At 38.4% G+C, this 280,430-nt stretch overlaps 2 protein-coding genes across 18 annotated transcripts; one reads left to right on the forward strand and one right to left on the reverse strand.

Moving 5' to 3' along the window:
* Positions 1 to 59,128: 59,128 nt before the first annotated feature.
* Positions 59,129 to 210,195, forward strand: ATP11B (ATPase phospholipid transporting 11B (putative)). Of its 10 annotated transcripts, XR_012469335.1 has the most exons (32): positions 59,129 to 59,321; positions 97,156 to 97,272; positions 105,920 to 106,009; positions 108,313 to 108,393; positions 115,389 to 115,496; positions 115,724 to 115,852; positions 121,129 to 121,232; positions 126,009 to 126,056; positions 135,081 to 135,145; positions 137,638 to 137,719; positions 143,861 to 144,011; positions 145,088 to 145,285; positions 146,774 to 146,989; positions 147,663 to 147,838; positions 148,761 to 148,829; positions 156,382 to 156,455; positions 158,975 to 159,078; positions 167,135 to 167,316; positions 167,751 to 167,954; positions 169,360 to 169,513; positions 171,446 to 171,548; positions 175,684 to 175,829; positions 177,555 to 177,614; positions 178,706 to 178,833; positions 186,789 to 186,927; positions 187,686 to 187,751; positions 189,156 to 189,259; positions 190,308 to 190,464; positions 195,096 to 195,220; positions 202,537 to 202,670; positions 205,118 to 205,223; positions 205,783 to 205,871. XR_012469335.1 is itself a non-coding variant. In XM_074191008.1 (31 exons), the coding sequence occupies exons 1-30, from the start codon at positions 59,295 to 59,297 to the stop codon at positions 202,637 to 202,639; spliced, it is 3,510 nt and encodes a 1,169-aa protein (XP_074047109.1). In that variant the 5' UTR covers positions 59,129 to 59,294; the 3' UTR covers positions 202,640 to 202,670; positions 205,118 to 210,195. The 10 variants fall into 10 exon arrangements, 9 of the variants coding, with proteins under 9 accessions (XP_074047109.1, XP_074047111.1, XP_074047108.1 ...); XM_074191008.1 differs by having other exon boundaries at positions 205,118 to 210,195; XM_074191010.1 differs by lacking the exons at positions 195,096 to 195,220; positions 205,118 to 205,223 and adding an exon at positions 192,444 to 192,529.
* Positions 210,196 to 230,717: 20,522 nt separating this feature from the next.
* DCUN1D1 (defective in cullin neddylation 1 domain containing 1) lies at positions 230,718 to 273,291 on the reverse strand. Of its 8 annotated transcripts, XM_074191021.1 has the most exons (8): positions 271,881 to 271,980; positions 270,951 to 271,089; positions 249,306 to 249,522; positions 246,398 to 246,566; positions 244,628 to 244,758; positions 232,825 to 232,907; positions 232,459 to 232,555; positions 230,718 to 230,864 (listed from the first exon to the last, which is right to left on the reverse strand). In XM_074191021.1, exons 2-8 carry the CDS (start codon positions 270,951 to 270,953, stop codon positions 230,785 to 230,787), a joined length of 780 nt encoding a protein of 259 aa, XP_074047122.1. In that variant the 5' UTR covers positions 270,954 to 271,089; positions 271,881 to 271,980; the 3' UTR covers positions 230,718 to 230,784. The 8 variants fall into 8 exon arrangements, with proteins under 8 accessions (XP_074047122.1, XP_074047118.1, XP_074047124.1 ...); XM_074191017.1 differs by lacking the exons at positions 270,951 to 271,089; positions 271,881 to 271,980 and adding an exon at positions 272,690 to 273,291; XM_074191023.1 differs by lacking the exon at positions 270,951 to 271,089 and having other exon boundaries at positions 271,881 to 271,985.
* Positions 273,292 to 280,430: the final 7,139 nt, after the last annotated feature.

Here is a 280,430-nt window from a genome sequence, read left to right on the forward strand (position 1 = left end):
AGAGTGTGCTTCAAGACCTACAAGGAGGAAGAACCAGTAACCCATTCCACTTTGAGAGAATTCTAATTATTAAAAACGTTTTTCTGATATCCAACTTAAGTTGGCCTCTTGGCAACTTCCATCCATAGTTCTTAATTCTGTGCCCTACAGCTAAACAGAATAAATCTGCACCATCTTCATGCCTGCCTTCAGACTATGGAACTCAGTTGTCATGTCACTCCATCCCATCTTGAGTCTTGTTTTCTCTGGGCTCAACATTTCCATTGCCTTTAACTAATACCCATATGTCATGGATCAAAGTTCTTCCCCATCCTGGTCGACTTCTTACAACTCAATATTCTTCTTAAACTATGATGACCACCACTCAACAAAGAAAGCACTTCAGATGACATCTTGTGAGGGCAGAGCATAATGGGACTCCCTAGTCCTTCTCTTAATGTTGCCCAAGATTGTATTTGCTTTATTAGATAGACATATCATGCCACTAAGAGTCTGCAGTGCACTAAAACCTATCTATGTCTCCCTAATATTGAAAAATTAATTTTTAAACCAATGTAAGAATTTACATTTAATAATCTAGTCTGTAAGATCTTTTTGTATCCAGACTCTTTCGTTAGGGTTGATACCTCCCATCTAGTATTTTCTGCAAATTTGATGAGCTTGTCATTTTGCCTTTATCCAGCTCATTGGTTAAAAAAACAAACAAACAAATATTAACAACCCCAGACCAAGCCCAAAACTCCATTGGGAAAAATCCTGCCATCTTGATATTGATAGATTAATAACCACTCCTTCTTGTAGAAGTGGAAGTCTTTTTAACTGAGACTTTAAAGAAGCCAGAAAAGTTAGGAGGTAGAGATGAAGAGATGAGAGAGAGTTCTAGGCATAAGGACAGCAATTGAAGATGCCCAGAGTCCTGAAATGGTGCATCTAGTTGAAGAAACAGCAAAACTGCCAGGGTCACTGGACCCTGACAAAGTAGGAAGACTCTGATTAATAGAAGACTTTAAAAGCTAAAATGGAATATTTGTTCCTGGAACCAATGGGAAGTCATTAGAATTGATTGGCATGTCTAGTTGGATGACATGGATAGATTTGCAAAATTTTTATTTTCTCTGATCATTTTTTCCCCTTCAAAATTGTTTAAAAAAAAAAAACCTTTTTGCTATTTGTAGCTTCCCTCTCCAGGCTCAGCTCATTCTGAGCATTAACATTCCTGGCACTATTTTTACAGGACTGTAGCTCAATCTTACATTTTCTCCTGTTATCTGATCTAACTTTTATCTTCTCTACACTTTTAAAAATCTAAGTTGATTGATTATATCCACTGTATGTTCAGACAAATACGGTGCCTTTTTCTTCTTCGTTGGAATCATTTCCTTTTCTGACTTCAGAATGGTTTCTTCAGAATTTCATTCTTAAGTATCTATCATCCCTCCTGAGTGGACTGCCCCTATAATATTTTAGTCTAGGAGATCCTCTCAGAACTCCGTTACATCTGCTTTCCCCAGATCAAAATGCTAGTACTATTATGACTAGATTTCTTCTTTTCTACCACAAATTTTAGGAGAGAACAGTCATTTCCCCTTAGAGTTACTAGCATCAAAATTGTCCTTCTAATTTTACAAAGACCCTCACCATTGGCAGTGAATAAAATGCATAACTCCTTTGCAGCACTTACTGTAAGGTCAAATTTGTAGGGTTGTATATATGAGTTTTTTGAAAACCAATTTGGCAGTCTATCACTAGTTCTTAAAATGATAGAATAACCATCAGAATCTCAAACTTGGAGAGACTCATTTAGAATCATCAAATCTAATTCATATCTGGACAAGAATCCTCACTACAACATACTTGACAAGTGACCCTTCATCTTTTTTCTAAAAGACCTACAGTGAGGGGTAATTCAGTATTTCCCAAGATAGTACATTTCACTTTGGCATATCTCCAATGATTAGGATGGTTTTTATGATATCCAAACTAAACTCGCCTCCATACAAATTGTGCCCACCATTCCTAGCTTTGTCCTCCAGGGCCAAGCAGCGCAAATCTAAAACCTCTTCTTCCAGGCACCAGAGAAGGTGCCTATTTACTAAAAGCCTATTTACTAAAGCAGTATAGGCAATTCCTGATCATCCATGTTAATGATAGGAAGAAGAATGGATAATCAAAAAGTAATTTGTACAGTATTCACTTTTGGAAAGCAGTCAGTCTCCCACACAGTCAAAGAGACAGCAGTTACACCTCCACTGAACGCCTGCTTTGATCTCCTTTTGACTCAGCAGATAATCAAAGCTTGATTAGTCTGTTTAGGCAGATCACTTACATTTTTCCAGTTAATGATGAAGTTGTAGCATAGGAGTCAAAAAAGGAAAAGAGAGTAATAAGGATGGAAGGACAGTAATAAGAATGAGAATATTTATCTCCTATCGAGAAATGGCAGTGCACTTGATGCTTCCAACTGGGGAAAATAAGAGTAGGGTGGAGGGGATAATATTCCAACCCTTCCTTTAGTAGTTTTAATTTCACTAATTCCTACTTTTGAGTAGGTACAAGTAGCTCCTAAAAAGCCCCTCCCACCCTTTCTGCTTCATCCCTCTTCTCTGTATGTCCTTTCATTTGCTTTTCATCATCCCCATTTCTCTTTATTCCTGTATTCAAATGCACTATCTGTGTTTGGTATTTCACAGGACTATAAACAATACCCCCAGGATTCTAGAGAGCATTTCTAAGGGATATGAAGTAAATTTAGTGGGCAAAAAAGATCAAAACTAAAGAATTTAGAGTCAGAGGCTATATTTTCATCCCTGTTGCCAAAGAAAAGCAAGAATTTTAAAAAAGAATAATTCAGATTTGGGAAGAAGTGGAAATTAAGGTCTGTGAAAGATATAACTGGGTTTCAGGCTCAGCTTCTCCATCCTTGATTCTAATTTTCCTTGTACTACATCACACTTTTCAGTTTATTAAATTAAAGAGATGTGGGTAGGGAGACTGGGAAGGAAAAGGATTCCCAAACAAATAAAAAAAATGAAACAAGAACAGAAGGAATCACAAACACTATTGCTTAGAAAGTCACATTTGAAAGTGGAATTTAGAATATACTTCAAAGGAAAAAACTTGTTCCATGTAATTAAGATTCACAGTTGTATGTCTATGAAGAAAAGGCTCATTTTATTTGGTGATTATTACATTTGGAATTTAAAAAAAAAAAAAATAAAAGTAGACATGCCTGAGCTTTCTAGGCCATTGCTTACTAACCTTTTCAAATACAAGAACTCCTTTTTAATCATAAATATTATACACTTTCTCAAATAATTGATCTGTGTTTAGTATCTAGGCAATGAAAAAATACATAATGACAAAAGGCTACTATCAATACAATAATGCTTTTAAATGAATTGACATTTGAGGCCTTCCACAATCTAATTCTTACCCGTCCTTCAAATCTTATTTCATACCACTTCCCTCTCATGAACTCTATATTCACTCAAACTGGACTCTTATTGTCCATCTCAATGATTCATATACTACCAGAATACTCTGTTAAATCAGTCTGAACTCTCTATTTATGGATGTGCTATAAACCCACAGTAGATGGCAAACTCTTTAAAAGTAGAAACTGATTTGTTTTGGTAGTTCTAGTGGTACCTAGAAGATTCTCACTAAATGCTTGCTAATTAATTAACGGACAAGATTATTTATTCAGTCTTCAAAAGGTATGTTTGTTTATTATACTTAGTCATTTAGTGAGAGATTGACATAATACCCATACTTTGCACTGTATGTTTTGTGGGGGTTAATAAAAAAAATCTAAATGGTTTTGCTTATTTTGCAAATGGACTTCAAGACCTCGTGTCATAACTCTGCAGAAAATCCCCCAAGAATCATAGATTTAACCTAATCATAGGTTAAGAATCACTGCTCTGAGCCAATGCTTTCCAACTTTGCTCCTACAAAGCTTAAAAGTTATCCCCCCCAACAGAAAAAAAGTTTCCCCAGCTTTGAAACAACATGAGTGGAGATATCACTGCCACTCCTACCAGTCATCTTTAAGCACCACTCCCACAATGCTTCAAGGCCATAAGAACATGTGCCATATACCAGAGGACTGTATAATGTGACTAAATGGTTGGCCAATCATTCAATAAGTGTGTTAAAGAGGATATTTTTATTCAAGTCTAGGTTAAATTCAATATTCAATGTCCTCTGAGGTCCCTTCCAATTCTGAGATTCAGTTCTTAAATCCTACCATCTTTGGACTTGAAATATATGTATGTACATATATATATATATATATATATGTATATATATATACATATATATATATATATATTTACTTATATACTATATATATCACTTAGAGGGAAAATTGACTCCCCCCCCCAAAAAAAAGTTTCACGCCATCCCCCCTTCTGCCTCCAGCTTGGTTGAAAATCAGCCACACAGTACAAAAATATTTATATCAGTTCTTTTAGTGCTGGCTAAAAATTGGACATCATATGAATGCCTATCAATTAGGGAATGGTTAAACAAGTTGTGGAGTATAATTATAATGGAACACTATCATACTATAAGAAATGGCAAGTAGGATTATTCCAGAAAAACCTGGATTTACATGAACTGATGCAAAGTGAAATGATCAAAACCAGAAGAATATGGTACATAGTAATAATAATATTGAATGATGAAAAACTGTGAATGACAACTATTTTCAATCATACAATGATCCAAAAAAATCCCAAAGGACTAATGATGAAGCATGCCATTTTTGCTTCCAGAGAAAGAATTGATATTATTTGAATACAGATTGAAGCAAACTATTTTTCACTTTCTTCTTTTTTCTTTGAATCAAGGGGGTTAAGTGACTTGCCCAAGGTCACACAATCAGTAAGTAATAATTATCTGAGGTCAGATTTGAACATAGGTCCTCCTAATTCCAGGGCTGGTACTCTATCTACTGTGCCACCTAACTGCCTTTATTTTTCACTTTCATTTTTTTCTTTTATTTGCGACTTCTGGAACAAAATGACTAATATAGAAATGTTTTATATTATTACACATATATAACCTATATCTGATTGTTTAATGTCTGAGGGGGAGAGGAGGGAGGAAGGAATTAATTTACATTTCAAAAGTTAAAAAAATGTTAAAAATATTTTAACATGTAATAGGGAAGATAGATGTTTGATATAGATAAATATGCAGATGATATATACATACATACATATATATATATATATATATATATATATATATATATATGAATGAAAGAAAATCAACCACACAGTAAGTTCAAAAACCCTTAAATGAATATTCCTGACCTTTGTGGAGATGGCATCTGGGTAAATCAATGACTCACAAATATCTCTGTATTTCTAATTACAGCTAATATTGAGGAAGAAGGAACATGGCCCTGCATGAATGCCTGCCTAGATTATAAATCTAATATACTCAATAACAAATCAAGAGGAAAGTTCTGGCATCTGTTTAACTATATGATTGCACGCATGGGATTAAATGTGATTCCTCCTTTCAGAAGCATCCTGATGTGCTCATAAACATGGAGAAAAACTTTAAAAGTGGAGAATTATCAAGGAATAATGGAGGTATAAACAAAGTCTTCTGGGCAATTTGATTTGCTAAATAGTAATTATGTCTTAATAAAAACATATCTAATATTCAATCAAATCGAAAAGAATTTAATGATTACCTACTATGTTCAATAGTGTAGGAGGTAGAGAGCTGGGTCTGGGAGTCTGAAAGACCTGAGTTCAAATCTAGTCTCAGATTCTTATTAACTGAGTAACCAGGAAAGTCATTTAAACTCTGCTTCATTTTCCTCAACTGTTAAATGAGGATAATAATGGCATCTACTTCCTAAGGTTGCATAAAGATCAAATGAGATAATTTCTGGGGAAAGTCCCTTACATATAGTTGTTTGTCCTTCATTTTCAAAGAGAAACAGAGACATCACAGCTGTTATCTTGACTTGAATACATATTGGATTTAAATGAGGCAGAGTTACATAAAGTTGTCAGCCTCACTCTCTTTTCCAGAGTCATTGAAATCCAGTGACAGGACAAAAATTAGAATGAGTGATGATGACCTTGGATATAGTGGATGACCTTGGCATCTTCAAAGTCTAACCAAGCTCTACTCCAGAATGCATGCTTCAGCCACCTTCATGGCTATTGGAATAAGTTGGTCCCATCAACCCATTCTACTAGGAATACTTGGAACATATATATACATATATATATATATATATATATATATATATATATATATATATATACATATATACATATATGTGGCGCAGTGGATAGAGCACAGGCCCTGGAGTCAGGAGTACCTGAGTTCAAATCCGGCCTCAGACACTTAATAATTACCTAGCTGTGTGGCCTTGGGCAAGCCACTTAACCCCATTGCCTTGCAAAAACTAAAACTAAAAAAAAAAAAGTGGATGGTAGATGAATGGGCAATTCTAAAAAGAGTTCAGGAAACCTTTACCCCAGAGTTGCTAGTCCTCCCTTAACACTTTATAATGCTTCCCTTCCTTTCTCCTAATATATTTAAATAATTATATTAAATACATATAATAATTATTAAATAAATATTAAAATAAATATATACAAATGGTTGGCAATTCTTGACAGTTAAGTGACAACTACATATTCCTATGCTATCATAGAATCTATATTGCATTTGTAAAGAGGTGCCCCAGATTGTCCTTAGTGAAGGATTCCAGCAAGGCTTCAAGGACCCAGAATGGCCAAGATAAGAAAACCTCCAAGAAGTCAGGCACCTTGGGGAGCCTTGTACTTGGGTACAGTAGTCATGTGACATCAGGGAATGCGATCCATTGAGCAGAAGATGCCAAATATAGTCTAACTTTAGAGAAGAAAAACCCAAAAGATTAATTACACATAGAGGAAGAGGGAATCCCAGAACCATAGATCAGGTTTATCCACCTAAAAAAATTACAGATCTCCAAGTCAAGTACTCAGTACTCAAAGAGGAATTGGGAAAATGACTGATGTTTTCTTACTCTGAATATGCATTGAGGGTTTTTTCTCACTCCTATATGTTTTCCCCAGGATTCCCCTTCCCCCATCCAGCACCCCATTGCAAATCCATTTTTATAACAGGACAGAGAATTATATTACAGTATGAGTCTTTCTTGTTATTTATATTATTTATGTTTGAATTAAATGTTTTTACTATTGGATTTGTGACTTCTGATTAATATGGAGGATTGTACCAGTGGGGACTCAGGTCATAATTTGAATATCCAATTATATCAAAAATGCCACTTTAAAGATAAGAAAAGTAAAAAAAATATCAGTCAGAAGACTTCAGGGGCTCAATGTCAATATATTCATGCAAAAAAAATCTGGCTTGTACTACTTTATGAAAATTAGCTGAAAGAATTGCATGTGTGTCTCTGCGGTGGACTGAAAAGCAACATACAATGATCATACAAGGTTGAGAAATTTTGAAAATGATGACAAGTTATATTAAATTATGATAGGTTATATGAGGGGAATTATAACCCACACAATGCAAACATCTTGCCATGAAAGTACTCAGTGTTCATATACTAAGAATCAAAGAGGAAGAAATACATAATTAAGACTTGTAGTTAAATGTTAACAACCAAATGAAGTTTTGACTTGATAACAACTATCTCTGACCTTGAATGTCATATCATAGTGTTGATCATTGCTTGTGAACTGATTGTGGCTGCAGTTTCATTTTCAGATTCTCTGTCTACATCCAGAACTGAACATTTAGAATTCTCAGAATGGAAGAACTGGACATGATATGAGAAAACCCATGTTAGATTCCTGAGGTGTTTTCCTCAGTCATAAAGGGTGGGGAAGCAGGGAGGAAAGATGGTGGGGATCAATTTTAGGGAGCATCTATTTGACTCTAGAGATGTGGGGAAATTGATTGCCCTCCAAACTGATGAAGGGTATGGCCCCTCAAGTAAGAGTATGCTTGCTTATTAATTTAAAAAATTTACTTTTTTTTTAGGCTTTTTGTTTCGCAAGGCAATGGGGTTAAGTGGCTTGCCCAAGGCCACACAGCTGGGTAATTATTAAGTGTCTGAGGCCGGATTTGAACCCGGGTACTCCTGACTCCAGGGCCGGTGTTTTATCCACTACGCCACCTAGCCACCCCTAAAAATTTATTCTTAATAAGAAATAAGTATATATCTGTTTTCTCCATCATGTTCTTAGCCCCAAACTACAAAATAATAAATCAAGTCATGATTTATAGCATTTGCCAATTTCCAAGGCATAAATTCTCACATAGAAAATCTGACAATAGACTCTCATAGGCAAGTAAAAAGTAATGCCAATACACCCTTGCTGGCAACACTCCTACCAAATTCTCCTGAGTCTCCCTGAATCAACCCCTAGCTCATCCATAGATTAAAAGTGATAGGGGCGGCTAGGTGGCGTAGTGGATAAAGCACCGGCCCTGGAGTCAGGAGTACCCGGGTTCAAATACAGTCTCAGACACTTAATAATTACCTAGCTGTGTGACCTTGGGCAAGCCACTTAACCCTGTTTGCCTTGCAAAATCCTAGAAAAAAAGTGATGGAAGCACCTGAGGACAGGATAAGTAATAGATATTCTCCCTTTCCCCCCCATGCCCTTGTCTCTTTCCTGACCCAGTTATTTTTTTCCCATATACATCCTTACTGTCCAATCACTGAGATGGAAGACCACTGAAAAGGGCTTAGAGGTCATAGAAGGGGACTTTAGAGGCCAGCTAGTCCAAACTCCTCATTTTACAGATGAGGAAATTTAGGTCAGAAAGAGAAAGCTACATGCCCAAGATCACAAATAGAATAAACATCAGAGGTTGGATATGAACCCAGGTCCTCTGATGAGAGAGCCAGTATTCTTTCTTGCCAAAGTACCCAGGACATGGGTCATGATCCTCTAGAAAGAGGAGGAGGAGAAGGAAAGAAAGAATCCAATCTATATTCCAGATTTCATCATTTTTAATGCTTTTGTAAACTTTAATCTTTGTTAAGTATATCATAACTAATGTTGCCCCACCTCCAAATAAGGGCCAAAGAGACTGCCATGGTATTGATGGAAATTGGGGAAGGATAGAATTTCAGAGTAGACACAGGAAGCTGAAACGGACACCAAGTTCCCTCCTCTCTTCCATCCCTTCTCCCCCTATTCCTCCAAACTGACAGAGAACCCATATACAAAAATAAATAGTTTGTCAAGTTGGTGATAGTTTTGATAAAGTCATCATAGAGGGTTGCATCCCAGCCAATCCCAGAGAATAACTGGGGCAGCCTCACGGTTTAAAGAGTTGTTTCTATGGTTACAAAGATAAGGTAAACCTCAGGAAATAGAAAAAGAGGTCAGGAGAAGAAAAGTCAAGTACTTCTAAGGAGGAGGATGAATATGGAATAAAATAGAGGTGAGTTTCTATCTAATCGGGGTTCTACATTGCATGAGCCTATAAGTATTTCAGAGCCTATCTGATCTAATGCAATCACAGAGTCTAATCCAAAAGAGACACAGGGGGTCAGCTAGGTGGTGCAGTGGATAAAGCACCGGCCCTGGAGTCAGGAGTACCTGGGTTCAAATCCGATCTCAGAGACTTAATAATTACCTAGCTGTGTGGCCTTGGGCAAGCCACTTAACCCCATTTGCCTTGCAAAAAACTAAAATAAATAAACAAACAAACAAATAAATAAATGGATGAATGAGTGAGTGAGTGAATAAGTGAATAAATAAATAAATAAACAAATAAATAAATAAACAAATAAATGGATGGATGAATAAATGAATAAATAAATAAATTAAAGAGGCACAGGGCAAGGGGAAAAAATAATGCAGCTGAGATCTTATTCTAAAACACCAAGTAATTCAACATTTATTCAGCTCCTACTATGTGCAGAGGACTATGTTAAATGTTAGGAGTACAAAGACAGAAGTGAAAAAGTCCATTACCCTCAAGAAGCTTGTATTTTCCATACTTGCTAGTGGTGTGACTTTGGGCAAGTCACTTACCCCATTGCATCTCACACACACACAAAGAAGAAGCTTGTTTTCTCTGGGGAGGCACTAAATAGACACATATTAGTACAATTTTTCTGTCTCTCAATATTTGTGAGAAGGAAAAATAAAGACAGAAACAAACAGAACCAAAACCAAGAGCCAGACAGAGAAAGAGACAGAGACAGACAGCAAGAAAGAGTGCTAAACACTGCAGAGACCAGGAAAGTCCTCCATATCTACACTCGCAGGTAGTCTCTGAGCTGAGTATAGAAGAAAGCACAAGTAATTACCAAGTACATTCAAGCAAATAAGGGACCACCGGTGGAAAGAGATGGAGGTTAGAGATGGAATGAACAATGGTGGAAGACTAATCTGAGTAGTACAGAAATACGTGAAAGGGAACAATTTAGATCATAAAAACTCAGATTTATATTTGTAGACTTTATCAATATATAAATGCTAGCTACTGTCTTTGTGCTTTTTTGGAAAGTGCTAACTTTTAGAATGCTATATAAATATAAATTTAAATATAACTGGTTTCAGTTACAATTACAGTTACTAATCCTTGAAGTGGTAACAAGAAGTTCCTGGCCTGGAAGCTGCTAATCTCTCTTTCTCTGGTTTAAATTCCCAACATATCTAATGAATGAATGAAATCATGAATAAATGTTTTAGAGGCAGAAATAACTGGGGAAAGTGAATAACTTTGAAGGGGGGAGGGGCTAGGGAGGGAAGAGAATGTTCATTTGGGAGTAAAAACTCCTTTTATTAGGCTAAATAGGGGATAAAAATAGAATTCAAAGTCAGACTTCCAGTCTCTCTGTGCATGTGAGACTAAGTCTTCTAAAAGAGGCATGGGGGAGGGGAAAAGGAAGCAAAATTCAATTCAATACTTCAACAAGCCCTTATTAAGTGATTACTATGTACAAGACACTAGGCTGGGGTTGGGGTGGGGGGAATCAAGTCAAAGTGAAACCGGGAAGGACATTCCACAAGATGGTTTGAGGAGGAAAAAAAAGAGAGAAGTGCAGCTTCCAGGTCAGGAACTTCTTGCTATTACTTCAATGAATAGTAACTGCAATTGTAACTGCAGCCTTCTGTTGTACAGCCTACTGCTGTACCCACACTTCCACCTAGAATCTTCTTCCTCTGCCTTTGAGCATCCCTAGCTTCCTTCAAAATAGGGCTCATGTGCCACCTACCTTATGGAATGGCTATCCTCAGTCTTTGAGTTGTGAATCATCTCTCCCTTCTCCTCTACAGATCATGCAAATATTTTTCTATTTATAAGTTATGTCTAATTCCCCCACACCTCTACACCGCCTCCACCACCCTGTAAGCAAACTTTAAGGGCAGGGATGGGCCTCTTTTTGTGTCTTTTGTCTTTATAACTTCCATTCCTAGTGCAGAGAGTAGGTGATTAATAAAGGCTTATTGGATTGTGCCTGATAAAAATATGTGCCTGTCATTCAATTTGCAATCCTGATTCCCTGTACTTTCTCTACTATGCTAAAGAAACATCCTCTCAACCCTAGTGGACTTCACACACTAGAAGTATAAAATTAATAAAGGCACAAACCTCTCTGTCTCTGTCTTTGTCTCAGTAGTCTGTGTCTCTATCTCTTTGTCTGTGTATGTGTGTCTCATTCTTTCCTTTATCTTCCCTCCCCATTTTTCCCTTTCCCTCCACTCCCCTCCTCTCCTCTCCCTCTGTGCTCTGCAAAAAACAATGTAAATTTTGGGATTTATAGACCTCGGATCACTCCAGCTCTGTGATTAGCCAACAATAGGTCCCAGGTCAAATTCTACTTTGTCATTGGTTGGGTCCAGATTGACTAAGAGTGAATGTAAAAAGCAATTATTTCTAAGGATCTTCCCATCCCAGACTGATTTTTCTAAAAAAGTAGGTTAAAGAGGTCACTCTTTGCTTCATTTCTTTCTTATCTAGTCTCAATCACTGAATAGGTAGGTATAGCCTCAGTCAAACCGAGGACAGTTAAAGAGCCTGGCTTATAAAGGTCTAGGTCTCCCCCCTGCATCTAGGGCCATGTCTAGTCATCCTGATCCATCTGGCCACAGGACCCAGAAGACTCTGGAGGAGAAAGTGAGGCTGGTGACTTTGCATCACCCTCCCTCACTCAAATCCAATTCCTTTGTATGTGCATTACCTCCCTGACACCATGGTCCTCATCTAGAACAAAAGACAAATGATAGCAACAATAGCACCACCTCCCTGAGTTGTTTTGAGAATAAAGGGAAAGAGCGTTTGTAAGGTACTTTGTATACCTTAAAGAGCTATGTGTGTGTATGTCTCTGTGAATGTGTCTAGGTATCTATTTACATATATGTGTATGTCTACACATGGATTTGATTCATGTCCACATACATATATATATATATATATATACAACATTTTTGTTGTTCAGTCTTTTCAGTCATGTCCAACTTTCTGTGAATTCATGAAACTCAAAAACTCGGAGTGATGGGGGGACAAATAAGTTTATGCTTGAGCAAAAGTGTGGCTTTGCCAAGTGGGCTGAGAAATTCTAAGAAATTATCTAAGAAGAATAAACAGAACTTTGAAAGGGAAAGGCAAGAAAGGGAGGGTGAGCTATGAGAGATTGGGAAGGCCTTAAGGGGGATGCTTCTGCACAAGGGTAGTTTGGGGAATCACAACAGAAATAGTCAAGGATAGGCTCATTATCCTGGCCATGTTGTTATCTCAATATTGTTTGTATGCCTCAGTGGACCAGATAGTTCTGGTCCACTTCTGGGGCATGATCAATTTGACATGATGTACAGGGGACATGATATGGGGAAGTTTCCATCAGTTACAGAATAGTGAGATCATTTCTATCAATCAGCCCAAGGGCAGTACCAAACAAGAATTTTTTTTTCAGAAATGTTAGGAAAACATAGAATTATACAAGATATACTTTGTAGGGAGAATGTCAGGATGGGAAAGTTCAGTATTTGCTTTCTGTCCGACATTTCCACATCATCAGTGTATGTCTGAGGTCAGATTGGAACTCCAGAAGATGAATCTCCCTGACTCCAGACCTGGTACTCTATCACTGTGACACCTAGCTGCTGTTTATACACACAAACAGGCAGACTTGTGCATCTACAATGTATACAGTTATTATGTGTAAATTATATTTAGGTGCCATTATTAATAATGCATAAATATTAGTTTATACATATAAAAATAAATATAAATAAAATTATATATAGGTGTATAAATTACATGTATACAATATATAATGTCTTTTGATTCTGATACAATCTTGCATGGCAGAAGCAATTAATCTCTATTTTATAGATGACAAATCTCAAACTCAGAAAGTTCTCCACTTTATCTCTATCTATCTATCTATCTTTATCTCTATCTTTATCTAGCTAGTACCTAGTACCCAGGTACAAGTTTAGCCAGTAAGAACCTGAAGCAGAATTCCAACTCAGATCTTCTGACTTCCCACATCCAGTATTCTATTTGGTGCCTACCTCAAGGTTTAGTGCAATGGTGAGATTGCTCAAGTTGGCAAGAATCCAACCAAGGCAGGAAGCTGTCCAAGCCATGTGGGCCAGCCAGAGATACCATTTGTTTCTGATTAAGCCTGGAGACCTGCAGGCTTGTCTTGCTCAGACAGCAGTAATCTCCCTAACATCCAGGAAGAGCCGATGTTTAAAAATAGCTCCCCAGAATGACATAGAAGCAAGACTAGCAGGAAAAAAAGGTAAAACAAACAGCTTGTTGGGTTGTCACCCTCCATCTTCCCCCTCCAAGCTCCTACAAGCTGGCTATATTCAAGTGCAGAGAGCCAAAGCAGCCGTGAGTGAGGCAAGTTCTATCTTGGGCCCACCACGACTGGAGTCTACATCCTGGCTTCTTAGAGAGACCGCTATTCGGGAGAGAAGCAGGGTCTGCCTCTCTGTTTTAGATGCCCTGAATTTAATTTAACATTATCAGCAGGGCTCACCCTCCCAGGAGAAGGTGGGAGATAGGGAGGAAAGTAGGAGATAGCCTGAGGAAAAAAGAGACATCCCTAAATTTGGAAGTGCCCCAGTTATTACCTTACTATTTACTGGATGGAGAAAGGCAGACAGCAGAAAGGGGATTAGGATTAAGGTTACTTGCGTGGTTATGTAATGCCAAGTCTGCATTTGATTAAAGTCTCAGATAGGAATCAGCAATTAACAGTCTGCCAGGATGAATCTACAACCATGAAAGAACTGAAGAATTTAAAATGTCAAATCTGGATCTTAGCATGTCTGCCAAGGTGAAGGAGGATGGAGGTGGCCAACTGGGGACAAAACTGGGCAAGAGTTGTTTTTTTGTTTGTTTATTTCAACCTGTAAATAAGGGCACGGTAATAAGTCAGAATCTGAATCATTGGAGAAAAGCACTTCAGAAGATGATAGATTGAAAGCAAGTTCAAAGGGACTTCAGAGGCTATCTCATCCAAACCCCTTGCTTTATAAGGAAACTGAGGCATATAGGGGTTAAGTGATTTGCTTAGGGTGACATAATTAGTGTCTGAGATGGAAAGCTGTTTGGGTCTTGGGCTTAGAAGCCTTGCAGAGAGATATACCATACACAAGTCTCTGGAGAATGTAACAGTTCTGAATATTTTCTATGTTATGAGGAATCTGTTAAAGTCTGTAGAACCCTTCTCAGAATATTGTTTTTAAATGAATAAAAAATACACGGGATTCCAAAGAAAACTGATTATATTGAAATACATTTGCAAAGATTTTTTTAAAACAAGTCATGAACTCAAGATTGCTATAAGGGAAGAGACCCTGGGATATCACCCCACAAGGAAGAAACAGAAATATCTCCTCTCTCAATGTCTTTGTACAGATCATCATGTCTAAGATATTTTCCTCACCTCTGCATTAGACTCCCTAATTTCTTCAGAATGCAGCCCAACCACCACCTGTCACCCGAAGCCTCTCCTCCTCAAAATTGCAGGACCCTGCCTTCCTAAATCACCTTGTATTTATTATTTTGCATACAAGATGTCCCCAAAGTCATTTATCATTTGAAGCTATTAAATCTCCCCACTCTATATACCTTACTGGGTTTTCATATTTAAATATTTCCCTTTAACTATTTTTTAGGATCATTAAGTTTAAAACTGCACTAAGACTTTTGGGACATGCCATGTGTACATATAGTATCCCCTGAAAAAATGTAAATTATTTCAGAGGAGGAGCTTATTTTGTGTTCTTTATAAACCTACATCCTGACAGAGTGCCTGGCACATGGGCATAACATATAGAAAGCACCTAAATGTTTGTGGATGAATGAAAGAATGGTTGGATGGATGGATAGATGGATGGATAGATAGGATATATCAAAGTCAAGGGAAAGATTAAAGCAATAATAATTTCACTTAAGGTATGGCCTCAGGTGCTCAATATGGTAAATTCCTATTTTAACAAATTATTCTTGCTAACTAGCTTCCAAGCCCAATTATCATGTCTAAGCATCTTCTAAATCTCAGTATGACAGGGCAGAGCCTCAGTGGCCCAGTCCTATGAAGCAGGATAAATTTAAGGATAAGTAAAGCAGGACATTTAAGATTTTTCTTTTTAGAATCAGGTTATATATAATGATATACATATCATATATGTATATAAGATATGTAAAATATAATATATATAATGCTATATAAATGTATCAAAAAAAATTTTAAAACCCACATCAGTAATCAGGGAAATTTTCCACATCAATGAAGTTTCAATATATAAAATATTCAGATGGATCTGCTCTCTGATCTTTTCAGAAGTTCCCTCCCTTGATGGAGTTTATCACTAAACCATGGCAGACTAACCTACATAAGCTGGCCCCTATTCTCCCCAAAGTTTGCCACAATGGGATCATTCAGTGAACTAGAGGCTGTCCTTACTTCCTCCTAAAATCTAAGGAGTGATGGAGCAATCTGGCTGTCCTTATCAGGCCTTGCTCTTGCTATATGTCCAACCCATCTGACCTTTCTATCATCCAATTTCTGGATGTTAGCATATATTCCTATAATTCCAAGTTTGTCATTGGCTACTCAGAACAGTTGCATGTGTTAGCCATAGATGAGCTACGCTTGTCCCATGTGAGATGTTCATATTTAGCTATCTAGAAGAAACTACTGTTCCACTACTTGTCATCATAGAACAACATTAGAAAATGGTGTTAAAAAAAGATAGATTTTTACATTCATGGGGAACTTGGGAGTATAAAAGCCATTTAACTTGCTCTCCTCTTTTTTAGCTCTGGACCTACTTCACTATCAGCCTGTACTGTCTGTACCATATATATATATATATATATATATATATATATATATATATATACACACATGTTGTTGAACAGGCTCTATAATTTTACATCCACGTGCATGTTAAAATCTAGGCCACAGACATTCTTAATCCACTTTGTATTTATTCTGTGTGGATAGTTAAGCCATGCTCCTTTCAGTGATTACAGATCTGAAGGAAGTTCGCCAGTGTTCTGGGATTTGATGCAATCAGCACACCATTAATCACAAACAGGAGAATCTAGAGGACCTCACCACTCATAAATTGACCTGGATTGTGGTCTGGATCTTCTCCATGATAGTAGTGAATACCTTTGGCAAGCATGCATGGCTTTGTTTTATGCCTTGCCAACTGTTTATTATCGGGGGTCATGGAACAGGACAATAAAGCTTACTATTTCATCAAAGATGTCTTCTATTTATATATAAATCATTGTCATAAAAATTTCAATGTAAATGAGAAAATCATCACATGAGTTGGTAGTTATTTATGTCTTTTCAGTTGCTGTTTCAGGGGCAGGCTTTTGCAAATAACTTTCTAAAGAAAACCATATGTCCATAGTCACACAATTTACTGAAGGGATAGAGGATACAAGATGCCCTCATATTGTTTGGTGAACATATACACACACACAAACCAAAAAAAGATAGCTTTAAGGGCTCTCTTCCCATAGAACTTCTTTGGGCATCTGTTAAGGTCATACAAGATTGTTTGTTAAGTAAAACCACAGAGCTGACTGTGTTCCATGAGGGAATGATTAATAATGTCAAATAAGATCTGAAACAGGGAGACTTAGTCACCACAGTCACAAAGGATATTCTGTGCAGGGTTCAAACAGAAGACCAATGATAAATCCAAATGCCCATATTTGTAATTGATGGAATACAAGTTCCTTGAGGGCAAGTACTATCTCATTTTATCTTTGTATCCCCAGAATCTACCGTAATGCCTGTTAGATAGGGGAATAATAGGACCTGTGACTTTTGAGGAAATCCTAAATGAGAAGTTCTACCAATGCAGGTCAGCACTTTCTAGTCTTAGAGAAGTAGCTAAGTCAATACAAGTCAGAGGAGATTTGAATTCAGGTCTTTCTAACTTTCTAACTTGAAGATCAATTTTCTATCTGATATACCATCCATAGCAGCCATTTAATAAATACTTATTAATTAATTAATTGATTGATTGATTATTAGAGCTACTGTACTAATTGCATCACTATCCAGAACATTGTATTACCTCCCTGTTGAGATCCAAAAGATTATCATATTAACCTGATAAGAACAGTCTACTCAGAAAAAAAAGTCAAGGGAGCAAAAAATTCCCCATGTTCAAATTTTGACACACAGCTGTTTTGGGCCCATAAAAAGGAGTTTCTTGGGTTGCACGGAAGAAGATAAGAAATACCTTGAGGAAGTGGAAAAAGTTTGGGCTCAGAAGACCTGACCTTAAATCCTATTGTGGATCATGATAAGGATAGTGGATTTGGATCTGAAGCACCTTGTTCTGACACTTACTAGCTGTGTGACTCTAAGCAAGTCACTTAACTCAACCTCAGTTACTTCACCTGTAATATAAAGATTAAACTCAATGGCTTCTAGAATCCATTTTAGCTCTAAATCTTTAATCCCGTGATTTAAGAAGGACTTCCTTCTGAGTCTTAGTTCAAATGTCACCTCTTATGACAGGCTCCTCCAGCTTCCCACAGTAATTAGCATCACCCTCACTCCAGTCCAGTTTTTAAAAAATTTTGTATATGTTCTTTATTTATATGTCTGTGACCATGCATTGACTCATAAAGACCCTTGAAAGCAGGGACTATCTAAGAATATCCAGGGATTTAATGGGGAAAAGTGCAAAAGAAAGGTGGCTTAGCCTTACCAGATCTAAAATTATATTATAAAGCATCAGTCATCAAAACTGTCTGGTATTGGCTAAGAAATAGAGTGGTGGATCAGTGGAATAGATCAGGTGCAAAAGAGACAGACAAAAAGTCCAACTTCTGAGATAAGAACTCTCTCTTCAATAAAAACTGTTGGGAAAATTGGAAGTTAGTATAGCAGAAACTTGGATTAGACTACCATCTCACACCCTCTACCAAGATAAAATCAAAATGGACACAGGATTTAGACATAAAAGACAATATTATAAGCAAACTAGGAGATCAAGGAACAGTTTATCTGTCAGATCTATGGAAAGGGAAACAGTTTATGACCAATGAAGAGATGAGAATAACATAAAAAACAAATTAGATAATTTTGATTACATTAAATTAAAAAGCTTTTGCACAAACATAACCATTGTAACCAAGATCAAAAGAAATGTAATAAATTGGGAAACGATCTTTACAACTAGTATTTCTGACAAAGGACACATTTCTAAAATATATAGAGAACCGAGTCAAATTTATTTAAAAAAAAAAACCAAGCCATTCCCCAATTGACAAATGGTCAAGGATACACAAAGGCAGTTTACAGATAAGGAAATCAAAGCTATCCATAATCAGAAGAAAACTTGCTCTAAATCATTACTCATTAGAGAAATGCAAATTAAAACAGTTCTGAGGTACCATCTCACACCTATCAGATTGACCAATATGACCAGAAAGGACAATGTTCAATGTTGGGAGGGATATGGGAAATCTAGGACTCTAATACAGTTTTGGTGGATGTGTGAACTCATCCAACTTTTTCTGGGAATTATGTCCAAAGGGCAATAAAAATGAGCATACCCTTTGATCCAACAATATCATTACTGGGTCTACACCCTGAAGAGATTATTGAAAAGGGTGAAAACATCACTTATACAAAAATATTCATAGCAGCCCTGTTTGTGGTGGCAAAGAATTGGAAATTAAGTGAATGTTCCTCAATTGGGGAAATGGTTTAACAAACTGTGGTATATGTATGTGATGGAACACTATTGTTCTATTAGAAACCAAGAAGGATGGGATTTCAGAGAAGCCTGGAAAACCTTGCATGAACTGATATTGAGCGAGATGAGCAGAACCAAAAGAACATTGTATACTCTAACAGCAACCTAGGGGTGATGATCAAGCTTAATGGACTTGCTCATTCCATCAATGCAATAATCAGAGACAATTTTAGAGTACCTGCAATGGAGAATACCATCTGTAACCAGAGAAAGAAGTGTAGAGTTTCAACAAAGACCAAAGTCTGTTACCTTCAATTTTAAAAAAAAGTATCTTATGTACTACATAATTTAGCTATCTCTGATATTATATTTTCTCCTCAAGGATATGATTTATGAGCCAAAAGCAGCTGTGTCAAACAGGAAAATTGGAAGTTAGTATGGCAGAAACTTGGATTAGACCACCATTCAATTTTTATCAATGTATAGCATGGAAACAATGTAAAGATTATCAGACTGCCTTCTGTGGAGGTGAGGGGAGAGGGAAGGGAGGTTGGAAGAAAAATTGTAAAATTCAAAACCTTACAAAAAATGATAGGTAGCAACTACTATTGTATATAATTGGAAAACAAAAAATTAAAAAAAAAGAAATCAGGGACTATCTCATCTGTGTGTTTTTATCTATAGTACAAAACATGAAGCCTACCAATAATGGGTACTTAAGAGCACTAGCATGGGAATTCATCTCTGTGAGTTCAAGTCTGGCCTCAGACTTACTAGCTGTGTGACCTGGGACAAGTCACTTCATCCTCTTTGCCTCAGTTCCCTCAATTGTAAAATGATCTGGAGAAGGAAATGGCAAACCACTCCAGTATCTTTGTCAAGAAAATTCCAAATGGAGTCATGAAAAGTTAAACATTCATATAAAAAATGATTGAACAACAACAAAAATAATTTGATTGATTGATATCTATTAATATCTTATGACTTTCTTCACCTATAAAAAAGGTCAGTTGGACAAGATGATCTCTAAGATCTAGTGCAGCTCTCAATCTATAGTCCTGTGAGATTTCTAAAAGTACTGAGATTCTTTTTGCAAATTATATTTAGAGTGCCAGAATGTCTGGATAGCGCAAGGATAAACTCTTCCCAAACTTCTGGTTCACTCAAATATTGATAGTCAAAACTGAGGGGGCTAACCTAAAAAATACACTTGGAAGAAGATCAGCTAACTCTCTTCCCATATTTATAGGGATGTTGTGTGGGAAAAGATTTAGACTTATTCTGTTCAGTCCCAGAAGAAAGAGCTAATAGCATTTGAAATCTCGAAGGAGCAGGATTCAAATTCCATTTCAGATATTCACTACCTATGTGATCTTAACATCTCTGAGCTTCATTTATAAAGTGAGATGGTTAACTAGGTAATTTCTAAGGTCCTTTATGACTCTAAATCTATGATCTGACAATATTAAGATGAATGTGGAAAAGTTACAAAAAAAATTTTTAAAAACTCCTAATAATGAAAACTGTCTGAAATGAGCACAGATGACCTCTGGAGACAATATCTACTTGACTGTAAGAATTTAAGCAAAAGCTGAATGATTCCTAATTGAGTAAGTTATGGAAAGAATTCTCATTCGGGTACAGATTGGATTTTGTACTTTTGAAGAACTTTCTGGTCTGAAATGCTATGGTTTTGTCTCTGAACCAGCCTCATCTATTGTACTCAGAGAGTACAGAGTTCCAGATGTCATATACACAACATCTGATTGAGTAGTTATTGCTGTTGGAAGATGATTAAAGATCAGAATGCATTTCCTTGGACATCATATCCGTTATCTGTCAACAGTACCAATTCTGAACAAAAAGGCAAAAATAGCAAATTTTATTAAAGAAACCCCTTCCCATCTTCCCATACACTTATTTGTGTTTTGTATTTGCCTATTGACTGCCTTCCCTTCCATTCACATATCACACTTTCTAGGGGTCCAGAGGCTCTTGCTAAGTCATCTTTTCCTCAACAGGAAAAAGATTTGACAAATTCATTCATATTAAGGTATTAGAGGTTGCCTTCTTTAGAGTATTTGTCTGAAACAAAAGTTCAGGACGAAGACAAAGCTATACTCAAAGTGATACTGTCACTGATGGTGGAAATTCAGGACAATGGCAAAAGTAGACTGGTGTGTGGGGATTTCCCAGTATCCTTTAGGTTACATTATTGAAACCACTTCTGCCTCTTCCTATTTTTGTGACCCAAGTCAAGTAAATTAGTACTTCAGGTCCTGTTTCCTCATCTGTAAAATGAGGGGGTTGAAATAAAGAAGTATTTAATTCTAACTCTAAATCTATGATCATATGAACCATTCTTTCATAATGTCACCCCCAATAAACAAAAGTTGGACATGCAGTTGTTAAAAAAATTAATGAGATTAGAAATATCATAGATGTATGAGAAAATAGCACACCCAAAGTCAGGTTCATTCTGTACCTACGGACACAGCATTTCATTTGGAGGCTAAGTGTTGGGTAGTGGGGAAACCACATCTAGTAGCTGAATCATTCAGAGAGGGTGTGCTTATTTCTTTCTAATATGTTACCAGCTGCTACATCTGATAGAAAGAGGGAGCCAGTTAGGGTTGGATGAGTCCACGATGACTCAATAAACATGTGTAAATTGGCAGCCCAAAACGCTAATAAAATTCTGAATGGCCACTAAGATAACCTTTGTCCAGAAGAATGAAGGCCATCATAATCTTACATTTTATAAAAGACATTCATTGATAAACAAGAGAATTCAGAGGAATATGATGAAGAAGCTGGAGACCACATTGAAGGAACTGGGTACATTTGTCTGGAGAAAAGAAAACCAGAAAAAGAAAGACTAGCAAATGAAAAAGAGACTAGACTTATTTGGCTTGACCTTGAAGGGTAGAACTGTGATTAATTGGTGGAAGTTGCAAACAGGGAGATTTAGAATTGAAGCAAAGGAAAAAATTTCCAACCTCAGTGATCTGACAGGAGGTTCTTGTTCATAAAATATCTTTAAGTAGAGGCCAAATGACCCTTTGCTAAAGATGTTTACTGGGGAAGTACAGATTGGATTAAATGGTCCCTGAGGATCCACAGAGATACTATGATGCTGGGAATTTTTTTTTTTTTTGCAATCCATGTAAAAGGCTCTCTTTAACAATACTAGACTCTAAACTCTGGGAAGCTTTATTTAAAGTCTCTATAAGAGCTGAGACACAAAAGTATGTCTGAATCCTATGCCAGGATAAATCTGAATAGAGGAAGAGAATAAAAAATAGCCCTTTATTTTTAGGTCATTAATATTAATTAAGAATTATAATAAACTGATAATATTTAGTGACACTAAGAGTAGAGGGGCAGCTAGATAACATAATGAATAAGAGGGCTGGACTTAGACTCTAGAAGATCTGAGTTCAAAGCCCACTCAGAAATGCTGTATCCCTGGGTAAGACCTCAACCTCTCTCAGCCCTAGTTTTTTAATGAGGGTAATAATAATAACTTGTTTCAAGGGTTGTTGTGAGGATCAAAATGGGTAATGTAGATAAAGCACTTCACAAACCCTGATGGGTTTATAAATATTACCTAGTAGTAGTAGTAGTAGTAGTAGTAGTAGTAGTAGTAGTAGTAGTAGTAGTAATAGTAGTACTTGTCATAATGGTAACAGTTGTTATTGCTGTAGAAATGATAGTAGAAGTAGTTACTTATCTCTGTAAAATACTTTACAATATACAAAGCCTTATCGTGCACATTTTCTCATTTGATTATCACACTAACCCTGAAAGAGGAGGGTGAGTATTACTGACATTATTTTATAAATTGAGGAACTGCAGTTCAACAAAGTTAAATGAGGAAAACCTTAGATGTTGTTATACCTTGTTAAATCAGTGATGTTACTGGTTAGGGCAGGCACTCCCTACTCTGATACATATTGCAGTCCATCTACATACAGCACCCATTCTGATTAAAGTTTTCCTTAGAATGAAAGCAGTATCTATCTAAAACCATAGACAAGCTTTATATGTAACGAGGATAAACTAGAAGCCTTTCCAATAAGATCAGGGGGTGAAATAAGAAAGCTCATTATCACCACTATTATTCAATATTGTATTAAAAATGCTAGCTTTAGCAATAAAAAAAGAAATATTGAAGGAATAAGAATAGGCAATGAGAAAATAAAACCCTCACTCTTTGCAGGTAATAAGATGTATGCTTAAAGAGCCCTAGAAAATCAATTTAAAAGCTATTTGAAACAATTAGCAATTTTAGCAAAATTGCAGAATATAAAATAAATCCACATAAATCATCAGCATTTCTATATATTACCAACAAAGCCCAACAGTAAAAGATAGAAAGAGAAATTCCATTTAAAGTAACTGCATACAGCATAAAATACTTGTGAATCTACCTCCCAAAACAAACACAAACTTACAAAACTTACAAAACACTTTTTTTCACACAAATAAAGTCAAACAAACAATTGGAAAAAATGTCAATTGCTCATGATTAGGCTGAGCTAATATAATAAAAATGACAATTCTACTTAAATTAAACTACTTAATCAGTGCCATACCAATCAAACTATCAAAAATTATTTTACAGAGCTAAAAAAATAAAAACAAATTCATCTGAAAGAACAAAATTCAAAGGAAGATAGCCTAGCCATAACACATCTAAAACCATATTATAAGTAGCAGTTTTCAAAATTGTCTAGAACTGGCTAAGAAATAGAGAAGAAAAGCAATGGAATAGATTAGGTACAAAAGAAACAGTAGCAAATGACTATGGTAATCTACTGTTTGATAAACCTAAAGACTAGTTTCTGGAATAAGAACTCACTATTTGACAAAAACTGCTGGGAAAACTAGAAAATAGTATAGCAGAAACTATGCATAGACCAACAATTCTCATTAAGATCACCAAAGACATTTTAAAAAAGGAATGGGAAACAAAATACATATAGAAGCTCTTTTTGTGGCAGCTAAGAATTGGAGACTAAGGGGCTGCCCATCACTTGGAAAATGGCTAAATGAGTTTTGCTATATGATTGTAAAGGATTATTATTATGCTAACTGACCAAGGTCAAAATGGGTATAGGATTTAGATAAAGGGTAATACCATAAATCAATTAGGAGAACAAGGAATAATCTGTCAAATCTATGTAATGAGAAGATTATGACCAAAGAAGAGATAGAGAACATAATAAATAACCAAATGGATACAGAAAAAAATAAAATTTAAATTTATTAAATTTATTAAAATTTCAATAACTCCATACTTTTAAAAAAAATTGAACAAGTCAATAAAGACCAGGAGGATTTAGAATGAATTCTATCAAACATTGAAAGAACAATTAATTCCAATGCTTTATAAACTTATCATTTGAAAAATTAGGCAAAGGAATCCTAGTAAATTCCTTTTATTACGTAAATATGATTTTACTATCTAAACTAAAGAGAACAAAAATATTAGACCAATTTTCTTAGTGATATCAGTGCAAAATTATTTTAAAAATCACTATAAAGGAGATTATAGTTACATATCATAAAGATCATTCACTATGGCCAGGTGGGATTTATACCAGGATATAGGACTAGTATAATATTAGGAAAATATCAATAGAAGTAACCATATCAATAATAATAATAATAACAAAATCATATAATTACATCAATAGATGCAGAAAAAGCCCTTGACAAAATATGACATCCATTTCTACTAAAAATCCTTAAAAAGATATGAACAGGCAGTTTTTGGACAGATAAATTAAAGCTATCTATAATCATATGAAAATGTTCTAAATTGTTATTAATTAGAGAAATGCAAATTAAAAGAATTCTAAGGTGCAGTTTGGCTAATATGGCAAAAAAGGAAACTGATCAGTTTTGGAGGATATTTGGGAAAAGTAGGTCACTAATGAATTGTCGGTGAAGTTGTAAACTGATCCAACAGTTTTGAAGAGCAATTTGTAACTATGCCCAAAGGTTTATAAAACTGTAGACATGGGGGCAGCTAGATGGTATGGTGGATAGAGAACCAGGCCTGGAGTCGGGATTTGAGTTCAAATCCAGTCTCAGACACTTAATACTTGCTTTGTTGTGTGATCTTAGGCAAGTCACTTAACCCCATGGCTTTACAAAAATAAAAAAACACACACACAAAAAACTGTACATACTCTTTGATCCAGCAATATCACTGCTATGTATGTACCCAAAAGACAGTTTTAAAAGGGGATGGGGGACAAAATATTTATAGAAGCTCTTTTTGTGTCAGCTAAGAATTAGAAATTAAGGGATGCCCATCAATTGGGAAATGGCTGAATGAGTTTTGTTATATAATTGATATGACAAGCAAGATGATTTCAGAAAAACCTGGAAAGTTGTACATGAACTTATACAAAGTGAAGTAAGCAAAACCAAGAGAACATTGTACATAGTAACAATATGAAGAATTGTGAATGACTTTGTTATTCTCAGCAAGACAACTCCAAATGACCCATGCTGGAAAATGCTATCTACTTCCAGAGAACTGATAAATTTGAATGCAGATTGAAGCATACTTCTTTTTAATCTTCCTTAACTTATATTGTTTAATTTTTGCTTGTATTTTTCTTTGTAACACAGCTAATATGGAAATTTTTGTAGGACTTCACATGTATAACTGTTATCAAATTACTTGTCTTCTCAAGAAGGGAGGAGGAACAGGAGGTAGGGAGTGAATTTGGAACTAAAAATTTTAAAGAATGATTGTTTAAATTTTTTACATGTAAAATTTTTTACATGTTGCTACTGATTTGCTTCTTGGGTTCAAGTCTAGGAAGTAATAACATATTAAGAAAGTAATAGAAAAGTTAAAACAGTTTATTTTATTTTTTATTTTTTATTTTTTTAAAGTTTAAAGAGAAGACCTCATGTACTGCTGATTGAATTGGCCAGGCTAGCTGACCAGGGTTCAGCAAGAGGCTGGAAGGTGAAAAGGAGCTAGCCCCTTCCTCAATCTCCTTAAATTCTCTCCCAGAGTCCATGGGAGGGAGTGAGGACCTGGGAGTGACCCAAGTCCCACATTGGAGATTTTGCCTTTTGGGGAGGGGTCTCTTTTGGGTGGTATTGGGTGTCTCTAGGGCCTGTGCTCCTGGCCTGCCTCACCAGAAAACAATGCAATCCAAACCAGGTTGAAGGTCAGGCCCTCAGGTGTGGCCTAAATTAGATGATAAAGAAAGAAGTAAGATTCTCTTTACAATGCAAACAAAAGATGTACAAAGTTAGTCTCCAACCCATCTCCTCACTCCCAGGCCCAGGTTTCTCTGCATCATGGTGAAGTAATTTAGGACCTTCATAATTATCTCAACTAAAAGGAAGTAAATGTCTCGCTCAGAAATTGCAAAAATAAATAAATAAAGCAAATGGCTCTAAACCTCCTTGGAAATGCCAAGTTTTCTTGACAAAAACCTTTCTCAAGCCTGAGAGGACTTCACTTTCCTACACATTGATTAAACCAATTCTCCATTTATCAACTCTCCTGATCTTAACAGCTGGACAAAAATGTTCCCCTTCTATTTTCTTGGTGCTAAAGTAGTCTTAAGACTTTTAGTATATTGTCAGGTCACCTTGTCAGGGTGCTGAGGAAGTTATAACCTCTTTTAGGAAAAATATTTCCACATGACAATCTTAAATGAAATAACAGTAGTTCTGCTCCTGAGGCCTGAAGCTTTTGAGGTCAAATCCTTTAGCTATGCACCTGAAGAACAAGACTTGAGCCTAGTTAACCCTTAAGCAAATGACGGTGTTAAAAATCAGCCTAATTCTCAGTACAAAAACAGAAAAACCTGCCTTTCTTCTCTTTTTACTTCTCTTAAACTGTACCGCAGTGGGGTCACTTAAACTGATCCCTACAAGCTGTATACTGATTAAGAAAAACACAAATTAAGAGTTTGACTCCTCTGCTGTAGAAGATAATAAAGATCAACACAGGTACCCCAAAAGTTTTTCCACTCTCTTGGATTGTAGATGGCAACAAAGTTGCCAATATATATAGCCTTTCTCTAACCAATCAGCTCTAGGCAAAGCAATGAATGCCACTTGCAATCAGCACAACTCCCAGCAAAGCAATTGAAAAGACAGTTTTCAATCAACAGTTTCAGATCATAATAGCTACTACTTTCTTTCTGGATTCTCTCTTCATTTTTTTGGTCTTGTTTGATCTTTTGTCATCTGTTTCATTAATATTTTCTGTACTTGTATTTCCAACTTCTTCTGATTACTCCTTTGTCTACTGCTTTCTAATGCTTCAAATGGGGTGTCCTCTTGTTTAGCGGTCAACCTCAAACTTAGGTTGAAAAATCCAAAACTATAGTTCATCAAACACAATACAAACCAACAGTACACAAATTTTCCCATAATCCATAAACAATTCTTAAATTTATAGTTTTCAAAACTTCAGAGTTATCTCTGAAGATAATTACATGGGCCAATGTATCATATAATTCCTTTACTATAGTTAATATTTTTTGGGGGGGTTTTTGCAAGGCAAACAGAGTTAAGTGGCTTGCCCAAGGCCACACAGCTAGGTAATTTTTAAGTGTCTGAGACCAAATTTGAACCCAGGTACTCCTGACTCCAGGGCCCGTGCTTTATACGATCCTTCTTTAAAAGGAGTTTTTCTTTGGCATTCTGGGGAAAATCCTAGACTCCCATCTTTGTTATGACTTTGCCTCTGTGTCCCTTCCAGGTTTTAACCTAAGATCCAAAATTCATTGATAAGAACAAGAATAACTGGCTTTTTTTTAGGTTTTTGCAAAGCAATGGGGTTAAGTGGCTTGCCCAAGGCGACACAGCTAGGTCATTATTAAGTGTCTGAACTCAGGTACTCCTGACTCCAGGGCCACCTGGCCACCTAGCCACCTGGAATAACTGGCTTTTTTATGTGGCACTTTAAAGTTCTCCCAGTGGCTTTTAGGCTTTAGGTCCTTTGAAATTCAACACAGAGTTGTCCTATTCCATATCATTTTTACCCTCCAATGAAAACATTGGTAGGGTGGGTGTGTTTCAATGTCAAACACTTGGATAAGAAAAGGAACATAACCCAAATATCCACTGATTTTTCCACTTTAACTCTGATAAGGCATCCACCGGACAAACCAAACCAGTATTTCAAGATTTTCAGTAGGACATTTTTTCTGGTTGCCCTGAGTGACAAACTTGAGCTTCAAAGTGGCTCAATTATATTAGTCACTTGATGGTTCTCTTTCTCTATGCCCTCTTTTTACCATTTCACTATTCACTAGTACCTCTGAAGTAAAGAAAGCATGACAAAGGAGATGAAATTTCTTTAGCAATTCCTGGAAAGGGAAGAGTGGTTTGGAGGGAGGAGTTTGAAAAAGGAGGAAACTATTCTTTTAACTCTGATTTAAAGATAATTTCTCAATGTTAATTATCCTTTCTCCACTTAGCACAGATAATGGAGATGTGCTACTTTCTTGAAGTATCTCAGACTTTCCTTCCATGATATATTTGTTAGGAAACAACATGTTTTTTAGCCAAGAGTTGCTTAGTGGTTGTGCCAATAAAACTAATTTGTAGACTAATCTCTCCAATTGAAGGGGAAGAGGAGGAGAGTGTTAATTAACAAAACTAACACAAAAATTAATCTGAGATAGTAAATGTAGGCCTATTGGGAATCAAATAATAGAATGTTCTTGTCAACCTCTGCTACCCTACTGTACTTCCATCATTTGATCTAAGGTGTCTTTTCTTGGTGGAATGTGGCTCTGTGTAGAGTGATTTTTGTTAAATTCTTATAATGGAAATCTACTCCTAAGAGCTAGCAAAAATGTACTGAATATACCAATCCATGGTTTTCCAAACTTTTTTGGGTTGTACACACAAAAATTGTGACTATGTTGGGGGGGCCAGCAGGTGAAACACTCAACCCTTCACAATTAGAAGTGAGACTCAGTTCTGCCTCACCTTTCACTCCTTTACTGCATGTCTCTGCATTTGTTGTCTACAAATATAGTCAAAGTGTAATAATAATAATGTTTTTCAAAACCACATTCCTGGTAAAAAGGCTGATTTCTTTAGAACAGTATTAAGCCTTCATTTACAGAAGGTAAGAAGTCAATGATTATCTCCCTCCATGGTAATTAAAAACTCAGGAAGACAATGAGCAGGATACTAGAAGATGTGACCTACCCTACAGATGCTTAAAGTCCGGGAAGAGATAACAATAAATCAGACAGTATTATATAAGAATGATAGTCTGTGAGGAGTATTTAGGCAATTTAAGATGTGCAACCTTCATTGTTAGGCCACCAAGAAGCTTAATGATTTCCCCCATCCTTTATTTTGGATAAATATGCCTGTGTCTCCCTCAGTTCTGGGTGATCCTCTTGGATAGATATGCTTCACCTATAGAATTACAGTAAATCCTGGAGAATAAAACTTCATGTCTAACCTACATTTTCTTTCTTTTTTATTTTAATCTTATATTTTAAGAATTACAGTTTTGATTTCATTAATGTTATCTTTTTTAATCTCTTTAAATAAATGTAATTTCTTCACAAATATATGTTTTTTAGTAGGAAATCCAGTGTTTTTGAGGCAATTTTCTATAAGGAAGTCTGGATGAATATTTAACAATTTAAACTACCTGATTTGGTGATTTTAGTTAATTTAACTGGTAATGCATAAGTTAATCATATGTTGTAACTCTTTAAAGTCTATATTTGAAAGGAATTTGACTTAAGGTTGCTTAGCTATATGAAAATTGTGAAATTGCTACTTCGTAATAGAAGAAATTTTGGACAGGGAAATGTATTTTATATGTAAGGAATGTAATAGAAAATCTAACCCTGTTGCCAGAATATCAATGTTGTAGAATTCTGTTAAAATCCATGCACAGGATGGAGGTGTAATTGTGTGATTTATTATTGTCAGGCTTGTTTCATCTAAGGATATATTCTATATAGAAGTTAAGGGGAAGGATATAGAGCAAATTTGTTAATGCTATTCAAATGAACCATCTGTGTAGGATTATTTCTAGTGATTTTAGTTAAAGATGAGAATATACTGAGTAAATTTTAAAGATCTGGTAAAAATTTTGTGAAAATAGGTGTACTTTTATTAGGTGTTTTTCATCTCTGACTTAGAAAGCTGAGCCACCTTAAACCCTTGCTTCCTTACTTTGACCAAGGGAAAGTAATACTTGGAAACTTCATGATAAGAATTTGTAAAAGTCCCTTTCTGTAAAAAATTTTCATTTATAAGTTAATTCATTGTAATATTAATCCAATATTCATAATACCATCTATGTACAATCTTCTTTAATTAAGTCAAAGGAAACCTTTACATTCAGATTTTTTCGACTCAGCTGAAGTGAATTGTTGATAACAGTCCTGCTTTCAGTGAACATGTTTGGAATTCTCTCTTTTTTTTAAGTTATTTTTTTTTGCAAGGTAATGGGGTTAAGTGGCTTGCCCAAGGCCACACAGCTAGGTAATTATTAAGTGTCTCTATCCATTGTGCCACCTAGCCGCCCCTGGAATTCTCTTTTGATACAGACTCCGGTAATGAAGTGCAACTTTGAATGTTTCTTTTGGAGTTTCCTAGGTCTTGAACATCTGACCCTGCTTGTGGCTGTCATTGAAAAGTTTCTATTTTTCAAGGTAGTAAAAGTGGAAATTTACTATGTGTGAAACATTTTATTGTTAGATAGAAGCATTTAAAGCTACTGTAATAGTTTTGATCTAAATTTGTTGCCATTCCATGGCTTAAATGAGTTATATTGGCATTTTGATATTATCATGTGTATAATATTAAATTCCAGAAAAATCTCCTTTTCATTTTGTGAATGATATGAGAATATTTGGGTAGAAGTGAATAAAGTTATGAAGCAAAACTGCTTTGTTTTGTTCAAAGAAAATAAGTTTTCAGTATGGAAAAGTATAATAATGCATGTCATCTTATTTGGAATCTAATGTATGTTGTTTGTTACATCTGAAATTTAAAATACCTGTAGAACCATATGCAAATTATTTGAAAGTCACATAAAGATATTCGAATTGTTTTGAAAAGGATTCTGGAAGCAATGGTTTGTTGCTTATGTTTATTTGACCATGGATAATAATTTAGTATATTAATTGTGAAAATTGTTTTTATAAAATCAGTTTTTATATACAATTTGGGATTACTTTATTTATAATATCCCAAATCTTTTGTTTGTTTTGAAATTAAATCACATGTGCAACATGGATAAAATAATTAGTGATTTTTCTGTGATACTATCTTATTGTGCCAATGTGAAATTATAATCAATGTTTGATCCTTGTGAGCTGAGCTCAACTGAAGTTCTGAACATTTGGAATTTGCTATTTAAGATCTTATGAGACTGTGAAATCAACATTATCCTGTCTGACTCCAAGGATGATCAACAAAGGAAATGCTGTCGGGTCAATGTTCTATTGATTCCAGTAACCCCATGGGGTTTTAGATACCCATGCTGCAGATGACAGCTTCATTGGTCAAGGTGGAAAGAGCAGCTGTTTAGCACTTTTTGAGGTTGAACTCTTCTGATTCAATTTCCCAACTATGACATTTGGAAATATCTCACCTAGCAGACAAAATCTGGCTTAAGGTATTTGGTCCTTTACATGAACTCTGCCTAAGAAATTGACATTTAAGAAAATGAAGGGGGCAGCTAGGTGGCGCAGTGGATAAAGCACCGGCCCTGGAGTCAGGAGTACCTGGGTTCAAATTTGACCTCAGACACTTAATAATTACCTAGCTGTGTGGCCTTGGGCAAGCCACTTAACTCCATTTGCCTTGCAAAAACCTAAAAAAAAATGAAGAAATTTTTCTTTTGCTTGTGTCTCTGTTCTTTATAATTTTTATAATCATGTCAGGTGATTAACATTAAAATCAAGTATAATGGGGGTGATGATTAACCTTGATGAACACATTTATTTCATCAGTGCAACAATCAGGGACAATTTGGGGCTCTCTGCAACGGAGAATACCATCTGTATCCGGATAAAGAACTGTGCAGTTTAAACAAAGTTCAAGGACTATTCCCTTTAATTTAGAAAAAAAAATGATATCTTATTGTCTGATGTTGTTATCACTTATACTTTATGTTTCTTCTTTAAGGATATGATTTCTCTCTCATCACATTCAGTTTTGATCAATGTACAACATGGAAACAATGTAAAGACTGACAAATTGCTTTCTGGGGGGGAGTGGAGGGAGGGAAGTAAGATTGGGGGGAAAATTGTAAAACTCAAAATAAATAAAATCTTTAATCAAAAAAAAAAATCAGGGTGGTTAGGTGGCACAGTGGATAGAGAAGCAGCCCTGGAGTCAGGAGTACCTGGGTTCAAATCCGGCCTCAGGCACTTAATAATTCCCTAGCTGTGTGGCCTTGGGCAAGCCACTTAACCCCATTTGCCTTGCAAAAAAAAAACCCTAAAAAAAAATCAAGTATAAAATGTATGTCATGTTCTAATAACCAACTAGGCTAGTGTGCAGCCTTGTCATCTCTTGTCAGTCACATGTTGTTATAGTCTATTTTAAGATATTTTAGAAAGAAAAATACATTTTCAGTTAAGATTTTTGATTCATTTTTAATATTAATAAAAGGTTAAAACTATTATTTGTACTCTCTAAAGCTCTAGATTATCAAGTGTACATCTGACAAGTTTAAAATAATTAGAAAATCTTTTTTTTTGTTTTTAGGTTTTTTGCAAGGCAAATGGGGTTAAGTGGCTTGCCCAAGGCCACACAGCTAGGGAATTATTAAGTGTCTGAGGCCGAATTTGAACCCAGGTTCTCCTGACTCCAGGGCCGGTGTTTTATCCACTACACCACCTAGCCATCCCCTAATTTAGAAAATCTTTAAAGAATCACTTTTGCAGCGGAATCTATATTTTTATAGAGGTTTATTTTGTTAAATAGAATAATATCCTCCAAATAGAGGAATGAATATTTAAAAGGAATAAATTATGTCAAAAATAAAACTAGTTTAACTCTTAAAATTTTCTATTTATAGCTAAGGTCTATATGTGACACTTGGCAAATCAAACAGGTTCCAAAACATGGAACTGTTTAAAATTTGTGTTAAGAACTTCTTTTAACAGAAAGGATGATACCTACAAGTAGCCTGAATAAATTTGGAAAAGCCTGGCTATTGCCAGATTCCTAGAGATACAGGACATCAGATATTGCCAAAAGAAAGAAGAACTGGAGCAAGAGTTTATGTTATTGTTTACTTTCTCTTTCTTGAATTTCTTATTTGTATGATTTATTTAATCAAAGGGGACTTCCCCCTTTTGTTCTCTGTAATTTGCCTTTTTGAAACTATAAATGTATAACCTCCTTTATGTATTGATATGGACCTTACCTTTTCAAATTTCTTGGCAATTCTGGGTACCAAAGATATGCCATTCTCTCTCCAATATGCTCCTCATTTTTTCCTTTCTATACCTCTTTAATTGATGTATAGCTCACATAATGCCATCAGCTGTGATCAAAATAGAGAAATGTCAAAGTGTAATAATAATAATGATGATGAATTTTTCACTAAGGAACTATATTCCTAAAAAAAAAAAAAGGCTGATTTCTTTAGAACAGTATTCAGCCTTCATTTTACATTAGGTAAGAAATCAATGATTATCTACTTCTATGCTAATTACAAACTCAAGAAGGCAATGAGCAGACTTGTTCTTCCCTTCATGATACTTAAAATCCTGGAAGAAATAATAATTAATCAGATAGTATCATACAAGGATGATAATCTCTGAGGAGCAATTGGGCTCCTTAAAATTGTGCAACTAGGGGCGGCTAGGTGGTGCAGTGGATAGAGCAGCAGCCCTGGAGTCAGGAGTACCTGAGTTCAAATCCAGACTCAGACACTTAATAATTACCTAGCTGTGTGGCCTTGGGCAAGCCACTAACCCCCATTTGTCTTGCAAAAATAAAAAAGAAAAAACTAAAAAGAAAAGATTGTGCAACTTTCTTTGTCAGATCTTTTAATCATCTTGGACAGATATTCTCTACCTATAGGTTTATGATAAATCCTGGAGAATAAAAATCATGTCTAACCTGTATTTTTCTGTTATTTTATTTTAACCATAAACTTATAGTTTTAGGGTTCACTATATATAATATTATAATGGGGAAGACTACATGCAAATAACTATTATATATTACATATATGTACTACTACTGTAATAGTACTCTAGTTCTACTATTGTAATTATTTATATTATATAACCCAGAAAAAGAAACAGAACAATTATAAGACAAAGCTAAAGCAATATTTGATTTTGATGTCAATAGGAAGTCACATTGATGTGGTCAAAGATACACTTCAGGAAAACCTTTTTGGTGACTGTGTAGAGGATGGTCTGGAGTGAGAACAGACTAAGGACAAACACCATTTAGGAGGCTATAGCAATAGAGATGATGATTCAAGGGGTAAGTCTGAGGAGAGAAAAGAATGGATGGGAGAGATACTGAGAGAGCAGAAATACCATATTTTCCCATGTATAAGACACACCCTTTTTCAAAACATTTGGGAGGTCTAAAAACTGGGAGCATCTTATACAATGGTTGTAGATTTTTTTGACTTGCAATTGCCCCCCTTTTCATGCTTCTCTTTGGGCTCATTATTTTACATTTCTTACCAGTATATTAGGTGATGTTTTACCACGTTCTACCCAGAAATGGCTCAGAAAAGATTTTCGTGCAGTGCTCCATTCAAGTTCCAAGTGATGCAGTTTGCCAAAGTGAATGGAAATCATGCTGCTGAACATAGGTTGGGTCCTCCTCCAACTAAGAAAATAATCTGACTGGCTACAGAAGAAGAAACCCTACTGAAGACACCCCCACCCCACCCTCTGGCAAAAGAAGTCCATGAGAGTCAAGGCAACCAAATGGTCTGAGTTAGAGAAGGAATTGAAGCTATAGATTAAGAGCAAAGGGCAAATGGAATTCCTGTGTCCACCAAGATAGTTCAACAGGAGGCCAGAAGCATTGTTGATGAAAAAGAAGTGATTGATTTCAAAGGAGGACACAATGGGTGCTTCAGGTTCATGAAACAGAATGGATTAAGCATGCGTTCATGCACCAGACTTGTCCAGGGAGTGCTTGGGGTCAACCTCAGACCAAAGGACAGATAGGAGAGTGGTCAGAGCCTCTCCTAAGGCAGTGATTCATTATCAAACACAGATGAGGATGAGCTTATGAATGAGAGTTTTGACAATGCTGAGTAAATGAATAAAACCAGTTGAATAATTTTATGTAATACTTTTTTTTAGATTTCAGGCCCCCAAATTAAGGTGCATCTTATACATGGGAGCGTCTTATACATAAGGAAATATGGCCATCAGAGTTCACAACAGATTGAATGCATATAGTGAAAGAGTGAGGAGTTGAATAACACAGAGAAGACTGGAAATGAGGTGGTACCCTCAAACAGAAATAAGGAAGTTAGAAAGATGGATAGGTTTGGCAAAAAAGATAACACAATGAAATCAGAGGTATTTTGATAGCCTATCCATACTTGCTTATTTAATGAAACTTACTTAGTCCCAACCAAAATGAAAAGGGAATGAGTGGGACTCTTAGTCACTTGTTGCTATACAGCCACAGCTGTATAGCCTTAATTCTAGGGATAGTGGTAGTAGGTATTTTAGGATTTTCCTGAAATTCCCTAATTAGCTACTGCTGTGAGTATCTGTAGACTACAATTGCTCCAAGGAGCTCACATCTTAGAAGAGAGGAGAGATAGTTTGGGATTTTGCTCAGTGGAAGCAGGAGACAGCATGTGGGAGGGATATTTTGGAGACAAGTCCCATGATTATCTGCCAAAGGGAGGTTAAGATGCAAACTATCTTTCCATCTTCCTTTTGATTGATCATACACACCTTTAGTGAAGCAATAGAACCTAATTTGGAAGGCATTGTGAAGGTTAATAAACTCTAAATAAACTCTAAATCTGAAAGTTTGGTCAAAATTAAAAATCAACCAATTATTGGATTCCAGAATTTAACCACAACATAGATAACCAGATCAATTACTTAAATTAGGCACTAGAAGAACATAGAAAATTATGTCTAAAAATAAACTTTTTAAGACTAATGACTAATTCAGGCTGTGGGACAGGGAAGAAGAAAACCTAGAACATAAGGTCCTTTATAGGGATACACTGCAAGGCTGCTATTGAAGAGTGCCACTGAAAAGGATGGGGGCAGTATGCCACTAAAGAAGAGGTTATTTGGTATGTGTCCAGTACAGGATGAAAGCAAACTGTCAAACTTCATTATTCTTTTTTTTAAATTAACCTATTTATTATTCCAACTTCATGCAAAGATACATGCAACATTCATTTTTTGTATGATTTTGAGTTCCATATTTTTCTCTCTCTCTCTCTCTCTCCCTTCCCTCCACCCACCCCTTGAAATCAAGGAATCTGCTCTAGGTTATTCATGTATAACTAGTTAAATATATTTCCATACTAGTAATGTTGTAAAAGAAGAATCATAACAAAAGGGAATGGAAAATCATGAGAAGGCAAAAAGAAAACAAACTATAAAACAAATTTTTTAAATGGAAAATAGTCTGCTTTGATCAGCATTCAGACACCATAGTTCTTTCTCTGGATGAAGATGGTATTTTCCATCACAGGTCCTTTTATTATTGCATTGCTCTGTATACCTTTTGATCCAGCAATGCCATTACTAGATTGTATTCCAAAGAGAGGATGCAAAAGGGAAAGAGTCTCACATGTTGTTATACTGTACAAAAATATTTATAGCAGCTCTCTTTGTAGTGACAAAGAATTAGAAATTGAGGTGATGCCCATCCATTGGGGAATGACTGAACAAAATATAGTAAATGAATGTGATGCAGTACTCTTGTTCTGTAAGAAATTATGAATGAAAGGACTTCAGAAAAGCCTGCAAAGACTTTTGTGAACTGATGCCGAATGAAGTGAGTACAAGGAGAATATTTTACACATTAATAGCAACATTCAAATATCCCTATCCCAAAGTTGTTGGAAAAATATAAAATGAACTGACATACTTTGAAATAGTGCTTTAATATATCCAAATTTAAATAAATCTTTTAAAAAAGATATCTATTTATTCTTCCCAGATTCAGCACTGAGTTAGTTTAAATTTACTAACTTCAGAATCACAAAATTTAGGAGTCAAAAAAGATCTTAGAGGCTAATCAATCCTGGACTAACTCTTCCTGGACCAGCAATCAATCCCTTCCATCCTATTTCCAGGAGAGGTGACCTAGTCTATGCTTGAAGACATGAGGAAAAACTCATATTCCAGCTGGGACAGCTCAAGTGTTTAGAAACTTTTTCCTGGCATCAAGCCAAAATTTGAATTTTTGAAATTTCTACTGGTTGCTGCAGCTCTGCCCTGTTGGCCAAGGAAAACTAGTCTAATCCTGAGCTTTTCAAATATTTGAAGATGACTAAATTCTCTCCTTCCCATCCCTAACCACCAACCTCCACTACCATTCTTCTCCACTCTCCATATTCCTTCCAATGATCTTCATATGGCTCTCCATCATCTTGGTTGCCCTTCTCTGGACATTCTCTGCCTATGGGCCATACTTGTGCCACCCAGAAGTAAAAATACCTAGAAAGAGGGAAGTGAGACCATCACTTCCTTCTCACTTCCTTCTTTCAGGTAGCTATTTGATTGTTAGCTCTGAGGACAGGAGTTACATCAGTCGTCATTGCATCTCTCTTCTCTTTCAACCCCCACCTCAGATACCACAGTGCCTCTTTAGTATAGAGCCTTGCACAGAAGGTCAAAGGCAAGGAAATAAGGGGAAAGATTATTGAATTTCTTACTGCCTTACTACATACGACCTGTGACCTTGGACAAGTCATCTAACCTCCTTGTGACTCTTCATCTGAAAAATTAGGGGGTTAGACACACTGATTTTCTTATATGACCAGAAAGCAGTCTTTTCATTGACATGTCTGCCTCATAAGACCTCTTGGTCTTAAGTAGTGTTGGCTCTGGTGAAACTCCTTTAATAAATATTTGTCAAAGTGTGTTCTATGGCTAACACTGGGCTAGGTCCTTTGAGAGATAAAAGGACCCAGAAACATGGCTTCTGGACAACTGTGTCAGCTGAATGTTGGGCCGGGGAATTAGATCAATGTCATAAGTTTGGAAAATTCAGACAAAATAAATGGAATTAATCTCTATTTCATGTTCTTTCTCTGTTCAGAGTAAATCCAACCTGACTTCCCCCTCCCCCATTTTCTGGTCCTGTGAGGACATAAAACTTGAGCAAGTGCCCCAGGGACCATAAGGATTGGGAATTCCTTTCATCTCACATGGGCTTCGGTTTCTAGGAAATTGAATCAGTAGCTTTTTCTATGAGGGCCTGGACTTTTCTTCTTTTAATTGGCACCTTAGTACCCAATTAACCAATAAATATACTAATTAAAAGGACAATAATAGAATAGCTGAATTAACAGGAGAGAAAAAAATGCTCAAAATAAAGGGCCAGATCTTCAGAAACCTTAACCCCTTCACTGTTTCCCTGTGCCCCAGTTTTCCCCATTTAGAATGTGGAGATGATACTGATATGGAGACCATGCATCACAAAATACTTTGTTGAACGAAATATGAAAAGAAGTCATAGAGAAGGCATCTATTCTCTTACTTAAGAAATTCTAAAGGTTCTTTATTATGGACATGTGAATATACACATATCCATATATCCATATATTTGTGTGTATATATATATGTGTGTGTGTGTGTGTGTGTGTGTGTATCCTTTGTATGAATTTTATGATCTGACTCAAGACAAACTTTCCAGGTTTATCATCTCCTTTCATGAACTCTGTCCCAGCCAAAGTGACTCCTGGCAATTTCCTGTTCACAATGTCTATCTCCCACCTCTGGACCTTGGTATATTCCTAGAGCACAGGTCATCTTCACTTCTGCCTTTGTAATTCTTAGCTTCCTTCAAAGTTGAATTCACATGCCTCCTTTCCAACAAGTCTCTTCTTGATCCCTCTTTTTAGGGCCTTGGCTCCTCACTATCCCACATTCCTTTGTATTTATATTGCATATATTTCCTCTTTGCCTATCTCTGAGTATATTCTTCGCTTCCTTGAAGAATCTACCTTCTTGAGGAGAATTAGGAAAGCTCTGTTTGTATTTTTGTTTCTTAAGGGCCTAACTTAATATCTAGGACATAGAGAACTGAATATATACCTGGTGAATAAATTTGTCTCCCTGGATCTTGGCAACATACTGCCACCTTCTTTTCAGAAAGTTATGCCCTCATACTAAGGCCACAGTGACCTCAGGGGTGTACTAGCCAGCTCATAGTAGGTTGGGAGCCACTTGTTAAATTTTCAGTGGGAGCATTTACACTTTGGAAATAGGTGAATGCTATAAATCAAAGTTTGATTTATTGTTTTGTTAACTGCGTAGACCTAAGAAAATGATAAAGAAAAATGTTAATGTAGATTAAACTTAATAATGTGTCACGTGTATTGTTTTTACTCCCAGAGAAGCAACTGTTAAACATTTTATCAGCACACCCCTCCTTCATACTCCCAACCCCTCATAAGATGATCCTTTAGCAATGATTTGGAGGTCACACATAAGGGTTCAGGGGCAACCTCCCCATCTAATCTAATCTAATCAATCAATATTTATTAAATTCCTACTATGTCTCTGCAAGCCTGCTAAGCGCTGGGGCTACAAAGGCAAAACAAATTCAAAAAACTATCCCTGCCTCAAAAATGCTTACATTTTACTAGAAGAAATATGTATTTTTAATTTTTTTCCAAGAAGTAAAAAGTCTACTTTCTATGTTTAACACCCTTTAAAACAAATACATATAGTCAAGGAAATCCCAATTCTTGCATAAGCCATCAAAAAGATATTTTTAAATAAATATGTGAAGGACAATATGAGGAGGAAGAAGGTGCTAATTGAGAAGAGGGGGATAGTATCTTGGCTAACTAATAAGCCAGGATGCTCTTGGGTGCAGATAGGTGAGGAAGGGGTTTTCAGAGATAGGAAACTGGTACAACAACTGCCAGAGAGGTTTCTCATCCACAAGGCTTCCAAGATGATATCTTTTTTTTAATTTTAATTTAATATTTATTCTCATTTTGTACAAATAATGTTTTTATACATTAATAAAATATTCTTGTTTAAGAGTAAATGAAATACCCCCTCCCCCCATAAATATAGACTCGCTTGAGCGATAAAGCAAAGGGGAGAGAAAAAATTAAAATTTAAAAAAATAATAGTAATAATTGTAGGTATGGCCAGGTGGCACAATGGACAGAGCACCAGCCCTGGAGCCATGAGCACCCGAGTCCACATCCAGCCCCGTACACCCAACAATCACCCAGCTGTGTGACATGCAAGCTACCCGAACCCCACTGCCCTGCAAAAACCAAAAAAAAGAAAAAATGACCCAAAATAAAATAGTAATAATAATAATAGGGGTTTCTGGGTGGTGGACAGAGCATTGGCCCTTGAGCCAGGAGCACCCGGGTCCAAATCCGGCCTCAGACACCCAACAATCACCCTGCTATGCAGCCCCAGGCAGGCCACCCAGCCCCATTTGCCCTGCACCCCCCCCAAATAATAATAATAATAAAAAATGTGCTTGAGCCTTTGTTCCAACACCAACAACTCTGTTGCAGGTGGATCACATTCTTTATGATAAGTCCATCAAAGATGATATCTTGGTTAACTAGTAAGCCAGGATGCTCTTCCATGGAGGTGAGGAAGGCCTAAACCTGAGGACAGGGTCAGGGTCAGATTAGCTGAGATAAAATGACTGCCAGTGAGGGTTCTCATCCACAAGAGACGAGTTCTTCACCTCCACATCAAACTGCCTTCTCTTCCCTAAGAGCCCTGTCCTGAGATGATGCTCCTACTATCTCCTACAACTCACAGCTGCAACCAGGCCAAGCTACCTGAGCTAATAAGAAACCAGAACTTCCCTCTGACTCTCCCCAGGATGACTTTGTTGCAAGAAATTTCATTGCCAGTTGAGATGTCTCTGTATTTTTCCTTTTTTTTTTTTTGCAAGGTTATGTATTATTAGGGTTAATTCAGAAACATTAAATCCTAGAACTAAAGTTGGAGAAAACATCAGAGGCAGTTGTTTTTTTTTTATATATGAAAAAACAAAGTCCCAAGGCGTTTAAAGGACTTGTGGCTTGTCACACAGGCTGTAAACATCTGAGGGAGCAGTAGAACCCAAGCCTTGATTCCTTGGCCAATGTTCTTTTCACTGTACCAGGATAAAGATGGAAGACAAAATTATACAGATTGGAGCATTAGTGTATGCAAAGAAAAAAATATGTGGGTATCTTTTTCCAGAGGTAGCCATCTGGAGTCAGGAAGACCTGGATTCAAATCCCCACTTGTTGTATGACCCTGGGCAAGTCACTTAACTTATTTCTGCCTTTTTTCTTACCTAGGGTTAATAATAGTACTTACCTCCCAGGATTGTTGTGAAAATCAGATAATATTTGTAAATTGCTTGGCATAATACCTGGAACATGGTAAGTACTATCTGTTTCCTTCCTTTTTTCTAGTGCAAATAATTTTAAAATCGGAAGGACACGGGGCGGGGGGGGGGGGGTAGGGTCCTCCTAAGAGGAAGCTCCTGGAGCTGCTTGAAAGACAAATTTAAATTGACCTCTTAAGATTTTATCATAAATGCTCCCCATTCTGAAGTTTAAGAACAAACATTCCTCTTTGAAACTGGCTAAGATCTCAAGGGTAGCAAGTCATTGGTGATGGCTGGGGATGGAAAGACCACAAAGTCTCACTAAATGTGAGGCCAGAACAAATTAACTCATGGACAACCAAGTTGTTGGCTTGGATGGGTCACTAAGGGTAGATCCTAGAACATAAAACAACAAATATAACACAAGTAGAGTCCACAAGCAGATGGCTTGTCTGAGAACCAGAAAAATCATTTAGGAGCAGAGGGTCTCACAGCCCAGGGTCAGAATTCAAAGAACAAAGTCTGAAGCAGAGCAGAAAAAATACATGTTGAATGAGTTGGTATCTTTTCACCAAGGGTTCTTGATCTGGGATCCATGAACTCTCAATGGGGTTTGTGGAAAGATTATATAGGGGCTATGTATTTGGATTGAAAAAAAATTATATCTTTATTTCAGTATAAATGGTTGCTTTTGTAATTTTTGACACTTTATTTTACACATTTTTAAGACATCAATCTGAAAAGATTTCACCCTTCCTGCCAAAAGGGTCCATGACAGAAGCATGGTTAAGAATCTCTGTTTCAAGTTGACTCAACAAATGAGCTTCATCTCTAAATAGTTCTTGGTAGTGCTCCCTGAATAGAAGAGAATTGCATTATTATGTTTTGTGAACACACTGTCCCAAGGGAAGTGTCAAGTCTTTTTGGGGTTTTTAAATAGCTTTCATTTTTAGTAATAATGGGGAAGTAACCAGTGAGTTAAAAGAATCCTGTCTCTGCCTTCCCCTCAACTTCTGTTCTTTTACCTTGACCTTGAAGGAAAGTATACCCATATATAAACAGCCAGTCTTATTGACACAAAGACCTGAAGTCTGTCAGTCCACAAGCATTTCCAAAGCTTCTTTATGTGCTTAGTACTTCTAATTCCAAAAAAAAGGCAAAAAACAAGTTCCTACTCTCAAGATTCTCACAGTGTAACGAGAAAGATAATATGAAAGTAATTAGAGACAATACACACATATACACACATACATATGATATGTATGTACAAGATAAATTAGAGATAATCTCAGGGGGAAGTCATTAAGATTAAGGAAGGCCAGGAAAAGCTTCTTGTAAGCAACAAGATTGATTTTAGCTGATTCTTGAAGGAATCCAAGAGACAGAAAAAAGGAGGAAGAGAATTCCAGCATGAGTGATGCCCCTGCAAATGTCCCACATTGAGATGGAGGGCCTTTTGTAAAGAACAAGGGTACCACTGTTCATGGGATAGCAGGAAGTGCTGGGGGGGGGGAGAAAAGAGGTATAAGAAGCCTGAGCCCATTGGGGGCACAGGTAATAGAAGACCTTTGAACACCAAACAAGGCATTTTATATTTGATCCTGGAGGTGAAAGGGAGCAGCTGGTAGAGTTTATTGAATGGGAAGTTGATATGGTCAGATCTCATTTTGACAGATGAGAAGGAGATGGGGATAGGGAGAAACCACCACAAGGATATTGCTATGATCCAGGTATAAGGTGAGGAGGGTCTGCATCAGGGAGGTAGCAATATCATAAGAGAGAAGGGGATGTATATGAAAGATATCATGAAGGAAAAATCAAGGTAATGTTAGTCAAGATTCCCTTCGAAAAATCTGGAACAAACTACAAGAAAAAAAAAGAAAAAGAAAGAAAAAGAAAGAAAGGAAGGAAGGAAGAAAGAAAGAAAGAAAGAAAGAGAAAGAAAGAAAGGAAGGAAGGAAGAAAGAAAGAAAGAAAGAGAAAGAAAGAAAGGAAGGAAGGAAGAAAGAAAGAAAGAAAGAGAAAGAAAGAAAGGAAGGAAGAAAGAAAGAAAGAAAGAAAGAGAAAGAAAGAAAGAGAAAGAAAGGAAGAAAGAGAAAGAAAGAAAGAGAAAGAAAGAAAGAAAGAGAAAGAAAGAAAGAAAGAGAAAGAAAGAAAGAGAAAGAAAGAGAAAGAAAGAAAGAAAGAGAAAGAAAGAAAGAAAGAGAAAGAAAGAGAAAGAAAGAAAGAAAGAAAGAAAGAGAAAGAAAGAAAGAAAGAGAAAGAAAGAGAAAGAAAGAAAGAAAGAAAGAGAAAGAAAGAGAGGAAGGAAGAAAGAAAGGAAGAAAGAAAGAAAAGAGAGCTCTTTGCTCTAAGAGTTTAAATTCTAGCAGAGGGGAAGGAGGTGGTCAGATCTAATTCCTATCGGCAGGTAGCCATGAAACCAGCCAGCCTGGTGGGTCTAGAGGAGCTAACAGTGAGGAGGAGTAAAAGAGGACTTGGGGTTTACACATTCCATTCCTCTAATCCCCAACAATTTTGCCCCTTAAATATCCCAGTCTGGATTGACCTTGGGTTGGATAAGACATGGGAATAATACCAAGTAGCAATAGCAGCAGAAATGAAACTAGAAATTCTGATCCCAGTCATTGGGTTAGGGTGGAGAGGGAGAGTAGGGAAGACTAAGAGAACAATTCTGCTTAGTCTAGTGCTCCTATACCATGAGAAGGGGTGGCCTGCCCTTCAGAAGTCTGGACCTAACCCCATTGCACATTGGAGGTGATGACAGGCAGAAGGGAAGGGGACACGATAATGGGTGAAGGCAGCCCTGAGAACAGGGTAAGACCTTTAGGAGTAGTAATATGTAGCATGGGGCCATTGGAAGACCATGAAACCAGAGACTAGTATATTGGAAGACCATTTTGATGCTCTAATGTCCTGAACTATAGAGATGATTGAAAGTTCTTTTGTATCCTACACTGATCAAACCTAAATGGATTATTGGATTCAGTTGAGGAAAGACATTAATTAAGATAAGTGTCCAGAGAATAATGAAAGGCCTTGAGTGTGTAACATATAAGAATCAATGGAAGGAAATATTTATCCTCGAGGAGAGAAGGCAAGAGGAATGTGATAGATACAGAGAAAATCAATGCCTTCAAGTGTTTTAATCCTCCATTAGAATGTAAGCTCATTGAGAGGGGAGACCATATCATTTCTAATAGTTATATCCCCAGAATCTAACACAGCTACTACAACAGTAGCTGCTTAATAATTATGTGTTATATGATTGATTGTGTAGTGAGGCTGTCACCCAGAAGTAGCCTGGGGAACAGACAGCACTACAAAATAGACTTCATCTTTCCCTTCCCTTCTCCAAAGGAAATTTTAGTTCCTGCCAGGAGAGCAAACAGGAGGGTGGGGATAGAAGCTGGGCCACTCTACTAGCCTCAGAGAGATCTAAACTTAGATCTCTAGATCTAGAATTAACTCTATCTGCTTCCTTAAATATTATTAGTCTAAAGGATGCAATTACTTCTGATTGCTGTTCATTAATGGGAGAGAAGGATAAAACTAGGGCTTTATATGTAAGGCTTGACTTCTTTTCCACCAAACAGCTGTTTTAAAGCAAACATGCAAATAGCAGATAGCAAAGAAATTTAAGGTAATACAAAACAGAAATAGGAGAATATATGTCAGACAATACAGGGTGAAGGAGCTTTCCCCTTGGGAATAGAGATAACTCAGCTCAACTAAGGGACTCCCCAGATCCCACCCAAGAAGAAATTTCATGAAGTCTCAAGTGTAACAAGCTGGGAATAGAGTCACGATGGAGATTGCCAGCTTCAACCATGTTGGCTTCTTTCCAGGGTTCTCTCTGAAAACTGGAAACCAAAAGAAACCTAAGGGATTGCAGAGACCAAAGAGATTCAGGAGACTCAGAGAGACTAAAGATGCCCAGAGAGACTGAAGAGTCCGCTTCTCTCCTACTCTTGTCAACTTCACCCCACCACTCATGCAGGTGCAGAGGACTGATGGGCACCATTGAGGAGTCTCATACCAATGTTATAATTATTATTTTTATTTTTTTAGGGTTTTTGCAAGGCAATGGGGTTAAGTGGCTTGCCAAAGGCCACACAGCTAGGTCATTATGAAGTGTCTGAGACAGATTTGAACTCGGGTACTCCTGACTCCAGGGCAGGTGCTCTATTCACTGAGTCACCTAGCTGCCCCCACCCCAGGTTATAATTGAAGAAATATTAATCTAGTTCTTGGATCCAAAGAGCAGAATTTAGAGCAATGGGAGGAAGTTTGGGGAGGAGGAGATTAGATTTAGGTTCAATCAGGAAAAACTTCCTAGCAATAAAAGTGATCCAAGAGTATATGGGCCACTTTGGATGGTCATGAGTTCTGGTTTTATATATGTGTATAAAATCTGTGTACATAAACATATGTATGGATATATTGTCTAATCTGATATTCTTTAATTTGGAATTAATATTTCTGGTCTAAAATTAGTCTCTTAACCTTTAACTAATAGTTATTTCAGTGTGTAAAAATGTCAGTCTATTATATCAGGCCTGTCTCCTACATCCCAAATGTTGATTTGACCTGTGTCAATACTATCTGATCATCTCAGTGATAGCACCAATAAATTCCTTCACCTGAATCAACAATCCACAAGATAAGAGACCTGGATGAGGATAGGAAATCCTATTGTTATTTGTAAACATTTACTCTTCAGCCTAAATGGGAATTTGAATTTGAAAATATGAGAGGATCACATTGTAAAACCATGTCATTTTTGTGAAATCTCATTGGCCATTTATCTCAATTTTTATCTTTCTTTGTCCTTTTTGCATTTTGTGTCAGGGTTGGCATTTGTAAGGATGCCATCCTTCCATGGATTTTTGGTAAGATCTAGAGAATAAAACTTCATTTATAAACCTAACCTTGTTATTTAATTTTTAGCCTAAGAAAATTATGTTTAACAACAAATATATATATATATATACATATATATACATATATATACATATAGAACATGTACTTGTGTTTAATTATAGCCTTTTCTGCAGTGGGATGGGGAGAGAGGGAAGAAAAAATGAAAAGTTCTCAGCAGAGAACAAAAGAAACCTTAGAAGGAAGAACAGAAAAGTTAAGTAACTTTGAAAACAATGTGTAGTATTTACGAAATCGTTGTCGTTGTTTTTAAAGTAAACAATCTGAAATGGAAATTCATGGTTTTATATTGAACCTTCTCTTTAAGTTCTGCTGAGGACATGGAAATGTTTTGAGGTTTTTTCCTTCATCTCGTATATGTTTAAAATGAAGGAAAAAAATTTTTTTAAAAAGCATAGGAGGGACAGCTAAGTGGCTCAGTGGATAGAGCACCGGAGCCAGGAGTACTTGAGTTCAAATCCAGCCTCAGACACTCAATATTTGCCTGGTTGTGTGACCTTGGACAAGTTACTTAACCCCATTGCCTTAAGTAAAAAATAATAATAATAATAAAGAATTGACTGCCTCAAAAAAAATCATAGGTTCTCTTTCAATGAGATATCTTTCAGACAAAGACCAGATAACTAACTACCTGGGGTATAATAAAGAGGGGATCCTCATTCATCTATGAATTGAACTAAAGGTCTCTTACAACTCATGCTCTGTCATTCTATCTCTATTTTGAATAATCAAGCAAGAAAAATCAACTTTTCTTCTGCATTCATTAACTAAATAGTATATTGGGAGAGAGGCCAGATTCTATCCTTATTCCCCCACTTTCCTTTTTTTTTTAATCTTTGTCTCTTGATGCATTATATTTAGTGGATATTGCTTTAGCTGTACTTCTACATCCCTATCACCAGCTTCCTTAAAGGAAATAATAGTCCATCCCAATTCTTGCAGAGTTCACACAGCAAGAAGCTTCAACTAGAACACAGGATTAAAGCAAAAGATCTTATTTTCATGTGTTTGCCCCCAATTTCTCTTAGACTTTAGGCTGTGTGCATGGGTTACTTATTATCATAAGACCTTGGGCAAGCCATTTTAAACTCCTTGGATTTTTCTTTTATACTTTGTAAAATAAGAACCTCTGCCATTCCTTCTAGCTCTAAATATAAGATTACATGCTCATTATTCCCTTGCCTTTCTATACCTGTTCCAAACTTCTGTTAGGTAAATGTTGACCTATTGATATGATTCAGCTATAAGAGAAAAGGCAGTTTTTAATTGAGTCTGAGGATAGTGTTTTAATGATCCAGGGTCATCCTGTTTTGTACAGACTTTCAGACTAAGAATTTTTTTTTTACATTTTTAAATATAGTAGAACTTTATTTATAAATTATCCAATCCAACAAGTTTTAGTCAGCACCTACAAAGTACCAGGAAACTATGCAAGGTGTTTGGAATATAGACAAAGTTAAATATAGTCGTTGAAATCCATGTTGGTCCTACAGGTTTTTGTATTTGAAATGATTGAGATTCTTGTTAGGAATTCAAAAATATTTTCTTCCTAGGAAAAAAAATAATGAATGGGACTTGCTCTTAAATATACCCCTGATAGAGAATAAGGAGGTAAAAGAAGGTATAAAAAGATTCATCTTATGCTTAGGCACAAGGGCAGAATTAGTTTGTAACTATACATATAGGAAATCCCAGAAGTCTTGGACTGTATGGGGAGACAAACTTGGGCTTAATCGGGACAAACTTCATGACAGTAAGAGTTATCCCTAAGGACAACTGGTTGCCTGGAGGGATGGGGGTGGGGCAGTGAACACTCTTTCCTTAGAGATCTTCATGTAGAAGCTGGACCACTACTGGTAGGGGATGATGAAAGAGGTACTATTTGAGCACATACAGCCCATTCAACTCTGAGATTTGGTCAGTCTGTAACGGAATACGTGCCCAACAGAGCTCTCCTATTTCTCTAATGAAAGCCCATCTCTATGGATTATAGATTTTCCATTTATTTTTCTTTCCTGTCTTCCCTATCTCTATCCCCAGCTGATTTCACTTTCCTTCTTTGAAAGAGGTTGGCTTTGTTTCATCATTCAAGAGCAGAGTCTTTTGAAATCAGCAGTAGTGATCATGAGGGTGAACCAAAGAGCCCCTGATTAATAGGAAAGTGCCCCAATCCACTTCATGCATCATATTGTGCAGCAAAGTGTTGTCGTACAAAAGACAGTGTGTAGCTTAATTAACAAGGTGCTTTACAAAACAACAACAGCAACAACTTCTGTGGAAGCCTAATTAGCAGAACAAGACAGCTGCTGCCTTCCGTGGCCTGTTTGGTTGAACAAATCCCTTTGATATCCCAGAAGAATCAGAACTTACATTGGTTTGTAATCAGCAGTGTAAATTAACCTGAACTCACACACAAATCCAGGATGTAAAAGTAGGCTATTCTCTCTCTCACTCTAGTCCATCCTCAAAACACCTAATGATTTTCCTTAAACCCAGAGCTGAGCAAGTTATTCTCCCCATCAATCAAATCCAGTGGCTTTCTATTGCCTCTAAGATCAAATATAAAATCCACAAGGCAGACAAGCCAGCCTAGCTGAAGCATCAGGACATCCTGAGGAAGAGAAAAGAAGGCAGTGTCAGGCTAGGTAAACCACTCCCACTATTTCGATTAGCATCTCTTCGAAGATCCTGATGGAAATAGCCCAGGACTCTGAACCTGAGAGCTGTGAGCATAGCAAAGCTTCTAGCTTAGTATCCATAGATATCATTGTGGGAAGCAGCCCATTGTGGGAAAACAGTCCGGAGATTGCTCCTTCAGGGGCTTTAGTCACAGTCTGGAAGACTCCGCCCCACTCCAAAAGAAAATTCTTGCCACCAAATGGTTCAATATCAGAAACTTATATGTTTCTATCAATGGAAATGACACAAAAGAAGAGGTCTAACCATCAGCTTTTCTGTGGCAACATCTGATTCTGTGGACCATCTGATTCATAGCTGAAACCTTCTATTTGTCTTGTCTCCCCCATTACAGTGTGAGCTCCTTGAGAATAGCACTTTGGTTCACAAAGAGTAAATAAACTGTTAATACTTTATTCATTTATCTATCCACTATCCATCATTTAATTGATTCTATTTAACTTTTAAATTTCTTCACAAAGTGGTGACAATTTATCTTATCTATTCCTCATCCCTCATTCTGGGATCTAGCCAAATTGATTTTCACTCTGTTCCCCATACACAATACTTCATCTATCTTCAAATCTCTGTACAAGTTATCTACCTTTCCCTAGATGGGAATCTCACTCATGAATTTCTGTGACCTTGGTCAAATCACTTAACCCCTCTGAGCTTCAATTTCCACATCTGTAAAATGGGTATGATAATATTTACTACACAGGTTTATGATGAAGATCAAATGCAATGACTTAAAAGAACACTTTGTCAACCTTAAAGCACTCTAAGTCACTTTAAGTCACCTTAGAAATATAGTTGTTATATAGTCTATCATTTATTATACCCCCATGACACTATGATGTAGTCTGGGAAAATTGCCTGTAGTATTTCAAGGCAACTTGATGTGGAGAAAAGATCTCTAGACTTGTAGACAATATTTGTGAGTTTGAATTCTGTCTCAATCATTAACCAGGTATGGAATTCTGAGCAAGTCATTTTTTCTGGGACTCACATGAGATCTTGACCCAGATTACAGGTTGTTGTTTTTTGTTTTTTGTTTTTGGGGCAAGGTAATGGGGTTAAGTGACTTGCCCAAGGTCACACAGCTATCCGAGGCTGAATTTGAACTCAGGACCTCCTGACTCCAGGGCTGGTGCTCTATTCGCTGCTCTACCTAGCTGCCCCCAGCTCACAGGTTCTTAAACCTTTTTTGTGTCACGGACTCCTTTGGAAATCTGGGGAAGCTGATATACAGAATAATGTTAAGTTTATAAATTAAGAATAAACCATGTTATATCAAATAAAATATATAAGATTGCAAAGGAAACCAACTATATTGACATATACCGACATTGTAGACAGAAAGACTGAGATCATATGTGATCTAATGGTTAGTATAAATGATATTTCTAGATATCTAAAACAACTATAATGTGATGTGAAAAGACCTGTGATTTCTACTGATGACATAGTCCTACATTACAGTACCTGTACTGTAACCTACTGCTAACTTTACTGTGATTTGTTGCCAGTGTTCATTATTGAAGGAAATGCTAAAATTTAGTTTGAGATTAGTCAATATGAAGATATAATTTTTTCCTATTTTTGTTCACAGACCCTCTGAAATCTGTCCAGAGGTCTCTGTGAGTCTGTGGAAACCAAGGTAAGAACTCCTATTCTACATAACCTCTAGGGTCTCATCTGACTCTTAACATTCAGTGAGTATGTAACCTTGCTATAAGTATGAGAAGGAAATCTATTGACTTTTGGCTTCCTGACAGAAAGAACAGCAAAGTCAATAAAAAACAGAGAAGGAAGCTTGAATTCAATCCTTGTCAAAGAAGAGGCTGTGATTGCTTATTGTGAAGGCCATTGAGTGCTTCTCTAGAGTATTTAGACCATTACAAAAGACCATGACAATTTGGTAATGATCAATTTACTTTGTTTATTATTGTATACCAGGATACATGATTCAACCCAGAATACAAAAACAAAACATTACCCAAAGACTATGGGGCTTTAATGATCAATTCAACTCCCTCAATATTTATTAGCACTGATTTTCAACCTGATGGTCTGAACTGATCAAATGAAATGAATGTCAACTCTCTACTTCCTTTTGTGTTATCAGAAGTGATCGTGTGGCCTTCATTTAAGACAGAAAAATTTCAGGGAAATATTGAAGATTAGAGCTGATGTATGTACTTCATTATGGAAAAAAATCATTAGATATTGGCAAATTTAAGCTGAGGATATATTATGTCTTGACCACATGATTTAGGAAAATATAAAATAAAACCAATACCAGTCTGTTCAAAGTTATTGGAATTGATTTCATTATTCTGTTGCCTTTCTCACATTATGCCTTCTCTAGGTTTTGAGCCAATAAGATGTTAGATGCAATTACATACCTCTATCTAATTTTCCTTTTCCAGGAGTTAGTAAGCAAAGTTGGAACTTTGAAGGCCCGTAGTGCTTTTTTACAGAAAGAACTTTGAAATAGTACTGTAGATTTCTGATTTCCTTTCAAAAAGTTCCAAGTTCTTTCATATGTTATATCATACTTAATGTCCCTGAATTACTGTGAGTTAAGCAAGCCATAATTATGCTTATTTAGCAGATATAGCAAATTCACCACCTGACTAGACAATGGGCATGTAGATTCAGTTCAGTACAATTCAACAAACATTTTTGGGGAGAAGTGGAACAAAAACAAAAGAAAACAAAAAATTGAAATAATCCCTTTTCCAAGGGACTTAGATTGGGGGAGAGAGGAAGAATAAAGTAAGTATACAACTATATAATATAAAATAATATACAGATGATTTTAAAAAGAAGAATTAACAATTGAGGGAATCGAAAGGGGGGTCTTTTAAGAGGTAGTTGAGTGATTCTTGAAATGAATTAAGGCTTCCAAGAAGCAAAGAAGAGGAGCACTTCAGTTCTGTGGGACAGCCTAGAACAAGGATTCTTTTTTTAAATTAATATTTTATTTGTTTTCCAATTATACAATAGTACTCTACCTATCATTTTTGTAAGGTTTTGAATTTTACAATTTCTCCCCACACACACACAGAAGTCAGTATGATAATCTTTACATTGTTTCCATTGATCAAAACTGAATGTGTTGAGAGAGAAATCATATCCTTGAGGAGAAAATAAAATATTAGAGATAGCAAAATTATGTGGTACATAAGATACTTTAAAAAAAAAATTGAAGGTAATAGACTTTGGTCTTTGTTGAAACTCCACAGTTCTTTCTCTGGATAAAGATGGTATTCTCCATTGTAGGTACTCTAAAATTGTCCCTGATTATTGCATTGATGGAATGAGCAAGTTTATTAAAGTTGATCATCACTCCCATGTTGCTGTTAAGGTGTACAATGATCCTCTGGTTCTGCTTATCTCACTCAGCATCAGTAGAACAAGGATTCTTAATTTGAGTTTCATGAACTTATATATCTTGACAAATATTCCAATATTATTGGTTTTCTTTGTAATCTTAAATACTTTATTAATTTAAAACATTATTCCAGTAAGGGGTCTAAAGGTTTCATGGGGATCCATCACACGCAAAAAAATTCCTCCTGATTGAGGAACCTTATAATCAATCTAGATCAACCCTCTCAGTTCATAGGTGAGGAAACTGGAACTCAAGGGATTAAGTGATTTGCTCAGGGTTGCCCAGCTGTTAACTGTTAACTTGAACCCAGGTTTTCCTGAGTTCCTTCATTATTTCCCTGCAATTTTTCTGTCTTAAATGAAGGTCACACGATCACTCCTAATAAAACAAAAGCATGTAGAGATTTGACAGTTCACTTAATTTGTCAGTTTAGACCATCAGAGTGAGAATTAGTGCTAATAAATGATGACTGAGTTGAATTCCAACTGTAATTTAGCAAAGGGCAAACCAAGGCAAGTCTCTTAGGTGAGGTATTATTTATTAGCAAGCTTATGTAGCCTGGTAACAAATAGGTATATGACTAACCTCTATTTGGGCCAAAAGACCCAGATGGAGGGCCAGCAGCATATTAGATGCTAGGTTAATTTTTCTTCTGATTGGCTTGATAATACATTGGACCTTCCCAATCAAAGATAAAATAACCCTGATTGGTGACCAATTTCATGAGCAAATAGGCTGAGTATTTAGCATCCTTCACATCCCACACCCCAGGGAGGGAGTTAGGAAAAGCAAGGACATCTCCAGGGGAGGGCCTTAATTCCAACAGCCTTCTATTTATGGGGCAAACAACAGAGTGGATGCCTTGGAGGCTGGGAGTAATTACCTTATTCAGATAAGCCCTTCAGAAATTACCTGACCTTCAAAAATTGGAATCCAAGGAAATGAATAGATATATTGCTATTAAATAAGTCAATCTAACATTAATTTTTGTCACTGACTCAAAGCCTAGTGTTCTAAACACAACACACTGTCTTTAGTTTATCAAAGTACAAACAAAATATAAGGATAAATGATTGTGGAATATTGGATGTTGTCCTTTCTCAGAAGACCAAAATGATACTACATTGGAGTCAAGGTACAGTGTCCAACTATAGTTAATCAGACCAATATGAGCTCAGAAGGCTCTAACACAGGTCAAATACATATATGAACATTTGAAATGGAGATGTCTCTAAATTTGCACATCTCATGTTTCTTTTGAGTTACATTAATTCTGCTCTGATCACAGAGCACAGCACCTTCTTAAATAAAGGCATAGCATGATGAATGGTCCTTTGCCAGTGTCTGGTGTCACACAATTGATTCCAATGTTCTTCAGAGAGAACTTGACAGTGTCCCTGTATCATTTCTTCTCACCAAGTGAATTCATGTGTTGTTGAGTTCTCGGAAAAATATTTTTAGGCATGGGAACCAAGCAGCCAGCCCATTGGAATTGTGCTCTCTGCAGCAGAATGTCTAGTACTTTATCTTGCCAAGTGATCTTCAGATTTTCCTAATTCAAATGGAAGCAGTTCACTTTCCTAGGGTGATGCATACAACAATGAAGTCAGCACAATGATTCTGTATATCTTCAGTTTATTAGGTAGTCTAATATCTCTTCTCTCCCACACTTTCCAAACACTGAGCTAACTCTGGCATTTCATCATCTATGTGGATATCCCTGGAAAGTATACTGTCAAGATAAGTGAATTAACCACAACATTTAAAATTTCTTCATTTGCTGTAACTGATAGTTCCACATCAATTGGTGGAGAATTTCTGTTTTCTTGGACTTGTCAGGTCAAAATTAACAAAGAATTGATCCATACTCCTGCATCTTGGTGTCAGAGGTTTCACTGAGTTCACAACCATCTGGGAACAAATATATACATATATATATATATGTATATATATATGTATATATATATATATACATATATATATATGTCACACACTGGGGGCAGCTTGATGGCCAGGGGATAAAACAAAACACCAACCCTGGAGTCAGCAGGAGGACCTGAGTTCAAATTTGACCTCAAATTTGACACTTAATAATTGCCTAGCTGTGTGACTTTGGGCAAGTCACTTAATCCTATTGCCTTAAACAAAAAAAAATTTAAAAGTCACACACCAACTCTCTGTCTACTTTAGTTTTGGCTTGTAGCCTTTTCAAGTTACCAGCAATGCAATAGCTGACCTTGATGCTATTTTCATCCTTGAAGGAATTTGACCATATTGCATGGGAGCAAATGCATATACAAATACATGGGAGCTTCCCTCTCTTAGGGATTGGGAAAACACAAGAATATCATCTATTATCCAGAACCTTTGCAAGCCTGCTATTGTGAGTGACATACAATACTATTGAACTTCTCTAGGCCATCAAATTTTGTCATGATCTTCCATCTGTGCTTCACAACTAACAGTATCAAAAGCCCTCTTACTTAGCCAAGAATCCTACATTCCTCTAAGTTTCACTTTTGATGGAGTGAAATGCTGCCCTCTTTGAGAGAGATGAATTATCCTGCTGGCAAACCCTATGGAGTTCTTGGGATTATTTTTAGCAGCTTCTGAATTCCCCCATCATTTTCTTCAAACCAGTCTTGATGTTTGTGATGGGGCCGTATACAAAAATTTGAAAGCTACTTAAAGTCTGATGATGAATTAAAGAGGTTTTATATCAGACAAGGAAAAGGATCCCTCATTGACAAGGTTATCCAGATCAGTAGGTGCTCCTGCTTGCAGATGCCATTGTATTGATTGCTCTGGAACACTTAAAAGTCACCTCAATGAGAGCAATAACATCTTGAAAAAAATGTGTTGCAATCATCTACTTCAGAAAAGCAAAGTGGATGAAAAAGACATGCTATCCAGAGTGAGCTACAGCTGGATGGAACCAATCAAATTACTCTATCAATATGTATATATTGGACAGTGAACTGGAACCAGAATTGAAACTTTCTTACATTGCAATAGGGAAATGGCCTAGCACTTTAAGATCTTGGATCGTTGATTTAGAGATGGAAGGATACTCAAAGTTCATCTAGTCCAAACTCTTCATTTGTGACCCAGCAAGGATGAATTGCTTCTCTAAGGTCATAAGTTTAGTAAATGGCAGAGTTAGGGTTTAAACTCAGGTCCTTTGATCCTAAATTGACATCAGGATGCCTAATGGTTTGCTTTAGCCAAAATATATCAATAATATTTTTGTAGTGATAACTGGAAATTACAGAACATCAGCATCAAGGAAGGATTAATGATATGAATGAGCCAGAGGGCAATGGAAATTAAGATGCATGGTGGGAATATGATTTTACTAAGTACTTATCAAATATTTCTGAGCACTCTTTGTATTTATTCCTTTTATGTTTATTCTATATGTACTTCAATTAGCCAATAAGCATTTATAAAGCACCTACTCCCAAGAACTATATTAAGAGCTGAGGATAGGGGTGGCTAGGTGGCTCAGTGGATAGAGCACTGGCCCTGGAGTCAGGAGTACCTGAGTTCAAATCCAGCCTCAGACACTTAATAATTACCTAGCTGTGTGGCCTTGAACAAGCCACTTAACCCCATTGTCTTGTGAAAACTTAAAAAAAAAAGAGCTGAGGATACAAAAGAAGGAAAAAGTCAGTCTCTGCCCTCAAGAAGCTCCCAATCTAACACAGAGAGAGATAACAAGCACACACATATGTACAAACATGTTATATACAGGATAAATAAGAAATCAAATTAAGAGGGAAGGCACTCATGAAGGATTGGGAAGTCTTACTATAAAAGGTGAGATTTTTAATGGAACTCAAAGGAAGCGAGGAGGTGAAGATGAGGAGGGAGAATATTCCAGGACAAACAGAGAGAAGACCTAAAGTGTCTTGGTGGTAGAACAGCCAGGGGGCCAGTGTCACAGGTTGGAAAAGTATAGTATGGGAAGCAAGGTGTGAGAAGGCTGGAAAGGTAGGAGGGGGACTAGCTAATGAAGGATTTTGAATGCCAAACAAAGCATTTGTATTTTCTTCTGAATGTAATGCACTTGTCACCCCAACTCTGTGTTCCCCTCTCCTTGAGAGGATGTTTTATTTTTTGCATATGTCCAGGAACTTATTCAGTGCTAAATTCATAGTAGGTATATAATGTTTGCTGGTATCCTCTTTCAAGTGAGATAAAGTTGATTTCTTTTGAAGTATATGAACCAGGTGCCCTTCCAACTCTGAGATCCTGGAATTCCAGAGCCACCTGTCAGGATCTCCCCTTTGTTGAACTCCTTAAAAATCCTCCTGTTTCCCTATCATTTATTTTTTACAGTGTTACTTAGGTCTTTAATATGTATCTCCTGCCTCTATTAATTAGGGCAAAGGTTTCTAGAGGGCAGGGATCCTGTCTTTCTTTTCTTTTTTTTTTTATTTACCCCTCCTGCTAAGTTCACAGGAAATCTCAGAGATTTGTTGGGAGGGTGAATGACTCAGTTAATTGGCACCAATGGTTTTTCACCCTTCTTTTTCCCAGTTAGTGCCGTCTTAGATCCTTCCTATCTGTTGCACATCTCCCCAAGGTGACTCACACCTCCGGAGACCTTTGACTAGATGACAGTAATATGCTGGAAGGGCCGCTGCTCTGGGAAAACATCCGGAAGGCCAATAACTGGGACTATCCAGATTATTCTGCTTTCTTAAGTCCTTCCAGAAACTTTCAGGGGGGTTAAGCTAAGATCTTTTGATAATGAACAGGATTTCATTCCTTATAATAATCCATCTTAGCTGAAAGTTAACCGCTTGATTTTGTGCCGGATGAATTAAAATGCCACAGGGAGGGCATCCTTCATGCCCCATGATTGTAAATTTACTTGATAAGCTGAGCACCTTTAGGATAGTGTAAAGCAAAAGACCACATTCGTGGAAGGGAGGAGCAGGGCCCCTCTCCAGATGACCATCTGTCTGCTCAGTTCTCCGTAGGATCTTCATGGTGCTGGAGCCTTCATTTTACAGATGAGGAAACTGAGTCCCAGAGAGGTCAAGCTCATTCAGGGAGGTAGCAGGTCTAAGTTCATGCCTGCCGCTTCTCATTCCACCCATCCAAACCAATCTAATTCACATTTGTTAATCACCTCATGTGCTAAGCCTTGAGGATACAATTAAATTTAAAAAACAAATAAAGGCCTTATACATCCAGAGTGACTCTCCTTTGGATTTGGAGCCAGGACCTGGCTTTAAACTTCTGTCACAGAGTGATCTTGGACAGGTCACTTAGACTTCTCTCTGCCTCAGTTTCCCCATTTTTTTAGGTTTTTGTAGGGCAAATGGGGTTCAGTGGCTAGGTAATTAAGGTAGGTAATTAAGTGTCTGAGGTCGGATTTGAACCCAGGTCCTCCTGACTCCAGGGCCGGTGCTTTATCCGCTACGCCCCCAGTTTCCCCATTTCTAAAAAGAGGGGCTGGACTGGGGTGGTCCGGGGAACCCCTTTCCGCTTCGGCTCTGGGATCCTGGTCCCCAAAGGTGGGGGAGGGGCTCACACTGCCCCGCAGAGCCCCGAGGCCGGAGCTGGCTCCAGGTCGCCGGGCGGGTGGGGGCGCGCGGAGGGGGTGCGCGGAGGGGGGTGCGCAGTAGGGGGCGCGCGGTGCGGAGGGGGCGCACGGTGGGGGTGCGCGGTGAGGGGGGGTGCGCGGTGAGGGGTGCGCGGAGGGGGGTGCGCAGTAGGGGGCGCGCGGCGGGGAGGGGGTGCGCGCAGGGGGGTGCGCAGTAGGGGGCGCGCGGTGCGGAGGGGGCGCACGGTGGGGGTGCGCGGTGAGGGGGGTGCGCGGTGAGGGGTGCGCGGAGGGGGGTGCGCAGTAGGGGGCGCGCGGTGCGGAGGGGGCGCACGGTGGGGGTGCGCGGTGAGGGGGGGTGCGCGGTGAGGGGTGCGCGGAGGGGGGTGCGCAGTAGGGGGCGCGCGGCGGGGAGGGGGTGCGCGCAGGGGGGTGCGCAGTAGGGGGCGCGCGGCGGGGAGGGGGTGCGCGCAGGGGGGTGCGCAGTAGGGGGCGCGCGGTGGGGAGGGGGTGCGCTGTGAGGGGTGCGCGGCGGGGAGGGGCGCGCGGTGAGGGGGCGCGCGGCGGGGCCTCCAGGCGCGCAGGGCTGTTCCCCGCTCGCCCCCGCCCCCGCCCCCGCGCCGCGCGCCCCGCGTCACTTCCGGCGCCGGCCCCGCCGCGCCGCCTCTGTCCGGCGGCCCCAGGATGCGGGCGGCGGCCGCGGGGCCGGCCTCCGGGAAGGGGGCGGGGCCGGGGCGGCGCCGGGGCCGCGCCTGCCGCAGCTCGGGGCCGCAGGAGCCCGGGAGCGCCGCGGGCGCTGGGCGTGGAGGCGCCGCCTGAGGCCGCCCCCTCCTCCTCCCCGCCTCCTCCTCGGCCTCGGCCGCGTCCTGCTCGGACGGCCTGGGCCCGCGGCCCCTCCTCGGCCTCCCGTGTCGCCCCGCGGGCCCGCGGCGGGCGCGGCCGCGGCATGTGGCGCTGGGTCCGGCAGCAGCTGGTAGGTGGCCCCGGGGGCCGGGGGCGCTGACCCCCGCCCGGCCTCCCTCCCTCCCCTCGGGGCCGGGGGCGCTGACCCCCGCCCGGCCTCCCTCCCTCCCCTCGGGGCCGGGGGCGCTGACCCCCGCCCGGCCTCCCTCCCCGCCCCCTCTCTCTCTCCTGTCTCCCTCGCGCCGCCCGCCTCGCCGGGTGAGGTGCTGGCGGGGGCCCGGAGGCCCGGGGCTCGGCCCCTGGGGGCGGCCGCAGCTTTCTCCCTAAAGGGGGAGATGTAAAACCGGGGCCCCGGCCGCCGTCATCCTTCGGGGCCCAGGCAGCGCCGGGTGGACGCGGGGAGGGGCGCAGGTGACCTTGACCCTCGGGCGGGTGGTCGCCTCCGCGCGCCCTCCTGGCCCCGACCGCCGGCCCGAGCCTCGGCGCCTCCCCGGCCCGGCCCCGCTCCTGCCCGCAGCGCGTGTGCAGCTGCCGCCGGCGCGGCCCTCCGGCACAGAGCAGGTGCTTCCCGAGTGCCTTGGCAGTTTCCCATGCTGGCTCTCTAGCTTTATTACTACCTTGGAAGGTCATATTAATCCTCCTTTTCTTTTACTGTCGTGCTTCTGCTTGTTATTGCAAGCTCACTTGTAATTTGGGGGGGTTTTGGCAAGGCAACGGGGTTCAGCGGCTCGCCCAAGGCCACACGGCTAGGTCATTACTAAGTGTCTGAGGCCGGATTTGAACCCAGGGACTCCTGACTCCGGGGCCGGTGTTCTCTCCTCGGCTTCTTCACCTAGCGGCCCCTTCACTTCTAGTTCTAAAACCCTGAAATGTCTAAGGTCTTTTTGATAGAAAGTAACCCCACCCCCACCCCCAATCCTGGACTTGTGCAGATACAGTCTAGCTTGTGTTTCCTATATCGGTATTTCCCTCCATGCCCGCTATCCTTGTGGGCTCCTAGACCCCAAACTTTGGAGCTGACCCTTAGCACTTCTATCCATTCAGAAGCCAAGGATCAACCAAAACTATGCTCACATCTGCCCCCTTTTTTCCACTCACCATCACCACCCTACTTGACTCCCTCCTCACTTCACAACCAGTGAAATCACTTCCTAATCATCTGTTTTTAGTCTCCATTCTTCCTTTGATATCACAGTGGAACCCTGCAACTCTGTGACACAAAACTTTGCAGTTGCCATCTTTGTGTCCTCAAGACCAAATATAAATGCTTATCCTTATGGTGATAGCATCTACCATCCTTCTAGCCCTTCCTTTATGCCATTTCTTTTTTTTTTTTAAATGAATTCTCTGTTCTTGTCACACTCTTGAAATATATCCCTACTTTTCTCTGCCATTCAGAGAAGTGATCTTCTAAGCTCAGGTTAGAGCTTCCTTCAGGGAAGCATTCCCTTATTCCCCTCGGTTATTAGTGATCTCCTTTTCATCAATTTACTTTGTATTAGTTGTATCTGTTTCTCTCTCTCTCTCTCTCTCTCTCTCTCTCTCTCTCTCTCTCTCCCTCTCTCCCTCCCTCTCCCCCCCCCCCTCCTTGTTGTATTGCTGTAGTAGATGGAACATAAGCCCCTCAAGGACAGTAGCTATTTCATTCTTGTCTATATCCTAATGTCACTTTTAATCATTGTAGAAAAGAGAGGGCAACCCCTCCCTCAATCCTTGAAAAACTGTGAAATGTTAAAGAAATAATTGAGAGAGAAAACCACTCCAAATGATTGCAGCTTAGTATGTATTGCCACAAACATATCTTACAAAAAAAAAAATAAGTTAACTGTTACATTGAGAATACACCTTTTCTTGGCTGTAGAAGCCCAATGCAGCCTGTGCAATGATGTGCATTATTATTATGATTTTGAAGGAATATAGAAATAAAATAATCTACTATTTAGCATTTTAATTTACTTGTTTGAAGGGCATTATAAAAAACACAGTTATACAGGAACTAGGATTCTTCTGGAACCATAATAATAAAGTGAAATTTTGATTTTTGCTTTATTCCCTCCATTTGTATAGTTTTTAAAATCCATCTTTTTGTTATCACATTTCACAGCAAACATAAATTTCTTTTGTTTTGTTTAAGATATTGTTTGAGTTTTACAATTTGCCCCCCAGTCTTACTTCCCTCCCCACCCACCACGGGAAGCAATCTCTCAGTCTTCACTTTGTTTCCAAAACATAAATTTCTTTAAAAATTCAGTTTAACTTAGGCGATAGATCTTAGGGACAATACAAAATACAAAATCTAGATTTAATGCTGGAAGGAATTTTAGAAGCCACCTAAAGGTTCCTCTATTACAGATAAGGAAATCAAGTTGTAGAGAGATGTGGCAGAGAGGATTTGAACCCACAATGCCTTTAATATATGATTTCTGTCCCTGTATTAAAGGAGTTCTAATGGCAATGAAAATAAGACTTTATGATTTAAGTTTTTTTTTATTTTTAACTGGATTCAGGTGTAGTAGAAATTTAAAATATTCCTGGTACTAGGCTACCAGATTTCTGATGCCATTATAATGTTGTAGTATTAAACTTTAATATTGGCTCAGTCAGTAGTCTTAGTCAATAGGAATTAAGTGCTTTCTGTGTAACCAGGAACTTGTAAGCACTTGAAGATTTTTTTTAAAAAAAGGAGCAAAACCAGTCTCTGTCCTTCAGGTGTTTACCTTCTAATGGTAGATAATGTGTAAATAATGTTTGACTTTGGCCCATCTGGTCTTAGTTTTATTTAGTTCAGTTAATTCTGTTGCATAAAAGCCTTTTTCGTGAGATTATTTTGAAGTGATAGTTGATGTTAAAACTTATCTGGATTCATTTTGGAGACTGCTTCTCAATATTGGCTATCTTATGTGAATGATTGAAAGGATTAGAGGAAAATTAAGTCACATGCATGCATACATTACAAATGTAAGGGCATACCTATGTACACATATGTTCTATAAGATCAGCATAGATACTCTGTTTTTGTATTTCTGTGTATATATCCTTTTCTTAATGCTGCTTTGGAGATTTGTTAAATAGAAAATTCAGCAATATTAAACTTTCAAATGATTTTTAAGAACTTGCAGTCTGTAATCATTTATGTATCTGTGGTTTTCTTTATTGTAGATATTAGCTGAGTTCTAGGAAGTTAACAGTTTAGTGGGCCTAAACATTATCTTAGACTTCATTTGCTAATATGAATAGTTTAATTATTTTCAAAGTTTTCAGATCCTCTGAATATATATTGTTGTTCAGCTGGTTTTCAGCCCTGTCCAACTCTTCATGACCCATTTAGAGTTTTCTTGGCAGAGATGAGGAACTGAAGTAGAGAGATTAAGCGACTTGCCCAGGGTCACCCAGTTAGTATCTGAGGCCAAATTTGAACTTCCTGACTCCTGGGCCACGTAACTTCCCCTAGTGATGAGAATACGAATACAAACAGCAAAGAGAGCCTGTCCTCAAGGAGACTGGGGTCACATGTTGGCATCTAGGAACAGGGACTGAGTTGATCTGCTTCATCTAGAGCTGGGGAATGAAGGGCAGAAGAGGGAGAGGTCCTGGAAAGAGGAAGGGGAGAACTAGCTTGTTGGTGAGGTTTTGGAATAGATAAGTAGAGAGATAGAGAGTCCCAAAAGGAGTTGACAGTTTTCCTTTACAGAGGTGGTACAAAAGGAGTTAGAATGTGTTCATTTTAGTAGTGTTGATGTAAAAATAAGTGTCATCATCAGACTCTTCCCCAGGGTTGCATTTTTATTATCTTTTATACTGGATTGAGAGAATATAAGGTCAGTGAGGGAATTACAACTTTGGAACATCTGGATTTAGTGACTGAATCTGTGTTTGGGCTATTTTAGGTGAAAGTAATAGATTAAAAGGTCAAGTGAAAACAGCAGACTAAGCAAATACTTTTAATTGGTCCTCCTAGATACTTTTAAGTTTTGCTATGGAAAAAAATAATTCCCCTTTGTTCTTCAAGGGAGAAATAGTTTTCCAGTATTCTTTTGCTGACAAGTTCTAGAAGAGAGCCTTAACTTTTATGTGTGTTGCACAGATACTGTTGTCATTCTGGAGAAATCTATGTACTCCTTGTTTTTAAATGCATAAAATACAATACATGGGATTACAAAGAAAACCAATTATGTTGAAATAAAAGTTAACAAAATATTAAAAACTACTTATAGACTCCAAGTTAAGAACCTGTTATTCCAAAAAGATACCAACAAAATAGGCCAAGAATCCTGATATTACTTTTTATCACTGTTAAAAGTTATTTGAAGGGAAAGAAATTCTCATTCTGTCTCTATACTATATTCATTATATGTAGTCTGGTTGTGCATTTGTGAACATTCTCATGAAGACAGGAATTTAAAAATATTCTTTTTGAAACAATTCATAGTCTCTCCAGTCTTTTTTTTAAAGATTTTTTTGCAAGGCAAATGGGGTTAAGTGGATTGCCCAAGGCCAAACAGCTAATTATTATCCAGTGCTCTATTGCGCCACCTAGCCACCTTCTCTCATGTCTTTTTTATCTTAATATTTTAATTAAACTTATTAGAAAGCCTGTAAGATTTCTTTGCAAGCTTTCTAATATTTTCACATTTATACATTAAAATAAATTTAAAATTTGAGGTGTCATAACAGAGCCAGAGGAAAGACATAGAGGAATTACCAAAATCATTTAGAAATGGAACTTTTTTTACTTCAGTATAACTGTCACTTAGAGAGCATTTAAAGATTTGCAGTGTACTGTTAACTCATTTGATCTTCACAACAACAACCCTTGGGAGGTAGGTGCTGCTGTTATTTCCATTTTAACAGATGAAGGAACCCAGACTGAGAAAGGTTAAGTGATTTGCTCAAGGGTCACACAGCTATTAAATATCCGAGGTACAATTTGAACTCTGGTTTGTCTTCCTAATTTCAAATTCAACACTCTCTCCGTCTTATTGTTTAGGTTTGAAGGATTGCTATTGCCATTAGGGAAGCATGTTAATGCTGTGTAGTAAATTGTAGGCTTACCAACTTTAATATATCTATGTGTGTATAAATACACATAGATGTATATGTATACATTTACACACAGAGACAGGTAACGATGTAGTTTTTGAGAAGGACATTTTATGCTGTAAGTGAAGCAGAATTGTTTGTCTTTATTTGTATGTGAATTCAATTTTGCTTCAAATGTATGTGAAAATACATTTTCATATTGTTAGAAATATAAATTAGATAAATGTGAGTGCTCAGGAAAGAAGCCTTCTTTTCAGCTTGTGCTGCTTTAGAAGATGAAATGCAGGCCTCTTTATTTGAGAACCTAACTTCCTTGAGGCTGTCTTTTCCAATTCATCATACTGTTTTGGAGAAAGAGATATGGGGCAAAGTAGGTTTGGAAGGGTTTTCTTCAGTGACAACCTCATTTGAGTGACTGTCACATTTTTTTGGGTGATTTGAATCTAGGAATTTTATTTTAGGATGGATCTTTTGAATTTTTGCTTTCCTTTAAGGTGATGCTCTGATGTTGAGATATATTTCCTAAATTACTCAAATAGTTCATTTTTTTAAGAGGCAGTCATGACAAGATTCTTAAAATTCCTAGCAGCAATAAGTAGAGGTTCTCAAGCTAAATACTTCCCAGGTGTTGGCCTGTGATGATGCTGCAGTGTCTTGATCTGACCCTCTGCTTGTTTCTATAATTGGTTATCCCATAGACATGCTAGCTACTGTGACCACCCTGGTCTAGGCCCTCGTGATCTCACAACTGTACCAGAACAGTCGCCTACTATCAGACTGATCTTCTGAAAGCCCAGGTCTGACTGTGCTGCTTCCCCAACCCCCATTGGAGAAACTCCAGTGGCTTTTTCTTACTCTAGAATGAAATATCCAAAACCTTCAGTTTGAGTTTTAGGGCTGTGATTGCCTGGTATCTTCTTAAATTTCCAGTCTTCCTAAACATTACTCCTTTCCCTGGACTCTGTAATCCAGTGACACTGGCTTCTTAACTGTTCTGTGACAAGATTGCCCCCATTTCCAAATCCTTGTCCCTTGCTCTTTGCAAGGGAGAATTCTCTCCCTGCTCTTCTCCAGCTCCTGGCTTCCTGGCTTTTCTTCAAAAGCCTCCCTTTCTGCAAAGAAGGCTTTCCCCCTACTCCTTAATCTTTAGTGACTTTCTATCCTTTGAGATTATCTCCAATTTGTCATATATACATACATGCATACGTTCTTTGCTTAGATCTTGTCCTTTCCACATCAGCAAAGTATTCTTTTTTGTTTGTTTAGTTTTTACTAGGCATTGGGGTTACGTGACTTACCCAAGGTAAGCTAGGTAATTATTCTGTGTCTGAGATCGGATTTAAATTCAGTTGCTCCTGACTCCAGGGCTGGTGCTCTATCCACTGCAAAATATCCTTATCTGAATTTTGTCCCCCCCCCCCCCATTCTTATTTTCTTTTAGGTTTTCAAACATCAAGATTCATGCCCTTTATTTTATGTTTTCATTTTGAGTGAATTCTCAATAGCTCCCTTGAATTATAGCTTAGCTTATGAGGAACTGTTTCTAGAAAATTTCTCTTAAAGCAGAATTTCAGGTTAGACACATTCATGTGTGAAATCACAACTAGCCCAGTAAATTTCCCTCACAGTGAAATAAATGAGGCATGCATTGAAACTTCTTGTTTCTTCTGATTGGATTGCAGGCTAGAGGAAACTTATTTGGCTTTGGCATATCTCTGGAAGGAAACCAAAAGGATGAATGTTTTAATATTAGTAATATAAAAGGAGATAAGTTTAATTTTTTATTGTGTATTATGTGCTTTTGGTGGCTGAATTATTTTCAGATGTTTTACTTATAAGTATCTTATATAACATTAAAAACATTCTGTTTTAAAAATAGATTTTTATTTATATCTTATGTTTTCACATTGACTAGATTTTCTTACTATTCCACCTTCTGTCTCCTAGAGAACAATCCCATATAACAAAGAATATACATATATATATATATATATATATATATATATATATATATATATATATATATATATTAAAGATAGAGGAAGAGAAGGAAAATTCAGCAAACCTAAATGATATTTCTCCCAATCTGATTTTATTGTGTTATTCCATACCTAAGGACCAACCCAGTGGGAAGTAACATCTCAGATCTCTTCTTTGGAATTAAACTTGTTTTTTATTATTTCGCATCATTAATTTTTTTTATTTTTTTTTTGGTGATCATTCTTCCATTTATGTTGTCAGAGTATATATGTTGTCAAAGTGTGTGTGTGTGTATTGTTTTCCTGATTGTGCTTCATTAATGTCTATCAGTTTACACATTTCATTGTATCTTCGTGCTTTCCTGGCTATACTGTTAGCTGTTTCCCATTAGTTGTGGTGCTTGGATCTGACTCTACTATCATTATCTCTCCCCCTTCCCCATTAATTCAGTCTCTGGAAACTGAGATTGCTTCAACTCTGAGAATCACACTTTTTCAGTATCTTTAGTTTCCTTGGTTCCTCTGGTTGGAGGGCTAGGGGCTCAAGCCTAGAGCAAAACTCGTCTCTTTGGACCTGCCCTTGGTCAGCAAGATTTACTTTTTCCAGCAGTTGCACTGCTTAGTTTTAACTCCACTGACATTCATTGCTGTCAGCCCCATACCTCTCCTTCACATTATACCTGCCAGTCTTTCTGCTACCCTCAAACAGTGACTCTCCCTCTCTTTTGTCATCCTGTATGGAGTATGAGGTGAAAGAAACCTGGGTGGTTTTGATTTGCATTTTTCTTCTTACTGATTTGGAGCATTCTCTTTCAGTTAAAAGTTTGCAAACTTCTTTTGAGAAATGTCTGTTTATATCCTTAGATATAACTTTTTGGAGAATGACTTTTGATCTTATGTACCATATTTCCCTATGTATAAGATGCTCATGCAGCTTAATTCTGGGGCCAAACATTTTTTAAAAATGTACGATATAAAGTTATCGAACTCCAGTTTTATTTTTCATAAAATTCATACAACTCCTCATTGCTGTCAAAATGCCCATCCATGAGCTTGTCCTCATCTCTGTGTGATGATAAATCGTGTCTTAGGAGAGATTCAGACCGCTCTCCTGCCTGTGCTCTGGTCTGGGGTTGACCACAGGCACTCCTTGGACAAGTCTAGTACATGGACACATGCTCAGTCCATTCATTCAAGTTTCATGAACCTGAAGCACCCATTGTGTCCTCCTTTGAAATCAGTCACTTCTTTTTCATCAGCAATTCTTCCGGCCTCCTGCTGAACCATCTTTCTGGACACAGGGATTCCACTGTCCCTTTGCTCTTCCATTCATCTTTTCTTTTTTTTTTAATTTAATATTTATTCTCATTTTGTAAAAAAAAATTTTATACATTAATAAAATATTCTTGTTAAAGAGTAAATGAAATACCCCTCCCCCCATAAATATAGACTTGCTTGAGCGATAAAGTAATGGGGAGAGAAAAAAATTAAAATTAAAAATAATAGTAATAATTGTAGGTATGGCCAGGTGGCTCAATGGACGGAGCACCAGCCCTGGAGCCATGAGCACCTGAGCCCACATCTGGCCCGGTACACCCAACAATCACCCAGCCTTGTCACAAGCAAGCCACCTGAACCCCACTGCTCTGCAAAAACCAAAAAAAAGAAAAAAAGACCCAAAATAAAATAAAATAGTAATAATAGTAGGGGTGGCTGGGTGGTGGACAGAGCATTGGCCCTTGAGCCAGGAGCACCCAGGTCCAAATCTGGCCTCAGACACCCGAAGATCACCCTGCTATGTGGCCCCAGGCAGGCCACCCAGCCCCATTTGCCCTGCAACACCCCCCAGAAAATAATAATAATAAAAAATGTGCTTCAGTCCTTGTTCCAACACCACCAACTCTGTCACAGGTGGATCACATTCTTTATGATAAATCCATTGCAAAAATTACTTCCATATTTTGCCATTGCTGATCACAACTCTCTCCTTTCATATTTCTCCACTACCATGTACTATATTTTCTCTCTCCTTTCACTCTGACTCTGCTGTAGGGTAGCTGAGAGGCACAGCAGACAGATCTCCGGCTCTGGGACCAAGAGGCCCCAATCCCCCCTACCACCCCTTAGCTTAGGGCCAGCATCCACCTGGCCTTATGGTCCTGGGTAGGCCATCCAATCCCAGCCCCTTGCAAGAAGTAAGAAAGAAAATGTGTTATATCTGACCACTCCCCCCCCCAATGGTCCATCCTCTCCTCCTTCATTCACATCACCACCCCTTCCCCCTGTACCCCCAATTCTTATTCCAGATGCCTATACCCCATTGAGTATATATGCTGTTTCCTCTCCTAGCCACCTCTGATGAGAGCGAAGATCCCCTCATTCCCTCTTGCCTTCCCCTTTTCCATATCATTGCAATACTTCATTGTAATAAAGAAAAATCTTATATGAAATATCTTGGCCTATTCCCCCTCCTTTTTCTTTCTCCCATTACATTTCCCTTTTTTCTATTGACTCCATTTTTATACCATATTTTATCTTCACATTCAGCTTTCTCCTGTACTTCAATTATAAAAGCTCCCTCTACCTGCTCTATTAACTGAGAAGGTTCATATGAGTATTATCAGTGTCATTTTTCTATGCAGGAATACATGTAGTTCATCATCATCAAGTCCCTCATATTTTCCCCTTCTCCTCCACTCTCTATGCTTCACCTGAGTCCTGTATCTGAAGATCAAACCTTCTGTTCAGCTCTGGCCATTCCAGCAGGAACATTTGAAATTGCCCTGTTTCATTGAAAGTCCATCTTTTTCCCTGGAAGAGGACATTCAGCCTTGCCTGGGTAGTTGATTCTCGGTTGCATTCTAAGCTCTTTTTGCCTTCCAGTATATTGTATTCCAAGCCCTGTGAGCTTCCAATGTAGCTGCTGCTAAGTCCTGTGTGATCTTGACTGCAGCTCCACGATATTTGAATTGTGTCCTGGCTGCTTGTAATATTTTCTCTTTGACTTGGGAGTTCTGGAAGTTGGCTATAATATTCCTAGGGGTTGGTTTTTTGGGGGATCTCTTTCTCGGGGGGGATCGGTGGATCCTCTCCATTTCTATTTTGCCCTCTGCTTCTAGGATATCAGGGCAATTTTCCTGTAGTAATTCTTTGAAAATGATGTCAAGGCTCTTTTCCTGATCATGATGATTTTCAGGTATTCCAATAATTTTTAAATTATCTTTCCTAGGTCTGTTTTCCATATCAGTTGTTTTTTCAATGAGATATTTCCCATTTTCTTCTAATTTTTCATTCTTTTGGTTTTGAAGTATTGAGTCATGATTTCTCATAAATTCATCAATCTCCCTGAGTTCCATTCTTTTTCTGAAGGATTTATTTTTCTCAGAGAGCTTTCTTACCTCTTTTTCCATCTGGCCAATTCTGCTTTTTAAAGAATTCTTCTCCTCAATAACTTTTTGGACTGTTTTATCCATGTGACCTAAGCTGGTTTTTAACATGTTATTTTCTTCAGCATTTTTTTGGATCTCCTTGACTAAGCTGCTGACTTCATTTTCATGTTTTTCCTGCATCTCTCTCATTTCTTTTCCCAGTTTTTCTTCTAACTCCCTCACTTGATTTTCAAAGTCTTTTTTGAGCTCTATCATGGCCTGAGCCCAATTTCTGTTTTTCTTGGAGTCTTTAGATGCAGGAGCTTGTGCTTCCTCATCTTCAGACTGAGTATATTGATCCTTCTTGGGTTCACAGGCAAAATATTTCTCAGTGGTGTTACTCTTGTTTCTCTTCTTGCTCATTTTCCCAGCCTGAGCCTGGTTTTGGGGGTGCTTCCTGAGCTTTTGGGACACTCCCACCAGGGTCTCAGTGTGTGAGACTCTGTCCTCCCTCCTGGTCTGTGGATGACCATATGCTCCCCCCTCTGCCACGGGGCTGAGGTGGGGGGGGCTGCTGTTCTATGGGGGGGCCTAGACTGGGATCAGGATCTGAATGTGGTCAGAGCCCCAGAGTCCTGTTCCAGGGGCAGAGGACAGAGCTCTGCAGTCTCTCTCTTCACTCCCCTCCCTGGGTTTGATGGGCTCATGCTTACCTGCTCCGCCTGCTTCTGTTCCTGGATCTGGGCTGCCTTGGCCATGCTGCTCCGTGTGTGCCCTGAGGGCTGGGCTCCACATGCTCACTCTGGCTGAGGTCCCCCGCTGTTCCCCCAATTTGTGCCAGTGCTCCCCGGGATGCAGCTCAGGAGACTCCCCCGCTGCTGTGAGCCACGGCTCCCAGCGCTCTGGGGCTGCCTCTGGGAGGCTGACGTTCTTTCACTCTTGGGGGCTGCCCCTCTGACCTTGGGGAGCAGAGCCTTTCTGCTCTTTTCCAGGTTACCTTGAGTAGGAGAACTGCCTCACTGGGTCCCTCTGTGGGTTCTGTCTCTCGAAAGTTTAGTTAGAGTCCTTAGTTTAGAAGTTTTATGAGAGAGCACCCAAGGCAGGATGTGCTCTTGTTGCCATCTTGGCTCTGCCCCCCAATTCATCTTTTCAATTCCCTTTCTAACTAAGGTCATTTGGCTGCCTTGGCTCTCATGTCCTTCTGCCAGGGAGTCTTCAGTTGGCTTTCTCCTTTCATATCCAGTCTTGGATTATTTTCTCAGTTGGAGAAGGAAGGAACCTATGCTCAGCTGCATGATTTCCATTCATTTTGGCAAACTGGATCACTTTGAACTTGAATTCAGCATTGGATGAAAAGTTTTTGAGCCATTTCTGGGTAGAATGTGGCAAAAGCTTACATAATATACTGGTAACAAATGTGAAATCATGAGTGCAAAGACAAGTGCGAAAAAGGGAAAAATGTTAAGTCAAAAAATGTTTAACCACTGTATGAGACACTCCCAGTTTTTAGACCCCAAATTTTTCAGAAAAGGGTGTGTCTTACACGTTTTAATGTGTCTTAGAAACCAAACTTATCAGAGGGATTTAGTACAAAGATTTTTTTTTATCCTAGAGACATTAATTTTGTTTGAACAAAAATATTTCAATTTTATGTAATCAGATTTATCTGTTTTATCTTTTTAAATTTTCTATCTCTCCATCATTTGATTAAGAATGCTTACATTGCTATTATCTGTGGAAGTTATATGACATGCCTCCTTTTTAAATATGATCTGTTTCTTTACCAAAGATTATATCTTTAAAATTAATATTACATGTGCATTTTGAATTTATCAATTTATTAATCCCTAATTAAGCACTTAACTATGTGCCAGCACTATGCTAGATTCAGGATGAGGAAGTGATATAAATGTCATCCTGTTACCCACCCACCCAAAACAAGACTGTCATTTCCTCCAAGGAACTTACATTCTAATGGGGAAGACATCCTTATAAAAGAAAAAGGAGTGGGGGGGTTTTTGAATTCTTTTTTTTTTTTTTTTTTTTTTTAGGTTTTTGCAAGGCAAATAGGGTTAAAGTGGCTTGCCCTAGGCCACACAGCTAGGTAAATATTAAGTGTTTGAGAACAAATTTGAACCCAGGTACTCCTGACTCCAGGGCAGGTGCTTTATCCACTGCACCACCTTAGCCTCCCCAGGGTCTTGAATTCTTAATAGAAATTCTGAGAGGTATCAAAGGAGGGCCATTTTTTTGTTTTTAATTAATTGTAGTAATTGTTTTCCTAATGCTTGACTATTTAAATCCCTGCTGTAATTCCAAATTGATCATAATGAATGATTTTTTTCTTTTGGGTAAATTGCTTTAGTTTGAGAGAATTTTATTTGAAATTTTGAATCACTATGCATTAACAATAATATTATATAAAGTCCTTTTTTGCTGTATCTCTGAGGTATTAGAATTATATTTGTCATATAACGAATTTAGAAGAGTCCTTTTTTTCTCACATTTTGAAAATTTGTATATTATTTGAATATTTGATAGTTGACAAATTCTTATTTTGGTTTACCTGTGTGGTTGTCATTCAAAACTTATAATTTAGATTTTATGAAAGGAAATTAAGAATTTTTAAGATCATTATTAAGTCAGAGAGAATCTAGAGGAAAACAATAAACATGGTAAAGGACCTGGCATCCAGATGAAGACTGATCAGATATCTAGTTTTAAGAATAGTCCATATAAGAGGTCACATAAAAGCTGTCCTTGAATAATTTGAAGAATTCTCACATGGAAGAGAGAATTTAATTCTCTGACTATAGGGAATAGAATCCAGAGAATGGAAATAGCAAAAGGGCAAAATAATTAAAGCTGTCCTCTTTAAGTAGTAAACATATTTCCCTTCATTTGTTTGCTTTGGGGTCAAGGGGATTCTAGTTGAGTTACAAATTGAGATGGTCTGGGAGGTCTCTTCCTTTTCTGTAATTTTAAGATTTTTATAGTAGAATCTTTGTATACGAGTTGAAGGAACAATGCTCTTTAAAAGTAAAGGAAAAATGATGACTAATGAAGATCTGTTGCTCTCATCCATTCTATCATTCTTGTAAAATTTTTCAAAAGTAATGAAAACAATATAGACTATATCTAGCCTGTGAAGTCACATATATGGTAGAAATTAAAGGATTTACCTTCTTCAATACCCACACTGTGTGCTCATACTTCTATCTCAGATTGGAAACAGAGGAAGTTTGTTCTTCTGTTGTTAGCCACTACTTCTTTACTTGTAAACTTGAGAAAAGAAAGAAATAAAATGTTGAATGTTATGAGTGAAATTTAATGTTTCAAAACAGAAGGGAGTGAAAATAGGAAAAGTTCAGTATTTTTTGAGCAGTATATATTTTTGTGCACATTATTTAAAAAAAATTTGCTTTAACACATGGTTGGAACAAAGATCCAGTGAGTTTTAGTTTCACAGTGTGATTGTGTGTGTGTGTGTGTGTATATATATATATATAGATAGATAGATAGATAGATAGTCATCTATAGCTGTTGAGCAAACATAGTTTTATGGAGGTCCAATCACCCCCAACTCTTTTTATGAAAAAAAAAAATATATATATATATATATATATATATTTATTTATTTATTTTATAATTTCTGTTAAGTATGCTGTCTTCATGTCCCTGGTTAAAATTGTACCCTAAAGCTTAGGTAAAACAAATATAGCTCCAGTTATGTTTTCTTGCACAGTATGACAGCCTCAGAAATTTTCTATACTCTTTTCTTTCTTGCATTCTTTCTCTCCTTTTCTCTTTCCCTTCCTTCCATTTTCCCTCCTTTCTTCCTACTCTTTTTTTAGATTTACTGCTTCTTGGCATTTCTTTTGTCATTGTAAACTGGCCCCAGAACCCAAGCCATGCTTCACTTTAAATCCCCTGCAGGGTCTCCTCAGGCCATCCCACTATCTGCTTATTGCTGCTGCCTTGCTCTGGGCCTGGACCAGATACATCCCGCCTGGATTTACTGCATTATACCTTGCTTAGTAAAGTAACCCATGTCACCCATGATGTGTACCTGATCCCTGCCTCCTTCACCTGCCCAACCTCCAGATGTATACCCAGGCTACCTTGAAATCAGGATACAAATTTTACATTAAACAATGAATCAATGATAATGGTGATCTCCACCCAATTTGACATTACAGATTGTTTCTATTACAATCATAATTCTCTACTTCTAGTCAATTTACATCTCAAGAATAGCTGGTGGTCAATTTACATCTCCATCCAATTTCTACTTTCACAATTCTTTTCATCTTTCCCCTGCATCAAAACCACTCCAGATTCCTTTAAATAAGGATTCTAAACAAATTCCACAAAAAGATGGAATGAAACAGTTTTTTCAGCCCAAGACAACTTGGAAGCTCAGTGGGATCTTCCTTCTGCACCAGAGTGAGAGGAGCTTAGAGCAGGGGCCCAGTAATCAAGGAAGAGACTGCAGGGTGCCTGGTCTGTGGCAGCAGGGGTGGGATCCAGACCTCTCCAGCCCATGGTATGTCTTGGAAGGTTAGCAGGGAAAGTCTGCCCCATCAGGGTGAGATTGGAGCCAGCCCCAGCAGACCAGAAGCAGGTCTTGGGAACACTGAATCAGCAGAGGCAGCTGCCTCTGGAGCTCTTAGCCCATGTGTGGTAAGGGAATTGGAAGGAAATTGAGGGGGTCTTGTTGTCACTGAGGCAGGACACTGTGCCTTTGCCCATTCTCAGATCTGTGTCACAGTAGGGGGCCCCAATCCAGGAGAAGGAGCAGAACAGCAGAGATTGTAGTCCTTGTGGAGCAGGGACCCTCCTCAAAGTTCCAAGGCAGAAAGGAGTACTGGTGGCCCCACAAAGACCAGAGCACAGTTCAGGAGAGTAGTCAAAACCTCTCTTTAGAGCATAAGGCCTTGGAAGAATTGAAAATTTGCAAGTGCCTAGAATCTTGAAAGCAGCTGCAAAAAAGCCTGAAAAGCTTGGAACCCTCCACACAGGAAGCAGAGCCCTCTCTTACCAGAGTTAAAATCTAGTCAAAGACTGGGGAAGTGAGCAGGCAACATGAAAAAAAATCTGACCATAGAAAGTTACTTTGGTGATAAGGTAAATCAAAATACATACTCAAAAGATTACAAAGTCGAAGTTTCTATATCCAAAGCCTCCAAGAAAAATATGAATTGGTCTCAGGCTATAGAAGAGCTCAAAGAAGATTATGAAAATCAAGTAAGGAAGGTTGAGGAAAAATTGGGAAGAGAACTGAGAGCAATGTGGGAAAATCATGAAAATTGAGTCAGCAACTTAATGAAGGAGTCACGAAAAATATTTACATCTTAGAAAACTGACTGGGTCAAATGGGAAAAAAAGGTCTAAAAAGCCAATGAAGAAAAGAATACCTTAGAAAACAGAATAGGCCAATTGGGAAAAGAGTTAAAAAGTTCACTGAAGAAAATGATTCCTTAAAATGTAGAGTTGAGCAAAGGGAAGTTGATGACTTTGTGAGGAAACTAAAAAATAATGAAACAAAACCAAAAGAATGAAAAACTAGAAGAAAATGTGAAATATCTCATTGGAAAAATAACTGATCTGGAAAATAGATACAGAAGAGGTGATTTAAAAATAATTGGATCACTGAAATCCATGATCATAAAAAGAACCTAGGCCTCATCATTCAAGAAATTAAGGAAAACTGCCTTGATTTTATAGATGTTGAGGGAGAATTAAGAGCAATCAATCAAAATGGAAATTGAAAGAATTCACAGATCACCTCCTGAAAGGGATCCCCAAATGAAAATTGCCAAGAATATTATAGCCAAATTTCAGAGCTTACACATTGAATAGAAAATTTTGCAAGTAGCCAGAAAGAAACAATCGGTTATTTGTAGAGCCACAGTGAGGATAACACAAGAGTTAGCAGCTTCTACATTAAGTGATTATAGAGCTTGGAATATGGTATTCCAGAAGGCAAAAGAGCTTGATTATAAGTAAGAATCAATTTTCCAGCAAAATTGAACTTACTCTTTCAGAGGAAATGATGGACATTTGATGAAATAGGAAACTTCAAACTTTCCTGATGAAAAGCCCAGAACTGAATAGAAAATTTGATCTTCAAATATGAGACTCAAGTGAAGCATTAAAAAGCTCAATAGGAAAGGCAAATCAATTAGGGACATAAAAAGATGTTGAACTGCTTGTATTCCTGCACTGGAAGATGACACTGATAACTTATATGAACTTTCTCATTTATTAGGGCAGTTAGAAGGAGATATATAGACAAGGCACAGGTGGGAGTCAAAGGGATAATATAAAATTTTAAAATGGAGCTAATAGGTGAGAAAAAAATGTTACTGGGGCAAAGGGAAAAGGGGAGGTAGAAGAGAATAAGTTAATTCACATAAAGGAGGCAACAAAAAGCTTTTGTAGTAGAGTGGAAGAGGGAGAAGGTGAAGGGGGAGTGAGTGAGCCTTACTCTCATCAAAAGGTGGCTCAGAGAGGGAATAACATACACCTTCAATTTGGTTTAGAAGTCTGTCTTACCCTAAAGGAAAGTGGGAGGGGAAAGGGGTGGACAAAGAGGGGAGGGGGGAAGGTAGATAACAGAAGGGGAAAGAAGATTGTGGAGAGGGGGGTAGTCAGATGCAAAACATTTCTGAGGGGGGACGGGGGAAAGGAAAGAGAATTGAATAAATGGGTGTGGAGACAATAGGATGGAGGGAATTATATGGAAAAAAGTTTCTCTGATAGAGACTTCATTTCTCAAACCAAATTTATAATAAATAAGAGCCATTCCCCAATTGATAAATGATCAAAAGATATGAACAGTTTTCAGATGAGGTTATCAGTACTATCTATGGCCATTTTTTTAGGCTTTTGCAAGGCAAATAGGGTTAAGTGACTTGCCCAAGGCCACATAGCTAGGTAATTATGAAGTGTCTGAAGCTGGATTTGAACAAAGGTACTCCAGGGCTGGTGCTCTATCTGCTGTGCCACCTAATCGCCCAGTGGCCATATTTTTAAAATGTCCTAACACTATTGATTGGAGAAATGCAAATTAGAATCTTATATATCAATAAGGATTGGTTAATAAGACAAAAAAATGACAATATTTGAGGGGATGTAGGGAAAATGAGACATTAATTCACAGTTCTGTAGTGCAATTTGAAACTATGCCCAAAGGGCTATAAAACCATGCCTACCCTTGACCTAGCATGTCACTACCAGATTTGTATACCAGAAGAGATGAAAAACAGGAAGGAAAAAAAAAACCTATTTATATAAGGATATTTATAGCAACTCTTTTCTGATGGTAAGGAACTAGAAATTGAGGGGATGCCTTTCAGTGGGGAATGCCTGAACAAATTGTGGTATGGGATTATGATGAAATGCTATTTTACTATAAGAAATGATGCTCAGTAAAACCTGGAAAGATGAGCAGAAGCATTGGAAAATGCACATATGTGCATGTGCGCACGCACACAGACACGCACACACAGAGTCCTAGCAATATTGTAGGATGAGCAGCTTGTGAATGATTTACCTTTTTTCAGTAGTGCTAGAAAACTCTGAAGGACTTATGAAGAATGCTATCCATCCCAAAGACAGAGCTGATGGTGTCTGAATATAGATTGAAGCATACTTTTTTAAAAATTTTTCTTGGGGTGGCTAGGTGGCTCAGTGGATAGAGCACCGGCCCTGGAGTCAGGAGTACCTGAGTTCAAATCCGGCCTCAGACACTTAATAATTACCTAGTTGTGTGGCCTTGAGCAAGTCACTTAATCCTATTTGCCTTGCAACAAACTAAAAAATATTTTTTTTCTTGAGGTTTCTTTTGGGGGGGGGGGCTTTACTTTCACAGCATGACTATAATAGTAATGTTTTGCATAACTACACATTTTTTATCCATTTCAAACAACTTGATTTCCCCATAAATGTAGAAGGCCAGACCCCGGAGTGGAATACAGGTGTTTCTGGGGACGAAGGTCTCCAGGGATAAGCATGTATTCTTGCTCATTAAACAGATTTGTTGGCTCACCAATGAACCTGACTTAAACATCTGTGGAACTAGAAGTGTATGGGAAACTTTACAATAAGGAAATCCACAGACTTGAAAGGACAAAAATCACAAATTTAATCAGGGAAGCCATGCAGATGGGTTCTGTCTGACTTGTTGTGTCTGAGATAAGTTTTGTTATAAGAGTCTGGATATTCAACACTAAAAGTTAAGGGATTGCTTTCAGAACATTAAATGATGGTGATGAAAACCTGGCTCTCATCATTGTTCTGATGCACACTAGAGTTATTGCAGGTGATGAGTGAAGGGAGGAGTAGGGTGGGAAGAAAGATAATTCAGAACTCAAGTTTTAAAAATGAATGTTAAAGCTTTTTACATGTTACTGGGAAAAAATAAAATATAAAATAAAACAAGAACAAAAGAAAGAAGGGAAAGGGGAGGGGAGGGATATTAAGCTATGTTTTACCCAGAGTGAAATATTATCTTTTCCCGATTTATAAAGTGATAAAAAATGATTTTCTTGAGTATCTTATACCTTTCAGAACAGTTTGTGATCTGCTTTAGAGATTCATTTTGAAGGGCTTTGTGCTCTTTCTTAGTTTTCATCAAGGATTATTCCTATAAAGATGAGAGAGTAGATAGTAACTGATATTTCCTTGATTGCCTTTTTTGGATTAGTAATATCATTCATGACTTCCATCCTTTTGTGTCTTCCCTTGAATATAAATGATCCTTAATACTTTCAGTAGTGGTAAAAATAAGTTGTTGGAATTTTAATTCTATAAAAAAAAAGATAGGATATTACATGGTCTGTCTTTCTTGTGCAGTCATGTTGCAGTTCTGAAACAGGTTTCTCTAGTTTCTGAAACAGGTTTTTCAGCATATAAAAATGAGTGCATGTTACTTATACATTTTCCACATTTGGTGTTATTATTACAAATGTATCAAATAAATTGTATCTAGGAACCCCATTTATTTTTCTTTACTGTAACTTAAATGTTTTTAAAAAATGATCTTCTGATTTGTCTGTTAATCTTTTGATTTCATTTATACTTGGTAATAGTGGATTGTGGTTTCATAGCTAAAGCTTAAGCTTTATAAATAATTGTAAAGGGAGAGTTTATTTCATCATCTTAATTTGAATGATTGAAAACTGTCAAGATGTTGGTATTTCACATGTGACCTTGGTTTGCCATCATTATACAGATTAATTAAGTAATAATGGGAAATTCATCAGTGTGAATCAGAATTGACAGCTGTAGTTATAATATAGCACTACTTTATTTCTTTGTAGAGAAACACAAATTCAAATAGAATATTTTTGAAAACATTTATTCTTATTTTGTTGTTTTTTAAATTTATTTTTTATTCTCATTTTGCACAAATTTATTTTTACATTAATAAAATATTCTTGTTTACAAGTAAACAAAATACCCCTCTTCCCCCATGAATATAGATAGACTTGCTTGGGCGAAAAAAGTAGAGGGGAGAGAAAATAATTAAAATAAAAAAATAATAGTAATAATTGTAGGTATGGCCAGGTGGCGCAATGGACGAAGCACCAGCCCTGGGGCCACAAGCACCCGAGCCCATATCCAGCCTCGTAAAACCAACAGTCAACCAGCCGTGTGACATGCAAGCCACCCAATCCCCACTGCCCCACAAAAACCAAAAAAAGAAAGAAAAAGACCCAAAAATAAAATAAAATAGTAAAAATAGTAGGGGTGGCTGGGTGGCAGACAGAGCATTGGCCCTTGAGCCAGGAGCACCTGGGTCCAAGTCCGGCCCCAGACACCCAAAGATCACCCTGCTATGTGGCCCCAGGCTGGCCACCCAGCCCCACTTGCCCTGCACCCCCCAAACAATAATAATAATAAAAAATGTGCTTCAGTCTTTGTTCCAACACCAACAACTCTGTCACAGGTGGATCACATTCTTTATGATAAGTCCATCACAAAAGTTGCTTCCATATTTTTCCACCGTTGCCATTGCTGATTGCAACTCCCTCCTTTCTTATTTCTCCACTACCATGTACTATATTTTCTCTCTCCTTTCACTCTGACTCTGCTGTAGGGTCGCTGAGTGGCACAGCAGACAGATCCCTGGTCCTGGGGCCAAGAAGCCCTGAGCCCCCATACCACCCCTTAGGCCCAGAATCCACCCGGCCCTATGGTCCTGGACAGGCCTTCCAATCCCAGCCCCTTGCAAGAAGTAAGAAAGAAAATGTGTTATATCTGACCACTGTTCCCCCATGGTCCATCCTCTCCTCCTTTATTCACATCCCCACCCCTTCCCCCTGCTCCCCCCTCCTTCTTACTCCAGATGTCTATACCCCATTGAGTATATATGCTGTTTCCTCTCCTAGCCAGCTCTGATGAGAGCAAAGGTTCCCTCATTCCCCCTTGCCTCCCCCTTCCATATCATTGCAATAGTTTATTGTAATAAAGAAAAAATCTTATTATATGAAATATCTTGGCCTATTCCTCCTCTCCTTTTTCTTTCTCCCATTACATTTCTCTTTTTTTCTATTGACTCTATTTTTACACCACAATATATCTTCAAATTCAGCTTTCTCCTGTGCTTCATCTATAAAAGCTCCTTCTACCTGTTCTTTTAAATGAGAAGGTTCATATGAGTATTATCAGTGTCATTTTTCTATACAGGAATACATGTAGTTCATCATCATTAAGTCCCTCATATTTTCCCCTTCTCCATTCTCTATGCTTCACCTGAGTCCTGTATCTGAAGATCAAACCTTCTGTTCAGCTTTGGCCATTCCAACAGGAACATTTGAAATTCCCCTGGTTCATTGAAAGTCCCTCTTTTTCCCTGGAAGAGGACATTCAGCCTTTCTGGGTAGTTGATTCTTGGCTGCATTCTAAGCTCTTTTGCCTTCCAGGATATCCCAAGCCCTACGAGCTTCCAATGTAGTTGCTGCTAAGTCCTGTGTGATCCTGACTGCAGCTCCATGGTATTTGAGCTGTGTCCTTCTGGCTGCTTGTAATATTTTCTCTTTGACTTGGGAATTCTGGAAGTTGGCTATAATATTCCTAGGGGTTGGTTTTTTGGGATCTCTTTCTCAGGGAGATCGGTGGATCCTCTCCATTTCTATTTTGCCCTCTGCTTCTAGGATATCAGGGCAATTTTCCTGTAGTAATTCTTTGAAAATGATGTCAAGGCTCTTTTCCTGATCATGACTTTCAGGTATTCCAAAAGTTTTTAAATTATCTTTGTTTGTTTTCCATATCTGTTGTTTTTTTCAATGAGATGTTTCACATTTTCTTCTGATTTTTCATTCTTTTGGTTTTGAAGTAACGAGTCCTGATTTCTTGTAAATTCATCAATTTGTCTGAAGGTTTTGGTCTCCTCAGAAAGTTTTCTTATCTCTTTTCCCATCTGGTCAATTCTGCTTTTTAAAGCATTCTTCTCCTCAATAACTTTTTGAGCTGTTTTATCCATTTGACCTAAGCTGCTTTTTACCATGTTATTTTCTTCAGCATTTTTTTGGATCTCCTTGACTAAGCTGCTGACTTCATTTTCATGTTTTCCCTGCATCTCTCATTTCTTTTCCCAGTTTTTCTTCTAACTCCCTCACTTGATTTTCAAAGTCTTTTTTGAGCTCTATCATGGCCTGACCCCAATTTCTGTTTTTCTTGGAGTCTTTAGATGCAGGAGCTTGTGCTTCCTCATCTTCAGACTGAGTATTTTGATCCTTCTTGGACTCACAGGCAAAATATTTCTCAATAGTCTTCCTCTTGTTTCTCTGCTTGCTCATTTTCCCAGCCTGAGCCTGGTTTTGGGGTGTTTCCTGAGCTTTTGGGACTCTCCCACAAGGGTCTCAGTGTGTGAGGCTCTGTCCTCCCTCCTGGTCCGTGAATGACCATAAGCACCTCCCTCTGCCATGGGGCTGAGGTGGGGGGGCCCTGCTGTTCTATGGGGGGCCTAAACTGGGATCAGGATCTGAATGTGTTCAGAGCCCCAGAGTCCTGCTCCAGGAGCAGAGGACAGAGCTCGGCAGTCTCTCTCTCTTCACTCCCCTCCCTCAGCTCAATGGGCTCATGCCCTGGGGGCTCCTGCTTACCTGCTCCTCCTGTTTCTGGTTCCTGGATCTGGACTGTTCTGGCCAAGCTGCTCGCTGTGTGCCCTGCGGGCTGGGCCTCACCTGCTCACTCTGGCAGAGGTCCCCGCACTGTTCTAAGTTGTGCCCAGTGTTCCCCAGAGTGTAGGTCCGGAAACTCCCCCCGCTGCTGTGAGCTGTGGCTCCCAGCACCCTGGGGCTGCCTCCGGGAGGCTGAAGTTCCTTCACTCTGGCCGGCCACCCGTCTGACCCCATGGAACTGAGCCTTTCTGCTCTTTTCCAGGTTACTTTGGGGTTGGAGAACTGCCTCACTGGATCCCTCTGTGGGTTCTGTCTCTCAAAAATGTAGTTAGAGTCCTTAGCTTATAAATTTTGCTCCAGAGCAACTGAGAGAAGGTCCTCTCCTGGCGCCATCTTGACTCCGCCCCCCCAATAGAATATTTACCTATTGCTTTCTTACCTGATACTGCTTTTGTTCTTTACCAGTCCAAGCATCTTCATTGGCATTGTGCATGACCAGTTGCTGCATTTTAGAAAGGCAAATAATTTTTGACTTATAGAGCTAAAGTCTATCCATGAATTGTAACCAAACTCATGTATTACTGTAATTTGCCATAGACATCCTTAGCACCCTAGAAAACCTTTCTCTGTTGCTTTTGTTGCTTCTGTTGCTTCAGGGCCTCAGAAAAAGACAAACTTTACTTTATCTGCCTCCTTACTCCTTACCAAGTTACCAGGTAAGAGATTTGTCAGTTTTACCTCTGTTTAACCCGTTTCCACATTTGCTGTCTAGTACATGAAAGGTAAAGAATGTTTCAAAAGGATCCTCTGGACTGAAGCTGGGGCCAAGACCTTGCCTAGGGCCTAGTCTCCTCATGGTCCTTACATGTAAAAATCCCAGGTTTACCCAAATCTGAACCCATGCTCTTCGAATATGATGAAACTAGAACTTGTCCAAGACAGGAAAGACAAGCAACCCATCACTTTGTTTTATCGAGGTCTTCTAGAATGCATCCTTTTTATTTGTAAAGTACCTGGAGCTGAGTTTCCCGAGGCATATTTGGTTCATCAGAGTGTCTGTCATAGCTGTTGTGATTCCTCAGAAATTGTATTACATACTTGAAAGTCATAGCACCAGAAAAATACAAAAATAACGTTCTTTTGTATGGGTCCTTATGTGCTGATGTAAGATTTCTTGCAACAGAATAAGTGGCAACAAGGTTTTCATGGAAGTCATGGGGAAAACCAAAGCTGTGAGATTGATTACTATGAATCTTTAATTATCTGGAAAGTGGCTCCCTCCTACTTAAACTGGAAAACTACTGTAGCTATTTTGGAATAGCATTAGCCATGTCAAGGAATAGTGCAAGAAATTATTAGGAACATTTTTGCTGCATCTCCTTTTACTAGGTAGATTCTGCTATACCTAAAAGCTCCAAACTTCTCTTTTGACTTTTCAAATATCTTCTAATGCATAATTGTTAAGAAAAATCTTCATTAAATGACTTTTTAAAAACCAAAATAACTCCTTTCCCCCCCAAATTTTTTTTGTTTTTATTTCCAAGGAGTGGGGTTAAGTGGCTTGCCCAAGGTCACACAGAGCTAAGTAATTATTAAATGTCTAAGGTCAACTTTTGAACTCAGGTCATCCTGACTCCTGAGAAAAAATGCTCAATCCACTGCCAACTAGTTGCCCCTGATTTTTATTGTTTGTTTTGAACTAGGTAATTATTAAGGGTCTGAGGCTGGAATTGAACTCAGGTCCAGTGCTCTATCTACTACGCCACCTAAATGTCCTACATAATTTCCCCCTTTAGCAGAAATTTGAGATTATTACTAAAGAGCTATAAAATCTTGTCGTTATTATTGTTTTGGTTTTGGAGTACTGTTTCCATCATTATATAATTTTCCATATCCAAATTGGAACTGTTAGTTAGAAATTTGCCTCTGTATCTCTTCCCTATTTGCAGCAATGTTTTAGAATTTTGTGGCCCTCTCTGTCCACTATGCTTTGCAGAGGCAGAGTAATCTGTTGTACTTTGAATAGAGTAATTTCCCCGTGCAAAATTATAGTTTTGCATATTTTGTATATATTATAAGCAGACTCAGTAATATGGCTTCTGTTTGTATTAATTCTAGCAACAAATTTACTGTGCAGCAAAAGCTATGTGAATGAGCCAATCTAATAAAAATTGGCAATAATGCCAATTAATATTATATCAATTAAATTACAAATGAGATAACTTTATAGAATTTGAAAAAGTATTGATTCATTTGGAATGACAAAAGATTTAGAATATCAAGAGGATAAAAAAGAAGCAAGGACAAAATAGAAATAACATTTTCAGACTTTTAAGTAATTAAAAAACATCTGGTATTGATGGAAAAATAGATCAATGAAATTAGATAAGGGAGATTCAGAAACAATAAAACTCAGTAAGTCAGTGTTTATTAAAATAGAAAACAATAAACTACCTAGGAAAAAACTCCTTACTTGGTAAAAACTGCTGGAAAATGCAGAGTATTTTGGCAGAAATTAGGTTAGACCAATACCTCATGCCATATTCTACAAAACATTTTTAGTGGATATACAATTTTTGTATACATTTTGTGTGTGTGTAATATTTTTCTTATGTTATGTATGTTTATATGTGTTGTGTTGTATATGTCTATGTTTATATTTTTAAGCATGTAGTCATATCGAAGAAAATTAATGGTGTAAGGATAAGAACAAATAGTTCTCAAAAGAACTGTAGAGAACTGTAGAGTATCCATAATCACATGAAAGAATGTTTCAAATCATTAATGATAAGATAAATTCAAATTGGAACAACTGAGACTTCACCCCGAAACCTGGAAATGGATAAAAATAGCAGCATTCAAAATTGGAGGGTTGGTGGAAAATAAATACACTAAGACATTGTTGGTGGACCTGTGAAATGGTTACAACCATTTTAGCTGACAACTTGGAATTATGCAAATTATAGACTAAAATGAACCAGAATCCTCCTTGCTATTAAAAAATCCCTTTTATAACATCTTTATAGCAACCCCCCCCCCCATGCTACTTGTTATCCTTTTTGCTCCTTCTTTCCTTCTTGGTCTGTGTTTTCTTTTTCTTTTTTTTTTTTTTAAAGGTTTTTGTAAGGCAAACGGAGTCAAGTGGCTTGCCCAAGGCCACACAGCTAGGTAATTACTAAGTGTCTAAGACCGGATTTGAACCCAGGTACTCCTGACTCCAGGGCCAGTGCTTTTATACACTATGCCACCTAGCCTCCCCTTGGTGTGTGTTTTCAGAAGTTCATGTTACTGTAAATTTCTATTGGAATGCTTACATGTTTTTATTAATATTGACATTTTTCTGAAAAGTCAGGATTAAGCATTTAACTATATAATAAGGACAGCTAGCATTTATATAGGATTTTAATGTACATAACCCTGTCTGGGGTAGGTACTGTCGTTACTCCAGTTTGAAAGATATATTTTACAGTTGTTACTCCAATTTGAAAGATATATTTTACAGACACTGAGGCCCAGGGGTTCTGTGGCTTGCCAAAGCCTCCCATACTGGTTGATGTCAGGGTCTAGTTTGAATTCAGGTCTTCCTAACTCTCAAGTCCAGACCTTTTTCCAGGGCACCTTCTAGTGGCCTCAATGTTTTAGTAGACTAACTTGATTCCTGTCCTCTCTGACATAGAATAATTAGAACAGATTTTTAAAAATAGAACTTCTTATACTCTTAGTATTTTCCATTTTCTGATTTCTTTATGTATTGGATTTGTTTCCTTAGTAGGGTAAGGGACCTTTCCTCATAGATGGCCATTAACAAATTCTCCTTCAAGGAACTTCCTTTTTATACAAGTTTTTGTTGTTTTTTTTAGAAGTATGTGAGACCAAAGTCCCCCGTGTGCATTAACAAGACAAAAATATCTCCTTCCCAGCTTAGGTCTGCACCCTGCCCAGCTGCCATCCGTCCCAGACTCTCCAGTTTCTGGGGTGCACTTGTTAACTGTCTGCCTTCCTCTCGAAAAAGAAGGGGTGTGGAAGCTTCCTAGCATGTTAGACCTTATAATCATTTTACAGATGAAGAAAAGTTAGTAGTTTGCCCAGGGTTGGATTTAATAATGACAGCTACTATTAATTTTATTTTCACTTTAGTGTGGATGAAACTCAGTTTTTATTTTTATTTAAACTTTGTAACTCCAAATATGGAATCAAAATCTTTATTTTCCTTTTATTGAATTTTAAGACATACCTTAGACTTGTCCTTGTTTCTAAAAGTAAGTGATTTTAGGGTTAATGGGAGGAGAGGGAGAATAGGGAAATCAGAAAGGACTGCTATCATTGGTCTTCCCTTGGTCTTCCCTACTGAAATATGGAGGAGAAGTTGCTGGAATACTATTTTCAGAGAATGCTAAAAGATAATGAATCTGATTGACTCTGGAAGTCCCCCTTTCTCTCTCTTTGTCTGATAAGACTGCCCCTTCCCTGCCTCTTCCTCTTTCCCAAGATCTCTGTGTTTTCCAGAATACTTAAACATGTAAGGATTGGTTTTTTACTTGAACTTCCTTTGTCTTGCATCCTAAAATACTTTCTGTGGTGTCTATATATTTTTATCTTGTGATAATGAAGTTTCAGACAAAGAATGTCACTGAAATGCGTCCGAGAAAGTGTCGTCTTTGAGAAGAGATCATTTCATTTTTGTGTTCATATCTCTGATCAAAAATGAGACATAGTAGCTATTGTATTCTAGAGTCATGGAGCCCCTGAAGCTTCTTGAGCACAGGAGGGATCATCGGCTTTCTGTTTTAGTATCGCTTTGGCCATCTTTCAGCTGGTTTGGGCACAGGAGACTAGTTCAGAGGCTGAGGAGCCCTCTAGGAAGGAAGATGCTTGGCTCCAGGGGACTCCCGGAGAGGTGGTGCTGCTGAGACCGGGCTGCAGAAAAAGGAGGGGAGAGATGGGAGAAAAGGAATGAGTTCATTTTGTAACCAATCCACTAGATGGCAGGAAAACTGATATTTTTCTAGAGACATCTAAGTAAAGAATCAGATCATGCCAGCTAGTTACTGCGATTCAGTATATGTAATTTTTAACTTATATATTCTCCTATCTATCCAAATGGAAGTAGGGTTACCTGAGATAAAAGCTGAGGAGACTAAACATGATGAAAATGTGTACCATTACATATTGTACTCTTGCTTCCGTGACAGGACATGTAGTTTCAAAATGCTACAAGATTTTAATAATATAATAATTAAAAAAACAATTAGGAATTTATTTTAATTTAAAAATATTTGTTTTGGGGAGTTTTTTGGTTTTTGCAAGGTAATGGGGTTAAGTGACTTGCCCAAGGCCACACAGCTAGGTAATTATTAAGTGTGTCTGAGGCCACATTTGAATTCAGGTCCTCCTGACTCCAGAGTCAGTGCTCTATTCACCTAGCTGCCCCAATTTTGGGAAATTTAAGATATCTTTTTGAAATAGTTTGATCAACCTTGGGGAGTCACATTAGAAATAACTGGTCTAGAACCAACCACTAGAGAATGCATCATTATTTAAAGAATCATTCAAATTAAAGGAAATGCATCAAGGAAAAAGATAATTCTTCCTTTCCTTACTCCTTGCCCTGATGAACTCTAGCTCTGGAGTTTTACTTTTTAAAATTCTGTTAAAATTTCACATTTTTTTCATTGTAGTCTTTGTCTTTAGAAATAATGATTTTTAGTTATGACTAGGATGTTGCTCGGTTTCCTAACTTGAGATTTATGAAATGACAAATGTCTCAACCAGACATGTTTTGGATCAGGATTATCAAATGTTATTTTGAAATCTTCCTGAGAACATCCTAGAATATTTGCCTTTTCCTTTTCCCCCCTCTCTTATTCATCCCTATTCTGTCTATCCCTACTCCAAAATATTTTATCCTCTTAGGAAGAAATGGAAATAAAATGTTTTTTATCCACTTCAGATACTCCTAGGTCTCCAACTGAATTTTGCTGGAATAGTTGTTAAATAGTTATGAGAGGAAAGGTGATGAGTTGATTGAGAGGTATGGCAGATTAAATTGCTAAATTTAAGGGAATAGTCACGAAACAAAAAGATGATGGGCACATTAGCATGGTTGCCAAAAAAGGATGTTGTACAAGTGAGCCTCCTGTATGCAAGCTTCATATCTTCACCTCCCTCGGTACTTTGCTGTGAACCCCAGCTTGTGAAACCCTGCTGTGCTAGAAGCCAAAACATCACTTCTCAGCCTTTGCAGAACTATTTGACTTCGTAACAGTGATCCCTCCTCCCCAGAGTTTTATCATGGTATATCATTTTTTAAGTAAATAAAAGTTAGGTTTGAGAATCTCTTTGGAGATAATTTGTAACGCTATAAAGAAATAATTCCTAATCAAGAATTGTCCTTTCCTTTAATTCTTTCTCTTAAGCATGCTGTACTTGTTATAAGTTATCTCATGAAAGATTTTCAAAAATCTGAAAGAAAACCTTATCTAATATTGTTTCTTTCCCCTTGGAAAGGGTGATTTTGAAGTCAACTTGCAATGAAAAGACATACATCTTCAAAAGTGTTGAGGACCCCATCTATATGAGTTACAGCCAGGTTGGGAATCACTTGAGATCCCCCAAATTAAATCAGATCCTTAAAATTTATTAAGAATTTTTATGAACGTTAAAAAGCATTTTTCTATGGTTTAGGACAATGATATCAAGCTCATAGAAGCAGATCCTGGTAGTTCGTATTAACTTAGAAAACCAGAAATTGATATTATCTATGTGCAACTTTAATGTGTTAAAGATTTCTCAATTGCAGTTTAATCTGGTTTGGAGTCCTCAGGGTCTGACACCACCAGCTTGATGCACAGGTTTAGAATTTAGCCATCTAGTGACTCTGGAGGGGCCAGAAGAGGCTGATAGCTTTCAAGTCAGTCTTTATTTGTAGCATCTTCTTAAAGCGTCCCAGTGACCCGTAAGAGGGAGTCCTTTCAAGTAACACTTTCCTTAGTCTGCCAGCAGGGAGCTGGAGCCTGAGAGAGACTGGAGGCAGCCCAGGACCACCAGACTGGTCAGAGGCGAGGGGGAGGACACCAGAGGGCTTGGGTTCAGATCCTGCTGGCGCCATGTCTTGTGTGATCACCACTTCTCTGGGTGGCATGTTCACAGCTATCACCTTGGGTGTCTGAGATTCTCAGAGCTTTCTAACACAAAGTTCAGCATTTCAGCAAACTGTGCCCCAAAAGAAAAATGCATCCCCTTCTTTAATCAATCTTTGAGTCAGTACACATTCCAATCCCTGCCCCGGAGGAGTTCACTAGCTAATGGACAACATGCGAATAGTTGTATATGTACAGAAGGAAGGCACTTCAATCCAGGGGATTCTGCAAAGACTTGTTGTAGGAGGCTTGAGTGAATGAAGGCCAGGAAGATAAGAGATGGAGAGTATTCCAGGCATGGCAGACAGCCAGGGAATTGATTTGGGAGATGGAGTATCTTGTTCAAGGAATAACAGGGAGACCTTTGTCACTGGATCAAAGAATATGTGTGGAATGGTTCATTTTTTCTTATTTTTTCTCAATTATCTTTTTTAAAAAATTAACATTTAAAAATGTTTTTGAATTCTAAATTCTTTCCCCCTCCTTGAGAAAACAAGCAACTTGATATATACATTGTACTTTTCAGTCATGTAAACCATATTGACATGATTAGCCATGTTGCCGAAGAAAACACAAACCAAGAAAAATAAAGTAACAAAAGTATGCTTTGATCTGCATTAAAACTATTATCAATTCTTTCTTTGGAGATAGGTAGCATTTTTATAAGTCCTTCAGAATTGTCTTGCTGGGAATAAGGAAATCATCCTCAATTGATCATCATGCAGTTTTACTGTTATTATGTACAGTGTTCTTTCGGTTCTGCTCACTTCACTCACTTCATATATAAATCTTCAGGTTATTCTGCAAGAATTCTGCTTGTCATTTCTTGTAGCACAGTCGTATTCCTTCTTAATATCACAACTTTTTTGAACATTTCTCAGTTGAGGGACTTTGGAGTGGAGGGTTTTAATTGTAAGAACATCAAAAAAGTAGAGTGCCCAACAGAAGCCTTCCTAGACTTTATTGAGGAGGAGGATGAAATGCTCCAATCTCTACTAGATACTCTACCAAAGCATCACTTGGACAGAAAAAAGACATGGTTGGTTATCAGACTGTTGCTTCAAGCCCAGATGTAAGGTGACTAAGGACTGCACCTGGGCAGTGGCAGTATTCAGTTTTGGACATGTTGGGTTTAAAATATCTTCAACATAGACATGCAGTTTGAGATGTCCAATAGGCAGCTAAAGAGGTGAGACTGGACATCAGGAGAGAGGTTTAAGACTGGATAAGTAGATTTGAGAATCATTATAGAAATGATCATTGAATCCATGGGAGCTGATGAGATCACCAAGTGAAATAATACAGAGTGAGAGAAGAAGGCACAGGAAACCACAGGTTATTGTGTGTGACAGGCCGTAAAACCCAGCACTGGGGACTGCGAAGCAACAGACAGATGAGAGAACTAGGAAAGAGCAGTATATCACCAAAAGCTTTCAAGAAGATAATTGACAGTGGCAGCTGTTTTTAGGTTTGGTAGTTAGGTCGTTGACTCTGGTGGAGAGAGCAGTTTTCACTGAATGATGAAGTTGAAAGCCAAACTACAGAGAATTAAGATGAAAGTGAGAGGAAAGAAAATTGAGGTATTGATAATCTCAAATAAGATGAGAGAGAGAGATGGGAAAAATAGCTCAGAGTGATGTTGGATCAAAAAAATTTGTTTTGAGATGGGGGAGATTTGGGTAGGTGTATAATATATATACACAATAAAGAAATAGCAATAGAAAGGTGAAAGATAACAATGAGAGTGAGGATAATAGAAGGGATAATCTATTGGTGAAGATGAGTTGGAATTGGAGTCACTCATACATGTAAAGGGATTTGATTTGGTAATAAGAAAGGTTTCTATATTATGTGAGATGGAGTGAAGTGGGAGATATTGTTACAAGAGTGATAGGAGATGATGAGGAGGAGGAGAATGACCTTCCTTTGCAGTGAAATATGAGGCAAAGTTTTAGATGAGATGGTGAATAGAGAGAAATGGGAGTTTTGATGAGAGATGAAAAGGTCTAGAAAAGCCAATGAGTAGGAAAAAAAGTCATGAAGTGTAAAAGGATTGATTGCCTTGCTATACAATATAGACCCAGTTGGAGTTATATAATAAAATTTTGTAGTATATTCATTGTTTTGTGATCCTTTCTCATCTTTGTTCAGTAGTAGCATCTGAGGAGAAGCAATGAAAGGAAATAATCTAGAGCTCAGGTTTTTTTGGGAAGGGCAAGATCATGGATAGAGTAAGGGAGTAAGGCACTTAAGGGGAGAGAACAGTGTAGAACTGAACTATTTCCCCTAGGAGTCTGGAAAAGAGGAGAGTAAAACCACTACAGGACTTGATGACCTGGGAAAGAATTGAAGGGTTGACAGTTTGAGATCATGATTTGCTTTGGTTTTTTGTTTTTAGGTTTTTGCAAGGCATTGGGATTAAGTGGCTTGCCCAAGGCCACACAGCTAGGTAATCATTAAGTGTCTGAGGTCACATTTGAATTCAGGTACTCCTGACTCCAAGGCTGGCACTCTATCCAGTGCACCACCTAGCTGCCTCGAGATCATAATTTAAATGAGTAGACTTTGGGATCAGAAAGCAAAGGACGAAGTACAATGACAGCAGATTGTGATCAGCTAAGGGAATTTCCAGTGGTGCATTTGTGGATGGTAACAAGATGGTGGGTATGACCATCTTCATGTAGATGAAGTGGGGACAGGAAGGTGGAGATTTGAGGAAAGAGATAAAGATTGTAAGCTAGCCGCTGAACTGAAGAAAGAAGGGAATTGTTTTTAAGAAAAGTAGGCAACTCCTGTCAAGTCTGATTGGGTAATAGGTATTAATTGAGTGAACTTCAGAGGAGTAGCTTACTTGAGTGATGACAAAATCTTGGAAGTGATGATAGGGAAGCATAGAGTATTCCAAAACAGACACCCCTCTCCCCTCTCCCCTGCCACCTGACCAGTGAGTAGGGGGCAGGAGGGAAAGTGTAATCAGGACTGTAAGGGATAGTCCAGTGAGATTGGGTCATCAGGAGGGAGCCAAAAGATGAAAGGAGACAATTTAAGATGAAAGCTAGTTTATCATCTGTAGAACTGACTTCAGATAGCACAGTGGAAGGGGGCTGGGCAACTTTAGAGTGGAACTTGCAGATTAAGTTGAGAGGAATGAGAATAAAGGAGCGGGTAGGGAGGGCTGCAAAGCTGGTAATGACAGTTGGGCCTTCAGAATTGGCGAGGCAAGGGGAAGATGTGATCTGGTGTGAGTTTATTAGTAAGGATTGAGTTTGAGGCAGTCATCAACAGCAGGAAAGGTTGTATAGTCTTCTCTGGGTGTTTGTAGCTCAGTCCAAGGGACCAGCAAAGGAGCCAATGAAATTGTATTTATCTTTTTAGAGAGCTTACTGCAGAAATTCAGGAGAAAACTTTAGTATTTGTACACTGTTTTAGATTTGCTTATGTTTTCTGGTTGTTTCATGTCAATGCTAATCTAGAGAGTGAATAGCAGAAATGCAGTTACTCATGAAAGGCTATTTGAAAGGGATGACTTTTATCATCTCATGTCAAAAGGGAGCTGGTAGAAAGTGTCAGATAGAGAAGCAAGACGTGTCCAACAGGAAAAACTAGGCATCTGTAGAAATCAAGAGAGAAGGAGGACAATGTGACTAGAGAGGCTGTATTGAAGTGCCTGGAGATAGATTGGATAGGTATGGAAGCTGTTGAAACAGAGGGTTAGAGAGGCAGGAAAATTATGGTTAGGAATAACTTTCCTTTTGATACCAGATTAGGCACCCCTTGTAGATTCTTGTGTAGAGAACCTGTTAAAATAGTCTTTAAGGAAGATTGTCCTGAAAGCTATGTGCAGAATTGATTAGAAGGGGGAAGTTCTGAAAGCAGGGACATTGGCAATATTATTATTATTATTATTATTATTATTAACATTGTTAATTGAGGAAGTCAGATAACCCTTTTTGCCTCATGAGAATTTGAGAGGTTAAGGGGCTTGCTCAGTTTATACTTCTGTAAAATGAGATTAGATTAAATTCTTTTTAGCTCTAAATCCTTTGATTATCTCAGGGCTAATCTTCCAAACAGCTTCAAAATAATCTTTTTAAATATTTTACTTTTATTTTTCAAATTGCTAGCTTTTATTTTCTCTTTCCCAATTCCTCAATTTAAAGGAACTAAAAAGAAAATTTTTGCAGCAAATAGACATCCTCAATCAAATTACATTTCCACATTGCCCATGTCCAAAAAATGTATTCCTTATTCCATATCTTGAGTCTACCACCTTTTTGTCCAGTCCTCTCGATTCAGTTTGATTGTTGCATTGATCAGAATTCTTAAGTCTTTCAAAATTGGGTGGAAAGGGAGGGTGGTAGGAAACTGTGTAATGTATGACTATGCAAGTAGATTCAATGTTGAAAAAATTTAACATGTAATTGGAAAAATGAAATATTAATAAAATAGAAAAAAAAGTCTTTTAAATGTAATTGTACATATCTTCCTCTGGTTCTATTCATTTAACTCAGTTTAGGGCAGCTAGGTGGTGCAGTGGCTAGAGCACTAGTCCTGGTGTCAGAAGGACCTGAGTTCATATCTAATCTCAGACTTAATCCCATTGCCTTTCAAAAAGAAAAAAAATAAAATAACTCTTTATTAGTTTGTAAAAAATCTTTCTAGATTTCTCTGAACTCATCCCTTTTTTCATTTCTTATATCACAGTAGTTTTCTGTTCCATTCACATACCATAATTTGTCCAGCAATTTTCTAAGTGATCTATAGCTTGTTAACTTACAGTTCTTAGTTATCTTTGTACATAAAGACTTTCCTCTTTTTTTGATCTCTTTAGTAGGGTACAAGCATACCTCAAAGATATTGTGGATTTTGTTCCAGACTACTTCAGTAATACAAATGTTTCAATAAAGTTTTGAATTTCCCAAGTTCATATTACAGTTATATAAAAGTCTTATTTTTAAAAAAAATAATGTGCATCTTAATTAAAAATACTTTATGCATACCTTAACTTAAAAAACAAAATCTTTATTGCTAAAAAAAATAATGCTAACCATCATCCAAACCAGCAAGTCGTAATCTTTTGCTCTCCAAATCTTGCTTCAATGATGATGGCTGCTGATTAATCAAAGTGTTGGGGGTTGAGATGACTCTGGCTATCTTTTTTGTTTTGTTTTTGCAAGGCAATAGGGTTAAGTAACTTGTTCGAGGTCACACAGCTAGTAATTATCAACTGTCTGAGACTGGTTTTGAACTCAGGTCCTCCTGACTCCAGGACCAGTATTCTGTCCACTGTATCATCTAGCTGTAATTTCTTAATATAAAGCAGCATGGAAGTTTGCTGTGTCTAATGACTCTTCCTTTCACTGAACATTCTAGGGCTATTAATTGGCCTAATTTCAATATAGTGTCCCAGGGAATAGGGAGTCCACAGGAGAGGGAATGGCTGGTAAATAGAACAGTCAAAACACACACTTTTTTTTTATTTCACTATTCTTATACAGGTGCAGTGTATGGCACCCCAAAGCAATTACCACAGTCATGTCAAAAATCACAGATCATCATAACAAACATAATAGCAATGAAAAATTCTGAAATTATGGGAATTACCAAAATGTGACATAGAAACCTGATGTGAGCACATGCTGTGGCAAAACTGGTGCTCATAGACTTACTTGACCCAAAGTTACTGTAGACCTTTAGTTAAAAAGCAGTTATCTGAAAAGTACAATAAAGTGTATACCTGTATGGATCTAAGAGAGGTATTACTTGGTCAAAGAATATGTACAAGTCCTAAAAGTGGAGTTGGGGATTATTTTTCATTTTGTCTATCATCAGTAAATATATCAGTACTTCACTGGTCTGTGAATTCACTAGTATGGGCATTCTTTCTAGTGATGTAGACCATAATGATGTAGACCCGTCTATTCATTCAATTCTTGTTAATGATTTACAATAAATTACGGGGCTTCTCACCTTGCTGCAGCCTTCTTTCCATTTCATTTCCTTGACACCATAGGTGTGTAAGTGGAGAACATGAGATAGCTGTTGGGTTTCTCCTGCTATATTCATTTTTTAAATATCAGTTAATCACATCACTTTTCTTGAGTAATTTATAACATGTTGCAGTCTCCTAGTTTTCACCTTGTGCTTCTACATTATTGTTTTGAGGATTCTCAGCATCAGTCTCTTGAAGCAATAAAATGTCACTGAAAGGCTATTGATATTAAAAAAAAAAACATTTTTTTTGAGAGAAGCTGATTGAGGAAGAAATGAGGTCATTAAATGAATTGGTTGAGGGGCGGCTAGGTGGCGCAGTGGATAATAGAGCACTGGCCCTGGAGTCAGGAGGATCTGAGTTCAAAACCAGTCTCAGACAGTTGATAATTATCTAGCTGTGTGCCTTGGGCAAGTCACTTAACTCCATTTGCCTTGCAAAAAAAAAAATGAATTGCTTGATCCATACTCTACCAACTGAAGGTTTTCCTCCCTACTTTTCACTACAGTGTACTTTAATTATTCATTACTTTTCTCACTGCTTCCTCTCTTCAGTCTTAACTTTACTGACTTTGCATTTTCCTTCAGTACTCAAAACTTAAATGATCCTAAAGAATCTGTCCTTAGAGCAGAACCAAGAGAACATTGTAAACATTAACAACAGCATTGTGAGTTGATCAGCCTTGATGGATGCAGCTCCTCTCAGCAGTTCAGATATCTAGGACAACCCCAGGAGATCAGATATGAATCATGCTATCCCTAACCCCAAGAAAAAGAAAACAAAGTGAAACAAAACCTACAAAATCTGAATGAACACCTATTAGCTTTTTAAAAATTTTTCTTATGTATTTCTTTCCTATGCCATGGTTTTCTCCCCCCCCCTTAATCCTAATTCCTCATACCAAAAATGACTAATCTGTAAATGGTTAAACACAAATGTGTATGTACGATGTTCACCTTGACTGTTTGCTGCAGAGGGGAGGGGAGGTGGGGAGGGTGGAAGGAAATTATATAACTTAACAATATTCATGTGCATGTGGATGATAGTTGAAAAATTTTCATAACATATAATTGGAAAAATAAAATGTCAATTAAAAATAATCTGTCATTGTCTTAAGCTACTTTTTTTCATTGGTAATTTTATTTTCATAAGAGACTCCTTTTATCACTTCTTTGTAAATGACTTCCATTTCAACTGTAACTCCAGCTTTTCCCCATGACTTCAGATCCCATATTTGTAATTTTTCTGTTTTATATAACTCTATTTGGATATCCTGCCAATATTTCTAGTGTAGCTTGCTTAAGATTTATCCTTGTCCCCACAGAATTTATCTTTCCCTAACATTTTTATTTTCTATTCATGGTACCACAGCTAGCTAGACCTTACCTCAATCAGCTCTTGCTCCTACTTTACCTATTTACATTTAATGAGTTAGCAGCTTCTGGCAATACATTTTCCATGATATATTTATTGCCACCACCTATCTCCATCTTTATTATTATTTTTTCCATTTATATCTTTATAAAAGCCACTGAATTGAATTTTCTGGCTCAAGTCTAGCTTTCCTAGTGCTGTTAGAGTATTATTCCTAGTTCACATTTCTTGACCTTATTATTTCCTTGATCAAAAACTTCAGTGGTTCCCCATACCTTACTGAATAAAGTATAAAAACATTCAAGGCTATTTACAGTATGACCTCAACTTACCTTTTCAATCTTCTCAAACTATACCATTGCCCTTTATTTTACATACATATTAAACTTGGTTACTCATCACCCTTCCTCCTTTTTGTCCTTTTTCCCCTCTATTTCTATATGGTAACAAATGAGATAATATTTGTGAAGTGTAGCTTAGCACGCTGCTGGCAAGCATCAGATTGTTCCTTCTTTGCCATATCTTCTCTCATACCATCTCATATGCCTGATACAAACATTGCCTCTCCTTTCACCAATGGAATCTCTCCCTTCATGGATTGTAAGCTCGACAAGAGCGTTTTCCTGTTGCATCTTTTTTTTGCAACACTGGATACAGGGGATACAATATATTCTTGCAATTAAAAATGGAATTGAGTGAACTGTAATGTTTCTATGTAGATCTGATCATAGAGGAAAAAGTTAAGAACAAATTGATTAAATATATATCTAAGTTTACATGTATAATGAAAGATTGGCAGAATATATACAAATATTCTTTGATTAAATGAAACTAGAAATTTAGAAACTAATTATATTATCTTTTTTCTTCTTTGTTCCTAGGGTTTTGACCCACCACATCAGAGTGACACAAGAACAATTTATATAGCCAACAGATTTCCCCAAAATGGCCTTTATACTCCTCAAAAATTTGTAGATAACCGAATCATATCATCTAAGGTAAGGATCCACAAATATATATATACATACGTGTGTGTGTGTGTGTGTGTGTGTGTGTGTGTGTGTATTTATTTATTTATTTTGTAAGGCAAAGGGAGTTAAGTGGCTTGCCTAAGGCCACACAGCTAGGTAATTATTAAGTGTCTGAGACCATATTTGAACCCAGGTACTCCCAACTCCAGGGCCAGTGCTTTATCTACTATGCCATCTAGCTGCCCCCCCCCCCACAAATATATTTTTTAAACTATAGATGTTTAGCACTTGATTTTCTTTTGTGTGAAATATTTTAAAAGTTAAACATTTATTTCTTCTCCTGCACCTTTTTATCTTTCTTTGGAAAAAAGAAAAATACCCCACCAAGTTCTTGAAAGTAATATGCATAGTCCAGCAAATCATTCATTCAGCTGCCCATGTCCAAAAATATGTCTCATTCTGCACACTGAGCTCTGATCTACCTCTCTGAAGAGGTAGGTGGTAAAGCATTTATTTTTGAAAGGAAGTAATAACATTTGTGTCTTGGGGTATAAGATATTTGGGTACATATTTATATTCTTAATAATATAGGTGAATAATCAGATCATTCTAGCAAACATTCCCTTCAAAAGGTAACTTGTCCACTTATAATTTGAAATCATCAGGGTATTGAAAATTATTAGTTGTTTTTGTAGGGGGAGGGAGAATGGAAGGGGGGGGAACTGTAAAATTCAAAACCTTACCAAAAATGATAGGTAGAAACTACTATTGTATATAATTGGAAAACAAATATTAATATACTAAAAACATTATTAATTGATGCAGATAGCACATTTATTGATGTTACGAAAGTACCATCTCACTCTTTTGCTCTATACTTTTCTTATTTATTTCTTATATAAGGTGAAACCACATGGCATGCACATGGGTCCATTGGGAGGAACAAGCCCAAGCCTCTTCATTTCTCTGGGCTTCATTGGGTCTTCTCAATGAAAGTCTCCAGTGCTGGGTTCAGAGCAGGGAGGGTCTAGAATTGATCTGGTAAAAGTTGTAGCTGCCCAGAGAGGCTTTTGGTGGGATTACAGGTGAACTGCCAATAGGACTGGAGGTCAGTGGGGACTATAGCACCCTTGTGGACATGCAGACCCTGCTCATCTGGCAGGAACTCCCCCCTTGTAAAAAAGGGAAAGCACTTAAGCAGAAACACCTGATGCGGTGTCTGACAGTGTATATATAGTCTTCCTGGTGCCTCTCCTTTGAGAAGAATATATATACCATACTTACACTCCTCAATGAGATCAAAGCCAGAAAGGAACCAGGTGTTTAAAAGTATTGATAGCAGCACTTTTTAGATAGTTGAAAACTGGAGTTGGAGAAATGGGTGAACAAATTGTGGCATATAAATGAAATGGAATAATTTTATGCATAAGAAATGACAAGCATAATAAATTTAGAGAAACACGGAAAAACTTAAATGAACTGAAATCAGGAGAACAATATGCATCTTGACCAAAACAGTGTAAACAGAATAAAAAATGAAACTGAACATGAAGTAATTTTAATGACCCCAACTCAGATAAGAGTTTGGGAAAATGTAACACTCTAACTTGTTTGCTGAGGTTGTGGGGGGTGCTCTATGGTTTTTCATACACATTTTGGCAGGTTTTATTGAAATACTTTAAAGCAAAAACTTCCTTCTCGAGGACCACATATAGAATTAATATTAAATAAATAACAAAAGTCATTCATTGAGGAATAATCTTGAGGATCCATGTTTGGGCTACTCTTGTACTAAGTTTATTTAATATTTAACCCTGTGCTTTTTATAAGAGGAGGGGGAAAGGCATCTGGAATTTAGCACCTAAAAAGCAAATTAGGGGGATTGCAACAACAAAGTAGAGTTTGTATGTAGTGCTGTGTCGTGTGTTATTGTGGCTAGACTGTCTATGGGGTTTTACTGGAGAAGGAGAGACTCACTTGATGACATGACACTTAATTGTGAAACTTCTGCAGTCAGTGAACAAAGCAGTAGGGGAGGTGCTGATGATTGTGAAGTGTTTAGAAATGTCCCTCCTAAAAGGAGAAGTGAGTGAGCAGGAATGACTTGAAGTTAATGTGCATTAATTAAGTGCCTACTACATACTAGCTCTGTACTAAAAATACGGGGCGGGGGGTGGACTTGGCCTTGAGGGAGCTCAGTCTAATGGAGGAAGCAGCCTGCAAACAACTCTGTCAAAGCAAGAGAAGTTAGAGAATCAGCCCTGGGGTGGGCAGAGCTGAGGAGGCAGTGGGGATGGTCAGGGAATGGAGGTAGGAAGTGGAGTGGGTTGTCCAAGGCCACTGGATGACTGAGAGCATGGGAGGAAGCAGCAGCTGGAGACAGAGGAGGTCGGAGAAGCCAAGAGCTGATGGGGAGCTTAGTGAATAAGGGGCTGTTCAGACTAGAGGTAGGGAGACCTCCCTCCAGGATATTGCAGGGGTTCAAGATGAGGTGAGGTGAGGAAGGCCTGTATTGGCGGAGGTAGTATCAGAGGAGGGGAGAGCTCTCTAAAGGTGCTGCATCAGATTGGTAAGGGGGCTAAGAGGAGATGGGTAGCTGATGGGACAGCTCAAGCTGGTGGTGACAGCCTTGGGGACCTGAGAGGATGGGGTACCCTTGACCATAATGGGGAGATTAGGAAGAGGAGCAAGTTTGGGGGAAGTGATGATCCAGTTTGAGATGTCTAGCACATTAAGGATTAAGTTGCTAAATAGAACCACTGAGGTACAGAACACTCAGAAGCAAATAAATATCGTAGGATAGTGTCGGATAGATCCATAGACCTTAACTACTAGGGTGAGGATTCTCTCTTTTCCAACTTTTTAATCTGTTCTCAAACCTACCATAGCTTTTCTTTTCCTTAGCTCTTTGGGCTGAGATCCTTACCTTGTAGTTCTCAAAAAAATTGAAGCCATTTGCAGTGTGTACTTTACCCCCTCCTAATCTTCCTTCCCTCAGATGACTTCTGACACTTTCTCTTCCACCCCATCTCCCTTGAAGAAGTGGTCCTCTCCTTACAAAGGCCAACTGATCTCCTTGCACATGTGAGCCCATTTCTTCTAGCAGATTGTACCCCTCCTCTCTTCATTATTCTGAAGTTTCTGTCTGCTCATTGCTCTCCTATTGCCTGCTTTAAACATGTCAGAGAGTCCTCTATTTTCAAAAAAGCCCTCACTTGCTCAGACTGTTGTTTCTCTCTGAGTTCCTATATCTCTCCTCCCTGATGTGACTAAACTCCTTGAGAAGGCCATCTCTGGTCATTGCTCCTACTTTTTTCCTCTCTTCTTTCCTTTTTAACTCTGTAGTCTGAATTCCAATAGCACCAGTCAACTGAAACTGCTCTCTCCAAAGTTACAAAGGATCTCTCCATTGCCCAGTTTGATGACTTTTCTTAGACTTCATCCTTTTTGACCACTTTACAGCTGTTGACACTATTGATCACCCTCTTCTCCTTGAAAGTCTCTTTTCTCCTGGTTCTCCAGCCTATCTGCTTGCTCCTTCTTGGTTCCCTCAGGCTCCATCTCTGGACCTTTGTGCAGGTCACCTCTGCTAATCACATGGCACCCACAATGCTCAGGCCTGGGTCATCTTACCTTTTCCTTCAGGACTGATTTCACTTGGAATGTCCATTCCCATAGGTTACAATCATCATTTCTCTGCCACTGATTCCCAGATGTACTAACTGAGCCCAATCTCTCCCTTGACCTCCCAGTCACATCTCTCAAGTCCTGGTGACATCTCGAATTGGATTTTTTTTTTAGGTTTGTTTTTTTTTGCAAGGCAAATAGGATTAAGTGGCTTGCCCAAGGCCACACAGCTAGGTAATTATGAAGTGTCTGAGACTGCATTTGAACCCAGGTACTCCTGACTCCAAGGCTGGTGCTTTATCAACTACGCCACCTAGCTGCCCCTCGAATTGGATTTTATAGATTCACTGGAAATTATGATTTTTCCTCTCTCCTCAAAAGCCTGGACATTATGAAAGAAATCATAAATGAGTACTGCTCAGATCTTTTAAAATTGAAGGGTAAATCCCACATCAAATCAACTAAATCATTTCCTGAAAAAAATCTACAAAGGAAAAGTTGCAGAAATGTCATAGACCAAATCCAGAGTCTCCATGTCAAACAAAAAATTTTACAACTAGCTAGAAAGAAAGTTCAAGTACCTAAGACCAGGAATTTGATTGTTTTTTTTCCCCTTGTAAATTAGAGGACATTCCCAAAGGCAAAAAATATAGGCTTACAACCAAGAATAGCTTACCTACAAAGCTGAGTATAATACCATAAGAAGAAAAAAAATGAGACCTTTAGTGGGATAAAGGAATATCAAGAAATTCTGATGAACAAGGGGAGATCTGAGTAGGAACTTTGAAATGCAAACACAAGATTAAGTAAAACAAAATTTTTGAGCAATTGGAACAGGCTGTATACAATGATAGACTAACATTCTGATGTAGGGGAAAAAGAGTGTTCTTTCACAACCTTCATATCTTTATTGAGGAAGATAAAGTTGAAAATTAGAGAACCTGGAATGTGAATTGAACCATTTCATTTTTTTACTTTTTTGCAAGGCAATAGGTTAAGTGACTTATCCAAGGTCACACAGGTAATTATTAAATGTCTGAGTCCAGATTTGAACTAGGGTCCTTTTCACTCTAGGGTCGATGCTCTATCCACTACACCACCTGGCTGCTCCTGGATTGAAACTTTTTTTTTTTTTTTAGGTTTTTGCAAGGCAGTGGGGTTAAGTGGCTTGCCCAAGGCCACACAGCTAGGTCATTATTAAGTGTCTGAGGCCGGATTTGAACCCAGGTACTCCTGACTCCAGGTCCAGTGCTTTATCCACTGTGCCACCTAGCCGCCCCTGGATTGAAACATTTTAAAAAAGAATCGAGAGGGGAACAGAAGAAAGCACAGATAGGTAGGATAGATAGGAAATATTATATTGAGCTCGTATTTTTTTAAACAAGTCAGCAGTATGAGATAAGGATTCATGGTTTCATATTTAGTTTTTTTGTTCTTTTTTACATGGAAATACTCTTGTTTTTGGTTCTTGAAATCAGAATTTAAAAATAGATGAATGAATGAATAAATGTGATTCATAACTCAATAGAATCTTCCACTTGAAAACATTGGAGATGCATCCAAGTCCTTCTAAGAGATTATAAGTTCTATGGAAGCAGAATTTGCCATATTTTTTCTTGTTTGTCATCAATTGCAAGACAGTGTTTTATTAAATGGTCATAAATGAAACTAATGGTGAGGAGAAAGGTTATTTGAAAAGTTGCTTAGCTGTCAGTATTTCTAAGAGATTTGAATGTACTTTCCTGCAATAGCCTGTATAGATGTTATTCATGTTCAGCTACATTGCTGGTCCCATTTATAGCTTTTATGGCACTTGTCACATCTCCTCAAAGTTGACCAGTATGTACAAAAGATTTCAGTCTGCTTGGAAAAACTGGTCTGTGGCCTTGTTGGTTTTGAGCAGGAAGCATCGTGTCACGGACAGCTCGGTGTCAGGATGCTTGTCAGTGTTGCTTTTGGTGCACACTGCTGAATTTCTGCTTTTCTTCCTGTCCCTGAAATGTATGAAACAACATATAAAGACATGACTGAATTACTTCAGGTTTAGAATGACTGAGGATAATAGCTTACATTAAAAAACAGCTCTTTATAGACTTTAGTTCTTACATCTCTGAGAGATAAGTGAGTAATTATACGCATGTTACAGAAACGGAAACTGAGGTTCTGTTAACTTAACCTCAGAGAAGATCTCAGGGAAGATGTCTGGAGTCCAAAGGCTGGCACAGGTCAGAGGTAGAATTTGAATTCAAATCATCCCAATGCCTAAGCGAGTGCTCTTTCCTTCAGCCCACACTGCCTAAATTGCCTCCATCATCTGACTTTCCCTCCAGATGTTTTCCATTTTTGCATTTGGGATCAAACTGATAGATGCCAATTTTTTTCTTATTTTCTACCCTATGTCAAACTGCTAATAAATCATAAAAAGTGGACCAAAGATAAGAAAATAAGTTTCCAAAAACTTCACTTGGTTTCTTCAGTCTGTGGAAATAATTTGCCACAGTATCCAGTGGCCCATCCCCAGAGCTAGTGTGAACTCTTTGATTCAGCGACAGCTCCTAATCTTGTCTCCTCTTCTTGACTCCCTTAAATGGGGTGTCCCCCAAGGTTCTTTTCTTAGCCTTTTTTTCTTTTAACACTCAGCATCCTTATTTATTTCCATGGTTGCAACCATTATTATCCTAGACAGACAATACCACCAACCGTGTAGACATCACTCTCCCTTGATGACCCTTGGGAAGTCAGATTTCGTGCAGTCTAAAACCAAGCTTATGAATCCTCCCTTATCTCTTCAGCGGCTGCTGCTGCTACCTGGGGTTACTCTCTCTCCCTTGCCACCTCTAATATGCTGTTGAGTTTATGGTTGCTGCCATTATGGCTCTTCATATCCATTACCTTTTTGATAACAAAAAGGAAAAGTTCCTACGTAAACAAAAGAGAAATTGTTGTCATTCATTTGTTTCAGTTCTGTCTGATTCTGTGGAATCTATTTTGGGATCTTCTTGGCAAGGACAATTGAGTGGTTTGGCATTTCCTTCTCCAGCTCATTTTACAGATGAGGAAATTGAGGCAATAAGATGATGTGACTTGTTCAGGGTCACATACTAGTCAGTATCTGGCGTCGGAGTTGGACTCTGGTCTTCCTGACTCCTGGCCTAGGGCTCTAATCATTGTGTAGTTAGAATTTAAAAGGGAAAAAAAATCATTGCTTCAAACTTCTCTGATCAAAATCCTAGTATCCACTATATTTAGTAAATTGATAACAGATCTGTATGAATAAAGAGAAAGAGTGAAAACTAGTGCTCATGCCCCGCACTTTGTTAGTATCTCATTGGATCCTCACAGCATCAACATGAGGAAGGTGCTATTACGATTCCCATTTTTGCAGTTGAGGCATAAGGTTAAGTGACTTGCTCAAGGATACACAAAATGTCTGAGTTTGGATTTGCGCTTGGATTTTCCCAACTCTAGGCTCCGAGCATGCATTGTCTTATGTAGGCATTCTCCAAAAACAAAATGATCAAAGGATATATGAACAATTTTCAAGACCAAGTATAAGCTAACCACAGCCATGGGAATAAAATTCTGCAAATCACTTCATAAGAAAATGTAAATTAAAATGCCTCAGGTTAAACATCATACCTATCAAATTGATATCAATGGCAAAAACAAAGATACAAAAGACAAAAGAAAATATAGACATAGGAACTCTAATGCGTTGTTGGTGGGGATGTGAAGTACTCCAACCACTTTACAAAGCAATTTGGAACTTGACCAAATAGATAACACTCTTTTACTAGTGATTGACCTGCCCCCCAGCATATGCTCCAAACCATCAAAGAGTGGGAAAAAACCCTGTGCATGCAAATGTTTATAGCCATTGCTTTGTTATAGCAAAGAGCTGACAACAAAGTGGGGGCCTGTCAGGTAGGGAAAGTCTGAATAAATTGTCTGGATGAAAAGGAATATGATTGGGCCACCCAAAGTGAGCAAAGGGATAGATTCAGAAACCTTGGAAAACTTCTATAAACTAATGCCCAGTGAAGGAGGCCAAATTAATTAAGCCCATTGTTCATTGATTGTTACATTGTCAAGGAAATCAGAGACTTTTTTTTGGCAAAGCAGTCAAGTAATGGATTTGCTCAGGGTCACACAACTAATCAGTATCAAGTGTGTGCGGTGGAATTTGAACTCAGGTCCTCCTGATTCCAGGACCTACACTCTATCCATTGTACCACCTGGGCTGCCCTTATCTTAAAAGACATAAAGTTTTGATAGGTGTGCTTGGTATTGATCTGAAGGACTGGTGATGAGGCCCATATTTACCTTCCTCCTAGCAAATAGGAGACAGGCGAGAAGTCTAAAGAGTACAAAAAGTGGCAATTCCTTTTCACTTGAGGCCAATGAATGTATGTATTTGTTTTCCTTGACAATGTTTATTTGATAGGAGGAAAGATGGGGCGACGGGAGGGATGTAGTGACAAAGATAATCAAGAAAAAAGCAATTTAGAGGGGGCGGCTAGGTGGCGCAGTGAATAGAGCACCGGCCTTGGAGTCAGGAGTACCTGGGTTCAAATCTGACCTCAGACAATTAATAATTACCTAGCTGTGTGGCCTTGAGCAAGACACTTAACCCCATTGCCTTGAAAAATCTAAAAAAAAAAAAAGCAATTTAGATCTAATGTTCACTTAGAAAACTATGATAGAGCTCAACAATTTCATAATTCAATCTTATCTTTTTCTATTCTTTATGTATATAAGAAAATGTTAATTTGTTAATACTTTTAGGTCTATAATAAAAAGCAGAAAATTGAAATGCTTCCTGATCCCTTCTACCTGTTAAATTTCTGCTGCCTGACTTGAATGCAACTGCCACCTTGAGAAACCCAATTCCCTGGCTCACTCTCTCCCCATCTACTACATATATTTGTACTCACTTGTTTCAAAACTACCTAAGATAGGACAGGGTCTGGGTGGCTTCATTGGTCCTAGCTCAGCTAACTCCTTTCAGTGCATCCTGTCTGACTCAAATATTTCTTTCTTTTTTTAGTATACAGTCTGGAATTTTGTTCCAAAAAATTTATTTGAACAATTCAGAAGAGTAGCAAACTTTTACTTTCTTATCATCTTTTTGGTTCAGGTAAGTTCTAAATTATATTTTGATTGCTTGTAATATTCAATAAGATATTTGTTTTTTAAATAAAAAATATTGAAAGGGAGATTTTTGTAAAAGAAGCGATTGGGGAGAAAGAATTGAAAAAATAATGTTTATTATCTAGGGATGTTAAACTAAACCTTATTTAGTTTATTTGGTTTTAGGAATCAGTTTAACAAACTTCGGTTAATTAAATTTTTATTTTTGTTAAAAAGCAATGGCAAAAATGGCAGTGAATTTTCTGACAAAGTGCAAAGAGCTGGAGAAATGAACAAAAGCAAGTTATTTTCCAAGGGCTGATAATGTAAGGCAGAAATTTAGACCCATCTCTCTCAAAATTTATACTTTAACTTTTATAGTACTGACTTTCTATCTAATGTGCAGTACATACTACCTTCTGGCAAGTCATTTGCCCATTCTGCTGTCTATTGTGATGGTGAAATTGTATTTGAGAAAAGCCCATATTTGGGCTTACAGGTCCTTATTTTCTAGAAAGGAATGCCTCTAGCCTATATTAAGAAATGCAAAGAAAATTTACTTTTATCCGTTCGATAATCAGATTGCTAGTTTTTAAGGCATTCACCTGAACCTGCTATCTACATCTGCACATTAAATTGACATTGTTCACTTTCCTAGGAGTGTGGCTTCTCCACCTAGTCACACTCTTCACCTAATTAGAATGCCTGTACCTTATGAACCGCATTGTGTCAATTGATCCATTTTCTATGTTCTTCTTCCCCTTCCCCCAGTTCACGTCTTAGAATATCTCTGAAGTGCAGCAGATAAGATTTCTATTTGTTGAAACAGCTCGACAGCTTTTCTCTGGAGCTTAAAACTTGTTCTAAAACTTTGATACCGAAATGTATGCACTTGACAGTGATTAATTAAATAATGGTCTTTTTGTTTCTAGCCCATCTACTGACATTTCAGAAATTAGAATTTATCAGACTGTTTTTTTGGTGTTGTATACAGTATGATAATCTATCTGAGAGCTTTTCTCTTTTGTCATTTAAAATCACAAAAAAAATTTTTGCAGATTATTTTAGAGCTTTTAGAAGGGATGTTGAGGGATTTTCTTCCTAAATAAAGATTACACTGCATACCTACAGTGAACAATTCTACTGCACATGAAGTGATTTTTCTTTTGAAGCCACAGTCAGTTTACACTGATCCATTCATATTCTTTCCCATTTTCATTGGTCAGCGGAGCTCACATCCTTTTGTTAGTACTAGTTCTAACTAGAACACCATCGTTCCTGCAGCACACGCTATGTTTTTGATCTCTTGAGCCAGTGCCCAAAACTTGGTGGTTCAGACATGGGCTGGGCTCAGGAAAACTTGAGCCTAAATCCCCTTACTGGTACTCGCTATCTATGAGATTTGGGCAAGTAACAATTTTTCTGTCCTTCATGTTCCTCAGCTATAAAATATTAATAAATGTTGGAAAAGAGACCTTGTCCTTCACATTGATGGTGTGAAGTTGAGATTAATAATATATACTAAACTCTTTATAAATTTTAAAATACATAAATAAGAATGGTAATAATGTCTAAATCATATCACATATCAATCATAATTGCAATTTGGTTTATATCTCCAAAATATTATCTTGATAAAAAGCATCTCTCTCTAAACTCTGCCAGTTTTTTTCACTAAATTAGAACTTATGCTCAATTCAAGGATGAAAATCAGTGACCAATATTTCTAGGAGCTTTAAAAAGTATTTTATTTCTTTTGGAGTTCTGTGAAGAAATACCGTGGTGTGGTGTGGAAGACTATAATTCTTCTCTCAGAAAAATTTCCAGAAGCTCCAATCGAACCTCAGGATTATGGAAACTTTTTGCTATTTAGAAAACTTTTCTACTCTTCAAAACGTTTCGAGTATTCTGTGTAACTTCTAGTCAAAGTAAAGATAAAAATATATAGAACAATAGATTTAGACATATTGCATAATAATCCTGTGTTATTTTTCATTAAGGATCTCATTTTTCATTTAGTATTTTTATTTGGAATTAGCTTGTTTTTTAAATAGACATTTTCTCAAACTAAAAAGAGAGAGATGAGAACATACCTAACACTGCATATATTGTTAAACTTGATTGCTGTGTTGAATTTTGTTTCTTTTTCTACTCTTTAAAAAAATGAATATAGTTCACTGAATAAAGAAAGGGGAAGAGATATAATGTGATATGATATAAAAACAAAATTTAGTAATGAAGAACTTTTAAATAGAAAGTATCCTAAAAATATAACATTCTAAAATCTTTTTTTTTTTGCCCCAAATACAGCTTATGATTGATACTCCAACAAGTCCTGTTACAAGTGGACTTCCATTATTCTTTGTGATAACTGTAACCGCCATAAAGCAGGTATGAATTTGGTTCCCATCATCACTTTTCTCTAGAAGTTATTCATAAGTTCTAAATTTTTTTCTATTGTTCAGTAAATTATTGTGTAAGGTTGTGAAAATTATTTGAGTAAGAATCAGTATTTTTTATTGCATTTGAGAAGAGATGTACTTTGGCATAGTTGCTTGAGAGTGTAGCTCCAGGGTAGGAAGACCTAATGTCCGATGCCCCCCTTGAAGCATTCTGACTGGGAGAATCTACTGGTCTTTATCTGTGAAATAACAGGTCCAGTACCTTTCCCTATATTGAAAGCCTACTAAACTCAGGCAGTGGGTGGCCATCTAGTGTGATACATTTATTGTAAGTGAATATTTTCATTTGTACTTGTGTAATTATTAAATTAACTCTATACCTTTGGTACCCCCTGGCAAAGGGTTCTCTTGTCCCCTTTCTAGCACAGACTTCTCACTGTAGTTTCCCCCCATCCCCCCTTTTGTTTCTTTATTCTTAATCATCACTCTGCATTGGACAATTTTTCTAGACGCAGATTGATTTCTACTCACCTTCCTTCTTTTAGCTTCTCTCCTTCCTTTGTGTTACAGAAACAGAGTTATTGTGTACATTTTATTCTGGTTCTGCTCATTTCATTTTGCATTAATGTATGTAAGTCTGAGAGCATCCTGCTCATTATTTCTTATATCACAAAGATTCAATCATAATCATATACCAGAACTTGTTCAGCCATTCCCTAGTTGATAGGTATTCCCTCAATTTTCAATTCTTTGCCACCGGAAAAGAGTCACTATAAATGTTTTTGTACATATAGGTCCTTTTTCTTTTTATCTCTTTGGGATACAGACCTAATAGTGGTGTTGTGCCTTTGGTGCAGATTGCTCTTCAGAATGACTGAATCAGTTTACAACTCCACCAACAGTGCATTAGTTTAGTTCTCACTTTTCCACATCTTCTCCAACATTTGTTGTTTTCCTTTTCCATCATAGTAACCAAACATCATGATAGGTGTGAGATAGTACCCTTGGAATTGTTTTAGTTTGCATTTCTCCAAACATTAGTGAGTTATAACATTTTTTCATATAGTTATAGATAACTTGGATTATTTCATCTATAAACTGCCTGTTCATATCTTTTGACCATTTATCAGCTAGAGAGTGGCTCTTATTTTTTATAAATTTGAGCCAGTTCTTTATATAGTTAAGAAATGAAGTTTTTATCAGAGAAACTTGCTAACTATATTTCCCTCCATCCTATTTATTTTTCCCCTGTTGTTTCCTCTGCCTTGTCCCTCATGTGTTTTATTTCTGACTATCCCTTCTCCCAATCTACCCTCCCTTCTGTCACAACCCTCCATTTTATCCCCTTCCCCTCCTACTTGCCTTCCAATAGGGTAAGAAAGATATCTTTACTTTGAGCCAATGCCAATGAGATATTCAACTCGTATCTGCATTCAGATTGTATTGAAATGCAGATGGGAAGAGGGCATTGGAAATTCTTGGGCTCCTTTTGATCTTTCTTATCTTTCTGTAGTATTACTTTTGTTACTTGAATTTATTTACCTTATTGAAACCAGTAAAAGGAAGGCTAGTATGTGGCACTAATTCCAGTTCCAGTCTTGACTCTGTAGTTAGCTTTTTCACCTTTATATTGTCCTCTGCTCTTGAATCCTTCTCCCTTTTATCCTTTACCCAACTCATCTTTTAAACCAAACTTCCACCATCTGCTTCCTCTGTTCTTACTATATGTTGATGAATAGAGCTCTGCTGACTGGGTATATTATAAATAATATTCTCCAACTTGACCTGGGCCCTAATAAGGGGAGGTGGTTCTTTTATTCTTACCTGATTGATTTCCCTCTCTAATGCTTCTCCTACCTTTCCTTACCTGTCTTGATCAGCAGAGGACCTCACTTCCTATTTTTCTGAGTTCTGTCTTCTCCTGATTTTTGTATTTCAGAATGCTTTGACAGCATCCCTTATCTTTTCCTCCTTTTCCCCCAGTTTCTGACAAAGTAGTTGTTTTTCTTTGCTAAGAATAATCCCTCCTACACATGCCCTTGATTCCTTCCATCTCTTCTGTCTTATCCAGCAGATTGCAATCTCACTCTCTACCTTTCTTCCCCCTAATCTTCACACTTTCCCTATTTACTGTTTCTTTGCATTCTGCCTTCAAACATGTGCGTCTTCCACATCCCTTGAAAAAAATTCTTACTTAGACCCTATTATCTCTTGAAGCTATGACCCTATATCTCGTTTTTCTTTCTAGGCAAACTCCTAGACAGACACTATCTACACTCTTCCTTTCCTCTCCTCTCTTGTTCACTTCTCACCCTTTGCAGGCTGACTTTGGAGCTCATCTTTCTATTGTTGCCAGGGGCCCTCCACAGTTACCAGTAGCTTCCAGTTGCTAGATTTCTTGGTCTGTTAACAACATTCTTGACTTTTCTTCTGCACTGACATTGTTGACTACCTTCTTATCTCGACTGTTGGGGCTTATTTTCCCCTTTGCTGGTGCTTACCTTCCCTCTCTGGCTCCCTGTTCTGGGGTCACCTTCCCTTTCAGCCCGCAGTGCTTTGCACCTGAGGATCCATGGTTGGACTGAGCAGCATGCCTGCATGCATGCATGTCTTTTTTGTTTCTGTGTTCATGTCCGTGTGTGTGTGTGTGTGTGTGTGTGTGTGTGTGTGTGTGAGATTTCTGACCTTTGTTCTCCATAGGACTCTGAGAAACTAGCTTCACTTCCGTGGCCTCTGTTTGTCCATCAGTAGGCTGAGGTGTCCACTGAGACCCCCTTCCAGGGGGGTCCTTTATAAGCCTTTGACTTAGAAAACTATGCATAGGTATAAAATTATGTGTGATTCTTCAAAAAACTAGTCTAAGACTATTATTCAGAGAATGTTTCCTTTAAAAGGTTGCTAATAGCTTATTTCCTTGGCATATCTACTATTTTTTAAGATTATATTTATTTTGGGTTTTATAATTTCTCCCCTAATCTTACTCACCACTCCCCACAGAAGGCAATTTGTCAGTCTTTACATTGTTTCCATGGTATACATTGATCCAGATTGAATGTGATGAGAGAGAAATCATATCCATAAAATATAACATAAAGTATAAGAGATAGCAAGATCAGACAATAAGATATCAGATTTTTTTCCCCTAAATTAAAGTTAATAGTCCTTGGTCTTTGTTCGCACTCCACAGTTGTTTCTCTGGATACAGATAGTATTCTCCATTGCAGACAGCCCCAAACTGTCCCTGATTGTTGCACTGATGGAACAAATGAGTCCATCAAGGTTGATCATCGCCCCCATGTTGCTGTTAGGGACACACCTACTATTTCTTTTCTTTTTTTTTTTTAAGGTTTTTGCAAGTCAATGGGGTTATAAGTGGCTTGCCCTAGGCCACACAGCTAGGTAATTGTTAAGTGTCTGAGGTCAGATTTGAAGCCAGGTACTCCTGACTCCAGGGCCGGTGCTCTATCCCCTGTGCCACCTAGCCACACTTCACACATCTACTATTTCTAAATGAAAATTGTAACTTTATGTATTGCTCATTTAAACTATCAGTGTGATTCAGAGAAAAAATCTTGAATGCTGACCAAAGCATACTATTTGTACTTTTTAAAATTGGTCTAATGTTTTTTCTTTCTCATGATTTTTCCCCCATTTTCTTCTGATTCTTCTTTCATGATTAATATGGAAATGTGTTAAGCATGATTGTACATATGTAGTTTATCAAATTATTCACTGTCATGGGGAGGGAGGCAGAAAAATATGGAACTCAGTCCTATAAAGAACCAATGTTGAAAGCAATCTTTACAGGTAATTCGAAAAAAATAAATAAAACTATCATTGAGTTAAATTTAAAGGAAAATACAAGCCTAAAAACACATTTCAGGGTATGTGACCTTAAAAATTGGCAATGGATTTTTACATATGAACAAATTGCTAAGAATCTGTGTGTGTATATTTATGGATTTCACTGCTAAAGCTGATTTTTACATAGGGTTTTATTTTTAAATGTAATAAAGGTTTTATATATATTAGAACTTGGGGAGAATATCTTTACCAGAAAATATCAAGACAATTCTTACATCTAGATCCTTTTATCATATTGTTGTGATTTTTCCTTTCTCTTAATGACATTCTAAATTAAAGGAGAGACAAAAGAATCTAGTAAACATTCTGAGTGATAAAGTCTCTCAGGGAATGTTATACAAAACATATGGTATATGTAAGCATGCACTTTCCAGGTCTCTTGGTTGATACTTCTAGTTAGAAAAAAATGTAGTTCTTTCATCATTTCCTTCTTAGTCCTAAGAGAGCTTTTGTGTGTGTGTGTGTGTGTGTGTGTGTGTGTGTGTATATATGTTTTTAGAAATAATTCAGTTTGTAGAACTCCTTTGTATTTTCTACTTATTTTACAGTTCCTTTGTGAAGATCAAAGCAGCTAAGATCATAATTCTTATTATCCCCACTTTTGCAAATGAGAAAACTGAGACTCTCAGATTAAGTCCCTTAACTCATCCTCCCAGAAGTAGCCATCGGAGCAGCCTCTGACTCGGGTGGGCTGATCCCAGTGGGACCTTCTGTCCTTGTCCCTTGGGTGAGGAGGCAGCAAAAAGGGGGGAGGAGTCTAGAATTCTGGCACAGTGCCTGGTAGCAGCTCAGAGAAAGTCACAAAGAATATGGGGTCTAACCAAAAACACATTGATGGATCGACTTTGGTGCTCAAGCTGTGGTTTTCCTGTGCCCCATTTAGTGACTTCTCGTTTTTGTCAGTAGGCTGCTGCAGATGAGCCCTTGTCTTGTGTCGAAGTAGGTGGGTAGCAAGGCGTAGTGGAGAGGGAGGGCTGCCCACATCTGCCCACTGTATCCTGGACAGGCCAGTTCAACTGTACCCTGAGGGCAGGTAACACTTTTATCAACCTCAGTTGAATTCATCAAGGATTTGTTAAACACTTGTGCATTGCAGTTGCCTCATAGAGTTTTAACAAAGAAAGTAATTTATAAGCCTCAAGATACTATATAACTATAAACTATTATTATTATTATTATTATTATTAGCAGCCTACTTTGTTCATAACTATTTGTGTTTTCCTGCTCAGTATTATATAACTTTGCAGAGGAAGTTTGCACTCTCCATATAATCCACTTATAACACAGTAAGTTAGGATTTGACAGATTTGTTTTATATCTAGGTGTTTGCCATATTTTTCAATTTCCAAAGCATTAGGAGAAAAGAGAGGGAAGAGGAGCAGCATGTTATTGTAGGTTATACATTTTCACCCCTAGGTTGAGACCTATATTTAGATCACTGAAGCCCTGTGGAGCTAGAATTTGAATCTGGGAACCCTAACTCCAAATGTAGAACTTATACACTCTATATTAGACACTCCATAGTCTATGTAGCTCATCTTGAGAAATGAAAGTAGCCTCAATATTTTTGAGGATCTTCTTGCCTGTATATCATGAATCCTGTCTTATAGACATTGAGTTCTGAGCAGTATCACAAAAAAATTGAATAAATCTGAACAAAAAAGAACTGGTTCCTGATATAGAACTAATAGCAGAATTAGCTTTCTTATGTACAAACAAAGATGAGATGACATTGGAAACAATTGCTGTGGTTCTATCCTTATCTTTTCAAATGAAATGTCAGTGCTGAAAAGTTGGAAGGGGAAAAAAGGAAAATGAAAATCTCTTGCTCATCCTTGTAAGCATTATTATAATAGTTACCATAATGAGAGACCAAAAGAGTCCAGGAACTGCCTTGTCCAAGGGACATTTGATTTCTGCCAACTAGAAAGAGGGCTGGTATTGTCCTCAATAAAACAATACCAGTTTAGATTACAGACCTATTTGTAAAGCTCTTCAGATAAAGATGGGGCAAGTGTCTAAGAGCATTCTCACTCGATAAACTCATGCAAGTGAAGATGAGTCTATAGTAAGTTAGAAGATTGATCAACTCACCTCATTGCCAGAGTATCCATAGAGGAAACTGGTAGGACAGCAGAGACGGGCATCACCTCTGGGGCAATATCTTCTTCAATGAAAGAGTTGCTGTCCTATTTTGGACCCCTCCACCTCCAGGCAGAGAGCCCCCAATGAAGAAATAGAATGGCTCTTACAGGATTCCTGTGCTGACAGCCACACAGTCTTGAGAGCCCTTGAGTATCCACTTTACAAAATAGCTCAAAAGAGGGGAAAGATACCTAAAGAAAGGGGAAAGAATGGTGGCTTATGGTAAAAGCCACCAAAAAATCTGTAACTACAAGTCCCATTGTCTACTTTCTTGTCTGTGGGAGAGAAATCATGCCAGCTGCTCTGCCCAGGTAATTTTAGTGCATAAAGTGACAGGTTAGGAGGTACCAGGTAACTCTATAGTATCACCCAGCATAGGCTGATGCTCACCTGGCATTGGGGCCTCATTATATGAGAGCAACCAAAATCACGTAAAGCCAGTCAAATATTACAGTGGCCAGGTCCCCTCCAGTTGTCTTCTTTCCTAAAAATCAGGCCCTGGAGTAAGAAGGACATCTTGCACAGCAGACCTCTCACCATGCTAAACGTAATTGTACATCTCTCATGGTTTGATTGGTGCGGTTACCTTCATTGCAAAGGACTAGCAGTCTGGACAGGCTCAGGTGGAGGTGATCTGAGCAGGAGGAGCAGGGAAGGTTTCTACCAGAAGGCTGGACTTTATCAGAGAAGGAAGCTGGGGGACAGCCAGAAGGCAAGGGTCAATCCATCAACCAGAAGGGCGTAAGAAGCTGGAGAGAGAGAGGAAGGGGCGAGGAGGTGAGATCTTAAAAGACAAGGTTTGTTCTGGAGACCAGAGGGAGCCCAACAGATAAGTGGAGGATGGAGTAGAGTAGGGAGAGGCAATAGCCCTGATGTGAAGTGAGGAGGACCTGCGTAGAGCAGGACAGAGGCCCAGTATATAAAAGTTACATCAACAATGCTTTCCTTTTTTTTCTGATTTTTATGTTTTTATAGGGATATGAAGACTGGTTACGACACAAATCAGATAATGAAGTAAATGGAGCACCCGTTTATGTTGTTCGAAGTGGTGGTCTTGTGAAAACTAGATCAAAAAACATCCGGGTATGCATCTGGTAAATAGGAAGCAGTAGATTTGGGATGACTTGACTCAGAATTGTAATCAGTTTATGAAAAGACATATTTTACCCATTGTAATTCTGTGGTAGTCTTTGTTTAAGATATAATAATGAATCTTTTTTTAAAAAATAGTATTCCTAAAAAAAAGTTTAAAAGTATTCCTATGCAATTTTAGACATTTTAATTTAATTTTTCAAACCCTTTTTTTCTAGGTAGGGGATATTGTAAGAATTGCCAAAGATGAGATTTTTCCTGCTGATTTGGTACTTCTGTCTTCAGACAGAGGGGATGGTTCATGCCATGTTACTACTGCTAGCCTGGATGGGGAAACTAATCTCAAGGTGGGTAACTTTAAACATTTCTGTTTGAGTGGGATTTAATGAGATTTAGAACTAGTGAATATATTTCCGAACCCAAAATTAAGATACATAGCCTAAAATTTTTTCTTTTGTTTTATAAAGTTCTTACAGAAGTATATTACATTTAGTTTTTTTATTTTATAGAATTATAGAATGCTAGTCTTCTGCTATCATTTAGTCCATTTGTATCCCCAAGTCATAAATTGTATTTCTAGAATTTCCATTCAGTGATTGCTCATCATATTTTTGAACACCTCTAGTGATGAGAACTTTATCTATTGTGCTGATTTCTTTTTATTTATTTAAGGCAATGAGGTTAAGTGACTTGCCCATGTTCACACAGCTTGGCAATTATTAAGTGTCTGAAGGTGGATTTGAACTCAGGTCCTGACTCCAGGGCCAGTGCTCTATCCACTGTGCCCCACCTAGCTGCCCCTGTGCTGAGTTCTTTATTTGGATCCCCTTTCCCTAGCATAGTGCCCTGCACATAGTAGCTTTTTAATAAATGCCTGTTGCCAACTCCGCACTGTGCCCAGCACCTTCCATCTGTCCTCATCAAGAAAATGTTCATGTATATAAAAGGTTTTTTCAGGTAATTGGCAAGCCCTTTGGCCTTGTAAGTGTTTTGTATCTGAACAAAGGCTTTCCAGTATGTTTTCTTAACCATGCCCTGTGCCTCTCTTTACAGTGAAGTCATCGAGTTTTAATTTATGTGTGGTGATTTAACTTGGAGGGTCTTATGTCAAAGTCTTCCTATTGTAGCTTTACTTCATCCTTTGTAACAGTGGAGAAGCATGATTTATTTTCATGGTGATGTTTTTACAAATGCTTATCATAAGTATTGTAATATGAGATGCCAAATGTCCCACAAAATATTTATTGTTGCTTTTGATTAAACAGTAAAACTAACTCTGCCAACATCTTTGTTTTTCCAGTTAAATTACTGTTTATCTAAAACCTATATAATCTTTAGTAGCTTTACTTCCTTTTCTGACACTGCCAGATGTAGAAAAGGGTCACAAAGTAATGAAGACTTTTTCTTTGATCTAATTTGTCTTTGATCCTTGGTTGATATGGTCTAAGAATTCATTCTTAAATGACCAACCTAATGGTGATGAGTCTCCCCATATATAATTAAGTTGGCCTTAGGAAGTACATATAATTCATTGCCTAGACTGTAACTGCGAGCTACAACAGCACAAGAGTACATCTCAAAATTTGTCCTTTATTCAGATATCCTTCAAGAATCCAGGGTTTCCTCCTTGTACAAAGAGCAGTGTTTGAGCCAAGCTTGAACCACTAGGGCCAAATTGTTTTTTTTTTGCATAGAATCTCTTGGTCTCCTTGCTTGTTGCTCACATTTTGTACATTTGTATATAGCTATCACACCCATTGGGTTCATTGCCTTCTGTCTCTGAACTTCTGAGCCTCTGTAATATTACTCAGAGAGCAACTGAGTCACCAATATGGGAATTATTTTGGAAACAGCTTCCTGGGACAGGCACATTGACTTAGAGCAAAGTTCAAAATTGATACTGAATTAGAGAAATGATAAAGCTAAGAAGGCAGTTCTGTACAATGCAGATATCTCCTCCTTGACCTACTTAAATAAACAGGATACAGATAATAGCTGGGTAATATAAAATACTCATAAAACTTAGGTTTGCAAAGTACTTTATAGTTGCTTGTTCTATCCTGAGAGGTAGGTGCTCTTATCTCCATTTTAGATAGATGAGAAGGATGAGGAAGCAGCAGGGTTGAGGGTTAAGTGACTTGCCCAAGGTCTCATAGCTAGTTAAGTGTCTGTAGAAGAACCTGACATCAGTCTTTCTGACTATAATTCCAGTGCTCTACCTACTGAGTCACTAATGGTTAAGTCAGATACCATTGCTACTGCTATTTATTGTCAAAATAAGATAGAAAGCCACAAGAGGTCCACACCACCTCAGCCGTCTCTTTGCCAGGCAGAGATAATGTCTTGTTCAGGAGCAATGGTGGTTTTTCAGTTGGAAGTCCACTTGGAAAAAGTTACAAAGGGTTACTATAAACTATTGAGCAGAATCTGTTTTCAAAAACAATTTAAAACAATAGAGTCCAAAGTAAACCTGAGAAACACTTGCCTAGAGATCCAGATGAACAAGAGCATCCTGAGAACATTTATAAGTTAAATAAAAATAACTTGTGCATGTGAAATAGAACAATTGGAACCATCACATCTGAAATGTGAGCACCTCAGTTCCTGGTGTGTTGTATAAAAAATTTGTGAGAACTACACTCCAGAAAACATTGAGTGTATAGCTCATTTGTAAAAACTCTGGATCTGAATAGTGGAGGATTTTGAACAGTTAAAAAATAGGGGAGTGGGGAGGAGATATCTTAGAGAATGAGTGAGGATTCAGTTAGCCTAGATCATCCTGAGAACATTTAAGGGGAAAAATGGAAGGAGGATGAATAGATTAAAAATGCAGAGATTTCTAGAATAAACTCTTTGGACTCCAGTAGCAAGTACCTAATATGCTATAAAAGAATATAGGAAAACGGCACCAAAGAAAACAAAGATGATAAGAGCAACAAATTATGTCACAAAAAATAAAATTGATTACATTTTTTCACAGACAAGAAAAAACTGTTTAATAACAATGTGAGTCATTTCTGAATCATCTCTCTTTTTACATCAGACCATCAACTTTTCATATTTAAGATCTTGACCAAAACCAAAATAGAATGTGGAGCAGAGTTGAGGCAGCACCTGTCTTATTAAACTGTTGATGCTGAAAATGGGAAATGGTTAAAAGACTCATATCCTAAAGAAGTTTAATTGATGTAAACTATCATTACAATGAAGAGATGAAAAGCTTTGAAAAATGGAAGGAGGTGTACTGAATGAACAATGGTACGACCTTAGAGTATGAATTCATTTGTAAAATTGTCAGGAGAAGAGGGTGGTAGATTGTGAGCAATAAAAAATAGGGAGAATTAGTGGAAGCAAAATATGTGTTAGAGAAAGGATGAGTCAGTTACCCTAGATTATCCTGAAGGCTTGAAAAGAGGATGAATAGACCCAAACAATATAGAAAAAAAATCTGTAAATTTCAGTCCCAAGAGGTTGACTCCTTTCTTGTGGTGCCTGAGGGCTTGTTCCTGGCTGGGAGTTCTGGTGGACAACCTTGTCCAGCCAGGAAGGTCTGCAGTCCAGAGGGACAGAACTGAAGGCTGCTCCTTGTCCAGAGATTCCTGCTCTGTGGTTAGCTTCTCAGCTTGCTCCTGGCTTCTTCTATTCACCTTGAACTTCTGACCCAGAACTAGGTAGTGAATGTTTCTCCTGGCCTCTACTCAAGTTCAAGGAGTCCTGTAGGACCCTGCTGCCATCCTCTTATTCAGTGTTTGCTTGCTGAGAGTCTCCATGCAGTATGGTCCTGGCCAGACTATTGTCCACAGACTTTTTTGTATCTCCTTATGCCAGCCTGGACTCAAAAAGTAACTCACTTTGATTTTTAACTTGAATTTCCTGATTGGGATGGATGAGCTGGGCTCCCATTCTTGTTGTTCTTGACCAGCTGGTATTTACGTAATGTTTTAAGGTTTGCAAAGCATGAATTCAGTCTGTTTTATCTTTACAGCCCCACAGTTGTTTTCCCCATTTTAAAGATAAACATGAAGTTTATGAAGACATTATGATTTTTACACTGCTGACTCCACCTTCCACTGCACTCCTGCCCTAAGAAGCTTAGATTCTATTGGGGGAAATATGCAAATACAAATAAATCTGTGAAAAGTATATTATCTGTTTCTTATAAGACACTGTATAATTTGTTTTAGCCTGCTTAGACCTACTTTGTTTTCTGATATTATCATTAAAACAGAGGGACAAAGCCAGAGATCAACTTGGGATCATGGAAGGCACTGCCATTTCATAAATGTGAGGCAGCACACCAGCTGCTTCTTCATAGTACCTCATTTTTCATTTGCAGTGTCTTAGCCATATCGTCATACATAACACACTAATCCAATGTCTGACAAGATTGATATGTTGAATTTTATTTGTTCACTTGGTTTTTCTTGTGTAGATGGCTATTTGAATAAGAGTGGATCTCATGGAGGAGGCATGCAGGATTTCAGGCTTTATAAAAGTTTGTATGCTGTGACCAGGAAGATCTGGTGATTTTTATTAATACTGAATACTTTAGGGATTGAATGTCATTTTTCTGGCTTGTTAACATGCTTGCTGTGCACTGAACATCTCTTCCCTGTTAAGAGATACTATTATATTTTTATGATTAGTTATAGAATTCAACTTAAGTATATTTCTGCTTGCTCCTGCCCCTTATTTATGAGCCCCACTATCTCAAGAGAGTAGCTGTGGATTCCCCTTCTTTTGCTACTTCTTTGCTCCTTCCCTTTCCCTTCTTATAGACTTTTGTCATCTAACATTTAACATTTTGCTAAATAAAATTTAGCAGAATAGTGTGCCCTGAAATGGAATGTCCATTTAAGTGGACAGTTTGCTAGTCTTAAATTTGAGTTCCTAACTTTTGTGTTGTATTAACATAATCTTTTTTTCTTGGTTCATTGAAATAATAACTATTCATTAAAAATAGAATCAAGTCTTACTTGACCTCCTGAACGGCATTGTCATTTGGTGATGAATTTGAGTTCTTTCCTTTTAAACTTAGATTCATTTCAGATATATTACTTTATATAAATTATTATTCTTAATATAGAGTAAAAGATATTTTTGAGTGCTAGATGGTGTAGTAGATAAGAGTTCCAGACCCGAAGCCAGGAAGACTCATCTCCCTGCATTCAAATCTGACCTCAGACACTTACTGGCTTTGTGATCTGGCATGTCACATCACGAATCACTCTGTTTGCCTCATCTTCCTCATCTGTAAAATGAGATGGAGAAGAAAATGACAAACCATTCTAGTATCTCTGCCAAGAAAACTTCAAATGGGGTCACAAAGAGTCAGACACAATTAAAAATAACTCAGCAAAACCAAAAAAGATAGTTTTCAATATGGTGTTATGCGAAGAGCATCAAACTGGAAATGAAGAGACCTGAGATCTTCCTGCCCCAACTCTCCCACATGAGCTGTGGACCTCAGGCAAATCACATAATCTCCTTGGATCTGTATTTTGGCCTGTAAAATGAAGACGATGGACTAAGTGACTTATAAGCTCCCTGATCTTAGTTTCCGTCTCTGAGTTTCTCCAAGCATCATGGTATTTTTTTAATTATAAAATTATTTTATTTTTAGACTCATGTGGCAGTTCCAGAAACAGCAGTGCTGCAAACTGTTGCCAAGTTGGATACACTCATAGCTGTGATAGAATGCCAGCAGCCAGAAGCAGACCTATACAGGTGATTTTTTTCCTCTTATATTTTTATAGTTTTTAAAATTATAATTTATATATTATATTTTATTTTTATATGGTTTTTATTTTATATTACTGCTATTTATCAATATATTTCTCTCTCTCTTTTCCATACCTCAGAAAGCCAGCCATATAACCAAAAAATCAAAAGTAACTCATTCAGTCATAAAACCTTTACTAAGCATCTACCAGATCCTTAGCAATGTTTTAATTGCTGAAGAGACAGAGACCAATTTCTGCCCTCCAGGAGCTCATGTTCTAAGAAGGGAGCAATCATGTACCTACATAAAATAAATAGACCATGACTTTGGGAGAGGACCATGTGACTAGTGTAGCAACAGGGGCTTCATGTAGAAGACTACCTTTCGGGCGGCTAGGTGGTGTAGTGGATAAAGCACAGGCCCTGGAGACAGGAGTACCTGTTCAAATCTGGTCTCAGACACTTAATAATTACCTAGCTGTGTGGCCTTGGGCAAGCCACTTAACCCTGTTTGCCTTGCAAAAACCTAAAAAAAAAAAAAAAATTTATCAGAAGACTACCTTTCATTGAAGGAAATTAGGGAGGAAAAAGATGCAGCAAAAACAACCAACCAATCAGTATTGTTAAGCACTTATTTTCTGGGTCCTGGGGCTACAAATCTGGAGTTTGAAACAGCCCTACATTCACATAGATTGAATTCTAACTCCCTTAGGATAGGATTAAGGGGAGGAAAACAGTTAAGAAAAACCAAGGAATCCAGGCTAGCACTGTCTGCAGGAGGGAGAGAGGGGTTTCAAGTTTTGTAGTCCTGGTTGACGTTTTCATTGGCATTTTAAATGTTCTTTTACTAGCTCTGCTAACTATGCTTTGCATCAGTGTTGTGATATTTTTCATAACTCTCATTTTTATGGCATTTAGGTTTAGGTATACTATATTTTTGGTTTATGGTTTAGGTATTCTTTATATTTCTTGCAACACACACAGTAAGATTATTTTCACATCACACAATTTGTTATTCTTGTTTTTTTGTTGTTTGTTTCAGGGCAATGGGGTTAAGTGACTTGCTCAAGGTCACACAGGTAGGCAATTATTAAATGTCTGAGGCTGGATTTGAACCCAGGTACTCCTGAATCCAGGGCCAGTGCTCTATCCACTGCACCACCTAACCAGCCGCAATTTGTTATTTTCATCTGATGGTCATATGCTTTGTTTCTAGTTCTTTGATACTTACAAAAAAGTTGTGATTTAAAAAAAAAAATCTTCTACCTTCTTGTGTCCTATGTTTAATCCCATCATTATGGCATTTCTGTGCAAAACAATATGAATATTTTAGTCACTTTCTTAGCATAAATCCAAATTGCTTTCTAGATTAATATTTATTCCCAGATAAAACAGCAGTATGACAATACTTTCTACAACCCCTTCAACATGCATGTTCCTACTTTTTTGTCATCTTTGGTAGTTTTATGAATTTAAAATGAAATGTCAAAGTTGTTTTAATTTGCATTTTGCTTAATGATGATTTGGAGCATCTTTCATTTGCTTAAGAGTTAGCCTTTCTTTTAAGAACTGTTTGTTAATGTCCTCAACCATTTGTCCATTAAGGATTGACTTTTCAACCTTTTACAAAAGTATTAATTCCATACATGTTTTGGATATCAGACACTTATCTGGGATGTTTGATGCAGTTTTTTTTCCTTAATCACCCATTTCTTTCCTTATTCTGGTTGCATATGGATTTTGTTCTTGCAAAAGCTTTTTAGTTTTGTTTTTTTTTTCAGGTTTAGCTTTTTAAAGAATTCTTTGTAAAAAAAAAAGAATTCTTTTATTACTTTTGTTCATTGTTTCATTGAGAATTCTCTTTCTTAGCCATAGTTGTGAAAGATGTCACTTCTAACATTCATTTCATGTATCCATTTAGATATTCTTTTGGCATAACATTTGGAGTAAGATGTTGGCTTTAACTAATTTTAACCAAAGTGTTTCTACTTTTCTCAGCAGTAATTATCAAATAGCCCTCACTAAGTAATTTATGTTCATATAGTGTTGAACATTGCATTATTAAGTTTAGTTGTCTGTAATCCATTGTGTTCCATTGATTTGCCTTTTTATTTGTTTTAAAAATGTATTTATTTTTATTTATTTTTGTTTTTTGGTCTTTGCAAGGCAGTGGGTTTGAAGTGACTTGCTCAAGGTCACATAGGTAATAAGTGGATTTGAACTCAGGTCCTCCTGACTCCAGGACCCGTGCTCTATTTACTGTACCACCTAGTTGCCCCATATTTTTTTTATTCCTTAACAAATGCCTAATTATATTGATTTTTACTGCTTTTTAGTTAAATTTGAAGTCTGAATGTATCTATTTCTCTTTTATAATGAGTTTTTTTCATTATTTCCCTTGAAAGGACAATTTTGGGCAGCTAGGTGGCACAGTGGAAAGAGCACCGGCCCTGGAGTCAGGAGTACCTGAGTTCAAATGCAGCCTCAGACACTTAATAATTACCTAGCTGTGCGGCTAGGTGGGCAAGCCACTTAACCCCATTTGCCTTGCAAAAAACCTTAAAAAAAATGAAAGTCCAATTTCTTTTGTTTTTATAGATAATATTTCAAAGAATATCTTCACAATATTTTATTTAACTTGTTTAGAAATTTTTAAACCCTTAAATAAAATAAAAAATTTCTATACTGTATTGTATTAATTTGGGAAAACTTGCAATCTTTTCAAATATGCTGAATGTCCAGATAAAATTTATCAGTTTGAAACAGGGCTTCTTCCTTTGGTTACTCTTTACATGGGTTATTCTGTTGGCCATTATATTGGACTGAGTAGCCATCTTGACATTCAAGTCAGCCAGGCAACCTTTATGAAGCAGCTCCTTTCTGGGTGTCTAGGCCTTAGTCTAAATGAGAGGGGTACAAAGAAAGGAGAAAATGTCCTTGCTCTCCAGGAGTTGACTGTATGAAGGAGAAGACACTGAGCAAGTAACTCTATAAACTTAAGATGGTAGGTGTATGTTGCACATGTCAAAGTAGACGTGCTCACAGATTTACCAGAATTTTTGAGCAGCCAGGGTTTTATCTGGGATTTAAAGGGAGCCAGAGAAGCAGGAGATGGAAAGCAAGAGTGCCAGGTGTGAGGGGCCAGCAGAGCATGGACTGTCTTGTGCCAGGAGCCGTGGAGGAGCTGGTGGTGTTCCTCAGAGAGAGAGAGAGAGAGAGGAGTGTGAGTGTTTGTGTGCATGTGCACACAATGAGAGAATGGACAGCCTGTGCTAAAGAGCAAGGTCCAGGCACCAGGTCATCTGTGAGAGGTTATTATGGAAGACAGTTTCAGAGGGCACAGTATCTGACAGTAGAGAAGGTTTGATACCCCATCACACATCCTATGGGCATTTATCCATCTCTCTCCAGGAAGAGCTGCACTATTCTTGTTAGGGGATCTTTTGGTTACCTCTTTAGGTATCTGCTCACTGCTCCTAGTTCTGCCTGCTGGGGCCAAGTAGAACAAGTCCAGTTCTTCTTCCACATACTAGCCTTGCACCCCTGACTTCTCTTTTCCAGCATGAACACCCAGATCTCTTTCAGCCAATCCTTAGATGTGGTAGATGGTGCCTTGTACCCCAGAACCCCAGAAGTGCCCTTCACAAATACTTAACCAGGGCAAAGTGCTGTGGGATTGTCCCCACTCTATTCTCAGGTGGAGTCCAAGGTGGCATTGACTTTTTTTCTGCCACCTCACTTTACTGACCTAGACCGAACTTGGAATCCATTCAAACCCATATCTTTCAAAGCAAAGGAAAAAAAATCTTCTGACTAATAACCATATTATTTTATTTTTGTAAAAACATTTTTCAGATGTAGTTGAAATGTAGTTATGTCTGTAGTGGTTTATTTCATTAAATTCAACCCAGTGTTTTAGATCATCAATGTTAATTTTGGATCTTTACTGCATCTAGTTTGTTAGCTGTCTTTCTCAACTGTGTGTCATCATCATATTTGATCAGGATGTCTTCTATGTTATTATCTAGGTCATTGATAAAATTGTTTCAGAATACAGGGATAAACAAAGATACCTGAAACATTCTACCAGAAGCCTCCTTTTGAGTTGACACTGAATCAGTAATTCTTTTAGTTTAGCTGTTCAGTTGCATTTCAATATATTTAATTGTATTATCTTCTAGTCCACATCTTTTTTCCACAAGAATATCTATAGTATTTTAGGAGGCTAAAGGAACATATAGACAGCTATATATCGATATATATCCATATCTGTCTGTATATTTATCTAGAGCAACTATTAATTTTGATGAAGAGCCAGCAAAAATAATTTTTAAAAATAAACTGGGTGGAAAATTTTTTATTTAGGATCTGTTACTTCATTAAGATTGTGACTTAGTTATTGCTTTTTGTAATGATTGCCATCATATACCTTGGTATATGTTAGTTCCACAAATTTAGCTCCACCCATTTTTATAAAGTTTCTACTATTTACACTGTCTTGTGCTTGGCTCCATCCTTAACATTGTTTATAGTCTTACTGCGAGTGGGATGGAAGATTACAGTATGTACACAACTATGTCAATACAAAGTATTTTAAATAAGTCCAGGAAGGAGAGAGCACTCAAAGCTAGTGGAATTAGAAAAAAGGATTGTAGCTTAACTTTCCAGTTTATATGTGATAGACTGTTATAGAGACTGGATCTAAAAATGTCTTTTACTGATGTTATAAATAAATTTTAAATGGTAATTTGAATTTTTGCAATATCTTGACTTATTTTGCAGATTCATTGGAAGAATGACAGTGACTCAACAAATGGAAGAGATTGTGAGGCAAGAAAAAATTTCGTTTTATCAAACTCCTTTTTATAAATGAATTTTTGGTGCCTTTTGGGTTTACTTGTTATCATCTTTAGACATGTTTGCAAAATGAACCCTCCCTTATAATCAAAACAGTTCAACAGTTCTACCCAACAAGGGGTGTAGCACTCCAAATAAGTGAGCCCTTAGCTTCCTTTGGAAAAGAAGAAAGAATTTCCTTCTCTATTAAACAGTGCTGAGACTATTATTTGTTGTAATGACTCAATCTTCACCTTCACTTTTATCCTTCTTCTCATTTATGGATTGTAGTTCTGTATAGTTTTATGACATGCTTATGTGCCCAATTGAAACCACTCCCCAAGGGATAGAATTGTGGTTTGTTTCCAGTCTTTTTGCTATAATCATTTGAAAATACTCAAATTTCTTTGAATATTTTGGTATGTGTGCTGCCTTTCTTGTTTCTCATTGATCTTCTTTATATACATGTCCTTGCTTAAGGTCACACTTATGAACTAGGGGCAGAGGCAGGATCTCCAAAGCCAACCCCCCCCCCTTTTATTGTTTTTTTTTATTAAAAATATTATTTGAATTTTACAATTTCCCCCCCAATCTTACTCCCCCCTCCACGGAAAGCAATCTGTCAATCTTTATTTTGTTCTCATGGTGTACATTGATCCAAATTGAGTGTGATGAGAGAGAAATCATATCCTTAAGGAAGAGACGAGAAGTCTAAGAGGTAACAAGATCAGATAATAAGATATCTGGTTTTTTTTCCTAAATTAAAGGGAATAGTCCTTGAACTTTGTTCAAACTCACTTCACAGCTCTTTATCTGGATACAGATGGCACTTTCCTTTGCAGACAGCCCAAAATTGTTCCTGATTGTTGCACTGATGGAATGAGCAAGTCCTTCAAGGTTGAATATTACCCCCATATTGCTGTTAGGGTATACAGTGTTTTTCTAGTTCTCATCTCACTCAGCATCAGTTCATGCAAATCCCTCCAGGCTTCCCTGAAATCCTGTACCTCCTGGTTTCTAATAGAATAATAGTGTTCCATGACATACATATACCACAGTTTGCTAAGCCATTCCCCAGTTGAAGGACATTTACTTGATTTCCAATTCTTTGCCACCACAAACAGGGCTGCTATAAATATTTTTGTACAAGTGATGTTTTTACCCTTTTTCATCATCTCTTCAGGGTATAGACCCAGTAGTGGTATTGCTGGGTCAAAGGGTATACACATTTTTGTTGCCCTTTGGGTGTAGTTCCAAATAGCTCTCCAGAAAGGTTGGATGAGTTCACAGCTCCACCAACAGTGTAATAGTGTCCCAGATTTCCCACAACCCTTCCAACAATGATCATTATCCTTTCTGGTCATATTGGCCAGTCTGAGAGGTGTGAGAGGTGGTACCTTAGAGAAGCTTTAATTTGTCTTTCTCTAATAATTAATGATTTAGAGCAATTTTTCACATGGCTTTGATCTCCTCATCTGTAAATTGCCTTTGCATATCTTTTGACCATTTTTCAATTGGGGAATGGATTTTTGTTTTAAAAATATGACTCAGTTCTCTGTATATTTTAGAAATGAGTCCTTTGTCAAAATCATTAGTTGTAAAGATTGTTTCCCAATTTACTACATTTCTTTTGATCTTGGTTACAAGTGGTTTTATCTGTGCAAAAAAGCTTTTTAATTTAATGTAATCAAAATCATCTAGTTGGTTTTTGGTGTTGTTCTCCAACTCTTCCTTAGTCATAAACTGCTCCCCTTTCCATAGATCTGATAGGTAAACTAATCCTTGATCTTCTAATTTGTTTATAGTATTGTTTCTTATGTCTAAGTAACCATTTGGATCTTATCTTGGTATAGGGTGTGAGGTGTTGGTCTAATCTAAGTTTCTTTCATACTAACTTCCAATTATCCCAGCAGTTTTTTTATCAAAGAGGTAGTTTTTATCCCAGTAGCTGGACTCTTTGGGTTTATCAAACAGCAGATTACTATAGTCGTCTCCTGCTTTTGCACCTAGTCTATTCCACTGGTCCACTATTCTATTTCTTAGCCAATACCAAACAGTTCTGATAACTGATGCTTTATAATATAATTTTAGATCAGGTAGGGCTAAGCCACCTTCTTTTGCACTTTTTTTTCATTAAGCTCCTGGAAATTCTTGACTTTTTATTTCTCCATATGAATTTACTTACAATTTTTTCTAACTCATTAAAGTAATTTTTTGGAATTTTGATTGGTAGGGCACTAAACAGGTAGTTTAGTTTTGGTAGAATGGTCATTTTTATTATATTAGCTCTACCTATTCATGAACAGTTGATATTTGCCCAGTTATTTAAATCTGATTTAATTTGTGTGAGAAGTGTTTTATAATTTTTCTCAAAAAAGTTTCTGAGTCTGTCTTGGCAAATAGACTCCCAGGTATTTTATATTGTCTGAGGTTAATTTGAATGGGATTTCTCTTTCTAGCTCTTCCTGCTGTATCTTGCTAGACATATATAGAAAAGTTGAGGATTTATGAGGGTTTATTTCATAACCTGACAACTTTGCTAAAATTGCTAATTGTTTCCAGTAGTTTTTTGGATGATTTCTTGGGATTCTTTAGGTAGACCATCATGTCCTCTGCAAAGAGTGAGAATTTTGTCTCTTCCTTCCCAATTCTAAATCCTTCAATTTCTTTTTCTTCTCTAATTGCTGAAGCTAACATTTCTAATACGATAATGAATAGTAGTGGTGATAATGGGCACCGTTGTTTCACTCCTGATCTTATTGGGAATGCCTCTAGCCTCTCCCCATTGAATATGCTTGTTGATGGTTTCAGATAAATACTGCTAATTATTCTAAGGTACAGTTCATTTATTCCTACACCCTCTAGTGTTTTTAGTAGGAATGGATACTGTATTTTGTCAAAAGCTTTTTCAGCATCTGTTGATGTGATCATATAATTTCTGATAGGTTTGTTGTTGATATAATTGAGTATACTAACAGTTTTCCTAATATTGAACCAACCCTGCATTCCTGGAATAAATCCTACTTGATCATAATGTATTATCCTAGTAATGACTTGTAATCATTTCACTAAGATTTTATTTAAGATTGTTGCATCTATATTCATCAGGGAGATAGGTCTATAATTTTCTTTCTCTGTTTTAACTCTTCCTGGTTTAGGTAACAGCACCATATTGGTTTCATAGAAAGAGTTAGGCAGAGTTCCATCTTTCCCTATTTTTCCAGAGAGTTTATATAGAATTGGAACCAGTTGTTCCTTAAATGTTTGGTAGAATTCAGCTTGTGAATCCATCAGGCCCTGGAGATTTTTTCTTAGGAAATTCAATGATGGCTTGTTGAATTTCTTTGTCTGAGATAGGGTTGTTCAGGTATTTAATCTCTTCTTCATTTAACCTGGGCAACTTATATTTTTGTAAATATTCATCCATTTCACTTAGATTATCAAATTTATTGGCATAGAGTTTGGCAAAATAATTTCGAATTGCTACTTTAATTTCTTCCTCATTGGTGGGGAGTTCACCTTTTTCATTTATAATACTAGCAATTTGGTTTTCTTTTTTTAAATCAAATTGACCAGAGGTTTATCAATTTTTGGTTTTTTTTTTCATAATACCAACTTTTGGTTTTATTAATTCAGTAGGTTTTTTGCTTTCAATTTTATTAATTTCTCCTTTAATTTTTAGAATTTCTAATTTGGTATTTAATTGGGGATTTTTGATTTCTTCTTTCTCCAATTTATTCATGTAAACATTTAAAGCTATAATATATCCCCTGAGAGTCACTTTGAATGAATCCCATAGGTTTTGGTTTGTTTCATTATTGTCATTATCTAGGATGAAATGGTTATTTCTTTCTGTAACTTGTTTTTTGGTCCACTCATTTTTCAAAACGAGGTTATTCAGTTTCCAATTTGTTTTGGGTCTATATCTCCTTGGCCCAGTATTGCATATGACTTTTATTGCATTGTGATCTGAGAAAGATGTGTTCACTATTTCTGCCTTTCTGCAGTTGATCATTAGGTTTTTATGTCCTAGTACATGGTCAATTTTTGTATAAGTTCTATGTACTGCAGAGAAAAAGGTATATTCCTTTCTGTCCCCATTCAATTTCTTCCATAAGTCTACCATATCTAATTTTTCTAACAATCTATTTACCTCCTTAACTTCTTTCTTGTTTATTTTATGATTCCATTTATCTAGATCTGAGAGCAGGAGGTTGAGGTCTCCCACTATTAGAGTTTTGCTGTCTATGTATTCCTGTAGTTCTTTCAGCTTCTCCTCTAAGACTTTGGATGCTATCACATTGGGTGCATATATATTCAGTACTGAAATAACTTTATTGTCTATGGTACCTTTTAGGAGGATGAAGTTTCCTTCCTTATCTCTTTTAACACTATCTATTTTTGCTGCTGCTTTGTCTGAGATAAGGATTGCTACCCCTGCTTTTTTTACTTCAGCTGAAGCAAAATATATTTTGGTCCAACCTTTTACCTTTACTCTATATGTATCTCTTTGCTTCAAATGAGTTTCTTGTAAGCAGCATATTGTAGGATTCTGGTTTTTAATCCACTCTGCTATTCATTTATGTTTTAAGGGAGAGTTCATCCCATTCACCTTCAAAGTTATGATTACTAATTCTTTATTGCCCTCCATGCTATCTTCCCCGTTTGTATTTTCCCCCTTCCCCCCTTATCCATATTCCCCAGTATTTTGTTTCTCAATACTGCCCCTTTCAGTGTGTTTGCCCTCCTATATCACCCCCTCCTCTTTCTTTCCCCTTTCCCTTTTTCCCTTTTCCCTTCCCTTCCTTGTTCCCCCTTTTTCCCCCACTCCCCCTCTTTTTCTCCATCCCCCCTCCCCTTTTCTCCATCCCCCCCCCTTTTCCCCTTCTAATACTTGAAAGGGTAGATGTTTTTTAAGTTAACTAAGTATGTGTAAGTTGACTTTAAGTCAGGTCTGCTGAGAAGAAGATTCAGGTGTTTTTCATCTCCTCCCTTCTTCCCCTCCATTACCATAGGTATTTTGTACCTCTTAGTGTGATGAGATTTACCCCATTCAATCCCCTCCCTCCTCCAGTCTCTTTCCTGTCCCCCTTTTTAAGGAGGTAGTGTTTTTTAGATCATTCTATCTGAGTCATAGAAAATTCTGAGTATCTGTCTCTTCTAGCTAAGTACATTTTATCTAATAGAGTTAAAATTCTTAAGAGTTTATTAGAGTCTTTCTCCCAAGTGGGGTTGAAGCCAGTTACATCCCATTGGATAGCAGTCTCATGGATAGGTCATGATTGTCCGTCATTTCTGGCTAGGTATATTCTCTCTGTTAGAGTTACAGTTCTCAAGATTGATGAGAGTCTTTTTCCTCATGCTGGGATATAGCCAGTTTCAACTTTTTGGATAGCAGGGTTTTTTTTTTTTACCACCACCACCCTTTTTTTTTAACCTTTTCATATGTCTCTTGAACCTCCTTTTTGATGTCCAAATTTTCTGTTTAGCTCTGGTCTTTTCATCAGGAATTTTTGGCATTCTTCCATTTTGTTAAATGTCCATCTTTTTCCCTGGAAGAGAAGACTCAGCTTTGCGGGATAGTGGATTCTTGGCTGCATTCCAAGCTCCCTTGCTCTTTGAAATATCTCATTCCAGGCCCTTTGATCCCTTAATGTTGATGTAGCCAGGTCCTGTGTGATCCTTACTGTGGCTCCTTGATATTTAAATTGTTTCTTTCTGGTTGCTTGCAGGATTTTCTCTTTTATCTGATAGTTCTGGAATTTGGCCACAACATTCCTTGGTTTTTTTCATTTTAGGATCTTTTTCTGGAGAGGATCCATGTATTCTTTCAATAACTACTTTGCCCTCTGGTTCCATGATATCAGGGCAGTTTTCCATCACTAGATCCTGTAATATTAAGTCCAGGCTTTTTTTTCTCTTCAATGTTCTCAGGAAGTCTCATAATTATCAGGTTGCCCCTCCTTGATCTATTCTCGAGTTCATTGGTTTTGCTGATGAGGTATTTTACATTTTCTTCTATTTTTTTCTATTTTTTGATTTTGTTTAACTGACTCTTGCTGTCTCATGGAGTCATTAGTTTCTGCAGATTCCATTCTTTTTTTTTATGGAGGAGTTTACTTCATTAACCTTTTGCAACTACTTTTCCAATTCCAATTCTACTTTTGAAAGAGCTTTCCATTTGACCAATTGAGGTTTTCAGAGAATTATTTTCTTTTTGCATTTGCCCAATTGAGGATCTGAGAGAATTATTCTCATTTTGTCTTTGTCCAATTGATGATGTGAGAGATTTATTCTCATTTTGTATTTGTCCTATTGAGGATCTGAGAGATTTATTCTCCTTTTGTATTTGTCCAATTGTATTTTCTAAGGATTTGTTTTCTTGTTGCAAGGTATTAATTGTCTCTCCCAAATTTTCCAGTTAATTTTAAACTCCTTCCTTATTTCTTCAGGGAAGTCTTTCTGTGCTGAAGACCAGATTGTATTCTCCTCAGAGGTTCTGGGTCTCTCTGAGTTAGGGTCTTTTCCTTCCAAGAATTTTTCTATGGCCCCACCTTTCTGCTGACCCTTCTTCATTTTGCTATAACCTTGAATTGGGGAGGGGCTGGTTCACAGGGGCTTGGGATCTCTAGAGACTTAACTCACTGAATACAGTTTCTCTGGCTGGCCAGTAGGAGGTGTTTGTTGCTTTCTCTAGAGTGTCTATGACCTTGATTGAGGCCTTCTCCCTTTGCTTGAAGGGAGGAGTTGGAGCTATTGAATTCTTTTGCCTTCAGTCAGTGGTGCTCTTTACCCTGGCCTCAGGTCATTCTTCTCCCGATTGTCAGCTAGGCTGGTTCTTCTGCTCACACACCTGTGTCCGAGACAGAAGTAGCCAGCAATTGTTTGTTCCAGGAAGAGGCCTCAGCCACAATGGAGGCATGGACTCAGAGTTCCTCAGACCAGAGGAGCCCAGGGATGGTGTTGTCCACAGCTCTCCTGCACCAGAACTCTCCCCCAGCCCTGTCGGCAAGCTCCAGAGGGACAGCACCTACTCCAGTGCCTCTACTCCCTAGTTGACTCAAGCCCCCACAGTCTAGCCCTACTGCTGATCCAGCAGGTCCGCCTCTCAGGCCCTCAGACTCCCTGGCTCCAATTCAGCTGCTAATCTGGCTGATCCGGGGCTGATCCACCCTCTGAGCCCAGACTCACCCACTGCAGGAGACATATCCTGAGGTAGATGTTCTTTCTCCTGGCTTTTCTTTCTGGGTTTTGTGGGTTGGATTTCTGTTAAGAGGTTTGTTTTATATGATAGATGGGGAAAGATCAGGAGACTTTAGAACTGTGCCTGTCTTCCCTCCGCCAACCCCTTTTCTAGGGCTACTGCACACCTTCTCAGCCTGTGTGATCCTTGTTGAGATTTTCTCATGTCAACCTTTTGAGGCATCCACTCAACTTACTGCAGCCTTCCTCTAGGCCTTTCAAAGCAGGAGGCTGCCAATGCAACCTGGTTGCTTATGATCACTGATTGCTTACTCTTTCATAACCAGCCACCTCAGTTTTTGCTTGGGTTTTAGGAGGGAAGACACTATCCTCTATACTGTTATTATTATCTGTTATTTTCTCCCCCGCTCCTTAGGCCCTGTGAGGCACTATACAATGGAATTGGAACTGCTTTAGATCTAGAGGACCTTAGCCATATATCAAGTCATAGGCCTTCTGAGGCCTCAGTTTTCTAAACATGAGTAAACTGAAGCGATTAGACTAGATCAAGGGGCACAAACATTTCAGTTCCATTTCTCACAATTCTAAATTCTTTTCCAGCATGGATGAATCATTTTAAAAGTCTACCACCTTTGTCTTGGTAATCTTATTTTCCTTCTCCTGCAGTAGTGGCTATTTCCATCTTCTCTTAGCATTGGCAATTTGCTTGGTGTCAAGAAATCCACACCTCAGAATTGTCTTGTTTTACATTTCTCTTATTTGTTTTTTAGGTTTTTTTTTTTTTGCAAGGCAAATGGGGTTAAGTGGCTTGCCCAAGGCCACACAGCTAGGTAATTAGTAAGTATCTGAGACTGGATTTGAACCCAGGTACTCTTGACTCCAGGGCCACTGCTTTATCCATGCCCCACCTAGCCGACTTACATTTCTCTTATTAAAAGATTTGTGGCAGTCTTTCATATGACTATTGATGATTTGCAAGGTTTTTTTTTAGAAAATTGTTCATGTGGAGTTTGAAGAAAGACCAAGGACTATTACCTTTAATTTAGGAAATAAACTGATATCTTATTGTCTGATCTTGCTATCTCTTATACTTTATGATTCTTCCTTAAGGATATGATTTCTCTCTCATCACATTCAATTTGGATCAAAGTATGTCATGGAAACAATGTAAAGACTGGCAAATTGCCATCTGTGGGGGGTAAGGCGAGGGAAGTATGGTTAGGGGAAAAATTGTAAAACTCAAAATAAATAAAATCTTAAAAAAAAAGAAAATTGTTCAAGGGCATCTGGGTGGCACAGTGGATAGAGCACTGGCCCTTGGAGTCAGGAGGACCTGAGCTCAGATTTGGCCTCGGATACATAGTCATTGCCTGGCTGTGCAACCTTGAGCAAGTCACTTAACCCCATTGCCTTAAATAAATTAAAAAGAAAAGGAAAATTTTTTTTTCATATCTTTGACCTGTTTTCTCTTGGGATAGCTTAGCATAATGGAGAGGGCATAGAGTATGGAGTTGGGAAGATCTGGATTCGGACCCTACCTAAGGGTCAGGACTAGAGTTAGGATTTGAACTCATGTCTTCCTGACTCCAAGTCTAAAATTGTCCATTACACCACAATCTTTTTTTTAATCAATTCTGAAATCTTTCAATGTGTTTTGTGCTAAAATGATTTTTGTCAATATTGGAATTAGTTTATAGATATTTCATGTCATTGCCCACAAAAAAATGAGAAATAAATGTATACCCCTGAAGTTGGCATTATTTTGGAATAAAATAGTTTTTTAATTAAAATTTTTTTCTGTTTTATTTTTTTTAGACCACTTGGGCCAGAAAGTCTCTTGCTTCGTGGAGCCAGATTAAAGAATACAAAAGAAATTTTTGGTTTGTAAACATTTTCAAAGTCTTGGTCTAGAGCAGGGGTTCTTAATCTGGGATCTGTGAACTTGTTTTTAAAATTAGTTTGATATTTCAGTTGAATTGGTTTTCTTTGTAATCCTGTGTAATTTACTTTTTACATTTTCAAAACATTCTGAGAAGGGTTCTCTAGGTTTCACTCAACTGTCAGAGGGGTCCATGGTCCATAAAAAGTGAAGAACTCTTGTTCTTCATGCTGAGTAAGAGCCACAATATTTAGATGCATTGAATGGTTTACTCAAAATCCTTGTTAGCCTATTTTATTCCATGTGGACACAACTTTGAAGTTCTTAAATGGAGTTAGTGTTATATTTTGACATTTTTGACTCCTGTTTTATGTTTGCATTTTTTTATGAACTGCCTGCCTCCTGTATTTCATCAGCTAGAGACTTTTTAATGACATTGGTTTTGACGTCTTTGTATTAGCACTATATTGTAAGCGCTTGCTGGCTTGTTGCTGTCTCATTGCCATCCATCTCAGGTCCCTACTTAGCTCTAACCTTTGGATTGTGCTCTGTTTGTTCCTGAACAAGCTTCTTCCTTTCATACTTCTTACATGCTCTTTATGCTCACAAAAGCCTGGTTACCTTCTAGAAGGCACCACCTCCCTGGGCTCCCTCTCCAAAACTAAGTGTGCATCTTCTCTCATGTCCCAATCATTCCTCACTTTTACTTCTAGATAGCCTGTGCTGACATCACTTGACAGTCTTGCCTTGGAGGATCATTCCATCCATCTAGTTTGCCAGTAGAAGCAGAATATTAAGGTCTTAAACTTAGAAGTAAATTAAATTAAGAAAGACCTTAATCTTTAGTTGAACTAATTAGACCTTTAACTTTAAGCGGCCAGTTGTTGATCAAGACCAATGACTGATGGGTCAATGACAGCATGTGCCACAAAGTAGATTTGACATTTTTTGCTACTTGAGCAGATACAATTGCTGCCTGCTTTTTCATAAATTTGTTTTGAATCTTTGTAATTTTGAACTACTTTTTTCTCATTCTGGCATCCTTAAAATTATATATTATAATCATTATGAACTAAAAGTCATAGCTGTATCCTTGACTTATTTCTCTTTCTGTTACATAGTCTTTTATTATTTTAATACAAGCCTTGTAACCTGAAGTAATTACTGATAATTTTCTAGAAGTCCTTCAATAAAGTACTGAAACCCCATACTTTGTGTATCATACTTGACTAGTAGATGGATTTTTTTTCCTCCAAGTAGTTATTTGTTTTGAAATGTATGTTTCTAATAGATCTGATCACCAAAAATAACTCCCAAGTAATTCACTTGACTCACTTCACTTTATCCAGATTCTGGTTGTAGAATCACAAGTCTAAAGTTACATGGGATATTAGAAATTGTTTCGTCTAATTCGCTCATTTTATAAATGAAGAAACTGAGACCCTGATGGTTGTAGCTATTTGCTCAACCCAATAAAGAATGTATGACAGAACCAGGATTTGAATCCAGGCCTTTTAACTTCCAATCTGGTACTCTTCCCCTCCCCCCACTGTGCCTTGTCACCTCCCTTCTTTCCCAAGATTGCAGGGTTCTTTTTTTCCCTAATCTCTGACTTTCTGATTTATCATCATCCTTGATCCCATGATTAGCACCCTTTTTCTAATTTAACTCCACATGAGGTGGATGACTCCTTTGAATTCTTAATCCTGTAGTTAAATAAATTCAACTATATACCATCCTTTTCCATGGAATACTTTGTCCCTTTGTTTTTCTATCCCCTTTCCTTTGCTCCACATCATCTGTCCTTTCACCTCTTTCTTACACATCCTGCTGAATATCAGTGGAAGAAGCGTATTGATTAGGGTCTCTACAAATTAATTATTTGATCTTTACTGGATCCTCATTGGTCCATAGAAGTCTTTTTTCTCTTTCTGACTGACACTATCAAATGCCAAGTATCTTTTCTAAGCTTTCTTTATTTCCTCAAATCTTCTAAACTTCCCACCTCCCTTAAAATCCCTTTAAGAAAGGACTTCATCTTTTACTTTACTGGGAAAATAGACATTAATTTTCATATTTCCTCTTCTCCCTTCTTCAGCATCTTAAAACCTCTGGACATCATCATGCTCCACTCTCAACTCTGTGACTCTTTTGTTTAATTCGTGACTGACTAAAAGAGGGCCTTAAATCTTTGCCAATTCCTTTTCTTGTTTTCTTGACCCCCATCACGTTAAATATTAGATAATAGATAAATTATACTTTAACTTAGTTTTGACTAACCAATTTTTAAGGATTCTTCTAACTTTAAATCCCGTGATCCTCTAATAAATAACTCATTTGTCACATTTAATTCATTGTCCTTTTACTCCAGCCTTAAGCATGCATAATTTTCCATTGTTGAAGTTTTAGAATGTAACCTCAAATGAATCAAATTTTGTTGGCAAAAAGTTTTTTTCTTATAAAAAAAATGCCAAGTTTGATTTTCTTTTGTAGGTGTTGCAATATATACAGGAATGGAAACTAAGATGGCATTAAATTATAAGAGCAAGTCACAGAAGCGATCAGCAGTAGAGAAGTAAGTGTTTTAAGGTAAACTATTTTTAAAGTGGCATAAGTGTGTTATTTTTCTCCTCTTGACTTCTGAATTTCATTTAAAATGTACACCATCTTCCCAGTCTACTGGGATTAAAACTAAGCATTATTTTTATTCCTCCTTCCTTGCCCCCTTATGTAATCAGCCACCAAATGTTACCATTTCTACTTGTGAAATCTCTTGTCTCTGTCCTAGAAAAGTAGGTGTTTAGTAGGTGTTTAATTAATATTTGTTGATTGATTGATCTTTTCAGTTTCCACTGCCAGTACTCTGGATCACTCTGTCAGTATATTTTGACTTGGAATGTTGAAATAACCTCCTCTTCCTGTTCTTCCCTCTTTGTTTATAGTCATCTTCCATAGCTTTCCTAACATTTCATTCACTTTACTACCCAGAATTCTTTATTAACTTCATTTTACTAATTGAATTAAAGCTAATCTTTCTAGTAAAAAGATTGTCATCTAAGGCCCTCTACCCTTAGAAGAGCCTTTCTAGGCTTACTTTTCACTGCTTTTCATGAATCCCATGCTTCAGCCAATCAGAATTCCTAACCATTTCCAGAAAATGCTCTGCTTATTCATTTTGGAATTTTAATTGCAATTCTTTCTTCTACCTGGAGTTATTTCCCTACTTTTTGTTCTTTTGGAATCTTAGCTTTCTTCAAGCCTCAAATCAAGTCCTATTTCTTCAGAACTTATATAGTGATTATATGTCCCCTGCAGTGTCTTCCCTGTTTCACATTGTATTATAGTTTATTATTTGTATTTGTATTTTATCACTTCAATTAAATTATAAACCCCTTGAAGATAGAAATTGTAACAGTATATCTTAATTTCCTCCATAGGGATTGAGGGGAAAAAAAGAGTCATATAGGAAACTTAAAGTATATCGCTTGTAATTCAGTTGATAAGGATTTATTAAGTATTACCATATGGCAAGGCTTAGGCTAGACTTATTGGGATACAAAAAGAGGGCAAAGATGCTCCCCACCTACAGAGAACTTAAATTCTTATGGGGGAGACAACAAATACACCTTGTACTACAGGAAGTATATAGAATAGATGGAAATTAGTCTTAAATTAGCTAGGAGTTTAGGAAGCAAGAAAGGTCTCTTGTAGAAGGTTGTCTTCAAGCTGTATTTTGAAATAAACCAGAGATGCCAAGAAGTGAAGTGAGGAGGGAGAAGATTCCAGGGAATGAGCAGAGTTGGGAGAGGAAATTGTCATAGAATGGTCAGTTTTGCAGAATTGTAACCTGAATGCAGAAGAGTAAAGTATAAAAGGAGATAGATTAAGTAGAAGAGGAAAATTTAATAAATAATTGGAGAAATATTAATTGCTCATGAATAGGTCAAACCAATATAGTAAAAATGACAATAATATCTAAACTCATTGGGTTGGCACTAAGTAAAGTAAATTAACTACCAAAGATTACTTCATAAAACTTGAAAAAATATACGAGTAGCTAGGTGGCGCAGTGCATAGAGTACTGGCCCTGGAGTCAGGAGTACCTGAATTCAAATCTGGTCTCAGACACTTAATAATTACCTAGCTGTGTGGCCTTGGGCAAGCCACTTAACCCCATTTGCCTTGCAAAAATAAAAACACCTAAAAAAAATAGTGTCAAAATTCAACTAAAGGAATAAAGAGTCAAGGATATCAAAGGGATTAATTTTTTTGTTAATGAAAAGCTAGTGAGGGGGTTAGCAGTTCTCAAACAGAAGTACTCAAATCTCAAAATATGCTACAAAACTATAGTTTAAAAAAATAATTTGTACTAGGTACAAAATAGAAGTTTGATCAGTGGAGCAGATTGGGTATAAAATATGTAGAAGCAAATAATCTAGTGTTATATAAACCCCCAAATCCCAGTTGAGACAAGAACTTGTACTATTTGATAAAAATTGTTGAGAAAACTGGAAAACAATTTGGTAATAACTAATGAACCAGTGTTTCATATCATACACAAGACAAGCCAAATGAGTACATGATTTAGATTTGGCAAATGACATCATAAACAAACTAGAGTAGCCTAAAAGACAGTACCTCTCAGACCTCTGGATAGGGGAAGAATTCATGATCAAATGAGATGGAGAGGAACAGGTGGTAAAATGGACAATTTTGATTACATTAATTTCAAAAGGGTTTACAATGAATGTTGAAAACTATCTTTACATGTAATTGAAAAATGATTTGCACATAAAATTGTTGCAGCTAAAATTAGAAGAGAAGCAGAACACTGGGAAATATTTACAGCACACTTCTGAGGAAGGTCTAATTTATAAAAACAGGAATGATTCCCCAGTTGATAAATGGTAGTGTTTAGAAGAAGAAATCCAAGCTGTCAGTAGCAGTATATATAAAAAATAAATGCTCTAAATCACTAAAAATTAATGAAGGCAAATTAAAAACAGCTCTGAGGTAATATTTGACACCCACCAAATTGGCTCAGTTGACAAAAAAAGGAAAATGACAAATACTGATGGTGCCATGGGAGAACAGGTTCTTTAATGCTCTATTGGTGGAGCTGTGAACTGGTTCAGCCATTTTAGAAAACCATTTGGAACTCTGCCTGGAGAATACGTTCTCTGATAGCAATTCTGCTGCTAGTTCTGTTAGATCTCAAAGAGGTCAGTAAAAAAGCAAAAAAGACCCACGGGTGCAAAAAATAGTTATAGCAGCTCTTTTTGTGGTGGCAGAGAATTGGATGCTACCCATCAGTTGGGTAATGAAAGTTATGGTATATAAGTATATTGGAATACTGTAGTGATACAAGAAATGAAGATAAACATGGTTTCAGAAAAACTTGCTAAGTCTTTTATGAATTGATGCAGAGTGAAGGGAGCAAAAACCAGGAGAACAGTTTACACAGTGATAACAATATTGCAGAGACAAATAACTTTGAAAGACTTAATTGATTAGCACAATGACCTACCACAATTCCAAAGGACCCAGGATGAAACAGACTCTCCTCCGGATAGAGAGAAGTGATGGATTCGTCAGGCACACTGAAACGCCTTTTCTTTTTTCTTCCTTCGTTTTCTCTTAATTTTCCTTCTTTCTTTGCTAATGTAGGAATTTGTTTTGTGAGAACACCTACTTGGGAGGAGGAAGGGACAGAACTTTTGAATTTTGAATTGAATTTTTAAAAAGAAACAAAAAAGACAAGATGGAATGGGATTACTTGTACATATGAAGGGCTTCTCCATTATGTGAGATGGGAGGAAGGAGTAGAAAGTGGCAAAAGGCATCTGGGTGGTGTGGATAAGGGGAAGGGGGAAGAGGGAGCTCACTGTACTCCATTTCTTCAATAAAATAGAGGAGGGGGGGGTCATGACAGGTTACAGAGTGATGAAAGGACTGCTGAGGCATGTGGGTTAGGGAGTTCATTAAGGAGTTATACCAAGTCAAGTTTGTGCTGTTCTTATGTCCATCAAGATGACAGGCAGGCTCTTGGACTAAGGTCTCCAAGGGGCAGGATCGCACTCTGAGAAGAGGGCAAGGGACTCTATTTAAGGGAAGGTCTTGAGTGGCACTGAATCACCAAGGAGTCATGGCCTGGGAAAGAAGGAAGGGATACAGGGGAGGAGATCCTGTTCATGGATGAAGAACGGGATTTGGTGTTCCTAAGCAGATTGTGGACAGAGAAGAGAATTTAAGAATTGATAAAAACATGAGGTGGGGATGCAGTTCTGGGTGACCACAAGATCCTGGATGTGACCCATGATCTACAGGACCACCTCTGCTGAACGCCCCCTCCTCACCCTGATGCATCCTCTGCCACCTCCCACCTTATATACTCTTCAGCTTCCTTTTCTATGAGATTGTAAGCTCTTGGAGGGCAGGAACAGTCTTTTCCTCAGTTGTAGCCCCAGTGCTTAGCACAGCCTTTAGTATGTGGTGGATACTTAATAAATGGCTATAAGCTGATCATCTCTGATGAGGAGGAGCCGATAGTCGCCAGCATATGGATGGAGACAGTGCCGGCTGAGGAGAACCTGGAACTGACTGAGGGGAAAGGGCAGGAACACGGCTAGAGATGGGCACAAAGGCAAGCTGACAGCCCCCAACTAGCAAGTGCACAGCTGGCCTGGGCACAGCTCTTCCCTCCATGACCCCAGTAGACTAACATTTCTTTTGTACCACGTGGGGTAAAGCACATGACCACACAGCACTTTGTGATTGATGAAAGGTGTGACTTGCCATCTGGAAAAGCAAGCACCCATTGTCCTAGTGGGCACATGTCCTCTCTGTAGCAGAGGCTTGTGCATGCTTCCCCTTCCCTGGGTCCTCAGCCTCCTCTAATGCAACCCCTCATTGTCTCAGACCCAGGTTGCAGCTGGAGCTGGGGGGGGGGTGTCTCCTGGTGTGACCACCACCTCTCCAGAACATCTTGGCCAGAGGGATGTTCCCCGGCTCAGGCCCCCTCTGGACTCCTCCCAGCTTCCAGGCCTCCCCCACCTTTCTGTGCCACTGCCATTGACTTTCTTCCAGTGAAATGTTTCTCTGGCTGCTCCTCACGGGGGCCCCTCCATCTCCTTTCACTGATTGTTCCTCATCTTTGAGGTGTTGGACCTTGCCCCTTCCCCTGCTGTGGGCTCTGAACTGCTCTCCAAGCCTTTGTGTTTTCTATGTCTGGATCAGTGGTGTTTTTGCTTAGAGCAGTGCCTGGCTCCCTAGGGTCCAGAATTAGGAGCTGTGAGAAGCTTTCTCTCTTTTGACCTGATGTGACTGCATGAAGGTGCCATGTTTTTGAAAGGTCTTCGATTAGCGGGAGGGAGTAGGAGGATGTTTTGGCCAATGGCTCGAAGGCGCTAGTGATGATGAACTTAGAGAAGAGAAGGCTTGAACAGTTTAGGGAGACAGCTATATCTAAGCAATGAAATGGCCAACCCTGTTCTGCTCAGCCCAAACAGAGCAGAGATAGCAGAGGGGATCCCCAGTTCTGTGGATCCAGGCAAGGGCCGGACTTTCTCTGGAGGTCTCTGTGGAGTTACTTGTTGGAGAGATTGAGAGAGGCTTCCTCCCAGGGCTCTTCTCATTCTGAGCTGTCTGTTACTTGTGGCAATTACTTGCATCTGTGCTTGTTGGCAGGGCATTTTCTTTTCTTTTTTATTAAATCTTACTGAATAGTTTACTTTTTCCAAATTACATGTAAAAACATTGTTAAAATATTTTTTCAAATTTTCAGTTTCACATTTCTCTGTCCCTCTTCTTCCATTGAGAAAGCAAGCAGTTTGACAGATTATATGCAAAACACATTTTGTGTATTTTTGTGAAAGAAAATACTGAAATAAAATAAGAAAAATAAAGAAAAGCATCTATGAAACCATACTTGCCTTCTCTTAATGGTAAGAATTAGAAATAACAAGAACTAGCATTTATTTATGTCACACTTTATGCTTTACAAATATTACATAAAAATTTTCCATTTATTTCTCTTAACCCTATGAATGAGTTAATACAAGCTGTAATGTCCTCATTTTGGCATTGAAAAAACTTAACAATCAAAGAAGGTAATGATCTTCTCGAGGCCAATATCAGTAAGGGGCAGTCTCTTACCTTTGTGTAAGTGATTTGTTATTGTGTATATTGTTGTTATTCAGTTGTTTCAGTCATGTCCAACTCTTCGTGATCCTATTTGGGGTTTTTCTTGGCAGAGATACCAGAGGAGTTTGCTCTTTCCTTCTTCAGCTCATTTTACATATGAGAAAATTGAGGCAGACAGGGTGAAGTGACTTGTTCAGAGTCACACAGCTAATCAGTGGCTAGAGTTGAACTCAGGAAGATGAGGCTTCCTGACTCCAGGTCTGGCGCTCCATCTACTATGCCGTCTAAGTGTCCATGAATATAAAGAACAGGAAACATTTTCAGGATAGGAAGGTGATAGGCTACCTGGCTAACATAGTCTTCAGGTCAGTTCTACAGAGTCATTCCCACCTTGCTGTAACCTTTGGAGGGGAGAGGATCTACAAGATCCTTTGTATTTATTACTTTTCATAAACATTTGAATTGAATTTTTAAAAAAATACTTTTTAAGTATATTTATGGATCAATAACTTGCTGAATAAATTAATATCAAATCCCATAATTAATATTTCATATATTCTTTTGTCCACTTTAGGTCAATGAATACCTTTTTGATAATATATCTCATAATACTTATTTCTGAAGCCATCATCAGTACAATCTTGAAATATACATGGCAAGCAGAAGAAAAATGGGATGAACCTTGGTATAATCAAAAAACGGAGCATCAGCGAAATAGCAGTAAGGTACTGTTGTCTCTGCCCTTCTAGAATGAGAAGATATTTTCTCTCTGGTAAGGGAATCTAGGAATATGATGGCCTTGGTGTTATTGTCCCAAGGTTTGTTTCTGAAAAGTTATTGCCAAAGAATAGGAACTATCTAGGTTACATAGGTTCCTGTTTGGTAAGGCCCAAAGTGAGGTCATATGACTGGTACCATAGCTCATTCTCAACAAGCAGTTACTAATGGTGCTTTGAGTACAGCACACTTTAAGAAAGCTCAAATAAATCATTTGTATGCCTTTAAATGTATTATTTTCATGAATTAAATGGAAACATATGTCTTTCTCTTTGTAATGCTTAAGCATCTCATGATATTCATTGCTCACAAAGTTCATCATATGAAGGAAAAGTAGAATTAGGAGGAACTTTGGAATTTCTTTAGTACATCTAACTCATTTTACAGGCTAGAGAAGGAAAGTGATTTTCCTTTTTTAAAAAAAACCCTACATTTTTCTTTCAGTTTTTTGTCTTTTTACCATAAATATATTCTCTTTAATTCAAAAATATACTATTATAGATTTTCAGATCAAACCATTAATATTATAAAGCAGTTTTAAGTAATAGAACCCAGTGATCAGAAAAAAAAGGTACTGACTAGTCAATAAGGTTATGTATTTTTTAATGTGAATTTTCCATTTCCCACAAATAGATATTGAATTAGTATTGCATTTAAAATGGAATACTTCTATACTATTTATATTCTGAATGTAGCAAGATAATGATTTTTTCCTCTAGGCTTAACAATTTTAGCTCTATGAGAGTGGAGGATAGGAGCAAGCCTTTGAAATCAACAGGAGATACAGAGCCTTATTTTGAGAGTGGTTTCAGTTTTAGCCAGATTGGGAACCAGAACTATCCCAAAGAGGAGCAATATCCCACTTTCTTTGACAGCCCTGGGTATTAGGTGACCCCAAGACAGAGATGGGAGAAGAGGAGACACGTAGACATGAGACTGATCTTGGTGTACACTTCTCTGAGTTTTCTCCTGAGGATGTTTATTACTATGCACTGTGACTTATGTGGATCTTTTCCCCCCACAGATTCTGAGGTTTATTTCTGACTTCCTTGCTTTTTTGGTGCTCTACAATTTTATCATTCCAATTTCACTCTATGTGACAGTTGAGATGCAGAAATTCCTTGGCTCATTTTTTATTGGTTGGGATCTTGATCTCTATCATGAAGAAACAGATCAGAAAGCACAAGTCAATACTTCAGACCTGAATGAAGAGTTGGGACAGGTAAAGATGATCCTTTTGTTTCCAATGGCATTTTGATTTCATAGTGCATGCATCACATAAAGAAAATCAAAAAAACAAAACCCAGGATTACTTTTTTTTCCTCTCTGCCTCTGTGCCTTTACCCCGTCTGATCTCATTCTTCTGGAGATCTTTACTGTTTTTCCTCCTCCCTCTCTAAGCTTTTACTCCTGTGTCTTGTCTCTGTGAAGTGCCTAAGTAGTGGTGGTAGTTAGTTTTCTACAGCCAGTACTTCATTGGGAGCCACGCTTTGGCCAAGCCTCCAGTCCCTGCCAGCCAACATATTGGTCATTCTCTGTTCACATCTGAACATGTTACTTTAATCTTCATTTGTTTTATTAGTTTCTCTTCAGGGAAAGGTGCTTCATGAGCTTCTTAGCATCATTGAGGGATATTATATTGTCGTGATTTTGTATTTGTCTTACCATTTTGGGGACACTTTCTTCTTGCCCCTGACAATGGGTCATTCCTTGGTTCGTGTCTTTCCTTTTGGACCTCATCTCTTATTAGCTAATTTGCTTCCAGTTCTGTGGATACTCTCATCTGTGGGGTGACAGCCTTCCCTCTGTTCTTGTCTTTCATTGTCTTCTGACTCACACTTAGGGTGTGTAAAACTGAAAATTCTAACAAAACGTCTTCTTTTGATCTGACCCATCTTTCCATTGTCGTGGGGCTTTGCATATATCTCTGATAGTCTCTCCCTGAAAGGCATATGAGAATAACCTTCATTTTCCTACTGATCTCTGCTTCTTACTAAAGCGTTTTACAAATCCTGACTGCTCTCTTTATTTCTTATGTCACCAGCTTCATACCAAATCACCACTCCAAACTTTGGTTTTATATCTCAACTGAGCTGTCACAAAATTCTCAAGAATTCTCTTCCTGCATTCCTTTCTTAGAATCAGTCCCAAACTGTGAAACCAATAATCTTTTTGTAACGCCTTAACATTTTGGAATGACTCCTCCTTAACCTTTGCAATAAACTTTTTTTTTTGTTTTACAGTAAAGATGAGCTCTAGCTTACTACTTTCATTTTAATTTCCTCAAATCTCCTTTGACCTTACTTTTTCTGGTATTTCCCAGTTTTTTCCCATGGTAGACGATCTCAAAGACCATTAGCTGTCCTCTTCATTTTGCTTTGGAGATTACTGAAAGTCTGATGGTTGAGCCAGAACTGACCCTGACTGAAAATGAGCCAGCTCAGAAGGGAATGTGGGTAATTCCTACTTTAGGAAACCACCTATTTTGAAGGATGCAGGACAGCATTTGTTTTGTTTTACTGTATTGTCCTTTTACTATTTTCATTATTTAATTTTTTTATTTTAGAAACACCAGTGTCAGTATTAGCTTAGTAAAGAGCTCTTGAAGCTCAAGGTCAGGTTTATTTAATTTTTGCAAGTCTGAGCTCCCTACTATGAAAACAGTGTTGTTTAATGAATATTTTTGTTGAAATATTTCATCTTTTTCTAGGTGGAATATGTATTTACAGATAAAACTGGAACTCTGACTGAAAATGAGATGCAGTTTCGTGAGTGTTCAATTAATGGCATAAAATACCAAGAAATCACTGGCAGACTGGTACCAGAGGGACCAACCCCAGACTCCTCAGAAGGGCTTGCATACTTCAGGGGCTTGGCCCTCCTCGGCTCCTCAGCTCTACCTGCGGGCAGCTCTGACACTGAACTAGTAAGTGTATTTTTCCTACTTGCATATAGGTGAATTCTTACTTGCATCTTGCAGTGGATATAACTTTATTTTGGGGCTGATAAGAAGGAATAGTACATTTTCAATGACGTTTATTCATAAGCCTGTAATTATTTTGTCTGGGTCTTCCCCCATTTGCCCATGCCTTCCCCTTCCTTCCTCTCCCTGCCCTTGAAGATAGGATTTCAGTAAAAGGCTGTGTCTAGAAAGTGCCCTTCCCTCCAGGGATGGAGAGGCCAGATCTTGGGGAACAGACCTCCACATGGGATCCCTTTTTCCCCACTCTGTGGGTTCTGCTAGAAGCCATCCTCACCATTCTAGTCTTTGAGAGACCACGGTCACCCATGGGCCATGGCTGGAGGGGGAGTTGGCCACTCCCACTTGGTGTGAGGCCCTGGACTTGCCAGGCCACCTCATGCTACTCTAGATGTTGGGGCCTGTTGTGTCCCCAGAAAGGGACCTGTGGCTGGGGAGGCACCTGAGCCAGAAGGGGGCTCTAAACAGGATTGACCATGAGAAGATGTGATAGTCCATATGGATTTTCTGAATCCAGTCTGGCAACTTTGTCTAAATCACATCTTTTGAGACCCTGACTTTCTGAGCTGTAGTCTGGGAAGTGCTTTTTGTCTCAGAAATGTGAATCCTGTTTCTACAGATCAAGGAACAAGATCTCTTCTTTAAAGCCGTTGGACTCTGTCATACGGTGCAGATCAGCAGAGGCCAATCCGACGGGCTCGGGGACAGTCCCTGGCACCCCACTGCAGGATCCCCTCAGCTGGAGTACTATGCTTCTTCCCCAGATGAGAAGGCCTTGGTTGAGGCTGCTGCAAGGTCAGTAGGGAAAGTTGGCGGGGGCAGGCATATAAGTCCAGCCAAGATTTTGTGAGCCCAGAAGCAGAGATCACCAGGGGTGGGGGAGGACCCTCCCTGTCCTCCTCCCTTTGAGGTCCAGAGGCCAAGGCCCTCTCTGTACCATCTGCCTCGTGGCAGCATGCCCCTCTCGGCCCTGCAGAAAAAGGTCCATTTTATAGCATTTTGTAGGACTGTGCCAGATTGTCTTGTCTGTGATGAGAGCCCATTAGAAATATTAAACATATTTGAAATTATAGTTTAGCATGCATAAAGAAATAGTGAGGCAGTGGTTGAGTGGTGGGCTGAGGGGCAAGAAAAACTGGGTAACCCTCAGCTTTTATACCACCCAGGCAGTTCTAGAGTAAGCCATCTAGGAAGTCTATAGTCACAGGTATAATGGATCTGGCTTCCAAGAGGTCTTGTCCTGGGAATTATCCCACACTGACCAAATAGTGGGACTACACAAATGTGTGTGATGTTTATAAATTTGTAAAAGATCCTGGTTTTTCAAGGTAGTATATTTAGAATTTAAAGTGAACTTTACTCAATCTGAAAACTTACTGATTAATGCATAGGTTTAGTATTTATTGTGTTATAAAAGTGAATATTAGAGTGAATGGGCAAATTCATTTTTGAGGAAGACTTAGATGCTGCCATTTTTTGGTAACTGAACTCAAAGAAACAAATAGTTTAGTAGTTTTTAGCTAATCATTTCGGTTCAGAGTTCTTTCCAGAATTTAATTTTTCAGGTTCGGAAAATAAACAGATTAGTAGCCAGATACACAAAGAAGAAACTTAACATTAGATATGTATTTCAAATAGTTTTTCTGCTGTTTTTATTATCAAACATTAAACATTATCCCATAAAATGTATGAAATTTTTTTTACCCTTTAAATTTAGAATTGGTGTCGTGTTTATGGGCAGTTCTGAAGAAATTATGGAAATTAAAACCCTTGGAAAACTTGAAAGGTAATACTATCTAACCATTCTGATCTTGTCATTATATGGTATTCATCATGTAGAATGAAGTCAGATGCTCTATCTATTTTGCTATGTGGCTGCAACCATAGAGATAATTTTCTTCAGTGCTCTGATTATTCATTTCTAGTGAGTTATAAAGTGAAACCTGCTGGCCAAATGTGTCCCCAGTTAGTGAAATTTTATCCTGGGGGTTCCAGGTATAAGGAAGTCTTCAAAAATGGTGTGATCCTCCAAATACTTGTTTGAGGAGATTATTAATAGTGATCTGATTGAATCAAGCCTTGGATGCTGTATTTGGTGCCCCTTCATGATAGCGAACACAGAGTCAAGATGGGAAGTAGCAGGAAGATGCCTAGCGCAGCTCTTCCCCCATTCCCCATCATCCATAGCACCTGAAGGATGCACCAGACCATATCCAAATTAGGACATCAGAGAACAAAAGTGGCCTCACTCCGCCCTTCTGACCCAGCCCATTTTGGTGGGGGGGGGGGGGCTGATGAAGAGGCCTGTGGAAGGGAGCATTTCAGTGCCCGGGGCAGAAAAACTGAGATAGTTACCACAAGAAACAAAAATCCTTCTCCTAGAAAAGAACTCAAAGCCATTGACTATGGGAGCTATCGAGAAATGTTCGAGCAAAGTCACTTGGAAAAGATTGGCTGGTCATCTGCCTGGAGACACCAGAGATGAAGACCAGACCAGCGTACAGTCAGGCATCTTAGCCGGATGCTCTCTGCTTTTGATAAACCTGTCCTCTTCCTCACCCTGTCTGTTTTCCCTCCCCCATCCCCAAGACAGCAAGAGATTATATTTCCATATTAGTCTTGTTGTAAAAGAAGCATCAGAATAAAGTGGAAAAACTGTGAGAAAGAAAAAGCAAAAAAGTGAAAATAGAAGATGGCCTAGAGATGTAAAACTACTATAAAGTGGCAGTCATTTATTTATGTGTGACTCATCTGTATTGTGGTCTCATACCATTTTCTTTCATCTTAAAGCTTTATGAGGGGCAGCTAGGTGGCGCAGTGGATAAAGCACCGGGCCTGGAGTCAGGAGTACCTGGGTTCAAAACCAGTCTCAGACACTTAATAATTACCTAGCTGTGTGGCCTTGGGCAAGCCACTTAACCCCATTTGCCTTGCAAAAACCTAAAAACAAAACAAAACTATTTGGTACTGGCTAAGAAAAGAGTGGTAGATCAGCGGAATAGTACAAAACAAACAGTAGTAAAGGGCTCAGGTAATCTACTACTTGATAAACTCAAAGATTCCAGCTTCTGGGATAATAACTCATTATTTGACAAAACTGCTGGGAAAACTGGAAAATAGTGTGGCAGAATCTAGGCATGGCCCACCATCTCAGACCCTATACCAAATTTGAAATAGCTATAGGATTTAGACATAAAGGGTGATATAAGCCAATTAGGAGGACAAAGATATCTGTGAAATCTATGAACAGGGGAAGAATTTTTGACCAAGCAAGGAGAGAAGATTATAAAATGCAAAATCAGTAGTTTTGATTATATTAAGGAGTTTTGCATAAACAAAACCAATGCAACCAAAATGAAAAAGAACACAAAAATTGGGAAACAATTTTTACAGCCAGTGTTTGTCAGACCAGAATAAAATTTATAAGAATACAAGTCATTCCCCAGTGATCAAAGAATATGAACATCAATTTCAGATGAAGAAATTAAAGCTATTAATAGTCATAAAAATGATCCAAATCATTATTGATTAGGGAAATGCAAATTAAAACCACTCTGAGGTTCACCCTCATACCTATCAGATTGACTAGCATGACAGAAAGTGAAAATGATAAATGCTGATGAGAATATGGGAAAACTGTCTCTCAAATGCACTGTTGGTGAAGTTGTGAACTGATCAACTTTTCTGGAGAGCAATTTGAAACTGCCCAAAGGACAACCAAAATGTGCATTCCATTTGATCCTGGAGTGTTACTTCCAGGTCTGTATCCCAAAGAGAAAACGAAAAAGAACCCATGTGTACACAAATATTGATAACAGCTGTATTTGTGGTGGCAAAGGATTGCATATTCAGGGGATGCCCATCCATTGGGGAACGACTGAACAAGTTGAAGCATATGAATGTGATGGAGCATCATTGTTCTATAAGAAATTGTGAAGGGGCGCTTAGCCCACAGAAGGTAAGGAAGTGGAAAGAGACTGCCGAGGTCTGTCTCTGTCCCTGGGATGGAACTCTGGAGATTTAACCATATTCAGACCCTGGTCGCAGTCTGGGCCCTCCATAGAGCAGGAACCTTCCTCACAGCCCTGGGGCAGAGGGGTACACTAGTGGTCATTCAACTGAGGTCCTTGTGGGGGTGTCCCAATAACACTCAAAAGCTCAGGAAGCACCCCAAAACTAGGCACAGGCAAGGAAAATGAGTAAAAAGGAACCTGACTATAGACAGTTACTTTGGTCCCATGGAAGACCAAACCACACAATCTGAAGATGAGAAAATCCAAGCTTCTGCATCTAAATACTCCAAGAAATATAGAAGTTGGGCTCAGGCCATGACAGAGCTCAAAAAAGATTTTGAAAATCAAGTAAAGGGAGGTAGAAGAAAAATTGGAGAAAAAAATGAGAGAGATGCAGGAGAAACATGAAAATGAAGCCAGCAGTTTAGTCAAGGAGATCCAAAAAAATTCTGAGGGAAATAACATGGTTAAAAACTAGCTTAGGTCAAATGGATAAAAAAGTTATTGCAGAGAATAATGCTTTTAAAAAGCAAAATTGTCCAGATGGAAAAGGAGATAAGAAAGCTCTCTGAGGGAAACAAATCCTTCAGATGTAGAATGGAGCTAAAGGAAGCTGATGACTTTGCAAGGAATCAAGACACAATGCTCAACACCAAAAGAATGAAAAAACTAGAAGAAAATTGGAAATCTCTCATTGAAAAAACAACTCAACTGGAAAACAGATCCAAGAGAAACAATTTAAATTTTATTGGGCTACCTGAAAGTCATGATCAGGAAAAGAGCCTTGGCCTCATTTTTAAAGAATTTCTACAGGAAAATTGCCCTGATATCCTAGAAGCAGAGGGCAAAATAGAAATTGAGAGAATCCACCAATCTCCCCTGGAAAGAGATTCAAAAAAAAAACCCCAGGAATATTATAGTCAAGTTCCAGAACTTCCAAGTTAAAGAGAAAATATTACAAGCAGCCAGAACAAAACAATTCAAATATTGTGGAGCTACAGTCAGGATTACCCAGGACTTAACAGCATCCACATTAAGGGCTCATAGGGTTTGGAATATAATATTCCAGAAAGCAAAAGAGCTTGGAATGCAACTGAGAATCAACTACCCAGCAAAACTGAACATTCTCTTCCAGGGGAAAAGATGAACTTTCAATGAAATGGGAATTTCAAATGTTCCTGTTGAAATGACCAGAGCTGAACAGAAAGTTTGACCTTCAAGTTCAGGACTCAAGTGAAGCATAAAGAGTGGAGGAAAAGGGTAAATTATGAGGGACTTAATGATGATGAACTGTGTGTATTCTTGCATGGAAAGATGATACTGATAATATTCATATGAACCATCTCATTTAATAGAGTAGGTAGAAGGAGCTTTGATAGATGAGGCACAAGAGAAAGGGGAATTTGAAGATATAATATATTATAAAAAATGGAGTCAGTGGGTGAAAGGGAAATGTACTGGGAATGAGAGAAAGGAAAGGTAGAATAGGCTAAGATATTTTATGTAGCTTATGGAAGGGGGAAAGGTGAGGGGGAAATGAAGGAGCCTTCATTCTCATTGGAAATGGCTCAGAAAGGAAACTGCATATACACTCAATAGGGTAAAAATATCTAGAAGAAAAAGGAGAGAAGGGGATGGGGGAGGGGAAGGGAGCTGTGAGTGATAGAGGAGAGGGTAGATCATAGGAGAGGGTAGTCAGATATAACACATTTTCTTTTTTACTTTTTTGCAAGGTGCTGGGACTGGATGGCCTGTCCAGGACCACGGGGCCCAAGTTGTTGCTTGGTCTCTGGGGTGGAATGGGGGCTTGGGGCCTCCTCGCCCCAGGGCCGGTGCTCTGTTTCGCTGCACCATTCAGCTGCCCCACAGCACATTTTTGATGAGGGACAGAGTGAAAGGAGAGAGAAAATATAATAATTGGTAGTGGGGAGGAATGGATGGAGGGATTGACAATCAGCAACAGCAACTGTGGAAAACTGGAAGTAGCTTCTCTGATGGACTTACAATAAAGAATGTGATTCACAGGGGTAAAAGCCTCACTTGTAGAAAAATATTCATAGCAGCCCTGTTTGTGGTGGCAAAGAATTGGAAATCAAGTAAATGTCCTTCAATTAGGGAATGGCTTAGCAAACTGTGGTGTATGTATGTCATGGAACACTACTGTTCTATTAGAAACCAGGAGGGATGGGAATTCAGGGAAGCCTGAAGGGATTTGCATGAACTGATGCTGAGTGAGATGAGCAGAACCAGAAAAACACTGTACACCCTAACAGCAACATGGGGGTGATGATCAACCTTGATGGACTTGCTCATTCCATCAGTGCAACAATCAGGGACAATTTGGGACTCTGCAATGGAGAGTGCCATCTGTATCCAGAGAAAGAACTGTAGAGTTTGAACAAAGACCTAGGGCTATTACCTTTAATTTAGGGGAAAAAACCTGATATCTTATTGTCCGATCTTGCTATCTCTTATACTTTGTTTCTTCCTTAATACCATTTCTCTCTCATCACACTCAATTTGGATCAATGTACAACATGGAAACAATGTAAAGACTGACAAATTGCCTTCTGTGGGGGATGGGGGGAGGGAAGTAAGATCAGGGGGAAAATTGTAAAACCCAAAATAAATAAAATCTTTAAAAAAAAATATGATTCACCCAAGACAGATCTGATGGTATCAGAACACAGAATGAAACACATTTTTTCTCTTTCTTTTACCTTTATTTCTCATGAAGTTTTTTATTTTTGTGGAGGGAGTATTATGTTTACTTTTTTTTTGTTTTTTTGCAAGGCAATGGGGCCAAGTGGCTTGCCCAAGGCCACACAGCTAGGTAATTATTAAGTGTCTGAGACCAGATTTGAACCCAGGTACTCCTGACTCCAGGACCGGTGCTTTGTCCACTACACCACCTAGCCGCCCCCCCACCATGTTTACTCTTAAACAAGAATATTTTAATAATGTATAAATAAATTAAAGAAAATTTTAAAAAAATTGTGAGTGACGAGATTCAGAAAAACCTGAAAACACTTAGTGAACTGATACTGAGTGAAGTGAGCAGAACCAGGAGAACATTGCACACACAGCAACATGGGGTGATGATCTCTAAGATAGACTGAGCTCTTCTCAGCAGTACAGTGATCAAGGCCAGTGCTACTCACATCCAGATTAAAAAATTTTGAAGTCTGAATGCAGACCAAAACCTATTTTCATTTTTAAAAAATTTGTTGTGAAGTTTCTTTCTCACGGTTTTCCCTTTTGTTCTGATTTTTCTTTCACAATATAACTTATAGAAATAATTTTTTATAAAGTTAATATATTTTGTTTTAAAGTTCACAGACTCTTGGGAATCCTTTGGATAGGACAATACCCTCAATCCATTAATCAATCAGCATTTATTAAGTGCCTGCTATGTAATAGGCATGTTCTAAACCCTGGGAGTACAAAAAGAGGCAAAAGCTAGTTCCTCATAGATGTTATAATCTTTTTTTTAAGATTTTTGAAATATATTATTTTTCCCCAAATACAAATAAAAACAATTTTTAACATTTTTAAAATTTTGAGTTTTATATTCTTTCCCTCCCTTCTCCCTGAGATGATAAACAATATGATATAGGTAATACATGTACAAACATAATAGGAGAAATATTTAACATGATTGCACATGTATAACCTCATGGAGAGGAGGGAGAGGGAGAAAAATGGGAAACTCAAAGTCTTATATGAAAAGTATCTTTACATATAATTGGAAAAAAGTAAAATAAAAATTTTTTTAAAAGTGAATAGTCTGCTTTGATCAGCATTTAGACTTAATAGTTCTTTCTCTGGCTATGGATGGCATTTTCCATGACAAGTCTTTTGAATTGCGACTGTTAACACCATTATTCTTCTGTAGTGTCATAAGTAGCTTTTTAACACCTGAAATATCCACAATTTCCAAAGAATCATAATTAAAGGTGACCAAAGGACATGAAGGTTTTATGTGCTTTGTGAGAACAATTTTAATGCAATTGGCTCTTTGCAAGCTGGCTAGAATGAGATCTGGAGGGATTAGAGTAGGGATGGGGAACATCCTGCCCATGGGTCATATCTCAGAAATTCAATAAATCTAGCAGCTTCTTGGGGGGAAGATTAAATGTTTGACTAAATATAGCATTTGAATGATGTTATATCTAAATGACCTTTGGGAGAAAAAAGGTTCCCCATCCCTGCTTGGAATGAATGATTTCCCTATATGGAACCTCTGAATTAGTATACCATGATTCTGATGTACATTCAGTTGAGGTCATATTGAAGCAGTTTTTATTTTCATCTCTAACTCTTGCTGAGATAATGAAATCTCATTGTAGATGTGCTTTTTAGGGATTGAGGAATCTCTGATTTTATCTGTGAAGGTTCATCTTACAGACAGTTCATGCCACATATAGTCTTGTAAGCTTCTCTTTCCAGGCCTTTGACAACCACCTTCAGCTGTTTTGCTGCCTGAATCCCCCGCCATGACTTTCAGGACCTGAAGGTTCCCACCTTCATCATGATGAGGTGTCGGAGTTAGAAAGACTAGTGTTCCAAACATGGCCTCAGACAGTGACTGGTAGCATGACTCTGGGCAAGTCCATTTACCTCTGTCTGCTTCAGATTCCTCCACTGGGAAATGGAGAGAGGACAGCCCCTCTCCCTCAGGGGAGAAGTTGTCTAAAGTGCTTAATTAGCACAAGGTGGGCTCTCTATAAATGCTTGTCCCCTTCTTCTTTTCATCACCCTACTTTTGTTGTTGTAAAATTACCTATTCACTCTTGAATTCTAAGATAAAGTTTCTAGCATTTGATGATTAAGGTTAATTCTCAGTGTCAATCCTAGTTCTAGAATAAACTGGAATAATTTTTAATTATTCCTCTTCTCATGGATTTCAGTATATAGGATTGTTTACTATTTACTAGAACAGCCTCATTTTTAAAAACTTCCTGCTGTAAAAGGCCCTCCTTTTGTTTTGTTCGTTTTTAGTTTTTCTTCTTTCTCCAGTTGTTAAATCTTTGGAGTTTCCAAATGTGCATCTGTGTTTGAACTGAGATCGGAGTATTATTGGGAAGGGCCATTTTTTTTTATCTTAGTACTCTGGATAAAACCCAGTTCTTGGTCTTACTAGTGTTTTTTTGGGCTCAGTGGCTTCATGGAATTCTACAATAATTTTCATATTACTTAATGGAATCATAACTAGTAACTTATCCTAATACAGTTTGGTTTAATAATCCATTCTTCTTACTACAATTAGACTTTGTCTTTTAAAAGAATAATTTCTTAGAATTCCCATTTTCTTTGTTTTTCTAGATACAGATTGCTTCATGTTCTGGAATTTGATTCAGATCGTAGGCGAATGAGTGTGATTGTACAAGCTCCTTCAGGTATGTCATCAAATAACCTATAATTTTTTAATTGTGAAATATTTAAAATAATAGAATCTCAAGGTTCTAAGAGAATCTAAGAATTAGAAGAACTAGAAGAATTCATCCCATTCCTGAAAAAGAACCTTTACAACAAACAAGCAAGCAAACATGTCATCCAGCTTTGAAAGAAGAACCCCAAACTTCTTCAAGCAGCTCACTCCTTTTGGATAACTTAATTGTTGGGAAGGGTTTGCTTTCACCAAATCTAAGACTTTCTCTGTTACAAGTTCCACCTCTCTTCACTCTGGACCTAAGCAAAATACATTTATTCCCTTTCCCTCACCCAAGTCCTTCAGATAACATAAAGCCTTCTCTCCCCCTCAAGTACTCACTTCAGACTCAAGTACTATCTCCATTTCTTTCAACTGATCATCAGGGCACGCTCTGTAGACCTTTCACAACTTGTTTGCTGTTTTCTGGGTGCTATCCAACCAAGGCATTATGCTTTAGAACTGCTCTGGATGGTAGACACCAGTGATGGAATGACCAGATTATCTCCCTGGTCCTGGATATTGTACCTCCATTTTCACATTACATTAACTTTTTTTGACTGTCATTACACACTGTTAACTTCAAACTTGCACTCCACTATGACCCTCTACAAATTTTGTCAGTTTCCGATTTTTCTGTATTCATATTTTATGCCAGTGAAGTTTATTTTTTACTTTTCATTTCTTGAAATCAAGTGAATGATCCTACATTTCTGTGTTTTAGATTTGATGCAACAAGATCTTGGTTGTCATCCAGTGTCCTACCTATCCTTCTCAAGTGCAGATTTGATAAGGACCTCATCTCTGCCTTACCTAAGCAATTGATAAAAATACTCCAAAACCCAGACCTCCTTGTGCTAGGTACTTTTCTAAGGTGGCTTTAAATTTTGAATGAAAAGTCCCTGGAGCCACCTCTTAAAGGAGTTTTGTATTTATCCAACTGCGATATACAATTTGGTCTTAAATCTTTTCCACCAACATTCTCCATTCCCATGTTGCCAGCTACCTAGTGGACATTTCCAACTATTTGAACGTGTCCATTCCAGAAGTTTCATCACCTAACCTTGTTCCTTACATAGTTGTTTCTATCTAGACTACCACCATCCTCCCAGTTAACCAGGTCTGAAACCCCAGTATTATCTAACCTCTCTCTAATTCACCTCACATTTCCATTCAACTTCCAAGATCTCTTCTGTCTCCCTTCTCTCCCTCTCCTCCCCTTCCCACCCCTGGCCTGATGCCTGTTCTTGGTCAGACCCCAAGAGGACAAGTTCCAGGGTCAGGGCTTTGCATGGACATGGGCTGGGCATGGTGGGAAGGCCTTAACAAAGGCTTGCTTTCTGACAGCCAGACTTGTCTTTTATCCTTAGCTCCCAGCACAGGGCCTGGTCCAGAGCAGATGCTCTTAAAAGCTTTGTTTTATTTTGCTTTTTTGGTTTTTGCTAGGCAGTGGGGTTAAGTGACTCGTCAAGGTCACACAGCTAGGCAGTTATTAAGGGTCTAAGGTCGGATTTGAACTCAGGTCCTTCTGACTCCAGGCTCTATCCACTGCACCACCTAACTGTCCCCCTCTTCAAGTTCTTGATTTAAGACTGCTACAATCTAAATAAATGTTATAAGTTAAAAAAGGAGAGAAGGCAAGTCCTTGGGATAATCACTTCCTTTTTTGGGATGTTTGCTCATGGTCTCATGTTTCTAGGAATAAAATTTGAGCTCACTGGACATGGTTTGCTGGCAATACTTTTTAACCTTTTTGGTCTGGCCTATTTCCATGGCCTTTCACACATCCCTCCCAGTCAGCAAGCCTGTCCACTAGCTTCATGTATCTTTGCTTATAACTTGCCTGGACCTGTTGACTTGCCTTTGTCATGGTAGTGACTTGTTTTCTTCTTATCTGTAGCTTTATCTTGGACTTCAGCATCTTATTTGTTCTGCTCTTTCCCTGTTCAAATGGACAGTGGGGGGCCTTTGGAGAACTAGGTTCAGATTCTACTTGAATGTTACTATCTCTGGGACTTTGGGGTAGTTTGCTTGACATCCCTAGATGTTGGACTGGGTGCTCTTAGAGGTCCCATTCCAATTCGAGATCCAGGTTCCTGGGATGGATTTTTCTTGACCAAAACAAAATAAATAAAAGGAGTAGAGGGTTATCCTACCCTGTATGATTTAGGAGTTATGTCCCTACTGTGAGACTTCTGTTTTTCCATAATAGAGATTTAAAAATTTTTCTTATTCTTGGGGCAGCTAGGTGGTGCAGTGGATAGAGCACCGGCCCTGGAGTCAGGAGTACCTGAATTCAAACCCGGCCTCAGACACTTAATAATTACCTAGCTGTGTGGCCTTGGGCAAGCCACTTAACCTCATTGCTTTGCAAAAGCCTTAAAAAAATTATTCCTATTCTCTTGCTTTATTGTGACTTTGAGTACTTGGCTTATAACATTCTTACCATCAATCCAAAGGAAATACTGGTTTCCTCTTCCCTCCTAGGTGAGAAACTTTTGTTTTCTAAAGGAGCAGAATCTTCAATTCTTCCTAATTGTATTGGTGGTGAAATAGAAAAAACAAGAATTCATGTAGATGAATTTGCTTTGGTGAGTATAAATTTCAATAATAATTAAAACATATCAGTTAATGTACTTTAGACTTTGGATTTATTTATTTGCCAAGGTAGTTTATAAAAATATTTTAGAAATTATATAGTTCTTTTATGACACTTGCTTCACCACTCTATAAAAGAAATACTTTATGCCATTGGTTTTTTTAATTTGGTCATTTTATTTTAACCCTATGTTTTTAAGGTTTTTTACAGATTTAGGGTTGACAAAAATTAAATGGGAATTATTTTTGGATTTTTACAGAAGCTCCAGACAATACACAGGCCAGCAGATGACACAGAGCCTATGACCAAATACTTTGACCAAATTTTATAATACAGTACTCTAAACACCCCCATAAAAGAAAAAGAAAAAATTCAAATTTCTTCTCTGGTACAAAGGGAAGGCCAAATTAATCATTTTGTCAATAAAATCAAAACATTAATAAAATTTTCCTAAAAATAAAAAGTTTAAAGTAGGTATGCCTAAGGGATACCAATCAACTATGATTGGTTAACATAATGGGAGATGGGCTATATTAAAATGAGGGTATTTGGATAGTGATTTGGGTCACTCAAATCTTAAAAAATCAAGAATCATCCTATCTGACAAAAAGGAAAATTAACACTTCCCTAGACCTCTCTGAGCAAATACAATGAACAAGAATGCATTCATTAGCCCAAACTTTGAATTTCCTTTTCTGTCTGATTAGATATTGGCCTAGATAAATCTCTTTTTTTGCAAGTGAGCTTTAATTTATTATTACTATTATTACAATAACTTTATTATAAAAGTAAATATAAATCCTCCTCCCCCCCCAAGAATATGAGAAACCTCAAGAATAGTGTGTGTGTGTGTGTGTGTGTGTGAGAGAGAGAGAGAGAGAGAGAGAGAGAGAGAGAGAAAATGACTTCAGTCTGTGTCCAGATTCCAAGTTGCTTCAAGTTGCTTCAATATTTTTCCCACAGTTGCCATTACAAGCTATATTTCCCTACACTCTATTCCTCCCTACTCTCATTTATTCTATTCTCTCTCTTTCTCTCCTTTCATCCTGGCCCTGTCCAAAAGTGTGTTGTATCTGAGTACCCTCTCCCTCAATCTTCCCTCTCTTTTATCACTTATTCCCCCCTTCCCTCCCCGCATTCCCCCTTATCCTATCCATTTCTTCTCATTTTTCTCTAGGGTAAGACAGATTTCCTCACCCTATTAAGTGTGTATGTTATTTCCTCTCTGAGCCATTTCTGATGAGAATGAAGGCTCACTCATTCCCCCCTTGCCTCCCCCCCCCTTTCTACCCCATTGAAAAAGCTTTTTCTTGACTCTTATGTGAAATTTCTTAGCTTCTTCTTCATCTCCTTTCCCTCCCTCCCAGTATTTTCCTTTATCACCCATTGACTCCATCTATTTACTATATTATACCATTATATTCTCCTCCTTCCTATGTCCTATCTATAGTTATCAGTATCTTCTTCCCGTGCAGGAATACAAACACATCAACATCATTAAGTTCCTCATAGTCCTTCTCATCTACCCCCTCTATGGTTCATCAGGGTCCTGTACTTGGAGATCAAACTTTCTGTTCAGCTCTGGTTGTTTCAATAGGAAAGTTTGAAAGTCCCCTGTTTCATTAAAAGTCCATCTTTTCCCCTGAAAGGATATTCAGTTTTGCTGGGTGGTTGATTCTCGGTTGTAAAACAAGATCTTTTACCTTCTGGAATATTATATTCCAATCCCTTTGAGCCCTTAATGTAGATGCTGCCAGATCCTGTGTAATCCTGACTATGGAGCCTCGGTAGTTGAATTGTTTGTTTCTGCCACCTTTTTTTTCCTCCTTGATTTGGGAGTTTTGGAATTTGGCTATAATATTCCTGGAAGTTTTTCTTTTGGGATCTCTTTCAGGAGGTAACTGGTAAATTCCCTCAATTTCTATTTTACCCTCTGCTTCTAGCATCTCAGGGCAATTTTGCTGTATTATTTCTTGAAAAATGAGGTCCAGGCTCTTTTCCTGTCATGATAGGTAGCCTGATAATTTTTAAATTATTCCTTCTAGATCTGTTTTCAAGGTCGGTTGTTTTTCCAATGAGATATTTCACATTTTCTTCTAATTTTTGGCTTTTTTTGGAAGAGTTTTATTTCTTCCTAATTTCTTGCAAAGTCATCAGCTTCCTTTAGTTCTATTCTACATTTGAAGGAGTTATTTTCTTCAGAGAGCTTTTTTATCTCCTTTTCCAGCTGGCCAATTCTGCTTTTTAAGGCATTCTTTTCATTTGCCTTTTGTTTTGCTTTTTCCATTAGGACTAAACTGGTTTTTAACATTATTTTCTTAAGTATTTTTTTTGTATTTCTTTCACCAAGCTGTTGATTTGGTTTTCATGATTTTTCTGCATCGCTCTCATTTCTCCTCCCAAATTTTCCTCCACCTCCCTTAATTGCTTTTCAAAGTCTTTTTTGAACTCATCCACAGTCTGAGCCCATTTTCTATTTCTCTTGGAGGTTTTGGATACGGAAGCTTCGATTTTTGTCATCATATGAGTGTGTGTTTTGTTCTTCCATGGGACTAAAGTAATTCTCTATGGTCAGATTCTTCTTTTTCTGTTGTTTACTCATTTCCTCAGCCAAGACTAATTTACAGCACTTCCAAGGCTTTAGGGGTTTTTTTGGGGGGGGGGGAGACACCCCACTGGGGCCTTTATTCCTCCAAGTTCTTATGCTCTCTTGCCTGTGCTTTGATATGTAGATGACCACAGCACTGCCCTCTGCCCTGGAGCTGTAAGGAGGTGCCCTGCTATTTTAGTATTGGAAGCCCAAATTGCAACCTGGGTCTGAGTGGGCAAACAGCAGAGTCCTGCCCCAAGGGAGAGCAGAGAGATTTCTGCAGTCTTCCCTGACCCCCTTACTATCTGTGGTCTGTGCTCTGGGGGTGCAGGCTGCTTTCTCCAGATTCTCACCGCCTGGTGCTCCCTCACTTCACATTCATTCTGGTGTAGCAGAATTCTCTCCCCACCCCTTCAAGCTGTTCTGGGGCTGTGCTGCGACCAGCTTTTTCCAACTCCTGGTCGTGGTGAAACACACCTTTCCTGCAGAACTTCTAAGTTATCTTGGACTGAGAAAATGTTTAATTCAATCTTTCTGTGGATTCTGCCCCTCTAAATTTTGGCTAGAGTCAAAATTTGTTGGTTTTTGGAATTTTGGGGTAAAGATTTCCTGGGAAATGCTGCTTTCACACTGCCATCTTGGCTCTGCCCTCCTATGCCATTGTTTTTACTTAGGATTTTAGAGTTTTCTGTGTGAATTGTTTGCTTAAAGAAAAAGTTATCTCTATATTAGTAACATATTTGAAAATTGGCTTTAAGTGTGAGCTGTGCTGCCACATTTCTGAAAGCTTATGATGAGCCAGAGAGTGCCAAGATAGTCCTACATGAAGGGACCACCAAAGATCCCCTAGCCTGCTCCTGCTGTTCTGTAGGGAGGGGGACCCTTTTTCTGCCAAGGGCCATTTGGATTATTTATCATCACATCACACTGTACACATCCCTATAAAATTGAATTTCAAGTCCTGCCTGTGGTTGCCATGGCAGCACTAGACCAAAAGATTTTACAGACAGCCCGTGAACTGTGGACAGTTCTTCCTTCTCCAAAAGTCACTCAGCTGGTCTGTGGCAGAGCCAGCATCTTAGTGTGGCTTTATGCAGAGCATTTCTCATTCATCCAAGGTGAAAGTCCACAGTCTTATTTAGGATTGCTAGTGACCCTAGAGATCATCTAATCCAGTCCCGTTCTCTCCCCCCCCACCCCCATTTTACTGTTGAGGACAGGAAAATGCAGAAATGCAAATGAAGTGGCCAATGCTTGCTCACATGCTCATACAACTGTCCTTTGATATTGGGTTCTCTGCCTTCAAATTCAGCTCTTCAGCCCATGTCTTAATGAAGGGCCTTGAGATAACTGGGGATGTAGACAGACATAATAGCCATTTTTCACAGTTTTGAAGAGTTTTTTGTTTTGTTTTTATTTTTTCCAAGCAATGAATGGGGTTTAGTGACAGCCCAAGGTCACATAGCTAGGCAATTATTAAGTGTCTGAGGCCAGATTTGAACTCAGGTCCTCTTGACTCCAGGACTGGTGCTCCATCCACTGCACCACCTATCTGCCCCAGAAGAGCTTTAAAGAATGAGAAAGATCAGATTTGGCCTCCTTGGCCCATTGGCCCAAAACCTAGCATATTCAATGGAAACTGGAGGGAGTAAGATGATGGACTGATAGTGGTGGCTGAGTTTAACAGAACAAAAAGCTTCTGAATGTGGTTGCGTGAGGAGAAGGTTGGATCCCCTTTGCCAATAGTCCTTTGATCAAAGACCAAAAGATGACTTATGGGGTAGGTCAGTAGGCACACTGAATAATCAGGGCAGCCCTCTCTTGGTCTCTCCCTTGTCGCTGAACTTTTATCAATTGATTACAATTCTGGAATCTGAAAGGCCATTTTTTTTCCTATATAAAAATCCCCTCAACAACACCATTCTTTTACTTCTGAATCAAAATTCTCCAAAAAAGCTCTAGTTTGGTTTTTTTTTTTCCTAGAGCCTCTAAGCACAGGAATCCAGAAGTATTCCAAGCTCTTTGTAGGTATAGGTTGGTTTTTTGTTTGTTTGTGTTTTTGTTTTTTGCAAGGCAATGGGGTTAACTGGCTTGCCCAAGGTCACACAGCTAGGTAATTATTAAGTGTCTGAGGCTGAATTTGAACTCAGGTCCTCCTGACTCCAGGACCAGTGCTCTATCCACTGGGCCACCTAGTAGTTTGTAAAGGTCTGGAAATTGGTATATGTTTCTAAATCTGTTTTTCTCAAATTCTAATTTTTGTGGAAAAAATAGATATTGGTAGATTCTCTTGGAAAGACATATGCTGTTTTTTTGCTCTTATTTCAGTGATTGGATTCCCTCAAAAATATAGCCCCCACATCTAGGAATCATTTCATAATTTACTAAAATATTCAATGAAGCTACTCAATATAAAAGTATTAAAAATTATAATCTATAACAATAGCTAGTATTTATAATAGCCCTTCAAGTGTTTGTAAAATGCTCTACATCTGTTATCTCATTTGAGCCCCTCAAGTAAAGAAGCAGTTATTATTACTATTTTACAGATGAGGAAACTGAGGGGTAACAGAATTACGGGTCTAGCCCAGCCTTCCGCAGCTGAGGAGGAATTAGACCCAGAGATCTAGCTCCTGCACATCACCCGGTTCTAACAATGTTGTCTTTAATTATTCAGTTCTACATGAGTGATGTGCTGGGTTCTGCACTGAAAACGGAATTGATTTTACAGTGATGCTTTTGATGCCTCATTTAAATGTAGGAGGCAACACGCACAATCTCAGATGACACTGAGTGGGCAAGGTTCCTGCCATGGCTTTTAAGAATCTGAATTGAGGGGCAGCTAGGTGACACAGTGGATAAAGCACTGGCCCTGGAGTCAGGAGTACCTGATTTCAAATCCGGTCTCAGACACTTAATAATTACCTAGTTGTATGGCCTTGGACAAGCCACTTAACCCCATTTGCTTTGCAAAAAAAAAAAAAAAACCCTAAAAAAAAGGAATCTGAATTGAGGGGCAGCTGGGTGCCACAGTGGATAGAGCACCCACCCTGGAGTCAGGAGGACCTGAGTTCAAATCCAGCCTCAGACACTAAAATATCTAGCTGTGTGACCTTGGGCAAATCACTTAATCCCATTGCCTTAAATCAATAAAACTAAAAAGGAAACTTAATTGGAATAAACCCTGTATTAAGGAATGTGAGGAAAGAAGATCAGTTCCACAGAAGCTTAGGAGTAGAATAGTTTCTGAAGAGAAGGTCAGAGTTGATAGAAAGGTAAAGTGAAATTAGAGAACAAAGTAAGAGGTTAATACTTTATTGAAGGGGGTGGCTAGGTGGCACTGTGGATAAAGCCCTGGCCATGGAGTCAGAAGTACCTGAGTTCAAATCTAGCCTCAGATACTTAATAATTATCTAGCTGTGTGGCCTTGGGCAAGCCACTTAACCCCATTGCCTTGCAAAAAAAAAATACTTTACTGCATAGAAGCTATTGATAACAGTGTCAAAAATCATGCACATTAAAGTGAAATTCTCTTGGACCAGGCATGAGACATTGAAAATGGCATGGAACAAAGTGTCCTTCCTAAAAAGAGAAGAGATTAGAGAGTCCTGACCCTCAGTCAAAGACTGTGAAGATGAAGAAAAAGTAAAGTCTGCTAGGTAGGAGTGGTCAGAGAAAACTGATCACAGGACCCCCAAGAGTGGAGTCAGTTAAAGACAGTCGAATTTCAGAAGGGACCAAATTGCAAATCCAGAGAGCATGTTAGGAAGGAATCTGGCTGGTGAGGTTGGGCTAATTATAGCTCAGATTAACAAGAATTACATTCCCAGCCCTTGCAAGTTTTCAGGTGCTTTAAATAGGTCATCTGTCCTAGGAAGCAAGTGCTGCTATCCTCATTCACAAATGAATTGACCAAGGCTTTAAAGGTAAAGTGGCTTGTCCAGCATTGTGTAGGCAGAGAGAGTCTGAAGCAGGGTTAGAACTCTGGTCTTCCTAACTCCAAACTTGACTCTCTGATAATGAATTGAGCTGTGCTGGTGAAGCACCTTCTGTTTACTTATTGTATTGTATGTTGAAGCAACCACATCCCCTTTTTTTTTCTTGCCAGGGCCAAACTCTTTCCAGTCTTTGCCCTTCCATTATCTGAGTCCCTCCTTATTATCTGGGTCCTTCCCTGCTGCCTTCAAACATTTTGCCATTCTCATAAAAATTTGATCCAACTGTCTCCTCAGTCTATCATCCTATATCCTTTCTCATGGGAAAAAAAATGCCTAAGCTCATTGACTCCACTTCTCCCTTCCAGCCTGACCACCCAACTGCTTCTGCTCTGAAGTTGTTTGTTGCTTCTCTTTAGGCTTTCTCTTTTTCAACCTTTCTGCAGTGTTCCGCACATGACTGCTTCCTCCTCTTGGACATGCTTTTCTTTGCATTTTTGGGATACTTCTACTGGTTCTCCTGCTGCTTGTCATAACTTTGCAGGACCATCATCTAGGTCTCCTTCAGAGCTCTTGGATAGAGCTTTATCCTTGCCTTTCTTCTCTCCTCTCCTCCCCTCCCCTCCCTTTCCTTCCCCCTATCTCCTTGTTGTCCTTTCCCCCCTCCATCTTTACTTCCCTCTACCTCATCATAGATCCCATTCACTTCACATGGATTACTCAGATAACCACCAATTTAGCCCTTACTTGTCCCCTGAGCTTTTTCCCCAAGGCATGTCAGGGTCAACACATCCTCTTTCAGACTTCGCAGTTTCCTTGGCACCCAGAGGCAGGACTTTCCTTCTTCAGCCTCCAGCTCCCATATTCAGTCCCCTCTTGAGTGGCACTGATTTTCCCTCCAGCACTTTTCTCAGCATTGTCCTCTTCTCTGTGCTCAGAAGGCCCCCTCCTTCCTAGGGATGTTATTGCCACTCACCCTTCTTGTTGGTCTTCCTGTATTGGTGGCGGGCTGGTCCTCCACCACCAGTCGGATTGACATTCCTCAAGTCTGTGTTTGCTCCAGTCATCTCCAGCCCTTCCAGGCTAGTTGCAGCTTCCCTTTCCACCTTTCCAGACTGATAACCATTGCTCCCCAGCTAACCTTGTTATTCTTGTGGAATGTCAATCCGACTGGTGTTGGACGCTTGCCTTGCCTTGAATGCTTCTTTTCTGAGCTTACCCCTGCTCCCTGTGAAAGGACCTGCCTATATCGCTCTGGTCTGTCATCTGCCCCCTCCAGCCCCTGCTGGTTCCCAGGGTAGCCACCTCTCGAGGGAGAATCCAACAGAGTTAGTACTTCCCAGGGCCTGTCAGCCCACCTCCTTCAAGAGGAGGACCCAAGGGATGTTCTAGGTTCAAAATTGTGACCTGGGTGAGAATTAGATTCTGCCAGTGGAAATTGTGATCTAGCTGACATTATTAGGTGATGGACGTGGAAACCACATGCTCAGGCGCTGTGTTTTTATCCTTCATTTTTGTCCCAGAAAGGGCTGAGAACTCTGTGTGTAGCCTATAGACGGTTCACCCCTGAAGAGTTTGAAGAAGTGGACAAGCGCCTTTTTGATGCCAGGACTGCCTTGCAGCAGCGAGAAGAGAAGCTGATGGAGGCCTTCCACTTCATCGAGAGAGACCTGCTGCTGCTCGGGGCCACAGGCGTGGAAGACAGGTGAGTCAGGGGCTCTCCACTGGTCAGGTCATCCCTGGGGCTGGTCCTATCAGCAAGTTTTGTAGCCTTTGGTCCTTGATCTATAATTCTTGAGTTATAGGGAAGAGAAGAGTATTTTGTTCTCTAAATACTCAGTTACATCTTGAAATTTAAAGTTCTGTGGTAAAAATGAGGTCTTATTGAATCCAGGTGGCTCATTTGACCCTGTGAAGATAGACTTTGAAGATGTGTTTCTCACAATTCAGATACTAAAATTCCAATACAGAGGTTTTGACTTCATCAGGTTCCCACTAATGGTTCATAGTTCTGGCATAACAACACTGATGTCACAGAATAGAGAATTCACATTCTGTTTATTTAGTGAATTTATCAACTGATGGTAGCGTGCCAGCCTAATGGGGCCTTGTGGCAAATGGTCTTGGTTCTCTTTTCAGGCTTCAAGATAAAGTGAGAGAAACCATTGAAGCCTTGCGTATGGCTGGCATCAAAATCTGGGTACTTACTGGAGACAAACATGAAACTGCCATCAGTGTGAGTTTGTCATGTGGACATTTTCATAGAACCATGAACATCCTTGAACTGGTCAACCAGAAATCAGACAGTGAGTGTGCGGAGCAGCTGAGGCGACTGGCCCGAAGGTATTGTGGGTGCCAAGCACCCCCACACACCCCACAACCTGTTTGACAGTCTGTGGTGGGGCAGGTCCTCTACTGGGAAGCAAAGTCCTCACCTCCTGTTGGCTCCCCACAAGCCATTGATCTTCCCCAGGTGCCCCAGCGGGTCTGTGTGGCAGATCTTGGTGTGTGGATTGATGGATTTGCATTCTTCAAAGGGAGCTTGATCTGTGGGTAGGGTTTTTGAAATAGGGAGGGGGGGCCCTGACCACTGTGGTGGTTCACCGAGCTCTTCTGGACAAGGGGGTTCTTTGCATTGAGTTTCTTAAATACTGTTGTTTCCCTGCTGCCATCCAGAGATTACTGTAATAATGTACAATTAAATGTGCTGGTGTTTCCAAGCCCAGATGGTTTGGATTGAGCTGTCGACAGTGATTCAGGCTAATGTGGGTGTGTTCCACCTGTGGGTTCATTCCAATTCAGCCACTAGTATTTATTAAGGGCTTGGTACTGATAGGAGTCCTTTCTATTCAGACAAGTTTGTCATTAAAGGGAGCTCAGGAATGACTGCTTGCAGGAGACAATTTAGCTGAGAACTCTCAGGGATGGGGACGCTAGATTGCCAAAGTACATAGGGTGGGGGTTGGGTGGGGTGGGAAGTAAGGGGCAAGAAAAACAGGAAGGGAGCTGTGAGCCAGCTTCTGGAGGGTTCTCATAGCCAGAAGAGCTTGTGCCTGTCCCAGTGTTCATTGAAGAAATAGGGGTTGGCATTGATAGTCTCTGGGATCAAAAGCAGACCTCTTAGTTTACTGAGGAAGAAGGGGAATGGGGGACCTTGCTTAGGCCACATAGGAAGTATAGTCTCTGATGGGGTTCAAGCCAGGTACCCTAACTAGGGTTCCTTCTATGCCATCCTCTCCTGGTGTAGACATCTGTTATCAGGTTTAACAGGTGCTTGTCCAGCCTGTACTCAAGACTGAATTATATCTCTAGTTGTGGAGCAGAAATTTTGTTCTATACCATAAAATTTCAGGGAGTCACTAAGTATGATCAAGTGGGAGGAGTGGGCCTGTTAGACCTAGTAAAGGTCAGCTCTGATTAGCAGTGGCAGGGCTCGATGGTCTGGCTCTCCACAGCCTCCTGCCTCGTCAGGGGATTCTCCCTGGTGTTCCCTCTGGTGTCTTTCAACCATGGTCCTAGGAGCTGGAAGTGGCCCCCCAGTGTTCCAGGGGGCTCAAGACCACTGAGAATGACTCCTCAGGGTGACTAGAAGTGGTGATAGCTCTGTTCCGACCCCTCCTCAGGGGCTGGAGTGTGTGGCAAGCCCCTCAGCTAGGCTAGCAGAAGGGCTGGGGGCACTGGAGCTTCTTCAAGGGTCGTCACTAGAACCAGAGCCTTCAGGTGAAAATGCCAATGTTTTCTTCTCCAGAATCGCTGAAGACCATGTGATCCAGCATGGGCTGGTGGTAGACGGGAGCAGCCTTTCTCTGGCTCTGAGAGAGCATGAGAAGATCTTCATGGACGTGTGCAAGAGCTGTTGTGCTGTGCTCTGCTGCCGCATGGCCCCCCTCCAGAAGGCAAAAGTAGGTGCTGCCAGGGGCCCTTTCAGTCACAGAACCTTGTTGAAAGGAGAGGCAGGAGCTTTGCCGTAGCATAGGCTGGGCGTATGGGAGACAGACTCATCAGGCGACAGACCCTCACATTTTTCCCTGACTTGGCAGTGTGGTCAGTTTTTGTTACATGTACATTTTACTTTTCTCAACCTATGAATTTTAAATAGCAGAGAATAAAAGCTGAACCAGTCCATCTTCACTAAGGAAGTTCTTTTTTCTTGGTCCCCAGAAAGTATATTCAATTTAATTCTGCAGTACAAAAGACAATGTGTTAGAGAACAGGAAGTTTTCAGAGACTAGATAGGACAGTTTGATGTCTGTAGTGCTAAGTGCCAGTGATACCAAGGGATCCAAGGTTCCAGGGCCAGAGTGACCAAGGGGAGTCAGGGAGCTGGAAGGATCAGAAGGGGAGCAGAGTCTGGGGCACAGCAAGCCCTGGACAGGATGGGAGTTGGAGCCAGGACTCAGGCCCGACCTTAGCCTCCCTTGCTGGGCTGAGCCTGGCCAAGGGCCTGCCCTGCAGCCAGTGCCGGGACAGTGGCAGGTTCCCCCTCTACAACGGAGTCATTGGAGGGGAGCTTGGCTATGTAGGAGAAATGCTCCTGAGACAGAGGAGTTGAGCCCACCTCCCAGGATGTGCTTTCAGGCTAAAGTGAGCTAGAGTTCCACAGGGAGAGGGGAGGTGCTGTGAAGCCAAAAGAGGAATGCTCAAAGAGCTTCAGGAGCCAGCCTCAGAGAGCACCCCTTTTGTAGTCTCATATTTTAGGTATTTTTTTTAATTTAACAAAATAATTTCATTGAAAATTTATAATTGTAGTGAAATTCCACATTATGAAGTGGAATTATGCAAATGCATTATATTCTCACTTGACTCTGAAACTTTGATTAAAAATTGAAACCAATTACGAACACCTTAAACTATATGTGTTCTTGCAGTTATGTGAAAAACCCTTTTGAAATCATGTGGCAAGCTTTCCATTTGTTTTTTTCCTAATCCTAAAACTTTTGAAATTGCTTACTGTACTTGTAGAGTTTTGAGCCTGGATTTTCCTACTAATGTCAAGTTATTCCAGAGCTTGGCCAAGGGCCTTAGAGCCCTGGATCTAGACCTAGAAGGGGCCTTGGGCCCACTGGTCAGTAAAGGAGCAGACTGAAGATGAGCTCATGGCTAGATTGGAATCAAGTCCCCTGACTTTAGGGCTCTCTCCCCCAGGCCCTGAGCTGCCTCATTTGGGGGCCTTCTTGTAGTCTCAGTATTTTGCCCATTTTAGAGCTGTGGAAACTGCGGAAGACAGAAGTTGAGTGACTTGTCCAGAGTCCCCCAGTCAGTGGGTATTTGTAACAGATCTGAACTCAATTCCCTGCAGCCCCACCAGCTGCCTTTAAGATGACATTTATGCCTAAGGACTGGCTAGACTTCTTCCACCTTCTGGAATTGACATAATCTCACTGAGAGATTTTGAGAACATTCCAACAGGTTCCCAACTTCTCAGAGTTAACTGTGAGTCTAGACATTTGAAGAATTTTTGTTTATGAAATCCTAGGATTTGTAAATGAGAAGAAATTTTTATGTTGTTGAGTAAACCTAATTTTGTGTATGGAAAGAAAAGAAGTAGTTGCATTTTGGAAATACTATCTTCATATTTTGTCTCTAAAATTTATTCTGGCCTAATATCTATAATTTCATATTGCTTCTTCTCTCAAGTTCTACTGTTTCTCAGATATATATATACCTAAAAAATGTAAATGTGTTTCCTTGGATAATCTGATGGTTTATAGAATTAAGGACTATTTTAGTATTTATTTCTCCAGAAAAGCAGGCTGTACTGGCTTGATGATTCACATCTTGCCTCAGTACTAAGTTGAAATTTATTAAGTAATTAAAAAATTTTCCCTTTTCAGGTAATAAGACTAATAAAAATCTCTCCAGAAAAGCCTATAACATTGGCTGTTGGTGATGGTGCTAATGATGTAAGCATGATACAAGAAGCGCATGTTGGCATAGGTAACTGACTTTTTATTAATTTTTTAAGTTGATATGTTTCCAAATACGAAATTAAGACTGAAGCCACATGAGTAAGCTTGTCACCTGTCAAAGCTTTGTTCTCATTAGTATGTTGTAGCTAAAATACTTGTTTTGAATTTTCCTTGAATATTCTCTATTTCTTAAAGAATTTCTGATCCAAGGGGCGGTTAGGTGGCGTAGTGGATAGAGCACCTGCCCTGGAGTCAGGAGTACCTGGGTTCAAATCCGGTCTCAGACACTTAATAATTACCTAGCTGTGTGGCCTTGGGCAAGCCACTTAACCCCATTTGCCTTGCAAAAAAAAAACCTAAAAAAAAATTCTGATCCAAATTAGAGGATACCAACTGATGTAGTACATTAAATTGTAATGTAATTATAGATATGGACTGAATCTGGGATTTCTTGAGCACAGGGAGTCTGGAGAAGCAAGCCCCCAGTAGGTGAAGGGACCACCAGCACGGGTCTGCAGGAGGGCTGGGGGCTCCAAAATCACAGTGCCACCTTTCCCACAGGTGGAGCATTTGGCAGGTTTCAGAATTCTTTAATAAGTTTTTACAATTCATCCTTAGAATTTTAAGATTTTTGTGGTCTTTTTCATAAAGCTTTTTTTTTTTTTTTTAGATTTTTGCAAGGCAAATGGGGTTAAGTGGTTTGCCCAAGGCCACACAGCTAGGTAATTATTAAGTGTCTGAGACCGGATTTGAACCCAGGTACTCCTGACTCCAGGGCCGGTGCTTTATCCACTACGCCACCTAGCCGCCCCTCATAAAGCTTTAAGATGAAAGAAAATGGTATGAGACCACAATACAGATGAGTCACACGTAAAAGCCCTCTAGCTTTAAGAACATGAACTTCGTTCTTAATTCTTTTTTATTTTTATCTAAATCAACCCTTTTAGACCAGATACTGCTACCCATAATAATGAGTATAATAAACTCATGATAATAACTTTTAAAATGTACAGAGATATGGGATGTGAAAATGATTCGCTATCTAAAATAACCTTCCAATCTGACCAGTCTCTCAGGTGGTTATAGGCTCATGGAAGGGACCTTTGGGGCTGTCTGTCTAGTCCTTGTCTTAGATCTTTCAGATGAGGAAACAGAGAATACAGGGCACCCAATTAGCTTTGGAGGTGGGATTTGAACCCAGGCCCTCTGATTCACATTGAAGCCACAATAAAGCCCAAGTTGTTAGCGTATGGGCTTTCCCCTTTAGGGTCCCCCCGCCCACTTCCAGCACTTTCTGGACCTAGTCCTTTTCTGGGACTTCCCAGTTGCTGAGCCACCCCTCTTCCCACCAAACTATTCTATTTATTTTGTATTGATTTTGAATGAGAGGCAGCTTAGCACAGTGGGTAGAGTTGTATTTGTAGTCAGGAATTAATCTCCCACCATTGATTAGGCTCCTGCTGCCAGCCTGACAAGCCTTGGCCTCGCTCCCAAGGATCTGTGCAAGATCAAGTGGAGATAAGCAGTAGTGGGAGGGAAATGGCTTCACTGGAAGGAAAACCAAGAAAACTGAGAAAAGCTCCTTGCAGAAGATTAGATTTTTAGATACAACTCAAAGGAAGGCAGCAAAGCCAGGCAATCGAGATCAAGGTGGAGAGAATGTCAACAAAGCCAAAGAAACTTTCTGAACCAGAAGAGGGAGTGTTTGCTCTGTGGAGCAGCAAAGAGGCTAATGTCTTGGGTCTCTGGATGGAAGGAAGGTTAGGGAGAAGAGGAGGTGACAAAGGATCTTGGAGGTAGTAAAGAGCCACCAGAGTTTATGAAAGGGGCAGGAGGAGCGACGTGGCCCAGTCTGGGCTTTAGGAGAATCATTTGGACAGCTGAGCAGAGCCAGGACTGGAATCTGTAGAGATTTTAGGTAGCTAGGATATGATGAGGGACCGACCTATACAAGGATGATGTAGTATATGGGGTGTGGAGCGGGGTGCAGTTACTGGCACCATAGTGCATAAAGCCCCAGGCCTGTAACCAAGAAGACCTTGGGTTCAGATCCAGCCTCAGACACTAGCTGTCTCACCTGGGTAAGTCATTAACCCTGTTTGCCTCGAAATGATCTCGAGAAAGAAATGGTGAAGCACTCCATTTTCTGGACCAAGAATATCCCAAATGGGATCATGAAGAGTTCAACCTGACTGAAATAACTAGACAACAGTGTTAGAGAAGGAAGTATATAAAAGAGATGTTAGGAAGGCAAAATCAATAGGACTTGGAACAGACTAGATATTCACAGTAAGAAATTGAAGATGTAAACTTGGGTGACTGAAAGTTTGGTGGTGCCCTTGATGACGAAAGTTGACAAGTTGTGTTTAAATTGTCTACCAGATGTCTAATAAGCATTTGAAGATGTGAGACTGAAAGTAGGAGCTTAGCAAATCCATTTAAGGATTATCACCATAAAGATGATCAGTCAATTCATGAGAGCTGATGAGATCACCAAGAGGCCTAGGATAGAAGAGAAGAGGGTCTGGACATTGATTCAGGGACTATAGCTGGTCAGCACTTGACTCCTGGACAAAGATCCAACAGTTGGTAAACATCAATGAAGTTAAGCACCAAGGATACCGAGACAGAGACAGGCCCTACTCTGAAAGAGTCTAATGGGAGAGACAACAAAGCCAAGGATGCTTCGAACCTTCGAGCAGTACAGGATGGACCTGGGGTCAGGAGGACCTGAGTTCAGAGCCAGCCTCAGCCACTCACTACTTGGGGGATCCTGGGCAAGACAAATGAAAATGATCATAGTTCCTACCTTCCAGGTTGTCATAGAGATCAAATTCTGTGCTTTAGCTGAGGACCTGGCCCAGAATAGATTCTTAAAATGGTAGCTATTATTACTAACCATATGCAGGGAAGATATGCAGAATTAATTGGAGTTAGCCAAGAGAGATAGAGACAGAGAGTGTGCACTAGCCTTAAGTCACAAAGAAAGAGAGAAAGAAGGTCAAGGAGAAAATAATAAATAGTGTCAGTGGTTGTCAGGAAGTATGAGATTAGAGAAAGTCTTTTAGATTGGATTATTAACTTTGAAAAGAGCAGAGAGAGGAAGTGGCCTTGGCTATTGTAGATGACCATCTCAAGTTGTTGATCCATGAAAGGGAGGAGAAATATGCCACAACATTAGCCAGGATGGATGAAAGGAAGAAGCTGTTAGGGAGAGAGTGAAGATAAGGGGATGGCAGAGGTGCTGATCTGCTAGAGGATATGGGAGATGATAAGATTCCTCATGCAGGTAAAGGAAAAAGGCCAACTAATCATAGGATGGGAGGAGCAGGTGGTGCTGGAAGGCAGTGTGAGATGAGAGGGAGGTTCCTGGTGAAGGTGAGTGAGGAGGGGAAACAAGGCTGTTGTAGGAACAATGAAAAGGTCTGGGCAAAGGTGCCTGGGGGAGTTGTCGTGTGGTCCCCTTTTGTTTTGGTCCAGCAGGTCAGACTTCAGTAGGAAGAATCCCCAGACTGCTGGGTGACTTAGAAGAGCTACTCCTTAACCTCTTCTAAAGTGTATCTCTGTGTATTTTGTTCCACATCTCTCAGTTGCTTCTTCATCTGTTCTGAGGGACAGCAGCTCTGCACCAGGCCACTCTGTCAGACTCTTAGAGTGACCTTCCTCTTCAGGGCCACTCCATTGCTTCCTAATTTTTAAACCTTCTGAGTAGAGACTGTAAAGTGATATTCCTTGATAATAGACTGAGTTCCTTGAGGGCAGTGGCAGAGTCTTTATTTTTTCCTTTCTTCAGAGCCTGACTCAAGCAGGGATGTAGTCAAGGCTTATGATGAGTTGGTGTGTCGCATAAACTGGCATTTTAATCCTATAATGAAATATAGCAGTAACAACATTATCCTCTTTTGGTCCTGTTCAAAGCTTTTGTCTATAGGACAATTGTTTACGAACTTGTCTCAGGCAGCCATTGTGTTTGGAGACAAGTGGTCCTGTTGTTTAAGCCCATTTTAGGCTGAGGATGGAGGATGGAAAGTTCAGTTGGAGTCCCAGAAAAGCTCCAGGCTTCAGTCACACACCAACCTACAAGTGCTACATCCTTAGAGACCAAAGTATTTGTTACTGTCATGAAAAGTGACCTGGACTGATTCTTTTTTTTTCTATTACAGGTATTATGGGAAAAGAAGGAAGACAGGCTGCACGAAATAGCGACTATGCAATTGCAAGATTTAAATTCCTTTCCAAATTGCTCTTTGTCCATGGCCATTTTTATTATATTAGAATAGCAACCCTTGTACAATACTTTTTTTATAAGGTAAACAGTGAGGCAATTAGTAATTTATAAAATTTGGGTGGGTCACGTTATGTGTCATTATATAGAAGGAGCCTGATTTTAGTACAAACTGTTCTAAAGGGACTTTCTTTTATAAAGAGTATCTTTTGTGGGGCAGCTAGGGGGCACAGTGTGGATAGAGCACTGACCCTGGAGTCAGGAGGACCTGAGTTCAAATTTGGTCTCAGATACTTAATAATTACCTAGCTGTGTGACTTTGGGCAAGTCACTTAACCCCATTGCCTTAAATAAACAAAATTTTTTTTAAAAAGAGTACCTTTGTAATATATTTATAAATATATTTAGAACATATGATTGTAGCCTGAACCAGCAATGGCATTTTATTTGATAGTAAATAGTTTGAACCTATAATTTTCTATTATTCATAGGTAACCCCCACCTTCCATTCAGGTTGTATTCTAAATGTTCATTTACTTATTACTAATGGTATTTTATTTTTCCCTCAATTACATGCATAAAACAATTTTTAGCGTTTTGGGGGTGTGGTTTTTTTTCAAATGTCCCTTTATAAGTTGGTCAGTTGAAACTTAAAATCCTTTTCCCATAACAATGCCATAAGATTTGTTGCTTAGTCTTAGGCCAGTGCAGAAAAGCCAGTCAGCCTGTAATGAACAAGTTGTAAGAATTTTAATAGCATGTTCATGATAGCATTTCCATAGGTTAGGAAAAGGGTTCTCTCCTTTGTGGTCTTCCCTGCTGAGGGTCAGCAAGGGCAAGGATTGCCCCATTCCCAGCCAGTATGGGGGACTTTGACTTAGTAGCTTTCTAGCTTAATAGGGGGTTCCAGCAGGGTTTGAGGGAGTGGGCAGAAGGAAGGTTGCCTGGAGCACAAGGGGCCACTCTCTCTGGCAGGCATCTTCAGGTTGCCTGGCCCTCAAGCCAACCTAGGAAGAGAAGCTCTGAGTGGGGTGGAGTGGGCTCTGGACTGTCTGGATGAGAACCCAGGGTCGAGAGCTTCCACCAACACCCAATGAGTGTTCCCCACTCTAGGTGAGGAGCACCTGGAGGGATGAAAAAGGAACAGAGGAAACTTCCCATTTACAGCCCACCAAGCACAAAATGCTTGCTGCATTGCCTGTAGATTACCATTTTAGTGCAAGGAATCCTAAAAGAGGAGAGCCCTGACTTAGCTGCCCCTCTAAAGGAGCCTCCTGGGCGGGGGGGGGGGGGGCTACTCAAGGTGAGAAGACCATGCACATATCTATAAGGAGGTGATGGCAGCTTCTTAAGAATGATGATACTTGTTTATCTGTTGGATGTATAACTGAATTTTTTTTTTATATTTTTTAAGTTGAGACATGGTAATTATAAGACTGTATTTTGTGGAGGAAAAAGACCATATACTTTCTGTGGTCATGTCAAAATTCTGAAAGTACCTAGCAAAAATTAAAAAATTAAGGAGATTTGAATTCCAGCCTTTGCTGGCTCCTATAAATGGAAATAATTGACCAATAATTGACCAATTTTTCACTATCCAAAATTATTCAGACCTCCCCAGCTAGTCATTTGCACACATTTTCATTCCTCACTATCTGACCAGTTTTTATTTTGTTTATTTTAGAAAATTGTTCCAAATACTAAGATACAGAGATTTTTATTAAATATATCTAGTATTACTTATTTAAATACTCTGGTTTTGTACTAAATATTTCTAATGGAAAATTCTCTTTTCATCTTGCTTTCCAGAATGTGTGTTTTATCACACCCCAATTTTTATATCAGTTCTATTGTTTGTTTTCACAACAAGTAAGTAAATAGGTATAAGTTGTGCTTTATCCTCTTTAGTAATAACTGACATTTATTAGAGTTTTAAGATTTGTAAAACACTCTATACATGTCTTCTCATTTGATTCTGACAATGAACCAGCAAAGTGATTATGATTTTCAATATACGACTGCACTGGGATCTCACTAACCTAATGTTCTCTCTAGTGGTAGTAAATTGGAGCCCATCCTGGGGGACCCTCTGGGATCTCCCAGGCCTTGCTTCTCCCCACAAGATCAGTTCATCTTCTCTTCCTGTCAGACATTTTTTTTTATAACATCTTTTATTCCTATTTTTCATAGTTCCTCATTGGCACTTTATTTCAACCTGCCCATAAACCAGAATATAACTCTATTGCTTTCTGTGTAAGATTCATTTTTTTTTAACTCTTCAGAATCTTGTACTCCACGTCACCAGCAATAGCATTAGGTTATTGATATTAAAAAATGGGTGTAAACCTTGGGGTCATTAAAGTTGATTTGCAATTTTCCAAAGATAATCTAGCCAATGGGAGTGGGCTTAAATGAGCCTTCATGATCCTTTCATCTCAGAATGTATGATTTTACAATTGTAGGACCATTACAAAGATGACATGAGATAATGTATATAAAATATTTAATAAAATTGAAAACACTAAATCACAGGTTCTTTGAATTTATTCATTAAAATTTTTTGGTAACTGGCAGCTAGGTAGCACAGTGGATAGAGCACCAGCCCTGGAATCAGGAGTATCTGGGTTCAAATCTCAGACACTTGATATGTACTTTCTGTGTGACCTTGGGCAAGTCACTTAACCCCATTGCTCAACCAAAAAACAAAACAAAAAAGTCAGGAAAAGTTTTTGGTAACTTTTGATATAATTTTTTTCCGTTGTAATCTTACATGTTTTATTGAATGTATTTGAACCTTATTCTAAGAAGGGGTCCGTAGGCTTTACCAGACTGCCCAAAGGGTCCATGATACATGAAAAGTTAAGAACCTTTGTACTAACTATAATGTTATTACATAGAAATGATTGATAATACCTCTGTAATTTAACATCTCACAAATATCCATATGTTTTTGTTTCTAGACACTGTATGACAGCGTTTACCTGACTTTATACAATATTTGTTTCACTTCCTTACCTATTCTGATATATAGTCTTTTGGAACAGCATGTACATCCTCACGTCTTACAGAGCAAACCTACTCTATATCGGTAAGGACATTCCCTTTCTTAAGTAATAGAAGCAAGTTGGGTGTGTGTCTGTGTCTGTGTTCAGTTGTCTTTTAAGGCCATTCCTGATTTTTCCAGTTTTTTCATGAAGATAATTAGCTTATATATCAGTATTGCAGAAAAATAATTTATTCCAATAAGAGACATTTAATTTTTAATCTTATGGAAAAGTCATCATATTTATAGCTCTAGTACTATTTTTTTTTCAAAGTAAAACAATTATATTGACATTTATTTGTTTAAAAAAATTCACAGACTCCAAAATAAGGATCCCTGGAGTAGCAGATCACTAGGAAAGCCAGAGTACAAGAGGGTCTCTTTTATTTGGTTGAGGGGGGAGAAGGGAGGGGGACTGTGGATTAGCTTCAACATTATTAAGGAAAGCTTTTTTCCTCTATAGCTTTTCATCTGTTTTAAAAAGGCAAAATAACAAGAATGAGAATTCAAGTATAGTGCAAATGTTTGATGCAACTAATTGGTTTCAAAGCAATTGAACCAAGACAGTTTTTTTTTTAATTTTGTTTTTTTTCCCAATTAAATGCAAAAATAGTTTTCAACATTCATCTTTTTGCATACTTTTGAGTTCTGCATTTTTCTACCACCTTTCCTTTCCCTCTCCTTGGTAGTGAACAGTCTGAAATAAGTACATGTACAAATGTGTTTAACATATTTCTATATTAGTCATGTTGGGAATTAGAATTAAGCAGTGTGGGGGGTGGCTAGGTGGCGCAGTGGATAGATCACTGGTCCTGGAGTCAGGAGTACCTGAGTTCAAATCCGGCCTCAGACACTTAATAATTACCTAGCTGTGTGGCCTTGGGCAAGCCACTTAACCCCATTGCCTTGCAAAAACTTAAAAAAAAAAGAATTAAGGAGTGTGCTTTGTTCCACATTCAGATTCATAATTGTTGTTGTTCTCTGGATGTGGATGCCGTAATAGGCTCTCATGGTTGTCTTTGTTCACTGAACTCTACTGAGGAGCTTCATCCATCACACAATGTTGCCATTAATGTGTACAGTGTTTTCTTGGTTCTGTGAGGCTCTCCAGACTTTTCTAGTCTAGCTATTCATGATTAGTTCAGCCATTCCCCAACTGATGGGCACCCCCTCAATTTCCAGTTTTTTTCCACTCTGTTACAAATATTTTCTTTGGAATCCACACCTAGTAGTGGTATTGCTAGATCAAAGGGTAAGCCCAGTTTGATTCCCCTAAATGACTCAAGGCAGTTTTTGTTTTTGGTTTTTTTTTTTTTAGATTAAAAGGTACTTTAAAATTTTTCCCCAGATGCTAGGGAATTTTGTAGGTTATCCTGTTCCTCAAGGTCAGGGATACTTAAGATACCAGATCATTTTGTGTTTTAAATGGTGGTCCAAAGTGAGGACAGTCCAAAATAGTAATCAGTCAAAAACAGAACCACAGGCTGCAGAAGTCACCAGCAGAGTGGTGATAGTATCCTAGTTGAGACTTTTGGGGATGAAACTAGGAATAAAGATGCCAGTAGCCCTTTAAAACATCATGATGTGGATCCCATGAGACTGTCAGTCTCCCTGCTCAACTGCCAACAAAGAGTTGTAATTCTATCTGTTTGACAAGATGATAAAATTTGCAAAGAAATTTATAAGACTCTTCAAATTAAATTTTTAGTACTGATTACTTCATTTAAAGAGGAAAACCATGTTGGAAAATATAACTGGGGGTAATCAAACAGGTTGTAGACTACACAGAAATCTCGCAGCTATATGCGACTATATTCAAGGAGAAAGTTGCTAGGAATGCCATCACAGAAAGTATATAGTTTTCTCATATACCCCCCCCACACTAGACCAGCTCTACTAAGTTTATAACTTATAACCTGAATATTGTCCTTTAAAAAAACAAAACGTCTCAGCTCTCACAGGTTAGACAAGGTTCTCACAGGACTATTACAACCTGAATGCTTTAGTTATCATAGATTTTGATTTGTGGAGTTTTAACTGGTGAGATTTTGCTATATCTATTGTGGATCGAGTTGAAAAAAAGTGTAGCTTAGGTAAAGTTGAAAAGGAAATTCGAAGGGGTGGCTAGGTGGCACAGTGGATAAAGCACCGGCCCCAGAGTCAGGAGGACCTGGTTTCAAATCCCGTCTCAGACACTTAATAATTCCCTAGCTGTGTGGCCTTGGGCAAGCCACTTAACCCCATTTGCCTTGCAAAATCCTTTAAAAAAAAGAGAGAGAGATTCAATATGCAATTAATAAAATAGCTTAGATCTGGACTATGAGCTATCAGTGACCCCCCCCCAAAAAGGGAAATGGATAAAGGAATGGACTTCAATAAAGTCTATTAGCATATTCTAAGGATATTTACCTTCTTTGAGTTGGCTTAAACATTTTAGAAACTACCTTATCTGCAGACACTTGTTCTTCTTTGCCTTGGTGAGGTGCAGAAGCAGAAAACTCAATTGTAAATTTTTCTGGAGGATATATTAGAAGATTCTGATCAGATTGACCTCATAATAACTTTGACAAGCATAGAGGTGAAAAAATCAAGTTTTCAGGAAGCTTGTTATGAAAATTGTTCAACTGGGTCATCCTAAGAATATTTAAAGATGAAATGAGGAGGAAGAAAATAAATGGACAAATGGAAGAGATCTGTCTGCAATTTGAAAACAAAAATTTTAAGTGTTCAAATAATACTTGCTCTCTTTTTTACATTGTTATCACTTGCCAGTGACTTTGTCCCCATCCCCTCTCTTGTTAGAACCTTCCTTTGAAACAAATAAGTATAGTCAGACAAAACATATACTTTACCATGTCTGAAAATGTCATATCCTATACCTCACCATTTTCTGCCAAGAAGTGCTCAGTGATTGTACTGAAGTCAGGATTGCATTGATCAGACTCTGATGTACTTGAGAGTTGTTCCCTTAAGTTATTGTAAGCTTGCAAATTACTCTTCCATATCTGATTATTTCATTCTTTCTACAAGTCATCAGATACATATTATCCCAAGTTTCTCTGAATTTTCTTTAGTTTTCATTTTTAGAGTACAATATTGTATTTCACTAATATACTCTAGTTTATTCTATCATTTCCTAATCACTGGACATACTATTTTCCATTGGGGTCTTTGCTACTGCAAGAAATGCTGCTGTAAGTATTTTAGTATATTTGGGACCTTTCCTTCTATCTGTGACCTCTTAGTGGGGGTAAAGGTCTAATTGTGATATTGCTGAATAAAATGGTTTTAGTTTCATCCCAAATTGTGATTTCCCATCTATCATTTGCCAGTTTAATATTTTTTCTCTTCTCTAAAATGATGAGCTTGAGGTTAAAATCCAGAATTGTTTTAATGTTTTTGTTTTTGTTTTTTCACTTTGGGTAATTTTTTTGAACATTATTTCATGTTATTGTTAATACCTTGTGTTTCTTCTTTTGAAAATGGTCTGTCCATATCAAAACCACCATTTTCTAAGGAATGACCTTTAATGCTATATGTGCGACATACCACTTGCTCCATCACTGATGGTATTGTGTACAAAGTTGGGTCCTTGGTGACACAGGGTGGGGTGGGAATGACTGATAGCTGATCACTGACAAAGGTGAGGTCAGCTTCTGAAGCCCAGGGCTGCGTGGGAACACTGCTTCAACGTATCAGGGAAGGAGTGATAGGGTCCAGGGACCCTCACCTAGAGCTGCACTCTTCTATTGACGGCCTCTCCTTCCCCAGACAGGGTAGGTGGGCTGACTCTCGGTTGTACCTTGTGGTTTCCCATGGCTAGTCTACTTTATTGAGCCTGCATCTCTGCTGTGATGTCGCTGACAGGCTTCATCTATTCTTGTTGGGGAGAAGCTGCAGCCTATTTGGCACCCATCATGTTCCTCTGTTGCTTCTTGTACCTTCTGCTTTGGAAATTGTGATGTTTCAAGATGCAAAAATATCACCGGGATTGCAATTTTTAAAATATAAATATTTTATTTGTTTTCCAGTTACATACAATAGTAGTTTCCACCAATCATATTTTTGCAAGTTTTTGAATTTTACAATTTTTTTTTACAATTTTTTACAATTTTCCCCCTCCCTTCCCCACAGAAGGCAATCTAATTTTCCATGCTCTATACAAATCAAAATTGAATGTGTTGAGAGAAAAAAAAATATCCTTGTGGAAGAAAGAAAATAACAGAAATAGCAAAACCTTGTACATAGGACATCTTTTTTTTTTTTTAATTGAAGATAGGGGGTGGCTAGGTGGCGTAGTGGATAAAGCACAGGCCCTAGAGTCAGGAGTACCTGGGTTCAAATCCGGTCTCAGACACTTAATAATTACCTAGCTGTGTGGCCTTGGGCAAGCCACTTAACCCCATTTGCCTTGAAAAAAACTAAAAAAAAATTGAAGATGATGAACTTTGTTCTTCATTTAAATTCCATATTTATTTCTTTGTATACAGATGATATTCTCCATACAGATACCCTAAAATTGTGCTTGATTGTTGCACTGATGGAATGAGTAAATCCTTCCAGATTGATCATCGCCCCCATGTTGCTGTTAGGGTGTACAGTGTTTTTCTGATTCTGCTCATCTTGTTCAGCATCAGTTCATGCAAATCCTTCCAGGCTTCCCTGAATTCCCATGCCTCCTAGTTTCTAGTAGAACAGTAGTGTTTCATGACATAAATATACCACAATTTGTTCAGTTATTCCCCAATTGATGAACATTCACTCAGTTTCTAGTTCTTTGCCACCACAAATAGGATTGCTATGAATATTTTTGTTCCCTTTTTCATGATCTCTAAAGGGTATAGACCCAGTAGTAGTAGTAGTAGTGGTGGTGGTGGTGGTGGTGGTGGTGGTGGATGGAAGGGTATGCACATTTTTGTTGCCCTTTGGGCATAATCCCAAATTGCTTTCCAGAAAGGCTGGATGAGTTCACAGGTCCACCAACAATGTATTAGTGTCCCAGATTTCCCACATCCCTTCCAACATTGATGATTGTCCTTTCTGGTCATATTGACCAGTCAGAGAGGTGTGAGGTGGTACTTCAGAGGTGCTTTAATTTGCATTTTTCTAAGCAGTACTGATTTAGAGTAGTTTTTTAATTTTTTTTTAATTTTTTAATTTTTAGATTTTTACAAGGCAGTGGGGTTAAGTGGCTTGCCAAGGCCACACAGCTAGGTCATTATTAAGTGTCTGACACACAGCTAGGTCATTATTAAGTGTCTGAGGCCGGATTTGAACTCAGGTACTCCTGACTCCAGGGCTGGTGCTCTATTCACTGCGCCACCTAGCCACCCCTAGAGTAGTTTTTTATATGATTTCAGATAACTTTGATTTCCTCATCTGAAAATTGCTTTTACATATCCTTTGACTATTTGTCAATTGGAGAATGGCTTGGTTTTTTTTTTTAATAAATTTGACTCAGTTCTCTGTATATTTTAGAAATGAGTCCTTTGTCAGAAATACTAGTTGTAAAAATTGTTTCCCAATTTACTACTTTTCTTTTGATCTTGGTTAGAGTGGTTTTGTTTGTGTAAAAGCTTTTTAATTTATTGTAATCAAAATTATCTAGTTGTTTTTAATGATATTCTCCATCTCTTCCTTGATCATAAACTGCTTTCCTTTCCATAGATCTGACAGGCAAACGATTCCTTGTTCTCCTAATTTGCTTATAATATTGTCTTTTATGTCTAAATCGTGCACCCATTTTGATCATATCTTGGCATAGAGTGTGAGATGTTGGTCTAATCCTAGTTTCTGCCATACTAACTTCCATTTTTCCCAGCAGTTTTTATCAAAGAGAGAATTCTTATCCCAGAAACTGGACTCTTTGGGTTTATCAAACAGTGGATTACTGTAGTCATTTCCTACTGTCTCTTTTGCACCTTGTCTATTCCACTGAACCACCACTCTACTTCTTACTGGTACCACATGGTTTTAATGACTGATGCTATATAATATAATTTTAGATCTGGTAAGGCTAAACCATCTTCTTTTGCATTTTTTTTTTGTTTGTTTTTGGTTTTTTTGCAAGGCAATGGGGGCTTAAGTGGCTTGCCCCAAGGCCACACAGCTAGGTAATTTATTAAGTGTCTGAGGCCAGATTTGAACTCAGGTCCTCCTGACTCCAGGGCCGGTGCTCTATCCACTGCACCACCTAGCTGCCCCCAATCCCTTGATATTCTTGGCTTTTGGTTTCTCCATATGAATTTAGTTACAATTTTTTCTAGCTCACTAAAGTAATTTTTTGGAAGTTTGATTGGTAAGGCACTTAATAAGTAGCTTAATTTAGGTAGAATTGTCCTTTTTATTATATTAGCTCAGCTTATCCATGAGCAGTTGATATTTACCCGGTTATTTAGATCTGATTTTATTTGTGTGAAAATTATTTTATAGTTGTTTTCATGAGTTTCTGAGTCTGCCTTGGAAGATAGACTCCCAAATATTTTATGTTGTCTGAAGTTACTTTGAATGGGATTTCTTTTTCTAGCCCTTGCTGCTGTTTTTTGCTGATGTGTATTTATTTTAAAAGATGGGTTTTTGGACTAGAGATTGGGAAAGATGGGCTTTTCCTTGAAAGAAGATGGGACTGGTAGGAGGTAGATGTGAAAAGGGTGAGCATTCTGTGTCATTTCCCTGAAACTTGTCCAACTTGAAGTGCAGGATTTATCCCTTTACTAAAATGTAACCTTCTTGAGGGTAAGGACATGTTTCTTAGATTTAAGTTGATACCATTCTTAACCCCAATTGGGTTAGTTTTCTTGACTTCTGCTGGGAATAGCAAAATCAGGAATTTGGGTCACTTTTCTCCAGGCCCAGGGTGTGAATCTGAAGGTTTTACCAGACCCCACCCAGCTTCTACCAGAGCCTCCCAAACTCTTTGAGGGTATCCTTAAGTGGCACAGTATTTTCAGACCTCAGAAAGAGAGCTCACCACTTTATGAATCACTGAATGAGTTATGGCTTATGAATGTGATTGAATATAATTGTGCTTTAAGAGATGAAGAATTGGCTTCAGACAAAATTGGGAAAATTTGTATGAACTAATGCAAAGTGAAGTGAGTCAAACCAGGAGAACTATTGATACAGGAAAAACAATATTGAGGGGCGGCTAGGTGGTGCAGTGGGTAAAGCACAGGCCCTGGAGTCAGGAGGACCTGGGTTCAAATCCAGTCTCAGACACTTAACAGTTACCTGGCTGTGTGGCCTTGGGCAAGCCACTTAACCCCATTTGCCTTGCAAAAACCTAAAAAAAAAAAAACAATATTGAAAGGCTTAGAAGTCTGATCAATGCAATGACCAACCACAGTTTGAGAAGATTTGTGATAAAATATGCCACAGTGACCTCCAGATAGAGAAGTGATGGACTCAGAGTACAGATATAAGCATATTTTCTTCTTTTCTTTTTGTACATGGCTAATATAAGAATGCTTTGCATGATTTGACATATTCTTTAATAGGTTTGTTTTTCTTCCCTTTCCAGTGGATTGTGGAAGGGGAAAGGAGAAAACAGAAAAATTCAGAACTGAAAATAAAATTGAATTATTAAAAATTGGTTAGACTCCACTTTCCATATCACCTCTTGATGAAAATCAACCAGCCCAAAGGAGTGGAGTGATGGGTCCTGGGAACAGAGCTCTATTCCACAGAGGCCACATTTATGAATGAGTCCCTAATTGTTGTTCAGTTAGATGTATGGGCTACATTTTACCAAATATTCCTGTGGGTCTTACTTGGAATCAAATGCAAATAAAACTAATCACTTGAATTGAAGTAAAATTTTCTTCCTCAATAGCTTTGCTTTTCTATAAAAATTCCAAATCATTAATCATTACCCATGAAAATAGTTGACTTTGATTTATTTCAATAGGTCTACATGCTTGCTAAATATTTTACAGATAGTATTTTCATGGCATAGTGAGTATGATTTCTAAAGCTGCTTTTTCTTCTTTGTCAATTTACAGGGACATAAGTAAAAATAGTCACTTGAGCATTAAGAAATTTCTTTATTGGACAGTCCTTGGTTTCAGTCATGCCTTCATTTTCTTTTTTGGATGCTATTTTCTAATATGGGAAGATATATCTCTACTTGGAAATGGCCAGGTAAAAAAAAAGTTCAGATAAGTTTTCTTAAAAAACATTTTTAGAATTTTTGTTACAATTTTGTTACAATCTAATGGAATTAGAATAAAAATTATGAAGATTAAAAGAAATTAAATTGTCAAGTATCTGGTTTCAAATTGAAATAGGGTTATGAAATTTTCTTAATAATGCAATAATGCATTATTTTTATTTAAATACAACCAGTAAAAATTGAAATAAAAAGTAAATACTATAACCTCAGTTATTTTCCCCTTGCTTATTTGAGTCTATACTACCTGTATTTATATCTGTACTTATAAACACATGTATGTGAACAATTTTAAAGAGTATAGAAGGGGCGGCTAGGTAGCACAAAGGATAAAGCACCGGCCCTGGAGTCAGGAGTCCCTGGGTTCAAATCCAGTCTCAGACACTTAATAATGACCTAGCTGTGTGGCCTTGGGCAAGCCACTTAACCCCACTTGCCTTGCAAAAAAAAAAGTATAGAAGAAGAAGGGGCAGCTAGATGTGCGATGGCTGGAACATCAACCCTGGGGTCAGGAGGACCTGAGTTCAGATGTGGCCTCAAGATACTTAACACTTATTAGCTGTGTGACCCTGGGCAAGTCACTTCATCCCATTTGCCTTGGGGGTGAGGTACGGGTGGGCTCGGGAAGTATAGAAGAGTGATTAAATTATTTGGGAAGTTTATTAAATAATAGTTGATAATACTTTTATTTTGATTAGTAGTAATGCAGTAACTCATCCTTTCTGTTTAGATGTTTGGAAATTGGACATTTGGTACATTAGTCTTCACAGTAATGGTTATTACAGTCACAGTAAAGGTAAGCAACTTACACCTAGAAATGTGTAGCAAGTTAAAATATATGTATTTGTAATCTAGTACAGGTGATGTCAATATTTTTGTTTCTTCAGTTAAATCCTTACTGTTTTTATTTTCTTACCCTTTTTTGACACTGGAGTTTTGGCCATAGATCTTTTTAATCTACATTTTTATTATGAATGCTCCCCTTAATCAAGAATCTTCTCTTAAATTCATTAGTCCATAAGCCTCAGTCAAAGTAAGGACAGCATGTAGTTAGAGGACTCACCTGGGCAGATGCACCCAAGTTGCTGTCCCAGAGGGGAAGGCTTTCATGAAGTTCCAGTGGTTTTTCAAGAAAATGAAGAATCAGAAACAGTGGAAAGAGTCAGAGTGTTGGCAGCCACGAGTCCCTTGTAGAAAAGAATAAGTCATTAATAATGTTAACTATCCACATAGAGGAGAGCTTCCAAAGTTTTACCCCGTAACAAGACAGCGCAAACCCATTCTTCTCCCCACCCCCAACAATGTTAATTGCTGTTGAAGACTCCCTGAACTTGTCTTTTGGGAGTCCCCATATTTTCCAGAAACACTAGAGGCCCTGAGGGTGTGAAGGACTAAGTCTCCTACCCCCAACAGACATGTCTTTGGGAGTCAAGGCAGTAGCCAGTCAAGCTGCAGGGATCTAGGGGCATCTTTATGATCTCTCGAGTCTCAAGAGAAAAGTGTCACCTGTCCTCACCTTGCTCCTCCCCTTTGAGAGGAATTTTGCTCTTTCCTCACCTTCACTGACCTTTCCCTCTCCCGTGCCACACCCCTTGAGGTAGATTTGTTTCTTTCCTCTTTCTCCCTTTATCCTACTGACCTCAAGAGGCAAACTTCTGCAGGAATTGTGAACCTTTGGGTTCCACATGTGTGTTTATATCTCTTGTTGTCAACCTGGTTTTCACCTAACAAGCTTATCTGATGGCAACAACTTGCAGTGGAGCTGTTCCTGGCTCTTGGTGCTCTCACCCTCACCTTGTCTGGTCTGGGTAGATGCTCCAAGGTCTGACCGAGGCATGCGTGCATTCTCTCTCTCTCTCTCTCTCTCTCTCTCTCTCTCTCTCTCTCTCTCTCTCTCTCTCTCATGTTTTGTTTCATTCCCCTCCCTAAGAGCTGTAAAAAGAGGTCTCTAAGTCTATTTTTACTTTAATAATAGATTATATTTACACAGAGCTAATGGCAAGTAAACAGAGTCCAAAAGAACATTTATTGAGGTTAAGCTTGTCTTGTGCAGATGATCACCTAAAGGTTGACCATGTGTCTCAAACTATATATAAAATACATTAAATTCCAAACAACCATAATAGTGGTTTGTGACTAATTTTCTGTGTTAAATTTGGCAAATATTTTTTATGCAAATGTGTTATGTTTGAAATTTTAGATGGCTTTAGAAACTCATTACTGGACCTGGATAAATCATGTTGTTACCTGGGGATCCATTGTATTTTATTTTGCATTCTCTTTGTTTTATGGAGGAATTTTCTGGTGAGTAATTGTACCTGTTCATTTGTGTCATAACCATTAAATCTTAAGTATATACTGAATGCTCTGTTATATTTAAATTCCATTCTCTTGTCTTTGTTCTATTATTGAATAGACCCAAAGTCTGTTTATGTATCCTAGTAGGGATTGTTCATTTCTGCTTCAAGTTCTGAGTCAGAAGACTCAGATGTCAGTCCTGGAGTGATTGACCCCTTAGAGGAACAGGCAGCCTAAACCTCCTAGACTGTTCAGGTTCCATTGGAACTGCCCAAGCTTGTAAGGCTGGGGCATGGAAGGGAGCTGGTCCTAAGGGCTGTGGCTTTTCCCAAAGCATTGTTTTTTAAAAACAATCCTTTTGTTTCTACAGAGCTTTGGGGCACATCTCCTTCCCTATCTTCTTTTTAAATGGTGCCTGCAAATATCTTTTTGTGGAGATTTTTTGTCCTGATGGTTAAGACTGATTCTGATGTAATTCAGGCAATCAATAGATTGTCTCTCTAAAGCTCAGTTATTTACTCAGTAAAATAGAAAACAGCATGTTGTGCAATATCAATATTTTGTTAGTCATGAATTTTGTCATGAAGAATGTTTTTGGAGTGAAGCATGAGCATGGTTTCATCTTTGTAGAGATTGGGGTCATTGACCCCTGCACTACTTAGACATGTCTGTCAATACTAGTTGATGGTTTGACTGTCTACTGGGAACAGAGGGCCATCCTAAATGGTCATAAATATATTAATGACCTCTGTGGATCAGCCAGAGGAAAGGCCTAGCTAGCCCAGTGAATGAGGATTATTCCATCAAGACTATGAAAGCACTGACCAATTTCACTGAGTTTTAATTATTTCTATTTCATCTTAATAATGGGAGTTGCTTATGTTTCAGTTGTTATTTAGTTTATTAGCTGGCATTGATTTCAAATCTAGATTGCTTTAATGGGATGGTCTCCCTAGTCAAGTCGCCTTGCAAAGGAGCCTTCTTTTTGCTTTGTGATTTGATCTAAGCTTTTCATGTTGTGCTTTTAAGGATACTTTATTTTTTAATTTCACAGGTCTTTTCTGGATATATACTTTGTATTCATTCAACTTCTATCAAGCGGTTCTGCTTGGTTTGCCATAATCCTTATAGTGGTTACTTGCTTATTTCTTGATATTGTGAAGAAAGTGTTTGATCGACAGCTCCATCCAACGAGTACCGAGAAGGCCCAGGTAACATGTTTGCACAAGAAACCCTAACATATTTCAGGTGTCATTTATGAACTCTTAGAAACCTTGTGGGGAAGTAACTGTATTATTTTTTGTAAGAATATTTTCCAGTGTAAAATGCTTATCTTTAATTTATTGCTATGTACCCTTTTAAAATTACACTTTAAATGTTTTAACTTAAACATTCTTAATGTATTTTTAAATTTTGGACTTCTTGGTAAATAAATTGAAGAATATGTTGTTATAATTTAAAATAATTTGTATTCATTAGGGTAGTTCTAGATATTAAAATGCTAATTTACCAGATAATAGTAAATATATTTTAAGAGTATTATCTGATAATTCTATAATCTGTTATAATTTCAATATTTTCATTAATTTCTGATGGCTCTTTGGGCTGCACAACTTTTACTTAGCTGTGTTTTTATGGGAAGTTTTTATTATTCTCTTGATCATTTTTGATAGATCTTTATTACAGGAAGAGAGATTTGGTAGCACGTAACACTGGAATTAGATTCTATGTTATGTATGTGATTGTGACTTATTCATAAAATTGGAGACTGTTCCTCTTGATAGAACACTGGATCTGGTAGCTGAGTCTCAGAAGCTCTTCTAATCGTGTGTCCCAGCTAGCAGTAGAAAATTTCATTGACACTCTTCCTCACTCACTGAAGCAATTTCTCAGTGGCTGCTGGGGAACAGCAAGGCCATAGTGGTGACATAAGAGACAAGCGTCAAGGGGCACCTTCTGGGAGCATTAAGCTTCCCACACAGTCTTTTTGTTTTTGTTAATGGACATGATGGTCTTGGTGTGTAGGTAGTGGTTCATTAACCCCAGAGAACTCATGGGTGTTTAAACTTTGGCCCGTGGTCTAGTTGTGTAGTGTTGGTTGACTATTTTCAGATAGACACAAAAAGAAATTGTCTCATCCAAATGTATACCACTGTATTTGTATTAAGGGGATGAGCCAGTCCAATCCAGAGAGAGGGAAAAGGAGAGAGTGGAAATGTTTTGATCTCCTAAAAGATATGCAATGATAAAGATGAAAGCTTCAGGGAGTTTGAGAGCAGTATGATCTTTCATTAAGGCTTCAGAAATGCCTTTTTCCTCCCATTGAAGTGCTAGATTGTATAAGCCCAACATGTTTAATCATTATAAAAGGAAATCCTTTACGGGCCTTGATTGAAAGGATATTTAATTATTGATTGCTACTAGAAGCTCTGCATTAGGAAAAACACACAGAAAGTGTCTCCTTAGAGATCACATGGTGGTGCAAAGACTGGCGCCATTGATTAGGTCAGTGTTAGCGGATTGTGCCTCCTGTGCATTTAGCAGGAAGGAAGACCATGTCTGTGCTTGCATATAGTGCACCTATCTGTGCTGGAATATGTGGAAAAGGTGAGACAGAGTTTTGACCCCAGCTTTAGAAGATCCCCAGATCACTGATTCAAAAATAGACTGATTTCTTAGTATGTGTTTACAAACACTGGATTTAACCTATACTTTTACACTGAATTGACTATGTTTGTTTGGTGTACTAGATGTAAACATTTTATTCTTGGGTTATCTCGTTTTCTGATTTTGTTTGATTTTAACAAAACCCTGGAATGAAATGAAAGTCCTTTGTGGGACCTTCTTTGCCATTAATGTTTCTAGTTTAACATCATCAAGAGAAGAAGAAAATGCACTAAATAAAACAGTTCAGCCCAAAAGAGAATGTTAGCAAATTTGTTGTTTTAGCAAAAATTGCAAGAAACACTGTCCAGAACTGAAAGTGAGCATATTTTTGAGCTCTCAGTCTAAGCACGAAAAATCAGTAGCACTGATATCTTTTGAACAATGAGACCTGCCCCATAAGTCATGTATGTGTCCCATGTGTATACTCTACCCTCTCTCATCTGATTGCGTGTCCTGTGTCTGTCTCTGAGGTGACCTGACTCCTTACTGACTTGTCTGCCCCCCCCTTCTTTGTCCCTTATAGATGTACGCCAGCCCAGTTGCTTTAAGTGACGAGTTCATCGCACTGCAGCCATTGCCCAGGGCCAGGACTCAGCTGAGCAGACTTAGGTAGAGTAGGCAGCCCGGCCTCTCCCCCCTTTGCACGCTGAACGTCCGTGTCCAGCCCAGAGAGAGGGCGGAAGAGGCATGAGAAAGTGTGCATGTGGGCAGCCGCAGCCAGCAAAGCCTTGCTGCCCCCTCTTCCACTTGAGTACCCTTTTCTCCCACCATTCTCAAGCTGTTGTTTGTGGCGCTACCAGGGTCCCTAATGCTTCTGCATGTTAAAGTCTGCGAGAAGTCAATACCCACAAACTGCTCTTAAACTTCGTGCAATTATTGGGCCATGAGAAATACCCATTTTTTACTCTTGCCTTCATCTGTGCTGCAGATCCATATGCATGTGTGTGTGTGTGTGTGTGTGTCTGTGTCCTCTGTGGCTGCTGAGACAGAGACTGTCCTTAATAACTGTCAAGTAAGAGCTACTCCGAACTAAATGTTACGTCTTTAATGTGCATACATACTTTATCTCCACAGATAGCCCACTCCCAGCATTTCACACACACATAAATGCACACATTAATGATGTAGAAATATGTGGTAAAAAGAAAAAAATAGCATAAATCAGGAAATTTTTGTGATTAACCTATTATTGAATTATAAATTGAAGCTTCTGTGGTTTCCAGTTAGGGATTCCAAGTTTTCAGCACAGTGGAATACTTTCTCAAATATTTACCGGGGGAAAAAATTTCAGCCATAAACAGCCACTAATCAATCTCCATTTATTTTGTCAAGTCAGTCTTGGTATCCTTTGGGCAAAGAATGACTAACTCTGGCTTGATTCTGAGTCTAAGATTTCTGGAATTTGAATAATAGAATATCTTTAATCTTTCTTTCTCATATGATTAAGCTTTTAGATTATTGGTGATAATCAAAGTTGAATTCTGTCACAAAAAACAAGTACTTGAAGATTTGTCTTTACTTCAGGTTTTGAGGCCTGAAAATAATATTCCAATTTTTGTAAATTGAATCATCTTATGTATACCAAACAGTACTATTTAAAAGATGCCTATGGCAAAAAATTTAGGAAATCAAAAGTTCATTTTGTACAGTGAATCACTCTGTTGATTTTTAAAAATAACTCTTTTACAAGTTGGCTTTGCTTAATTAAATCAAGGTACATTTGTATGTGGACTAGAACCCAGGTGTAGCAGCCTGGGGCAATGGGCACCTCAATCTGAGGAAGCCCAGGCTCTCCTGTGCACAATTCTCCTCATCTTCTAGATGATGAGAGAGGGAAGATGCTAGTTGAGGGTCGGCTTCCTCATCTTGTGTCTATGCTTCCCTGTACCTACCTCTTCAGTGGTCTTCTGCCACCATTTTCCTTATCCCCACCAATGAAGACAGGCAAGCAGAAAGGACACTTTGCTAATATCCATCCAAAAAAAAGCATCCCCCCAAAGCTTCAGGCAGGCAGGAGGGGATTTGAGGACAGACCATGGCCTACTTACCTCACAGAGCTCTTCTTCTGATGAACTGGAAGGGGAATAGGGGGAAAACCACCTCTAGTTACTAAAATGATATATACAATGGTATTGAATAATTGTGGGCATTTTCCTGAAAGTACAGAGAGAAAATATTTAGAATTTCTCTCACAGAGAGAAAATATTTAGAAAGTTCAAACATCTAAGAAAGCATTTTCAGATCAGTCTTTTTCAATTATGTAGTTTCTTAAAGAGTTTTTAGTGTAAAATGACAAGATCTATTGTCATTGGAACTTAGAATTGTCTTGAGGATTTTTGGTCCCCAAATGCTTAAAAGGCATATCTTGAAGCTGGGAAATTTAGTCATTTGATTTTCCCCCCTCCTTTTTTAAAAATATGAGACATTAAGTACTGTTTTCATAAATAGTTTTTGGTTAGTGTTTCATGACTACAAGAGACAATCCAGAGAATATGATGTCAGAATTTGTTTTGGTATGTTTAGTTATTATCATTATTGGGGGTTTTTATTATATTAAAAGATCATCTCCTTAAAGAGATAAGTTTTTTTAAATACTGATATTTTTCATAATAAAGTATTTTTTAGGAAATTTAATTTGTACAAGTATAGAGGATATTAAAATGGAGACTTGCTGTAGTCATTTTTCTTTTAAAAAGTTAAATTATGATGAAAGTTTTAGTAATTAGAGTTAGAGAACCAAATTTAGTCATGAATGGTATGATGTACCACGGAACTCTTTCTTCTCTGGCCACCATAAAAAGGGATAGAAAACCAAGTGCAAATTTTAAAATTCAATTAGACTGTAAAAAATCCTCTTAATGATAAAGGAGGTAAGAAGAAAACATGAAAATAACCTTAGGAGTAGAACCCTTGGTTAGTAAATAAAACGTATCAGTAGGAGAAATAAATGTTTATCAGTTGCTGTGTATTTTATAACATTTTTGTGTAGCTGTAAATCATAAATTTATTTTGTGTGATTTGTCTATACAGAAAAGCTTATCATCAGCCCTTCTTTGTGAAAGTAACCGTGCCCCGTTCTGTGATGATCCTTCCTGCATCTGCTCTGATTTACCTGCATAATGGTGAAAGCGTTCCTCTCTGTAACATGAGAACTGTTGCTTTTCTGTCCTTCTAGATGGAAGAAGATAAGGGCTCAGTCAGCTCAGCATATGAATTTGCTGAAAGCAAGCACAGAGGGGAGGACAGTAGGCAACTGCTAGATGATCCAGGTAGCAGCAGAGCAGAGCTTGCATGCCCTAGGTAGTATCTCCTCCCACTGGACCTCACTGGGTAGTCAGTCATGGGCTCATTCTACTCATTACCATGTGTCTTGGTGGAAACTCACATGCCATTTTTCTTTTTATTAAATTTTCATAAAATCCATTCTTATTCATTCATCATTCTGATTTAGGGTTTTGTGGTTGTGTTGTGGACTTTTGGTTTTCTTTTTTTTTTTAGTAATCACTTTATCTTTTAAAAGAAAAAAGCTAACTTGCACCACAGTGCAGAAAAATACCCTTATGATTTTTGGATTTATGGTATTCATGAAATGACATGTCTTAGTTGCAAATAATAATCTGTGGAATAATTCCTAATATTTTTGAAGTCTTTGTTTTCTCTTAGAATGGTAGCTGTGATCTATTTTAACACTTAATTACACAGAGGGGTAGTGTCTGCCTAAAGAAATTTTTCAAAAATTGCTCATAAGGTAAACTCTCATGAATGAATGCATGAGAGTATGTGCATGGAACCAGGCAGTTTTCTCATCACTAGGACTAAATCTTTAATATTTGAGGCAGTTTTAATTCCACTTGGTAAGAAGAAACAAAATGTAACTTTTAAAAATTTCTGTGAGACAGTAGATGCCAAATCCATCCCATAGAAGCCAAACCAAACAAATCCCTTAGCCTTTTTGACCTTTGGAAAATATTGAATTGATTATAAGCAGAAATACTTTGTGGAAGAGAAAGACACTGCTGGCCAATTACACCTGTCTTTTCTTTTTTAATGTTTAAAATTTGGTTATGATTCATCTTTAAAATATAAATGAAGTGATTTGTGACAAAGTTAATTGAAGACAAGTTTCACAGCCATACTTTGTGTAAGCAGATCCCTCTTAGTGCCTTTGTTTGTCTTCAGGGTCCCTCCTTGGAACCAAGCCCTTTAAAGTCAGGTCACACAAATGTTGTTTTATTATATATTTATTCCCTTGGTTAAGCCTTGAAATTCTTCTTATGTGATTATTTGAATGGTACTGTGAATGTTAGTTTATATTCCAAGCATCCATATTCACTAGCCAGTTGGATGAAGGTTGTAGAGGACTGTGCCCACCACTGAAAGAGGCTGGCCTCAATGAAAGTGATGGTATGGTCTTACCAAGCTGAGAGTTCCCACCTAGCTGTTTGTAAAGTTGGCAGCTTGCAAAATGTGGTTGTGGTTGGGTTTTTTTTGTTTGTTTTTGTTTTTTTTTTTATGAAATCTCTGAAATGCCTGAGCATAGCAGAGTCCCAGTTTATCAGGACTGTGCATTTAAAACGAGGGCCTTTGAGGGGGGAACCTATTAAATTAACACAAGCAGTCTTCGAGACAGGATGAAAGCTCTGCTTTCTCATTTCTCATTATGATTGTGTGATATATTCTGTAGGCCTGAGAGAAGCAGGCAGGTGATTGAATGGGGCCACACACCAGGAAGGTGAACGTCTGACCATCTTCTCTGAACCCGTGCTGGAGCAGCATCTGGCCTTCTAAAGGCTTCTCAATCTGCTTCTCATATTTGCTTATGAATTTTGTTACTTATAGATTTTCACCTCTAGCACACATTAAGAAGAAAACTCAAAACACGAAGGTTTGCAGCATCTTTTCTACTTTTTTTCCTATTTTTTTCTTCTTACAACTTCTAATGCCAGTAAAAAGTCCCTGGTAGAGGGACTTGCTTTGGTTTGGGTTTTGTTAAAGCAAGATCTAAGAGTTAGCAACTGTCAAACCTTCTCAGCTTTTGAGCCTATTGGGCTGGCATCTTCTCCAGCCACAAAGTTCTATCTGAATCATTTCCAAACTACATGAGACATCAGCTCTACAACTTTCAGAGACCCCTCTAATATGTGGGCACCCAGGCCACCAAGCTTAACCTTCCTCCTGGACCTGACTTGGCTTCATAATCAGCAGAGTGAAAGATGCCCTGGGTTTTTTTAAGTTTTTGCAAGGCAATGAGTTAAGTGACTTGCCAAAGGTTGCAAAGCCAGGTAATTGTTAAATTTCTGAGGTCAGATTTGAACTCAAGTCCTCCTGACTTCAGTGCCAGTGCTCTGTCCACTGTGCCACCCAGCTGCCCTGAAAGACACCCTTATAACCAAGGGCATCTCTTAATTATATAAAGTGGTAAATTTATAGGCACATGATTAAAATAAGAATGTCACTCAATAAGGAAAGTTCTTTTAAGAGAAGTTCAAAAAGTCAACTCACCATTTTTGGGCTCTGGCACCAGCAGCACCTTGACAGGGCTGCTCAGGCTGCATTTGTGTCTATGGCATAACACACTGAGAAATCTGACCTAATAAGATGTGTTCAGCCTCCAGCAACCATCCCTAATGCACAACTACAAGATGAGGTTTTTACAAGTGGTACAAGCATCGCAGGGGTTTTTGAGTCCATGGGGGTAAGTTGTTGGGGTAGGGGTCCAGGGGACCTCCATATTCTTACAAAGAACTTTTTTCAAAGCATAATTTTTAGGCCTCTCTTTAAAAGAGCCTTTCTTGGGGCTGCTAGGTGGCACAGTGGATAAGAGCGCCGACCCTGGAGTCAGGAGTACCTGAGTTCAAATCTGGCCTCAGACACTTAATAATTACCTACCTGTGTGGCCTTGGGCAAGCCACTTAACTTCATTGCCTTGCAAAAACCTTTAAAAAAAAGAGCCTTTCTTCATTGAGTTTTGTGATTGATAAAGAAATGGCTGAGAAAAAATAACTTATGGTCAAGGGACAAAGGTGTTAGAAAAATATCTCAAAAGAGGGGCAGAGGAATGGTGTGACAGCCATGAAGAGCATTAGTTCAGAAGCAGGGCTGGGGTCTCTGGTCCCCAGGGAGCCTTCACAGGGCAAGTGGTCCTGAAGCTGGAGAAGTGAAGGTGGAAACCCCCCCCCCCCCCCAGCAACAGTAAAGGTGGACTGCTGGGGCTTTATCTGCAGAGGCATGTTTTGAGGACACAAACAGCAGTTTGATTCCTTCACACAAGAAAGGCTAAATTGAAGCTGCCAGTTAGTGAGGGTAGTTAGTTCAGAGCCAGTTGCATCTCTCCTTCCCAGAGCCTTGGCATGCCAATTCTGTGCCCCCCTTCACCCAGGAGTCTTAGTTCTCAAGGTTTCTCAACCCATTCCCCCATTCCCAAAGGGCCAACGTCTTTAAAAGTCGGGTCAGGGGCTTGGTTTGTGCCATTTACCCAAGGGTGGGAGCTGCTGGGGCCAGGCAGGAAGGATAGAAGCCAGAGGGTAGTGTGAAGGGGTGCCAGACAAGAAGTGATTAGGGAAGGCGCATGATGTGGAAAAACTGTACAGAGCAGAGAGCTTTCCTGTGTCTCAGTAGGGATAGCAGCAAAGCACAGAGGCTTGGGGATGGATCCACGATGCCAAAAGGCACACTTTTTAATATTTTATTTATTTTTTTAATATTTAATATTCTCATTTTGTACAAATAATGTTTTTATACATTAATAAAATATTCTTGTTTAAGAGTAAACAAAATACCCCCCCTCAAAAAATACAGACTCGCTTGAATGATAAAGGGGAGAGAAAAAAATTAAAATTAAAAAAATAATAGTAATAATTGTAGGTATGGCCCGGTGGCACAGTGGACAGAGCACCAACCCTGGAGCCAGGAGCACCCAAGCCCATATCCGGCCCCGTACACCCAATAATTACCTAGCTGTGTGACATGCAAGCCACCCCAACTCCACTGCCCTGCAAAAACCAAAAAAAGAAAAAAAAAGACCCAAAATAAAAGAGTAATAACAGTAGGGGTGGCTGGGTGGCAGACAGAGCATTGGCCCTTGAGCCAGGAGCACCCAGGTCCAAATCCAGCCTCAGACACCCAACCATCACCCTGCTATGTGGCCCCAGGCAGGCCACCCAGCCCCACTTGCCCTGCACCCCCCCCAAAAAAATAATAATAAAAAATGTTCCAACACCTGTTGCGGGTGGATCACATTCTTTATGATAAGTCCATCACAAAAGTTATTTCCATATTTTTCCACTGTTGCCATTGCTGATCGCAACTCCCTCCTTTCTTATTTCTCCACTACCATGTACTCTATTTTCTCTCTCCTTTCACTCTGACTCTGCTGTAGGGTCACTGAGCGACGCAGCAGACAGATCCCTGGTCCTGGGGCCAAGAAGCCCTGAGCCCCTCATACCACCCCTTAGGCCCAGTGTCCACCTGGCCCTATGGTCCTGGACAGGCCTTCCAATCCCAGCCCTTTGCAAGAAGTAAAAAAGAAAAAGTAAAAAAGTAAAAAAGAAAATGTGTTATATCTGACCAGTCTCCCACCATGGTCCATCCTCTCCTCCTTTATTCACATCCCCACCCCTTCCCCCTGCTCCCCCCTCCTTCTTACTCCAGTTGTCTATACCCCATTGAGTATATTTGCTGTTTCCTCTCCTAGCCATCTCTGATGAGAGCAAAGGTTCCTCATTCCCCCTTGCCTCTCCCCTTCCATATCATTGCAATAGCTCATTGTAATAAAGAAAAATCTTATTATATGAAATATCTTGGACTATTCCACCTCTCCTTTTTCTTTCTCCCATTACATTTCCCTTTTTTTCTGTTGACTCCATTTTTACACCACATTTTATCTTCAAATTCAGCTTTCTCCTGTGCTTCATCTATAAAAGCTCCCTCTACCTGCTCTATTAACTGAGAAGGTTCATATGAGTATTATCAGTGTCATTTTTCTATGCAGGAATACATGTAGTTCATCCTCATTAAGTCCCTCATATTTCCCCCCTCTCCTCCAATCTCCATGCTTCACCTGAGTCCTGTATCTGAAGATCAAACCTTCTGTTCAGCTCTGGCCATTCCAATAGGAACATTTGAAATTGCCCTGGTTCATTGAAAGTCCATCTTTTTCCCTGGAAGAGGACGACATTCAGCCTTGCTGGGTAGCTCATTCTTGGCTGCATTCTAAGCTCTTTTGCCTTCCGGTATATTGTATTCCAAGCCCTACGAGCTTCCAGTGTAGCTGCTGCTAAGTCCTGTGTGATCCTGACTGCAGCTCCATGATATTTGAACTGTGTCCTTCTGGCTGCTTGTAATATTTTCTCTTTGACTTGGGAATTCTGGAAGTTGGCTATAATATTCCTAGGGGTTGGTTTTTTGGGATCTCTTAGGGAGATCGGTGGATCCTCTCCATTTCTATTTTGCCCTCTGCTTCTAGGATATCAGGGCAATTTTCCTGTAGTAATTCTTTGAAAATGATGTCAAGGCTCTTTTCCTGATCATGACTTTCAAGTATTCCGATAATTTTTAAATTATCTTTCCTAAGTCTGTTTTCCATATCAGTTGTTTTTTCAATGAGATATTTCACATTTTCTTCTAATTTTTCATTTTTTTGGTTTTGAAGTATTGATTCCTGATTTCTGGTAAATTCATCAATCTCCCTGAATTCTATTCTTTGTCTGAAGCATTTGTTTTCCTCAGAGAGTTTTCTTATCTCTTTTTCTATCTGGCCAATTTTGCTTTTTAAGGCATTCTTCTCCTCAGTAACTTTTTGAACTGTTTTATCCATTTGACCTAAGCTGGTTTTTAGCATGCTATTTTCTTAGCATTTTTTTTTTTTGGATTTCCTTGACTAAGCTGCTGACTTCATTTTCATGTTTTCCTGCATCTCTCTCATTTCTTTTTCCAGTTTTTCTTTTACTCCCTCATTTGATTTTCAAAGTCTTTTTTGAGCTCTATCATAGCCTGAGCCCAATTTCTGTTTTTCTTGGAGTCTTTAGATGCAGGAGCTTGTGCTTCCTCATCTTCAGACTGAGTATATTGATCCTTTTTGGGATCATAGATAACGTATTTCTCAATGGTGTTCCTCTTTTTTCTCTGCTCATTTTCCCGGCCTTAGCCTGTTTTGGGGGGGTGCTTCCTGAGCTTTTGGGACACTCCCACAAGGGTCTCAGTGTATGAAGCTCTGTCCTCCCTCCTGGTCTGTGAATGACCATAAGCGCCCCCCTCTGCCACGGGGCTGAGGTGGGGGGGGCCTAGACTGGGATCAGGATCTGAATGTGGTCAGATGCCCTGGGGGCTCCTGCTTACCAGCTTCTGTTTCTGGATCTGGGAGGCTGAAAGACCACATGTACCCTGAGGGCTGGGCTCCACGTGCTTGCTCTGGCAGAGGTCCCCCGCTGTTCCCCCACTTTGTGCAGGGTGTTCCCTAGGGCATAGGTCAGGAAACTCCAGCCGCTCCCAGTGCCCGGGGGCTGCCTCTGGGAGCCTGAAGTTCTTTTGCTCTGGAGGGCCACCCCTCCTGCCATCAGGCACTCTTGATGGCTCCCGGCTGGGGTGGTGGCTTGGGAGCGAGTCTGGGGGAGGCACTGGCATGTCACCCCTCCCCCAGATTCCCAGCACTGAGCGGATGGGTACCATCTGCAGTCCCCTACTTTTTAGATGTTTGCAACATAATATTTTTTAAACTGCTCCTTTCCCCTCCAGCTCCCTGCATATATAGTTCTTTTCCTTTTTCCTTCCTATAATTTTTAATTAAAAAGAATCCATCAAAAAATTTAATTTTATGCATATATATATATATATAATTATACCATACATCTATAGATATAGAACTAATTTTCTTTCATTGGAATGAATTTTAATTTTTTTTAAAAATTTCTGAGAATGAGATGAATTAGGATTCCTTCAGTGAGCCTAACCTAGGCATCCCTTTATTACCATAAAACAATAAAAGTCTTGAATGTTATTTTAATAGAACTGTTGGTTTAGCTCTTAGCAGGTAACTCTAATTTTGGCTCCGTTTCCCATGTGATTTCTTAAAAAGGTTTATGCAGTCATGTCTAGAACAGAGGCGGTATTTTTCATGCTGGAACAAACTCTACAACAATTCTACTTTCTAGGGTTTGAATAAAGCTCTGTAAATGAGCTTTGGACTTCTCTGTTCTACCAGTCAGACAATTCTTTGTTCTTTGAAATGGTTTAAATTCTACATGATCTTGTATAATGCACATAAAGCTTATTTAGTCTCATTTGTTCACTAGGTTTTTGTTCAGATTCCCAAGTGTCTTTTACCTGAAATGTTTAAAAAAAGGCAGACAGGAAATGATTGTTTTGGATCAAGGTGGTCAATTCACAGAACTTGTTAGGCAACATGATATACCACTCAATTGTTAGTATGTTTATTTCATATCTCATTCATAATAACATACTCAGACTGTCATAAAAACTTTTAATTATCTCATTAAATGAAAAACTTTCCTATTTTCCTTTTCAATGTACATTTGTGGTTGTTGTGATGTAGGGAAACTTCTGACAACCGAGAGCAAGGGATGCTAACCTTTTTCCCCCCATTGTATTTCAACTTGTAGCTTGCTGAAACAAATCCCCGGGTCAAGTGCTTGGACTCAATATGCTGTTTCCCAGAGGGGCAAGCAGCGTGTGCGTCTCTTGGAAGGATGCTGGACCGAGTGATGGGGAGCTGCAGCCCGGCCCAGCTTAACAGGTGTGGCATGTCTCACGGTAGCCTTTGCTGCAGAGGAGTCTCCTATAGCCCGGGACAAACAGCCACGCTAGCTCCCCAGTGACCGCTCAGGGCCACTCGGGTCCATGGCAGCGGCCAGTGCTGGCTGACCCGGGAGATCGCTGTAGAAAGAGCGCTTTCTGGCCAGGCCGGGAGGGGGGGCCAGAGGCTCCAAATGGAAGAGAAAATGACTTTGGAAGACTTCTGGCTATTGAACTTTCTCTTACAGTTATTTTAATACATTGTGTATGGGATCTTGTGTAGCTCTAACAGTCGTCTCTGATTGTATGTCTTTCATTCGCATCTGCTGTATTCTTTTGTTTCCTGGTTTTAACTTTTTGTCTTGACAAAACAATCTAATTTGTCAAGTCAGAAAGCTTCACTTTTCTATTCTTAATGTATCTCTTTGAGGTGTGCTATTGAGGACTGGACCTTGAATTATTCTTTTCAGTACAAAAGGCAGTATTTCTTTTCCCTACCACCATTTCCTTCTTAAGTTATATTGCATTTAATTTTTTTAATTTAGCACTTCTATCTCATTTAAATTAAATTTTAAAATCTATATTAGAACTCTTGAGGTGCTGGTGCCATCACTAAAGTATTAAAATACCTGATCATTTCTTAAATTATAGAATGCTTATTTGTGGGGAGATAATCAACATTTGAGTGAAATGAATTAAAACATTTGTGGTGGTTTGGTTTCTTTTTTAAAACTCATGCATTTCACTAAAATTCACATTTATTGGTTGATTGGGGAATTGAAATAACCTTTTGTATATTTGGTTTCTCTTTTTGTGAATGATGTCCTAATTCCCTAAGTCTTTCTGAATCTTAGGGTGGAAGGGAACAGTTTTGTGGAATCTGCTAAATGACTTTCATATTCAGGCTAATTTTCTGTCTTAAGGATAAAGGGTGTAACATCATTCACACCTTCTGAGATCTGAACAACTCCCTCCACACAACTTTGATCACTGCTGACTTGACCTTATAGATGTTGCTTTGGATTAGCACAATGTCTATGCTTCCAATCACCACATTGTTGCCTGCTTCTAAAATGTGATTGTTAATATTTTCATCGTGCTAGGACATAATTATGTATATGGTGACTTCACCCCCTACACGAGATAGTCACTTGAGCAGAGCAGCACCTGGAAGGCTTTCCTGGCCTCCTCTAATGGAATTGAGAATTCTTCTGAGGACAATCATGCCACATGCCTTGGCCCCCTGGCCTGAAGGAGCAGATTCATAGTGTGATCTTTAGTCCTTCACCTGCCCGCCAGTGTGGACCTCAAAGCCAGCATTCTGATGGAACTGACATTTCCCCCTAAGTTTTGGCTCCTCAGAAAAAAGTATGAAAATCATGTTTTTAGTAAATTTTAAAATCTGGAATGACTTGACTGAGCCAGCAATGAACATTTTTGCTGTTTGCAGTTTGTCCATTTCCATTTTTTCTTGATATCTTTTCTAACATATAAGCACTTCTTTTCATAATTATTTTAGAAAAAGGAACCTTTAAATAATTATTTTTTTATGTTGCTTTATACATTTCCTCCCTGGATAAGCAATTGATATAGCTTCAGGAAAATGAGTTGGCTTTGATTGTGAACAAATCTCCTGAGGGAAGGTGATCCTATCCCCTGACTTTTTACTCTTAGGCACTTAGAATCCTATTGCAGGATCTCTTTTTTTTCCCCCCTCTTGAATTACATTTTCCTAAGTCTAGGATTCAGCATTGGGTAATTAAAATTAATATTTGACAGACTATTTAAGCACTTTGCTAATTTTGTCCAATTTCTCAGGTCACTTGTAAATTACTGCTGCCATAGCCCCCTTTACTCAGCCTTTCCCACTAGAGCCAAAACTTACTGAATAATTTTAAAACCTTAAGAGATCTCCTGGAATTCTGGATTTTGCTAAGTAGGCCAAGAAAAACCATATGCAAACCTTTCTGGTGCTATTCAAAGGGCTATGCAGAGATTGCCAATGGTCAATTTGACATATTTAAATCCTCCTCGGTTTAATTGAACTGTTTAATTTGAAGGAAAACCACGATAGCTAAAATATAGAGTTGACTTTGCTATGGCAATCCAGATTCCTTAGTTCAGTATTTTTTTTACTTCCTGTAGAACTCAACTGTCTAGGTTGGGGGAGACCTTTGTTTCTTTTGAACAACTTGAGTAGAACAGGAAACACTACAGGGAGATCATTCTCAACCTTTGCCATTGTCACCTAAAGATCCCAACCCTCTAGGCATCCTGAAGCTCTTCTTCCCCTTGTCCTAGGGCTGGGGAAGTGATTGCCCCTCCCTTCTGCCCAAGGACAGTTCAGTGGCCAGTGAATGAATGAATGAATGCCATGAAGACTGATCCTGTGTTAGTGTTTGTCTTCATATTTTGTCAACTGGTGCGTCCTCTATGTCTGTTTTTCAGGTTTTCATAGAGGATATATGTAATAAAAAACAAAATCCTCAGCTGTAGTGAGAGAACTAAATGCTATTCTACATAAAGGAAAAAACCGATTTCATTTTCATTGGAAGTAAGTCCTCCTCCTGTGAAGGGACTTGAGAAGCCACGTACCTACCCCAGATCCTTCATTGAGCCTGAGTGTGTTGGTCTGTCCAGAGATTAGTAAGGTAGACACCGATAGGTCACTCAGCCAAGTGCCCCAGGCCTTTGGAATTCAAAGCCTGGCCCTCCACCACCGAGTCACTCTGTCTCCATTTGTCTTAGGAGTTGTTTGAAAAGAAAAAAGTTTAGTAGTTCATCTGGGTTTTTTAAAAGTTTAAATTGTACCTCTGCTAAAAAGCCACAAATACCCCCAACTTGCTCTTGTGGGCCAGACCTTATTGATGAAAAGGAAACAAGTAGAGTTGGATTACCTTCCAGAGAGCTAAGGAACTGTGTATGAGGTCATCTTTGATCCTGGGGTCCATGGTGCCTCTTCCTAAGGCAGAGTCCCTGTGTGTTCAGCCTCATTTAGAATGAGCCAAAATTCAGTCTGCTAGCAATGTAAACTTAGAATTTAATTTTTTTTTTTTTGGTTTTCAAAACTGAGGTTCCCAGTGCGCCAAACTTGTCTCTTATTGTTACTGTAGATCATGGAGCCCACCGGACCCCTTCTGTTCCAACGACAGGACCATCCTGACCCTCTCCACAATGGACTCATCTGCTTATTAAAGGAACAATCCTAGCACTGTGGGCAGCCATTTCAGTGTTTTCCCAAAAATTCAGTGGCTTTCTTCGATTCATGATCATTAGTTCAGTCAAACTTTTTCCTGAAACCAGTGGAATAGGGCCACACTCAAGCTCAGAAGTAAAGAACAAATCTTTTTAAGAACTAAATTCCTTCCATGTATGTTTTTCTATATTCCAACCCCAAGTTCAGTAAACCTTGAACATAAATTGAAACATCCCTATCCTAGTTTTAAGTTGCTGCCTCACAGATTAATTGGAATCCTGAGAACCAAATGGCATTTCAGCTGTTGCTGAGGACACAAAGTGGAAAAAGGGAGAGCAAGCTCCTGTTTACATGTTAAAATATTCAGTCATTCGCTAGGGCCCCCTGCTATATTTAAAGCTGCTTTTGTAAATTGTGCTGAAAAGTTTGCCTTAAAAACTATATTTTTTTATTCTATATTTTTTATTCTATTGAAGCTTCTTGTGGCCGAAGTTTTAGCTGCATTTGAGAAAGGTTTCCCCTCTCCCTTGTGACCCATGTTAATGCTTTATTGATTTTTGTAATGTTCATGGGACAGGGTTTTTAAGGAAAGAAAACCTACCCATTATTTGTTCACCTCTGCAAATAGTAACTAGGTACCCACCCAACCTCTTAAAAACTGGTAAACAGAATCAGGAAAGTTCATGTCTGAGTCCTAGCCTTGTAAGACCAGAGAGGTATTTTTCTTGTTCCAATTAAAACAAAAATCAGATCTTAAATTGCAGTTTCAACAATTTACTAGGGAACTTTTTTATGACAAGATGAAGTACCATTTTGTTAGTATAGGCATTATTTCATAACTTTATCATTGGATTTTTTTTGCATGTTTGAATCCAGTTAATGTATTTATTTCAATTTGGTCTTGTATTGAAGAACATAAGCCCTTTTTCTCTGCCCTTCATTAATCTAGGTTATTGATCCACCATTGTGTGGCAATGTTGTAAATACAGATGTATAAAATAAAAGAATGCAAATAAATTTGGACAGTATTATAAATAAATTCAGGTACAGATGCAAGTAATGTGGCAAGGGCATCTAAACTAGAGTGTGGCTGGGCTTCCAGATTAGGAGCAGTGCCATCATCAACTTGAGTTTGTGCAGTGGGCCTTTACATGAGCCAGTCCTCCAGCATGAAGCCTGTCCAAGAGGGTCATGTCCATCTCTGGGATTCCTTTGGGAAAACTCTTCGACTAGGGCCACTTTTTTTGCCTTCATTGAACTGCCACCAGATTTGACAAGCTGGAGGAAGAATAAACATCCAGTCTTGGCTTTATCTCCATCCACCTCCCTACTCCCCCCCCCCCAAATGAAATAATACCTGAGATATTTCAGGACTTTAAGTGAATACTGTGCTCTGATGAGAATGCTAGACTTTTTTTTGGATCAGTGGCAACAAAACTAGAAGTTAAGATGCAAAGTTAATTGGTTGGTTGTGACTCTGGTTAACTTGGTTTGTTTCAACCGTCAAAAGTGATTTTTCATCCAAATGTTCAAGGTTGTACTTGGTTTTTAATTAATTTAATTTCTTAGTGAATTCATATTTTCAGGATGTGAAAGTGTCTTATGAAGATTAGGGGAAAAAACAACTTCAAGCATGAAATGTGGACTGTATTAGCCCAATCCTAAAACCATCTAAAAAATCTAACTTCAAAAATTTTAATTGATTTCCCAATTAAGCAAATAGTTTCATTTATGTAAGGCTACAGAGATTTGGAGGTAGGGAGTTACAAGAACTTACCTTTCTTCTGATGAAATTTTCTGATTAATGGAAGAGTTTTGTGTTTCAGTAGTATTTCATTCAGAATTTTACCTTTACTTTTGACATTTTTTTCTAACAAATTTCCAGGTGTACTAAATCTCTTTTAGAAAAGAAATATTCTAGAAATGAGCACTGCATTTCAAGGGGGTGTGAGGCACACTTAAAATAAATTTGCTGTTTTATCCACTTAAGTCTAACAACATAATAAAAGGATATAGAAGAGATTTACTGCATCTGTCTTGGAGTGGAAGGCCCAGAGACACAAGCAGTCTCTCTGCCTCTGTACCTAGACCCTAAGTCATCAGAATGATAACCCACTCACGTTTCCTCCAGTCACATTCTGAGTGAATCTTAAGGATTTTACACTTTTTGAAACTGAAGTGAAGCAAATAGTAGATTCAGCCAACGAACTATTACTTTGTAAATTAACATTGAGCTTTTTGTTGTTCTTGTTCCATCCATGTGTTTTCTAAAAGCTTACCCACCTACTATAAAACTAGATTAAGTTGAAAATAGAAAGTTTTAAAATTTAGGATATGTAGTATGATAGTCTACTGAGCATGAAATGACAGGATACTCACCTTTAGAAAAATCTGTTTTCTAGTGCCGAAATTTGTATTTCAAAATTTAATGTGATGAGGATAAGTTATGGAAAATATTTCCATTAACTCTATCCATCTGTATTGTGTCTCTTAAAAATGGGGTACTTTGAATAATTAATCCAAATGTTTCTGCCAACAAAGATAGATAGATCCCATCTTTTAACTTCAATTTTTTTATTTAGAACTGACTTTTTAAATGATGGCCAGCTTGCCTGCCTATGTGCCAGCTGTTTTCCCACTGGCTGGTGAACAAGGAAGGTTGCTGCACTTTTTGAAAGCATTCCAGCAACAGCTTTGAGGTGCAGAATATTTGCTTCGGCTTTGATGGGGGCAGGGTTGGAAAATGAAATTGGAGCCAAAAAAGCAGACTGTCTTCCCCAGAATTCCCCTTTTGGAAATGAAGAGGTTAATTATGACTGGCTGCCCTCCACTTGATGAGCCTCCCTTGGGCTCTGCCTCACGGCCACTTGCATTGGGGTGCTCCTCCATGTTTGCTCGAGAGCAAGGCTCTGCCTGACTTGCCTGGCCACGACCACACAGCCTGCCAGGAAGGCACCCACCCCCTGCTCTTTCTAGTAAGCTGAGAATGGTCAAGGTCATTGAGAAACTTTGCTCCAGACAAAAGAATTGCGGAGGAGTCCTCGGGCTTTGAAGAGATGGGGACAGTTTCAAATGCACACAAGCTGTTCAAGGTGATAATGAATGAATGTGCTGTGGATTTTTATTTAAATCATTGTTAGAGGAATATATTGGGAATGAGTGATAGAAAGACAAGTCATTAATTAAAAAACTGAAGCTCTGCTTTCAACTGGGAGATAGTTTTCCTTAAAGCTCATTGTGATTGCTTGTTAGTGGATGTTGTTCAAGCAGCCAGGGAGAAAGGAAGGATCCGTTTCAATAAGGCATCCGTGAAAGAGGCAGACACCAAAGAGGTATGAACCATGTTGAATTTTGGTCCCATTTGTACATATATCTTGAAATGAGGTAATCCTCTATTTTCATAAGGAAAAAAAAAACTATTAGGCTGTGGTTTTATTTTGGGAAAACTTGAAGGATAATCCTATAAAAATGTTATCTAAATGACATGTTTGTTATAATGATGAATGTTTGCTTTTAAGGGGCATTAGCAGCTGGACATTGTAGCAATATGTAGTTCAAATATTGGACCTCAGACACTGTGGTTATGTGATGAAATCCTTTTTAAGATTTTCTGTATGTTGTCAATCAATGCAACTTGCTTACTGTACAGCCGTCAGTAAATGTTTTTTAGAAGTTTGCCAGATTATATTTATTGAATAATAAAACTTTCCCATTTAGATAAAATGTTTCTTTTTTTGAACAGCTTAAATATTAAAGATTAAATTACTATGGTATTTATAATTATAGCTCACGCTAAGATTTATAAAGGGCTTGACATATTTTTCCTGTAAGGGTGGGTATTGTTATTGTACTCATAAACAGACAGAAACTGAGCCTGGGTTCAAAGACAGGTCACCCTGACTTTAATCTGCTGAACCAGTGGTGTTAAAAATTTTTTTTAAATAATAAAAGTAGGGTTATTATGTTTTTATTTTTGCTACTTAATCTGTTTCTGGCTGTAGTGAAAAAGTTTTGTGGGTGGTAGCAATAACAGCCAGAGTCCTCTGCTCTCAGCACCAAAAAACACTGAGTTTATAATCAAACAGAAGCTTCCATTCATTTGGCATTTTTTTGGTTAATAAGGCACCTTCCTCCTCTTTCTTCCAATCAATTGGCAAAGTTAAGTCTTATCCCCATTTTAAGGACGAGGACACAGAACTCAGGGACTTGAAGTAGCCTGGGATCAAACAGGGTGATTAGAGTCAGCATTTGAACCCAGATCAATTTCTCCATTTGCAATAAATATACAATTGATTATGCCTTCATCTAATAAATACTGCCATTTCTGGAATATCTCTTTTCCTCAGACTGACTGACAGTCTTTTCCTTGAGTGATAGAAACACACCAATTACCTGGCTGGAGTAATGGCAGCACATTTATTGAAGGAAGGGTTTCTTCTATTGGGGACTTTGAGAACCAGGGCTGGATCCAAGCCCTGCCCTGGGGGGTGTGCAGGAAGCCCCAGCAAGCTGCTTAGTTCCAAGCATATAGGAAGAGGGACTTCCTTTAAAGAAACTGCTGGGTCACAACTGCCCGAAAAAGTGCAAGAAACAACTCGTTTCCCAAAAGTTTGAATATTTGTCAAAGATTTTGAACAGTGTTTGCTTTTCAATTAAAAAGAAAGTAGTATGGTGGGTACACTGGCAGAAAAACTTGGGCCTGGGAGACATGAAGCTCTATTATTGATGCCACCCAATGGTCACGTCAGATGTGCCAACACATACTTTGAGGAACGTGGTCTGTCTGTAGAGACTGCAGCCAAACCAAAGACATGGCATCAGATGAACCTAAATATTCAGAATGTTCAAAGGAACAAGATTAAAGTTGTGTCTGTCTCTCTCCCAGACACCCAAACAAAAACAAGGATGCCGTTCTACTGTCCTTGTCTTAGGAGAGGGGCCTGAAGTAGTGGAGGACTGGTGTCCACCACTTCTGTTGAAGAAGGTCCAACTGGATAGGCCACTTTTCACACAATGGAGATTTAAAGGGGAAAGGTTTGACATTCAGGCTCAGACAAAGTGGTTTGCCCAAGGACACCTAAAAAAAGTAGCAGACCTGAGAAAACCTGATTCCAAAACTTATTATTTCATAAAGAAATTGCCGTGCAGTGTAAAGATTACCAGGCTGCCTTCCTTGGGGGGGTATGGGGGGGAGGAAGTCGGGGGGGGTTGTAAAATTCAAAACCTTATGCAAAAAATTGCTCTGGGGAGTGCTATGTGAGTCACTTTGGCAACTCTAGCTATTAGAAACTCTTAAGATCTTTGCCTTAGTTTATTTCCAGGAGTGAGAAGAAGATAACCTATAGGCTAATAAATACCTTTTGTCCCAAGGACAAAGTGAATTACAAACTCAATCCACAAGTTTTGTGTTTCCTTTGAAAAAGAAATTCAATCAAGGTGACAATAGTCATCCCAATGATGGGAGAGCAGCTCCATGTGAAGGAGAGCCCCCACCTTACGGACAACGTTGAATGATGAGAATCGGGAACAGGACCAAGGAGGTCCGTCTCTGAAAGCCTGGGGAGGATCTTCTCTGGGCTGCCCCACTTTGGCATCGGAAGCCACCTCCATGGCAGCCATTCCTTCTGCTTGCTGAGGGGACCACCAGCTCACTAGCAGGGTTATCTACCTGCGCACTGTGTCGGATACTGGAGACGCCAAAGTCCACCATATTAATTCGTCACTAAGTCAGTGACCTCAGAATCATTATCAAACCTTCCTTCTCAGAGGAGCAGAGAGGGGGCCGGGATGGCTGGTCATAGTGGGTGTGGAGGAAGCAGCAAACAAGGGAGTTTATACTGGATCCTTTAGGGAACAGGGAGCCATTGAAGGGGAGGCAACACGGTCGGGCCTCTGCTTTAGGAGAATTTTTCATTTATTTTTCTGTCCCAAGAGCAGATTGAATTGGGGCTGAGAAAAGAAGGGCTGTAGGGCAGTCTTCTAGAAATGAACGTTTTAAAAAAAAAAAAGCATTTTTTTTAAATAGTCCAGGTCATGCCAGACTAACCTTGATTCTTGGAAAAAACGGAGACAGAACGGTAGATGGGGGGATTCCTTTGGCTTAGGGTTGCTCATGTTGAAATCCCTTCCAATTCTACCATTCTGGTCATGAAGGCTGCCAATAACAACGATAATAGCATTTAGATGGAACAAGCTCTAAGAGCTTTACCAATATTTTCTCCCTTGGAATGACAGCCAAAAGGCTGGGACACCTTGCATGCCCTCAGCCCCAGCAACACCACTGCTAGGTCTGAATCCCAGAGAGAAAACAATTTTTATAGAGGCTCTTTTTGTGGAGGCAAAGAATTGGAAATCAAAGGGACCCCCATCATTGGAGAAGAGCCGAACAAGCTGTGGCATATGATGTGATGGAACATTAGGTGGTACAAGAAATGATCAGGAGGCTGATCTCATGGAAGGACTCAATGAACTGCTACAAAGTGGAAGGAGCAGAACATTGTACAGTGATAGCATTGCTGGACAAAGATCGACAGTGGGTGATTTGGTTGTTCTTAGCAATGCAATGATCCAAGATAATCTGAAGGACTCGTGATAAAAAGGGCCATCCAATCTCTCGAGAAGTAAGCAGCAGAGGCTGACTGCAGATCAAAGATATTCTCTCTTTACATTTTGTTTTTGAGGGAGAGGTCTGCAGGTTGTTTTTCACAAGTATGTGTGTTTTGAAATCCAACACATCACTCACTTTCAGGGGACAGGGAAGGCAAAGCTGTGCGGAGGGGGGAGAAGGGAGCGCTTTGAAACGTAAAAATCTGAAAAGGTTAAAATTGTTTTTATGTATAATTGGGTCAAAAATGAAAACTTTTAAAAAACCTCATTTGATCTTCATAGCAAATCCAAGAGGTAGAAACTATTATTCTCCTCATTTGGCAAAATCTCTTCTAAGGGAAACTAAGGGCAAGTGGCAGTAAACAACAGAACAATAGTTCCATTTCTTGCCGGTTGAACAGCTTGACCTCAAGATAGTCAGAAAGGGTCCAAGGTAGTGCCCCAGGGATCTGGGCTGTTAAACAGTATTATCAGTGCCTTGGATAATGGCATAAAAGGAATTGGCCTCAAATCTGAGAAGGATATAAAACTCAGAAGTCTGGCTAACATGCTCAATGAGGACCAAACTACAAAAGGATCCTGATAGTAGTCAGGACAGTGGGTTGAATCTAATCAGATTAAACCTGTGTTGGACTAAGAAAAAAATCCACTTCTCAAGTACAAGATGGTAGACAGCAAGCAGTTTATCCTGTGGACCACAAGTTCCATCTTAGTTACCAGGGCAGGATGGGAAGCCCATGCCGCCTTGGGCTGCACTAAGAAATAATGTCTGGGAACAAATAGGTGGGACACCAAGGGGTCACATGGGAAAGGGAAGAGTGCTCTTCCTTGGTCATCACCCTGCAGTGGCCAGAGGACTGGAAGGACTGAAGGTCAAAAATAGGGTTTGATTATGAAATCTGAGAGTATGAACAGAACTTTGGGCGAGCAAGATCAAGGCAAGACCATCTCTATGTGTAGCCAAGGTGGGGAGGAGCCCATCCTAAGGAACAAGTCTGCTGAGGTACCAGGAAATGAGCATGCTTGAAGAAGCCTCAGTGTAGACATACAAGTCCCCAGGAAGGAGTCGGGAAGGAAAGACCGAGGCAGGCTTTAAATAACTGAGGAAGAACAGTGTCCTGAGGTCAGACAATCCCAGAATTTTGATTGAGTGATAAATATGGATTGAATGAAACTCAAAAGAGGAAGTTACTGATTAATAAGAGAAGAAAGTCAAAGAAGGGACGAAGGGGAGCAAGGAGAATTCTGAGCCTCTCCAAGATTAGCGAGTTAGGTTGCGGGCCAAATGTTCCATGAGCGTGCTAGAAAAGCTGTCCAGGGAAACCAAGTCATTAGAAACAAGTCGAGTCTCATGGACCACAAGGTTAAAGAAATGAAAAAGGAAATGGTTAAAGGCAAAAGCCAATTTGTCACCTGGAGAGTAGGCATTCCAGAGAGGTCAGTGGAAGGGTGGCAAGACCTTGAGAAGGATGGGAAGTCGGGTGAGCATGAAAACTCAGCAGAGGAACAAGGGGTGAGCAAGAGCAAGTTGGGAATGGGGTTTGTACAAGGCTATCCAGGAGTTCAGAATCACTAGGAAGTAGGACTATGTTGACCATTTAAGAAGGAGCTTCAACAGGTGAACATTACAAGGTAGTAGAGTAGACCAAAAGGTAAGACATGAGTGGAAAATGAGCAGTGAGGCTAGGTCTTACAGATTGGAGGTTTGGAAAGGATAAGATTGATTTTATTATGTAAATGTATAACAGATGGAAAGTGTGACAGTGAGCTAATGAAATGGCTGACCCACAAGTCTCCCCATTTAGGAAATTTTTCCTACCATTAAACCTAAACCTTCATTTTCACCCACCGCTCCTAATTATGTCTACTGGGGGACCAAGCAGAACAAGTGAAATCCCTTTTAGATCCTACTTTAAATCTCTAAATTCCTCCCTGAAACCAACTATCTTGTTTCCTTAAGTCTTTTCTTCTCCAAGATAACAAGCTTGGTTCCTTCAAAATAGCTTCATATTGTTCCAGTGGTCAAAGGACAAAGCCTGGGCAAGAAAAGATTGCTCTAGAGTCAAATGCAGCCAAGTTTCTTGTTCAGAATGTTATTTGCAAGCACGCCATCTTTAGGACATAAAAGAATGGAGAGATAATTCAATCATGTTAGTTATAACAAAAATCTTCAAAAAGAATACTAGAAAAAGTCATAGAAAGGACCCCAGGAATTCAGAATCAATGAAATTCAAGTTGTGACAAATCCAGGATAAAATAATGAACCAAGCACCTAAAGTTGAACTGTGCATATTCAATAACTAAGGCCTGGGAAAATCCATCCCATTACTGGAAAACTCTAATGCTGAGTGCTCTAATGCTGGCTCCCTATTCAGAACCCACCCAATATTCTAATTCTGACCTTCAGAGCCACTCATTGAAAGTTTGTTTTTTTCTTTCCCCACCTGATGACCAGAGTCTCCTCCAGTCTTCTTGGAAGGTAAATGTTGCCTTATCTCTCAACCATCCCTCATATGGCATAATTTCCAGACCCCTCACCATGCTGATTACCCTCCCCTAGATTCACTACAATGTGTCAGTGTTCTGGTAAAATATCACAACTGAAAATGGACACAATTACCCCAGATTGAACATTTTTGTACACAAGTTGGTGAAATGGAGGAACTAGCTCTGAAGCAGAGGATCTGAGACCTCTATTACACACTACCCCCATGTTGACTTGGTTAAATAAATTGGCTTCTCCAGGTCTTAAGTTTCCTCAGCTGAAAACTGAGGTTGGACATGACTCCCAAGGTCTTTTTAAGCTCTCAAGTAGTGTCCTATGAATTACCTGAATACTCTTTCATAGTCATAACCAATCATTTAATTTCTTAGCCACAGTACAATATCAAAACTTCCAAAATCTCAAAAGTTAAAAATTAAAATAGCACTTGTAAATAAAGAGGGGAGTTCCATTCTTATTACTAAGTTAGTTTTCTACCCTCTAATCTAATAATAATAATAATCTAATAATTAGTCTCAATTCTACCACAGTTCCCACTGAGGCTGGCCTGTACATTATCAGTTCATCCTGGCCACAGGAAAAAAATTTACTTGTTTTCAAGTCAAAATAATTGAGCATGAATTTCAAAAGTTAAATAAGTTGGTTTAGGTTCCTACATTATGCATCAGTTAACCCTCCAAAAAAGGTAAGAAATGAAATATATATAGCTAACCAACAGTCAGACACACCGACTCATATTCTCTGGTCAGGCAGGTGGGTCAAAAACCAGCTAGGTTGTTCTGGAGACTTCAACCTCTTATCCATCTGGGGTCTGAAGCAAGAAAAGGGAAGTCTGTAGGCAAGAGTGGGAAAGGGTTGTCCTGAAGGGCTGAATGGAAGTTCGAGGGTTCGTCCACCTGTAGGCCTAGGGAAGAATAAGGCTTGAAGGGCTGTGGTCATCACATGGAAGAATAAAAGTGAGAAGGGGGTCATCCCTTGGGGGTGAGGGAGTCATTGAGGATCCTTGTTACCTTCCCAGGATTGCCTTTCCCCAACCACTTGGCATACCTCAGGCCTGCCCATAAGCCAAGAAAACTGAGGACGACCTATCTAGGACCCAAGAGGTGGAATTCCTATGTAGAACTCTGCAAATAAACTCAGAAATAAGTATGATTAGGAATCCTGCCCACATTGTACACAAATGGCCCCAGGGTCTCCCTCCACTAAGAAATTTCTCCAGCACTAGGGAAACTTCTGTTGAATTTTCCCCCCTTTGAAAGTTCTACTTACAATTTTTTTCTTTTATACCATTATACTTCACAATTTTCCCAACAGAGGCTCCATTTCTGATGCAAAAGATCACTCAGAGCCCAAAGATTCAAACAAACAATTCATTTAATAAAAATACATATTCAAATATCCATTTAAAGTATTTCCCAAGGTATTAAAATTAAAATTCAGGAAGACAAATTTTGCTGTCTCTTCAGGATAAACTTCCCCAGGTACTCTGATCCCAGTTGTTAATAATAGCTACCATTTTTAGAGTCCTTTCTTGGTGTTAGACCTTGGGCTTAGTGAGCATTTTACAATTATTATCTCACGGGCTCCTCACAACCACCCTGGGGGTTGCTATTATTATGGCCAGTATGGAGGGGAGGAAACCAAGGCTAACAAAGGCTGCCCAGCAGCCCAGGTCACACAACTAGCTGATTTTCCAGCTCCAGGGTTCCTGCTCCCTGGCCTAACTCTCTATTCACTGGACATCCCGTTACCCCAATAATAGGGGAAGAAATTAATGGTTGTCATCATTTCTGTTGCCTTCTTCTTGCCAGCTTCCTAAAACACAGCAACCAGAACTGAATCTATTATCCCCACTGTGGCCTAATCATAGCAAACAGTAAGTCACACCTCATAATTGCTGAACCACACTCTTAATGCAGTCTAAATTAACATTGCCTTTCCTAGCTGCCACATCACTTTTGATAAAGTTGAATTTATAATCCATCTTTTTTCAGATGAACTGTTCTCTACTCACATTACCCCTAGCTTTTTAAAAAATGCTCATGTTTTGTTTTTACATCACTCACCTTTACTTAGAAATAAATTCTCCTTTGCTTCTTTTAGCAAACTAAACAGTTTAAGAAACTCAACCATCTGTCTTACAGTGTGTGTGTGTGTGCGCGCGCGCACACACACACACACACACACACACGGTTTCCTGGATGTTAGGAGAAAAGACAAAAAGGAGAAAGGTGTTCTCATCTCTTCTCCCAGGACAAGTTTTGTCATTATAGTTACACAGCACTTGGGGCTAACTTATTCGTTCTTTTGATTTACACTGCTGAAGTCAGTGTGTCTTGTTCTGCTTCTACTCCCTTTACCTTGCCTCAGATTATATAAATCTTTTCCCCAAGCTTCTCTGTATTCTTCATATTCATCATAATTTCTTTTGATAGGCATTACAAAAAGTGCTATTATATTTGGATATGTTGGGACCTTTTATTTGATCTTTGAAGTCTATGAGATATGTGCTTAAGTTCCAAATAAGTGAGCACACTATAGAATTTTGTTTCTGTAATATTCCCAGAACCTAAGAATACATCTTGCACAGAATTGTACAAATTATTACATTATATAACAAGTTACATATATATTAATTAAGTTGGGTTACTGGAAGCACGTAAGCTACTTGATAGAGGGAAATTATTTTCAAAAATTAATGACTTGTTTAGGATCACAGAACTATTAAGTATCAAAGCAGAAATTTGAACCTAGGACAATTGACTCCCAAGTCCATCACTTTCTACCTTGAAAAATCTATGTAGGATCCTGTGCCCTCACTGCCTTCATTACAGGTTCAAAATAGCTTTGAGAAGCACTAGCAAAGGAGAATGCCAAATATTTTTTAAAAGTTTTTATTAGTATTTCTTGCTTTTACATCACTTTTATTTACAAATACATCTATTTCTCCCATGCACCCAATAAGCCCATCCCTTGGGACAAAAAAGAGAAAAAAAGGTAATTGTCAAAACATGGAGGATTTCCTGATTTCTATGGAGTTGGGGAATGACCTTTGACAGGAGAATATGAATCCAATTCTCATAAAAGAATCCAAAATGACCTTGTCAAGAAGGATCAAACAAAAACAACATTTAAGCTTTTAAACGAGCAATTCTGCAAAGACAGAATGGGGAAAATGTGACCAGACAACAGCAGCTCAGGTGGAAAACAAACACCACAGGTTCAATGAAGATGATCTGATCCAATCCAGTCCCACAAACCATCATCTTATAAAAGGGCTGGGATGGGGGAGGATTGTGGGGAATTTTATTCTGCTGTGGCACAAGACCACCTACCCCCAGGGAGGAGTGAGGAAAGGCTTCCCCTAGGAAACTCAAGGCTTCCCCTAGGAAACCCATCAAAGCCTCTAGTACCATCCAGGTACAGGATGGTAATAGATGACATGACGACAAACCAAGGCAGCTCTAAACCTTAGGAAGTCACAATCTGCTGCATCCAGCAACGTGAATCCAAAGAGGTAGATAGGGAGATTGGGACTTCAGGAGAACCACTATGACACTGTGGAAGATGAACTGGAGAGGAGAGAGCCTAAGGTGAGGAAACAATTGCAGAGATCCCACCTAGGAGAGAATGCTGCCCAAAGTCTACACAAGGGGATGGATGTGAAAAATGTTTTGAAATAAAATCAAAAACTTGAAAGCTATTGAAGGATTATAAACAAGAACGAAGAGTTGAAAGAGGTTGCAAGCCAGAAGGATGGTGGTGCTCCAGAGTTGCCTACTGGAGTCCAGTGACTGAATATTGTAGATTTGGTCCTTCTGCCAAGATCCCCTAATTAAGCCCCTTCCCCACCCCCAACACCTTTAGGGCTGATAGATCACCAAAGGACTCTAGAAATAAAAGAGAGCCCAAGTCAGACAGTCTACAACAGATGGATTGAACTTCGAAAAAAACTAGAAATCCTGATAGGTGAGGATGAGGAGGAAACAGGCAATTTGGCATAAAAACAGATTATGTCAATGAAAGGAATGTGAAAGCCTGAAAAGATAGAATAAAGAGATTGTGGAGGTATCCAGAGTAGTTGGTGTTTTATTCTAGAAGCACTAAGGATGCCATTGCATGAGCCTAAAGTGTGACTGGGTCGATCTAATGTTTCAGGAAGGTTATTTTGACAGCTGTGGGGGGAACACCTTAGGGCAGGCTCTCCTACATAATGGTGTCCCTTGCAAAGAATTCACACTTTTTCTTCCAATGAAATTCCACACCATTCAATAAATCCTTCAGAAAGGTTCTACTCAACCAGCAGTCCCCTCCTCCATGTCTTTTAATGTTTTGTGGGTAATAGAACAATATAACAGGTTTCTTTTTTAAATCATCTTATTCTTGCTTTATGACCTATGTTTTGGGGACATTTGGTCACTCATGTCCCTCCATATTTTATTATGCCACTTCTCAGATATATTCCATCATTGACAAAACAGTGCAGCAGCAATTTCATATTGAGTTCAGCAGAACCTCAAAGGCAATCTAGTCCAAATCCCCCATTTATGAGTACAAATACTGGGACTCTGGGAGGTAAGGTTGACCAAGGTTATTAAGTACAGAGGCTGGATCTCAACCCAGATCTTCTAGCATTCCACCCCCTCTGGATACTTTCTCTATTGCCCTTTATAGCAGATAGAATTAGGGATAAGTTTCGGTGGTGTTCCAAGAATATAAGCCACATAGCATCACCAGGAAAATATTGCTATTAAGATGATGAACTTTGATAGAAGAGAGCAATTTGGGATTACTAAAGATCCAGAGCAATTTCCCAAATAGGACCCAGCCTTCTCTCATCATCCTTTCCAATTATCTTATTTTTAGATTCTGCAGTATAATCAGAGGATAATGAGCTATGGTTAAAACTTTCAAGGAATTCTCATATAATCTGAATATGTGCAAAAGTAGCTAGGTGGGTTCAGGAGATAGATAGATAGAACATGGGGTCCGAGAGTCAGGAAGACCTGAGTCGAAGCAGCTGGACAAATGTCTGGCCGTATGACCCTGGTCAAGCACTTGACTTTTGTCTGCTCAGTTTCCTCAACTGTAAATAATAAAAGCACCTACCTCTCAGGTGGTTGTTATGAAGATCAAATAAGACATTACTTGTAAAAGCACTTAAGCAAGGTGTCTGGCACACAGGAAGTCTGATCAACAGGAAAGCAAGAAAGTACCAAAAAAACCCTAATATGTATCCTAAAGACCTCAAGCTTAAGGGAAGAGAAAAAGAAAGAAGGCAAGGGGAGGGGGAAAAGAGGGAAAGGAAAACTTGACTCTGGCCCTCAACTCCCTGAGAAAAGTTGATGCAAAAACAAGGAACTGAACTATGAAGAGAAGAAGTGAATATGCAAAGAAAGATCCCAGGCTGGTTGTCAGAGGATAGCCTAGACATAAAAGACCAATGTGGGGAGAAAGGATAAAGAGGAGGAGGAAGGCATGATTGTCCAAGCTTGTCACTCCACACTCTGGAAAGCTGGGGGGTAAAAAGCAATGCATGGGAGTTTCTCTGTGGCAAGAAATACCCAACTCAATGGATTGCCCATAAATTAATCATTGAACTGAAACCATATACTTAGCAGGTCAAACATTTCTTAAATCCCTTGTGTGCCAAGGAACTGTGCTGAATGTTCCAAAGATAAAATAAAAAATGTAAATGTACATTTTTAGAGGGTAATTTTGGGGGGAAATACTAGCAATTGGAGGAAATAAGGAGAGGCCTTCAAGTAAAAAGTAGCATTTAAGCTAAGCACTGAAGAAGATAGAAGGGGAGAGGAAGGCACTCAAGGTCTGGGAACCTGGATGAACAATAGGAATTAGGCCAGTTTGCTTTGGTTGTATTATGTATTAAGAAATTAATGGGTAAAAAGTCTGGAAAGGAGGGTTTAGGCTAGGATGTGTAAAGCTTTAAATGCTAAATAAAGAAGCTTATATTTGATTTTGGAAGTAAGGAGCAGAACAAGAATATGACAAAACTTGCCCTCGAGGAAAACCAACTTGGCATCTGTGACTGGCAGGGATAACATGAGATTAAGACCACAAAACAGAGGATTGTGTTCACTTTAGATGCCAGGTTGAACAACTGTGTATTTTATCCCAGAAGTTATTGGAAGGTACTATTTTGGCAACTCAAAGGGGCCTAACTGAAGCAGGGAGACCAATTAAGATGCTGTTAGGACAACTAGAATAGTCAAAATTCAAAAAAGTACAATATTGATGAGGCCAAGGGAAAATATTCTAATATAATTTATACAGACATACATTATGCATGTACACACACATAGAATCTATACATTAAGTATCACAAAACTGACCATGCCTTTTGAGTTGCATGGAACAGACAAGAGGGCCAGACTTGTCATCAGAAGCCTGGGTTCAAATTTGCTTTGGGTGCTTACAAGTCATATGGACTCCAATATCTCAACCTCTTCTAGTCTTGTGTCTTCACAAAGAATGAAGGCCAGACACATTTTTATCACTGGAATGTGAAGACTTTTTAGACCTCTGCAGAAATGAGTTATTAACTTTAATGAATAAACCATGGCAGATGAATGTAGCTCACTTTATGGCCATAGAAAAATACATCTTAATATACAAAAATAAGTAAGACTGAAATGAAATCTAAGAGCAGTCTAAGCAGAACCACTGATTACAAGAGCATACAGAAAATAAAGTTAAGAAGCAAAAAATTCCAGGTAGACTTGGTAAATCCCTGGATAAACAGTTTTGGTTATGTTCTTTTTAATTCATAAAGCCATAGATTTGGAGTCAGAAGACATCTCAAAGGCCCAATGATACAATTGAAATTTCACAGATGAGAAAATACATCTATTTCTACACTGTTAAAAAAAAAAAGTAAAAAAAAAAAGAGGTAGGATGGGTATGGTTTGGGAAGAAGAAAGAACAGTCTAGTTATGAATAGGAATTCATAATAAGTTGAGATGAAGAACAGGTTTAGGGGCAAGAGATGGTGGAAGAAAGAGGAATGATGAAATCTATTTTAGATGTGTATAAATGCAAGAATGACAAGATATTAGGGTAGGATATGAATTTCTGAGTCATTTGAATAGCACAAAAAGAGAAGAGATTAGCAAAAGATTTTAAAAAGCCCAAGAAAATATCTTTGGAGACAGCAATCTTAAGGCACAAGGTAATGAATGATACAAGAAAGGAGACTGAACAGGGATAAAGATGCAGGTAGAATACACAGTAGCAAATGATCACAGTACTCTTATGTTTGAAAAATGTAAACATTTTAAGTTTTTGTTTGACAAATGTAAAGATTTAAGCTTTTAGAATAAGAATTCATTGTGATAAAAATTGCTGGAAAAACTAGAAAGCAATCTGGTAGAAACTGGGTATAGGTCAATTTACCATGATATGGTCAAAATGGATATGACTTAGACATAAAGGGAGATATTAGAAGAACATGGAACATATTACTGATCGGACTTATGGATAGAGCAAATTATGAATAAAAAAGAGAGAGAGGACTGGGTAAAAGGTTAAAAATGAATGATTTTGATAAAATTTAAAGGTTTTGTATAAGTAAAACTACCATACCCAAGATTAGAAGGAAAATAGAAAAGTGGGAAAAAAATTTTATAGAGTTCCTCAGACAATAGTTTCACATATCAAATATATAAGGAACTTTGTCAAATTTGTAAGAATACAAGTCATTCCCCAATTGCTAAAGAGTCAAAGAATATGACCAGGCAGCTTTTCAATAAAGAAATACAAACTATATATATAGTCTTTATAGAAAAAATGCTATAAAACACTACTGATTAGAGAAAGGCAAATTAAAAGAACTTTGAACTAATCTCTTACACCTATTGGTTAAAAATTGGTTAAAAAGATAGAAAGATAGAAAGGGAAAAATAACAAATGTTGGAGGGGATGTGGAAAAACTGGAATACAAATTCACTGTTGGTGGAACTGTGAACTTTAACAACCATTTTAGAGAAGAATTTGAAATTATGCCCCAAAAGTTGCAAAACTGTGTAGACCCTTTGACCCAGCAATACCACTATTGGGTCTATTTTCCAAAATGATCAGGGAAAAGGAAAAGAACTTACATGTTCTAAAATATTTACTACAGTTCTTTGTGGTGGCAAAGAATTGAAAATTGAGGGGATGCCTACCACTTGGGAAATAGTGAAATAAGTTGTGATACATGATCATGAGGGGATACTATTGTGCTGTAAGATAAACGATGAGCTGAACTGGTTGATTTTAGAAAAACATGGAAAGTTTTGCATGGAACAATAATGAAAAGAAAAAAACCAAGAAAACATCGTTCAGAATAACAATATTGAAAGAACAAAAAAGATAGAACCAGGAGAAAGTCGTATCCTTAAGGAAAGAGAAAATATCAAATAGAAAACTAAATTCAATAGTGTAAAAAAAAAAGCTGCAGAATGGTCTGACAGGCTTCGAATTGAGAAAAGGCCATCAAAATTAAATTCAGTGGTGACATTTGTGAGAGGAATTTCAGCATGGTAATGGGATCAGAAGTCATTTCACAAGAAGGTAGTGAGGAAGTACTAGGATTAGATGACACTGGAATGGGATAGAGAGGGAGGTGAAGCTGGGGAAAGAACTTTTGCCTAAGCAGATGGAAAATGAATTGCAGGGATTGGGAGAGAGTTGAGCGTTGTTAAATAGTATTTGTTCACAGATGGGAACAAGAAGGTTCCAAACTGTGTCAATCACTATCCCCCCTCCCCCTGCATCAAAAGCCTTGAGAGGCCCTGGGAAAACTGATGAGAACAGGAAGCACAACGTTCACTCGCGGTCTCCCCATCCCAATCCTAGAAAAGGCCAGGGCCGTCAAGACTCCACAAACAAGCAGCAAGCCTGCATCAGATGCTGACTGTCTGGGCACTGTGCTTTGCTCTGGACAGACAAATACAAGAAAAAAGGTAGGTTATGCTCTCAAGGAGCTGCTGTTCTGAGATGGGAGGTGGGGGTGGAAGCAGGAAAAACCACTAAAATGAAACACACACACCCAGTCACACCTACATACATACACACGCTCACAGACACACACCACCCACATACACAAGACACACACACACACACATAGAGCCTGCACGAAGTTTCACGCTGCATAAACACCATCTCATTTGATCTTCACAACATCCCTGGGAGCTTGGGGCAGGGAGGCAGCTTCACTCTCCCCACCGGGATGCCACACTAAAGTGGGGTCTGAGTCTTTCCCCATGTGGAGGTCCCCTGAAGAACTCGCCAACGGGAGGCTGGCACGATGAAGGATGATCCAGGGAAGATGATGCCAAGGGCAGATGGACGCTCCGGGGAGATGAGAGTCCACAAACTGAGGCCTTGGGCATGGACAGGTTGGTCAGTGACATCTTACTAACAGGAGGCATGAGAAAGGCCCAACAGGAGTCTCCTGAATCCAGAAGTCTCAGCGGTTACCACAGCTGAGTGGCACTGCACCCACCTGCCTAGGCAGGGATGGAGGGGAGGGGGAATGTGAGGACAGAGGGGCATCAATACCTCTTCTACTATGGCAGACAAGGTGATCACGTGTAGAGAAGATTGACGGCTCATCCGAGTTTTAGATGGAAAGAGGTCTTCCATTTCTGAATCTTGACGATAGGTCCCCTTCTTTCTTCCTATCTTGTTCAGTTTGTCCCCAGGACCATTCTCTTGGTCCTTTCGGGTGGTCTATACTGACCTCTCCCATTCTTGAGCCTCCCCTCCAGTTGAGAGCTTCTACTTCTCCCTTTCACAGGCAAATTCCTAGAAATCCCTGTCTCTATTCTTAGCTTCCATTTCCTCACCTCCCTTCTTAATCTCCTACAATCTGGCTACTGTCTCTACTCAAGGTCAGAATGAGGTAGTCATTGATAAGCCCAAAGGTCTTTTCTCCAACAAATTTCTCAGGGTGGCCTTTGAAGCCTTTCATAATTTGACTACAATAGATCTTTCAGGGCTGGTTACATTATTGTATTACTCTCCCACTCCCTCATTTATACTCTAGCCAAACTGGACTACTCACTGCTCCTTGCATAGGAATGCCTCTGACCAAACTGTCCCCCATACCACAAATACTCTTCTCCCATCTCCAACTCCTGGGTCCTCTACTTTCTGATTCTTCATTGGGAACACCTACTTCTGAATCACTTTGCACAATTTTTCTATCTACCCTATTCCTTGTATATCCCTCTGGTTAAATGAAGGCTCCTCGAGGGCAGAACTATCTTGGTTTTGACTCTTGCACCCCCAGTGATGAGCCTGGTAGCTGATGCAAGACAGCTCTGGAGTACCCCCTCCACATTCTCTGCCTGGCCGGGGCTGACTTCTACATGTTCTACATGACCCCCTCAGTCCAAGGGCCCATCACAGTCGACAGACATGGACAAGGAAAGCACCTACCTTCCATGACCTCAGTCAGCTATCACTTCTTTCACTCAGTCTGGCTTGTCTGATCTCTGGATCCTAAGAGGAAATACAAAGATAATTTAAGACACCATTCCACTCTTCCTCAGAGTCTTACATGTGTCATGTAGACTCAGGAGGGGCAACTATCACCTGGAGCACCTCCTGCCTCTGTTATTACTTTTTTTTTTTAGGTTTTTGCAATGCAGTGGGGTTAAGGGTCTTGCACAAGGCCACACAGCTAGGTAATTATCGTGACTGAGGCTGGATTTGAACCCAAATACTCCTGACTCCAGGGCTGGTGCTTTATCCACTGTGCCACCTAGCCGCCCCTGTTATTACTTATTAAAAGTTAGGAAAGTGCTTTTTCTTCTTATAGTACTATTTCCTCAACAAGACTATTTCATTACCTGAAATAAGAAAACATTTCAGTTCCCCAAATACATTGTAACAGGTTTAAAAATAAATGAGATCTTTATCCCTTCTTGGGGGGGGGGCAGGGGGGCAAGCAAGTTTCCTCTACTTTGCAGCCCCTGCCCAACTTACTTTGGTCTTAATTATTTTCAACTTTCTAGTTCTTTTAAGTGACTTCTTGCCTTATTCAAGATCCTTCCATGAGTAGTAGAACCTTCTCCTCATTGCCTTTTGTGTCTGGCCTGTTGCACCATCCCACTGGGAAACATGTGCAAGCAGCAGAAAGAGATCCCATAAAACCTAGAGATGCATCATGAGAACAAGAGAAATAAAGTAGCAAACACTGGCTAAGCAACAGTTTCAGGAAAGGGTTCCTCCCTTTAAGGAAAACCCAGTATTTAAAAAAAACAAACCACGCTGAGAACAAAAAACACATTGCAGGATGGTAAAGCACATAAAAAGATTTGTCAAATGATGCCCTTAGATATATATTAGTTTCATGGAATCAAAATTCAGAACTGAAAAGGACCCTCATGATCTTCTCATCCAATCTCTTCATGTTTACAGATGAGGAATCAAAGGCCGAGACAATGTGAAGGAACTTACTTCCCTACCACAATCAGATGATTCAAGTAGCAAAGATCAAGCTTATCAGCTTTTCAAGAACCACAGATGAAAATCTAGTTTTCCAGTTCATTCCACTTAAAAAAAAAATGAGAGAACAGGAAAATACTCAATTATAAAGATGTCGGACATCTTACATGGCCTAAAGAAAACTTGAAAAATATGAGTGATCCAGCAGAAAATACCATTTGCAATCAGCTGAAGTAAAAACTAAATAAGATGCAGTTGGTATGAACAACTATTCTGTTAGAGTAATTTTTTTTAAAAATAGAAATATATTGCTTCCATCATTAGCCACAAATAAAAAACACAATTTGGACTTAACTGAAAATATACATCTGCACATACATATACAAAGATGTGTACTCATATATGTATAGGTATATATAATATAATGTTCAAACAGTTAACCAAAACGGCTTGTACTGTAAGTGAAAACTAAAACAAAAAATATGTACCAGTTACACATATAAATCATGACTTGTGCTTAAGTCATGTTTTTTGTTATGGGAATGTCACAAAATTCCCATTATAAAAGAAAGGAATTATTCCTTCTTACAAAGATATGAGAGACAAGAACAAATTCAGGAAACTCCCCTGAAGTTTACAATTAAAATAGTGATGAATCAGAATTTGAACCTTGATCTTTCACAATTTCCTGTTGGGAGGAATTCAGGTATAATCTCCAGGCATTTTATCCTTAGCTAATAAAGATCTTTCTTACAGGGTCTACTCTTTTACACATTCTAGTTGCCATATTTGATACATTTCACTTAAGGACATATACATATTCATTATAAAGCATAAAATAGATAACAATCATAAAAATTGATGGGTTGTTGAATATTTTATAATAACCAGACAAAATTTACCACTTAAATTGATTTTTCTGGGTTGGGTCATAAATCAGTTGCTACTTGGTTTTTTAACAGAAATTCTTTAATTCTTTTGGGAGCTTTACCCTCTCTGTCTGGGGGATACAACAATTTTAAAAATTTTCTAAAAACCCTAGAGTGCAAGTTATGAAACTTAAGTAATCTTCTTAATTATCATCAACATAAGCAGAACAAAAGCTTCTTGAGGGCAGAGACTGTTCATTTTCTCTTTATATCTGCAGTGTGTTCACACAGTGCTCTGTACATACTAGGTTCTCAACAAATGATTGTTGGATTGAATTGGAAAGCCAAATAAATGACTCATTTATTTATTAATTTTTAAAAAGCACACCTCATTTAAACAAAATTCCCCAATAAGAAGTTCATTATAAAATAATTTTAAAGCAATTATATGTTATTTTATTGAATAACCAATCATTTTTCCCTTTTCTAAAAAAATATTTCATTTAAATCAATGGCAGATAATTAGGACACCACATTACACAACTCCAGCATAGTTTAATAAAAATGAGAGCAGCCCAGATTATAGTTGTAAACACTTTAAATGTAGTAAACAAGACTGAGTATAACTTTTCTCCCCCAAACTTGCCATAAGAGCATTTTCCAGGAGGAGTCATTCCATATTTTAAAGTCATCGAGAAAATTTTAGTTTTAATTTTTTTTAAAAATAATACACCAAAATTAATGTGAGATTTCATCATGGCAATTCCACTGAAGCTTTATTGCCTCTGTAGGTAATATGACAGGGATTGTAAGAAATCACAAGTGAACTTACAGAGATATGCAGATGATGATATTCACTAAAGATAAATCTTGATCTCAAGTTTTGTTTTTTTATATGTGGGCACTTCTAATTTTATACATTTTAGTACTAAACAGCATTACAATTTAAAGTGTGTACCTTTTTTTTTTTTTGACATTTGGCAAAAAAGAAAACTGAACCTGTGGAACAGTTTAAAAACCAAGACTCATCATGGGGAGTTTATTATCAAACTGAGGACTGAAGCACTTATGAATTAAAGCAATCCAAGTTTTAACGCACACACATTCACACACGCACACACAAAGAGTTAACACATGGCCACATGTGTGAGCACTTTTCAGTACAAAATATTCCCTGTAACCAAGCATTTCTCCATAGCATAACCACACCACGTTGAATCAATTTTTTTTCAACCTTAGTAATAGTTTTGTTAAATTCTGAGATGCCATCATAAAGTGAACAGCCTTAACTTTTATGCTACATAATTATTCAAAGCTTTATGTATTTTTGTTTATAATTACACAGTAATTATAAATGTTTAGTACCAAACTGATGACAAACACTATTTTGTTGAAAAGATCTTGCATTCAAAAAGGAATAATCTTTAAGATACCAAGGCACAAGGCCACTGACCAATATCAGACTTTGAGAAAAGACAGAAGTGATATTGAAGTCAAAGCTAAGGAGATCTTATTTCCAAACACAGCACACTTGAATTAATTTGTCGATACGGAACGGTACCAAAACTCAAAAACCTTTAAGACAATTAACATAACAGCACGCCTCATAGACCTTTTAAAAGTTCTCATAATTCAAGTTACAAAAAAAGAAAAAAGAAAAGAAAAAGAAAATACTGAAGGCAGCAAAAATAAGTTTTTTTTGTTTTTTCCAAATGGCCAATTCCATGAGCTTGAATAGAAATGTTAATTTTTTCGTTTGGTTGGTAGGACTGTATTTGTGAAATAAATGCGTTAAGAGCAATTTTTAAAAGCAGTACTGATGCTTATGGGAAAAATATTTTAGTCCACTTCCAAGCATATATTTAAAAATAAGTGGTTTAAAATTTCATTTTCTCCTAAAATCATTTCAGCATAAAAATGTTCTGCTGTTCTGAAGCACTCTCCGCTTACTGATTTCAATACTCACTCTGACCTTGCCAAGCTAGTGCTCAGGTACACCCAGCAGAGACACTTATCCCAAATGAAGACAATGGGTGTTGAACATCTGAAGTCTGACAGGTTTAGCTTGCTTTATGGAAGTGTTTATTTTAAGAAGACAATAAGAACCTCTTCTCCATAAGTCAGGGAATGAAAATGAAATGATCAGCTTCAGCATGAAAGCAGTCTGGGGTCTTGCAATGTGAAAACAAACAAGCTAAAACTCTGCTTTGATGTGAAAACAGTCCTAATTTAGCTGTGGCAAATAAAAGTTACGATGGAACAAACAAAATAATTTAAAGAAACAAAAGGAGCTAGTGTGGTAATTTGCATCTAATCTGTGTTTGCTTGAAAGCGCTTCTGAAATCAATATTTGGCAACCGTGGTGATTGGTCATTAAAGCAAAGTTCGACAAGGTGAGAAGTGATCAAAATGGACTTTTTCTGAAGCAGCAGTACCTGTGTTGTAAAAACAGAACTTAACGGCTCATCACAACCACTCCCCAAAATTAAATTCATACTACTCACCACCTTCCCATATAAATAAGGGGAACTCTCTTTACTGATCTATAAGCTTGATGATTGACAAACTTGTGCCTAAATTTAGGATATTGTATTGTGTAGCAATCTAGAACATCCAAAACACAAATTCAATATTTCAACTTACTAAACAGGCAGATAAGCATTTCAAAATTGCAATGAAATCCAATTATATAATGCATAATGTAGAGAGTAATAAAGGCCTACATTATGCAGACTGCTTTTCTCAACACAGCTCTCTTGCAGACCAACTATGCATAAAGATGTTATTAAGTGCAGAATAGCTCTGTGGTACCTTCAACTGTTTGAAAATTAAGGGGTTGAAGTATAACAAACCTTTTACAGGTAGGCACCTAGTTATTCTAATTTTTTTTTACATTGGTTGTTTCTACATTTGTTTTCATCAGATAATCAACTAACGTGGATGATACATGTGATTTGCCAGGGGGAAAAAAAAAACCAAAACACCATCTCAGATTGGGTACACTTACACATATCATTCTCTTAGGAAGTGCTATCAGCATAGTCTTTGCAACTAGCCCAAAGCATATATTTAAGGAGTTTTTATAAAGTGTTTGTGATGTTGATCTGTTTAATTCTTATGCCAAACAGTTTTCTGATGAAGACAGCATTGTGCTTTATGCAACAATGGAAACCTCAAAAAAATCACCATGAAGCTCCTAAAGACTTAAGGGAGAATAAACTAGGATGGTCCACAGAGATAAGATGAAATCCACCACGTTGGAATTCTAACTGGCAAGAGCGGCCCAGACTAGGAGACAAGCCCAAACCACCATTAGAAGAAGGAAATATGCTATGGTCCAAGATGTATCCTTAATGTTTTGTCTCAGCCCTCTGCCCTTAGTGTGAGGATTGGTCTTCAGTTCAGTCCAGCCAGCAGAAATTGACTGTGCAATTTTCCGTTGTGTTTATTGTACAGACTATGTACACTCTGGAGGGTTCCTTCAGGGCTACACTGTTGTACTTCTTGTCCCAGCAATTTGAGGGCGTGCAAATTCCACAAAGTCATCAATAAGAACGGGCCATGCTCCTGAGAGAGAGAGAAAGAGAAACAAAAGAGAGGAGGGGAAAGTGGAGGATCAATAAGGAGACCAAAGCCACTCTTCCCCAATTTCTACAACAGTACCATGAGAGAACAAAGAACAATTATGACTGCAAATCAACTTTCCCTGCTATCCACCAACATTCTCTTTACTCTCAATGCTTTATACCCAAACTCTGGTCTTTTTCTGGACAAACAGAGCTGAGTTTGGACAGCTGGTCAAGTCTACCTGCTGGATTCACCCTCGATGCTTTCTGGCTATGTGGTGTGAATGATCAACTTTGCCATTGGTCAAATGGATCTCCTGGTACGCAGGAGGGATTTAATAAATATCAAGGGACCGACTGAAGAAATACTGAGAGTCCTCAAGTGAAATGAGGCCTTTAAAGCACATAAAGCCAAACAAATACCAGCTTTAACTTTTATTAATTACATAATGCAGCAGTAAGAGTGCTTCCCCTGAAATTACCCTGCATTGACCTTGCTTCTATTTTGCATTAATTTAAACATGTTCATGTCATGTAGCTTCGCCTAGGGGAATATATGCTCCATGAAAGTAGGAATGGTTCTGTTTTTTTGTTGGAAAGGTGAAATGTGTTTCTCCACTCCTAAGCAATTTTTTAAGAGCCAATATGGCATGAGACAATTATGCACTAATGAGCATATTAATCAAATTCACCTTATTAAAATTTTTTAAACAAAATCACACATATTCATTTAAGACATTTCAATTTAAGACAATTCAAAAGTTGGGCCTGATCAGAAATGAATAGTTTAATAAAATAAAGCTTCTATGAGAACAAGAAAAAAAGACCATCTGACTTTTGAGCTACAATGGACAGAGTCCATTGCTGAATTTTATTTATTTTTTTTTGGTTTTTGCAAGGCAGTAGAGTTAAGTGAGACTTGCCCAGGGTGACACAGCTAGATAATTATTAAATGTCTGAAATTATATTTGAACTCAGGTCCTCCTGATTCCAGGACTGGTGCTCTATCCACTATGCTACCTAGCTACCCCTCATTGCTGAATTTTCAATGGAATTAGTTGAAGAAAAAACATCTATTCCCTCAGAGACTTGGGTAAGTAAACCCCCACAAAAACATGGCCTTTTGGATTTCTAACAAAGTTGTGTAAAGCTTCCATCACTCTGAAAACTGTGATTCAAAGACCTCATTGAAGGTTACTTTCACAGACGAAGGATGGCCCAGAGGCAGTGAGTGAAATGTTTATGAGGTTCCTATGGTACTCTATGTGGACTAGGCATACAGTTTTGGCTTTCAGATTTTCTAGACTCGAGGAACTGACGATCTAATTGCCAAATAAGCAGAGAGAAAACAAAACTACAGGTCAGTAACAAGAGTACTTTAGAGAGACAAGTGAGTTTCTGAACTGAACCAGCAAGTTGGGAGATGGAGAAGTAGTCTCTTGGGCTGCAAGAGGAGGAAAAGAACAAAGGAAAGAAAGGCTCTTCTACACTAATGTATGAATGTGTAACAAAGTTCAACAAGCCATCCAACTGCCAAGAAAACCCTTAAATTAGGAAAATGAAGAGAGTCGTCAGGTCATAGTGGCTGCCATTACCTTCTTCATCATAATTAGACATGTCATCTGCTATCATTGTACTGAAGTCTAAAAGAAGATTCCAGGTATCTTTAGGTATTGATCGTTTATGATGTTCCTATTGGAAAAAGGAAATTCAAGTTACTAAGTTGAAAGAGATAAATATAACAAATGTCAAATTGACAAAAATCCTTGATGACAACTGCAATAATCAAACTTTTCACATCACTTTTTATTTCGCAAAACAGAAGAACAATATTCTTAAGTGGGTACAGCCCTCTTCAAGCAAGTAAGTGTTCACTTAAAACAAATGATTCAACCACTCGCTCACACCCCCCCCACACACACACACAACCCTACTTTTTATTAATGAAAAAATATACTTACCAACAAAAATTTGTTCCACAAGTCTAGGAATTTAAATCTCCCATTAAGTACTAAATTCCAGTAGGCAATGGCCATTTCTAGATCTGTAACAATAAATTATATCACACACTTAAAATATTTGTCTCCATAGTATTTTTAATAGCCCTGAGACTTTTAAGAGTCTGAATTTATTTTAAAATATCTAGATGCTTTCCATATATTCAAGTTCTTCCCAAAGGAAAACACTTCTAAATTGAGACAAACCTACCTATGACTAATATGCCAACTATAGTAGCCTCCCACTTAAAACCTAGATAGCCCAATCAATCAGTGTATTTAGGGTACTCTGATTCCAACTCTCCTCCTGATCCTAAGACACTTCCAAGAACAGTGTCATAAGAAGATTAAACTCCAGAAGGAATGGAATAACAAAGATGTCCATAACAAGAATAACAACAGAAATGTAGACCCAGAGGTAACAATGAGAAAACAGAACAGGAACAAGCACTAGATTGGGAGTCAGAGACCTGAACTCAAACAAAACACCCCACTCCCCCAGTCCCCCCCCCCATGCTGCCATTCATCACTCTGGTGATTTTGGCAGTCACATTAATTCATCTCTGGCTTGAGCATCCCTTATGGATAAAAGAGACTGGGCAAGATCTCCTCTATAAGACCTATCCAGCTATAAATTTATGATACTATGATCTATGATCTAGTTCTTAATTTGTTTCTATCATCTTCAATGATGAATGTCTTTAACTTGGAAATGGCAAAAGAATCAAAATGGATTAAAATGTGATGGAAGTGAAAGAAATGAGATGTTCAAGTTAAGGAAACAAAAACTGGTCAGCATCGGTGATTTTAAAAATTAGAGAGAATGGGAAGCACCCTGGAAGAAAATTGGAGGGTTTGGGACTAAACCTGTGATTTCCTTTGTATTGAGAACAACTAGTGAAGAAATCCCTTTCCCCAAGCAGGTCACTCACAACCTCAAATGATTTACAGCTTCTGAGGGGGCATGGTGCACTGACTGCCACATGTTAGGGACTCCCCTGGGGTCGATCACACACAAGGGTGTCAGAGGCAAGACTTCAACCCACATTTTCTCGTCTCTCTGAGACTACCTTTCTACCTGCTATTGCATGAAGCTCACATCATAATAATGAGAATATACATATGGTTCCCCCATCCTCCCCAATTTTCCAAAAACAAACTAGCAGGTTTGAAAGTAACACCTGAAAAAAGATTATTATTAGTGTCTAAAAACTAAAAGTAGAATAACTGGAAATCTATCATTAGTTCATTAGAAAATGATGCCAAACTATTCTCATATAGTTTTTGACAGCATTCCTAGTCCAAAAGATGGCTTCTCTCTTCCCAGGGCCATCTCATTCTTATTCATTCATAAGATAATAGTTTATAGCTGTTCAAGGGACCCTACGTATTATCTAGATTCAACTAGGAACTAAAGAGACCTAAATAACTTCAAAATCTAGGGACCTCATAAGATTTTATTTTGTGCCCCAGCACTACTGTCTATTGGAAATCAACACCAGGATGTCTATACTCAAGCTAAGAAGAGGTACAATAATGCACGGTTGGTTGAGCTGTAAATTGTTTCAATTGTTTTGTAAAGAGTATCGAATTATACTAGAAAAAATGTCAGATAAGGTCAATGTGCTGTTTTACTTTTCTTAATATTTTTTCTTTGTTATTAAGAACATGTTCTATACTATGGTATGAAGGTATGGGTTTCTTGTTTTGTTTTGAAAGCAATATTGAAGGAAAAGGGATCAAAAAAGGACAGAACTGCTGTTGAAGGTGAACAGGTTAAAAAAACAGAAGGTGGAGAGAAGGTAGGCTTCAATATATTTAACTTTTTTTCTGCAGAGGAGACCATTCTTGGGAATAGAAAGAAAAGAAAGGACAAGAAAGATGAAACTCAAGATAAAGACATTAAGGGAGTGTCTAACTGCCTCTTTTTTTTTAAGGTTTTTGCAAGGCAAATGGGGTCAAGTGTCTTGCCCAAGGCCACACAGCTAGGTAATTATTGAGTATCAGAGGCTGGATTTAAATTCAGGTACTCCTGACTCCAGGACCAGTGCTCTATCCACTGTGCCACTTAGCCACCCCAGAACTGCCTCTAAATTAAAGTCAAAAGTCCAAGAATAAAAGTATTGCTGAATGTGATTGCTAGGCCACTGTTGGTGACCTTGAAGGACTTCAGAAAACAAGAGATATATGACAATACTGGAGAAAGGAAAATTTTATTTCCAGAAAACGGAGGAGAATAGAATCTGCATAAGAGTGGCAAAATTCTAAAACATGGTAAGTTGAGTGAAAAAGCAGTGATCACCAAGAGCCAGTATTGCTAGATTAACCTCATTTCCTTTTGGATAAGGTTATTACTAGCTGTAAGATAAGGGCAATCCTGAAGGGTACAGTTTATTTAGATTTCAGCAATGTATGTATTAAGAGTCTCTCATGCTGTCCTTCTGCAAATCATGAAAAGATATAGGCTAAATGGTAAGTTAGACATTTTTGGAACTGAATGGTTCCAAAGAATAATCATTAAGGGTTTAAATTCTAGCTGTAAGGAGAGCTCTAAAAAATACATAGGGATCTACTATTAATTCTATGATGTTTAATACTTTTTTTTTAGTTTTTGCAAGGCAATGGGGTTAAAGTGACTTGCCCAAGGTCACACAGCTAGTTAATTATTAAATGTCTGAGGCCAGATTTGAACTCAGGTACTCCTGACTCCAGGGCCGGTGCTCTATCCTCTGTGCCATCTAGCTGCCCAATGTTCAAAATGATCTGGAAAAGGACATGGATGAGAATACTTATCAAATTTTTAAATGAAATAAAGCTAAAAAGAACAGCTAACAATGATTCTGAGAAAACAGTATGTTGGGCTAGATTAAATGATACAATTATAGGAAGAGAGAACAATAAGAATGAATAGAGAAAAGTAAAATCAAAAAACATTTAATCTGTTGATTTTAAATGATCCCACTTAAATCAAGAGTCATTAATATGATACAACAGCTAAAAACATTAATGCAATCTCGAGTTATATTAAGATAGGAAGGGGTCCAGCTTGCTGTGTTTTGCTCTAGTCAGGTCCCATCTGACCAGAATTAGAGTGAAAGACATTGACATGGAGGGAGAATAGTTAGAAGATGATCAGGATGAAGATATTCAATATCATTCCATAAGGATAAGTGGAAAGAGTGGGAATGTTTAAGTTGGGTCAGAAAGGAATTGAGAGGGGGTGGTTAGGTGGAGCAGTGGATAAAGCACCGGCCCTGGAGTCAGGAGTACCTAGGTTCAAATCTGGTCTCAGACACTTAATAATTACCTAGCTGTGTGGCCTTGGGCAAGCCACTTAACCCCATTTGCCTCACAAAAAAAAAAACCTAAAAAAAAAGGAATTGAGAGTACATGGCAGTTATCTTTTTTTGAAAGGCTGATAAGATGCTCAACCTCAGAGACTCAAAGGACTGTGAAATATGAGTAGCAGTTGCAGAGGCAGATCTAGCCTTAAAATACAGAAAAACTGTTTAATAATTAGTGATTCAAAGGAAGACTCTTTTGTAACAAAGGCTGGAGCACCATTTATTGGAATTTTGTGGAGTAGATTCAGGTTCAGGCCTATGATGTTCTTTAACTTTATGGTACACCTGCTCTTCCCTTAAGATTTTTATTTTTTTCTTTAATATTCTTTCTATCGGGATAGATCATTTCCCCTTTGAAGGTGTATTCCATGTAGGCAGGGACTAGATAAAAGAATCAAGATTAAAAATAAACTGAGAGGCTTAAACAATTAGTCCAAAATAACAAGCTGAAATTTAACCAAGAGAAAATATAAATTCCTAAACCTAAAAAAACCAACTAATCTAATGTGTACAGAATGGAGAGAAATAGAGACTGATGTACAGTTCATGTGAAGAAGGGCAAGAGGTCATATTTGACTGCAAACTCACAAAAAGCCATTAAGATGTTAAAAAAAAACTAAAAACAAAAATTTACGTGATAATAAAGCTACATGAATAAAGGTGAAACTTCGAGATTAAGGGAGATAATCACATTGTTCTTTGCCCATATATTGAGTATTAGGGTTAAAAGTTCTAGGTACCAGATTTAAGGAGAGATGCTCCTGAAAAATTGGTGTGTGACCTTGAAGGCAAAAAAAATGACTAAGAGCCATTTTATTAAAAAAATTTTTTACCTCAATATAAAGAGAGTAACAATGGATTTTTGTTCAGTTAGCAGCTATCTAACAGGGATGGGACATTGTAGAAAAGATTGCTGATTTGAATTAAAGGTGAGATTTATTAGACTCTATGACTATGGGAGATAGATAATAATGAAGTGAATGGCAGAAGGAAATAGATGAAGAAAGCATAAAAAAAGACAAACAGTATGCCATCAAAAATGGCATTATCAGTCATGGAAATGAGTACAAACTTAATTTTGAATTATTCATGATCACCATGAGAGAATAGGATATTACACAGTTAAAAACTACAATCCTGTTGTCCCTCACCAATTTGTTTTGGTTCTCTTGCCCCTTTTAATCTTCAAAATTCTCCCTTTCTCTTGTCAAATTTTGCTGGGTTGAGGGTTCAGTGTACATTTGCAACAAATATCAAGAGAACTGCTGTTTTTTTCTAAAATAGGGTCTTCAATTTTTACAATCCCTGATATAGAGTCCTAGTATAAAACAAAAGACACACACAAAAAATAAAATTTGTCTATGCCTGAAATGTATTATATTCTTTACAAGGTCAAGCCTTACAAATGTCAATAATAAAATGCACCACATTTCTAAAAGTCTGAGTATAACAATAAAATTCCTTTCTAATGTTTCATTTTATAAAAATACCAATTAATTCCCTAAATTTTATGATGTTCAATTAGCAAAAAGTAAAAGAATTTGTTTCACCAACTAAGGCAAATATATTCAAAATCATAAACAGGGGAAAAACCCTTTTTTGCTCCTTACAACATCAGAAAAAAACTTAGAAATGAAAATTGATGAAGGCATTTACATTCTCCCTTAGGGAAATATTTTATTTACATTATCATTCTGAATAATTAAAAAGATTGTTCTAATATTTCAAATTATTATATGTGAACATAAGTTCAAAGGTCTTGACCCTATTTCAACTTATCAGAAATTTAGGGGGCGGCTAGGTGGCACAGTGGATAGAACGCTGGCCCTGGAGTCAGGAGGACCTGAGTTCAAATCCAGTCTCAGACACTTAATAATCACCTAGTTGTATGACCTTGGGCAAATCACTTAACTCCATTACCATTCAAAAGAAAAAGGAAAAAAACTATCTATTAAGTGCTTACAATGTACCAAATATTGTGTAAGGCCTTGAGCATGTGAGTTTATTTTCTAATGGGAAAGATAATAAATTCACCTGAAATAGCAGGAAAGAAGAAGATCTAATCAGGAATTCACAGGATATGGTAGCCAGTCTCATATGTCTACACTCAAATGCATAATGTATAAAAATTAAACAAGAAAATTAGAATTCCTAAGGCAAGGAGATAAATGTGATAAAACAAGTCTCACTAAGAGTTGACAGAACTGGACTCATGGAATATAAAGAAAAAAAAAAAGGATAAAAGGAATGGTGGAATTGCTTTATATTAAGATGTGTTGCTATGAGAAAATCTAAGAAACAAAGGGAGAAAAAAGATGAGGATGAGAATGAACTCATTTTTCCCCCCAAGAAGACATATTATATACCACCTGGCCAGAAGAAATTATTTTAAAAGTTCACAAAAATTGGATGAGACACTATGCATACATCTTTTTGGATATCTCTGTCAAAAACAAATTAGAATTGATGATAAATTTCATTCTTTCTAAATGGAGAAAGAGATAAGAGATATGTTTTTTCTGGATTTGATTCTGAAACCAAGGAGAAGACTGGATGCTGAAGCAGAACCTATGGGAGAGAGCAAGTGTGGTGCCTCCATCAAGAATTCATGACTGAGGGGCGGCTAGGTGGCGTAGTTGGGGCGGCTAGGTGGCATAGTGGATAAAGCACCGGCCCTGGAGTCAGGAGTACCTGGGTTCAAATCCGGTCTCAGACACTTAATAATTACCTAGCTGTGTGGCCTTGGGCAAGCCACTTAACCCCGTTTGCCTTGCAAAAAAAAAAAAAGAATTCATGACTGAGGGGCAGCTAGGTGGCGCAGTGGATAAAGCACCAGCCCTGGAGTCAGGAGTACCTGGGTTCAAATCCGGTCTCAGACACTTAATAATTACCTAGCTGTGTGGCCTTGGGCAAGCCACTTAACCCCAATGCCTTGCAAAAACCTAAAAAAAAAAAAAAAAAAAAAAAACAGAATCCATGACTGAGCAGATGCAAACTGGGCATGCTGACAGAACAACTTGCTCTGAAGACAATGGTCTTGAAAGATCAAACAAGGGCAGGCAAGACCCAGCGTCCACTATTCCGCAGGAAAACCTCAATTCTGCAGTCCCCAAGAAACGAGCAAAAGCAATCTAAGGAGACTGAAAAGGCAAGGGGCCTGAAGAAACCACCTCAGAGCAGAATAGAATTTCACCTGGGTTTTCTAAACCATACAGAGGAACTTAGTCTACAGCAGAAAATCTTACACCAAACTCTACAGAAGGTAGTGGAAGATCCTAAGGAGCATCTCCTTATTAAATCTCACAAAGCAGAAGTAAACATGAGTGATAAATAGCTTGGCATAACAGCCAATTGTACTATATCATCCTGGCACCATTTGTAGATGAAACAAGAAAAGCAAACTGATGTTTATACCTGGTTCTCAAACAATCTATTTTTGTCATCAGTGATAGTATGAACCATCAGACCTGGGCCCTAAAGGATCTAAAGGAGATGAAACAGAACAAGTAGCCACTGAAGAAAGTCATGGTAGAAGCGATATAATAGGAAAGCACCCAAGGAACATTTTACTAGATATCTCAAGAAGGAAAAAATTTCTCAAAACAATGAAAAAAAATTAAGCATTTCCCTCAAAAGTAACCACAAAATATTAGTATTCCACAACCCACATGCATTCATATTTATGAAAAATTTAATCTGTATTAATTAATCTGTATAGATCCCTAACAGGAACTATCTTTGTCTATTTTGGTAAATCTACCTAGTGCATAGTATGGGGTCTGGCAAAGAATAGGCACTTAATGCTTATTTACTGACTCTTACAAAAGACTAAAAGAAGGCAGCTAGGTGGCGCAGTGGATAAAGCACCGGCCCTGGATTCAGGAGTACCTGGGTTCAAATCCAGTCTCAAATACTTAATAATTACCTAGCTGTGTGGCCTTGGGCAAGCCACTTAACCCCATTTGCCTTGCAAAAACCTAAAAAAAAAAAAAAAAAGACTAAAAGGTGCAGAGAAAAGGCATATGTTTACAAAAAATAAAGAGATGAGAGTATAAAAAGCTATCTTTAAAGGCTTTCTATCAATAAGGTGTCATTCATGCATATATGCACATGGGAATGATTTGGTTGCTGAGATGGCAAAAAAAAACACATGTAAAGGGAAAAATGATAAAATCAGATGTGGAAACAGAATCTGATATATTACCTACAGAACTACAGATTGGTCTGAGGATATCCCTCTGATGAACATGGTGAAAGGGGTTTTTTGAAGGCAGGGTGAGGACCATGGTAAAGATAAGTCATTTGCATATGATGGTTTTTAGAATTGTAAAGTTTATAATTTAAATCAAGTAATTTAAAACTGGGGGGTGGAATTATGCAAAGGCTACTGGGTTTATACCCAACAGAAAGGTAGATTTCTTGAATTTAACTACATAAGGTAAATATGAGTCACTGACCAGCAGGAAGCTTGAATTTGAGGCACTGAGAGAGAAAAAAAAAAGTCAGAAGAAACTATAAAAAGGCAGGGAGAAGACAAGGACAAGCTGGGCTCAGAACAATTCACAAGAAGCCAGGAGAGCAAGCATGAAAAGAGAAGACAGACTTTCTAGCAACTTGGTGAGAACAGTTTGTGCAACTACTGAATAGGTAAGTTGCTGCCACCAACAAGTGCCTGGTAGCTCTCTATGGTACAACAGGGAGAAACAGGGACAAGGACCAGATAGAGAACACTAGAAGCGTGGAAGCAATTTTTGGGTGTACATTTTTTCCTGAAACAAGGACATCAAAGCCTGTCTGTAGTCTAGAGTGGGGTTTCCCCAGGCATCCAGATCTCCCTACTCCTATGCCTAGCTAGGTTTCTTCAACTATGTGCCCACTCTTCTTCCCACAGCTAGTGCAAGTACTAGTGGAGGAATGTAATCCAGGATAGGGAAGGATTATGATCTTTCAATTATTCCTGATTTTGCCTTCTACCAAGTAACTGTTATGAATGTTATCACTTTTGCCTTGTTAAGTAAATGTTTTATGTTTAAGGATTAATAGTAACTAATTTTGTGTAAATGTGAGGTTTATTGGAGGGAGATTAAAGAATGGCAAGTAGAAATATGTCCTTCCCTTTCACACAGATACATACAAGTATGCACACACATGAGGCTTGCCATTCCAGTATCCTGAAAGTAGCGAGGGTAAGTAAAGGCCACAGTGATATGGGTCATAACCAGCCCCTCATGCAGAAAAAGACCCTAGATTTGCTAACTTGAGTAAAGAATGGAGATAAGTGACCTAGCCAGAGAAGAAGGGAGAGTGCAATGCACAAAATAAGAATAGCATCCAGAATAGCATAAGAACAGCTGGCCAACAATTCCTGTGGAAAAGAATCAGGGATTCTAAGTATGTTACAAGCTCAAGAGTTCAATCATGTGACCCAATGAGAAAAAAATAAGATTTAAAAAGCACCCAATTCTCTACAAAGTTGCATGAAGAGGACAGTGTTCTGCACAAGGGAGCCCACTGGTCACTGCTCTGGTCAGACCAGAGGAGGAAGACTGTCAGGATACTGACAGCTTGTTTCAGCAAAGGGCAACCAGAATGGGAAGACCTGAGTTCAATTATCGATCAATTAACAAGCATTTGTACAGCACTTACTGTGTGTCCCAGAACTTGTGCTGAGTACCTGAGATACAATACAAACAAATAAAACAATCCCTGTGCAAAAGAAGTTCATGACTTTGGTTGACCCCAGGGGTTAAGACAACTGGATTTGGGGTCAGGAAGATCTGAGTTCCAAACCCACCTCCACTGGTAACAAGCTAAGGGATCTGAGGCAGTCACTGAACTTCTCTTAGCCAGCTGTACAAGGAAATAATAATGGCCCTGACATGCCAGGAATGTTGTGAAGATCACATATGTGCAACATTCTGCAAATCCTAAAGAGTTCTTCTACCACTGCTACTCTTCTTGCACAAGAATTGAAAAACAAAGTAAATGTCCCATCAACTGGGGACTGGCTAAACAAACTGTGATAGATGAATGCAATGGACTATTACTGCATGGCAAAAATACTGTGCATGATGGACACAGAGCAGCAAGGGAAGAGTTACTCCAACTAAGGTAAGTGAAGTAAGCCCAGAGCCAAGAAAACAACATGCACAGAGATGGAGAGAACCACACCAAAAAACCCAAAGTAAATGTGATGAGATCACAAAGATCAAGCATAACCTGAACGGAGATAAAAGAGGACACCTCCAACCCAACCTCTAGTGGAGTTGGGAGGTCCACAGGTGTTACATATTGCACAGGATTTGGATTTTTTTCCAACAGGCAGAGGTGAGTAGGGAGAGAGGAGTCAGATTCAGGAGACGAAGTGACATAAAGGGCAAGATGTGGCAGCTTATTGAGCTATATGAGATGAGAGACACAGGAATTGAAGATAAATGCCAAAGTTATTAATTTAGGATAATGGAAAAACAGTTGTCCGTCTGAAAAAAGATCAAAGAAACTGAGGATGTTTAAACTATTGAGAAGAATCAGGGAAGAAATGATAACCTTTATAGAGTATTTGAAGGTCTATCAGCTGCGAAAGGTACAAGATTTGCTCTGCTAGGTCCCACAAGAAAAATCAGAAACAACAGATAAAGTTGAAAACATTGGAATGGACTGCCTTGGAAGTTGCCATGTTTCCCCTTATTGCAGGTCTTCAAAGAAAGGCTAAATGATCACAATACTGCTTTCTGAAGAGATCCAGCACCTCTTGGTCAACTAAGTGATTACGAAGGTATGACCTGCAGAAGCCAAAATATTGCCTTCCTACATTTTTAAAAAAACAATCAGGGGTATCCTGACTATGTACATACAATATTCACAAATATTTTTTATAGTGGAGAAAAAGCAGACCTGTGGGATTAATGAGTTTTGTCATCTTCTTGGTTGCTTCTATTTTAGAAAGGTCATCTTTTCTAATCATCTGGAATCTTCCCCTTTCTAACACCTTGAAAACTCCATCCCTGAGAATCTTTAAAACAATGTTACATCCAGCCTGGATAATTTTTTTTTTAGTTTCTTGGTTTTTTTGCGGTTTTTTGCAAGGCAATGGGGGTTAAGTGGCTTGCCCAAGGCTACACAGCTAGGTTTATTAAGTGTCTGAAGCCGGATTTGAATTCAGGTACTCCTGGCTCCAGGGCCGGTGCTCTATCCATTGTACCACCCAGCCTGGATAGTTTTGTATGGAAATTTTTGGTGAGGTCTAGCCAGTTTTCCCAACTTTTTCTTCATTATCACTGAAATTTCCTCCCCAAGAAAATGGGGTGGGAATCTAAATGTGGTACTACCAACACCAATGAGAATAGATTTTGAAAACGATTATGAACAGATTCATTCCATTTCAAGTCAACCAGGTGTCTGTCATGCATTCAATAGATTTTTATTTTTTAATCTAAACTTTGAAACTATATGATCTACATACCTTTTTTCCAGTCAGGTCCCTCCTCTTCTTTATCATCACCAATTCAAGTTGGTCTCCTCTGCTCTGGCTAAACTATCCCCATTCTATCAATGCTTACAGTCTCAGTCCCTCCATCAATATTTCACAGCTATTCCAGGCCCCTTCAACTTCCCCTTAATAAATCAGTACTTTACAACATAGCTCTTTAATACAATCCAGAGAATTTATATACTTTAAAGACTCATAATTGTTTCCTGGTCTGAAGATCCTTCAGAATCAGATCATAGGATCAAAGAATGGGAGCTGAATGTCAGAGGGTGACTCAGACCAGCCAATACCCTCATTTTACAGCTGAGGCCTAGAGTGGTAAATGATATCACTAATGTCCCATAAGTTGTTAAGGAGTAGAGCCAGGACCTCTGACACCAAATCAAGTATTCTTTCCACTATACCTTGCTGCCCCTCACATCTATATTCCCTCAGAATTCATACAAAGAAAAAAAAAATCACATGACTGAGTACATGTACCCACACCTACTTAAATATTTGCCAAAGATGACATAGACATGACAATTATTTGTCAACAGAATACTCAGAGAAAATTGTCTTATCCAAACATTATCCAGAAATATCTACTAGCTGGAACTTCTAAGACAATATGGTACAATTTATAATGATGACCTGAGAACTCAGAAAATTCCAAAAGTGCTTCCTGAATCCTGTGATAACAAAGTGTTAGTGTTAAATACATTTTGCTTTATGATACTTATTTTGAGAGAAGGGATTTTTATACAGTAAAAACACAGTGTCAGTTTATCCCAGTATGCCCAACAATGCTGGACAGACAAAACTTGTGACTGAAAAGGAAAAAGCACTCTCACAGATTTAATGTTTGTGAGACATACAACTTTCTAAATACAAAGAAATTTTCAAAAGACATAATTTATAGAAAAAAGGCATTAGCAAAAAAAAAAATACATACCTAATCCTTTTTGTCCTGGATTCTTTGCAAAATTGAAAGTAAACTGGTAAAAATCCTTAAATCGTCCTGGCTCTTTCAATTCTTGTTCCATCTTGGGTATCTGGGCCTTTAGCTTTTCTATGCTGTCACATCTATATTTTAAAGTTAATTCAGAAGTTACTTTTTTTTTTACTATATTTAACTTATTACAAACATTCATCCTTATTTTGTAAAACTTACACAATTTTAAAAGCAATTTCAGAAGTTAAAATTTCATCCCTTAAGATTAATATATTCAGTAAAACTCCACTAATGCTTGTATAAGATATGCATTTTTTTAATCTGAAGAAATCTGAGTTTCTCAAACCAACTAAAAAAGTAAAAAGGGTAAATATTTAATAATTTGAAATAAACTAACAAAGTGCTTCCTAGTAGAAAATCACATTAATGGGCAAGATAAAAATAATAAAATGATTTGTAATCTATAGGACAAAATATCTGTCAGAGTAATATCACAGAATTCCAGTGCAGTAATAGTTTTTTATTAATAAATATATGCTCCTAAAGTTCAAAAACATTTATAAGATTATAAGTTGCCAACATGCATTACTGGAAGAAGTTTCTTAGTTAGGAGCTTCCAACACCAATGAAATCACAGGTCTGGACTAAAAAAAAGTAGGTAAAAATTCCCTTCAAAATTTTATTCTTAAGTAACTGAACATTTTAACCAGCACTCACCCCCTTTTTAAAACATAAAATCATCATGTGACTGCATGATTAGTGAAATAAAAATCACTGAAATGATTCTATTGTTTACAAAGCATTTTACTTTTAAGTTCAAAGTATATCTTTAAATAGAAAACAATACCATCTTCATAATTCATAACTTAGAAAATGAACAAAGATATATCCTTTTAATATATAAAATATCAATCCACAAGTTTTTAAACCCATCTATGTCATCTTCCAAGTTACTAACCCTTTATTTTGAAATTTGATTTGGAAACTTATTAAGTTATAGTGTGACTTCAGTTTTATGTAAGAAAAAAAGGGAAAAATCAAATGTTGGAAATTATAATATATCTCCTTCAGCAAAATAGCAGCACTACTATGGAAATTTTCATGTAGTGAACAAAAAGCAGAAGGATCAGCTCTATTCACCATCTAGTCTCAATTCCCAGGAAGCATAATAAATTCTCATATTCTGGAAGAAAAGTATGTAACTAGTTCTCTTTCCATGACTTGTACTAGTCTACTTATGCAAGGCTATATAGAGCAGGTCAGATTTAGGTAATCTACCACCTCAAAAATGCTATGATCCATAAAGTTTCAATGTTCTAAACAAAATTCACAAACAATTAAAGCTAGAAGAAACATGAGAACCTAGTTAGTGAAATTGCCTCTTTTTTAATAGATCAGAACATCAAAGACGCTGATAACTTTAGTAAATGAAAATAACTTTAGTAAATGAAAAATTACAGATTTGTTCTTAACTCATTAACCTGTGCAAAGATTATTAATTTTAATTTTTTTTTTACATATGAGGAAGTAAAGACAAAAAAGGTGGGTAAAAATATTTTATAGGCTGTCAAATCAGTGCCAAGGCTGTGAAATAGAAATGGAAGTCTACTAAACTGCACAAATAATAACCTTTTTAAAAGTGGGCTCCAATTAAAAAGAAAAAGTTTTACATAAGGATTATAAGTCAAAACATCTTCCTCAGATCAGAGCAACTTTAAATTCTTAAGATCATTTCCTCAAGGAGGTTTCTCCTACCTGCTGTATACTCACCCTAATTCTGTCATGCCATCCATGAACTCCTGCTTTGAGAATTCACACTGTGTTGCTGCTCTGAACTTCCAAGCAATGATTAGTACACTAATACTGGCTGGGTCAAGTGCCAGGTCATCACAAAATTGCTGTATACCATCTATACCAATTTTATTTTCATCTTGAGGATCTTAGGAAAATAAGAACAAGTTAATATGGAAAAAAGAAAAGTAACAGTTCTATGACTATATTAATACTGTTTCTATGTTTCTTAAAACAAAGCCTTCGGGGCGGCTAGGTGGTGTAGTGGATAAAGCACCGGCCCTGGAGTCAGGAGTACCTGGGTTCAAATCCGGTCTCAGACACTTAATAATTACCTAGCTGTGTGGCCTTGGGCAAGCCACTTAACCCCATTTGCCTTGCCAAAAAAAAAAAACACAAAGCCTTCAAAAACATCACTTGTAGAAAAACATTCATAGCAGCCCTGTTTGTGGTGGCAAAGAATTGGAAATCAAGTAAATATCCTTCAATTGAGGAACAGCTTAGCAAACTGTCATGGAACACTATTGTTCTATTAGAAACCAGGAAGGATGGGAATTCAGGGAAGCCTAGAGGGATTTGCATGAACTGATGCTGAGTGAGATGAGCAGAACCAGAAAAATACTGTACACCCTAACAGCAACATGGGGGTGATGATCAACCTTGATGGACTCGCTCATTCCATCAGTGCAACAATCAGGGACAGTTTGGGGCTCTCTGCAATGGAGAATACCATCTGTATCAAGAGAAACAACTGTGGAGTTTGAACAAAGACCAAGGACTATTACCTTAAATTTAGGAAAAAAACTGTTATCTCATTGTCTGATCTTGCTATCTCTTATATTTTATGTTTCTTCCTTAAGGATATGATTTCTCTCTCATCACACTCAATTTGGATCAATGTATACCATGGAAACAATGTAAAGACTAACAGATTGCCTTCTGTGGGGGGTGGGAAGTAAGATCAGGGGAAAAATTGTAAAACTCAAAAAAAATAAAATCTTTATAAAAAAGAACGATTATTTTTAAGATCCCATTTTAAACTGTCCTTTTCAGAATTTGGTCACAGTTAAAATGCCAATAAAACATTTTCCTTACAAAATATTTAAACAAGGCATAGAAACCCCCTACTCTCATCTCTACCCAAAACAAAGTTATGGACACAACAGAGGGTTTTGCTTTTACTCAAGATACTCTTCCATACTCACACACAGTCAGAAAACCAGTCCCCTTTAAACAGGAATGTGATCTCTGAAAGAAGTATTCCAAGTCATGTCTTGTTTAGGCATTCTCTTACTATCATCACAAGAGAATGAAACTCGTTTTGTCTTATGAATAGCTTGACCACAGCAGACCAACATTCTTAATTTGAAGAAATCACCAACATAGTTATAAACTGTGACATTCACTCAATGGGACAGGCAAAAAATCTAACCAAGAAAAGTCATTTGACTAAGTCCCCCAAACTTTCTTGTAATATTTCTCAAAAATTATTTGTCAGGGGGCAACCAAATGGTGCAGTGGATAAAGCACTGGTCCTGGAGACAGGACAACCTGCATTCAAATCTGGCCTCAGACACCCGACACTTACTAGCTGTGTGACCTTGGGCAAGTCACTTAACCTCATTGCCTCACAAAAACAAAGACAAAAAAATGTCATTAAATCAAAGGAAAAAGAAAAGAAAACAGACTCCCCTAATATTCTTTTTTATTTTTTAAGGGTTTTTTTTGCAAGGCAAATGGGGATAAGTGGCTTGCCCAAGGCCACAGAGCTAGGTAATTATTAAGTGTCTGAGACCGGATTTGAACCCAGGCACTCCTCACTCCAGGGCCAGTGCTCTATCCACTGCACCACCTAGTTGCCCCCCCCCCCAATATTCTTAAACAAGGAAACGGACAATGTAAAAGTTTGCCCCCGTAAAAAGAATGAATTCAGTCTCTTGACTTTCCTAAGGCAAGAATTCCATCCAAACTAAGAAGCCACAAGCTTGCTGGTAAAAGTTATTTTAAAACTGTTTTGAGGAGCAGCTAGGTGGTGCAGTGAATAGAGCACTGGCCCGGGAGTCAGGAGTTCCTGGGTTCAAATCCGGTCTCAGACACTTAATAATTACCTAGCTGTGTGGCCTTGGGCAAGCCACTTAAACCCCATTGCCTTGCAAAAACCTCAAATTAATAAATAAACGAATAAATAAATGAATACAGATAAATAGATAAATGAATAAAAGTGTTTTGGCTATTGTTTCTCAAAACTCTCCCAGGATGTAGAGAATAATACCTCAAAAAAGATAAATACTTTAAAAAAGGGAAAAGAGGCAAAAAAAAAAAAAACCCAAGAGGGGAAAAAAAACCCTTTCATATTATTCAGTAAAAACACAATCATGGGGGCGGCTACGTGGCATAGTGGATAAAGCTAGTGGATAAAGCACCGGTCCTGGAGTCAGGAGTACCTGGGTTCAAATCCGGTCTTAGACATTTAATAATTACCTAGCTGTGTGGCCTTGGGCAAGCCACTTAACCCCATTTGCCTTGCAAAAACCTAAAAAAAAAATATAAAAAAAAACACAATCACGGAATGATTTATGGGCCTTTATAGATCATCTTGTCCAATTCTCATATTATAGATCAGGAAACTGGGGCCCAAAGTTTTGAAAAATCTTGCCTAAAATGGTAGAGTCAAGATAAACGGTCCTGATAATTCCAGAGTCACAGGCTACAGGTCCAGTTTTCTTTTCATTACTCATCACACGGCTAAATATGAGGACTACAGAAGGAGGTTTCCTCACAAATAGTTCTCCACAAGAGCTTTTGTTGATAACATAGATATTGAGATGTACACTATAAACACATCAGTCAAATAAACTAGAAAATTAAAGAAAATCAAAGCACTCACCTTTGTATCTATTGTATAGCTGTTCTAACTTCTTCCTGTCTAATGATCCTTTAACACTTTCTCGTATATAAAGTTCAGGATTTTGAAAAAAATTGTCTGTTGCCACGTCTAACTTCCAGTCATTTTGAGACAGACAACTCACAGCTGTTTTTTCACTAGATTGTGTGAAGATCATAAACTGACGAACTTTATCCTTCTGCGATGATTTCAACTTGTTCTATCAGAGTCAGAAAAGAAAGAGGAAATGTTCTGTGACACAACCAATCGGACAATATTTCCATTGTAGCCTACTATGATATCTAATTTTGTTCTCACTAAAAACTATCACATTTTAATGAGATATACTTTCAATCAAATAGTATTCGCTTTAAGTTTTCTTAATATGAAAAATACATCATCAGTTTATCTGTATTTTGGGAAAAAAAATAGAAACATAGTCTACCAAACTTATTTCATGTTCCCTTTTTATCTTCTCATATTTTTCACTCTAGAAGGAAATCTAGAATTTGCTCAAGTATCCAAGAAATTCCTACCACATTCTCTTCTTTCTCACTTTGGGTATCTTTTTCCCCTTGGTCTCCAATCACTAGCCCTGATCCAAATTTCTTAATAGCTCTTCTTCAAAAGAGAAGCATTAATGCCTGGTCCAGACAATTTCTCATCTCTTCTGACCCAAAGAGCAAAGCAGCAGAGAACAAGGTTGTAAGTCTTGTCTACCATTATGAGCTTCCCTGCAACTAACACCTTATGCTTTATTCTCTCAACGCTTCCCTCTCCACCGGCCCCCCAAGCAGTTGGTGTACTATTATCCTCCTCCTCTTCCTCATCCTTCAGAATCACTGATTCAACAAAATCTATTAGGATGTCTGTAACTGAGCTATGGCCAGGAATGAGTATGGGAGCTGGCACATGACAAAGAACACCTTGCATAATGAGGTTTAACCTGTAAACCTAATGAGCTATGATTTGAGTTAGGGAACAGAGAATTTTAAAGTTAGAAGGAACCCAGCAATCATCTAGTGAATTAAAAGATCTGTATGCCTAAAGATCTTTGGTGAAAGAGAACCCTCTGGGTTCCAAGGCAATCCAATTCAATTTTGGGCAGCTCTAACTAAAAGGACATTTCTCTTCACAGTAATCTTAATTTCCCTTGTAATTGTCCTAGTTCTGCTCTCTAGAGCCAAACAGAATTAATCTAATCTGCCTTTCACAGAATGGGCAATGTAAAGGGTGAACCAGAGACAAAATCACGTGGGTTTCACTTCCCACTGTGATGGGGGGAAAGGGTCTAACTGAAAACTAGAGGTGTCCTTAGACTACAAGTAGATACCACAGAAGAGTGAGAGATGTTAACGCATGAAGGTTACTAATTAGAGCTAAGGGTAGAAATTAAGAAGTAGAAAAGTGGAAAGGAAGAGGGTGAAGGGTAAAGGTCCCTTTAATGGGTAGGCCTCTGCCAGGACAGAAGATGGGTTTGGGGGTTCAGTCCAAAGAACTGGCTAAACTCTCTCAAAGAATGGTTAAGAAGTAAAACTCTGGGGTAGTGGAAAATACACTAGACAAGAAATCTGAATCCTAGTGGAGGTTCAGCTACTAATGATGTGACCATGGGCAAGGATCTTAAAGCCTCTTTACCACTTATTCTCTTCTCCAAGCTAATATACCTCAGCTCATATAACTAATTCTCATGGGGCATACATAGTCTCAAAGTCCATCTTTCACCAATCTAATCGGTCTACTCTCAATGTTCTTTAGGATTGTCAATGCCCTTCTTAAAATTGCCTCTTAAAAGTGAACACAATACTCCAAATGTGTTCTAGCAAGGACAGAGCACAAATGGACTATGTCAGTATTCTAGTCCTGGACATAATTTTTTATCTCTGCCTGGTGATTCCATGAGATTATAAATATCTTCTGGTAATATGGAGAAGCTGAAATTTAACTGTACATAGCTATCTGGGGTCCTGCAGGTTAAACTGTCTATCCTTTGGTCATGTAATTTGATGGATGACAGAGAGACCTTAAACAAAAGTCTTCCTAACTCCAGACTTAACCCACTATATACCACACTATTGTATCATGGGCATCATGCTACTGAATACAATCTAAAATATGCTAATTTTTTGGCTATCATATCACACTGTTGACCCAGATTCTGCTTGAAGTCTATTCGCAAATCTTTTTCAGTTGAATACAGTCTTGCCTCTCAAGCTGATTTAACTCATATGCAAGACTTTACATTTATTTTTCTTTTAATTCCAGCTTTTAGATTTGGCTGTCTATATGTTTGTATTCATCTTTGGTTACCTGCCCTTGTTTCCATCTTCTGAACATGTCTTTTTAAAATTTAAGTTGGTTGGAGAGTTAACTGGTAATCCATATTGGTCTCTTTAGACATTTCCCCCTCTTCTTTCTCATTGCCCAAGGTCACACAGTTAAGTAGTGATAGTGAGCCAGGATTAGAATCCAGGTCTGAATTCCAGTCCAGAGATCTTTCCACTAAACTAAGCTGTTCCCTGTGGATAAATATTTATAAGGCATTTTGAACTTTTCAATAAAATGTCAAAGTTCAAAACATTTTCACAAAACATGAAAAAACCAAATGGCTTCCCATAATGAAACAGATGAAAACCAATGCTAACATTAAATATTTGTGACTAATATGGAACAAATATGCTTCAAATTAGATTTAATTATACATTTCCCCCATCCCAAAACCAGTATTGTTTATGAATAAGTTGGAAATTGACCTCTCTTTTATGGTCCTGTTGTATAATTATTAATTTCTAAACTAATTAAATTTCAATAGCAGCCCTACCTTTGAAGGGGTTGTTTGTTTTTGCTGAAAATGGAAGGAAAGGGAGCTTCTCATTTGGGGTAAAATTACCAATCCTCTCCCCAAGTACTTGATGGAGAGGTTACTTCAGAGACAAGTAACATGCCAGCTGTGACCATTAGCTACCCTCCTAACTTGTTCTAAAAAATGACAGAAAGCAGTTTTAAAAAGAGTTCAATGTGTATTCAAACATGGACCCATAAAATACCACACTTATATATCTGATATCTCAATATACTTCTCCGAAGATTTCTACATTTTGAAAAAGCACCTTCCCCAGATTTTTGAGAATTTTATACTCATCACACTAAAATGTCATGGGGAGAGGGAGGAGAAAGTTGCAGGGAGATGAAAGGGCAAGAACAAGTTTAATTAAATTTTCTGTAGAGAATTAAGCAAGAAAACCTTTCTGTTTCAACTTTATAGCATAAAATGTGCAACTGACACATTTATAAAATGTATTTAATGTACAATTGTCCCTAAACAAAGTATACTGAAAATACTTTAAACATTTTTTCTCTTCTTTTTTTTAATTCTTGAGGCAATTGGGGATTAAGTGACTTGCCCAGGGTCACATAGCTAGTAGGTTATCTGAGGCTAGATTTGAATTTAGGTACTCCTGACTCCAGAACCAGTGCTCTATCCACTGTGCCATCTAGTTGCCCAAATATTTTTTGATACAAAACTTTGCAGTATTTTAGGATCACTGTAACATCAATTGCTAGAGTTAAGTCATAGGAAGAAGAGAAGATTAAAATGAATGCATATTCATCCCAGAATACAACTAGGATTTTTTTTAAAGTCCTACGTAATATTAGATTTAATAGATTTAATTTAATTAAATAGATTTAATAATCAGAATCATAGCATCATTAAAGTTGGGGGAAAACCTAAGGCTATGTTTCAACCTCTACTTGAATAGGAACTGGTTGTTACAACACCCAAATAAACAATCACCTGGCCTCTATTCAAGACCTCCCTACTTCCCAAGGCAGCCGACTCCACTTTGACATCTCCCCTAATCTGTCAGGAAGATCTTTTTTTTTTAAATAAATTATAGAACTGAAATCTTTCTTTTCAATTTTGATCCACTCCTCATTTTGCCCCTTTGAGATGAAGTAAAATAAACTTAATTCCTTTTCCACACGACAATCTTCAAAATAATTGAAGACAGTTATCTTATCTCCCCAAGACTTCCCTTGTACAGGCTAAGAAAATGTTACGAGAGGTTCAATTCTCCCCAACATACTGGTAGTTTGACACTGGTCTTCTTAAAGTTCCTATTTTAAGAAATTAAAAATTATATATTTAAGATGAAATAAGACCATGAAAGAATATATGTAATGGGAACTATAATACCCCTTCTTCTGACTATTCTTATTAATGCATCCTGAGATTACATTAGTTTTGAGGGGATTTTTTTAAAGCTACCATATCACACATATTATTAGTTAAGTACTCCACTAAAACTCCAGGTCTCTTCCTTATAAACTTTGGTGTCATCTCTAGGTAATGTATAGAAGGATATTTCATGGTACCCCAGTACCAAAGTAGAAGACAAAATCCCTGTCCACAGGGGATAGACTTTGGTTGCCTTGACTTTCTTTTAAAAATATCTCTGATAGGAAGAGAGACAGAGACAAACAGACATTAAATAAATATATACGTAAATACATAATCAATTCTTATTCATTTGATATCATTTATTTCCTAAAGGTTAGTTGCAAACTCAAACCAAAAAAAAAAGGTTTTAATATACTTTAATAAATCCTCTTCTTTGCTCTCTATAAGCTTTCAATCCCCTTTGCTGGAGGAAGGAAAGAAAGCATAGTTTAAGTCACTTTTATATGTTCAGAGGCCAAATCTTGTTTCTACCTCCACAACATCAATTGTATCCAACTCTCTCAAAAAGTCATTACTTAGTAAAAGTGCTCATCACTTCTCGCCCTCACTACTGCAATTGCCGATTATAGCTTATCTTCCTACCAAGTTAAGTTCCCACTTCAATCCACTCTTCACAGCTGCTAAAGACTTTCCTAAAGCTCAGGGTAGACTATATCATCCTTTTATTCATAAGATCATAGCTGTAGAAGAGGAAAGGACCTCACGTCATCAAATCCAAGTCCCTCATCTTAGACATGAAAAAAAAAAAAAATGAGGTGATGGGACATTATTCAGTACACTCCAGCAACTCCCTATCACCTCTAGGATAACATATAATTTTTGTCTAGACTGGTCCAATAGACCCTGTACAGTGATAATGTCTATATATTGCTCTCCTTCTAGTCATTGGTTACATCCAGTCAACCTGGTCTTCTTGCACATCCTCACAACATTATACTCTACCCAGAAACTTCTTAAATGTGATATGGGCAAAACTGAACTAATCTTCACCCCCAACCCCTTTCCCAACTTCTCCATTACTGGAGAGGAAACCGCTATCTTCAACTTTTCCCCCCTCTCCCTTTGGCTGCTACCAAGTCCTGTCATTTCTGTTTTCAATTCTTTCAACATATGTTCCTTTCTCTCCACAGTCACTGTTCCTACTATGATGCAGGTTCTCCTCATCTTGCTCCTGGGCTACTGCAATAGCTTGCTGGTCTCTCTGACTCAATTCCCTCCCTCCTCCAGTCCATCCTCCACACAGCTATTAATCCTCATTAAACATGTCTATGTCAACATTTCCCTCCCTAATTCAGTAAGTACCAGTAGCTCCCTATTATCTCCAGGATCAAATTTAAAATTCTCAATTTGACTTAAAACCCTTCATAATCTGCTTCCTTCTTACCTTTCAAGTCTTTCTATATATTACTCTCCTCCACATACTCCTATGTGGTCCAGTGACACTAACATCTTTGCTGTTCCTTGAAAAAGATACTCTAGTTTCCAATTTCAAAAGGACAATCCTGGCTGTCCCCTAGTCTGGAAATCTCTCATATCCATTTCCTGCCTACCTTGGCTTTATCTAAAGTCTCAAAGGTATAGCTAAAAGCCCACCTTTGGCATCAGTCTTCATTAATCTTAGTTCCAGCTCTCTGCTGTTGAATTATCTTCGATTTATTCTATCTCTATATAGCTTGTTTGTATAGAAGTTATTTGCACGCTGTCTCCCCCAACAAAATGCAAATTCCTTGAAAGCAGGGATTCTTTTTTGTCTTTATTTCCCAGAGATTATAAAAAGTGCCTGAAACACAGCAAGCATTAAAGCGTACCGAATGACTGACCTCTTCTACTGCGCATGAAGCATTCTTGAACCCCCCAGGTTGTTAGAGCCCTCCCTCCCAAAACTATTTTGTGTTGACTTTGCATTTATTCTTTACAAACATGCACATGCATGTTTTCTGTCCCAAAAGAACAGAAGCACCTGGAGGGCACAAGACTATTTCCCTTTGCTTTGATATCCCCAGCTCAAAGCCCAGTACCTGGATCAAAGCAGGTGTTTGATGACTGATTGATTTTGCATGACAAAATGTATCTGTTGGATCTATTAATGACTTCCCAGACAGCAAAATATTTGAGGCTTTGGGGAATAAAAGAAGAGCTGAGAAAAATCTTATCTATAAAGACTTTTTTAAAATCATAGAAATGAATATTTAAACACCAACAGTTCAAAGTTATTATTTGTGGAGGTTAACATTATATTTCAATCCATTAAACTATGTTACAATATTTTAATTTGTTCAAATGTAAATTCCTTAAGGGTTTGGGGGAAGGGATGGGCAATTCAAAGTATAAAAATATGTGGCCAGTGCTGATTAAAAAGGCTTTATCTTCTTCTCCAATAGCTACTAAGGAAGTAAACATGTTGACCATTGATTAACAAGGCCCTGGATGAGGAAAGTGGGTTATTGGAAAATCAAATGACTATCCTCACTCTGGCAAAGACATTACTGGTCGCCTCCCGTGTTACATTTCCTAGATGATTCCCAGAATCTGGAACAATTTTTTTTAACATTTGTACAGTAGATATAGTAGATGAATTCAACTTTTAAGTCTTGAGCCAATATAACAAATTTGGGGTTAGATACAGAGCCTGCCCTCCCTTTTACTTGAGAAATTGGTGATAAAATTTATACATTTATTTCCAGAGAACCTGAGAATTGAACAGAAAAAACACCCCACTCTTCAAGGGTCAAGAATAAAGGCACAAGGTGAATCTGGGAAATGGGGAGGGGGAAGGGGTTAGCCAGAGGAGGTATTTCTTGAGGATAAGAAAAAAAAGTATTGAGAGATAGGTTAAAACCTTCTTTATTATGTTGTTGGGTTTTTAAAAAAAAAAACAGGTATGGCATAAAAAAAAAACTTAAGAAAATCAGCTATAAAAGCATAGTACAGCCCAATGGCATATGTGCTATCAATCTAGAATTTTTTTGTGACTATACTTGAATAGCCAGCAAAGTAAATAATATAACTTTTGATACTAAAGTTAGTTATTATCCAAATATTAACAAATACATAAGATGACACAATAATAGTAAGGATACAATGTATAAAAGACCTGTTCTGATCAAGTTGTTTCTTTTACTATCTCACCAAGAAGCTATGTATGGATACTCTGTCAATACTCTAACATCTTTGAGTTAAATTCTACCAAATACTAACAAAGTAATAAATAATACAATTTGGAATGGCAGTCATTCACTTACTTTGTAAAAGCCAAAAAGTCATTTACAATTTAATTAATAGTTTATCATACCAAATTTTAACATTTATCAATAAAGCACTAGAAGCATCACAAATAAGAATAAAAGATGAAGGTAAAGAAGTGAAAAACACTTAAGATACTACAAACCTGTATTACTGCCACCAAATTGATCAAACTTATTTTATAAAGGATAGAAATAATTATACAGTATTTCTTATTCTTCTTCATATTTACTAATTTCTTTCCTAGTTTTTAGTTTAATGTGACATATATACACATATATACATTCAAATTCACAAAAGATAGTCTCCCAATAAATTAAACCTAACATTTTTCAAGGAAGAATTAATTTTAAAGGTGCCATACATGCACCCTAAGTATTATTTCTAAATTTTGTGACTACAATTTACAGCTGCTCACCCTGCTCTGCTTCATCTTTCTTTTTTAGAACCATCAGAAGGAAATAAAGATGCCCAGACCTAAAAAGTTTTTTTTAAAAGGAATTAATTTTCTAACTTCATTCCAATCACCTCCAGATTCAAATGACATTAGCACATGCCCCACTCCCATCCCCCCACCAAAATCTGCCATAATGCTTAAAAATCTTAAGTGAACCTCAGAAAAAGGTACATAGTTATTCTGATATTAACAAAATATTTGATATTTTAATTAAAATAAGTAAAGTTAAACCCTGGAATCCTCTCTTCTACATACAGAAGTCACTGTATCCAATCAAGTATCCAATATAGCCTTGTTTCATCCACAATTACTCACCTATTAAGAAGTCTTTTCACAGGAGAAAGATAAGGCCAAAGGAGAAAACCGTTGCCTATTTCTAAACCTTCACAAGTTTATTTTCAAAGTTACAATTCTAGAAAGGGCAAAGTTAGAATACAGTGGAAGAGTATTATTCTCTCCTCTGCTACTTTCAAAGAATTCTTTAAAAAGTAGGGGAGGGGGGGAACTCAAAAAGGAAGCCAATAGAACTATATAGAAGGAAATTTTCTAAAGGCTAAAAAGGTAAATAAAAACACATTTGCAATTTTCAGTATTTAATTTACAAGAGAAAAAAGTGACCATTCTTTGAGCTATTTTAAAAGATTTTTTTTTAATTTGCTCCTTTTTTTCCCCCTTTAAAATATCAAAATATGCTTTTGGACTTAACAGCCCGTCAAATATACTATGACTACCAAAAGGAATCACTTAGAAGTGAAACTAAGTTTAAGTTGCTCCAAAAATGTTAACATTTTAAAAGTGAATGCAAAACTATAGAAGAGAAAAATGTGTTTACAGACCTGTCATAAATCCATTTTAAAAATAGGTGGCAACAAAACAAGTGGTGTGTTTTTTATATATTCAGAGACAGAAAAGTTAAAGTCTAGCATGAAAGATAAAGACACTTGAGATTCAGGAAAAATAGATCATGGGAGCACAGGATTACAGATTTTAAAAAGTGAAAGAGACTTTAGCAGCTTTAAAGTCCAAACCCTTTATTTTATAGATGAGACCATGGGTAGAAAGAAATATCGAAAGGAAAATTTATAATGGAGAAAGAAAAAAATTGGTTTTAGATTCAAAAGACTTAGGAAGGGGTGGCTAGGTGGCGTAGTGGATAAAGTACCAGCCCTGGAGTCAGGAGTACCTGGGTTCAAATCCGGTCTCAGACACTTAATAATTACCTAGCTGTGTGGCCTTGGGCAAGCCACTTAACCCCGTTTGCCTTGCAAAAAAAAAAAACTAAAAAAAAAAAGACTTAGGAAAAAATAATCAAATAACTGCATTGATTTTAATAATTACCCAATAATATTTGCTTTTTAAGCATGGGCCAAATTCATTCAGAAATTTTCTACAATCCACACTTGCAACTGATAGTTGAAACTAACTTTTTTCAAAATGCTGAATTGTTACTAAGAATCAAAAAAGGAATATATAAACATACAATGTAATATAGTACATAAAGATATATAGTAGCAATATACCTGAAAAAAATTATTTCAACAAAGACATTTTGAATTTTCTACAATATACTTATGAATTTACTTTACAGTCTTTAAGAAATGCATTATACCCATTGTCTAAAGACTGAACTTTAGGAGACTGGGAACCTCTTTCTCTTCCACTTTCATGTTGATAGTTCATATATGAAATAATCAACATTAAAAGACATTGCACTATGGAGCGACTAGGTGGCGCAGTGGATAAAGCACCAGCCTGGAGTCAGGAGTACCTGAGTTCAAATCTGAACTCAGACATTAATAATTACCTAGCTATGTGGCCCTGGGCAAGTCACTTAACCCCCATTTGCCTTGCAAAAACCTTAAAAAAAAGACATTGCACTATTAACAACAGCAAAAGTATACCAGTGCATTATGTAGTGTTTATTCAAGAGGGTAAGCCCTGGAAAAAGATTATTGGCTTTGATTATGAAATGTCCAAGTCCTGGCTCTAAAAATGTAGCAAGGCAAATATTCTCTCGAATTTTGGATCATCTGTAGTAATGAAAGTAGGAATCAGCATCTGCAAATAGATCTGTGATGATATAGATTTAGCAGCTTTTTCCAATCAAGTTTAACACAACCTATGATTCCTGTCTATGTCTTCCTTAGAAATTTAGTCATCCCTTAACATAAACTGATGTCAGGAAAAGTAAGTAATGTACACAATGATAACAACATGAATTAAATGAATGACTAAACAAAAGAATCAAAACTGAAAATGCTGTGAAATTATGATGAGCAAGCTTGATCACAAAGAAGACATAAGAAAAAGCATTCACCACTTTCTTTGGAGAGTGGGGGAACAGGACACTATAAGGTTTGTGGGTGCAGTGGATAGAATGCAAGGTCTGGAGTTACGAAGACTGATCTTCCTCTGTTCAAATCTAGCCTAAAACACTTCCTAGTTGGGTGTCCCTAGGCAAATCGCTTCCCCCGTTTGCCTCAGTTTTCCCATCTGTAAAAATGAGCTGGAAAATGAAACAGCAAAACACTCTAGGATCTTGGCCAAGAAAATCCCAAATGGAATCCCAAAGAAACAGACAAGACTGAAAAAATGACTGAACAAACAATATAATTCAAGACCTTTTCCCAAAGCATTGCTTATTTCTGACTTGTTTATTTTCTCTTTTTTAATTCTTTGTTGGCTCTCTGGGACCAAAGGAGGAAGGACAAAGTGGAAAACTCTGACGATATAAAAACAAAAATTGTCATTTCTTATAGTGATCATTCATTCTCCACTTGAAGACCTCCAGTAAAAAGATCCTGAAGTAACCTTTTCTGGTTTGAGTCAGCTTTAAATGCTAGGACAGTCTTCCTTAAAGTTAAGTCCAAGCTCTCTTTCTCATGATACCTTTTTTAAATACTTCCAAGATTGTTTTAATATATTCCTTCTAGTCTTCTGCAGCCTAAACATTCACTTTTTCTTCTCAAATGACATATACAAATTAGAACCCTCATCATGCCAGTATCTTTTCTATCCAGCTGGTCCATGCATGACCTAAAATGTAGCAAGAAATACTAAAAAGATCATTCCCCCATTCTAAACACTTGTTCCCAAGTTACACTATGATCACTTCTTAAGGTTATAGTCTCAAGCTCAAATATTCTGTGATTTCCTTTTTTTTTTTCTTTTTTTTAGGTTTTTGCAAGGAAGATGGAGTTAAGTGGCTTGCCTAAGGCCACAAAGCTAGGTAATTATTAAGTGTCTGAGGCCGGATTTGAACTCAGAGACTCCTGACTCCAGGGCCAGTACTCTATCCACTACGCCACCTAGCCATCCCGATTTTCTTTTTTTTAATTAAAGTGAATTTTAATAATCAATCATTGAGTCTATAGCATCTATAACTATTTTTAGCTGATTCCCCACAATAAATTCTCTAGTAGAGTTTCTAACAAGTAGTAAGATTAGTTGACAAGTTTGGGTACTTCCCTTTCCCATGACCATGCTCTTAAGTTTTTAACAAAAAGGAAGAGATGAAGAGAAGTTAACAGACCAGTTTGTTTTACAACCTGTAAAAATAAGCTCTTAGAAAACAAAAAAAAAAGTTTTTGTTGATTTGCACCCAAAATATCACCCAAAATCACTCTGTATTTATTTTCAATTTTATATTAATTATCTGTGTATATACTGTTACCTTGAAGGTAAGGGCTGTTTCAGTTTTTGCCTTTGTAACCCCAGTGCCTAGCAGAAATTTAACTTTTAAATGCTTGTTGGGGACAGTTAGGTGACGCAGTGAATAGAGCACCAACCCTGGAGTCAGGAGGACCTGAGTTCAAAAGCCACTTCAGACACTAAATAATTGCATACGGGTGTGACCTTGGGCAAGTCACTTAACCCCACTCCTCAAATAAAAAATAAAATAAAATGCTTGTTGAATTAAATGGAATTGAAACATAAACACATTAGAAATGTTATGTACAATGAACATTAATTGAATAACTGCTCTCTGAGCAGTGCTGAGTAATTTTTTTTAAATAATTAAATCTTGTTTAATACAGAAAATGTACAAAGAAAACTTTTATAATTACACTAGTCATTTCATGGAGAATAACTTGAGTAACCTTCAATGATTAGTATTCATTGCATTATAAGACTTCAAAGTATGTCTTCCTACCTCTGCCAGAAAAACCCCAAAACTAAAATACACCTAGGTAAATTGGCTTAGCTCTACTCAAGCAACTGTGTTCCCACTGCAACCAAATCCCATTTGGAGCTATATATCTCTCCATCAAATTTTATATCTAATCCTGCCACAAAGAGAAATACATATCCAGTTTAAAAAAGGAAGTTTTACATTTTCATCCTTATTGGGGTCAATGTATTTGACAAAGATAACCTCAATGCTAGTTAAGGACTAGCATTTAGAATAAAAAGTATTAAATTAATTTTAGGTCTACTCTTACAACTATATGCACAAAATTTTTTTTTCTTTTGGTTTTTTTTTTGCAGTCAAATAAAAAATGTTTTGTCCAAATTATTTTGGCTTGTTATGAAAATAGATTTAGACCACTATTCAATACAGTAAGAAACTACACAGAAATTAATATAGATGACCATAGGAAGGGTATATGCTTAAAAGGTCAAGTTTTGGGGCAGCTAGGTAGCATAGCAGATAGAGCCCTGGCCCTGGAGTCAGGAGGACCTGAGTTCAAATCCAACCTCAAATATTTAATAATTACATAGTTGTGTGACCTTTCAGCAAGTCACTTAACCCCACTGCCTTGAAAAAACTAAAAAACTAAAAAAAAAGGTCAAGTTTTCTCAGTACAAATTTTGGCAGAAGCATAATCAACTAGGATGTTTAATTCAAAAAAAAAATCTGCTTAACACACTTTTTTTTTGGTAGAACAGTAGGTTTGTTTACCTAAGTGAGATTTAACTCACTGTCCAAAATAGTAGCAAGAAAGATAAAAATATTTATATGTTCATTTTCAAAAAAGAATGTGAACTGCTAATAAAGTTTTTTAAAAAATCCAAAATGAACCTATGCCCAAAGGGCAACAAAAATGTGCATACCGTTTGACCCAGCAATACCACCACTGGGTCTATACCCTGAAGAGATGATGAAAAAGGGTAAAAACATTACTTGTACAAAAATATTTATAGCAGCCCTGTTTGTGGTGGCAAAGAATTGGAAATCAAGTAAATGTCCTTCAATTGGGGAATGGCTTAGCAAACTGTGGTATATATAATATGATGGAACACTATTGTTCTATTAGAAACCAGGAGGTACAGGATTTCAGGGAAGCCTGGAGGGATCTGCATGAACTGATGCTGAATGAGATGAGCAGAACCAGAAAAACACTGTACACCCAACAGCAACATGGGGGTGATGTTCAACCTTGATGGACGCGCTCATTCCATCAGTGCAACAACCAGGGACAATTTTGGGCTGTCTGCAAAGGGGAGTGCCATCTGTATCCAGATAAAGAGCCGTGGAGTCTGAACAAAGTTCAAGGACTATTTCCTTTAATTTAGGGGAAAAACAGATATCTTATTGTCTGATCTTGTTACCTCTTAGATTTTTTGTCTCTTCCTTAAGGATATGATTTCTCTCTCATCACACTCAATTTGGATCAATGTACAACATGGAAACAAAGTAAAGACTGACAGATTGCTTTCCCTGGGTGGGTGGGGGGAGGGAAGTAAGATGGGGGGGAAATTGTAAAATTCAAACAATATCTTTAATAAAAAAATTTTTTAATCCAAAATGTAATTTAATATATGCCAAGAATCCTGTTACCTGAAAATTTTCACCATAAAAAGTTATAATTTAGTTAAGATCTATTTTTTCTTTTATTAAGGATTTTATTTTGAGTTTTAGAATTTCCCCTCCATCTTACTTCTCTACCCCCCCCCCATGGAAAGCAATCTGTCAGCCTTTACTTTGTTTCCATGTTGTACATAAGATCTATTTTTTTTTAAATTAGTTCACTAATGTGTATGTGCAAAATATTTCAAGGACACATGATCTCATCCAAGCAGTTATTCTCCATTTCTACCCCACCTTCATTTAGATTTCAACCCCACTAGGATTTAGTGCAATCTATTTTTAAGAATTCTTTAGCAGTCAGCTAACTCTCCTATGCTTAATCTCTTCCAACTTAGCTAAACTCTTACCCCACACATAATATGATTCTGACAAGACCCCACTCTTACAGTCACACTTTTAGACTCTCCTGCCTGCCTAGGCTTGCCTTCCAATGCAATATAGCCTCTGGGGGCTTAGGGTCACATCTACTTCATAATATGGCACAAAAAGTAGGACTTTAGTGTAGATCCACCATATAGCTATTAAGTCTAATTCAACATATTTTATTGCAGCCTTACAGTTCATAAGTATTGTGACTAAATTATTCAGAGTAAGGAATGATGGTTCCAATAGAGGTTTTGTGTAGACTTGACAGAAAGACTAATTTTGTGATGCTGCTAATAAATTGTTCAAACTTTATAACAGACACATGACAGAAAAAGGATCAATTTGGAGCTAAAAAGGCTGAAGAGATCCCTCATTGTACAGATGAGAAAACTGAGGACTACAGTCAATATACTTCCCTAAAGTCCATACAAGTAATAAGTAGCAGGTGAAACTTCAAACCAGGTCTTCTGGTACCAAATTTAATGTTCTTTCCATCATATCAAGCTAACTTTTCACTAAACCAGGCTGAACCAACATCTGTATAAGGTACACTTTTGTGCAGGAATGAGACTGCTTTTTAATATATCAATACATACATTCAAAGTAGTTCAAAAGACTTTTGGAGGGGCAGCTAGGTAGAGCAGTGGATAGAGTACTGGTCCTGGAGTCAGGAGTACCCGAGTTCAAATCCAGCCTCAGACACTTAATAATGACCCAGCTGTGTGACCTTGGGCAAATCACTTAACCCTATTGCCAAAACCAGAAAAAAAAACTTTTTGGAATGGCTCTTCTGGAATGACCTTCAAAAAGACAACAATGCCTCCCTTTTGAATAGTATTTATAATGAAAAATCTCATCTCTGATATAAGTTTATAAACCTCCTATGGTTATAATTTTGGAAAGGATGTTATACATTTGGACACAGAATTTCTGGTTAATTTAAAAATTGATGTTTCACCTCCTATTGATTTCTTAAACCTAAGACATCAAAACTAAGTTTGAAAGTATGAAATTGCAACCTTAATTTATAATCATGTGATTCATCAATCTAACACTATTTAAATTATTTAACTCAAATCATTATTTGGTTTCTTTAAATAAAAATTAGAATAAATCAAGTACCAATACTTTAATTTTCCAATCTCATTTTCCTACCAAATCTTAAGATCTAAAAATCTAGTAAAAAGATTTAGTTGTAACATGAATGTCAACTTCAGTAAAGTTCATATAATTACAGGCAGGGCAAAAGAATTTTTTTTTTAGGTTTTTGCAAGGCAGTGGGGTTAAGTGGCTTGTCCAAGGCCACACAGCTGGGTCATTATTAAGTGTCTGAGGCTGGATTTGAACTCGGGTACTCCTGACTCCAGGGCCTGTGCTCTATCCACTGTGCCACTTACCTGCCCCTAGGATAAAAGAATTTGAGAGCTGAAAAGGACCTGACACATCACCTGGTTCCCCTCACTTTTATAATTAAAGAAACTGATCCCAACATAGGTTAGTGGTGAAGCAGAGACTAATCATCTCTAGGTTATCTCACTTTCAGGTCAGTCCTCTTTCCACTATACCAAATTGACACTATTTTGAAAATAAAACCCACTTGTAAAACTGTCCCAATTTGAAACTTATCGAAGTTAACTGCCCTCATTAGTAAAAAATAGTATTAACTTTCATAAATGTAATATGTGGCTGGTCCTTTCTTAAAGATATATGTTATGGCATTAATAAACTTACTTCCAGGATCTGTTCTCTGCTCTTTGTGGGAGGTCAAAGTACCTCTTAAGAACTCTGTGGCACAGAGTTTCTTGCCTTTCTTTGCAGCCCCCAGAGGTCATCATGAACACAGTGCCTGGCTTACTAGTTCAACATAACAAAGATGACTAAATGTACAATTTAAAAAAAAAAAATCTAGGGGGTGGCTAGGTGGTGCAATGGCCGTGGAGTCAGAAGGACCCGAGTTCAAGTGCAGCCTCAGACACTTAATAATGACCTAGCTGTGTGGCCTTGGGTAAGCCACTCAACCCCATTTGCCTTGCAAAAAAAAACTAAAAAAAATCTAGATTGGGTCTACCAGGATTCCAACACTGATTTGTGACTTTAGAGAAGTCAAAACCTCTGAAAAAAAAATGGGGCTATTTCTTCCGTGATTGTGAGACTAGTGCCCCGGTCAAAGAAGATACTTTTGTGCGTTTTCTAACAGTGAAGCTATAGGGATGACTATTTGCTTCACGGACTTCATTATTGATGAAAAAATGCTAGGATTACCTCAACAGCGCCTTAGTTTGTATTCTTTACCAGCAGACGCGCGGCATGTGCGCGCAGTCAGCTCTCTGCAAGCTGCACACAGTCTGGGAGGTGCGCGCGTCCCCGGGAAGGCCCTTCTGCACCGCGTCCAGCGCGCCTCGGCTGCGCTACAAGTGCGGGACAGGAGCGGAGGCTCACTTCCTGTGTGCGAGCGGCTCGGCTGAAGGCGTCCCCAAGGGTGCCCAAGGGGCCGATGCGCCCCCGGCCTGGGCGCGCGGACGCACCCGCCGGCCGCCCGGCGGGCACACGCGCGCACACGCACACGGGTCTGTTTTCACGCGCACGTGCCCACGGGAGCAGAGCCGGGGTCGCACAGTAGCGGGCCGGGGGCGGCGCGGCCCGCGAGGCCCCGAAGCGGACAATGCGCGCCAGGGTCCGGCCGCACGCCATCGGGCCCTGCCCCGGCCCGGCCGCGCTGCCCGCGGGAGGGCCTTCCGGAGGCCCGGGCCGCCGCGGGCATTGTCTGCCCGGCGGGCCCGGGGGTGCCCCCCCCCGCACCCGCGCACCTCGCCCTCGCGGCATGACAATGTCAAACGTCCCCTCCCCCGCCCGGGCCCCGAGGCGCGGCGCCCCGGCCCGCTGCGGGCCCCGCCCGGCCCCCGGCCCGGCCCCGCGCCCCGGCCCGGCCCCGCGCGCACACAATGGGCCCCGCCGGGCCGGGCCCCGGACTAGGCCCGACGCCGCCTCGGGCCTCGCGTGGCGGCGGCGGCGGGCGCCGGGCCGGGGCGGGCGGGCAGGCGCGGCGCCTCCTCACCATGTTGGTGTCCTCCGGGCCTCTCCTCTCCTCCTCCTCCTCCTCCTCCCCTCCGCCTCCTCCTCCTCCTCCTCCTCCTCCTCCTCCTCCTCCTCCTCCTCCCCGCCGCCTCCGCCTCCTCCCGGCTCCGCAGCGAATGGATGGCGGCGGCGGCGGCGGCGGCGGCGGCGGCCTCGGCGGCGGCTGCTCTCACGGCGCTTCCGGCTCCCGCTCATGCGCAGTGCGGCCCCGCCGGCCCGGCCCGGCGCCCGCCGCCGAGGGGAGGAGGCGGAGCGGCGGGGGCGGGGCGGAGCGGAGCGGCGGGGGCGGGGCGGAGCGGCGGGGGCGGGGCGGAGCGGCGGGGGCGGGGCGGCGGGGGCGGGGCGGAGCGGCGGGGGCGGGGCGGGGCGCAACACCCCTGGCCCCGAGTTCGAATGCGGCCCCCGCCGCCGCCCGGCCTGGGCTCGCTCCAGTACCCGCGCCAGGGGCACAGCGGGCACCTGCCCCCAGAGCTGAGGGGACCCGGGCGCCCCGCGGGGCGGGCATCCTCCAGGCCGGCTCGCACCAGCGGGGGCCAGGACCAAACTAGGCCGAGGGTCCACAGCGCCGGCCCTGGAGTCAGGAGGACCCGAGTTCAAATCCGACCTCAGACCCTTGATAATAACCTAGCTGTGCGGCCTTGGGCAGGCCGCTTAACCCCATTGCCTTGCAAAAAAAAAAAAACCTTTAAAAAAACCTAAAAAAAAAAATAAATGGAAGCGGGGCAGCTAGGTTGCACAGTGCACCTGGAGTCAGGAGGACCTGAGCTCAAATTCAACCTCAGATATTTAATAATGACCTAACTGTGTGACTTTGGGCAAGTCACTTAACCCCACTGCCCTGCAAAAACCTAAAAAAAACATCAGCCGAGGGATGGGAGAGTTGACCTCAGTTTTAGAGGCAGCCCAGTGGAAGGGGAACACAGCTCAAGCCCTGGAGTCTTCCCCTCCTCACAGCGCTTTCTGCAATTACATAGACCACTGGTTCAACAATAGAATGTTAAGAGGGACAACTAAGTTAGCCAGTTCAGCCCCTTCTGGAAATGGTGAGTAACAACATAAAACAAGACTCGAAGCCAATTCTCCACTGACTCCAAATCCAATTTTCTTCCCACAGGATGGATGGACCGATGATGTGATCTACTAAATTTTATCAGCGGAAACCTAGCCATGTATTGGCAACAATACTTTAGGCCAAGGACTTAACAGCAGATTTCTCTTGCTCTTGGACCAACCCTATATCCCCCGTGCCGGGTGAGAGGATGGGGAGAGTGGGAGAGCAGGAAAAGTACCTATGCCACTCTAGGAGTGTTGCACGACTAGCTGGCCTCACTATAAAAAGGAATATAGCATCATTAAAAGAGCTACAAGCAACATTCAAAGACATCTAGTCCAATTCCCTCATTTTAACAAGGATTTCTTTCAACTTTGGTCAAGAAATTAAATTGATAACTGTTTTTCCCCTGAATTAAATTGATTTATTTTCCCTAAATTAAATTGATAACTGGTTTTCCCCTAAATTAAACTGAGTTATTTTCCCTAAATTAAATTGATAACTGGTTTTCCCTAAATTAAATTGATTTATTTCCCCTAAATTAAATTGATTTTTCCCCCAAATCTACACCAGAAGGCTAGACCAGTTCCATCCATATTTTAAGGATATTAGTCCATTTAAGAACCTAACTCAGTAAGTACAAAACAAGCAACTCTAATGAAGGAGAAAGACCCTCCCCCCCAAAAAGGCATTTGTCCTGTTCCCAGGAATAAAGGCCTGATTGACATTACTATTCAATAGAGAAGAAAGATGTTTTATGTGAATTATCAAAGGAATAATAATAACAATAACAAAAATAATAGTAATAATACAGCATGTGTCCTTGAACTAGTCAATGTCCTCTGGGGGCTTCAGTCTTGTACAAATGATGTTTTTACCCTTTTTCCTCATCTCTTCAGGGTATAGACCCAGTAGTGGTATTGCTGGATCAAAGGGTATGCACATTTTTGTTGCTCTTTGGGCATAATTCCAAATTGCTCTGCAGAAAGGTTGGATGAGTTCACAGCTCCACCAACACTGCATTAGGGTCCCAGATTTCCCACATCCTTTCCAACATTGATCATTGTTCTTTCTGGTCATATTGGCCACTCTGAGAGGTGTGAGCTGGTAACTCAGAGATGCTTTAATTTGCATTTCTCTAATAAGTAATGGTTTAGAGCAATTTTTCATATGACTATGGATTGCATTGATTTCCTCAGCTGTAAATTACCTTTGCATATCCTTTGACCATTTGTCAATTGGGGAATGGCATTTTTTAAAAAATTTGATTCAGTTCTGTGTGTGTGTGTGTGTGTGTGTGTGTGTGTGTGTGTGTGTGTAGTCCTTTGTCAGAAATACTGGTTGTAAAAATTGTTTCCCAATTTACTACATTTCTTTGATCTTGGTTACAGTGTTTTATCTGTGCAAAAGCTTTTTAATTTAATGTAATCAAAGTTATCTAGTTTGTTTTTAATGATGTTCTCCATCTCTTCCTTGGTCATAAATTGCTTCCCTTTACATGGATCTGACAGGTATACTACTCCTCAATCTTCTAGTTTGCTTTTGATATTTTTTTAATATCTAAATCCTGTATACATTTGGATCTTATCTTGGTATAGGGTGTGAGGTGTTGGTCTAATCTAAGTTTCTGCCATACTAACTTCCAATTTTCCCAACAGTTTTTGTTGGAGAGTTTTTATCCCAATAGCTGAACTCTTTGGGTTTATCAAACAGCAGATTACTATAATCCTTTCCTCCTACTGCACCTAATCTATTCCACTGATCTACCAACTCTGTTTCTTAGCCAATACCAGACAGTTTTGATGACTGATGCTTCATAATATAATTTTAGATCTGATAAGGCTAAGCCACCTTCTTTTGCACTTTTTTTCACTGAATCCCTGGAAATTCTTGACTTTTTATTTCTCCATATGAATTTACTTACAACTTTTTTCTAATTCTGGGGTCTTCAGTCTTAAAAGTCATGAGTGGGATGGCTTATGGACACAAACTTTGGACACAAACTCCTTTTATGGCTGATAATTTGTAATTTTATAAGGCTAATCATTCTAAGGGGCTTGGATGCTTCAGGTCCAGGTCAATTCGAACCTACACTTGACCCAGAGCATCTAGGAAATGCCTAAGCTACTCTGGTTCCCTCCTTACATATTATACCTAACTATACATAGACATTAATACTTTTTAATTAATTTTTTTCTGAAAGTAATTCATAATCCTAGATTAGACTTTTTCCAAGGCCAGATTAAAACCTCCCTGGTCTTTTCAAGACCAAATGAGATTCCCTGACCCCATTAAATTACCTCCAGGTAATTTAAATTAAATTACCTCCAGGTAATTTACCTCTATGTTTACAGAGTAGAGGTTAGAGCTAAAGTATTGGGTAGACTAGTCCCAGACCTTGATTCTCATGTGCTTAGTGTTTTTCTTAACTAAATATTTACTGATATTTTCCAATATTACTTTGGCTAGACATTCAGGATCTCTTGTTATAAGTTACTCTACTATTTCTGCTGTAGAGGCTTGTTTTTATTTACTCATTTATTGTGACCAAATGCCCCTCACTGGTCTCCTAATTAATGCCTTTCCATCTCTTAGCCTTTGCCCACTGTAGTCATCTTGACCTATCATGTATAAGCCCACATCTACTTCCCTTGGGAAGAGGTAGGTCAAGGGCAAGCTTTGTGGACTCTGAACTTTCAAAACATGAACTCTGCTACTTAAATGGGAAGGACTGGTTGATTGTTCCAATTGTCATAATTTAATAAGAAAAACATTAAAACTTTCCTCCTGGCGCAGTGGATAGAGCACCAGTCCTGGAGTCAGGAGTATCTGAGTTCAAATCCGGCCTGAGACACTTAATAATTACCTAGCTGTGTGGCCTTGGGCAAGCCACTTAACCCCATTTGCCTTGCAAAAAAAAAAAAAAAAACTTTCCTCCTCCTCCTTGCTTTGAACTAAAAAAAAAAAAATAAATCCTGGACTGAAAGGCAGTGGGGCAAAGTAGGTGGAAGGCCAGCCTGCTTCTGCAACATATCAAGGGTCTGACCTTGAGCATGAATAACTCAACCAATGTCCCAGGTGAATCTCCTAAAACTGGAAATGATCATCTGCCTTGGTGGTAGCCATCCCCTCCCCCGCCAATGAAATCACCAGTCTGGTCCAGAAAATCCCAAATCAAAACTGCTGTGCTTAGCTCTGGGTGACAAATTTTAGTAAAATATTTGTCAACCTGATCCAGTTATTCTCCCAGGGTCCCTCTTCTGCATTAACAACAGAAGTAATGGAAAAGGAGAAGCGAATACTGTTGTAAACATTTCAAGATAATAAGGAAAATACATACATATCTATCTATATTGACCAGTAAGCACTAATGAGCATTTGTAAATAGTAAAGAAGATTACCATTTTTCAAGGCAAATCCATCAAATCAATCCAACCACTTGAAAATAAGTGTTGCTGCAAATGCTTAAAAAGTCCATTTTTAAGACAAACTGTGTTCTCCATTTAAATATTTGCAAAGTCCTATGTTTGCTGTCAAGTACTGTATAAAGAAACACAGAAAACTGAGAATTGTATACCTTTGCAATCTGTCTTTCAAGCAAAGCTTATAAAAGAGAAAGAGCACATTGAAGTTAGACTGCCAACCTGCACCTCTGTGAAGTTAAGCTAGCTAGAATGAAGCAGAGTAGAGAGAAACACACCGAGGTACAGATTTAAGATGCATAATTGCATTTAAAAGCACTTTGGGGCCCAGAGCCTTGGGTTTTTCTGCCTTCAATCTGAGAATGCCCAATTTGACTGTTTACATGAATCTATCTATATAGCTAAGGCTCAGGTGGTTCTCATTACGAATATGTAAAAATACAATTAACTCATGTAACTTATCCCAGGCATCAAATTCTAATATTCAGAGTTGGGCAGGCCAGAAATATATGGGGATAAAACTATAGAAGGGTCAGGTAGAATGAAGAAAGGAAGGGATTAAGCATACCAATGGGCAACAACAGAGGGACAGAAGCAAGACCCATGTTGCCCTCAAGGTTCAAAATAGCTTTCTGATTTCAAGGAGCAAACTGGGGAGTTGGGGAAACTAGACCCTAGCTCTCTCTACTCCTTGTTCCAGGTAGGGATACTTCTGGCCAATGGACCAGGGGCCTGACTAGCTGCCTAGAGCTGTTTCCCACAATCTGGGAAGAGTTCCAAAATTAAACTGTAACAAAGGACAGAGGGACAGCCTAGAGAAATCAAGGCCCGGTCAGTCTTAGAAAATTAGACAACCAGAGCCCTATTGAAGTGGGTGAGCCAACCAAACATGAAAATGGAAATAATCACCAGAGCCAGTCTGTCACCTCAAGATACATGTGGATCGGTTGTTTTTAGGTGCTCCACACTCATGGTAGAGGAATGTACTTGCAATAATGGCCGGGACTGAAGGGAGCTCTATGAACTGGAGACCGTGCTGGATCATCACTGATGATGTCATAATGTCCCACTGAATTATGATTGGAGGAGCAGGAACATTTCATGGCTTGGGTCAAACCCAAAGAGTTTCCTGTATCTGAGATCTCTGAATCAACTCCACTAAGTAACAGGTTACCTACTTCTTAGTCATCCTGCATGTTCTTCCCTGGATATTATGGGGGCAACCTTAATATGGGGCTTTTCCTTTGATGACAGGAAGACACTAGGATTTCCTCTCTGGTGACTATTTGATGGTGTCTTAAGAGAGAATACTGAGAAAGAGTCTTAAGAACAAACATTTTCAAGAAACTAAAACCAAAGTAAATTAGAACTCATTCTATATGTCTATCTTATCTGTCTGTCTGTCTCTCTATCTACAACAATCACACAGAAGTCCAGCTCAAGTGAATATTCAGTGGAAAACAGAAAGAAACTGGGGAAGGCAGGCAGGCAGGCATTGAGTGATACTTGAACTTTACATATTCATGACTATTAAATGTTTTCTATCCAATACAGCATTGATTTGAAATAGAACCCTCCTCCAGTACTATCTTTAATGCACATTTATAAATAGTTGCTGAACAATATAAAAGGACTGAAGGACTCATGACAAAGGCAGATCTAGTTTACCATCTCAGTAAGACAAAAGAAACTTGGAAACTAGTTCCTTGGTCACTCACCAGCCAGAAGTGGTTTCTGTCAAGGTGTAGCAAATGGCCCAATGATGTTTTCTTCATTGTATCTTTAATGACTGGCCATCCCTAAATCCTTTTGGTCCAGAGAAATTATTTGGGAGAGGGAAATAGGGAAGGGTTTGGTGGAAAAGTAAGAGTTTAAAGACTAATATGGATACAGAAATGAAGTTAGCATTGAGGTCAGGTTAGAGAAGAGTATTCCACCTATATGACATAGTTAAAGGATTAAAGGGAAGTAATCAGTCCTTTTGGTCCAGAGAAATTATTTGAGAAAAGCAAAATAGGGGAGGGTTTGGTACTGATATAAAGACAGAAATGAAGTTAGTTAGCACTGAGATCAGGTTAGAGAAGACTATTTTACCTACATGCCATAGTTAAAGGATTAGAGGAAAGTAAATGGTCCTTTCAGTCCAGAGAAATTATTTGGGGGGAGGAAAATAGGAAGGTGTGGTAGGAGAGTAAGGGTTTAAAGACTGATACGAAGACAGAAATGAAGTTAACATTGAGGTCAGGTTAGAGAAGACTATTCTACCTACACGGCATAGTTAAAGGATTAAAGAAGAGTAATCGGAGAGATGATGTGCATGCCATTGCAGAATGAATGGAGAGGATGGCAGCATCCTAGAAAAGAGGCTTGGGAGTGAAGCCACCAAGGTTTAATTTGTTGTGAGAAACAATGGAAAGCCAGGTAAGAGATTTCAGTAAGGTGATGATGTTACTGAAGGACTGTAAGGGTGAGCCAGGCATTTTGAACAGTATAAGGGTGAGAAAGGTGAAAAGAGAAGAAGAGGACTGGCTGATGTAAAGAATGGCAGACCGATGTAACAATTCTGAATAAAGGAATGAGGCCTAGAAACATTGTAAATGTCAAAAATGGACAAGATCTGCAAGAGAAACAAAGAGAAAGGGAGGGAAGCAAAAGATAGCTCCTGCCCTCTGAAACCCTTGACTACTTTATACCTCTCTTTGTATGTTTAGTTAGTAAAAGATTTTTTTGTATGGTAAGCTCTTGGAAAGCAGGCATTAGGTCTCATTTCTCTTTGTGTCTCCCTCACAGTGTCTTGCAAGTTCATTCATTTGTATAGCAGGAACAAATTATTACAGATTATTACAGGCCTACTCAATGCCATCTACTAGATACCTAAATACAAAGTTCATGTCTTCAAGGAATTTACATTCTGTTGAGGAAAAAAGAATATATATATATATACATATATATATATATATATATATGTAAAATCTCAAACTAAATACAAGATAGTCTAAAATAAATTCTCGATTGAAGGTACTAGCAAGGAAAAAGGTTGAGCTGGACTTCCTGAAAGAGTCATCACTTGAGCTGAAATTTGAGGGAAGTCAGGAATTCTTAAGAGGTGGAATTGAGGAGGGAGAACCTTCCAGGCCTGGAGAATAGTATTGTAAAAGCATGGAGACCAAAAGTGGATTGTCATCCAAGGAGAATGCCAAGGACATCTATTTGTCAGGAACCTATTGTCCAAACAGGAGAGTAAAATAACTGGAAAGTTAGGCAGGAACCAGATTGTGTGAAGCTTTAAAAGTCAAACAGGATAGACAACTTGGAGCAGGGGTAGCAAGCTCAGTCAGAAGAACTAAGAGGCATTAGAAGCTCTAATGAGTCATTTACTCTCAATGCTCCCAGGTACCTCATTCAAACTAAGTTTTAGAGAAGATTCCAGTCCTCATTGGTGGAGGGAAAGGACAGGTCTAGTCCAAAAAAAAAAGTCAAAGAGGAGTTGTTCAGTTGTGTTCAACTCTTCTGACCCCATAGACTACAGCACACCAGGCCCTTCTTCCCCTATCTCTTATAGTCTGTCCAAGTTCATGTTCGTTGTTTGTGACTCTCTTCCATTCCCCTTTCCTTTTGCCTTTAATCTTTCTCAACATCAGAATCTTTTCCAATGAGTCCATTGTATGGACAAAGTATTTCAGCTTTGGCTTCAGTATTTGACCACCCAGTGAATAGCCTGAATTAATTTCATTAAATATTAACTCACCTGTTCTCCTTGCTGTCTAAGGGACTCTCAAAAGTCTTCTCCAGCACCACAATTTGAAAGTATCAGTTCAAGCACATTCAGCTTTCCTTGTAGTCCAGCTCTCACAGCCCTACATTACCACTGTAGAAACCATAGCTTAACTATATGGACTTTTGTTGGCAAGGTGATGTCTCTGTTTTTTAGTATTTGTCCAGGTTTGCCACACTTTCCTTCCAAGGAGAAAGTATCCTTCAATTTCATGACTGTAGTCACCATCTGTAGTGATCATTGTGTCCAAGAATATAAAATCTGACACTGTTTCCATTTCCTCTCTTTTTCTGATTGCTAGGAAGTGATGGGACCAGATGCCAAGATCTTGAGCTTTTGCTGTTTGTGGTTAAGCTTGAGAGCAGTTTGAGGCTTTTCTTCACTTTCTGACATCAGAGTGGTATCATCCACACATCCAGGGCTGTTATTTCTTCCAGCAACCTCAATTCCAGCTTTTTATTTTTCTAGTTTGGCATTTTACATTCTGCATATAAGTTAAATGAATAAAGTGAGGATATACAGCCTTTTCCAATCTTAAACCAATCAGTTGTTCCATGTTTGGGTCTAACTACTGCTTCTTGATCCTCATACAGGTTCCTCAAATGACAAGTAAGTCCTCCCATCTCCTTAAGAACTTGCCACACTGTGTTGTGATGTGTACAGTCAAAGGCCTTGGTGTAGCCAATGAGGCAGAAATAAATGGTTTTCTGAAACCCCCTTGCTTTCACCATAATCCAGAGAAACAGAGTTAAGTGACTTGCCAGGGACACACACCTAATACATATCTGGGGTCACATTTGAACTCAGGTCTTTCTGAATCCAGGCCTGATGATCTATTTACTGCTTTACAAAGGTCCCTTAAGTCAAAGAAAAGAATGCATATTTTATAAAGAGATCTGGAGTGACCTCTGAAATAATATAAAGCAATATAAAATAATAATAAAATCAATATAAAAATTAAAAATCCAGCAGACTAGAATATATATATATATACATATATATATATGTTTATGTACTATGATTATAGGAGACAAGGTAAAAGAGAATGAATGAACAACCCTGATGGAAACTAAGAGGGAAGAACTGTAAAAGTGGGGTATGCTTTAAAAATGTGGAGAGAAGAATGGTTCCTAGGTCATCACTAGTAGAAACTACCTCCCCTAATGTATGTTGGCAACTGCTCTAGAATTAGAATCTTAGAACATTGCCTTCCCACAGCCCTGGGAGGCCAGACTTGCATCCCATCTTTCTCTGCCTCTATTATGCAGTGACATTAATACATTTAACTGAAAAAAGATAATTAAAAAAAGTGTAGCTACTTGTTATTGTATTTAATGTTGAATTTCTAATAAACATTTAATTTTTTTAAAGAGAGAAATGGTCAACCTAGTTAGATGCTTCAGAGGTGACAGCTTTGAGACTAAGGGAGGAAATAGTGAAGAGATAATTGACAAATCAGGTCTAGCTGGAAAGAACTGCCTAGAGGTGTGGAGGTTGGAAGAGTAATTATTTCCCTTGATCAATAGGATATTACTCACCAGCATAACAACATAGCTGTGAAACATATGAGAGCCTCCCTGTCTTTGGAAATGCACATTTGAGAGAGCCATGTTCATAGACTGATGAATTATGGGCATGAAGCCACTAGCTATTTGGACAGGTATCTGTTTGTTTTGTCACAGTAAAGAAAGGTCTAAGATGAGGAACTGGAGAATTTTTGTAAGCCATTAATAAAAGTTGAAATTTGTTGTGAAACTTGTACATAGTCTATTATCTTAATTTCTTTTTAAGAAACATTATTTCATTTTATTTTTATTCATTTTGAATTTAAATAAAAAAAGAACATTACCATGTACACAGCACAAAATAGAGGATTCGATATATAATCAGAAATTTCCCTTCCAACTGTTCGCTCTAAAAAAAATAACTGTGTAATAACTATACATTGTTTTCAAAGTTACCCTGTTTTCTGTGCTTGCTTCTAAGTTTTCTTTTGTCCTCTACTGTGTTCTTTTTTCTCTTTTCCTCCCTTTCCTATCCTAGAGAATGTAAAAGACAATGAATGAACAACCCTGATGGAAACTAAGAGGGGAGAGCTGTAAAAGTGGGGTATGCTTTAAAAATGAGAGATGGACTGTTCCTAGGTTCTAGAGAAAACTGCAATTAAATACAAATATATATGTATATAATACCATATGATTCATATTTATATCATTCATTCACAAAATTTGTCACTATAATATTTACTTAATAACTGCTCATTTTACTTTTCATTTCATGGAAGTCTTTCTAGGTTTTTCTAACCCAATCAGTCAATTTATATCTTTTTTTTCAAATTTATTGATTGATTTTTCAACATTCATTTTTGTAAAGTTTTCTCCCACCCTTCCCTCACCCACTCTAGGAAAGCAAGTAATCTGATATAGGTTATGTATGTACAATCATGTTACATATATTTCCATATTAGTCAGACTGTGAAAGAAGAATCAAAACAAGGGAAAAAAAAAACCCAACTTTTTTAAAAAGTGAAAATAGTATGCTTTGATCTGATTCAGATTTCATAGAGCTCTCCCTGGATATGGATGGTATTTCCATCACAGCAGATCTTTTCGATTGTCTTTGATTACCTGTAATGCTAGGAAAAGCTAAGTTTATCATAGATGATTATCACACAATGTTGCTGTTAAAGTATACAATGTTCTTCTGCTCACTTCACTCAGCATCATTTCATGTAGGTCTTTCCAGGTTTTTGGCTTGCTCATCATTTCTTACAGAACAGTAATATTCTGTTCTGCTCATATTCTGCAATTTGTTCAGCCATACCCCATCATTTCTTATAGCACAGTATTATTCCATCATACTCAAATACCACCCCAAAGGGCATCTATCATTTTAGCTAATCAAATAGGTGTAAGATGATATCTTAAAGTTGTTTTAATTTGCCTTTTTCTAATCAATAATAATAATTTATAGCATTTTTTCATAAGAGTATTTATAGTTTTGATTTCTTCATTGAAAAATTACCTGTTCACAATTAACTAGATTTCTTAAAATTATACCTACTGGAAACCCAGATTCCTTAGAATTTTTTGGTTTCTTTTAAAATACTTTGCCAATTATCCAATAAATTTCAGATTTCAGAATTTCTGACATCAGTTGAAATAGAAATTTGTTTTTGGTTTTTAGATAGCATAGTATAGCAGAAAGAACCCTGAATATTCATACTCCAAGGTAACTATCTAGCTGAATGATCCTAGACATATTACTGAATCTCTTTGGACTTCATTATCTTCATGTGGGAAAAAGATGTTTGGATTAAATGACCTCTGAGATCCCTTTAGCTAAGGACAGCTAGGTGGACCATTGTGCATAGAGTGCTGGGTCTGGAGTTAGGAAGGCTTATCTTCCCAAGTTCAAATCTGGCCTCAGATACAAATCTGGCCTATGACTCTGGGCAAGTCATTGAGTTTCCTCAAAGGGAGATTTGATGGTCTTTGCTAATAACAACTGGTATTTCTGTAGGGCCTTAAGGTTTCAAAAATGCTTTACACATCATTTATGCCTCACAACAATCTTATAATACACTTACAGATATGGCTATCCCTATTTTTATAAAGTGGAATTTCTAAGAGATTAAGTGATCCGTGATCTAAAATCTATGGCTGTAGAAATAATATCCTCTATTGGAGCATTGGAATATGATTTTACATTTTAATAACCCCAAAACTGATCATGTCAGAAAGTTAAGATTTAACTATTATGGAGGAAACACCAGGCCCTCCCCTAGTCAAGGACATTTCAACACTCAGGTTGCTCCATCATGGAAGGAGAGTTCTCTCATGGAATTACTTGGTCTTTAGAGCCAGTTGGAGTGCTTCTAGGCCAGCTTGTCTCTAAGTCAAATCAGGTCCCCAAGAATCCTTTTCCCTTCCCCTCCACTGCCATGAAAGAAACATAGAGAGAAAGATACCTCCTTTTCTGCTGGGCTTTCAGGGACCAGGACTCCTCTCTGAAGATCCCTATCCTTCCAGAGAAAGACCCAGGGAAATATAGCTTAAATTGCTAGACTTTCATTTTCCTGGACAAGGAAAACAATAGAGACAGTCTGAGGACAAGAGATAAATCTACAGATGAGATATACTTAGGGGCACAACTGTTTTAGGGAAAACATCAATCAAATTTTCATTTAGCATTGGAAATGCCTTATCCAGTGGTCGTCTCAGGAAAAAAATATTAGACAAAGGCCCTGTGATCATTTTGACAGAGGAATTCCTTGATAGAAATTCCCTTTACCAATGTGGATGGCAACCCTCTTATGCTTGGTAGATCAAAGTCCTAGAGGATGGCTTATGGTAAACAGGTTAAGTGGTTTGCCCCCAGTCATAAGCTAGTAAATCTCAGAGTTTCAATTCAAAGTCAGGTTTTCCTGACTCCAAATCCATTCTCTAGATCCTTTGCCCAGGTGTCTCTCAAGACATTTAAAAAATTAAATGTAGCTGAGCGAGTTGACCAAAACCAGAAAAACATTGTACACCCTAACAGCAACATGGGAGTGATGATCAACGTTGATGGACGTGCTCATTCCAGCAGAGACAATTTGGGGATATCTGCTATGGAGAACACTATCTGTATCCAGAGAAAGAACTGTGGAGTTTGAACAAAGGCCAAAGACTATCACCTTCAATTTAGGGGGGAAAACCCATTATCTTATTATATACTTTTGCTCTCTCTTGTACTTTATTTTTCTTCCTTAAGGATATGATTTCTCTCTCATCACATTCAACTGAGATCAATGTATACCATGGAAACAATGTAAAAACTAACAGACTGCCTTCTGTGGGGGGGGGGGGAAGCAAGAATGGGGGAAAATTGTAAAACTCATAAATAAAATCTTTCTTTAAAAAAATGTAAAAAGCTACAATTTTGCACATTTAATTTGTAAATCTTTTTTTTTTTAGATTTTTCCAAGGCAATGGGGTTAAGTGGCTTGCCCAAGGCCACATGGCTAGGTAATTATTAAGTGTCTGAGGTCAGATTTTTAATATTATTATTTATTATTAATAATAATCAAATGATTATTAAGTGAATCCTGCAAATATTAATTAAGGGTCTACTAAAGGATTTATTAAGGACTTATTAACTGCAAAGCATTTGAATCCAGGTCCTGACTCCAAGGCTGGTGCTCTATTCACTGCATCACCTAGCCACCCCCCTATTTGTAAATCTTTATGAACTCAAACTTAATAGTTGGGATGCTTTGGAAGGCATTAAAATCTAATCCACTTGGATATTATGGCATTGGGAATTGAGAAACATGTATGAAAATTATCCTGCTTTTCTTATCCAGTATAAAACAAATCCAAAAACATAAAGTTTAGCACTTATATGTTTTATATCAGCAACAGAATGCTTAATCTCTGGGTTTTCCAGAGCTGCATGCTTGGTAGGGAGGTTTTTAAAAAAAATGAAATCTCTCCTTAAAGTCGGTCTGGGAAAATTTCTTCTGGTGTTGCAAATTATTCAAAGGATAAAAGGTAAATAACAGATTATACTAGGATTTGGAAGAAGTAACCTCTCCCCATGAATTATTCTGTATTTATTCCAATAGATTGCACATTTCCTAGTAGGTGCCCAATAAAGGAATTCTTGTTGAATTCCAAATTAATTGAGAAGTATCTGAGGCT

The sequence above is a fragment of the Macrotis lagotis genome, chromosome 6 (genome assembly GCF_037893015.1).
Source record: "Macrotis lagotis isolate mMagLag1 chromosome 6, bilby.v1.9.chrom.fasta, whole genome shotgun sequence".
NCBI lineage: Eukaryota > Metazoa > Chordata > Mammalia > Peramelemorphia > Peramelidae > Macrotis > Macrotis lagotis.

Bases quoted from the DNA above. Each gene is read 5' to 3' on its own strand.
- ATP11B (XM_074191008.1), top strand. From the start codon at position 59,295: ATGTGGCGCTGGGTCCGGCAGCAGCTG. The intron at 144,012-145,087 runs GTACTGTTGTCT...TTCCCCCCACAG, and splicing joins ATCAGCGAAATAGCAGTAAG to ATTCTGAGGTTTATTTCTGA. The intron at 145,286-146,773 runs GTAAAGATGATC...ATCTTTTTCTAG, and splicing joins TGAATGAAGAGTTGGGACAG to GTGGAATATGTATTTACAGA.
- DCUN1D1 (XM_074191017.1), bottom strand. From the start codon at position 272,746: ATGAAGAAAACATCATTGGGCCATTTGCTACACCTTGACAGAAACCAC. The intron at 244,759-246,397 runs GTGAGTATACAG...TTTAAAATATAG, and splicing joins GATGGCATGACAGAATTAGG to ATGTGACAGCATAGAAAAGC. The intron at 230,865-232,458 runs GTAATGGCAGCC...TCTCTCTCTCAG, and splicing joins GTCTAATTATGATGAAGAAG to GAGCATGGCCCGTTCTTATT.